We start from the raw sequence: 283524 nt of genomic DNA, 5'->3' as shown, positions 1-283524 counted from the left end.
TGGTGGTTATGACCAATCTTGGATCTGTGTGTCTTAAACTGGGCCCTTCACCGGTTACCGTTTAACTGCTGTAGAATTGTTTCATTTAAGGGCTTATTGTAGTACCATAATGTTCTCACAATATCTGTTATGGCTTTGCTTAATTAAGGAAGAATTAATTTATTATGTGCATGTGAATGCATAAGGGTTTTGTTAACAGTGTACATGAGTCTGTTATTTGGGTAAGTTACTCTCACTTCTAACATTTTTCCTTGTTGTTACAGTAATTGCTGTGCTGATTTCCATATGCAGCTTTTGGGCATGTTTTATTTGCTGCTCCATCTCTACATTTGTCTCGTCTTCCTCTCTTCCCCTCGGCCTCACGATTTCATTTTCAAGTATAATAGAGTCAGATAATGACACATGAAAAAAGCAACCAAGCAGCTAATTGAGATCTATTCTAGAATAGCCTTGTAGTGCCGTAGGGACCCATCCACCAAATGTTTAACATGTCGTAATTCATTTCGCTTTGAAATCCTGAACTGTTCTCCCGAAAGGGCTGTCTTCAGAGCAACTATAGTCAAAAGGTTAATATGATGTCGTTTTATTTGAATATCCCTTTCTTTGTGTGTGCGCATGTGTGTGAGATGGTTATGGGCAGAGTCCAAATGCAAGGAAATGTAAGCTTTTGAGATACTCACCAGTTGACTGGTATCTGCACATACTATATTGTAAGAATGTTAATTTGGCCTTCACTGACATGCTTTATATGTGACATGCACGATGACAGAGGACATACCCATTAAAGTTTACAAGAAGAGACAAATTTTAAAATAGAATTGTTGTATTTATATTGATTTCATATCAATACATTGAAAACTTTTATATATTTTTTAAACAATTTAAATTTAATGTTTTTAAAAATTTCATGTAGTGTAACAAAGTAAAAGAAAAAATTTTACACCTTCAGGACATTTGAGTGTACACATCTTAGTCATTATGTTTAGAGACATTTTGTTTATTCATTCATAAATATCATTAGGTTAATGGATGGTTGTACCACATGACATTTTATAATCTGGATAATCTTGCCATGACATAAAAATTCATATTTTCTAATATTTTAACCTGTTAACTGTCACTCACGTTTTTGAAGATAGAGATGAATGTGCATGATACAAACCTAAATTTTTATATTTCATGACTGAAAACATTTTGTAACATGATTTTGATGTACCATTTACATGGTAATGCAATGTCTGATTTTAAAATGGGTTTTGAAGGATGAATTTTGAGATTTTATGTTTTCAAGTGATATATAACTTCTGATGATTTCTAAAAAGTGATAGGGAAAAAGGCAACGAGAAAGTCTTTTTTTTAAACAAAGGTCAAAGCTCCTTTTGTAATGTAGATTTCTGAGGGTGCACTCTTGTCATAAATTCATCTATTACTTTTCCTACATAATTTTTAACAAAAAACATTGATAAAATATATATTTGGGAGTCTTAGACCTTTCCAACGATATATAGTTTGTCAAGATTAGATTAGATTTGATTGTAATATAGTATAGTCAACGTAGGCATCTTATGATGTTGGCTCAGTCATAAGGTTCTTCACGGTTCCTCTCTATGATTATAATTTCCTGTTTTGTTTTATTTTCTCCATGTTGGTTGCACCAAATGATGCCATATGACTATTTTAACAAATGCTCCACTGATTTTTCTTCTTCTTAGAACAATAAAAGTACTTTAATGAGGTTTTATTTTCAATATAATTGTAATTAGAATTCTTAATTTCGATATCTTAAGTTTTTATTTGATTCCCCAAAAATAGGGGGGAAAAATCTATTTAAATTCAAAATTAAAATCATGTTCAGCATAGAAGAGGTATTGTAATTTGAATGTGTGTTTGGGGAAAAAAAAAGCTTTAGACAAAATAAATGAGCATCGTGACATTGGCCTACAGTATATTTTATTTAAAATAATATTAGCATATTTCATATAAAAAGTTTATGCAAAATATAATTGCATGGCCTGTAATAAATATTTATAGCTAGTTATGGTTGTGGGGATTGAAGCTGAACAGTAACATGATTTACACTCTGACTTCTCAATCTCCTTGGAGATCAATGATTAAAACTAAAACTTTTTTGTGTAAAAACCGGAAACCTTAACTTGGCAGCCCAGATTGACCCGAAACAAAACTCATCAAGATGCGATCCTGCATCCCATCTTTCAAAATCTAATCAGTCTGTTCAGTGTCCAGTCTTGCCCCACAACAAACATAGCAAGTAATGTTCTCCTCCTCGTGGGTCATTTACTTCAACATAATTCATAGCCAACATCTGCTGTTTACTAAAGCAAAAACATCCCAGCCATCCCTACTGACAGCCACATACACAATCACAGAAACAAAGAAACCTAACTGACTCTGTCGGCTGAGTGGAAATTATTGGGGTTTGTCTGAGCTAAGGTTGAAACCCTATCAGTGAAGCAGGTGAGCAAATATATGATATGCAACCTGTATCAAGGAACAAGTAATGCAGGAGACAGAAACAATATCGTTTTCTTGTGGCCCGTTGACATTTCCTCAAACAAGGCTTTAACCTTCAACTGCAGAGTTCCCCTAGATATAAAAGGCTTGTCATAGTCCTCCAATAAGAAAGCACATTTTGTTCTTGTCAAAGCACACCAGTGGAACTCAACAACACCTTTCTTTCACATCTTTTTCCCCCTAAACCATTTTAGCCCAGCAGAATACAGTCAAGAATAAATATTGAATGTTAAACAGCCAATGAGTCAAAGGTTGACAATGAATGATAGAAATCTTGGTATTACCATGTAATAAACTGTATTTTGATAGTCCGCTTTAGACCTTCTACAAACTCTTAACTTCAGTATTAGTATTAGTAAACTGTCTGCTTAATATCTGCTAACAATTTATTTTGATGATGCCCTATAGACATTCTACCAAATATCTTTGCAAGTAAAACATATTCTACTAACCCAGACCCTAACCTTTTAGTCTCATATGCCAATGAAAGTTAGTTGACATGGATTTGCAAATTAGGATTGGGCGATGTCAACAAATTTGGCCTGACAGGATCCTCCTGACAGGGCGCTTATGAGCGCACTCACAGTCTTCAAACAACACGAGCGCTTCTTGCTCTCTCTCTCCCTTGTGCATATTAATCAAAATCATTAAACACGATAGAAAAAGGGCGAAACACCAAAGTTTCATGCGCACTCACAGTCTTCAAACTACATGAGCGCTGTCTTGCTCTCTCTCTCTCTCTTTCTCTGTCCCTCTCTCTCTCTCCCTCGTGCATATTAACCAAAATCATTAGATACGATAGAAAAAGGGCGGAACAACAAAGTTTCACGTGGAGCATTCTGAGATTTTTTTTTTTTCTCAATGACAGGCTGCTGGCTCCCACTGTTAATTTTTATGTATTTATTTTTTTGGAAAAGCACTCTCTGTATTAGCTTAAAGCCCTCAAGTTTACATTGGTTACTGTATTCTTTCAATTGCTCTAAACAAGTATTTTGTGTGACTTTTCTATTGAATGCTAGACATCAAGTTGTTGTTATTTTCATCTGAAAGAATAACTTTTTTTCAGTAAGGCCTGGTTCACACGGGACGATTTTAAAATTGTCGGCCGATTTTCCAAACCTGAAAGACCCCGCACACGGCGATTAAAAAATCACGGGTCTAACAGTTTTGGTCGTTTAGTGTGTGGTGTGCAGCCACACGGAAATATCAACACATCACACATGAACCGATTTCACTCCCGAGCATTCCCAGGTCAGACAGGAAATCTCGCAAAATCCCTCGAGATCAAACTTGACTTCAGAGTAAACAACCATGGCGGACGAAGAGGATGCAGTGGCCATAGTTTTTGCTTTGTTTTTAACGGAAAAAAAAAAAACATAAGAAAAACAAGAAAAGGCGATGGTCAAAGAGGTGGAGACAACGCGAGCATGGACTTTACTTGCTACATCATGATATGGAGGTAAGTTGTTGTTTTATCTCATAGAAATGTTGTTACGTTCTACTCAGATTAATAACTGTTGAAATAAACGTTCATATATTCGTTTCCATGTACTCTGGTGGACTGCAGTTGTGGATGTAGTTATGCCAATCGACTTTATTTGTATTTGTTATATTTGTTATATTATATACGCCGGCTGTTTTGATTTTGTTTCCCGGTACTTCCTCACCGCCTCGTCACCTCGCTCTCTGATTGGCTACACGCCACAGTCCACAGGCTGCGTGATTGTTTGTCCTCGGGGGACACCACACACGAGAAGAAATCGGGCCAAATAAATCCAACATGTTGGATATCCCCGATTTGAGATCGGAGCGGTCCCGACGTTCTTCCGAGCAGAGGAGAGCAGTCTTAACACACCACACACGGCAGGAATATTTGATCAGATTATTTTACGATAATCGGAGCATCCTAAGATTGTCGGAAGGGGTGAATCGGGGCTACAATCGGCCTAATTATCCTGCCGTGTGAACCAGCCTTAAGCTAGGCCCTATGTGTTCAGTAAGCTTGTTTCAGTAAGCTATGTGTTTTCAAGTCTTCAAGGTTTTATTGAATGCTATCTCTATACAAGTGCAAAGTAATGCATTCTTAGTCAGTCTTTTATTTTGTAATTTTAAGAGCAATAAACATATATTGCAATGTTTTTTTCATTCAGATATGTAAATCAACATGTATAAATTGTTAGTTGTCAATTAATGGGGAGATAATCGAAATCGAATCGGTCTGAAAAAATTGATCGTTATATTAATCGATGCATCGAAAAAATAATCGCTGTCGCGTCTTGTGTAGACACTATGTAAGGAGAGATGGCTGAGGACAATGGCGAATGATTTGCAGATCCTCAGTACCACTGACAAACAAATAATCTTGTAAAATGTGTGGTAAGTACTGCCGCTTGATATTATAAATAGGGTATGTGCGATCGTGAATCTTGAAAATCATAGTGAAACTAAAAAGCGATTCCAAAGGAGGGGTTGGGCTTTCACGATGCCGGTGTCCTGACATTTTATACTACTCAAATTTTTCTACCAGGGTTTACTGTGCATGCGCACATCAATATTGTGTCCATTTTCTCATGCTGAACAACAATATTTAATTTATCTGCATTACTGTGAAGGTAGGTTTAGGGTTGGGGTAGGAGTAGCCTTTAATAAAAACACAATCTTATAGGTTGAAAAAGAGTCCTGTAGCTTTATCCCCTCTAGCTACAATCATGAATATAACACATAATTATTGTATTTGCATTTCTGTAAGGGTAGGTTTAGGGCTGTGGTGGGAGGTAGTACAATCTGACAGGATAGGACAAATCGACAGAACACTGGGGCAACATCATTATCAGCCCTTGGCGATGGATGATGGCATCGTCTATCAGCCCAAACCTATTTCAAATAACTGCTAGTTGACAGTTTGCTGTAAAGTTTCTCATAGTTAGTAGAATGTCTAATGTGGACTATCGAAATTAAGTGTAATGTGGTAGGTTTTGGAACATGGTAGTTGGTTTCAAGTCATCCAAAGCTACTTAGCTAAAGGCTTAAAGGAATGGCACAACCCACCCCCACCCCCCCCCCACAAAAAATCTCCAAGCTCTGTGGACATTGCACTGGCATTCAGCACAGCAGTGATTGTCGCTGACTGTTGTGGTGAATGATGAGGTTTTATAACAAAGACAAATGATCAAAGCTGTGGCTAACAGACTGTTTTAAATAAGTTGTTTGCACCTGACTAGGTTTGGGAACATAGCTGCAAACTGATTTGTAATTCTTCACAATATTAACAAATATAATTAATGTGGACCTCTTTGGTTGGATGTAGGACCCTAGATTCTGGTTTCATGGAAACTCCTTGACATCGTAGAGCTCTAATGAGCCAAATGCATTTTCTAATTAGAAGAATAACTAATTTACTCTTGGCCGGTAAAAAAAAAAATGCTTAATGATTATGCATACTTCATAAATTCTGTGCTTTGTGGGAGAAAATATTCATAATTTGGGCATTTTGATTAACGTACCTCTAATTAAGTGTGATTAATTATCGTTGAAGCATTATGAAGATAATGCTTTAACTATCTGGCAAATTTGCTGTTAAAAATGAATGTCAGTGATTCTCATCAGGTACCTGGTTAATGACTAATATGGCTCCTTGGAGAGAAAAGCAGAGAATCACAATCAAATTTGATGTGACATCAATCAAAATCAATGGAGGTTACACTGCATTTTGATGTTAATTTTCATTTATTCAAAATTATTGCTCTCTAAAAATTAGGGGTGATACCTAAATGCTATGCAACCAGTATTTTACATTTTACAATATCTACTTTACCCTGTCGCTGCTTCATTATGAATCACTGAGAAAATGTTCAAAAACATGTCATAATATAGACAAATCATGCCATATAAAATAATTACTCCAGACTTTATTAGGTCTCCCTGGTCAAATGTACTTTCCAGATAAATGCACAAATGGAAAGACCGAGATGAATGCACAAATGAAAAGACCGAGCAAATGTCATGGACAGCTGATCCCCTTTCCAAGTTTCACGAGCATCTTGTTATGTCAGTATGAAGCTATAAACTTGTTTGTTCCGTTCTTTTAATATTCTCTCAGTAATCTGCGTTCTTACCAGATTCATCACACTAGTGTCAAGTCCATGGTGTCTTGATTCTCTTTAGAATGCAGCCTCATTGCAGCTGAGAGCTATCAGCATGCCCGTAAAAGACAAGTTTTAGTTTGATTAAAAAAATTATAATGAAAACATTAACAACTCTAAGGGACTCATAGGCAATAACATGGAGGTACTGTAAGATCCAAATGCAGTAAGTTTAATAACACACAGCAAACTAATCCAAATCACAAGGCTGTATTGTAGTCAATAAAACATGCATGTATCAATCAGTCCAAAAGGGTAAACAAGGCAGAAACCGGCATCCAGAAATCAGTAGTCAAAAGTCAAGCACAATGGTCATAACAAAAGACCAAACACTATAGAAAAGGAACGCTCTGTAAGGCAGAGGAAACTTGCAACACTTGGCAATGAGAGATTTGACTTGTCCAAATACCCACATGTGCAGGCTTGGCCACTTGAGAGTCAGTGTGATGTCAAAATTTAGCCCATTTACTTTCTTAATATGATTTCCTGGTTTTTATTGTGTATGGGTACAATAAATTGGGTAACATATTCTATTTTAATGATGAGGGCTCTTAAAGCTGTGAGATTGTTTTATTTTTTTTATAACATTTTTCTGATATATATTTCCCTGTCAATGATGCAAAGATGACAGCATGCAGCCACATACATCTGCGAGTACGTTCTTCTGAGCATATGCCATTGGAGTCTGTCAGTGATTAGATCAACACTAAAACACTGTTGAATGTCGTGCACAACCCTTATGTGGTTCCATATAAGTTCAAAGAAAATGATTTAAGCTTCTTGTACCCAAAGAGGGAGAGCTTTGAAAAGGATTTTCATTTGGATGACTTGCATTTGGGGATTTGTGGCCTGTTTTCAGAGAACAGAAACTTCTCCGCCGCAGGTCATTAGTCTTTTATGTCTTGTAGCATCTTAATTCTTGAAAAAGAAGTACAACAGGCCTGATGGATTTCTTGTTTACCTTTTCTCTTTTTTTGTTTGTGCTACCTCACATGTTGAAAAACAGATTATCCTCAGAGGTAATTATTACCTGATTTATAACTGAAGGAGCTTTTGCTTGAATGGAACTCAATTAGTCTCTCGATAAACAATAGAGAAATTAAACCATGATTCATGGAACCAAAATCAAAGTCTCATTTACTTCCTTTATCTTTCAGTGTCATGTGACTCTATTGTCACACCACTGTGCTTGTATAAAAAAAACCAAAAACAAATTATAATTCTATTTCACAGCAGATTTGATTTTCAAAATAACATGTATGTTTGTGAAAAAGAAGTGTGCATAATTGCATTAAATGTGCACTTTATAGTTTACTTCAGATGTTAAAAGTATATTTTCAAAAATAGATAATATAATATTAAATAAAGGACCAACGTACTTATATGTACTTAAAAAAAAAGTTTCCTAACAAACTTTTAAAAAGTGCACTTGGTAATTTGGCAGTATACTTTAATTATATTTAAATGACAATAGAAATAGATTTGAAATTACATATAAAGATGAACTTACTGTAAATCCTGCTTAAGTTGTTCAAAAAAGCACTCTTGAGTTCATTGTATTGCTTTTAATATCAATTTAAACTGCAATAAATGTGCATGTTAATTTAAATCAGTGAAGTGCATGTTAATTTTAATTCAGTTAAGTGCCTCAAAACATTAAATTCAGTTCACACTTAAAGTAATTATATTTTTTAGCATTTATACAGACTACTTTTGCTGTACATTTGTGGTGCTTAGTTGTCATTTTATGAAGCTCAACAGAGTCCATTTTCATCGTACCGAAACGGCATGAACACTCTAATTTCTAATTTTCTGTTCCACTGGTGAAATTCAGGTGAACTTTTCCTTTAGAACTATTATAAAATCTTGGCTCCACATGTCCTTTAATATCTGATCAGTCATGATGCACTTGATTGAACCAGCAGAAGAAAAACTGGGGAAAAAATTCTATTAGGAGAAGGTTTATATTCAGAGCTTGTGCAGCTGAAAAGAGGTTTGAATTCATTCTTAACAAAAGGGCCACAGGGGTTACAATTACACAGAGAAGGTTAGTTTAATAACAACCAGGAGCTATACAGGACAGATTAAATTTCATATTTGGTTTGGTTGTTGAAAATACATTTTATATACATGAGTGATCCCATAGGCCATGGTTTTAAAATTAGATGTCCTGTCAGCATTCATATTACTTCATACTCAATATAATGTAAGTGAAATGGTGAACAAGGATAGAAAAAAACATCAGATTAATGCTGATATTTTCCTTAGATGTAGCTGGGCATTAATAAACAAGTATGTTGAGTGGTTTCAATATCTACAGTGTGCAGCAAATTTTGGTCACTGGTAGGACTGAGTGGATTAATGCATCCACATTTTGTGTTGCATGATGGGAAACAATCAGGGGTAAAAAAATTAACGTAATCACTGAAGGCCGCATTTTGCGTATGATTCATTGTGATCCTCTGCAGTTCTTTCAACCTGTTTAGTTTTTAATATTCTCTCTGCCTGGAGAGGAGAAAAAAAAAATTCCACTACGTCCACCCTAGGAACAACCCTAATGTGACCGATTTAGGCTTATTTAATGGTGACAGATGGGTGACATTATAGACCTCGACTAACCTTTAAAGTCAGATGATGAATATGTGGTGGGTTGGACGGATCGTCTGTTATCTTTGGACAAATGAGAGCTCTATGTCCAATAACTTCTGTGTTATGAAGATTAAATCGCTGTGCATGATGGTGCTAATGTTTTCTGGGTTTAATAATGTCACATTATTTGTATGAAGATACATAAAATGAAGATTGATAATGTCGTGGAATTTCAGTCTCATTCTGTCATTTCATTCTGTAGCCTCAAAGTAAAACCATCTGCTAGCCAAATATAAGCAGCCCATATAATGTAACAAGTCATTAACTGAAAGTCAGCATGAGTTCGAGGGGAAAATGATATCTTAGCACTAGCAGCAATGCCTTTTTATATTGTATAAAGTGGACTACAATGTCCATTTTAATGTACTTCCAAATATGCATTCATTTGACCTACGCAACAAAGCCTGATTCTCTGACTTTTTTATTTTCCTTCTGCACTTTCATAATCATTTCCTAATGTAGTCTTTATCAACAAGGTCATATTCATTTATACCAGCCCATTGATAAATGTGCCTGTGGTAACATTTCTGTAAATTCACATTAAGATGCTTCTTCGTGTCATGACACTATCAAAGCGAAATGATCAGTGAATGGCGGCAAAAGTGTGTTCAGTTTCATCTAAAACAGATGAATGTGAATCTGCCAGTATTTAATTATGCTGGTTGTTGCATGTATTGGTGAGTGGCGCTAAATTATTAATGCTCCAACATGTTTGAAAATAACATGCCACTTACAATAAACCCTAAAGGATGTCAAACCTGTTTAAGGTTGTGTATGGCACTGCTTATATAAATAACTTAATGCCTCTCACTGTACAGGCCATACTGACTATGTCTACTCATCCAAGTCTGCATCCAGATGTGTTTGGCACAAATTTTTAACAACAACTATGCACTCCTCTGGTGTGTGATCCACAGTCGTTTAGTGTGAAGCTCAGTTTTTCTTTGAAACCATTCACAAAGTTGGCAATTGTATGATAGCTAGTGGTTTAGAATATGTTCAGATAGCTGGCTGTGTAGTGTATTCCAGCTGGTTTTGTTTCACCTGTTTCATAACCCACCGCTTAAAAATCGTAAGTATGTTCACGTAGTAATAGTCATTACCATAAAAGTAATAGCGCATCTCTTTCAATAGGTGCAATTGAAAATTAATTTGCATCTATGTTTAAAAAGTAATGCACTGAAGTATTTGCTCAAGTCCTGCCTTTGCAAGTAACACTAGTAAATAAACATTAACACTTCAACTACAGCTTTATCTTACAATTTAAAGAAAGGCACATAGTGACATTAGGTATATTTAGAGCAATGTGATATCCTGATAATTGCTGCAATTAGGCAGATGGTATTCCTGAATTAGACCTTCTTGAACAGTTTGAGAGAGTTTCACCAACTTCTCCAGCAATGTATGCTTTTTGTATCCTGAGTCCTGAGAGTAATTGTGGAAATCAGCTTGACAGACAACCCAATTTAGCCATCAGTTATCAATCAGTCTGAGGTAGAGGCATTCTGGGATTTCCCACAAAGTGCCACAGGAGCTAATTTGTGTGATCCTTGGGTCCACGGCAGGTCTAGCAAAAAGCCAACACCAGGCTACACAAGTAACTTTATATAACTTACCATCCACTTCTACTCAGAAACAAACTGGCTTGCACCAAACATGTTGTCTGTCAAAACACAGGAAGAAAACGGTACATGATTTGAACTGAGGTTGGAATCGCAAACAACAACAGCAACAAAAAACTTCATTGATAATCTGCCTGCAAGTTGTTCTTCAAAAGTGTTTTGAATGATAAGTTTTTAAGAGTGAAAGATCTGTCCTTCTGTTTGTTCTCCCAAGGCTGTTGCAAGAAAAATGAAGGTGCACATTCAATGTCCCCTAGAGGGGCATTTATTTTGTGCGACAGCGGCTGAAGATGAATAGGTGAATATCACTTTGTGGATTACAATGTGCTTTGGGATCCAAGGTGAACTATTCAGGTGCTCTTTGGTGAAGTGCTCCGCTTAAGGCAAGTGCCATGTTCTTCACTTTATACAAGTGGGGTGGTGGGGTGGTCTTGTAAAGATAGTCAATCCAATCCCAGTTGCTTCCCGCAATGAAATGTGTTGGCTTCAGTTGGTGGCGTGCTTGTTAATCATTGTCTAGATGCCCTTACATGCCGTCAGCCACTTTCACAACTCATCTAGTTCTACTGAGGCTCTCTTGTTTGGAGCTTGTACCAAGAGCTGTTCTAGCTGCGAGGTAATTGGAATGAGCAAAGAGCTCGCTCTTAGCTAAGTGTCGTTCTTCTGTGGCTCTGTAAACAGTTGTCTCGTTGGATTCACCATGACTAATGATTATGGAGTCCTGCTGTGACTAAGTGGCTCACAAGAATGCTTTTCTTGTCTGTGCTTCTGTTCCCAGATCAGCTCTTTTTTTAGAGGTTTAGATCGCTAGCATAAGGTGAAATGCTTTCTCAAGAGCGCTGTGAAATAATAGTGTCAATGTACACAAGATGAACAGCAGCAAGTGAGGGCAATTTGCTTGATCACTGCAAATCTACTATGCTTGGATGCACGGAGCTCTGTGTGTATGCTAATGTTTCCCAAGAGTTAGTGGCAAGATGAATTAATTTGCTCATTCACTAATTGGTGTTGGCTAATTAGTGGTTCTTGCTAAAGGAAGCATTGTTGTTGGGTCAGTGAAAAACAAGGTCCAAGCTGTTGGCGCCGATAGCCTTGTGGGCGGCATTCTGACATCATAAAACTATAGTCGAGCATGACCTCCATGGTTTTGTCTGGTCTACAATAATACAACAACTTTCACCCAGTAAAAATCTAGTTTGTTATACTGTTGTGAAACACTAGTCAAAAAAAAAAAATCTATACAGTCTATGGCAAAATAGAACATGATGTTTGATTTCTTTGAAATCAGTGTTGTGATGAAGCTGCAAATGAAATTGGATGCAGACAGGAGCCTGACCTTCACGTGACAGCGGGACCAGCATACATCACGCAAACAAAGTGCCTCGATGCCACAACAATCAAACAGTCTGATTGCCAAGACCACAGATACATAAAACTCCATAATGCTCAAATCGAGACTTAAAATGCCCATTGCACACAAGAAAGTGCTACAAAAATCCCTAAAAGGAGACTCCTTGCCCATTTTCATCAGGGGAACATGAGCCAAAACTCATCTGAAGCAAACGGAACCAAATGCACTGTTTTGAGCTTGCACTTCCTTTAAAGTCATTGATGAAAGTAAATGCGTGCAAGTGAAAAACAGTTTTGGGAATCAAAGGAGTGCCTCCATCACTTTAGTCTTCCCCTCAGGATTACCAGTTACTGTGAATGGGGGAACGCTAGGACATTTTTCAGTTGTGTAGCTCCGGGGTGTTGTTTATGGACTTCAAAGTGAAGCATACATCATAGCCTGAGGTAAATTAATGGCTGTCCAATCTCCCAACTTTGATTTGACAGGCATTTCCACTCTGCCCTACCCATGCACTCGAGGGCGATGTTGCTTTGACAAACCCTTCATCTAATGAGAAGCTACAGAAAATGAGAGACAGGGAAAGTCTGTCCATTTGAGGACTGTTTAACTGGTTTTCCTCCCAGGCGTTTCTATAGAGCGCTCAACCTTTCTAAGTCACACATTGATGGTTTCCAGTCCACTGATATTCCGACCCTACCAAGAACAAATGAATGAAAGCACCACTTTCCAACTTCCTCCACAATCCATGCGAGGATTCATGTCCAAATGATAGAGTGCTCCAGTGACTGTCAATTAACTTTGTCTTCAACCAAGCATACACTGAGCCTAGGACTAAAACAGATGATAAGAACTGGCATAAAAATGCATTCCACTTTCTAAATGACCCTATTACGTAAGGGACTATGAACGCAGAAAATAATTTGAATTCCACTACAACAGAATATTGGGATAAAATAATTAGTCAAGGAACTTTAAATGGGAAGCGAACAGCATCAAGATCAAACACAAATATTGCAAAACTGTCAGCCTGATCTCATGAGAATTTGTATGTACTTTACTTTACAAATGAGGATAATAGAAGCAAAACCTAAAAAAGGGAAATAATATAAAAGTGCTGTGACAGGTCTCAGTTAGCCTAATGCATTACATGTAGCAAGTTATAATAAATAAAAATAAGTTAGAGGGTCATTTTTTTAAATAAATAAAAAGACAAGTAGCAAGAATATAAATAGAATGTAAGAGTTGGAGGGTCATGTTAGTTTTTTTTTTTTATAATAGACAGTGCTAGAGTAAGAGGGTCAAACGGAGATGGAAGATGTGCTTTTGCCAATTTTTTGAAGATCTGATTGAGTTGGGCAGGTCATTTCACCAGGTGGCAACAATTAATGTAAAGGTCTGTGAAAGTGATTTTGTGCATCTTTGGGATGGCACTATAATGCGCTGGCACTTGATAATGACAAATTATAGAGGACATTTGTGAAGTAGTCAGTTTAGGTAAAAGGGTGTAGAGCCAGTGATGGTTTTGTAGGCACACATCAATGAGATGTGTTCTCTTCAGCTCACTAAATACTAATCTTGCAGCCACATTGTGGAGTAGTTGTAGAAGTTTTATAGAATTGGCTGGAAGATCTGCTAAGCATTGAAATAGTCGAGTCTGGAGAAAACAAGAGCTTGAGCAATGAGTTTTGTAGTATGTTCCGAAAAGAAAGTGCTGTTGTGTGTGATTTCTGCTGCCAACTTGTTTCGAAGAATAAATAATGTTAAACAAGACTACACTTTAAACCCTTAAAATGAATAACATTTCTGCAATCATTTAACCATTACTAATCATGTAATATTTACTTTGTTTGCCATGGGACTCAAAAGGCATTTTCTCCAACATGCTGTGACTGACAATAGATACATTAAATGGAATACACCAAAAAAAGAAATAATAATATTAATAATTCAATTACAGTACTGAGACCAGACTGGGACTGTGCAAGAAAAGTGGCATAACATTAGCTTGGCTCACTGGAATTCTTAATTCCGAGTGGCCATTTATAGCATGCTGAAGTCAGATATCCTTGAATAATAACCACTAAACACTGGGTCTCATTTACTTACAAATTTGTTAGAATCTGCGTACATTTGGGAATCTGCGTACAAACGATTTCAAGAGTAAATCATGATTCATAAATAATTGTTGTGCTAAAATGTATTCTATAATATGTAAAATGTAGGAACAACTGAAATCACATGCCCACAATTATTACATACTTATGATATAAAAGTGTAAGAAAGTGTTTGTTATAGCTTGAGCCCGAGAGGTTCCTCTGTTTAAAAACACAGATACATGCGTGTACAGGTGGTTCATTTGAGGACTGTAATCTAGGACACCTTGCCGTAGCTCGAGGATCTCAGATGAGTGTGTCTTGAGAGAATGTCATTATGTTTGCTGTGAGACGAAATGCTGCAAAAGGTTAAGTGGAAAGCCCTTATGTGGAGATGGTGTGAGCGAGTTAATTCTCCAAAATTCGTTAACACTAGAATGAGATTATTATGCATGTATGGACATGTTGTGAATCACGCAGAAATTTTCTGAGATCTCCTGTGCATATGAATGCAAATGATCCATGCAGTTATTAGTAAATGAGACCTATTGTTCCAGCTGTTTTACTTCATTTGTAGCTGGGCTAGTTCTACTTGTCTTGCACATAGATCGAGTTGTTAAGCGCTCCATTTGTGATTTGATCTTGTAAAGTTTTTCGTTCTGCTCACTGCTCCTGATTGTTACTTTGTTACTTTGAGTCCTTACAAACCTTTTTTATCCCATCATATATGTCAGCAAACCACTGCTGCTGCACCTGTTGTGCTGACCGTCACAGTCATAGCAAATTAAAACAGACGAGTCCAATTGGCTGCATGCAGGAAATTAATTTCCGCTTCAGAATAACTACAGCCTCCACTAAGTCAAATGAGATATTTCTCATTTGGGGAAAGTGATGCTGGTGGAGAGAGCAGATTTTCTCTAGTTGCTGAATGTAATCTCTCATTGGACAGGCTGTGTTATCCACACATCTGCTATTCTTGAGAACACTGAGCAAGCATAAGTAAAGCAGCCATGGTTTAATGATTTATCGTCCCTCTTATTCAATAAATCATGGGCTCTAAGTGGAAAGCCATGAGGGAGATCTGAGTCAGAACATGATCCAGCAGATGTTCTCTAATGGTGGGTCATGGGTCTGTTCTGATTGTGCTGTGGTAGGGAAAAACAAGCCTAAATAAAAATACAGCTACACATATTGTATATCTATTTACTTTTTCCCCCCACAGGATTGTGTGAGACTATTGGGGGTAGATATCGTTCCCTCTAACCCATTTTCAGTTTGCAAATTGAACAGAGTAAAAAGTCTTTGACTTGTACCTGGACTTTAAAGTGGACTCAAAATTTAGTCAATATCTATCCATCTATCCATCCCCCCCAAAAAAGTGAATTTATTTGACTTTTACTATTAGGCACTTATCAGAAGGCAATGAAGTTTAGACGTGCCCTATAATTGCATCCCAATATCAGTATGTTTATGCAAGCAGTTTCTGTTCTGGAAAATTAACTGTCAGCTTGTTTGCTGATGTACGTAAACAAACAAGAAATGGATGCGGAGACTATTTGTTTTCAGTCCTTTCGTCCTGTTACGGGGTAACTGTCAAAACAGATAAAAGAAAATGTGGAAAGTTTGCTGAGGGGAACAACGATGAAACGAGAATGACACAATATTATAAGAGACCACATTTTGCTGCCTTGATATCAGTAACAAATTGAATGTTGGCTTGAAAAATGCCTCTCAGCTTTAACATCCTAAGCTCTACTTTCAGTGTACTAGGAAGATGCACAGTAAAACAGTCCAGCTGGGTTTAGGGTGTACTCACACTAGGCACGGTTGCCATGAACCGGGCCCGAGTCCGATTGTCCCCCCTCCCCACTCCCCCTCTGGCCTGCACTCACATATATCAATCAATCACCTTTATTTATATAGTGCTTTAAACAAAATACATTGCGCCAAAGCACTGAACAACATTCATTTGGAAAACAGTGTCTCAATAATGCAAAATGATAGTTAAAGGCAGTTCATCATTGAATTCATTGATGTCATCTCTGTTCAGTTGAAATAGTATCTGTTTTAATTTGCAATCAAGTCAACGATATCGCTGTAGATGAAGTGACCCCAACTAAGCAAGCCAGAGGCGACAGCGGCAAGGAACCGAAACTCCATCGGTGACAGAATGGAGAAAAAAACCTTGGGAGAAACCAGGCTCAGTTGGGGGGCCAGTTCTCCTCTGACCAGACGAAACCAGTAGTTCAATTCCAGGCTGCAGCAAAGTCAGATTGTGCAGAAGAATCATCTGTTTCCTGTGGTCTTGTCCTGGTGGTCCTCTGAGACAAGGTCTTTACAGGGGATCTGTATCTGGGGCTCTAGTTGTCCTGGTCTCCGCTGTCTTTCAGGGCAGTAGAGGTCCTTTCTAGGTGCTGATCCACCATCTGGTCTGGATACGTACTGGATCCGGGTGACTGCAGTGACCCTCTGATCTGGACACAGACTGGATCTGGTGGCCACGGTGACCTCGGAACAAGAGAGAAACAGACAAATATTAGCGTAGATGCCATTCTTCTAATGATGTAGAAAGTACGGTGTTATGTGAAGTGTTCCGGTTCCAGTTTACCTAATTAATGCAGCCTAAGAATCCTTTAACGGATTTGGATATTAAAAGCATATTAGTATGTTATGTGTATGCCAGGTTAAAGAGATGGGTCTTTAATCTAGATTTAAACTGCAAGAGTGTGTCTGCCTCCCGAACAATGTTAGGTAGGTTATTCCAGAGTTTAGGCGCCAAATAGGAAAAGGATCTGCCGCCCGCAGTTGATTTTGATATTCTAGGTATTATCAAATTGCCTGAGTTTTGAGAACGTAGCGGACGTAGAGGAGTATAATGTAAAAGGAGCTCATTCAAATACTGAGGTGCTAAACCATTCAGGGCTTTATAAGTAATAAGCAATATTTTAAAATCTATACGATGTTTGATAGGGAGCCAGTGCAGTGTGGACAGGACCGGGCTAATATGGTCATACTTCCTGGTTCTAGTAAGAACTCTTGCTGCTGCATTTTGGACTAGCTGTAGTTTGTTTACCAAGCGTGCAGAACAACCACCCAATAAAGCATTACAATAGTCTAACCTTGAAGTCATAAATGCATGGATTAACATTTCTGCATTTGACATTGAGAGCATAGGCCGTAATTTAGATATATTTTTGAGATGGAAAAATGCAGTTTTACAAATGCTAGAAACGTGGCTTTCTAAGGAAAGATTGCGATCAAGTAGCACACCTAGGTTCCTAACTGATGACGAAGAATTGACAGAGCAACCATCAAGTCTTAGACAGTGTTCTAGGTTATTACAAGTAGAGTTTTTAGGCCCTATGATTAACACCTCTGTTTTTTCTGAATTTAGCAGTAAGAAATTACTCGTCATCCAATTTTTTATATCGACTATGCATTCCATTAGTTTTTCAAATTGGTGTGTTTCACCGGGCTGCGAGGAAATATAGAGCTGCGTATCATCAGCATAACAGTGAAAGCTAACACCATGTTTCCTGATGATATCTCCCAAGGGTAACATATAAAGCGTGAAGAGTAGCGGCCCTAGAACTGAGCCTTGAGGTACTCCATACTGCACTTGTGATCGATATGATACATCTTCCTTCACTGCTACGAACTGATGGCGGTCATATAAGTACGATTTAAACCATGCTAATGCACTTCCACTGATGCCAACAAAGTGTTCAAGTCTATGCAAAAGAATGTTGTGGTCAATTGTGTCAAACGCAGCACTAAGATCCAATAAAACTAATAGAGAGATACACCCACGATCAGATGATAAGAGCAGATCATTTGTAACTCTAAGGAGAGCAGTTTCAGTACTATGATACGGTCTAAATCCTGACTGGAAATCCTCACATATACCATTTTTCTCTAAGAAGGAATATAATTGTGAGGATACCACCTTTTCTAGTATCTTGGACAGAAAAGGGAGATTCGAGATTGGTCTATAATTAACTAGTTCTCTGGGGTCAAGTTGTGGCTTTTTTATGAGAGGCTTAATAACAGCCAGTTTGAAGGTTTTGGGGACATGTCCTAATAACAATGAGGAATTAATAATAGTCAGAAGAGGACCTATGACTTCTGGAAGCACCTCTTTTAAGAGCTTAGATGGTATAGGGTCTAACATACATGTTGTAAGTTTAGATGATTTAACAAGTTTATACAATTCTTCCTCTCCTATAGTAGAGAATGAGTGGAACTGTTCCTCAGGGGGTCTATAGTGCACTGTCTGATGCGAAACTGTAGCTGACGGCTGAATGGTTGCAATTTTATCTCTAATAGTATCGATTTTAGAAGTAAAGTAGTTCATAAAGTCATTACTGCTGTGGTGTTGGGAAATGTCAACACTTGTTGAGGCTTTATTTTTCGTTAATTTAGCCACTGTATTGAATAAATACCTGGGGTTATGTTTGTTTTCTTCTAAAAGAGAAGAAAGGTAATCAGATCTAGCAGTTTATAATGCTTTTCGGTAGGATATACTACTTTCCCGCCAAGCAATACGAAATACCTCTAGTTTTGTTTTCCTCCAGCTGCGCTCCATTTTTCGGGCTGCTCTCTTTAGGGTGCGAGTATGCTCATTATACCATGGTGTCAAACTGTTTTCCTTAACTTTTCTTAAGCGTAAAGGAGCAACTGTATTTAAAGTGCTAGAAAAGAGAGAGTCCATAGTTTCTGTTACATCATCAAGTTGTTCTGAGGTTTTGGATATGCTAAGGAATTCGGATACATCAGGAAGATAACTTAAAAAGCAGTCTTTTGTGGTAGAAGTGATGGTTCTTCGATACTTGTAACAAGAAGTAGAATTTACAATTTTGGCTATATGAAGTTTACACAGAACTAAATAATGATCTGAGATATCATCACTTGGCTGAGTAATTTCAACACTATCAACATCAATTCCATGTGACAGTATTAAATCTAGAGTATGATTTCGACAATGAGTAGGTCCTGAAACGTGTTGTCTAACACCAATAGAGTTCAGAATGTCTATAAATGCTGATCCCAATACATCTTTTTCATTATCGACATGGATATTAAAATCACCAACTATTAAGACTTTATCTGCAGCCAGAACTAACTCGGATGTAAAATCACCAAACTCTTTAATAAAGTCTGTATGGTGCCCTGGTGGCCTGTATACAGTAGCCAGTACAAACATAACAGGGGATTTATCATTAACATTGGTTTCTCTGGATAATGTTATATGAAGCACCATTACTTCAAACGAATTATACTTGAAGCCTGCCCTCTGAGAAATCCTGAAAACGTTATTATAAATTGAAGCAACACCTCCCCCTTTGCCTTTTAGACGCGGCTCGTGTTTATAACAATAATCTTGGGGGGTGGACTCATTTAAAATAATGTAATCATCAGGTTTTAGCCAGGTTTCTGTCAAGCAGAGCACATCTATATTATGATCAGTTATCATATTATTTACAAAAAGTGTTTTCGTAGAAATGGATCTGATATTCAATAAGCCAATCTTTATCATTTGTTTATCCATATTGCATTTGTTTTTTATTTGTTGAACCTCAATTAAATTGTTAACCTTAACTTGGTTTGGACGTTTTTTGTATTTTCTAGTTCGTGGAACAGACACAGTCTCTATAGTGTGATATCTAGGTGAAAGAGTCTCTATGTGCTGAGAATTAACTGACCTCTGTGACGGGAGGCAGCTAGCAGACGGTCGGTTTAGCCAGTCTGTCTGCTTCCTGACCTGGGCCCCAGTTAGTCAAGTATAAACACTAAGACTATTTGCCATATTTCTAGACAGAAGAGTGGCGCCACCCCAGGAGGGATGAAGACCATCTCTTTTAAACAGGTCAGGTCTGCCCCAAAAGCTCGTCCAATTGTCTATATAACCTATGTTATTCTGTGGGCACCACTTAGACATCCAGCCATTGAGTGATGACAATCTGCTATGCATCTCATCACCACGGTAAGCAGGGAGGGGACCAGAGCATATTACAGTGTCTGACATCGTGCTTGCAAGTTCACACACCTCTTTAATGTTATTTTTAGTGATCTCCGACTGGCGAAGTCGAACATCATTAGCGCCGGCATGAATAACAATCTTACTGTATTTACGTTTAGCATTAGCCAGCACTTTTAAATTTGCCAAGATGTCAGGCGCTCTGGCTCCCGGTAAACATTTGACTATGGTGGCTGGTGTCTCTATATTCACGTTCCGTACAATAGAATCACCAATAACTAGAGCACTTTCATCAGGTTTCTCAGTGGGTGCATCACTGAGTGGGGAGAACCTGTTTAATGTTTTGATCGGAACAGAAGAGCGGTGTTTTGACCCACGACTACGCTGCCTGACCGTCACCCAGTTGCCCTGCTGCAGGGGCTCTGCTGGAACCGGACAATGTACAGGAATCCCTGAGCTAGACGCATCCAAAGCCATATCTAGAGCCCTAACATTCTTACTGTCCTCAATTAAAGTTTGGATGCGTGTCTCTAATTCTGAAATCTTCTCTGTCAGCCTAACTGTTTCCCTGCATTTATCACATGTGAATCCCTCATCAGCGACAGAGATAGATAAACTGTACATGTGGCAAGAGGTGCAAATAACAATTGTAGGAGAAGCCATTACTCACCGTGCTTGATGAAATATTCTTACTGCGGTTGTTTGATGAACTTGTGGAAAACTGCAGCGTGAGAGAGGAGAGGAGAGGAGAAAAGAAAACGCTAATGACAAGCTAACGAGTGCTAACGCTTTGCAGGTGTGCTGCAGTCACGGAAGAGTGAACGATCAAAGTTAATCTGATAAGATTGATCGGTAATATCAGAAATATGGTGTGAATTAAGTTATATTTTACAATTAAAAAAACAAACAAACAGACAGTGATAGTAAGAAAGATTATAGAGAAAAAATATAAAATAAAAACAGCTACATGGAGCTATGATTAGCTACACAAGGCCAACAGGAAGTAGAGAAAACACTGTCCAACAGCGACATATAGGGTTTCAGCATTCGTGCTGGAGCACGCTTACGTCATTTGGTGCGACGTTTGGGGATAAACAGTAATAGCGGCGCTCTCTGAACACAATGGAGTCCATTGCTCTGTTTTCTTTGTGGATAAATTTGTGTCGTTTGGTCCACAGCCCTCTCACAGCCTGTTGTTAAACAGATGTGTAGCCTTAGTGACGCGAAAATTTTCACGTAATCGTGCTGCTCGTATGAGGATGTTTGCAAGGTACCAGCTGAAGTGCAGCAAGGACTTTGCAGTTTTTAGTTTTTATGCGTTTTGCACCTCTGCCGTAGACCAAAGCAACCCTTTCCCTGCCATGTTGGTTTTGGAGCGTCGCAAAACCGTGACGCAACGTGTCCTTTTCCGTGCTCCAGCATGGTTAGCGCTCACACTGCATGCGAACCGCGCCCGAGTCCAACTGAACCGTGCCCTGGCCCACCTCTTCCAAGTGGGCCAGGGCCGGCCAATCGAGCCGCGCCCGGGCACGGTTCGGAGCACTCACACTAGTCAAACGAACCGCGCTTTGGTGGTCAAACGCACTCGGGCACGGTTCAAACTGGCTAGTGTGAGTACACCCTTAATGTTAAACTAATACTAGCATAGATGCCATTATTCTTACGATATAACAAGTACTTACAGATTATGTGAAGTGTCCTCGGTTCTGGTTGACCAAATTAAAACAGCCTAACAATGCTTTAATGAATTTGAATTATAGAAACTGATAGTGTATCATGTGTATGCCAGGTTAAATAGATGGGTCTAGATTCAGACTAACACAGTGTTTCTGCCTCCCGAACCACACTATGTAGATTGTTTGGAGATAAATAGGAAAAGGATCTGCTGCCCACAGTTGATTTTGATATTCTAGGTATTATCAAATAGCCAGAGTTTTGAGATTGCAGTAGACGTGAAGGACTATAATGTGATAAGAGCTCACGCGAATATTGAGGTGCTAAACCATTGAGGGCTCTGTAAGTAATTAACAATATTTTAAAATGTATACAATGTTTTAATAGGGAGCCAGTGCAGTGTTGACTAGGGTTGGGTACTGAAACCCGGTACCAACATGGCACCAGTATTAAGTATGCAGAGCAACCACCCAATAAAGCATTACAATAATATAACCTTGAGGTAATGAACACATTAAATAAAGTTTCTGTGTTTGACATTGAGAGCATAGGTCATAATTAAGATATATATTTTTAGCTGGAAAATGCAGTTTTACAAATGCTAGAAATGTGGCTTTGAAAGGAAAGATTGCTATCAAATAGCACACCTAGGTTCCTAGCTGATGACGACAAATTGACAGCAAAGCCTTCAAATGTTAGAAAGTGTTAGGAACTGAGGATGTGTAGAGCTGAGGATCATCAGCAGAATAGTGAAAGCTAACACAATGATATCTCCCAAGGGTAACATGTAAATCGTGAAAAGCAACGGTCCTAGTACTTAGCCTTGTGGTGCTTCACACAGCAATTGTGATTGATATGATACTTCTTTGTTCACTGAACTGACGATGTCAGATAAATATGATTTGAACCATGCCAATGCAATTCCACTAATACCAACATCATTTTCTAGTCTATTCAAAAGAATGTTGCAGTTGATAGTGTCAAATGCAGCAACAAGTTCCAGTAGCAATAATAGAGAGATACATTCACAATCAGATGATAACGAGAAGGTCATTTGTAACTCTGATTAGAGCAGTCTCAGTACTATGATACAGTCTAAATCCTGATTGGAAGTCCTTACAGATACCAACTTTATATAACTTTATCTTATAATTGTGATTATTTATTTAACAATCCATCCTTTTTGGATTATTTTTCAGTCGGGTGTTTTTCACAATAAAAAGTAAAATATGTTGCTACTTCCATTATATTGCAACTTTTTCCTCACATTAATACTTTTCTTATTATATATCATTTAATTATATTTTTTTTTGTATTATTTAATCTAATTTATTTTTTACTCTGATTTCTAGTGATTTTATTTTTGCCTTGTCTCCCTTGATGATTCTCTTGAGAACTCTTATGCTGGGTACACACAAAGATATTTTACATCTTATAAGATTTTCAAAATGTGATAGATCACAAACATGAGCATAAAAGGATTGTTGGAAGGGGCGAAATCGGCCCAAAATCAGCCCGATTATCTTTTGGTGTGTACACAGCATTACATATAAATTCATATACTATTGTTTTAATACACACACACACACACACACACACACACACACACATATTGCATACCATGAATGCTGCTTACTTTCGTTTTTTTTTACTTATTCTAGGTGGCTCTATTGTAGAGAGCTAGAGGAAGTAGATACAGTATAGTCATACAGACTGCATACAAAAAAAGGCATCAATGAGTAACCAGTATGCATAATTTAAACAGAGAGAGAAGCAGTGTTTTCTGGAATGAGAACAAAATTATAATTGCTTGTGTACTTTTACACAAAATAAGTTTGTTCTCAGACTCCAAGAGCTTTGCATGGAAGCATTCAAACTTGCTAGTAACAATAGTATTTGCAGTCCATGAGCATATACAGTTATGCAACCATCTCTGATCAGGTTGGCCTCATATTAAAAGCAACTTCAAGAAAAAAGAAAAAAACCACAATGCATAATTGGACGCACAGTAAACTGCCTATCAACAGAAACAAATGACAGGAGCTGTTGGCAGGCTGGCACATCACATGTCAGTGTTTCCTGACACCAGCATGTAAACAGCTTCACTGTTTCCTGACTGTAACAAACGCTTTAGCTGACAAACAGGACAAATGTCTGTCAAGGGTCCAGTTGTATTGGAGTGACCAAACCAGAACAAGGCTGAAACGTGAGGCTGATCTGGAGACGTGACCCTTGGCCAAGAAGTTCATCCATTCCTTCTGCAAGAATGCGATAACTGTGGATTTAAAAGCTCAGTCGCACGTGTAGTGAGGCTGTCAAGCAGGATACTAATGGATGGCTGTTCAGCATTCACACACAGTTATTTTTCTGTTGATTTGTTGTTGTGCCGTTTTGTTTCCCTGTGACAAATGCCATGAATTTCCCTCCAGGGATAAATAAAGAACGTCTGTCTGTTTTTCTTTATAGTCATTTCAACAACAAAGCCTTTTATTTCAGTCCAATGACTGCTGCATTTTATTTTTCGGCTGTGTGTTATAACTGTGCCAACATTTTATCATTATACTTTTTGCAGAATACAGCCAATGGATTGTAATCTAGTTTAAATTATGCATCTTGTACATTTCAGATAGGAGTTATAAATGTGAAATAATGTTTTCAATATACAGACATTAAATAAATTATATATATTCCCAATTTTCCAGCATAGTTGGTTTGATTTACAAGGATTATTATGGATTTGGGTTCCCAATATGTTTAGTGGAACAGAGAGATTAGCCTTTTATTTTACACACACACACACATACACACGCACACACTCCCCCTTTCCATTCCACAACAAAATCAAATCCTTCAGATACACATTCCAAGACCAAAGTAAAGAAAACAGAGCTTACCTCTTATCATAAATTAATGTCAATTTCCTAAAACATCCATATGCATGCAATCAATATATCATATGAGTTACATATTCCCTTGAGAACTGTTTTACCTTCAGTTTTACCTTCATCCTTTTGATTGACAGAGGAACTGAGCTTTACCTCTTTAATGATGAGGTGAAACTGGCTTTCACAAAAAAAAAAAAAAAAAAAAAAAAAAAAAAAAACTATTACATCAGTGTAAGGGTCATTTCAGGAAATAAACAATCCTACCAGTCCATAAATAATGAAATAAAGATGATTCTTTATTTGCCATGTGAAAATATAGTTGGTTGTTTTAATTACTTATTGATTATACTAATGCTTTCAAACAGGATGCAAACTGGACTACTAATGAGAATGTTTATGTGGTAACAGAAGGAAATGTTACAGTGCCCTCTTGCGGCGTACCTCTTGAACTTCTCGTCTCAGAGTTTAACTGTCAAGTCCTGCGCCTATATATATATATATATATATATATATATATATATATATATATATATATATATATATATATATATATATATATATATATATATATATATATATATATATATATATTAAAAATTATCACATGCTGCAGTTTTTCACGTGTGTCTTCTGGACCAAGAGACTGAGTTCATATTTGAAAATGTAGTGTCTATGTGATTTGAATGACATTTGCGGGGAAGAAAACTGTGGCAGACTGACAGCATCCAGGTGTCACTGGATATGAGCACAAGTGAAAGATTCATTAACATAGCTTTGAGAAAAGCCGCCAGTGTTTTTATTTTTTCATTATGATTCCTCTTCCCTGTAACCTCAAAATGTCCTAAAATTCATTATGACCGATTTTTTAAAGAGGACGTGGTGGTTTTTTTTGTTTGTTTTTTTCCTTTTAACTGCAAACTATGGGGGAAAATGAAGGGGTTTGAACACTTTCAGGTTTATGATCCCAGTTGTGGAGCCCTATTCCAGTTTTTAAAGCATCTTTGAGCACCACTGATGAAATTAATTTGTGCACTGGTGTTCTCTGCTCTTGATCTGATCTTGGTCAGATTAAAGGCTCAGTAACTATATAATGGCTAAAAAGCTGTTTCTGATATCTGGCAGGTGGCACAATAGTGACAATACATACTAATGATTACAAAGTAATTATGACGGACTCTCATTTAAGATGCAAATAGGACATTGCACAATACAATATATATTATGGGTATTTCAAATAAATAATTAGATAATGTTCGGGGTCAGGATCATGTGACACTGAAGACTGATGATGCTGAAAATTTCATTTCAAATTTTAAAAATTACATTTTTAAATATATTAAAATAGAACAGTTGTTTTAGATTTTAATAATATTTCACAATTCTTTTTACTAGCCTATATTTTTGATCAAATAACTGCAGCTTTGGTGAGATCTCTTTCAAAAACATCTTTAAAAATCAAAATGACAACAAATTATTTGAAGAGCATTGTTCTTTCTTTCAAAATGAATGTAAGTGATCTCCGAATTATTAACTTGATTGAAATTCTATCCGTGTAACATTTTCTTTGAAGTGCATTTAAAGAAAGCTGAGCACGTTGAGATTTTATCCAACATGAATTACTTAAGTAAGTGACAGTCAACATATGTTGGGGGAAAATACTTTTTCAGTGACTTTTAAAAACTTATGTATCACACATAAAACAAACCTCAAAGCCCAAAATGTCAATGCACTGATGCATCTGATGCTTGAATAAAACAAAAACTGAGATACCTCAAATGGCAATGAAATCCACAAGTCTGAAAACATCTGGTTTCAGCAATCAAGCTCTGATTGCAGTTCATTTGATAAACATCTGGCAGATATGATGTTAGAAAAGGGAACCATCATTAGCGTTGAAAGACCGATGAATCCTCAAATGCAAACTGTGTCTTCAAAAGAGAAACCAGTATGTGCTGGATATACATATGTTGAATATGCATTATGATTGGTTGAGATGGAAGCACAGAAGTATCCTGATTTGATTAGGATATAAATACTAAGGATCATTCAAGGTCGCACTCTGCAGCCACGACTGTATGACTGTCACCTTTTCTTGCAAGGAAATAAATATTTAAAACAAGATTTGTCTCATAACTTTACTGAAATAGAAAATCGCCATTACAATTTCATTATTTTTTATAGTATTTTCATATTATTAGGGGCCAAGCACCGAAGGTTCGTGGGCACCTATTGTATCCGTTAGGATTCTTTTTATTATTCTTCCTCTTCCGCCGCAAGTCTATGGCAGCCCATAGAACCGATTGCGGGAAAGTTGTATAATTTGGCACACTGATAGAGGACAGTCTCAACATTAACTATAGCAAATTTTAAGTCTCAAATGCCAACTCTCTAGCGCCACCACTTGTCCAAACTTTCAATATTTTTATGCTAATAACTTTTGGACTGTTATGGAATTCAAGTTGATTCGTCCAACCGTTCTCGAATGACACGTGAAAAAAATATGCCGAAAAGCACGCAAAAATACACGTGAGGCTATATCTCCGCAACGGTTTGGCATATTGACACCAAACTTGGTGTGTGTTAAAATAAGCATGACCTGAGAGTAACTGCAGTGTTTCGACACATCGCCACCTAGTGGTCAGGAGATATGAAAAATTCATATTTTGCCTTATAACTTCTGAATGGTTTGGCCAAAAATCACACAACTGATCTCTTTAGATTCAGTGAGTCATGTCGAGTCGAATGATATCCCATTTTCCTGTGTCGGCCATTTTAGGCGTCGGCCATTTTGAATTAGGTTTTAAAATGCTGTATTTTTTGAACGCAGCATCATATCGTTATGAAAATAAATACAAAAATATTCGGCTCCATGCCCTGAAAGTACTCAAAAAGTTTGGTCACAGCGCCACCTTGTGGCCAATAGTTATAATGAAATATCAAATAAATGCTAATAACTTTTGAATAAATTAGGCTATTAAAATTAAAATGGCCTCCCTATATTCTCTGAGTCATGCCGAGAGCATTGATACCAATTATGCGAAAATTGGCCATACTTTCTGTCCGCCATTTTGATTAATGTTGAAAGCCTACTTTTTCAAACTCCTCCTAGACCGTTAGTCCGATTTTCACCAAATTTGACGTGAATCATCTTCAGACCATGCAGGCAAAAAGTTATGGATTTCGTGTTGATATACACAATGGTTCTCATTTTGCGCATCAACGAGTTTGCTGGAAGGGTGCCAAAATGCATTTGAGGCTGTATCTCTGCAAAGCTTTGACATATCAGCACCAAACTTTGTACGTGTCATCCCCACCTCACACTGACCATGCCACATAAATTTGGTAACAGCACCATGAATAATTACACATAAAAATGCTAATAACTTTTTAATGCATAAGCCTATTGCAACGAAACAGGTCTCAAAATATTCCCTGGCTTATGCCGACAACATAGATACCAAATATGCCAGATTAAGCTCAACTTCCGGTCCGCCATTTTGATTTATGTTGAAAACCTACTTTTTCGAACTCCTCATCAACCGTTAGTCCGATTTTCACCAAAATTGAATCAGATGATCTTCAGACTGTGCTGACACAAAGTTATGGATTTTGTGTCAATAGACAAAACCATTTTTGCATACCACAGTGACGAATTTGAGGCACAATGCCAAAATGACACTTGAGACTGTATCTCTGGAATGCTTAGACATATTGACACCAAACTTTTTGTGTGTTATTGGCATCTCACACAGAACACACCAAAATTATTTGATTACAGCGCCACCAGTTGGTCAAAAGTGATAGGCCTTGTAATCTTATTACTAGTGGTTGTCTTTATGATTTTTCAGGCATTTCAATTACAATCATCCAAAAATTGTTGTAGTTGCTCATTGTTGAATTTTGATGTGATGCTCCATGCTATGCTTAGCTCCTGAATTTGCCAGTGGAGTGCTTGGCCCCGTAATTGCTGCTTGCAGCTATATTTTAGTCTTATGATTGTGCATTTCAAGGGATGATTGTGTCCATAAATAAGAGATAAGTGGGAATGTTTATGGGAAGTCAAGGTTTATGAGATGTTGTTGTGAAGCATTAATTTCCCATTGCTATTGCAGTATAACATTTGTTTGAATTTGTCTCCTGCATCTGCTCTTCACTGGCTTTACTCAGTCAACTTCTTGGATGAGAGAAGATAACAGTTTTGGGTAGCAGACAAGACTTGCTCTTAACAGGTTTCGGGTATTAGTCATGATCAAACAGCATAAAACCTCCAGGTTCATTTGACATGTTGCTACTATTCTGCACAATTCAAATTTAGTAACGTACACATGAGTTGTATTCTTTTATAACTTGCAGAAACAAATGGATCAATCCATTGAAATGTTTTTAGACGCAAAAAAGCATGTCTTCTGCAGCACGTCAACATTTAAATTAATGATAGCGTGCAAATAAGTGCAATTTCAGAAGATGATTAAATAGGTGCACAACATTCATGAGTCACAACTACCAAAGAGTACAAACATTCACCATGCGGCTCCTTTTAACTAACTACACAACAACGGATTCTCATTGTAGAAGTGTTTGGGTGTTAAAAAAAAAAAAAAAAAAAGAGTGGGAAGTTTTTTTTTTTTTTTTAATGTTTGTACCAGGTTGCCATTAGAGAAAAACAAGTCAGAACATGTTTCTTGATATTGAGTAAAAAATGGGTCCCTAGTAACCAAAGCTCTCTCTGGGTGACCACTGTGTCCTACCCAACAAACAACACAGGAAAATGACACCGGCCACCTTAACCACCTTCTCACAGCCAATCGGCTACTCTTAAAAAAAAAAAAAACCTAATCCAACTGTACTGTAAAACCAGAAGAGCCTCAAAATAATCATGTATTATGTCTCACTCAAAGAAAACAAGTCTTTGTAGCAAAAAAAAAAAAAAAAATGGTGCACAAGAGCATTTCCTTCAAGAGGAACAATTATAAAGGGTTGTTTAAAGAGCTACAGCTCAAGAACACATTTCAGTGCAGCAAAGAACTTAAATTAACATGAAACCTATACATGAGCATGTACATAACTTAAATGAAAACAAACATTTCTAGTAGTTGATCAAATGTATACAGATTCTCTGCAAGTACACAAGTGGTAGATTTAATTCCAAGCCCTTAGAAGCAACTCTTATAACATAGATCTGTGACTTCTACTACACAGCATGTGAGTGAGAACCTCGCTTGGTGAGTCATAAATACAATTTATTAATCAATCAGTAACATATTACAAATATTACATTTGAACGCAAAACTTCATGTGAGGAGGGGAGAAGAGGTATATCTGCAGTGTCTCAGCTCATGTAGGTCAACACAACTGACTGAATGGGCTCTCGGCACACCGGACACAACTTGTTCCGGTTCTTTAATTTCTTGGCGCAAGTGTAGCAAGCCATAAGGTGTCCAGTTCTTCCGTGGACGATGCAGCCGTTCTTGGGGCGACTTTGACAGATGACGCAGGGCTCAAGGCAAGTTGCAGGCAGGCAGGCCTCTAGGCTGTTGTAGCGCTCCAGCTCTGGGGTCTCTTCCTGACTGCTGCCACCAAAGGAGGTTGAGGGCTGCGATGATGAGGTCTGAGAGTCAGTCAGCGAGCCGGTGACCGTGGAGGAGAGAAGCTCGTCTTTAGATGCGACAGGAGTTTGCGAGCACTTGCCGTCGGGTACGTCCACTCCTTCATCTGTTTCTTGAAGAGGGCTTGAGGGTTTGGAAGGAAGCAGTTTGGCATGTGAGGCTGAGCTGGTAGTTGTGGTGATGCTGGGGTCTTCTGTGCTGGGTTGAGTGTTAGTGGAGGTGTTTTCCATGTTGGAGTGGGTTTCTGGAAGCCAACCGGGTCGGACTTTCCAACAGCTTTTGCAATGGCGAGGAAGAGGAGGGTTGAGCTCGTAACATACGGCACACTTCCAGTAGTCCTGAGTGAACACGTTTTTATTTTAGATTATTAAATCAATAATCATATTAAAGAAATAAAAGATCCTGTTTAAATCCGTGAGTCAGAAAAGAATGGCAATGGTCATGAAAAATTTTATTTGGTGCAATAAAAACAGGACTAGAATTAAAAGGACTTTCAAGGAAAAGATAATTTTATAAAACTTAAAAATATGGTCCCATTAAAAGTCAGCTTAATACACATTCCTGGTTGTATCAAGCACAATTAATTCAAAGTTCAATATTAAAAAAAAGTTGTCAATCTTTCAACAAAATGTATTAACTTGCGGCATCTCTGAATCAGCTGCCCTTTTTGGCAGACTCACTAAAGTTTTTTTTTTTCTTTCACCCCCAACCTTTTCACAATCTAATCCTGGTAGATAAGCGTAAAACCCACTTTTGTCCCACTTAGAAAAACATCACGATATGATAGTAAAATGCTACATACTGCCTCAGTTATCTCAGTATCCTCATCAAACGAATCTTCATCCTCAGCAAAGATTGTGACTTCATACACCTGAGTAAGCAAATACAGAATTGCAGTGAGTTGAGGATCGTCAAACAGGTTAGATTAGTTAGGTCACTGGTTAATCTCTCTCTCAGAAGAACACGAGTTTGAGTTGAGACCTCGTTCTCTCCTGGCAATGAATCCTCATCATGCTCACTGTAGGCGTCAGAGTTTATGGACTCCACCTCAAACTCCACACTAAAGTTATCAGATTCAGACTCAGAGTCTTCGCTCTCTTCACTGCCCTCGCTGTGAGAGATACCTACATCCTGTAAAACAAACCGGATGCTTAGAAAAGGCCAAATAACAGTGCAGAAGAAGTTACAGTTGCTGGTAAACCAAAAGAGAGTGAATGAGCATTTAAAGGTGCTACTCACAGAGTTGCTTTGTGCTTCCGAAGACTCACTATTCCCCCTCTCCCGGTGCAGGCCACCGATCACACACCAAGACAAGCTGTCATCAAATGTCAGAGAGAAGCTATCGGACTTGTGCCTCTTCCTGCATTCTCCGGGATCGTCTTCGGCTGGAGTACTCTCTATTGAAAGCACAAAAAAAACTTTGACACAAGAACATGCCCTCACACATGTCCATCCAAGGGTTTGGACATGCAACTGCTCTGTAACTGAACCACGCTGCATTTCCAATCTGTTTCCTTTACGTTATGTTAAAACACAACCTTAAGTGTATAATGCATTAGTTTTTAATTTGCTGATGTTTGTTACATGCACTCAACTTTGGACACTTATGAGGCAAGCAGGGGCAATGCTCAGAGCAATAACCCTGTTTTAAATGGTGCATCTGGTGCTGTTTGCTCAACAAACTGTCTTTGTGTGCGTAGCTAAGGTTTAAAAATGGGCCATTGAAGCAGCACTCATCTGAGCACATTCTGCACAACCTCCAGATCTCAGTGTCCTTTTGAGGTGTACAGTGGCAGAGAGAGCAATCAATTATGGTACCATTTGTTTACTCGCATACAGTCTTCTATCAGGACTCGAAGAATAGTACAAAATGATCCATCATAAAAATAAAAAAAATACAAGGCAGGAAAAATAAACAGTCCTTGAAAAAGGGAGTCGCCTCAACCTTTTACAAAACTCCTGGCAAAAAATAAACTAGCCTGAAATCATGAAACCTACAATTAAACCTAACTTGATCCAAACCAACAGACGGTACACTTGTTAAAATGGGTTTACTTTTCTGTTAGACCAGACAGCAAACTAAATTTTTTTGTTTGTTTTAAATTAACACATTAGTTCAACTGTAAATGAACCTGTCTGAGCTAAAGGCAGCTGGCTAGAGAGAGGGAAAATCTCAAGAAAAATGGAAATGCCTTTCCTGTTAAAAACAGGAACTACGTCAACACTGGAACAAACAACTCTATCTGAAATCCTATCTAGCCCAACTGATCAAGCATGTGCTTTCACACACACTCAACAGGACACAGCTGGTGTGTATTTTGGTGTGCTGTGCGCTCTTACCAGGATCACTGCTTCTCCTCCTCCTGCGCTGCTGTTGTGAGGTAGATGAGCGAGAGTCTGAATCCGTATCCTAGAACAGACGGTGAAGTTTCAGTCATGCTTCAAGCACAGACACAGCACTACCAGGGAAACTCTGTGGAATGGGTCAATACAGTGTGGTTCTAAGTGTCTGAGCATAAAAGAACATTTACCCCGGGCCCTCGGTCTGGTTCACTTTGACTCCTGGGTTCAGAGAAGGTAGACTGAATATCTGTAAAAGGAAACAAAGACAGTTTTAACACAAACAACAGATGAAAACAAAGAAAAAAAATAAATAACAATCATAGTACCTGTATTTTTCACAGTCACAAGGTTTCTGTTGATCAGTGCAAAGAGTGCTCTAAATAATTAAATAAATACAAAGAAATAAAATTACACACAAAACTTTCGTGTTCATATAGCAAATTTCACTATAAAAATAATAATAATTAAGAGAAACATGTAGGCTTTACAGGCTTTTTTATTTTTTTATCTACACTTGCCCCCTATTTGTATCCAAAGGTATCCAAAACCTTCTGCAGGCGCTTCATATCTTAAACCGGTGACAACAGACCCTTTCAGAGTCAGTAGGTCAAAAGCTGCCATCTGTTGCTTTAAAACCCCACCCTGATATTCCCAGAGGTCACTGGTACTACAGCTGCTCTAGAGAAGTTAGAGCGTCAATACACACCGGGGCTCTTTGACGGAGAAACTTTTCACCCCGAGAACTGCACCAAGAGCATCCTCTCCGCAGTGCACAATGTGTTGCTGCTGCTTGTCATATAACTCCTTGCTCATGATATACTTCCCCAAATAAAACAAGACCTAAAAACACAGAAAGACAAGTTGTTTAGAGATCGATAGGGAAACCATTTCCTGAAACAGATTGCTGAAAGAAAACATGGTAAAGATGTGGTTATTTTAAGATCATTATTTTGTGTATTTGTTGTAACAGAAAAATTTTGACTTGCTATAATGTAAAAAATAAAAACGTAAAAATTATTTTTCAAATACTGTACATCGTTCTCTCTCACACACACACGCGCGCGCGCATGCATGCAAAACTCTGCATTTGAACATTCAATAGCAAATACTTAAACTAATAACAAAACATGCTTACAGTAGCTTTAGAAGTACCAGATTTTCACAGCAAAGTCAGAATTACAGAATTCTCCCTGACATGGCTGCTTCAACACTAACTGTGGTTACCGAAAGCACGCCTTCTTTCTTTGCGTGAACATTTGGGTGGCATTACACACATATTTCCACAGTGACATAGACATGTGGGGGCGTGTTTGAAAGAGCTGTCTAAGGGGGGTGTGGCAGAGTCTTAACTCTGATAAAGAATATCTCTTTGGATTTGGGATTTGAGACTTTGCAAATTTACAGATCTTCTTCATGCACCAAGAGCTTTTAACACTCCAAAGAGAAAGGAAAAATTGAAACCGCATCATATGACCCCTTTAAATAGTCAATACAGATGAGTAATACATTCCTGTTAGTCAGATAACCACAACTTCCAGCCATAAAAAAAAAAATGACTCATAACATCACAAAGTTGACAACAGATGAAAATAGTTCAAGTAACATCAAATATCAAGAGTAAAAGGGAATATAAATTATCTATTTTGTTGCACACTACAAATTAAAAGTTATAAATTCGATTTTGTAACTGTTGAATAATGGCACTAGCCCATGCAAATGCTGCTGGCATGAAGTCAGTGCAATTTACACATGGTTGCTAAGGTGTTCTGAGTTGTTTCCTACTGGCCTAATTTATAAGAATAAAACCCACTCTAAATGATTACCATATTTCCATATTCTATCCATCCTCCAATCAAACATCCTTACAGAAGTAAAAAGCTCCAACTGGTATTGGACCACAAACTCATTTAAAAAACTAACAAATAGGTGTCACTGCTTAAGTGCTTATATGAAAAATTATACATACAACGTATAACAGGGTTCAGTATTACTAAAAACTGACATAAATCCACTTTGATATCCAACCATAAAGCATGAAGTGAATACTACCATTCAAAAGTACAGAAACCGTTCAGATTTTCAAATATTTGTAAAATGTTCTTCAAATTAAATCTTGAAATATCTATAAATATTTTTTTGTTTACATTAATAAGAATAAATGTTTCTTAAGCACCGAATCAGCACATAAGAATGACTTCTAAAGGTTTATGTAACACTAAAGACTGTAGTAATGATGCTGAAAATTCATTAAAATATATATATATTTTTTTTTCTTTAAATTGACATTTCAAAATATTGCTCTTTTTACTGTATTTCTGATCAAATAAATGCAGCTTTGGTTAGCATAGGATATCTTCCCAGCCCAAACTTTTTAAATGTTAGTGTATATCAAATAAAATGGACTGTAACTGCTGTCAGAAAACACATCTCCTCACCTCTTTCATGGTGAAGACATCTTTATCTGCACCTGCATCCTCTAACAGGCTTTTCAGCTGAACTTTTGGTCTTACCTAAAGTTACAATAAATAAAACTCAGTAATTTCAAGGTGTAAAAGACGCACTTAAATACACAAACACACACCTTGAAGGCTACATTACCAGTTTTTCGTTGTCAACCTTGCTGATCTGCGAACTGCTTAAACAACTTTCTGTTGCCATATTGGTAGATAATCTGTAAACAAAAAAACAAAGACAAAGTTAGACTACATACAACAATTTAGAGGCAATTCAGTACAAATACAAACTTCAGAACAAACATAACCTGTGCAAACAGAGGTAACTTGGCTATTCTAACAAAGAATCTTCTATATATACTCTGCTTCCTGTACATAAAGTGCTTGAGCTCTGGCTTAGTGATGAGTGGGAGCTTGCTGAGAGCCGGTCCATGGTTTAAATAGACGCAAAGAGGCATGTCAGGGCTAGAATCCACATCACTACTCATCATCCCCTGGGCGGGTTCGGACATGACATGTCAAAGCTTGACTAGCTTTAGACGCCTAGTGGTGGGAGACGATCTTTGCTGAGTTGTCTGGTTCTCTGTGTTCATGCCCGGACATGTCCCGTTTTACTACACACGCCCTTTCCTGGCAAGCACTTGGATTTGAAGCGTATCAGCCCAGTAAAAGGTGAAATAACGGAGTGTTTGGACCAAAGCGATCCTGGTGGATTATTAGCTCCTCCGTTAAATAAATTCAGGCAGAAATGTCTAAATGCTATTCATTACAAGTGCTACGGATGCATGGATATCGGGTAAAGCTCCAAATGTCTCTGGACCACGACAGTGGTCTGTACACACGCAAAACACAACAACAATCTCAAGTTTGTTGTCTTCGGGATTTTTAACTAACGCTACCATCTGTATGCATGCAAATCTCTCCATTCAAATTAGCGGCACGTAATTAATGTAAAACCTTAACATCATGGAACATCAAAGACTTGCCCCCCAGAGGTAACATGAAAACAGATCATCGTGTAAATATTGTTCGTTTTATGAGATGTAACGTTACGTGTGATGAAAAGCTTGACGTCTTGCGTGCTCTTGACACGTCAGGTTTCAGTATGACAGATCATAACTATTAGGTGCGTTCCAAATCGCGTACGTTTGCACTATTCTAAGACGTTTTGTATAAATAGTGCGAGTAGTGCGTTCACACTGAAAATTCCAAAATTAAAAGAGTTCTTTAAATACTGCCATGATGCACTTAAATAATTGGAAAAAAATATAAGTAAGTGTGTAATGTTGGACACTTCAACATTCACTTAATTGTCGCAACTTTAATTAGGTACAAAAGGGGGAGGGTCTATACAACTCCGATTATTAATAACAAAATAACCTGATGTAATGCATACGATACATGGTTGATTACAATGTGCATACGTGCATAATGTATGAGTGAAGTTATAAAGTATAAACGTCGTATAAGCCGTGGTTGTCTGTTTACGTAACGTTATTACGAACACATTTCTTAATTTCTTTACAAGTAGAATAGTAACGGAGTAATGTTCTAGCAGTAACGTTAGTTTTAAAGACACAATTTAAACGATTAACGTACTGCCTGATGTGGAGCAATTCGCATTTGAACGACAAGACTATGCAAATTTATATTAACAACGCCACAAACGCCCGCACTCCCGGTGTCTATTTCTCGCTGTGGACTATCAGGAAACCCCGAGGCTGGATTAGGCCGCGCTTAACGCAAGGCTGAGGAAACTTATTTTAGGCGACTAAACGGACATCGAAGCCTCATACGGCGTTGAAATATTTCACTGCAACGTATACCACAATGCTATTCAGATATTTACAGCTTAATATGTGTCGTAAATAGACGAGAAAGTACGAAAAAGGTTAAACTGAAAGTGTTAGTATCCTACCTGCTAGTGACAGTTGAGCGTCTCGAACTCCCTCTACTGGCGCCTGTTTGAATTTGAAATGTTCTAGCACGTGAGCGATGAGCGCGCGGCGTCTATGCGTATTGAGTAAACATCACATAATACACTCACGTGAGGGCGAGTTGGACATTATTTACATTAGGCCTATCTACATTTGCTATTTTACGTTTTTTTTTTTTTTTTATGCGATTAAAGGAGTCTGACCGTGTGAAGTTAATTTCATATTTAACTCGTCATTTGTATGCGGTTGTATGTTGTACAAACTTGCTGGTTCTTTATTTCAATATTAATCCACACTGGACACGTTTTAGTTGTCAGCCTTAATTCCGCATTTATCAGGTTATATGTATGAAATTAATGAAAAATTAATATGACCACAAAGTCGAAGCAGTAGGCCTACTAAAATTATTGTTATTATTATTATTAATTATTTAGCATTTAATATGGTTCGCTTAAGCCTCTTGGGTTGAATTTAGTGCATTGTTTAATTGTATGAGATTGATCGAAAACATTATTATCACTTGATAGTAAATTACTGTTTAACATTTGTAGTTATAATCATGATAATATTCACTGCATCACCTCTCACTGGTTAATGAATTCCCCCTTTGATTAAGGAGCTACATTTTCATTATATTTTTATTTTGCTAACTAAAATAACTTATCAGTTTTGATGAGTAATAATGATCCGTTCTTTCTCTTATAAGAGGATTCTGCGAGTCCCCTGTTTGGTGAGGATGCTGGGAATTCATCAGCTGTGTGTGAAATCCACGTCAAAACATATTCATTTGTAAAATGAGTCTGTTGTCATGACATAACTAAACAGAAACTTGCAAATTAGGGGAGGTCCTGTTTGCTGAGTGAAATCAGGGCATTATTAAGGGGATATGGACTGTGCCGTGAAAACAAGTCTTGTACAGTCCCTGTGACAGGATCTGTATTTAAGGCCCATGCAGGGACAGTGAGTCAGAGTTCATTTTAGTACAACATGTTCCTTTAAGCTCAACATGTTTGGGCTTGTACATCTGTAATAATGAGGAAATTCCATGGACCACTGAAGTCATCAGAAAAGCCATTAATTTAATTAATGGAAGTAAGGATAAATGCAGATCCTAAAGATTAAAGTTCAAGACTGTGCACTCTCAAAATGACTATTCATCTATCTACTTATTCAATATGCAACCACACATGGATGTTTTGGGGAAAAATTAGAAAGAAATTACCATCTACACACTGAGGTGCTTGTTCCTGGTATTAACCAGGAGTTTCCATGTTTTTTGGGCAGTTGTTGGATTCTTTCCTTCTTACATGTTTTTAATACTTCATACTTTTATCTAGCAAGAATGCTTTACATTTATCAAAAGAAACAAAGATTTATAATGTCTTGATAGACATTCATCATTTATAATTATAATTTGAATTTCTAAATCAAATAAATGCTGTTCTGCCCGACCTTCTCAAATATTATTATTATCATTATTTTTTACAAAACTATTAAGCAGCACAACACTAATAATAATAGACATGTTTCTTGAGCAGCAAATCTGCATTTCTGAAGGATTTCTGAAGACTGGAGTAATGGATGCTGAAAATTCAATTTTTAAATATCATGTTCCATAGAAGAAAATGACATTTGTTGGGTGAACTGCCACTTTAAGCAGCATCTTTTGCAGTTTTTATGTTGAAAATCCTAATATTCTAATATGCAAACACACAAAAAAAGTTATAGATCTAGAGTTTAGACTGCAGACAGGACTTTGGCTGTGACTAATGTTTCAGATGTGCATTGCAAAAGAGAAAAACAAGTTGAAAAGCCCTCATCATGAACTGAACAAATAATTGACATTCCATTCACAGATACTCAAGTCTTTTTTGCTAAGTAGACACTGACCCTTGTCCTAAAAAGTCACAATTTAGACTCGACTAGATAAGATAACATTCCATTCTTGAAAAATGTGACAAAAGAAAACAGTTGTGGTACTTTTTCTAAAATGTTTTATTGTTGTACAGACCATTTGAAAAATACATTATAAAAGAACACTTACAAAATAAAAAAAGGAAACGCTTCAGCAATTTCAGAGTTGCTCTCTCAAGTAGCATGTTTTTTTTTTTTTTTTTTTTTTTGCAATTTTATCTGCAAATATTGAATACTCTACTTGAAATAAAAATGTAACTCTTAAAAAGATTGAAATGCTATTAAAAGTTCTCAGCCTCTATGGCTTAAACCTACATCCTTCCAGTCTATGTTTGGTTAGTCTTCACACTCCTGTGCAGGAGCCATCATCACTAGCTATTCCTGAACGAATCAGGCACTGAACACTGACTTTCTTGTTGATTGGCCCATCAGCAGGGCTATGGCCTCTGTGCAAGCTTGCTTTTGCCCTCCTCCTGTTCTGCCAGTTTGAAATGGGTGTATGCCAGGATGCCAGTGAGGGTGCAGAGGATGCCCAGACCTTGATTTAAGGACAAGGAGTCCTGGAAGAGGACATAACCGCCCAGTAATGTGATGCAGAACTTGAAGTGTCCAAACATGTTGTAGCTGTGAGGAGAAATGTTAAGGGACGTTCCTCGAGTCTTATAACATGCACTTGAGAAACAGGCTTTGAGGACATGAGTTTCATATACAAGTCAGAAATGAGCTTCAAAATGATTCTCTCTCAAAGTTAATATTCTTTTGACTATTTTACTGTTAGGATTTTTATGTTTTGTAGTTAGGCTTGTGAATGTGATATTTAAGAGAAATCTTAACACACACAATTTGTTAATAAAATAACAGATAGTTTTAAAGTGCCCCTATTATGGGTTATGAAAGGTCCATATTTTGGTTTTGGGAGTCCCCAAAAGCAGGTTGACATGCATGCATGTACTTTCATTGTCTTATAATATGCATTTATTTTTACCTTATTGCTCAACGACTCCCAAATGATTCACTCAACGATTAATTTTTCCAAACCCCTCTTTTGTGTGACGCTAATCTGCGGTGATAGGTCCGATTGGATCATGCCTGTAATGCCTGATAAAGCAGCTTTTGTTTTTTTCATTCACTTAGAGCAATGTTTCACATTGCATGAAAGGTAATTTTCAAAAATCCATAATATCAGAGATGTATAGTAACGAAGTAGAACTACTTCACTACTGTACTTAAGTACTAAAAGGCGGTATCTGTACTTTACTAGAGTATTATTTTATTCTCCTACTTCCACTTTTACTTCGGTACATATTTTCGCTGAGTTTAATACTTTTACTCCGATATTTTTTTATGTGCTGCATCGTTACTCGTTACAATTATAATAATGTTATGAATCATTCCATTACAAACCACTGCCAGAACTGTAGATGGCAGGTTTGATGAAGCTGGCACATCATTGAGCGAATCAAGCGAGACGGCGCGTGCTGACTGAACTGCTGTGAAGAGAGAGATGAACACCGAGCCGAGCCAGATAATGACTCGTTCACGAGTCAAGAACCGGTTGCATCGGTTTTCGGATGACCAGTAACGTTAGTTCTTTCTGACAGTTCGATTCAATAAACCAGTTGAAGAAAACAGTTCACCGATTCTTTTGCGCTCGATGCAATGGCGTCATTGGCGTTGACTGCACATGGGCTCATAACATTAACACAGAATCAGTTCAGAATCAATCACCAAAAGAATCAGTTCAGTTCCAGACGCTCTGTGTGTCGGTTTGCTTCACGCTAAATCACACATGCGCAGTATCATCAGCCGATCGGTTCACGAATTGGACGCGTCTGACAGAAACGGTTCTTGACTCGTGAACGAGTCATTATCTGGCTCTGCTCGGTGTTCATCTTCAGTTCTCTCTTCACATCAATTCAGTCAGTGTACTGTTTGAGTCAATGAATTACTCCGGGATATTGGTTTGTTTTAACTCAGAGGGAGTGTCAGACACATTAAACAAGTTAACAGCTTAATTCATCTGTGGATTAATGCGTATTGGAGACGCGAACTGTTTAAAACGATTCAGTTCGATTTGGTGGACTGTTTCAAAAAGATCCAGTTACATCTAATGATTCGTTCGCGAACCAGATATCACAAACTGCTTTGTTTTTAAATGTCTTACAACAGACACGGAAGGGAAGACAATGCTGAATAAAGTCGTAGTTTTTGCTATTTTTTGACCAAAATGTATTTTCGTTGCTTCAAAAAATTCTAAATGACCCTCTGATGTCTTACTGGTTTGAAACAACATGAGGGTAATAATGACATCATTTTGCAAATTGGGTAACTAACCCTACTAACCGTTTTTTGTTTACAGTCAAAGGAATTGTGATTGTCCTTTAGGTTAATCATTTGAAATAGTAAAAACAATATGTTCAAACTTTTGACTACTTTCTTTAATAACTACATAACACAATAGGCTACTTCTACTTTTACTTTCAGTACTTGAGTAGTAAATTTTAAAATAGACTACTTGCAATACTTAAGTACAAAAAATGTTGAATACTTTAGTACTTCTACTTAAGTGTGGTGCTTAAAGAGCACTTCTACTTCTACTCAAGTCACTTTTTTGATAGAGCACTTGTACTTTTACTCAAGTATGGGTCTCTAGTACTTTATACATCTCTGCATAATATTGATCTAAGGGTCTTGTTAGTATGCAGCAAAAGTTAATAAATCCGTTTAAAAAAGTATAATATGTTAACAAAATAACATTTGCTAGTTTTAATATAGATTTCTGTATATATCAGTCTTGTGAATGTGAAAAAAGTGAATAAATCTCTTTATAAAAGTTTTAATATTGATGAAGGGATATATGAGTCTTGTAAAAAAAGTTAATTAATCTGTTAATAAAATAAGTTAGTTTAGTAGAGTTTGAGATTGATTTAACTGTAACTCAGTTCCTTTTATATTAATAAATGAATATTCTACATTAATGTCATAACAAACTGCACAACCCAGCACTTTTTTAAAAGCATCTGAATTTGTTCAAACGTGATACGGCCTATTCTTCATACAGTATAAATGGTATTTTACTAATTAAATGATATAGTTGCCAGTATACTTTAGAAAGAGAGCTAACAAAACATAAGCATATTTCCATGTCCTGATAGAAAACGCTTGGTTGAGAAATAATAAGTGGTCCAAAAGTGCAGTTTCAAACAGATGTTGGTACATTTGCTCCCTCTACTGCGTACTTTGAGAAAATGCACTCGCACTAAATGGATGTATTCAAAACCATGAAATGTTTTCAGTATAGCTCGTGGCTAAAAGATGTGCCTTGATTGAATTACAGCTTTCCCTTTCATTATGAAACAAGTGTGTAACTATATGTTACTATTTGCCAAGCTTTGCCAAGTCTCTGTTAAACAAACATTTGCTTGCATTATAGACCTAATCTGACACTTAACAAACAATAAAGTCACGTTTAAAGATGCTTGTCTAAAGGGTGAGAATAGATAAAAAGAAATAGCCATAGCTGAATGACAGAGATTTCAGAGAATTAGCAGAAAGGATACGTAACAGGAGACGTGTTCCCAATGATCCAGTAAATGGACAAATTGACCAGAAAGGCAATGACACCAGACAGCAGAACCATGAACTTGAGGAAGCAGAAAAAATATAAAGAATCAACCATTCAAAAATACAATTCATCTCAATACTAAAAACCAAACCCTATAGAAATACATTATGCTTTTTTATTTAATAAATAAACATTCACATAGTAATATTTAGAGCAATGAACTGATCTTTTATCCAATGGGGGTGGGGATATAAGCGTATTCTTTTCTTTTTTTTTTACCCAGGAAATTTTGGCAACAACACAAGGCGCTCTCTGTGACTGTGTTTGTATATGTAAGAAATTCCTCTGGATACGTGCAGAAGGAGTGTGTGAGCCATTGAAAGAACAGTCCCTCTCTCACTCGCTCTCTTACCAGGGCCTGAAATGACCAGGGGCCAAAGATCCCACCCTCTCCGGTAAAGGGTTCGAAGAATGGCACCAGGACCAAGAGAAACGCTGAAGACATGGGTGCTTGATAATACAGCAACTGCATAGAGTTCACCTGAAGTTCATGCTGTTTGGCACCGACCCACTAGAATAGGAGAAATTAATGATTCAATCACCATTCAGAAGCAGTGTGGATATCTGAATAATTAATGAGGGAAATCATTTATGGTCAGAAATTTATTAAAGTATTTTTTTTTAATTATTTCTATATATAAATAAAGGAATATGACTTTTTCAGAAATGATACAGATAATGCTTACCACTTGATACAGCGAGGTTACAAAGACCCCAAGTGTGGCAAAGATCATCCCAAGAAGGTTGAACTTCACGTCATAGTACGAGTTCAGTATGACCCCTAAAGTGATCGGCACCTTTTTATTAAAAAAAAATATATAATTTAAAGGAATAAATAATATGAGGTGGTGTAAAAATCACATGTTTTGACCCATTACCTTGCATAAACAAATCTGCTTTTATCAGCATTTACCCAGAACATAGTTCAAACTGATGCATAGCATGTGCATGCTATAGAAATGACGGTTAAAAACATCTTACAGTTATAATAACACGCATTAACAATCACCACGCATTAATACATTGTGCAATACAGTATTATATAGTAGACTTCTTATACTTGTGGAATGCACTGTATACAGTATACAGTACTGCATACAGTGCATTCCACAAGTATAAGAAGTCTACTATATATTTAAATAAATTATGTTTATTGCACACACACATACATGTGAATTTTAAACTTTGATCTGTTTATTTCCCGATTCTGAAAGACAGCTTTTAACTGCAGTCGGAGATTCCATTGCATTTGAACTACTGTTAAGGAATATTTTAGAAGGATTTCTTAGTATTCCAGTGAAATAATTGAAGCCCACTTACTAGAGTCAGTTTAATCTTTGTGGAAAATGTCTTTCTGTAGTATAAGGTCTGGATGACTATGATCACGGGTGTTGTCATGGTCTTGGCCAGCTGATATGTTCCTATAGTGTTGCTCTGGAGAGACAGATTGGTGAAAACAACAAACCCACAGAAACTCAAGGCCAGCAGGATGATTTTAGAAGGTCTGAGACTCTTGGGGGAGAATATATCCATCTTCTGGCAAATGAACAGCCCCAGCCATGTCACTACGAAATGTATGAGAGTCAGGGTCATGTTGGGAAAGCCATGGTGCACATAGATCCATTTGTTGATGAACACTATACAGATCGAAGACAGTAGGTTGACCAGCAGTCCTGCAATTATCCGGCTGTTTCCAAACAAGTCAGAGAGTCGCGTCGCCATAGCTGAGCTCATTCAGACGTACTTTTAGTCTTCTGCTAGAGGCAAATACTTCTAGAGAAACCGTTTCAGGTGTCTGCTTTGGTACTGCATCAGCAGAGAGACATAAATCTCTTTCTGTGGATGAGTGTGTAAAAGCAGTTCAGAGCGGCTTTCATTATAAGATTGTCCCTCATAGAAAGCCGTATTCTCTCAAATCGCTGCTGCTCTGCCTGCCACTGACTGAACACATGGGCGTGACGTACTCAAACGCGACGCGACGCTTGCAAATGAGGGACGAGTCTGAAAGGTAACGGGCAACCGTGCAACTCTCGCGAGATGCCCATGGGCTGAAACACTATAGCGACAATACGCATGCGCGAGAATTCGTCTGTGGAAATTTATCAGCAGTGACCATAGACAGTAAAGGCAGTGACCCGTCTATGTCAGTGACACGAACGACGCCACATCACTGCTCGCTATCTAGCGGACAAAATTACAAGATTACTGAGATTCAAATATTGAATTGTACTTATTTTGGTCTTTATTGTTTCTTTTTGTTATAAAATCACTGCTAATATGTCACCATATCATCGAGATCATTGTCAAATTCATTTTTATTGGCCCAAAGCCCTGTGTACATTGCATATTGTGTATAATGTATCACTGTCTAGAGTTATGGTCATCAATGCAATGTTTGTATTGTTGCTATGTTGTACTGCACGTTCTTTGTAATTACGATTTTCCACATGTAAAGTCATGCAATTATGAAATAACACAAAATGGAGAATGAGAACCAGGCTTAAGTTTACCCAAAACACAATGTTAAACAAATCAGAAGTATATTTTAGCATCAGAATTTGTCTCGATTCCAGCTCTCCTAAAAAGTAATTAAGTTTTAGATGCCAGGATTCTGTTACGCTTTTGAGTCAAGATTCTTTAATTGGTCCAATGTTATTTAATCCTTGTAAACGATAAAAACCATCTGCACAGATGAACTACTATGTGTAGTTTATTTATGTATAGATATAGATACTGACATTACAAGAGAAAACATTTTCTGTGCAAATAAAGTCTTCTGTGAACAAATATGAAAATACTTGAGTAAAAATCATGAGGTGACAAAAATTCTTAAGTTTAAAAAAAAAATGCTTTAGAGCAATAGAAATACATGTCTTCTGTGCAAATGAAATGTCTTAAAATGCATAAATAAATGTTCACGAAATTGCTCTAGTAGAGAGTTTCTCAAGCAGGGGGTGGATTCTTAATTATATTTAGATATACAGCTCTGAAAAAAAAGACACCTTTCCAATTTTTTCTTAAATCAGCATCTCTACATGTAGCCTATGGCAGCTATTCCATGACACACCTCATTATGCAGTACTGATTATGTGATCAGGAAAAATATAAAACCACTGCTGTGGTCATCATTATCCTCCTGCAATACAACCAGCTGGAAGGCAAAAAAAGTGCCTCAAAAGTAGTTTAAATCAAACAATAGCTATTGACCATGCTAAAAGAGTTAATAAGAAAGGTTTTGAGTGAGAAAAAGAAGGGTTAAATGCTGGATTTACTGGCACAGGGATACATCCGGTTGCTTCTATCCTTAAAATTTCAAAGACCGTGGTTCATAAGAACAAGTTCAAGCTGCAGACATGGGAACAGCAGAGCTGCAGACTGGCAGAGGGAAAATACGACTCTCCACTGACCGGGATGAGCCAACAAATAAAGCTGAGCTTCTTGAATTTTTGCACCAGGAGTGGCATAAAGTCACCCAACAGTAATGTGAAAGACTGGTGGAGAGCATGCCAAGACTCATTAAAGCTGTGATTAAAAAGCAGGGTTATTCCATCAAATATCATAGTTAAAATATTAGTATTATATCATTTAAAAATGCATATACACTTGTTTTCTTATGATTATTTGAGATCTGAAAACACTGCACCTTTTTTATGATTTTGAGCAGTTGTCATTTTCTGCAAATAAATGCTCTAAATGATGATGTTTATTTTGAATTTGGGAGAAATGTTGTCAGTAGTTTATAGACTAAAACAAAAATGTTATTTTTACTCAAATGCACGCCTTTAAATCTGAAAACCAGAGAAACTGATAATGTTGCAGTGGTCTCTTAATTATTTTTCTTAATATTTTACCAATTAAAATGCATAAATCTTAAACACAAATAATTCCAATAAAATTTAACATACAATAAGTCTGCTGTACCAAAAGACAAACTTCTCTGAAATAAGCATAAATTAGAAATTAGCCTGAAAATGCCAAATTAATTCCAGCGTCTCGCCAGAAGATGGCGCCCACAGCTAAAACATCAATGCATTTGCTTTCCAAATTGCTGGTCCAGCGTGGGTATATCATAGATACATATTTATTTTTAATAAATAGTTTAATTGAGGTCTATACATGCTAGTTTCTATGACAGAGTGATGATTAGCAAGCACAAACTATGCAAAAGCAATGACCGACTGACCTTCATTTTGGACACCCAATGTCACCAATAGAAGGCAGCACAGTTCTACTGACTCTAACTGTGCCTCAGAGATGTTATAATTCAGACGGCACACTCTCCCTCGATACGTAAATGTCTTTTGTTGTAAAAATTGGACTCCTTCCCAAAATTCTGCAACATCAATATGTTGATTTCTCCTGAAACTGCCTGATGACTGTAATAGTTCATGAGTAAAGATACATGAATTGCCTCTAACTGCGTCTGCATGCACACAGAACTTATCCTGGAGGCAGTGTGTTAGTGTGATGAATCTACTACCGGTTCATCACAAATGAATGTGTGTGTTTTCAGTCATTCAGCGAGCTATGGATGCCGCAGGCAATCGTTCATCTACACGCTGCATGAAATTGTTTCCATCTTGAGTCATTAAGGGGGCTTAATTGACTTTTTAAATGAGGATGAGCTGCTTATCCTTGCTGTATTGATTTGAATTTCAAGGAAGTTCAGATCTGTGCGGTTACTAGTGGTCTTGACAGATTTCCATTCATTGTTCCTTCCCGTAAACAAATATGAATAACCCCCCCAAGCCCGTAAACACACCAGATTCGACCCCTACCATTAGGTTATTACGTAATTGATAAAATAATTTACTTTAAAATAATATAATTATAACTGATTTTTACTTATACTTTCAACATTGCATTAGTATTATAGTTTACATTTGTATTAAATGAATTATCTGAGTGTTTAATTTTGCCCCACTTACAGTAAGAGTGCTTAATTTGGACCCAGTCATCATTTGCACCCTCATGTTGTTCCAACCCTGTATGAATTTCTTTCTTCTGCTGAACACAATAATTTTGAATAATTTTGGGTACCAAACAGTTAATGGAAAACTTTTATATATATATATATATATTTTTTTTTTATGGAGGTCAACTGCTTCTACATTCTTCACAATATCTTCTTTTTTGCTCAACAGAAGAAATAAACTCATACAAGTTTGTAAATGATGAGTAAATGATGAAAATTTTCATTGTTGCATGAATTATCCATTTTATCACACTTCTTGAAGATCGGGATGCCAGGGTTAAGTTAATAAGCCAATTTTACCCAATATTTGTGGCTGCCGTGTATTTTGTAAATATATTAGCCTATATTGAGCTTTTTAGCATAGCAAAATGCTAACATAAAATGCTATTGGAATCAATGTTCCCGTCAAGTCTAAATGTGTTTGAGAAAACCACATCATAGCAGCTTAAGTCATAGTCTGATTTTGGGAACATCTTAGCAGGTTTGTTGCTGTTTCTTGGTGGTTTATAGCTCTGGCCAGCTGCTGTAAACATCAATTTGTATCTGACAACTGCATTTAAGAATAGCTTTTCTTAAAATCAATATTCACTGAAAATCTTAATGATCATCTGTTATGGAATAGAGCGGTCTGAACATTCTGCTAAACTTTGCTAAAATGCAACTTGGAGAACTGAATACTGGCTGTGATACTGTGTGGCGTATTATTAATAGTTGCTAGTTTCAACAGGAGAATAAATAAATAAAAACAGCTTGGATGCTTAGTGAAGGGTGGGCTTAGGGGGTTAATGAAATGCAAACATAGCTCAAAACTCCCTTTAACTTTAAACACATACTCAAGTTCTGTCCCAAAACTTATTGAGCTGCCTAACTAGACATAATTATATATATATATATATATATATATATATATATATATATATAAAATATGTTTATTTGCCAAGCTACTATCAAAATCTGTTTTTTTTTTACTGTAAAATGTACTTCCATAATTATACAAGTGGTACAATAGATCATATAGATACAATCATCATAAGCGACCTATCCATAAAACATATTGTACTGTATAGACAAGGTGCACAAGGCCATACATACGAAGAAAAAAACTGCAAGGTAGTGCGCAACGCTAAAATAATGCAATAAACATCAACTAAAAAAATGAAAATGTAACACAAAACACCCTAATGTACACTATAACAAAAAAAGGTAGAAACAAAACTATTTAAATAAATTAGAATCATGTGTGAAAACTGTTTTTCACTTTAAGTTACATGGTTATTTATAGTTTTATCTTATAAAATACATTTGAATGACTGTAGAGAAGTTCTCTTGTTTTGGTGAAAGAGAGATGCGTGTGAATGACGTTAAGGAAGTTGTTCGCTATAGAGTATTTTTACGAGGTTTGTTTCGGTTGGGTTGCTGCCTTCAGGCTAGACCGTTGACAGCAAGATGACTCAGTATAGAGCTACTTTTAGCCTTCATTAGCTGATTTTATTCCAAGTTTGCGAGTCAATCTACAAGAGAAATATGACAAATGCTACGTCTAGCAACCTTGCGACTCTCAAACATCATTGAAAAGGTCTATCAACCCCCCTCCAGTCTGTTTCTCGCACTCTGTTCAAACACGGCACGGCGCTGAGATTCGTTTTTAAAAAAAAGGCTGTGAATATTCCAAACATGACAAATGAGATGTTCACCACTGAAGAGCGAACCGCTATATCAGAGTGAAACGACAACCTCCGGCGCAGATAATGTGAGTTTTCACATTAATTCAGACATCGTTCAGAAAGTAAAGGAGTGAGAGAGATGGTGGGAGAGAATGATGACTAAACAGCGACTGAAGGCTTCCAATCACAGAAGCCGTCAAATGAGTTCACTTTGGACAGCTTTGGTAAATGTGAGGCAAGGTGGTGAAGATATATGACCTCTTTGAAGCCATACATTACAACTCACAGTGAGACAGGAGGAATAAGCCTGTCGCATGCAGAGCTAACCTTGAAAGACAGATTTTGAATTGTGCTGTCTGTTTCTGACAAATGCTGACAGTGACATGAAAAAAAATGTCATCTGTTTTCAGTTTTCAGACCATAAAGAATCTGTTGTCCTTGAGTCGCATCATTATTGTAAGTGTCACATTAAAGGAATGCAAATTCTGTCGTTTATTCTCTTTTAAATTTGTAAGATTTCTTTAGTGGAACGAAAAAAAAGAGATGTTTCACAGAATGCTGCTCTTTTCCATACAATGAAAATGAATGAGGACTGGGATGTCAAGTACCGTTTTTTTCAGACTATAAGTCGCACCTGAGTATAAGTCGCATCAGTCCAAAAATACGTCATGATGAGGAAAAAAACATATATAAGTCGCACTGGACTATAAGTCACATTTATTTAGAACCAAAAACCGAGAGAAAACATTACCGTCTACAGCCGCGAGAGGGCGCTCTATGTCTTCAGTGTAGACTACAGGAGCAGTGAGCAGCATAGAGCGCCCTCTCGCGGCTGTAGACGGTAATGTTTTCTCTTGGTTCATTTCTGTTAGTTCATTTCTCTTGGTTCTTGTCAAATTAATTTTGATAAATATGTCCCACCTGACTATAAGTCGCAGGACCAGCCAAACTATGAAAAAAAGTGCTTATAGTACTTATAGTCCGGAAAATACGGTACCTGGAAGACAAAAAAACACAGTGAAAATGACATATGCCTTGAAAGTCTTGCCCTCTTCCATAGTTCAGTAATGTCAATAATTTGTCAAAAAAAAAAAGTAATTAAACTGAAAACCTGAAAATTCTGTCATCAATTACTCATCCTTGTGTCGTTCCAAATCCATATCATTTTCATTCTTCTTCGAAAGACTCAAAAGAAGACATTTTTTTAATGAAACCTGCAATATTTTGCTGTCCCTCCATTAAAAAGTCCATTATCCAGATATTAATTCATCTGAAACTAAAAACAGATTTACTGCTTATTGATATTTGGAAAACTTTTGTCCATAACACCAAATGTGCACCTAATAGAGTCATGTGGGGAAAGAAACAAACAAGCAAACAAACAAATACAGGAAGTTGTATCATAAAAGAAAAACTGCAGACCCGGATAACTGATAATAATAAGCTGATTAATGATTTTACTAATGATTGAAATTAAAAAGCAATGACATTGGTGATGCTTGATATTAGTAGTAAGACAAATAGTTTGAAACACTGGTTTCTTGGTTAACCTTTATTATTTGTTTAATGATAAAGAGCAGTGGGAACATCTTACTGTATTTTGTGTAAGAAAGTAAATCATACTGGTTTTGAGCAACCTGATGGTGAGTAAATGATGGCCAAAAATGTATTTTTGGGGGAACTTTATATATTTGCCTCAGTTCGGTTGGATTTCTTGTGTCCTACCCGGGTTCACCCCACACCTCTCTTTCTCACACGTTCTCTTAATTACTCTGTCAGTAATTAATTTGTTCTCTTTGAGTTATCACCATACGCAGGGCCTTGACTCTCAAGGGAAGACGAATCTGTCATCCTTCACGACCGTGTGAGCGGTTTGTGTGTGCGCAGGAAATAAATTCATACTCGTCTGTTTTTCATAATAGATGCCTTCAGTCTAACAGTCTGAGTGAGTGTGGTTGTTATGAACATTATATCTCAAATCTAACATAAGATGCATGACTGAAGTATGATGGTTGCATGGTGTCTCTTCCTCTTTATATCTTTCTCATTTCCCCTGTCTTCTGTACCACAAACAGATATCCTCCTGTAACATATCAAAGCTCCCAACGTGGGCTGCTAAATTGCTCAACTGTTAACTGATTTGAGACAGTGAAACTGAGCTAATTTACATCACAACTTCTTTAGTGTGTAATGGTATATTGCTAGAATATTATTGTTTTCACTGTCTACTCTGTGGATGATATATGGCAAGTTGCCTTTTGCTAGACATTAATCTCTGTAAAATCTAGACATATATTTAAAGGTTTAAACAACACGATTTGTCGTTTTGAATGAACAGTTTCTTAAGGAATCTTAGATGCTCTCCTAAACCCATAAGGCTGTTCAGAGATGAAGCAATCCCAGAAAGCTCTGGAGTAAGTTTCCTTAAATGTTTCATCCAAGATGGTGGACTGAGTCTTTTTCGGTAATCAACAGATGCTGTTGATAGCGATTAAGAACCCAGATCATTCCTTTAAGTGCTTTAAGCTCCAAGAGAAACTTCAAAGATGTGAACTTTGTAGAAAAGGGCGCTTTGAGTTCCTCTGTGGTCTGCCCTTTTTTAAAAGAGAGACGGGCTTAGAAAAATTATTCAGCTGATATTTTAAACAGATTTGGCATTCTGCGAAATCTCGGTGGATATGATTCAGAGCTAATGAGGAAAGATATGCATGCTCAGGAGAAGCCATATCGGATCTCTAATATTGGGTGATTATGCTAAGAGTGATTTGTCAGTTGGTCATATAGTAATATCCTTCCAGAAATAGCAATTCATCGTATTTTACTAGAAACATTCCATCTCCAAGTAGGTTGCTTTAAATAAGTTATCAAAAATGCTCAGTTGTTTCATGTTCTTACTGATTGATATGAATGGGAATATTTGAGATTGTAGCAATGTCCATCCACGTTCAGAGCACTCTTTGAAATATGTACAAGAGTGATGAGACCTATTGGGAATTTCTGTCTTTACCATTATTAAAGCACTGCTATTGATGTCCATATTCATTGTGACAAACTGGTAATAGGATTCTATGGAGCCCCGGTGATGGAAAAGAATGAGATATTTTCTAAAAGAATTGCATTCTCTTGTAAATGTTCTGCATTCCCCGAGAAACTTTTGAATTTACTCGTAAAACTTCCCTTAAATACTCTGCATCCGCTCACAAATCATTTACACTCCCAGAGAAACCCTGTATTTGCTCAACAACAAACAAAACTTTAGGATTTGATCGCAACATTTTTGTGTTCCCCCAACATACTTTGGGTAAGTTTTGCATTCCCCTTTCATTTACTTGTAACACACTAAGCACCCTGGGGTTTCTTGTACCTCAGAACTGTGCAATGCAACAATGCAAGGCAGAGAAAGAGTTTTGAAGCACTTAAAATACATTTGAAGTTCCTTGAATACACCTTGCGATATTTGAGGCACCTTTAGATTTTACAGTGTGATGGGACACCTAAGTCCACAAGAGCCTGGTTGTAATATCATGTTTAAAAGCATGTTCACAAGCCCCCCACCCATCCTGACAAATGTTTTGACAATTCCTTTTGTTTCATGATAATGTGGGAACCATTGCTGCTGTGAGTATTAAAGTTATTCAGGCAAAGGTGACCACGAATGTGAGGGATTGGAATCACCCCCCTCTTTATCTTGCCTATCCAGTCTTCTTTCTTTTTCTCTTTGTCTTACACTGGTGCAGAATGAGTGGAGCATGAGCTTTTATTTTCATTTTATTCTCTGTAGAAGCTAGGGGGCAGGATTGCTCAGGGGATGGACAGCAGGACAGAACAAGTAAAAAGTCTGGAAATAACAAACCAGACTTATGAAAATGTAAGTAAATGAGAGTGGAAACCCATCACTGTTGTGGCAATGACAAAATTAAGCTGTATCTATCCTAAAACAACAACAACAAAACATTTTGAGTGCTGGGATTCAGCTGGAAATCTGAGATATTGTGTCCCAATGTCCCATTTCTGACTCTTAATGGAATGAAGGATTTCACACGCCATCTCTTATCCAGTATGAAACCTTAATATTAGCTTCTTATTCACCCAAGTTGGCCTGTTGGGTGCTCTGTTGAGTTTGGCTCAAGTCTTTGTGCAAAACCCTGGGCTCAAGGCAGGCCAGAGAGACATAAACATGATTTAGTATCTGGGTCATGAGAAATAATTGAATTTGATTGGCCAGGGAAAATGTTTATCAAACTGTGTGAGGCTCACATGGCGTGTAGGTGAGGAACAGCAAGAATATGACGATGATTACATCCCCTAACAATTCACCAATAACCCTGTGTCAAGTTTTTGACAGGCTTTCACAACATATTTGTGACTTCAAATGGTAAAACTGACAGGTTAATTCGTACATGTCAAACATTTAAAGAGTTTCAGGTTGATTTTGATCTACTAAATCGACTGTAATTTTTATATATGGTTATGCTCCATCTGGTTTCATTATGTTTTGACAGTGTTGTTCCTCTTTGAATGCACAGTACCATTGGGGCATGGTTTATGTATTTTTTTTATTTTTCTGTTCAAGACTGACTGGGCTATGCTAACTTGGGTCAGTGACTTAAATAATTTAAATGATAAGAAGACAAGAAAAAAGGACAATCTTAAAAAAAAAAAAAAAAAGTTTAAAATAAGTATGACAGGTTCTTAGAAATGTACTTTTAAAAAACTTTAATTGCATTTTTCAAATACAGTTTAAACTGAATTACTATAAATATGTCACGTTGTGTAACCATCAAGTAAAAAACATATTTTCAACATGTGAGAGCTCAAATATTAATTTAATAATTAATTTATTATTTTTTCTAAAAACCAGTTGTTTAATATATATTTTCTTTGTAAAATGTATTTATTATCAATATAATGTTAATACATGGCAAAATTAGTCATTATTCTAAGTATTTTGTGAGGTTATGCTATATCACACCTTAACTAATCTTCCCTTGCCAGAAAAAAAGTCTTTTTAGAAAACGTATTGACCCACATATTTGAATGTTAATATAATCGATTATTATTATTATTATTAATTATATGAAATTAAATAATACTAAAAGGTTATTAAAGATGTAGTTTCAAGCCATTGCATGTATGATTTGCATGTTTAATGTATTGTAGACACACACACACACACACACACAAACAAACAATCAAATAAATAAATGAATAAAATAAAATTAAAAACATGGCCTCCACCTGTTGGTATATAGCATAAATAAACAAAAAGCTAACCAAGAACCAAGCTTTCCTCAGGTCTCATGGACCTCCTTTACCGCAGTTCACACTTTCAGGTTGGTTTTTTCCCATAAATCCACACACATGCGTGGATAAACATCTCCCAACACCTGGAAGTCCACTTGCCTTTGACTAAATTGCACCTGAGAAGGCTCGGTCAGCACTTGAACGCTGCAATAAAGGGATCCAGTCGACATCTTAAACTGTAGGTCTGTCAGTGAGCTTTAAAATGTTTTAGCTGTGCCTTTTGCAGCCTCATTACATAAAGAATGGAGGCCGACGTCTGAAGTGGGAGGGTTACATAACACTCTCAGTCCAAAGAGTGTGTGATATTATGGGTTCATTTCATGTAAAAGCAAGAAAGATTCTGAGAATTCAGAGCACTTAGGACCATGTTAACATCTATACAGAGCATTAGGGCAATGATGGGATGTCATGATTGTTATTTTTCCCCCAGCCTTGCATTAACCGACTCCTGCTAGCAGCTGCAATATATATTGCATACACTGGTGATTCTTTAGAGCATGCTTTTAAAAACTCACGTTTGTATATGCGATTTAAAGTTGTCTTGTTCAAATAATAGTTCCGCTAAAAATACACTGTGCTACCATTTACTATTCCATTTAAGAATGAAAGAGTACCATAAATGTTGTACTAATAAAGCTTTATAAAAGTGGTGCAATATATTGCATGTCTTCCAAGGACTTTATGATAAATTTATGTAAGGTACAGACCAGAATTTAAGTCATTATTTATTAAAAATCTTTCCCTTAGACACCCTGTGCAGTTTGTCAAAACCTAAAACAATACATACAAGGGTAACTAGGATTTGAGAGTTATCATGAAGGACAAGGTTTTCATTAAAGGGGGGGTGAAATGCTCGTTTTCACTCAATATCCTGTTAATCTTGAGTACCTATAGAGTAGTACTGCATCCTTCATAACTCCAAAAAGTCTTTATTTTTATTATATTCATAAGAGAAAGATAGTCTGTACCGATTTTTCCCGGAAAAACACGACCGGCTGTAGGCGTGACGTGTGGGCGGAGCTAAAGAATCACGAGCGCCAGTAGGCTTTTGCTTCGATAGTGTTTGGAAGCTGTGACATTACGTGAGGACAAAACCAACCAAAACAAACCATTGCTAACAGTCAGATTCAGCGTATATTTATGATCTAGAATCAGATCCAGAGGCTGAAATTTAACAAGAGCAGCATCAGCAACGACGTCTCTATGTGGTATGTACTGAAACTGTATATATTTGCTTAGCGGTTTTGGAAAATGACTAAGTTCCACTTTATGTCGTCTTTTTTTTTTTTTTTTTTTTTTTAAGCTGTACATGTGTATGTGAAATTTGATGACAACATCACATGTTTACTTGATGTGCTTAGGCGCCGATAGCTAAGTTAACAACACAGAGATATTTGAAGCAGTTTTACTCCAACACACGATCGTGACCCTTTTTCGTTGGGACTGCATTATCCTTAAGAAATAAACGATACGCAAATCCGGCGTCAAACTGGGCCTTGTTTGTAAAACAAGCATCTTCGAAATGCAGGGAACAAACACAAACACTTACACAACTCCGTTGATGCTCTGTAAAAATAAACTCCATCCACTGGTCGCTTAATGCTGTTTCTCTTTTGGTAACCTGTGCAGGGTTGTCTTGCCCTGGCAACCAAAAACACACTTCTTTTGTGACATTTCGCGACGCTCTCGCTCTGATCAGTGAACGTCTGTTGTGCTCTCATTGCTCTGCTATACTGGAGCACGCACTCTTCTGGCAGAAGTGCCCTCAGGACCCATATAAGGAAATTCCGCTCCATCTAACGTCACACAGAGCCATACTCGAAAAAAACTTTCCTAAACTTGTGACAAACCGGAAGGAGTATTTTTGGAACAGAAATACTCCTTCAAACGTACAACTTAATTTTTGAAACTTTGTCCATGTTTAGCATGGGAATCCAACTCTTTAACAGTGTAAAAAACTCAGTATGCATGAAATAGCATTTCACCCCCCTTTAAAAACACTAAATAAATGTCAGTTTCTTCCTTACAATAAGCTTCAGAAGACTTGACAGCATTTGTCCACATCTACTTTCAATGTTCGGGAAAGAGCAGCCAGATTTGGAATGACATGATGGTGTGTAAATGTAGAATTTAATATTGGGATAACATACCTGATTAATGATTAATGAAATAATACAATTATTAAATGACTGCTTCCATTATCCCCCAGTCAGATCCCTAACACGTTTGAACTCTTGTGGAACCCAGTGACAACAGGACAGTGGCTCTGTCCCAATAACCTCATGGATTCTGACACATACAGCATCCTCTGTCACAGGTGATCTAGACTGGAGTCCATCATGTCGCAGCTGTCATGCTCATGATGTATGCGTGCACCATTTTTCCTTACTGACACTCCTGCCTTGGACTCAGATAGAGTGCTTTACAGGAAGAGAGGAGGGGAGGGACTCTCTTAAGAGCTTAGAAATTGAAAAAAGTAAAAAGCATTTGGAAGGTAAGTGATCATGCAGCTGATATTGGCGGGAAAACACTCCCTTGAGGACTATCTACATACAACAGCAACCTACCTACAAAAATGGGCCAAATCTGTGAACCTCAGATTAGCGTGTGTTTTTTTTTTTTTTAAATGTTTTTATCTGTGTTTTGTGACAATATACATCCAAGAGACAAATCCTTCAACTAATGAAGTTCCACAGAAGAAAGACATATTTTTAAACCTTTTTTGTTGTTGTTTTGCTTTGATCATTCGCTTCTTTTTATCAAATGATTTAATTCACTTTCATTTTATACTTTATTTTAATTGTATTTTTTTATTTTTTTATTAAATATAATCTTACATAAAATATACAGTATTTAAAGTAAGTTTTACATAGAAATCATATATTTTTTTATAGAATAAAAATAACCATAACAGTCAGTTTTTACACTAAATGTAATCATTTTTGCTGCAGGTTTTTACTTAACTCATTTCTGTTTTTTTTCTGTTTTTTTTTTTTCTTAATAAATAAGTGATGCTTGTTTGTGATATATGACATGGCTATGTGTTCTCTAAGTTGCAGTGAGTTACGAGTTGAGTTTTACAATTAGCGGTAATTCAAATCCCTATAACTGAGTAATAATATATTTGCTTTAGCAAAATAAAATCATACAAACTCAACCAACTGCAGAAACCGACTGAGGTTCTTGTTTCAATCTGAATATTGCTGTCCCAAATGGCACGCAACAGCCATTAACAGCTCCTATCTGCGTCCCTTTCTGCTCCCGTTAAAACCATCAGGCTCTGCCTCTTCATTCCTGGATGGCTTTAAATTGGCTGAAAATTACGCCTGTCATAATCATTAGATCATGTTGCCTAGCAATATGTTGCAGTCCCCACGGCGACATCACTGTCAGGACCAATGTGTTCCCATCTGGTGGAGTATATTGTGCGAGCGAGAGATTGCTTCCTCCAGCTTTTGGATCTCTCTGACTCGATTGTCCTGCTTAGGAAGGCCACCTGCTCTCTGATGTACCAGCAGGCATGGAGAGTCTCATTTTTGGGAGCTCTTTTCTTTTGAATGAAATTGTGCGAGAGTGGGAGTGCACATAAACCAGATTTGGAACAAGCACCAACAGTCCTTTTGCAGAAAAATGGAGTGTACATGTACAAGACAAAGCTCTGACCAGAACTGCTCATTTCTCATACTTAGTTTAACAGGAGTACTTCAGGACACATTGTTTGTGCTATGAATAAATCATAACTTAAATCATGTGACTTGTTGAGGAGAAGTTTGTTATTACAGTAGTTTTTCTTTTTTGGCATGATGGCTGATGAAATCAGATGAACTTACAGTGAGGGAAGGTATAACTATAACTTATCGTCTATAAGGAACACAGCAATTGCAAAGCAAGCTCCAAAGCTGCCATCACATTTTCTTCAGAAAATAAGAGTATTACTACTAGAGCTTTTGTTTAAGTAAAAGTTTTCTTTGTCAAAAATCTAATTAGTCAAAAATGTACTTTTATCTAATGTCTTATATATGTATTGCATAATTGTCGTAATTTTGCTCATCTGAATATCACATCCACACTGATATTTGAAACTTCCAACAGAATACATTTTTGCATTCCACTGCGCTGCTTTCTCATTGTCTTTGAGTGTTTGATTTAGTTTAATGAAAATTCGTCCATCTTCTACTCACCCTCGAAGCATCCCAGGTGTGTGTGACTTTCTTTTTTCAGAACAATCCAATCGGCTTTATATTAAAAATTGTCCTTGGTCTTCCAAGCCTATCAATGGGGGTAAGCGGGTGTTTGTTGCCAACAGTTCAGAAGAGAGAAGAAAGTCACATACACCTAGGATTCTTCGAAGGTGAGTAGAAGATGGACGAATTTTCATTCTCGGGTGAACTAATTTAAAAGCACTACTACGCGACTTTTCAAATCTGAACCAATTTTTAAAACACTAGGCATCATACATTTTCTAATTTTGTAAATGATAACAGAGAAAAACTGAGCATCATAAATGACTGAGAATCACACACTGGCACATGACAAATGAAGGAAATATGTGTTCCAAAATCGACTCAAAATATCAAACATGTTTAATATCCTCCGATTAGACAGAATCATAGTCTTAAGCTTAAAAAATCTGACTCTGTGTCCATCATACACTATGTAATTTTTCTATGAAATTTGTCAACACCGGATGCCCAAAATCTGAAGACGGACTCTGAAATCTGTAAAAAGTTTCTGTCGTGCATTTCAAGCATTAAAATATGACTCAAAACTGTGAATCTTTTCCCATTCCACTGCCCTGTGTCTCAAGTATTTAAACGCATTCTGTGTGAATATCTGCTTACTTGTGTGATACGCTTAATTGCTTATTGCGTCATTTAGGTGGACACGACTGTATGTGCACACCAACTCCTTAATATCCTTTTGCCATGCTCAGGGAATTCCTAAACTTGTTTAAAACCTCCTTGTCAAAACACCCTCCTCTGCTTGCCCTCTCCCGCTCGCCGTCTGTGGAATGTACAGAGCTGCTCCTCTGTCTCAGGGAGCGAAGGTCACAGTATTGGCCATTTTCCTTCATCTAAACATAGGCTAAAGTTATCTGAGCATCATCCTAAAGTATTCCTCTCAGTAAGAAGGAACCTTATAAGCCTGCATGTGGTACACCATCATTCACTTCAGTTCATTTTCGGCATGCATTCTGTTATCTAATCCAATAAAGTCTGAGAATAGAAGACAGAGATATCTGTACATGCAGATATCAGTGAAATAAGCCGTCTTGGCTGTTTAACAGATAATAGGGAGTCTTCCCAGTAGGGCCTGTAATAATATTTCTGAAGCGACTCAGGGGAACTGCCTTAAATAAGACAAAGTGCTGACTAGTGCCGCAAGTTTCGTGTGATGATGGATTATAGCAAAACAAATAATAACTTAAACTCATTTAGCTTGGTTTCAACCTCGTTTGATCATAAAATTATGTTGTGTTGCTCTGTAACTAATCTACTTGAAAACCTGGTGCTCTAATAAGAAAAACTGCATTGCACAAGATTAAAATAGCTGTAGTGCCATGATATGGGTATGCATATATATGCATAAGGTGGTAAGAATATGTTTGTGAACGCTTTGAATATTTCCCAATATACACATTTAATTAGTCATAAAATATGGTCTAGACTTCAAATCACACAGTTACAATTTTACACGTTACAACTTCCCAAATAGCTAATTGGAGTCAATTAAGGAGATGAGATTGGAAGTGTGGTTTGGACATATGCTCTATGGTTAGTTAGTTGTAAAGGTTAGTTGCATATATATTCTCAGGAAAGGTTGGATAGTGTGAATCATGCCTTGATCAAAAGTTTAAAAAACACTGGAAAAGACTACAAAAGCATTGCTAAGGACCTGGGTGTTCATGAAACAGCACACCAGGAAATCCTAAAAGATGTGTGAAGGAACAACAATAATCATAATAATAAAATAAAACAATTAACTGTTATAACTGTCATTAACTGAGATATCATATTGGTATACTGTAGCTTTTTTTGCTATGTGAGTTTAATGTTGTGTACTGGCCATGTCATGGTTGTCCAAGATGAATTTTCCAGAGATAGGACAATCAATTCTATTCTATTCTATTCTATTCTATTATATTATATTATATTATATTATATTATATTATATTATATTATATTATATTATATTATATTATATACACATAGTGCGAACTACGGGGGAGCTAGGGGGAGCTCGGCTCCCCTTAATAAGACATGGGCTCCCCTGAAAACGAGAAATCTGAAATTTTGGGGGGTCTCAAAAAATACTGACAATGTGAATATTTTTAAGTGCAATTTCAGTTTTGTAATGTGATTATGATGGCAAAAATATTATTCATTCATGCATGACGGCGATTAAAACCTAATTAACTTCAATAAAGATTAAAGACGTCACAGCATCAAGGTGTGGGGGTGCTGCGCTGCAAATTCCATGTTAGTATGTCATAGGTTCGTAGAAAAAAATAAACGTTGGAGGCCAGGGACGTGCACAGGGGGGTTGCTCAGGTTGCCCGGGCAACTGCCCATATGCCCTTCTCGACTCACGTTGCCCTTCCGAGGTGGAAAAAAAAGAAATAAAAAAATCGTACTATGGATGCAGAATTTCACGTAGGCTTGGATAAAAAATAAATAAATAAAAAAATAAATAAAAATCGTAAAGCCTCATTCACTTCCATATTCGGGCACCCTTCCGAAAGTGAAAGTCGGTAGAGGAAGGGCAAACTCTCTTTACGTGGCTGCAGCACTGCACGCGACCGGCACCTGAGCTGAGCCTGCATGAGCGGCCCTAGAAGGAGATTGTCGCGGTTGTCGGGTGAGACGACTCAACGTTGTCGGAAAAGTAATAGTAAGGTTATAATCGTAAACGAAAACGAACGAAAAAACGAAAACTAGTTGGGAAAAAATTGTGTTAACTGAAATAAAAATAAAAACGTGGCATTACAAAACTAACCAAAACTGTAATGTGTGTTTGGCAAAACTAACTAAAATAAAATAAAATTATAGATTAAATGTCCTTAGTTTTCGTCTTTCTCAATGTCTTTCATAGAGCAAACGTTCAGCTGCATTTCATTTCCCTGCGTCTCTCACTCACGCGTCTCTCTCACATAACGTTACTCGCGCGCGCACAGCCCTCCCCTCCTTGCACACCGCGTCTCCATGAGAACGAGTGTTGGAAGAAAGTTCGCGAAAGGTTGGCATCTCGTGAAAACCATTACACAATCACACATTAAAAAGTGGTATAAAAATATTTTTTATTCTGAATATAATTTTGTCAGTGTGTTAATGTCGACCCGAGAAGCGATTGCTACTTTAGAAAGTTAACTAGACGCAAGTTTGGTGTAAAATGCACTTGGGTTGTCGATGTCAAAACACTATTTAAGCAGTGATTTCAAGTAAGGAATAATTGACGACGGGCCGTTGAATTACAGTTTTTCTCAGTCACTTTGGTGCATTTTTCAAAACAGAAATGAAATTCTCAAAACTACTTGTACAACCTTCACATCATCTAGTCATTTACATTTATACACATCATAAAACCAGATTCTCATTCTTTTGAACAAGTTGCCATTGCTTTTATACATTCATGCAATTGATTATGCACATTTATCTGCGGTTTCCTACATTATCAGTTGCTAATGTCATGTCGCTCAAAATGTATTATATAGTTTTCTGTGCAATAGTCAATACCACTCAAAACATCTAGTCTTTAGTTCATCGTATAAGTCATTCAATGCAAAATGTTTCATCTAGTTGTCACAAACTGCCAAGCACACTTTTTATTTTTATTTTTACACATTATTATTAGACTTTTTGTCAATTTGGCATGAATTGTGCAAGTGAATCTTGACTAATGAAGAGAATGTAGATGATAAACCAATGATAAACCATTTCTCTGAAATAGCTGAAAAAAAGCTGAAATAGGTTCATCTCATGAATCTTCAGTTGGAAAGCTTATACTGTATAGACAGGACAACACAAGAGTTACACATTCTGAAAAAAGACTTATTTTCATCTTTGTGCCCATATTTCCGTTTCCTTTTCTATATCACAAAAACATTGTAAATGTTTTTTTTTTTTTTTTTTTGGTCAGACCACTAGTAAAAGTGTAACTGGGAATTCTATCCAGTCTCTTTCAATCAATATCCCATACAGTAATGTGTAAATGTATACTTTTGAAATGGATATATGGCATACATAAACATATGGCATACTGTTCAATACAGTAGTTTACATCAGAACATCCCTCCAGAGTTATATTGACAACATGACTAAGCAAACTGACTTTCTTATCCGTAAACTATGACACAAGGACTTGTCTTTATGATGGCACTGATATGTTCATTGACACAGATATTTATTTTTGAGAGATGATCTAAGGATTTTGACCAAGAGACTGGCTTTTGCAGGTAATCCATTGTGTTCTGCTATTTGTACGAGTTGTTTTGAGAAATGCACTTCTTGTTTTGCAATTCTCAAGGATGATTCGAGAAATGTACCAAAGCAACTGAGAAAAACTGTATTAGAAAAATAATGCACATCTCAGGTGGTGATTCGGTCACGACTCGAAGCGGAGTCAATTATTCCGCATATACCACGGTTACCACACCTCAAGACATCGATCAGATGATATATTTAAAGGGATTCGTTCGGTTTTTGTACTTAATCGCTATTGTGGGTAGGACTATTTCTTCCGCATCTCATCCAACGTTTCTTTTGCTGGTTTCACATTCACAATGTCATTTTAAAGCTGGTAATGGAGCCTTGAGCCGTAGTATTATAATGCAGTTATTAATGAAGTTATTAGAAAGAGAGCGAGAGAGAGACACACACACACACACAGAGAGTGAGAGAGAGAGAGAGAGCTTGTGTGAATTAGACTGCAGCAGCGTCTCTAAACAGCGCTGTTATTACCTCGCTAGTGGGAAATGTCATGTGTACTTTTGGAAAATCGTCTGTCATGTTGTTGTTTTTGTTAGTCCTGTAATTTCCGTTATTACAGTTTTACTATGCGAAGTGATATGGAACTGTAATGCGGTCAAGAGAGCTGCCTGGAACTACATTCGCCATGCTTTTCCCAGAAAATAATGTCACGCCTCAGAACGTTCGTCAGCCAATCAGATTCAAGCATTCAACGGCCCCGTAGTATAAATATTAAATAATGTTATGTCATTTTTTTACTCTTACACTGAATGTTTGCTCCTTCATTCCAGATGAGCAGGCTATTGAATAGGGTAAATTTAGTATAGGGTGTGAAAATTGTACAGCTGTGGAATTTGTATAGGGTGTGAATTCTGTGAGTGCCCTTTTTTTAGATCAGAGCAACTGCCCCTCAAAATTCCTGTGCACGTCCCTGTTGGAGGCCATTTATCGTGCGCAAAGTCCTTCCATTATGCAGTTATAGCATCATAGCCAGGGCAAAAAGAAAACAAGGTAGTTCAATTAATTTTGGTATTATTAAGAAATTGTGTAGTGATAACGCACGACTGATTCACCTGCTGCAAGCACTGGTAAACCTCAAGCCAAGCCCACTGTGAAAACGCATGAAGCTGAAGAAAAATAATCTCTGGGATCCTAACCCCTCTTGCTTCGAGTCCTCTCTCGCGTTAAACTGGAACAGCCAGCAGTGGAGAGACTGGAAGAGCCAATATACATGGCTGTGTGTTAAGGATGGAAGCTTGGGGTGCATCACTTTGTAACGCGTTGTGTCAGGAGGGGGAAAAAATATGGATAGCTCACAAAGTTATTAGGCCAGACAAAACTCACGGAGGCGATTGACATTTAACAACGACTCGTTTTATTTCTCCAATCGAACTCGGGCAATTGTCTGTCCATGTTCCACCGTCCACAGCGTAACCAAAACAAAACAAACAAGATTAAAACAAAATGATTTCCAAACAGAGATTACCCGCATACATGAGGGATTCGAGTCGCGCGTGTATACATTATTATACAGAGTGCATACCGTTTTACAGGAAGCGCGCAGCTCTTAAAGGGGCCACATTTTTTCCCACTCGTTACAACTTGTAAGGACGCAAAAAGCCTTCTTCTTTCTGAAAAGGTACATGGCACGCACTTGTCTGAGGAGTGGATTAATGATTAATGCTCAGAACCAGTCGCGAAAAATTATATATAAATACAGGGACAGCATTGCACACAAGATGGCCATTGAAGTGGCATTGACTAAGCAAAAGGCGATTCTGGCAAATAAAGTAATTGAGGTGAATTCTAAATTAACGGAGGAGAGCGCAACATCATTCAAGGCTGTCTTCCTGACCTATCAATTTGTGTCGATAAAGTATAATAGTGCATATTGTAGCTGTTATGTATCTTTGTAAGTCATTATATGTCCTTTTTTGAGGCACTCGTGTCGATAATGTATAATAGTGCATACACTTGTAGCTGTTGTAAGTCCTTATTTGAGGCATGCGCATGTGCACGACCTCTAACCCCCCCCCCCCCTCAAAAAAAAGTGGGCTCCCCCAAAGGACACGGTATAGTTCGAACACTGTATATACAGTATGAATTTTCCAGAGACAGGACAATAAATTCTATTCTATTCTATTCTATTCTATTCTATTATATTATATTATATTATATTATATTATATTATATTATATACAGTATGAATTTTCCAGAGATAGGACAATAAATTCTATTCTATTCTATTATATTATATACAGTATGAAGTGATATACAATTTAATATATCCAGACTTAACCAAATTTTGCACAAAATAAACAAGTGATTTTTATTATTGTGCTAAACTTTAATATATATATATATATATATATATATATATATATATATATATATATATATATATATATATATATATATATATATAATGTTTTTTTTGTTTTTTTTACACATGATAAAAAGTCAAAGACGACAGAATTTCCATTATTGGGACAGCTTGGCAATTAATATGTTATTTTGTGGGTAACATTATCAAATTCTGAATAAAACGTAAATTATAAGATTATTATATTCTTTATGCATTAGTTTCAAATAATATTTATAGCATTACACAAACATTTATTAGGCTATAGGCTATTAATGTAAATCTTGTCACAGGTTGTGTTTGTGCATTTCTTGTTTATCAAAGTTATCAAAGTGTTGTCTCCTGTCCCTGTGTTTAAAACTGTGTTCCTTGGCCTACAGCAGTAGGCTACAGAAAAAAAGGATAACTTTATCCCAGACTGAGTTCCATTTTACATTTTCTCCAGGAGGCGGCACAGCAGTCGTTTATAATGGAAAAATCGCCCCGGGCTGAAAGTTCCGTTACTTTCTTCCTTTCTTTTTTTTTCTTGTAATTTCTCTTCTCCAGCGGGAAGCGTCTCTTCTCTCCTCCTCCTCACATCACATCCGTTTCAGTTTCCTGAGCAGTTTGGATTCACTCACTCAAGTGCAGTGTTAGTAAGTCCGAGTCACGTAAGCGAATCGATTCGTGAGGACGCTTCGTTTAACTTCGACTCATTTGATTCATTTGATTTGTTGTTTGATTTGCTGCAAACATATAAGTCAATTTGGGTGTTTTTGGAGTGTATAAAGTATCAAAGAACCGTCTAAAAACAATTTACCGAAATCTAGTCATCATTTTTTTTCCAACAGTATCCACGCAGCATTTGGAGTATTTGTGTGTGTGTTGTGTGTGTGTGTGTGTGTGTGTGTGTGTGTGTGTGTGTGTGAAAATCGTATTTAATGAAATTATTTTATAGTGATTCTTTAATGAAATGTCAATCACACTGTTTTCGTCTATCTTACTGGTGTAAACTTGTAATGTTTTACCCTACTTGCGTTAGTTATACTCAAAGTTCACCTTACAGCCGAATGATTCACACACGCTTAGCGAGTTGGTTGGTTCGGACGAGTCATCACAAAGAACCGCGCGAGTCGGACATCACTGTTAGTGCAGCAGTTTTAAAGAGGCTGCCGTGGATCTGCTGCTGATATGGAGACTCTTACCATCCACAGAGACGGATCGTGCAACTTTACTGAGCCGACTGAACGGATTACGCGCTTTTATGGCTGCTCTCCTGTCGCATTAACAACTCCAAACATGTCCAAAAGCCTGAAGAAGAAAAGTCACTGGACTAACAGAGTCCACGAGGTTGTGTTATTGAGGGGTCCGAGCGTAGATCTCGGGTTCGAGCTGCAGGGAGGCGCGGAGAATGGACAGTTCCCCGTGATTGGAGAGGTGAAACCGGACAGGCGCAGATTGCACCAGGACGAGCTCCTTCTGGAGGTCAATGATACTCCAGTGGCCGGACTGACCATCAGGGATGTGTGGGCTGTGGTCAGACACTGCAAAGACCCTGTCCGCCTCAAGTGTGTCAGGCAAGGTCAGTTTAACATTCATCTACATGTAAAGTTCATCAAAAGTGCCCAAATTTGACCGGGTTTGGCATACTTAGTTATTGTGCTTCTGACTTTTATTTATTTAGTTTTTAATGTTATTAAACATATAAAGCTAAGACTGGTCTACTACTTATTTATTTTTAGCAAGTTATCACACTTTTATTTTAGGCTAATAAAAACATAGGAACCATGCGACTGGTAAACAACATCTGTTAGATTACACCTGTTTGTTAACGTATTTTCACGTGAGCGTGCACTTTTGCGTGTCCCGTGTGTCACATTGAATCCAAATGTTACATACGAAGAAAGTGCTGGTGTGGTTGGAGTTTCACAACTGCTTGGACTCGCGTGTGAAAGTCGGTTCGTTGCCACGGACGCGGAGTTACTGTGTTTCTGGGAAAGGGGGCGTGTCCTTCGCTGCAGGAGCGCGTCGTGGTACTGATGTTGCGTCATCGTCACGTTTACCGTATCACCTTATACTGTTCAATGTTTGTAAACTTCTTGCTGCATTTACTTAAATTGAGCTTCTTTGTTGACACCGAAGGGTTATCTTTCCGTTATCCTTCAGCTTAGGTTTTGTTATCAGACTGTAATCCGGTCTTTGTGGGTGTGCCACGGTTCCGAAATACATCATGACATAACTATTTTCCCAGAAGGCCTGTGTCTGAACCTCACAATCACACTGTCATGAATGATGCCAGTTTAGTTAGACAAAGTGGCTTGTCCTTTCTCTTTAGTTACAGACCCATAATTGTAAGCAATTTAGCTTCTTGAAGATGACTGGTTGAGCATGTGAGCGTGGCATTCCTTTCCTTTGACAAGCTGTTTTTTTTTTTTTGTTTTTTTTTTTTGCATTTTAAAACCTTCCATCAGTAAATGTCTTCTAGAGCAATTGGTTAGAAATATTTGCTCCCAAGGAACCCACAATTATGACAATCCCATGAAAATGACCCCTTTCTGACAGTTTTTATTTATTTATTTTTTAAACAAAACGTGTAAAATGTACATATTTTTATTTTATTTATTTTTATTCAAAATGTATTGTATTACAATAAAATAATCAAGTCTAACCTTATACTTTCCACCCTGTATACAGTATCTTAGACAAAACAGTATCTCAGTATTCTAGAAATAAAAATGAAACAACAGTAGCAATGTTTTTTTCCCCCACCTGAAATTTTCTGAGGACTATTTTTATAATTGTGACTCAGCAACCTAACTATATTTAGATATTTTCTCTTAATAATTATGAGTTAATGTGCCATAATAATGAGCATCTCATTACATTCAGAAATTTCTCATAATACTTCCTTAACATCTGATAATAATAAAAAGAAAGTTCTCATAATAATGAAGTTAATATTTCACAATCAGAAGAAACTTATTATATATTATATTGAAAGTAGAATGAACAGGAATAATGTAGAATTTGGTAAATTTGACATTAACATTTATTCCTGAAACAGTTCTGTGGACTTCGGAAGCCTGGTTCTGTCCCAGCATTCAAGTCATATTAATGAGAAACATTAATTTAATAATGACTTAGCCTACTCTTTCATAATAAGCAGTAACATTCTCATAATAATGACTTAAGATCTTATAAAGATGAGACTAATCTTGCATTTGTATTCAATTTTGAAATGAAAAGCCATATATAGCCTAATGTGATAGATATAAGATATGAGTTGGTTGTCCAGTGTTGTTTTCCAATACATAAAACTAGACAAACAAATGAAAAATGATACACTTTCTCATAATTATGACTTAACCTCTCATAATAATAAGAAAACTTCATGATAATGAAAATATATTATTAACATTATTATTATTATCTTATTTACTTATAATGAGAAATTATTCCATTATGAGAATTTAAGTCATAGTTACTCCATTTAAATTGTTTTCCCTATTATTTCAAATTTTTTGACATAACTACTAATTATGAGGTTTTTCATTATTATTTAAGTAATGCAATGAGATTATGATAAGCTAAATCATTATTATGAAAAAAAGAGACTGCTTTGTGTGTGTGTGTGTGTGTGTGTGTGTGTGTGCTATATATAGTGTCAATGTCTTCATACACATACTTCAAAAAGTTAGAATTTCTATCGAAGCGTTTCATTTAATATTTTTCTTTCTCGAGTGCAGTAGCAGGGGCCTACTTGATATTCATTGGACACAGTAGTAGGGCAGACACAGAACTGTGGTCGATATGGTCAGATGCCTAGGTAAGTACCCTAAGATGAGATGTCTGTAGCATTCATCTGTGAAATAACAGGTTGTGAAATGCACACACACACACACATTTACACAGCCTCCCGGGATGACCTGGCCAACTTTTTGATGTCTGGGTTTTGAATTATCAGCGAGACCGGTTGACAAAATCATTTTTTATATTACTTTGAAGTGCTGCAAGCCGACCTTTAAACGTAGTTTTGTTACATATTATAATTATGGCACAGCACATTATTGTATTCATGTTTCATTCATCCCCTTGAGGTAGGATGATATGAGGTTGACATAAATTATCAGCTCTCAGCCGCCAGTTATAATTGTAAATTTAATTTCAGATTAGGAGATGTAATTATAATCATGCCAGCTGAATTGATGGGTTAATGCACGACGCTTCTGGATATTTTCTTTCCTGTTTCCTGTATTCTCTGACCCTGGACTCTGTGTTTCATGTGCCTCTCTCCACCCACTGCCCGACCTGCCACTTTCATAAACGTTCAGGGCCAGCGGTAGGCCGCATGCTTGTTTAAACCACACCAAGGGGTAACCAGGATGTGACATCGCCGATAGCAAATGCACATTTTCTGCTACTCAGCTCATGGGGGTTGGCGACCTTAACCAGAAATATTTATTTCAGGAAAAAAAAGCCTTGTGATGGAGCCGGCACCACAGCAAACGGAAAGCATGACATCATGCATGAAGTGCGGTTGTGGCATCTATAAACCTAGGGACTTCAGTTTGGCATGAGTTTAGATCCGTTTCACCAGACTAAGTAAAAAGAAACGGCCCGTCCTGTGGCCTTTGTGTTACTTACAGCAATGATAGTTCAAATCATGTAGCTTTTTAAGAAAGACTCGAAAACCAGTGGTGTGATTCTTTTTAAATTTATATTTCAGTGGCTTGATTTTGAACCTGTTTACCAAAAACATCAGTTCAATTTAATTTACTGGTCTTTTCTGCAGGTTATACTTATATTGCTAAATCAGTAGGTGGAAACAAGTAACTTTCGTGAGTCACTGAACCACTGAATTAAAGTTATAGTTAAATCAATTTAAGTTAAAAGTTTTTTTTTGTGAACTATTTTATTTCGTTTATATGTTGTTTATATGGAAGCCTATTTTCGCCATATACGTAGGAAAAAACATCATGCTCTGGTAAATCACAGTCATGACATAAAAAGATATAATTGTGATACAAAATGTTTTAAGTTATAATTATAAATGTCTATGAAATACTACATCATTATTATGACTTTTATGTCATAATTATAATTTATGAAAGCAAGCTTTTCAAAATTATGAGATACTAATTCATACGGAGATAATTATGACTTTTTATCTTACAATTACAGTATAATATACCATAGCACAATTTTCACAATTGAGATATAAGGTCGTGAAATAAAAAGTCATAACTATGACATAAGTCAAACTCATAATTGTGATCTAGCAAACCATGATTTTCAGTCATAACGAGACAAAAAAGTCTAAATTATTAAATAAATAGTAAGCTATGAGTTAAAAACTCAGAATTATGACTTTTATGTTATAATTTACTAAAGCATGATTTGAGATACCTATTATGACATAAAAGTCCAAATTTTGTTGTCATCATGACTTTTTGTCGTTATTGTATTACGTTGTCATTTTGAGAAAAGAGAAGATGGTTAAAAATTAGTTTTTCAAAAAGTTTCATTCACAAATCCAATTAATTGAAAAGCCATTAGAAAATGAATTTAAACTGGTGGTGAATGATAAAACTAAGACTTACATTGAAGCAATGACTTAACTTTTGATATATTTTTAGATTTCATCAGGTTAGCAACCACCTAGAAATAAACAAGAACAACCTATCAAACCCCTAGCAAGGCTCTCTAGATACCATTCAGAACACCATAGCCACCAGATAGCAACAATATGTGCAAATTATGGTCGGGCGATGTCTATAGTGAAACATTGTGATGGACGATGACATGGGGGGCGGGAGGAGGGGTGATCCTCCAATGATTTGATTCGTCAAATGATTTGCAGATCCTGAGAACCAATGACAAGCACCTATATTGTCAAATGTGTGGTAAGTACTGTCAGTCCCTATAGAGTCCTTGTGATCGCGAATCTCGAAAGTGAAAGTGAAAGTAAAATGAGAGCGATGTATCGCATTTATAGTCTCAATCTCTATAGCAGCTCACCCATGAATGCTTGTCTTGTCATAAATCTATCCGGGTTGTTTCTCCCAGGTGAATGCATGGCGTCCTGGTGCTCATGCAGTAATGATGTGCATGCAGTCACCCAGAAATCCAGCAGTGGTAAGGGAATACTGGACCTCTGCTGATCTGAAATTGTCTTTCACCCTCAGCACTTTACTTATTGTCAGTCTGCATTGTGCAGCGCCCATGAGAGGGGTCGTAGTCTGTGATAATGGAAAAGTCGTTGCCCTTTAACACTTCCTCTCCATAGACTTGCACTTTTCGTTCAAGTGGGAGGTTCTCTCAAGGGAGTCACATCTATCAGCGGATCCGTCAATGAGCAGATATATTAGGGATCCGCTGATAGACGCAGCTTTCAATCGCTCCCGTGTGTATCTGTGTAAGCACACGGTGAAGAGTGTGAAGCGATGATCATTGTTGACATATCTGTGACACACGTGAAATGCTGGTCTCGTCACTTTTTTTACATTTAAGTACCAACTGGTACTGACATTAGTACTTTTCACACCACTAATGTATAACACTTTACAATAAAGTTATATTAGTTAATTCTATTAGTCTATTAGTTTGAATTAACATGAACAGTAACAGTAATTGTTCCTCTTTGTTAATGTTAGTTAATGAAAATACAGTAATTCATTGTTAGTTCATGTTAATTCCTAGTGCATTAATTAATGTTAACAAGCACAACTTTTGATTTTAATAATGCATTAGTAAATGCTGAAATTAAAATCACTTAAGAATAATAAATGCTATAGAAGTATTGTTCATTGTTAGTTTATGTTAACTAAAGTGGTTAATAATGTTAACTAATATATATATATATATATATATAAATTAAATTAAATCATTAAATAGTATTTGCAAATCAATAACCATTGTTTTTAGTTTAGTTTTTTACTGAAGAACTAATGAAGAACACACATATCATATTTAATTTAATATATTAATAAAAAAGTTTGAAATAAGCAGCTTTACGATAAATATTGCAGAATTTTGAGAAGTATTTTACCGCCTATATATACATAAATACAGTGGGATCTTGCATGTTTAAATACAGTTTTCTAATTAAATGGATCTATATTTTTAAGCATTTTTTATTTTGTATGATGTACTTTTTATGATGTATTTTTATTAACTAATTAAAAAAAAAGTTTGAATTTAATGGAACACTTCTCTAAGTACAATGTTATCTCACCAAGAATCACTGCATGCAATACCATGTGTCTTAACTCAATATCCTGTTTAAGTCACTTTGCATTGTATGAGGGCACTGGGTGATTTCTCAGTGGCTTATTGGGTTTGCCTATAATTTGTTTGTGGCTGATGTAGTATTTGTGTGAGAGTGAATCTTAAGTGAATAAAGGTTACTCCAGTAAGAGCGTGTCTGAGTGGGCCAACAAATCAAGCAGATTTTCTGCCAGAGGTTTGCACTCACACTTGATTTGAAAACACTTGACTTGAGTTACTTTTTGGCATAATACAGAGTGAATGTGTAAGAAGTTATATTACTAGGACTAGTACGATAAATAGATAGATAGATAGATAGATAGATAGATAGATAGATAGATAGATAGATAGATAGATAGATAGATAGATAGATCCTTCAGAATAAAGTGCCATATTGCTGCTGTTGAATTGTGAGTGTGTGTGTGTGTGTGTGTGTGTGTGTGTGTGTGTTAAGCTCCATTGCTTCTTTACAGTCATGCCAATTTATCACTCCTCCATGGCTGTCTGCTTGTTCACGTAACCTTGCTCAAGGACGTATGATTCATCGGTCTGAATTTATTCGATTAGCAGGTACATTTGGGTCGATTTTATTTCACTTCAAATTAAATCACCTGCAGAGAAAGACATTTTGCAGTACTTGAGTTTGAACAGTTTACTTCGAGTGGAACTTTCATCTTGGAAGATATGCAAGTCTCCGTGTCACCACGTCCGTTACTCTGACAGACATGGAGAAAACTGTTTCTCAGCCAAGAGATCTGATCCCAGTTCTGGGAGAGGTATGTCTGAGTCAAGCAGAATCATATCTTTTGTGTCTCGTGTTGCTGGATATCAGCGATGAGCAGTGTTGTAGAGAGAGACGGATCATTTTGAGCGGAGCTTCCTCTGAGAAGCATGTTTGTTAAGGAAAGCTATTGTGCGGTTGCATTTGTGGTTGGTGAATCATGTTTCCACATGAGGCCATCACTCAAGGATCTGCAGTCCTCTGCTTTAATTTGCTATTCCTAAAGCTTAAAACTAATTAATTTCTAAAACTATCAATGAGAGTGTGGCACCTCCTCCCACAAGGGTGCTTTTTAGTGCATAACTGTTTGCCATCTGACTGAAGATAATGGTTTAGCAAAACTGTGTGCCAGAAGTGTCATGGGAAATATGCATATTGTGAAAATGAAGGCTTTGTTTAGAATTGTAGCATACTTCATACTTTACAACTGTGTGCAAATTACCGTTTTTTTTTTTTTTACAGGTATGCACAATATGTCAATGTTATGTCAGTTATAGTCTAATATTAGAGTGTTTTTTTATATATATATATAATACATTTAATAGAAATGTGTAAGACTTCTCTAACTAAATCTCTTAAACATCCTCTGTTTTATTTGCCTAAAAAACATTAATAATCTTATAACAATGTTAAATGTAATCTTTAGCAAATATACATTTTTAACTCTGCCTTATATTATTGTGATGCATAAATCAACAGCATTTAAAACTAATTATTTTAGAGGTGTGTGTTTTTTTTATTTATTTAAACAAATAGGTATATAATTTATAACAAAAATGTATATAATTATTTGATTATTTATCGTTTTTCTGACATACTGTAAGTTGAAATAAGTTTTCCTATCAGCCAGAATTTGTATCCTAATATTTGGCATTGATCAGGCTAACATTTAAACAGTAGTATTGTACATTGTTGTCACATAAGCTTATTGTATGTTGTTAAATTAAAACACTAGCCAAAAAATAAAATAAAACTGGCTGCTAAAATTTGAAATTGGAAGTTCAAGATGTGTTCATTGCATTGTGGGATACATACGTATCTACATACGTATCAAAATCAGTAGCGGAAACAACAGTAATAGGGTATAAACTGGCATGGAAAACTAATTCTTATTTTTTATTTTAAATACTTAAAAACTTATATATAAAAAAAAAAAAACAAACGCTAGAAAGTAAAGTCCCCTAATGTTCAATTTGTGGTATAGCTTTATTTTTTGTGTGCTTATATTTGCTTCAAGAAGACAGATATCAGGAGATATAAATAAAATCAGCTTGAGAAAGAACTGATGATTCACGGGAAAAGGATTGACCACAATCAATACAAATGTGTGTGTATGTGTGTGTGTGTGTTTGTGTGTGTGTGTGTGTGTGATTCAGGGAGTCTGTTTGTATCCTATTCATTTCGACTGTAATTGAAGAAGGCCATGGACAAATGAAGATGGGCTCCTTTTATGAACTCAAACTTAAGATTTATTCAATTGGACCAGACTAGATCTTTGAATATATATATATATATATATATATATATATATATATATACATATACAATGTAATGAATGTTATATATTTTAAGCAGTTTCTTTTCATAATGGTGAATGAGCATAATAGGGACCGATTAAATTCTGCTCTTGTGTTTCAAGGTTTGAGTCGAAAACAAAGTAATTTGTTCAGCATATACAGGTTTATGATTAATAACTTTGCGGATGAGACAAGCTTAATTCTTACTGTCAGTGGAATGAAAAATGTTCGCCCACTTGCTCTGAGATTAGGATTCTATATAATGGATGCTAATAATTTAATTCTACAGAAAGGTTGATGTAGAAATTAACTGTTTATTCTTTTTTATATATTTGTATCTGCTCAAATTGAGCTTCAGGCAGATGGTTTTCTGTCGTCATTTCTATGAATCACACCCTTTCACAGTGAAGATGGCGTTTATCAAAATCTGCCCACCTCTTGTTGCCATGTGGGTTAGAAAGATTTATATTCAGTGGAATTTACTGTAGACTTCGGCAGGCTTCTTTAGTTGAAAAAATAACATTGCATGCTCTACTTTTAGCTCTCTCACAGTACTTCTATCACTCTGGCACCAAGCTGTTTGTGGTCAGCAAATCCTGCCAATGAAAAACAGCAACATCTAAAGCTTTACCCTATGACATAATCACCACAGTCATTTGATTCTGAACTCATAGAGCATCTAGTCTGGTCAGATCTTTCTCCTAAGAGCTCAATAGGGTTTTTTTTCCCTTGCACACGTTTTCCCAATTCCTTATATAGACAGTTTTTAATCTACAGTTAAATTTAATTTTGAAGCAGGCCAATAACATAACATTTGAAGCACTGATCTGGGATTCCCATTAATTGTATTGCTCTACTGTGTCAACAATGCTGCATTTTAATTGGTTTGTTTTATCTTATAAATTATAGGAGAAACAGAGACAACTTTGATTCCTAAATATGGAGCCGACTATGGAACATGGAGATGGAGAAAAATGAGATATATGATTGCATTTTGCATTTGCCTTCAAAACTTTTCGCTTGCCTTCGTTAAAGTATTCGCAAAAGTTTTCACATTCACTTACAAAACTTTTCATGTTCTCAAAAAAGTAACTTTTGTATATACTCGTAAAACTTCTTGAGTGCTATCGCAAAAGTGTTTTGCGTTCCCCAAGAAACCTTGCATTTGCCTTTAACATTTTTTCGCATGCCTTCTTTAAAGTATTCGCAAAAGTTTTCACATTCGCTTACAAAACTTGTAATGTACTCAAAAAAGTAACTTGCATTTACTCGTAAAACGTTTTGAGTGCTCTCGCAAAAGTGTTTTGTGTTCCCCAAGAAACCTTGCATTTGCCTTCAAAAGTTTTCGCATGCCTTCACAAAAGTACAGAATTTCCCAAGAAACTTTGCAATTGCTTGCAAAAGCGTAGAAATCTAGTTTTTCCTCTCACCTTATATTACATTATTTCCATCACAAATGTTTTGCGAGCAAACTCAAACCTTCTCGGGGAATGCAGAAGTTTTGTAAGAAATTGCAATAGTATTGTTGGATCATTTTTCGTCCAATCTTATATTTTTCCCATCACCATATTCCTTTAGGGGCGCCATACATAAATGTACCATAAGTGAGAAAATGTCATTAAGAACTCCCATCTAAATCAATATAGTTTACTTCCGGGGTGTTCTATTATTGGGCCTTTTTTAAAAGGTTGATTTCTTGGCTTTGGTTTTGTATTAAATATGGTAGTAAACAGTGTGTGTGTGTGTGTGTGTATATGTGTGTATGTGTGTGTGTGTGTGTGTGCGCGCGTGTATGTGTTTAGGGTCTTTAAAGAAGGTGTTCAGCAATTAGAGGTTAAGGGAGTACAGTTTTCTTCTGCTGAGTCTCACAAAGTCTCTCAGAATCAGGTCATCATGTGCCACATAATGTGTCCACTCGCAAATAAAGCTTCCATCTTTCCCTTTACTCACAGTCAGCTTCTTCTCTCCTGCCTCCTCTCCACCTCCTCTTTCCCACACATATTTACCTCCTCCCTGCATCTGTCTGTTTTTAATTAATGCCTACTGTATTATCTGAAGTATGTGAGTCCCGTTGTTGGCTTGGCATAGAACTAAGGAGGCTTTGTTTACCAGTGCCGTATCTGCTTGTTGAGAGCTCACATGATTAAATAAGTTGATTAACTCAAAACAAGCACAAAACAAGTCTGACTAGAAGTAAGGATTTGAATGGAGGTCACGGTTTGTACCAAGAATAGGTATCTTTCACTGAAAGTGCCCTGATTTAGAAACAGAATGTAACAGCACATAGTGCAGTAGATTGCTTTGAATATTGTTTTTATTATTAATATTATTCAGAGAATTTCATGTAGAGAAGGTAAAAACATTTTAGAATATCCAACATTATCGATATATTGAAATCACTGTTGTGTTAAGACCTCACATGTGGTGTCAGTGTTTTGGTTGAATGAATAGTGATAATGATAAAAAAAAATTATGCTAGACCATGATTGGCTAACATATTCTGCATTTTCAATGGTTTGTACTTGTCTAATGAATTAAAATCCATATAAACGAGCTCTGAATGAATGGTGTAAGGTATAGAGTGTTGAATGAGAGCTTTAGGATGGACCTGTAGTACAGTGGTACAATGGGTGGACTGGTATTTAGGCCTTTGGGCCCATGTGAGGAGCCCATCTCTGCATATATTACCATCAACGATGGGTTGTCATTGTTCTCACATGAAAGGAACACACAGTTATTCTAATGAAACGTGGGAAAGGGGATCACTCTCCTCCTTTTACCTCTCTGCCCCATTCCTCCATACACCGTTGGTATGCTGCTGTTTGTGAACTCTATGATTCCCACATTATTCGAATTAGTTGGCAGCTCAAGTGTTTGGTCATATAAATGTATACAGTACAGGTGGACAGTACCAAATTTACTTTGTTAATGTAAATGCTATTGGTTTTATATTTGTGGTTAATTGGTGAATTCTAAAGAAAATGACTTGTCTTTTGAGTTTAATCAACTTAAAACAACTTTCCTTTTTAATTAATTTCACTTAGACAAACAGCAATTTCTGCATGTGATTTCCTCATCGTTTCCCGAAGTTAGGTCCGTAAAACGGCTTTCGAGTACAAAAAGTAAATTATTGAAGCGGTAATTTTTTTTTTATTATTCGTGTTGTTTTTCTTGTTTCATGTGTCAAAGTAATGATCAATCTACAGGTTATTTAGTGCTTTAACACATCCTAAAGTTTGCATTTTCATTTTTTTTTTAATATATAAAATTAAATCGAGTTTAAATGTCAGGAGTTCCTGTCGGGACGAAAGTAACAGTTGTTACTTTTGTCCCGCTAAAGTCACAGAACGTATTTATTTTGTTCCAGTGCAAGCTATATTGTGAATTTCTTTGTCTTGCATCATTTCTTACAAATGTTAATGTCATATTATACCAAAATAATATGTCCGAGTGAGGTTCAGAAATGAATTTTGTGAATTTGAATTTATCCAGATGTTTTTGAGAGGGCGTTTCTGTACATAGAGGAACATCACTCTCTGGGCAGCTGCTACGTCACATTTATATTTAGTTTTTAGCCATATCTTAGCCTGTACACCTCCACCTGTGAATTTGCAGTGTTTCCAGATGTTTTAATTCATGCATAAAAACAACTGGATGGAAACATAAATAGGCCTACTGTTACATTATGTTTAGAGTTTTTTTTTATTATGCTAATGTGATTAAATTTTTATATTGTGCATTCTGTAGAATTTTTTTATTATTATATAAAAATACATTGAAATTTACAATAAAAAAATACAGTCAGGTTTTAAGACATCTGATGAAACTTAACTTAAATTTAAAATGAAAATATGAAAATGTAATTTAATAATTTTTAATAACAAAATAAAATATGTTTGCAGTTATTTCTAACAATCAGGTATACTTCAGAAAAATAAGACTAACAGAAAAAAATCTAGCTTATATTGTTGTGTTACTTTTGACCCACCTGTGTGTTACTTTCGTCCCAACCGATGGGGTTGAAAGTAACAATGTGCAACTTATGTTCAAAGTGAAATTATACTGAAGTCTTTCTACATTTCTACAAAATACCACCTGGTATTGTTAGACCACACGTCTGAGTTACTGGCCACAGCAGAAATATATCTCTGTATACAACATTATCTTTTAAAATGAAGTTTTTCTGAAAAATGGTACTTTCGCCCCTGCTCTCCCCTACATAGTTCCCATGTTTCACATGTTTCAAAATACATAAAAATTGCACAAACAGAATAGGTGCCGATTTAAATGAACTTTACAGCATTCACTTCATTTCGAGGGTTTAGTAATAGTTAAAATTGCTTGAGTACACACCAATCGCATTAAAATTCCATCCTGATATCACATATTCCCTTGTCACTGTATTTCTGTTTGCATGTAAGCATTAGCATTTTGTTAAATTCATTACCTTAAAATCTTTAATTGTGTCTTTATACCAGATGCACATGTCACATTTGTTTTGTGATTGTATTTAAAGGTTTGCATTAAGCTAAATTCGTTACCATTCATTGTGTACATAAGCATTAGCATCAAGCTAAATTCTTTACCTTAAACATTTATATTGCATCTTGATAACACAGATGTACTTGTCACATTCTTTTTGATTTTGCATGTAAATGTTAAGCTGAATACTTTAAAATTGCTGTTAATTTTAGTAGCACTGACTCTCTTGTCACATTCTCTTTATGTGTGTTTGCATCAATCTAAATATATTATCTTCAAATTTATTATAAAAAAAAATAAAAAAACAAACTGCTTTTCTGTGGCATGATATTGTGGTCAGTAATAGCCTAAAAAGCATTCATGGATCTATACTTGGAAAATTTCTGTCCACTTTTTCATTCCAATTTTTCTTGTAACCTCTAACAAAGGCAAAGGCAATATCAAATGATCATAGAACATTACAGTAAACAATAAATAATAAAAGCATAATATATACTCAAATTAAACTGCTGAAAACGATCAATGAGAGCTAAGAAGAATAGACACAAGCCAGCAGTTCATTCTGATGAAGCTTGTTTTTTAATATCTGAACCTTTTTAATGTCTCTTTTTCTTCATCTCTTGTCCCCTCTCACTCTTTCATGCACCTGTAATCGAGGTATGAAATTTATATTATGTGCTGTTGGCTGGGGGAGAAGTTCAGCCATTGACTTATGTAGGTCAGAAGATTTAATTGGATCTCACTTTATTGAGATGGAGCCCTTTGTCTAAATGTGTGTAGATGCAGATGTGCACACACACACTGGAAATTATAGATGGCTGTAATTTTGAAAAAACAATTTTATCTTTCCCGCATTGCAGGTCCGAGTGCTAAGCATCCTACAGGTGATGGAAATATAAAAAAAGCAAGCAGAGAGTTTTAGGTTTTAAAGTACACTGAGAAATTTCCCCAAGTTGCTGTCAATGAAAGCACAGCAGCATAACCATTATAGATTTTATTTAAATCAAAACACTCTGGGAGACTTATCAAATATGAGAAGTTATTGTGCTGTCTAAAGGTTATTGGTTTGTTGTTTATAAACAGCAGGAGAAATTAAACTTTGTACTACAGTCATAAATGTATTGTTGGTGGCTACCATCTAAGGGTACATTTTACAGAAACTTAAAGGGGTCATATGATGCGACTTCAGTTTTTTGGCTCTTGGTGCGTAAAGAAGATCCGGAAAGTTGTAAAGTCTCAAATCCAAAGAAATATTTTTTATAAAAGTTAATAGTCATCCACGTCCACCTAAAATGGCTTGCTCTAACACTCCCCCACATGTCTATGTCACAATGTGGAAATATATGCATAACGCAGCCCAAATATTCATGCAAAGAAAGAAGGCATAACTTTTATTCTCGCTGTTGCTGCTGTTGTGAAGATGCTGTGTGTGTCGTTGTTAAAGCGAAACTACTTTGTTTGGCCTTCCAAAAGAGGACACAACTAGAAATCAGTGGTTCAACACTGTTCCAGAACAGTTCAGCCCAAATATTCAGATGTGTGCAGTGCATTTTGCATAGTGTCTATAAAGTGGGGCAGTCCAAACTTTGCAAAGACAGTCTGGCGCTTCTGACTTACACTCTATATAATTTGCCACTAATGATTGAAATGTGAGTTTTGAGCAGTGTAGAGCAGCACTTGTTTCTCTGATCACAAATGCAAACATGGTCTTATGTTTACGCAGTGCGATTTGCAACCCATAAAAAAAGGTAATTATAAACAGTAATTATGTCCCCACTGGATGCTACAAATGTCTTGCTTGTAATGAGTTTTATTGGTTTTGTCTTGTTGCAAAGGGACACACAGCATCAAAGTAATAACAAAGCATAACATTTCCATCACACGCTTCAGGCATTCAGCCAAACACAATGCACTGGATAGATGGCCAACCAGCATGGACTTCACTTTTCAGAACTATGAGCTTTGTAAAAATCAGAAGTGCATTACCACCACCGAACTCTCAAATCTCAATTAGGAGTGTCAATGTTCCACTAGAGAGATAGGTGGCAGTAATGCACTTATAAGTCTGCAGTCCACCGTAAAGCAAGAAGAAGAAGATGCCTCAAGCTCCTGCTGCTGAGAATGCACATAGGAGGACGCGCCCAAGAGAGTTCTAACAGTTAGGACATTGCGTGAATAAGAGGTAAAAAACTATAGATAATCTGAACTGTGCTTAACTTTATCTCATTGCTAACAATCCTTGTCAATCATGTTACCTATAGTCCATATAGTGCATATAGCCCATTAGTAAACACCTCAGAAGTTATTGCTTTACATGGGCATCAACAAAATTCACTGTCACCAAATGTTGCATTCCATTTACCTCAAAAGTTGGATGTTGGAACCCAAGTTGATTGTGTTCCAGTAAATAAGCCATAAAACCAAGATGGATGTGTCCATTTTTAGCAATACAAGTAAATAAAAACACATAAAAACCTAACCATCTCTACCCATAAACAGGGCTCTCAAGTCTCACGCATTGGGCGTGAGACCCACGCATTTCAACGCGTTCACACGCTCACACGCCACACCTTGTATTTCTCACGCAGAGACATTACGAGGATAATAATGCCCACCAAGTTGCGGCGCTATTTTTTAAACAGCGAAACAGGTAGATGAATCAAGTGAGTTCCCCCAAGGCCCTGACACCATAGACAGTAAAAGACACGCACCAGCTAATCAAATAAAAAAATATAGCTACCGATCAGCCAATCAGAAAATAGCATTGCTGTATCTGGGTAAGATTTTCACAGGCTCGTGCGCAAAACAGATTCAGACTCTCGCTGAAGTAGGTAACGTAACGGTTACAGAAAAGGACAGTAGGCCTTCTATGAGTACAGTAAGTCATCTCACTATTGCTGGGGAATATATGTGTTCAGACATATATGATGTGCCACAGTCCAACTCCATTGACTTGACAAGACAATCACCCCGATTTTCATATATGTTTTGGTCTGATGGTTATTATGACCCCGACCCCCACACAATTTTGGCCATCGTACGTGGTCGGCCGTAGCTTTTGCGCCTATTATTAGCCCACTATTATTTTTATAGCTAACGTTACACGTTGACGAGGATGCGGGGCTACTCTGACAGTTTTATATAAGAGACTTCTATAATAGGGCTATCCATAATACTTGTATGGCAGTAGTTTGAATTATTTTTAGTTTTTTTCTTTCCTTTTATTTTTACTGAACAACTTCCTGGTCCCCATTTTGAAAACTTTTGCCTAAGCTATTTCATTATATTTTATCCAATGTATACTACTATTGATTATTGCATTCGCCTATTTCAAAGATGTCAGGGAAGAGGCAAAGGAGCATTCTTTCATGCTTTGCTCTAAGATCAGCTCCCTAAAAAGGTGGCTAGGTCAGAGGAGGAGACTGTGGAGAAGATAGTTTTTACTGGTGCAATAAACAACACTAATTATTTTCTCTCTCTCTCCCTCTCTCTCTCTCTCTCACACACACACACACACACACACACACACAAATAAATTTTATTTGTAAGAATATGTGTCATTTATGAAATCAGACACCTGTCCCCATCAAACCCCTGCCGCCATCGCGGCCGCCGCCAAAATCTCACTCTGAACTCAGTTCAAAACTTGAGGGCCCTGCATAAACCTACCAGTCTCCACCCCATAGATGTAGATTCAACCACGCCCCCTGGATCTTGTGTTCATTTCTTCATCCAACTACAAAACAGCTGCCTTGTTTATGAGACATAGAAAATGGCAGACAATGTGTAACTGGCTGAGTGTGAAAATATGCTAATACGAGATGGTCGTGAGTGGAGGACTGAGAACTTGGAATTCTCTTACTGAGAACTTGGAATTTCCAACTTCCGAATACAAATGGATTGAACCAAAAGTCCCTTTCAAGGAAAGTCAGTTCACTCTGTGACTATATTTACATTGGCAGCTTTTATGGCCATGCAAAACCAGTTCCTATATACTTCAATAGCAAAAATACTGAAATCCCAAATCGTCATGTCAAACTCATATTTAAATAGCATATTTCAGCAAATCAACAATAAAATCAGACATGAACTGTCCCATAAATGCTGTTTCTTATCCACAAATAGCGTGTGTGCACCAACATAAATCTTCAACATGATAAATCGGCAGACAAGCTGAATGAACATGCAAATTCACTTTCTGGCAGTAGGTTGCACTTACAGAAAAGCAGAAATACAATGGTTATCCCAGGTTACTGCATTAGCAGCACTGTTTTTAAGCTGAAGAAAGTAAGTATTTACGTTTTCTATCAACCATTCAGATTTTTGTATTCGGTATGATATTTTTCAAGTAACACCAAATACAAGAGTTCAGAGACAAGCAACTCTAATTTAAATAAGTACAAACAAATTTTTATCAGTCATAACTTCCATAGCGCTGATGCTGGACAAGGCTGAAACTCTAGTGCACATGTATTTGCACATAATGTACTATAAAATGAAGTATACTTTGAAAGCGTTCGGCTGTATGCATATGCAAAGCATTTATGTAATTTTAAGTGATTTCATTAGCATGCCGATTAGCCTGTTAGCCTATCCTGCAAACACAAATATGCATTTACACGTTATATATGTTTTTCTTTTACTGACCTAACTCAATGAGTAGGCTGAATGAATCATCTCTCTGTATCTGATGGATCCGTACAATACTGCTTTAAAATTGTAATGTTACAAAAGACTAAGAATATAATATTAATTCCTGTGCTTTTTCAAACCCCACTGCACCTGTCCAGCATGTTCAGTACTGTAATCAGTTAACCTGACTGCTTCCTTAGTCATGAAATGCTGTTCGTTTTTCAGCGTACTTTAATGTGCCGCTTGAGGAGTTCAACGTCAGCATCTTCAGACTTTAGACAGGCGGTAATCATTGATTCTTCAATGTGTGCCACTGTGCAAAAGAGGCTTGGGGAAATTGGTTGCTAATTTTAGCTCCACTACAGCACGGATGTTCTCTGCTCTTAGTGGTGTCGAATTGCATCCACTGGTGTGTTTGTGGGTCGTGAAAGCATGCAGGTGCGAGAGTTTTGTAGCATTGCAGCCCTTGTAACATCACAAAGATGTGTTCACTTGCAAACACATACAAATGTGAGAAGAAGATAAAGAAAAGGGGAAATTTAGTAGAATGTCGACATTACCCATCTATATTTATAAATATTGTTTGAACCTTGGTTTTGTAGTCAGCCCAAATCAATCTTGATCAAAGATGTCTATCACAGATCGCCTCTTTCCATTTGCTCCTTTCTTATCTCTTGTTTCTTTCAGAACGGACTGAAGTAACCCCTCAGGTCTGCTTTCTGCTCTGAGAAACTAGGACAGGGTCTTTGTTAGCAGACAGCCTGACTGAAAGTGTTTATGTGTGCGTGTCCGCAGACCATCTCAGTTTCAAAGTTACCAAGAGGTCAATTTCCTTTTTTTTTCTGTGTATATCTTCGTTACATAAAAACAGGGGCTTCAGACCTGAGTAAAAGTGCAGTCATTTTAGCGAAGTTTGGGTGAAATCCATTGTCCATTGTCACAAACCATATTGCAAAAAAATGCATTTCCTAATATATTTTTTAATATATTAAAGGTGGCTTTTGATGTCAATATACAGTTAAGATCTATTATGTCAAGATATCCAAGTTGCCCAATGCTAGAAAGCTGAATTATTAAGAGTAAGAAAAAAAATGGTTTTGGAAGAGTATTATGACAACTCAATCTCACAATCTACTTAAAAACACCATCCAGATGCTGAGATTCTCAGATGTAGCTGCTAGTACCAGAGATCAGAGAGCTAAGGTCTTAAAATAGCCAAAGCTAAGGTCAGGAGTCTGAATAATAACCAAAGAGACCTGAGACCTTGTCTTTAAGTCAGGATAAATGACATCAATTACCTGCTAAACTGAATGACAGCCCTCTGGTGCTAATGCTTATTTATGTCAATAGATAGAGACCGGCAAGGCCACCAATGTGACTTTACTTAAAGGACGTATCCTTCAGACAATGTTCAGGGATTGAATAACTCTCTCCTTGTGTGCCCCTCAGCATAAAACTCCATTGCAGATTCAGAACAATGAGAAAAAGTGAAAAAATCATTAGCATTAAGCATAAACAGACACCATGTTGTGTGTTACCTGTTATCTTGGCTCAGCTCTTAAGCTGCTTTCTGTGTTATTCTTTCATTTAGATCTGAGCAATTCCAATCCCCGCCATCTTTTGGTAATTTCATCAGCTCATTTGGGCTGAGAGAATGGAGAAATTAGTCTGCCTACTGTGCTCTATTTTCTATAACATTATGCAAAAAGTTAAAAAGATTTGCACATTTATACGAAAAGTGCACACAACAGGACCATAAAAATAGGAAAAATGTATTTCTTAAAATAAAATAAAATAAATATATGTTGGTTTGAAGGTTATGTGGCTAAACAAATGTTTGTCATGTTTTCTGTATTCATATATATATATATATATATATATATATATATATATATATATATATACATTTTTTGCAGTAATGCTTTTTTACAGGGTTAAATGCTTGAGCTTGACTGTAAATGTTTGTCTAGAATTTATGAAATTTGAATGAAAGTTTTTTAGGCTGTTACAATTAAAATAAAATAAAATGAAAAATAACGTAATGGGAAAATGATATGGTAATATGTGGTTTTCTGCAAAATGTAGAAGTTTAAATATTATGTTTTTGGTAAGTTTTGAAACCTTTAGAAAACAGAAATTCTTTTTTTCCCATTTCCTTTTGGCAAGGGCACCATTCAGTTCAGTGTTTGGATTGGTTAGTTGAGTTTTTCGTTCTGGCATAGTGTTATTTTTGGCACAACTGGGCAGTTTTTTTGCAGCACAACTTACTTTACATTCACCCAGCTGGAATCGCCTTGTAGTTGGACACACTGTAATCCATAATTGCAATGTGCCGTGGATCAAACACTCTCTTTTGGATGTGCTCCCTCCAACCATCTCGGGGTGTTTTTTTCTTTGCCATTGTTGCCTTTTTCTTGCTCACTGTGGATTTTTCAGATAATTATAATGTGTGAAGGTGCTGTAGTGTATGCAACAAAGAATATGGAACATTTTGAATTAGTACTTATTTAATGTATTTTTTAGTTTGTGTTCCTTCATTATTCATATATATATCTTCCTAAATTGTCTTTATTTACTGAGACAAATCAAACAATATAGCTTGATATTATTGTTTCAACTCTTCCTAATGTACTAATGATTTAATTGCAAAAGAATTACGTTAAAAGAATATTATATTAACTTTTATTAATATATAAATATAATTTCATTAGAATTAACTCTTTTTGTGTTAAATTAAGTATATTTATAATTAACTTTTTTTTCAGCACATCTGATATCATTTTTGTAAGAGTATTATTTTCCATCTTTTTCTTTGATTCGTTTTTGAAAGCATTGGGTCAGCGTTACCTTATTTTGCAAATATATATGGTGACAAAAATTGCAATTACATCATGCTGACTACAAACCAAAGCATACTTTTGACCCCAAAATGTCTAGATTGGCAGCCTGATTTCTATTCTATGTATCTACTCAAGAAGAAAAATGATCTAATGTAAAACATTATTTAATACATAAAAATACAAATTCACAAGCACACACCTTACATGCTTATTTTTACACACACCTCCAGAGGTGGGTAGTCACGAGTTACATTTACTACGTTACATTTACTTGAGTAATTTTTTGGGTTAACTAATACTTTTCAGAGTATATTTAAAGATGGGTACTTTATACTCTTACTTGAGTAAATTTTTGGGGGAAAATCTGTACTTTTACTTCGTTACTGTGGGCGACGCCCCTCTCGTTAATTTATATTAATGCAATAAATGTTATAAATGCTTCAGTTTATTCCAAACGCACCGTCTACTTTTCTCTGGGCAATGAGCGATGCCCATTCGCGAATGATTCATTCTTTTGAGTCAATTCTGTTCAAAGGCTTGATCAAACCAATTGGCAAACGAGTGAATTGGTTCATGAATCAGTTTGAAGGAGTCGTTCAGTTCCCTGTCTCACGCGCTGAGCGTCTGAAGTGGTTCACTCAGAGTTGTAATGTTTAACATCAGCAGCGTTGAAAACGGGGCTATGGAACTGCACTGAATTGAAAGCAAATCTGCAAAGGCGATTATTTGCTTGCGATGGAGATCCTTATTAGATGAACGCGTGTGCTGTCTACTGTTTAACAGGTAATAACTTGGGCTACATTTGATTACAGTACACGATACCACTGTGACATTATAGGTATGTGACAAAAAAAATCAATACTAGAAAATGTATATATAATCATAACCATATGATAGATAATAAAAATAACTTTAAAATGTTTTTAAATGATTAAAATCGGATAATTATTAAGAAAGTTATGGAATTTTTAAATTCGGAAATTAGGGGTCATTTTGTACCTAATTATTACAATAAAACAGTGAAAAACTGTGACCTCTTCCACTTGATTAAACACTTCAAAATATCATAACATCCTCATTTCCTGGTCTATTTGCATAATTCAAACACCACAGTGTAGGTAATAAATTGCCCAACAAGATTACCTCTTTTTAAAAAGTAAATATAAAAAATGTATTATTTCTAATTAACCACTAATTAATGAAACCGAGAGCATCAATCCACACATATATTTCCACATGAAATCAAAATAATCAGCCTTTTAAAAATATGATATCATATTATATCAAAAGTATATTATATTTATTTATTTTTAAGTATATGATATTTAGATTTCAAAAAGTAAAATACCCTTATGTATAATATATACTTGTAAGCCTACAAGTACTACAGACTTTTTTTTTTTTTTTTTTGCTTCTTTATTTTACCCTTGAAAAAAAAATCTTACAAACATTTCAGCCCATGTGTGCTGTAGTATTATGCACAGAGTTGGTAAAATGTAATTATTTTCACAATGTTTGTAAGAATAATACAGCACACATGGGCTGAAATATTTGCAAGATTCGGCTAATCAGCTTGCCATAAACAGGTCACTTCACCTAGCAGGCAGCTAGAAGCACAGTTGTTCCTAAACAAATACATAACCATCCATGGTATTTTAGAGCGCTGCGTATTAACCAATCACACACGGTTCTGTTGAGCTTTTGAATGCAATGGCCAATCAGAGGCGATCAGATGAGTAATCGCTAAAATGGCGGTGCTTCCTTCACTCACTCACTGACTGAATACCTCTTTCTGGAGAATTTTCTCTTCAGAAACAACAAAGTGCAGATGTGTGTACGAATCTATAATTAAGATATTGATTTCACAGTGTTAACAGTTTCAGTGATTTTAATGGGAGTTTCTGAGAGTGATTGAAATCTAGACTGTCAGTGAAAATGTTCTTTAAAGGGGGGGTGAAATGCTATTTCATTCATACTGAGTTTTTTACACTGTTAAAGAGTTGGATTCCCATGCTAAACATGGACAAAGTTTCAAAAATTAAGTTGTACGTTTGAAGGAGTATTTCTGTTCCAAAAATACTCCTTCCGGTTTGTCACAAGTTTCGGAAAGTTTTTTCGAGTATGGCTCTGTGTGACGTTAGATGGAGCGGAATTTCCTTATATGGGTCCTGAGGGCACTTCTCCCGGAAGAGCGCGCGCTCACGTATAGCAGAGCAATGAGAGCAGAGCGATTCACTGATGAGAGCGAGAGCAGAGCGAAATGTCACAGAAGGAGGAGTGTTTTTGGTTGCCAGGGCAAGACAACCTTGCACAGATTACCAAAGAAAAAACAGCATTAAGGGACCAGTGGACGGAGTTTATTTTTACAGAGCATCAACGGAGTTGTGCAAGTGTTTGTGTTTGTTCCCTGCATTTCGAAGATGCTTGTTTTACAAACAAGGGCCAGTTTGACAATGCATTTGCATATCTTTTATTCCTTAAGGATGATGCAATCCCAACGAAAAAGGGTCACGATCGTGTGTTGGAACCAAACGCTCTCAAAGCAAAAGCCTACTGGCACTCGTGATTCTTTAGCTCCGCCCACACGTCACGCCTCTAGGCGCTCGTGTTTTTCCGGGAAAAATCGGTACAGACTATCTTTCTCTTATGAATATAATAAAACTAAAGACTTTTTGGAGTTATGAATGATGCAGTACTACTCTATAGGTACTCAAGATTAACAGGATATTGAGTGAAAACGAGCATTTCACCCCCCCTTTAATAATGTAAATGTTATTTGCTCTCTTTCTGAACAATGAAAGATTAGTAGCAATATTTATATCACATTAACTTTCAATGTTAAATTCACATTTAATATAAAGTCAGTCGTATTAAAGGAACACTCCACCGTTTTTTGAAATAGGGCTTATTCACATTATTTCCTACATTTAGATAGGTGGGCAAATGCATTTTTTTGTGTCAGTGCATGCATTGTTTTAGTTTGACTGGGTCGGCATTAGCTTAGCTTAGCACAATGAATGGAATCCTTTGTTGCCAGCTAGCATGGCCTGAGTAAAAGTGATCAAAATTTTTTTTAAAACCCACCTAATTACTTCTTGTGGTCTGCGTATTCACAACGAGTACAAATAGCGATCCAGATTAACACAAGGCGATTTCCTAGGCAGATATTGACTTGGGACCATATAATGGGGAAGCACAGGCGAAGCACTGCTGCTTAGGCGAAGCACTGCTACTTCGGCGCAGAGATATCACCAACACATGAAAACATCAACTCTATGTGAATACAGGTATAATATGGGTCGATCTATACATGCGTCATGATTAAAATAATCACTTACTCTGTGGACAGCTGTCCATTTGGTCCATTCGGCGTGGGGCGTTTTTTCCAGTTCACTTTGTCACACCGGAAAAAAAAATCGAGTACTGCAGAATGGATCAGCGCCGTGAAATCCTCTGTAGATGTGACACAACTTCGGGCACGCTCATCTTGATCTGACGTGTTGAGCCTGGTCATCAATGGCAAAAACATGTCCCACTCTCTACAGCACAGACACTCTATTTCCGTCGGCATAGATTGGCATATTCCCCCACATTCACACCACCAGTTCATGTTGGCTCTCATCCTCACGTCCTCAGGCTGTTGAGCGAACGCAACCTCCTCCTCCTGTCGTTCTATTTCCAAAGCACGCAGCTCGTCTTCTGTAAACTCTGGTTCAAATAGGTATGGTTCTGGTTCTTGACTGTCTGAGAAGTCACCCTCTTCGTCTCTCTCAAAATCAGCCATGTTCATCGCCATTCGTGTACTGTAAGGAAAATAGCCAGGCAGCTACTATTCACGCCGGTATGTTGACGGAAGTCGTGGGATTTCATGTGTTGCGTGATATCTCTGCGCCGAAGTAGCAGTGCTTCGCCTAAGCAGCAGTGCTTCGCCTGGGCTTCCCCATAATATAGTCCCAAGTCAATATCTGCCTAGGAAATCGCCTAGTGTTAATCTGGATCGCTATTTGTACTCGTTGTGAATACGCAGGCCACAAGAAGTAATAAGGTGGGTTTTTTTTTTTTTTTTTGATCACTTTTATTCAGGCAATGCTAGCTGGCAACAAAGGATTCCATTCATTGTGCTGAGCTAAGCTAACGACGACCCAGTCAAACTAAAACAATGCATGCACTGACACAAAAATGCATTTGCCCACCTATCTAAATGCAGGAAATAATGTGAATAAGCCCTATTTCAAAAAACGGTGGAGTGTTCCTTTAAAAAATATGTTATGGCATGACACCTATATCTGTTACTTAAGTAAACAGACAGGGTTTTATAATAAATTACATAAATTGGAGTAAAGGCTGATGAAATATATACATTTATACACACACACACACATACATTACATACATTTTATCTATATATCTAAATAAAAATAGGCTCCGTATATATGACCCAAAGTAACTAGTAACTAACTACTTGAGTAGATTTTTTATCCGATACTCTTTTACTCTTACTAAAGTAACTATTCAAGACTAGTATTTTTACTTTTACTTGAGTAAAGTTTTTGGGTACTCTACCCACCTCTGCACACCTCTCCCTCTCATCTGTCTTGGTCACACACACACACACATGATTTACTTCAGGGCTGTCTCAGCCATGCAGATAATTATTTAGTAGCAATATTAGCGGCGTGTTCCTTCTTAGCGAAAATCATTATATGCCAAAATTGGACACAAAATCACTAGAAGCAATGATTTATTGTTTGTTTTCTAACAGAAATGAGCATATCATTGCACAGAGTACTGTTACATGTTAAAATGATGCCTCAGCTGCTTTGAACATTTTTTGAGAATTTGTTTCATTTGATTGTGTGATTCTCTGACAATCCATGTTATTTCTAACCTTCAGATATACAGTACTTATGAAGTTAATATGGTGACGTCTAAAAATGCATACAGTCATATAACTTGTCAAAGCTGTGACCTTCGTAATTTATGCCAGCTGCAGTATATGCTTTGAATGTGTGCATGTGTCCTGATCACTCATGTATGGGGTTTGTTTTTGTGTACGAGTTTGTGTTATGCCCTCAGTATGCCAACCTCTTCAACCTTCCCTGGCACTCAAACCCACAGAAAGAATAACATGCCAGTGAAACGGCTGGGTTTGTTAAATAGAGGAACTCTCAAACCCATTGCCCTGCCAGATTCAGTGTTTACATATTCAGAGAAGTCAATCGGTGGCCGCGTTCTCACTTCATGAAGTTGCCAGGCTTGCAGAAGCTCAGATGCTTTTGCACAGACTGTGTAAGACATGCACTAGTTATGATGTTCTGGCCTTGATTCACTCGTTAGCTTCAATCTCCTCTTCATGTGGGCTTTGTTTACTTCTGTTTGCGCACTGTGATGTTTATATGCTCTGAATAAAAGAGAGATCTCATTTATTAGATTTATATGCAATTACATATATATATATATATATATATATATATATATATATATATATATATATATATATATATATATATATATATATGTGTGTGTGTATAAAATAGATCTTATTGATATTATATTCCAATTTCATTTCTTTCATGTTTTAGTACAAATGGTGCATGACATATTTAATACCAAATGAAAGAATTAATTCCCCTATTAGAAGTTTCAGCAACAGTAATCCTGATGCTAGCCTCCGCAGGCACTGCTAATAAGCGTTTCTGCTTATTTATTTTCAAGATATGAATGACACGTTTGAAAATCACTTTAAATAACCCATAAATAATCCATAGACGTTTTCCCCACAGAAGAGTCGAAAAGAAGTTATGGCAGTCTTCTTTAAATGGTGACTAGTTCTATGGTGTGCTTCAGCAGGGGGTTGTGTGCTGCTGGGAGCTGCCTGAAAGAGTGATGACTAATGGATGGAGAGAGATATTTTAGAGTGTTAAAAGTGAGACAGTTTAAACGAGTGGGAGATTTTGGCTGCCGAAAGGCCAAACTCCGGAAATTCTGTTTTTGGATCAAACTAACAATCTCTCTCACTTGTTTGAAAGCGATATTCAGGACATGTCATGGAATGGAGTGCTCTGTTCTGGCAAGGATTTTATGTGAAATAGAGAGAGGAAAAAAGGCGAGAATGCAAAGGGGGAAAAGAGTTTCCTGTGAGCTGTAGTCATCATATCCGTTGGAAATTAATGAGAATGCATTTATTTATATACATTTTATTTCAAAAGGTTACTGCTGACCTTTCCAGAAATCATTTTCCCACCTTAGATCCAAAATGTCATAGCTATCTATCTATCTATCTATCTATCTATCTATCTATCTATCTATCTATCTATCTATCTATCTATCTATCTGTCTGTCTGTCTGTCTGTCTGTCTGTCTGTCTGTCTGTCTGTCTGTCTGTCTGTCTGTCTGTCTGTCAGTGTCTGTCTGTCTGTCTGTCTGTCAGTGTGTGTCTGTCTGTCTGTCTGTCAGTGTCTGTCTGTCAGTGTGTGTCTGTCTGTCTGTCAGTGTGTGTCTGTCTGTCTGTCTGTCTTGTCTGTCTATCTATCTGTCTGTCTGTCTGTCTGTCTGTCAGTGTCTGTCTGTCTGTCAGTGTCTGTCTGTCTGTCTATCTATCTGTCTGTCTGTCTGTCTTTCTGTCAGTGTCTGTCTGTCTGTCAGTGTGTGTCTGTCTGTCTGTCTGTCTGTCAGTGTGTGTCTGTCTGTCTGTCTGTCTGTCTGTCAGTGTCTGTCAGTGTGTGTGTTTCTGTCTGTCTGTCTGTCTGTCTGTCAGTGTCTGTCTGTCTGTCTGTCAGTGTCTGTCTGTCTGTCTGTCTGTCTATCTATCTGTCTGTCTGTCTTTCTGTCAGTGTCTGTCTGTCTGTCAGTGTGTGTCTGTCTGTCTGTCTGTCTGTCTGTCAGTCAGTGTGTGTCTGTCTGTCTGTCTGTCTTGTCTGTCTTGTCTGTCTATCTATCTGTCTGTTTGTCTGTCTGTCTGTCTGTCTGTCTGTCTGTCTGTCAGTGTCTGTCTGTCTGTCTGTCTGTCTGTCTATCTGTCTGTCTTTCTGTCAGTGCCTGTCTGTCTGTCAGTGTGTGTCTGTCTGTCTGTCTGTCTGTCAGTGTGTGTCTGTCTGTCTGTCTGTCTGTCTGTCAGTGTCTGTCTGTCTGTCAGTGTGTGTGTTTCTGTCTGTTTGTCTGTCTATCTGTCAGTCTCTGTCTGTATGTCTGTCTGTCAGTGTCTGTCTATCTATCTGTCTATTGCTGTTATTGTACATTTTTTAATGATCACTGTTGTTGTTGTTTTTCTTCCCTTTTATTATTTTTATTTTCTTAAAATTCATTCGCGTAGACATAAAAATATAATTTTTTAATGACTGCTATATTTCCCCCCATTTGCTTCTGACCCTGACAAGGCCAATTTGAGTGTTAACACATCCCTTAATTTTAATGTCATGAAAGATCGAACCATTGTTTTTAAAATTGGGTGTCACAAGGTTGAACAGAAAATGAGGAAAAAGGAATAATTAATTTTGCATTATATTGGCTACACTAAACAGACTTAAATCTAAATTGTATTATATCAGTCACAGAGGCACACAAATGGCACTGTTTACTAAAATGACATGAGGTTTCACATAGGATAAGTTTATTTCTGATCATCTAATCTTATATAAATATCTTACCGGGCCAGCTGGCTGAAGATTATTAAATTAGCACACAGGGACCTGCTATGATCTCCTGCATGCAGCTCAGTATTTATGAAGCCATTTGTTTTACTCCATAATTTTTTTATTTTTATTTGAATAGCTCAATAGATGAATCCCCCTTTAAAGCATTCATATGACATCTGTTCTAGTTTGTACAGTGAACGATGTATATTATATCCCATAATGAGTTCTCAGGCAGCACCTGCCTTTATTTAATCTATTTATTTAAATGTGCAATTTATGAAAACTTTAAACAGGCTGACTGAAGGATGCAGTATCTGTGTGAGTGGCCTGTTTTAAAGACCAGGATGTGAGCCCTGTCACATCTCTGTCAGAATGCCAAAACGATCTGAGTGTAATGACAAAAGGGCTGCTTCCTGAATCCGAGACGAGTAACTTTTATTTATGGTCATCTCTTTTCCATTTCTTCTGGTCTTTCTGGAAAGCTGAAGTGCTGAATAAATCTGAAATATGGAATTATTCAGGCCCCCCTTGAGGTTAAAGCCGATTTTATTGCTCAGAAGATGCTCTTTCATAGATCACAAGGCACAGTGAAGCTCCTAGCTAGGTTTATTTTTGAAATATCTCAGACGTTTCTCCTAAAATCCCTTTATACATAAATGAGACAATTGTTGACAATGCAGTAAGAGTGTAGAGGTAGAAAATGAACCTTTTTGATGAGGGATGTACTAAAATCCCCTTTGATTGGACGTCTGAGAAGAGTTTGATGCATTTTCGAGATCTCTTAACTAGAAGACACATGTGAGATGAAAGGGGCATCTTCTGATTCTCTGATGTTTCTAAGCAAAGGTCTTCCAATTGATCTCCATTCAATCTCATTGCTGTCTATGAGAAAGAATTGAGATGCCATTTGCAATTTGTCCTTTTCTGTCTCCTTACATCTTCCCACCCCAGCATTGAGCGCGTGCCTCCAGTAGGAGGTGTTACTGAGTCACTTTCGAGAAGAGAGGAGAGCCGCATCATCTATATAAAAAGACTCTGTTGATGAGAGGAAATGGAAAAAGGAGGGAAAGAGGCTGTGAGTGAATGAGAGAACATGGCCAGAGTTTTAATGAGAGCGAAAGTGAGCGAATGATGAAACGAAAACCAAGAGATGGGATGCAGAGAAAGTGAACCAAACGGAGCGATGTCAAGATAGATAGACAGAGGGAGAGAAAGAATGGAAGAAACAGAGAGGGAGATGAAAAACATACGGGGATGCCACTTCATGAATCTTTCATCTCAGTTATTGAACTATTCACAAAGTAGCAGGCATCTAGACAGAATCTCTTCATCTTTTTTCTTACAAAAATCAACACAATAAAAAAGAAAAAGAAAAAAAAAACTGGAGAGTAAGTGTCAGAAGTATTTTCAACTATACGTATCAACTCATGCTGTTAAATTTGAATGGGTTTCGGGTTCTAATGTAGAATGAAAACTTGAAAAACTGTCATAAAAGGAAATTAAAGGTGAAATGTGTTATTTCTGTGCCGCTAGTGTCAACAAACTGAATTGAAAAAATACTAGTGACGTTTGCTAAACATATAATGCTGCCTCAAACTCACAGCGCTGATTGAGACAAAACCTGACATGTTGTATGCACACAAAAAAAGCTGAACAGATTCTTTGGAAGTCAGCCTGCAAATGATAATATTAAACAGAAGAGGAGAAAGTACTTTCATTCACACACAAATGAAACAAAACAAAATACAGAACATGAAACGCAAAACAAAATTGCAAAACTGTGTTTAAAATTGAGGAGTCAAGGTCAGGCATGAATGGGCAGAAAAATTATTAAACAAGTACAGGAAAAAAGAGATGTGTAAACTGACTCATCTGTGCCAGAGAATAGCTGACTGAAAACAGCAGTCAGTCCCTTCAGGAGTCTATAATGCTCTACAAGAGAGCAAGGACATTCGATTGCAGAAGCAAATCCAGTAAATGAAAATAAAGCATAACCATGGTTTTATTTTTATTTTTTTTTTATTTTTTTTACATTATCATTATAGATAGAGTGGCATTATACTAATACAACCCAGGTTTCAAGCCCTCAACTTTGCTCACACAATAGCACTATTTCATATAAAAAACAATCTCTGAAACACTAAGGTGGGTGAAAAAAATAACATCTTGGACTGAAAATATATGCATATTTATGCTTTTTTTCATGGTTCTTTATAATTATCACTTGTCAGACTGTATGATATCTCAGTGAAATCTTTGGTAAAAACCATGACAAAGGTTGCTCTAACCCTTAATGTCATAAATAGCAGTAAACCTCCCTGAATTTATCTTAAAGGCTAGGAACAACACTGATTTAGCAGGATGATGTTTGTAGGACTTAAAACATTTTACCCAGACTGCATTAGTTGAAGATTCAGAGGAGTAGGAGGAATCGACGTGACCAGAGTTACTTATACAAGATGAATGTTGCCAACCAAGTTGTCAATTTGATAAGGTAGTGGGGATCGTCCATCATTGATTCCAGCCTTGCAGCATCTCCCTTGATGATTTCTGCTGCCGTTGTGTGTGGTAATCAAACAAAGGCATCATTTGAAGAGAGGGGAATCTATTGTGACTGTTTCCTGCTAATGAGGTGAAATTAACTGCCCCTTCAATCCCACGTGGGTCGTAACTCTATCAGCGATGTGTGAATTACAGAAATTTAAACAGATCTTAGTCACCGCAGCGAGCACCGAGCACCGAGCACCGAAAGGATAGTTAAAACTTAAGTGTGTATTTTTTTAGCTTTATATGCAAAGACAACTATTTGTACATTTCTAAACATGTAAACAGCATGGTACAATTCAATTATCGTACTTGACTAGTCTGACACAGCTCCATCCGTTCAACCAGTGGCATGAGTTTGGGGCGGGGCTATATGTTTGTTCAACCAATGGCAGACTAGGAGGAGTGTTCTGGAAACCTGTTTGGAAAAAGTCATTATTTTTGCAGTCAATTGCCAGTAGTAGTGCAGAAATATATTGATTTGTATTAGAAGCCCAGAAACTTCATTATTTGGAGGTGCTGGACATTTCAGTGGAAGATAGGACAAAGCAGAAGGAGCTAAAGGAATGTTTAAACATTACTTCTGCTTGAAGAACTACTATTGTTCTGCAAAGAGCAGTAGCACCTCTCTTGAAAGGGGTTTTGGCCATTTTTTTTATTGTATTTTTTTAAGAGAATGCTTATTGTAATGGCAATCGGATGCTTTTCTGTTCTTTGCCATTTCCAAGGGTTTGATACATGAGTTCATAACTATTATATATAACTATCATAACTATTTTAACAGAAAGTATTATACACTTAATCAAGTTCTAAAACTAACACAAATACTTCCTGCTTCCTTTTCCTTCTTCACATTATGTATGCGTATTATACAGTATATAAAACTAGCCAAAGTCATAAATATATATATATATATATATATATATATATATATATATATATATATATATATATTAAACAAAATCACTCTTAATATAAAGAAAAGCATTTACAAGCATCTTAATGTTGTTTATTGTTCTAACTTATTTTTTCACTTTCATTTGGTGGCACAGAAATAAACATTTGCTTGTATATTCATACGTTTATTAATATTATTTATATATTTTTATTTGTGTGTTTCTGTACGTTTCTTTGTGCTTATTTATATATACGGTGATTTTCAGCTGTGCATCAGCAGTTTTTAGGAAGCACTGAGGAATACACACAGCAGAGCTGTTTTAGTGCATTACTTGAATTAATTCATGCAAATGGTGCATGAGAAACCGGCAGTATTTCTATTATTGTACCGATACAAGCATCATCATGACATTCAGTGTCGTACAACACCGCTCATCTGTTCAGCAAGCCACCTCTGTATCTTATTAATCTACCAGCAGGTTTCAGAAATAGTCATGCTTTCTGATTACTTTTAATTATTTCTCTGATTTGGTGGAACTCGCTTGCTTTGCTTTGTGGTGTGTTTTTTTTTTTTTTTGGTACACGCACGTAGTTGTGTGTGCAGATATGAGCATGTGGAGTGAATCAGACTGCGAGCATTACAGAGGAACATCAATTAGATGATGCTCAGCAGGCGTGAGGTTGAATTGATTTCATCTGCATATGGATGATAGGTGATTTACACCCTCTCCTACTGATGAGACCTCACCACAAACACTGAAACACGCCCATCAGGTAGAGAATGAGTGTTTGATGAACTGAGGATGAGTGTAGATTCATATCAAAATCTATTTAATGTTTCTTGCTGCTCACAACTAATGTATGTGTGTGATGGCCTGAAAGCTGATGGGGCATGGGGCATTTCTGATTTAATAACAAGTGTGTGTCTATTGATCCCTCCCCACAGGATCCATAATGCACTATGCTTTGCTGGAACTAGGCTTGATTTGAGATTAATTTGAGAGGTCATGTGAATTATTAAATGTTATTTTATCAATTATTTTGAAGAGGAAAAGGACTGTGAATATGGTTAAAAAACAATACATAAACAATAAATGAAAACATAGAAACAAATGCACGTATTATAGAATTGAAATCTAACTTAAATGTTGGTCTGTTCCTCACAAAAAGATATCAAATGACTTTTAAAATGTCCTACAGGTTTATCATGACACTTCATTTTTGATTGATCCTTCCATTTTAGGAAAGCCACACACACACTTTACTCTTACAGCGGCCGCGCAGATACCGAAATGCCACGTAAATCTCTACGGACAAAATATTGCAGATGGAGTGTTCTACTTGGGTTTAGAGAAAGCTTGTGGACAAATGTATTTAAGAAGATCGAATCATTTCCTTGCTTCAAAATAAAATGTATTATAGTGTTAGTATTCCTTGAGGCCTCCTGTCTCAAACAGTGTTTGACTGGACACATAAAGCCTTGGGTTGGTATGGTATAATTACCTCTAGACAAATGGATATGTGCTGACTATAGCTGAATTTAAAATAAGCCTTGCTCTGACCCACCTCCCCCAATCAATACTAGTCACTTTATGTCTCTATTAATGAGATTCCAGCAACAATGCACGGTTAGAGAAAACTAATGGGCTTTTATGCTATACAGGACACCTGCAATTGTTGCCTTAAAGAAGCTGTAATTTATTGGGAACAAGGCTGGGCTAAGGAAATAAAAAGGTTTTTTTTTTTTTTTTTTTTTGCATAGAGCATTTAAAAAGGTAGATGTTTAGCTGATTGTCCTTGCTGCTCTTTTCCATAAATTAAAGGTAAACAGTTACCAAGATCTGTCCAGCTCAAACAAAACAAAAAACAGAACGCTATACAAATGCCTTAATAGTAGTCAATGTGATTGTGTGCTATATTCCAAGTCTTCTCATGCCAAATTATTGTATTAGATTTTCAAAATCCTTTATTACCTACAACACTGACTTAAATTGATAGTTTACCTTTTTTACAAATTATGACACAATTCTTTCTTTCTTTCTTTCTTTCTTTCTTTCTTTGGGGTGGCGCTGCAGAAATAATGAGGCTGATTTCACAGGCTGTGCTGTACGTCCTGTGGTCACTGTTTGCTAATGTGCTGGTCAGCAGGACCTCTCAGCGGCAGAGGGAACATCTGAGCAGCAGTGACTTTCCTCTAATTGGCTTTGATTCTGTGCTCAAATTGGGCCAGCTACAAATGCAAAGTGGGATTATGTTAACAAGATGAGTTTCTTGCTAGAACAGTGCACTAAATATAGAACTCATGGTGATTAAATAATCAAGTGTCATGTATGCAGGCTTTTGACTGTTGGCATAAAGTCTGGTCCACTTTACAAATTAGTCTTGTCTAGAACCTGTTACTTACAGTAGACTATAAGCACCATCCAAAGGGTCATAGTTTGACTGGTTTGTGTAGAACTTGTAAAAGCATGTTAGTCTATTATTATTCTACGGTCTATTTCAGGTAATCCTAACCATAAACAGAACATGAAGACAAATAAGACTGTGCTTGGCCAGTTTACACATCCGTCGAATGGGTGGATGTTGTCCAGAGTGAGCTGCGTTGAGGACCAGACTTTTCTGCCTCAAGTCAAAAGTCTGGCTAGGCGAGACTAATGAGTGCCTGTCAGGCGGCGTGTCATGTGATGCGACAGGTCTTTGATAGCTACGACTACAGTATCTCCACCCTGATCTCTAAACATAAACACCGTTCTAATTTAACATTGCTGGATTTTGATTTTGAATTAAACTGTAGAATGACCTTAGTGAAATGAACAGAGCTAAACTGAAATGAGTTGGGCTGTGCTGAAATAAACTGCATTAATCTAAGCTGTTCTGAACTAAACTGAGCTGTAGTGAACAGATGTGAACTGAGATGTTCTGCATGGAACTGAACTGTGCTGAACTCACAGTTCAGTGAAGTTGTACCGAAATGAGCTGAATTGAACTGGATAGTGCTGAGCTGAAGTGAACTAAACTAAACTAAGCTGAACTGAATAGTGTTAAGCTAAGGCTGGGCGATATGGCTTAAAAAACAAATCTCCGATTTTTTCACACCAAACCCATTGTTTTTTTCTATTTAAAAACAAACTACAACCGACAAATAAATTGCTCAAAACAAATGTACTCTTTATTTTGTTCCGATTTTTGCTTATGCAGTTTAATCTAAATTTCCCCTTTGTGCATAAGTGTAACAGCAAACAAGCCTCAAAACATGCTTAACGAGATGGCAGGCACTGCCATTGTAAACAGTGAAAATGTAGCATATCAGTTTTCTAATAACTTAAAACTTACAGTGACACATTGCACCTTCAAAATAAATTAAAATATAAATAAAAAAGAAAATTGTGTGTCCCTCTTTGATAAAACACTTTTCCTTAAATGGAACAAAAATGACAAAATTAGATCTATTACAAAAATACATACTTGTTACAGTGGTGTTCATAAAGTGCAAACAAAACTTTAAGACGGTTTTCCTGAATCCCTGAAATTGTAGTTTGTTTTTTTGCGGGTGTGTGTGAACTGCGGTCTTGTTCTCTACGTTGAGAGGCACACACTTCCCACCAGTGTTGCCAACTTAGATTTAGCAACTTTTCAGACCCACATAGCAATTTTTTTCCAAAAAAGCAACTAGCGACAAAACTAGCGACTTTTTTTGAGAGACCTTATTTAGTCTCTGAGACTCTCCGGTACTGCCGCACGAGCTCTCTCTCTCTCTCTCTCTCTCTCTCTCTCTATCTCTCCCAGCATGCGCACACGCCTCTCTCTCTCTGCATCTGCTATGTTCAACGAGCAGAGAGGAGCAGCACTTTCAGTTAAAAATATATATTCTGTTGCTTCTAACTCTATTTTACATACAAGTATTGCCGAAATCACAGTACAATCATTATCTTAATCTTATGTGTATGTGATTTCATTAAACAATGTTGTGAATAGGATTTTAGTGCAGAGATTAACATCTTTGAGAGCTGGTTATTGTAGTCTTAATAGACGCGTTTCAGTCATTATAATATTAATTCCGTTGTTGGACAACAGAAACATTCAAATATAATAATAAAAAACTTTTATTGAGAATTTTGGCTGCCTTAAAATGCAGTACATGAGCACAGAAAGGGCAAGATAATATGACGCACTTATGTTATTGTAACGCTGAGTCAGGGACGTTATGATCCATAAGCAGCTTTATTTCAATAATCAACAGAGTAAACAGAAACAGGTCATTCAGGGGCGTTAGATACCACGTAGACAAATCAGAATTGTAAACCTTGACAGAGCGTAGAATCAGGGCTGGCGGCTGGCAGGCAGAGGCGAGAGAACAAGGCAGAGGTCGATAAGGCAGGCGGCAGAGAATCAGAGTCCAATAATCAGTCCAGGTCATACACGGAAGATCCAACAGTGGGAAAACGCTCGGTAATGTCTGCATGGGCAAAACAAGACTTCGCGTTTGAGAGAACAGGGCGAGTTCCTTAAATAGGGGATGAAGATGAGCGACACCTGTGCAGGTAATCAGCCCCAGGTACGGGGTGTATGGGAAATGGAGTTTGAAGGAGGTTAATACTCGGGTGACGGTTCCCTCTGGTGGTGATCGGAGGGAGCCACAGAGGCTGTGTTTGTGACAGAGCCCTCCCCCTGCGAGCGGCTCCTGACGCGATGAGGTGATCGTCGCCGGGGTCTTCCTCGGGGTCTAGGAGCGGGTCTGTCTGGGTGATCTCGATGGAAGTCCGTGATGAGAGTGGGATCCAGTATGTCATCAGCATTGACCCAGGACCTTTCCTCCGGACCGTACCCCTCCCAATCGACCAGATACTGTAGGACTCGGCCCCGGCGACGTGAATTCAGGATTTCGTGTACCTGATAGGCCTCCTGGCCATCGATGATGAGGGGAGGCGCTCTCTGGTCACCAGCCTCCTCTAGGTTCTCCGCTCCTCTCGGTCCACCAGCGGGCTTGAGCAAGGAAACATGAAAAGTGGGTGAGATACGGTAATGAGATGGGAGAGATAGTCTAAATGATACTGGGGTGATTTGACGGAGGATTTTGAAAGGGCCCACGTACCTGGGACTAAGTTTCTTGGATGGTAGTCTGAGGCGAAGATCCCGTGTGGACAGCCAAACCCATTGTCCGGGCTGGTAATCCGGATGAGCTCTGCGGTGTCGATTGGCCTGATTTCTGGTCCGACGAACTGCTCGGAGAAGGTGAACATGAGCGCTGTTCCAGGTCTCCTCACAGCGTCTCAGCCAAGCATCAACTGCAGGTAATTCGGATGGTTCGCCAGACCATGGGAAGAGAGGAGGTTGAAATCCTAGGATGCACTGGAAGGGAGTCATGCCAGTGGAAGGTTTTTGAAGGGAATTTTGTGCGTACTCGGCCCAGAGAAGGAAGCGGCTCCAATCATTTTGATTCTGGTTGCAGTAGGATCGAAGGAAACGGGAGAGTTCTTGGTTCAGACGTTCGACCTGTCCGTTGGATTGTGGGTGGTAACCTGATGTGAGACTAACATTGATGCCCAACTGTTGGCAGAATGCCGACCATACTCTGGAGGTAAACTGGGGACCCCTATCGGAGACAATGTCCTCCGGGAGGCCATAGAACCGGAACACATTCTCACAAAGTGCCTCTGCTGTTTCGAAGGCAGTCGGGAGTTTGGGTAATGGGATGAAGCGGCAGGCTTTGGAGAAGCGGTCGATCACAGATAGAATTGTGGTTTTGCCCTGCGAGAGAGGCAGATCAGTAACAAAGTCGATGGCTATGTGGGACCAAGGACGTTGAGGAACGGGTAACGGGTGAAGAAGACCAGCGGGTAATTGATGGGATGATTTGTTAGTGTTGCAAGTGATACAGTTTCTTATGTAATTGATGGTGTCTGCTTGCATTGAGGGCCACCAGAAGCGGTTAGATAGGAGCTGGACGGTGGCGGTTATACCGGGGTGTCCTGAGCTTGGGGTAGAGTGGACCTGATGTAGTACTCGTTGTCTCAGTGTTTGAGGGATGAATGTGCGATTCTGGGGAGTCTCAGGAGGTGGAGGTTCGATGCGTTGGGCCTCAATGATCTCAGTCATAATGTCCCATTGGATGGGTCCAAGAATGATCGTGGGAGGAATGATGGGTTCGTGGTCTGGAGTTTGGTTGTTGGTTTCGTAGAGACGAGAGAGTGCATCTGCTTTGGTATTCTGGGAACCCGGACGATAAGTGACTTGAAAATTAAATCTTGTGAAGAAGAGCGACCACAGGCTTGTCTGTGATTCAAGCGTTTGGCTGACCGGAGGTATTCAAGGTTGCGGTGATCCGTAAGGACTGTGAAGGTGTGTTTAGCCCCCTCTAGCCAGTGCCTCCATTCCTCGAATGCTGCTTTCATAGCAAGGAGCTCGCGATCTCCAACATCATAATTCCTCTCGGCTGCGTTTAGTTTCCGAGAGTAAAAGGCACATGGGTATAATTTCGGTGGATCTCCCTGACGTTGTGAGAGTACAGCCCCGAGACCTGAACTTGAAGCGTCTTCTTCCACAATGAATTCCTGCTCTGGATCAGGATGATGTAAGATGGGCGCTGTGGTGAATCTATCCTTGAGGGCCTGGAAGGCGTTGAGGGCGGCGGAGGACCAGTGGAGACGCTGAGAGCCCTTCTTAACCATAGAAGTCATTGGTGCTGCGATGGAGCTGAAGTCGCGGATGAACCTTCTATAGAAGTTAGCGAAACCCAGGAAGCGTTGTAGTTCTTTGAGAGTCTGGGGTAGGGGCCAGTTGACTACAGCGCGAACCTTCCCCTCCTCCATGGCTACTCCTCCAGCGCTGATTACATAACCCAGGAAGGAGATAGTCTGCTTGTGGAATTCACATTTCTCCAGTTTAGCATACAGTTGGTGCTGGATTAGGCGTTGGAGGACGGCTTTGACTTGCTTCACATGTTCTGTATACGTTTCGGAGTAGATGAGGATATCGTCTATGTAGACTATGACCCAACGATTCAACATATCCCTGAATATGTCGTTCACAAAGGCTTGGAACACGGAAGGACTGTTGGAAAGGCCGAACGGCATGACCCGGTATTCGTAGTGCCCAGTGGTGGTTGAAAAGGCCGTCTTCCACTCATCCCCTTCTCGAATTCGGATCAGGTTGTAGGCGCTTCGGAGGTCCAACTTCGTGAAGTACTTTGCTCAACGTAGTTGCTCTAGAGCCGCTGGGACGAGTGGCAAGGGATATCGGTACTTCACTGTAACGTCGTTGAGGCCACGGTAATCTATACAAGGGCGGAGGCCTCCGTCCTTCTTTTTCACGAAGAAGAATCCTGCAGAAGCTGGTGAAGTGGAAGGTCGAATGAATCCCTTGGCTAATTCCTCCTCGATATACTCCTTCATGGCTATGGCTTCGGGTTGAGATAACGGAAATACTCGGCCCTTGGGTGGTTGAGCGCCTGGCATCAGTTCAATGGCGCAATCGCCTGGTCGATTAGGAGGTAGCTGCGCAGCCTTGGTTTTACTGAAAGCCTCCTGGAGATCGTCATACTCTTGAGGCAGTGGAGAGGCCGATGGGGAAGTATGAGTGATCGTGGGTCGGGTGCAGGAATGGAGACAATGTTCTTTGCAGTAATCTGACCATTGTGATATCTGCTTCGTGGACCAGGTGATGATTGGATTGTGTTTTTCCAGCCAGGGCAGTCCCAAGATGATGGGGTTATGAGGAGATTGGAAGCTGTAGAGGTGGATCTTTTCAGAATGGAGGGCCCCGACGGTGAGTTCTAACTCCTCAGTGATGGTTTGGATGCGACCGGAGCCCAGCGGTCGTCCATCTAGGGCTGCCACTGCCAAGTGAGAGGTACATGGAATACAAGGGATGTTATGAGTCTCCATGAAAGTGGTATCAATAAAATTTCCCGCAGCTCCGGAATCAATCAATGCCCTCACCTTGATGCTAACTCCCTTAACATATAACATGACTGGTATCTCTAACATAGAAGTTCTAGAGGGATAACTCACCGCAGCTGAATGTCGCAGCGGTCGAGTGGGGCATGAAGCCCGTAGATGTCCAGCCAAGCCACAGTATAAACACAGGTTGTGCTGTCGCCTGCGTGACTTTTCCTCCTCGCTTAATCGGGTAACTCCGATTTGCATGGGTTCTGGATCCGGGCTTGAGCTGTTGACTGGGGTGAATGATGAAGTTCGGTATCGGGGCCGACGTGCCCGAATCAGATTGTCTACCTTGATGGACAGATCGATGAGTTGTTCGAGGGTTTTGCCCTCGTCTCGGCAGGCTAGTTCGGTCTGCAGCTCAGCATCCAGTCCCCTCCTGAAGTGCAGGCGTAAAGGGTCGTCTGGCCAGCCAGTTTGTGCAGCTAGGGTGCGGAATGAGAGGGCATAATCTGCAGCCGATCTTCCTCCTTGACGGAGTGCGATAAGCTGTTCGCCAACCTCCTTTCCTCCCGCGGGATGTTCGAGAACCTCTCTGAATCGGAGTAGAAATGCTGAAAAGGTGGTGAAAACTGATCGATCACCATTCCAGATGGCTGTGGCCCACTCTAGTGCTCTCCCTGTGAGCAAAGAGCACACAAACGAAATTCGGCTGTCCTCTGTGGGATATAACGAGGGCTGCTGGTTAACGAACATCGAACATTGTAATAGGAACCCCTTGCATCTGGCAGGTGATCCATCAAATTTTTCTGGGAACGCCAAGCGCGGGCTTACTGAAGCGGGAGGTGTGGCCACGGCGGCGGCCATTTGCTGAGGTTGAGGTGCTGCTGGAATATTTCCCTCCGGGGTTTGCAGGCGGAGTGATTGGAGGGTTCGGATCATCTCTTCGGTGAGAGAGGTGAGTCGATTCAGCTGCTGCTGATGTGCTGTCAGCGCCGCGGCTTGAGCGGATACTTCTGCCGTGATCTGGAAAAAAGCCGCTGGATCAATATCTGGCGAAGTCTTCTGTAACGCTGAGTCAGGGACGTTATGATCCATAAGCAGCTTTATTTCAATAATCAACAGAGTAAACAGAAACAGGTCATTCAGGGGCGTTAGATACCACGTAGACAAATCAGAATTGTAAACCTTGACAGAGCGTAGAATCAGGGCTGGCGGCTGGCAGGCAGAAGCGAGAGAACAAGGCAGAGGTCGATAAGGCAGGCGGCAGAGAATCAGAGTCCAATAATCAGTCCAGGTCATACACGGAAGATCCAACAGTGGGAAAACGCTCGGTAATGTCTGCATGGGCAAAACAAGACTTCGCGTTTGAGAGAACAGGGCGAGTTCCTTAAATAGGGGATGAAGATGAGCGACACCTGTGCAGGTAATCAGCCCCAGGTACGGGGTGTATGGGAAATGGAGTTTGAAGGAGGTTAATACTCGGGTGACGGTTCCCTCTGGTGGTGATCGGAGGGAGCCACAGAGGCTGTGTTTGTGACAGTTATGAATATGCTAATTAGCATATGACATCATCTAGCGACATTTAGAGACTTTTCAGGCAGGGTTTAGCTACTTTCCATTGAAAGAAGTTGGCAACACTGCTTCCCACTCGGCTGCATGCCTCTGTTTAAGGCTGGAAAAAATTTGTTGTGCTGTTACCTTTGGTAAAAACGGCTTTTAAACACACTTTGCAATGTGGCGTTATTTGTTCTGTGTCTGAAACTAAAAAAGCAAACCAATTCCAAACAACGGATGAAACGGTGCCTGTCTTTGGAACGAGATCTGCTCTGTTAACTGCCATGTTGTCTGTGTGCGGCTGTAATGAATGCGGGGGGAGGGCGAGCACACTCTGAACTACTGAAGCCTTAATTAAGCCTGGTTCACACCGGACGGCGAAGCGGCGCGGAAAGGAAAATCACGCGCGGTCCGGCGCCTGCCTGTTCACACCAGACGCGTATTCTCCGCGGCGGTTGACAAGCGCTTCTGCTCTGACACCCATCCCCCCGGAATTAATGCGGATTGCCCGCGGCTCACGCAAAAAATAGACCAGACGCCGAAACTGGCGCTTCACGGTGCGGACCATGGGTTAAACGACACCATGGGTTAACATGGGTGCCGAAACGAAGCTGCCTCCGTTCCGCGCCGCTTCCGTGTCCGGTGTGAACCAGGCTTATTAAGGGGAGAGCCGGTGGTGGAAGTTAAAGAGAAAACTTTTGATTAAAAACAAATCGCCCTTAACTTCAAATTTGAGTTAATCGATAAAATCGATTTATCACCCAGCCCTATGTTAAGCTGACATGTGCTGTACTCAACTGAGCTGTGCTGAATTTAATTGAATTAACCTAAACTGAGTTGAACTGATATGTTGTGCTGTAGTTAACCGAAATGTACTGAACTGAACGGAACTGAACTGTGCTCAACTGAACTGCACTGCACTGCACTAAACTAAACTGAGCTTTACTGAATTGAGTTGAGCTGAGATGTGCTGTACTAAACTGAACTGTGCTGAATTGAATTGAATTGAACTAACCTAAACTGAGTTGAACTGATATGTTGTACTGTAGTTAACTGAAATGTACTGAACTGTGGTGGACTGAATTGAAATATTGAATTGAAGTATTGAATTGAGTTAAGCGGGAATGTTGTGCTGTAGTGAACTGAAACTTACTGAACTAAACTGAGCTATTTCTGACATGAATTGAACTAAACTAAACTGAGTTGGAATTAATTGAGTTAAGCGGGGATGTTGTGCTATAGTGAACTGAAACTTACTGAACTAAACTGAGCTATTTCTGACATGAATTGAACTAAACTAAACTGAGTTGGACTGAATTGAGTTAAGCGGGGATGTTGTGCTGTAGTGAACTGAAACTTACTGAACTAAACTGAGCTGTTTCTGACATGAATTGAACTAAACGAAAATGAGCTGTACTTAACTGAACTGAACTAAACTGGGCTGTTTCTGACATGAATTGAACCAAACTAAACCAAGCTGTACTTAACTGATCTGAACTAAACTGGGCTGTACCAATCTGAAGTGAGCACAGTTGAACTGAAATGAACTGAATGAGTTGAATTTACATGTTGTGCGGAATTAACCTGAACTGAACTGCACTACACTGAACTGAGCTGAATTAAGAGTGTGCATTAAAAAGACAAAAGTGATGTGAAAATAGTGTACTTTAAGAACAAATGAGAGAATTTATTTAATCTTTGGCAACCTTGAATTTAGTATTGAATAGAAACACTTTTTAAAATGCTGTTTAGTGCGATATCTAATGCCCGGTTAAATTATGAAATAATAGTAAAATATTTACTGCCTATACTTAAACAACTAAATATTGTATCTTCAGGGTTATTACACTGTACACAATATCTTTATTTCTCCACAAAGACATCACTCATCTTTTATAAACTTGTCATTGTGTGGTATCTGTCAAATGAGCTGAGAAACAGAGAGGACTGTGTGTGTGTTGTGTAAATGATAGAGGCTGCAGCTCCTTATGCGGCGCTGAGGATGATGGACATTTTCTATTAGCTGCTCTAACGCCACTCCCAGTGTGAGAGATGAGTGTGTGTGCTCATGTGTATGTGTTAGATGCAGCTCAGATATATATCTACATTCCTCCAGACTCTTGGACTACACTGTATGATTGACACGTCTCAGACGAGACACTTTATCACAGGAGAGTACAATACTGTAAAGCCAATTATTAGGGTTCTTGCATATAATTACAGGTGCATCTCAATAAATTAGAATGTCATGGAAAAGTTCATTTATTTCAGTAATTCAACTCAAATTGTGAAACTTGTGTATTAAATAAATTCAATGCACACAGACTGAAATAGCCTAAGTCTTTGGTTCTTTAAACTGTGATGATTTTGGCTCACATTTAACAAAAACCCACCAATCTCAACAAATTAGAATATGGTGACATGCCAATCAGCTAATCAACTCAAAACACCTGCAAAGGTTTCCTGAGCCTTCAAAATGGTCTCTCAGTTTTGGTTCACTAGGTTACACAGTCATGGGGAAGACTGCTGGTCTGAAACTTGTCCAGAAGACAATCATTGGCTACGTTTACATGCACACTTTTTGGTTCAATTGGACTGAATTTATTACGATTGATGAATCTGATTGTAATGTTTACATGAACGCTAAAGAAAATGATCGGGTTGATGCTCGAATTTATATGTCACAAGCTTAAAATCAATTTAATATAAAGTTTTTTTTTACATGCGCACACTGCACAAATAGTAAAAGTGAACGTGAAAATTGAACGTGAAATTTAGATAATATCATAATAACCACTCTCCTACATGGTTTCTTTATTTGTATTTAACAGCAGAATTTATATGTACCAGTTTATGGATAAATATACATATAAACCGCTGTGATGCGCTGCTCATATCACAAATAAAGTTCTTTCAGTTTCGTGGTTCAATCCGATCGAGTGTTTACATGCACATTCAATCGTATTAGAAGAGGAATAAACCACCCCCTTCAGTCCTCAGAGCTCAATCGGATCGATAAAGGTGTTTATATGAACGTTTTCCAATCCGATTGAGTCGTCAATTCGATTATAAATGGATTATTTGGATGCATGTAAACGTAGCCATTGACACCCTTCACGAGGAGGGTAAGCCACAAACATTAATTGCCAAAGAAGCTGGCTGTTCACAGAGTACTGTATCCAAGCATGTTAACAGAAATTTGAGTGGAAGGAAACGTGTGGAAGAAAAAGATGCACAACCAACCGAGAGAACCGCAGCCTAGAATTTGTGAGAACTTCACAAGGAAATACAAATTCCTTGACACATCTGTATGCCTTGACTTCAGCCTCAGTCCATTCCTTGTGAAGTTCTCTCAAATTCTTGAATCGATTTTGCTAGACAATCCTCATAAGGCTGTGGTTCTCTCGGTTGGTTGTGCATCTTTTTCTTCCAGTACAGTTGTCTTATTCCTCTTGTTAAGCCACTCCTGACCTACAGGCAATGTCAGAGACGTCTTACCTGGGTTTAGGAGAAAAAGTACTGGACTGTTGCCCAGTGGTCCAAAGTCCTCTTTTCAGATAAGAGCAAGTTTTGTATTTCATTTGGAAAACAAGGTCCTAGAGTCTGGAGGAAGGGTGGAGAAGCTCATAGCCCAAGTTGCTTGAAGTCCAGTGTTAAGTTTCTCAATCTGGGATGATTTGAGGTGCAATGTCATCTGCTGGTGTTGGTCCACTGTGTTTTTTGAAAACACTATTCACTACACCTGTTTACCAAGAAATTTTGGCGCACTTCATGTTTCCTTCTGCTGACCAGCTTTTTGAAGATGATTTTCCAGCAGGATTTGGCACCTACCCACACTGCCCAAACACCAAAAGTTGGTTAAATGACCATGGTGTTGGTGTGCTTGACTAGGCAGCAAACTCACCAGACCTGAACCACATTCTCTATGGGGTATTGTCAGGAGGGAAATGAGAAACAAGAGACCAAAAAAAATGCAGATGAGCTGAAGGCCACTGTCAAAGAAACCTGGGCTTCCATACCACCTCAGCACTGCCACAAACTGATCACCTCAGTTTGATCACTGATCATGTTGAATTGAGGCAGTAATTAAAGCAAAAGAGCTCCTACCAATTATTGAGTACATGTACAGTAAATGAACATACTTCCCAGAAGGCCAACAATTTTTTTTTTTTTTTTTTATTGGTCTAATGAAGTATTCAAATTTTTTGAGATAGTAAATTGGTGTTTTTTTTGTTTAATGTGAGCCAAAATCATCATAATTAAAAGAACCAAAGACTTAAACCTCTTCAGTCTGTATGCATTTAATTAATTTAATACACAAGTTTCACAATTTCAGTTGAATTACTGAAATAAATGAACTTTTCCACGACATTCTAATTTATTGAGATCCTGTATGTATAATGTACTGTTATTATTATAGTAAACATGTAACATGTAACAAGGACACTGTTAAAGAAAGTGTTACCCAATATTGTAAGACGCTGCATTCTTTAGCAGGTTTCTAAATGAGCATGTCTGCTCACTGGTTTCAGCTCAGTCCCTCTCTCCTAATTAGAGGCTTATTATCTAAACAGCTGTCTTCCTGATGCCCACTCCAAATACGGGGGCACGTATAAACTTGCGCGCACACGCAGAGTCATTACTGAGACATTAAACTATAATAAAGTGCTACATCTGCCTGCTGGGCTGAAAGGTGCAGTGCTGCTGTATGTAGTAAATAATGATTTTATGATTTAATGCAGCATGAGGGTGAAAAGTTAACTTTCCAGATGTTACTTAATTGTTTGTTTTAGTATTTGTGTATGTGAGAGTGCTCACACATCATGTAGGTTTTTCTAGCTGCCCACCAACACCAACCACATGTATAACTAGGTCTGCATTAGCTGGTTTATATTAGTTAATTAAATGGTTGGTATTATGGGGAAAATATATATATATATATATATATATATATATATATATATATAGTACAGACCAAAAGTTTGGACACACCTTCTCATTCAAAGAGTTTTCTTTATTTTCATGACTATGAAAATTGTAGATTCACACTGAAGGCATCAAGGGCTATTTGACCAAGAAGGAGAGTGATGGGGTGCTGCGCCAGATGACCTGGCCTCCACAGTCACCGGACCTGAACCCAATCCAGATGGTTTAGGGGTGAGCTGGACCGCTGACAGAAGGCAAAAGGCCCAACAAGTGCTAAGCATCTCTCGGGAACTCCTTCAAGACTGTTGGAAGACCATTTCAGGTGACTACCTCTTGAAGCTCATCAAGAGAATGCCAAGAGTGTGCAAAGCAGTAATCACAGCAAATCTTTGAAGAACCTAGAATATGACATTTTTTGTTATGTATATAATTCCACATGTGTTGATTCATAGTTTTGATGCCTTCAGTGTGAATCTACAATTTTCATAGTCAGAAGGTGTGTCCAAACTTTTGGTCTGTACTGTGTGTGTGTACATATATATATATACTGTATATAATGTGAGGTCATTCAGAGCCATAAACACATTTACATAGTTTTTGTTTACATGTCAACGCAGTTCTGTATTTAATAAGTTGTAGTTGGTGTTGATGTTGTTATATTAAGGTCAACCAAGTAAAACCAATGTCACTTAAATATAGAAATCTTAAAGGTACAGTATCAAAAACAGCATGTTCAGTGTTAACACAAAGGTGTAGCAAGTGTGATCGAATGAAGGGATATTTTTTTTTTTTTACTATAGAAAGGAATCTTAGGCACTTCTTTTGGTCCAAAAAAACCCCACTATGGCCATTACAATAGAAACATTTAAAATGCCTAAAACACTGCAGATTGATGCATTCAGTCTTCAGCATTCCTCTGAGTGTGTCAGGTACAAAAAGATTCACAGGTGTTGATATAATTAGTCTGTGAAGTCGGGACAAAACCAAAAGAACCATTACAGAGGGACCTATAACCTTGTTAAACATTATTAAATATAATTACTTAAATAACTGTTCTACCTTATATTGGTCACACTTTATTTTAGGGTCCAATTCTCACTATTTACTAACCATTAACTATAACTTTTGCCTCAATTAACTCCTTATTTGCTGCTTATTAATAGTTTATAAGGTAGTGGTTAAGTTTAGGGTATTGGGTAGGATAAGGGATGTCATGCGTTATATGTACTTTATAAGCACTAATAAACAGCCAATTTGTTAATAATAGACATGCGAATAAGCAACTAGTTATTGGTGTGAATTGGACCCTATACTAAAGTGTTATCTATATTTCACCTTTAATCTTTTACTTGCCATGAGGCAGGCAACACAAATGTCTGTCTTTTTATTGTATATACAACTGCTCTTTCCTCAAAAATGTTAAAAGATGTTCCTTCTGGCACTGAGGGCCTGGTAGGCAGCCGCTGTGGGATGTTATGAGAATTCAATGCAGTCTGTTCCCTCTCTCTGGGGGTTCTGATGGCACCTGTTCTTCATCATGTGCTCTGTACTCACTCAAGGGCGATGGCACCCTCAACACTTCACTTACTCATTTTGTGTGGGTTTGTCATGAATGTGAAATGTATTGAAGCTTGGCGAACTAAGTTGAGCTGCTGACTGTGAAGTTCTTGTCTACAGTAGAGGAAATATCAGGCCAAAAAAGTTTCTAAAGTTTTAAAGAATCACCATGACTTAAATTTCCTACAACGCATTTTATTACAAAATACTTTCATTTATCACGGTGGTATTAAACTGCTTAGTAAAGTAAATAAAGACATTAATAATATTACTTTTATAATGATTACTTGTGTTTCAAATGAAGGCTGTTGTTTTGAACTTTATATTCAAATAATATTGAGAAGAAGAAAAAACAATTATCACTGGTTTTCACAAAAATATTACACATATAAATATTTACTGTTTTGTTTTCAACATTGATAGTAATAAATATAACTTAAAAACCCAGTCAGCATTAGAATTATTTCTAAAGAATCATATAACACTAAAAACTGTAGTAATGGAGTAATGGCTGCTGAAAATTCGGCTTTGGCATCATAGGAATAAATAATTTTTTAAAGTATGTTAAAATAGAAAACAGTTATTTTAAGTTGTAATTTGTAATATTATTGTTCTTGCTGTGTTGCACCCCGATACTATCTTCATTTGATAAATCTTGTGTATGAAAGGTTTTGGATTGCCTTTTTCTATAGGTTTTACATTAATATTTTTGTGAATGCTCAATGGGTGACATTAAAACGTTATACTATTAATTGTAAATACATTAAAAAATAACACGGGGGGAAATATGAAACCATTATAAATTATAAGAGTGTATTTAGGCTTCAAAACATTATCACGTATGCTATGAAAAATTGATATAAAATTTGAGATTTGGTAGTCTCTGCTTCAGTCTCCCGTCCACCCATAGAGGGCAATGAATCTCTTCCCATCCTCCATCTCCTATGCAAGGAGAGAGAGCTTTGTGATAGGTTCCCACTGTTAAGCACGTTCCTTCTGCAGCGTCCCGGTGCTCAACCTCTCTTTCTCTCTCTGTCTGTCTCTCTCTCTCTCGGTCACTGCAGAGCGACTCTCTTATACGGCAGCATGCAGAGAGACAGCCTGTAGCACTGAACCCATGTAACACTGCTGGAAAACCTGCACACTGTGACCGTAGACCTGTGGAGACCTGGACTGCACACACACGCACACACACGCACACTCATGCAATCACAGACGTGCTCAAATCATCGCCTGCAACATCTGGCTGAGCCGTGCAAGAGAAGTCCCGTTCCATTGCGCTCTGTGAGTTGACTTACGAATTGTGTGCGCGCTAGGGATTTGAATGAGGCTTCGGGGTCTGCAGTCTTGATTTATTTCTCTCCAAGAAGCTGAGTGTGTGGGACTCATCAATTTGTGTGTCATTTGGCGTTAATTTCATGTCCTGTGTCATTAATTTCATGTCCTGTGTCATTCAGAGAGAACTGTGTGCTAATGATGTCTGTGTTGGATTTTTATGAGGTTTTCTTTAACTGATTGTGTGTGTGTGTGTGTGTGTGTGTGTGTAAATAGCATGATTTCTATGTCTGGTTAACCGGCATGTCTGAAGTAGGTTATTCTAGATGCATTTGGCTTGTTCTACATAGAGTTTTAAAATCCACCGGTGTGTACATGCATCAATGGGTGATTTGTGTGTTTGTTGGGTGCACATTTGAAGCATGGAAAACCTGTTTCTGAAACCCACATGAGCATAGTTTCTTAAGTGTGACATAATTTAGGCACTGTCCATGACATATGACTGCGCCGATTATGTCTTGCATTTCAGCCAGACCGTGTGTGTTTAAATGATGGGTTAGGGAATAGTTCTCCCCAAAATGAGCATTTGATGTTCAGGAGGAGAAATTTCGAAATATGTTCATGCTGCCCTTTTCAATACAATGAAAGTGGGTGGCGACTGGAGATTTTGAGCTCCCAAAATTATATTTTAAAACTCTATACAAGTAGTCTGTATGACTTACATGTCTTATAAAAGGCTTATGGTAGTGTTGTGTAATTTAAGCCACTATTACCTGCAAATCTTGTTTGATAGCCATGGTCATCTTTAAAGTGAATGAGGATTGGGATTGTCAATGAAAGTGGATGGGGACTGGAGATATCAAGCTACAAAAGGACAAAATGGCATTTAAACATTATTAAAGAATTCCGTAAGACTTGTGCACTGTATACCTAGTCTTCAGAAATCATATGGTCACTTTGTGTGCGAAACAGGCCAAAATTCTCGGAGAAAGTCATTATTTTTCTGAATTGTACTCTGCATCATAGACCTCAAATCTTATTTGTTGATGCACATATCACATGAATATATATATATATATATATATATATATATATATATATATATATATATATATATATATATATTTATATTTATATGCTGTCGATGTGTGTGGGTGGAGACACTATCCTTTATTTTCCTCATCTCTATATTTACTTGCTTTTTTCCTATGTACTCCCGTGTGCCTCTCTCTTTCTGTTTTTCGCTTCACCCCCTCTCTCATTCTCCCTCTTTATCCATCTGTCTGCTGATGAAGCACATTTTTTGAAAAGAACCCCCTCCCCATTTCATCACGGGATGTAATAATGATGCCGACGTGTGTGCCTGTGTATTTATCACTGGGACGCCCCATGGGGATCCCTGCACCCTTATATGTTCAGAAGTCATTTCTATGTTCTGTACCATGGAAAATATGATGTGCATTTGGACAGTGTGTGTGTATGAGTGGCACTGTGTGCTTATAAAGATGAGAAACAACCTATACAGGAAGGAAGGAATCTTTTAGGAGCTTGAAAAAGCTCTTTTGACCACAGAACAAAGTGGAAACTATCACAGACATATTCTCGCAGCTCTACAGGCAATCGCTTTGAGGTCAGGTTTTTGTTTCGAGTGACTAAATCATGGTTCCTCAGAAAATAGAATGGCTACACGCACATTCACATAACGGAGTCCTTCATTTCTACTGAAAAACTGCACACAAAGGGATTTCTTCACAGAGTTTACTGTGATTGTGAAGTAAATGCCAAGAAACCTGTTATCAGATGCGATTGTATTGTGGTGGTTATCTGTCTGTGTGCGTGTGTGTGTTATAGGAGGTGTTGTGGATAAAGATCTCAGGCAGTATCTCAACCTGCGTTTCCAGAAGGGCTCTTTGGACCACGAGCTGCAACAAATAATTCGGGACAACCTCTATCTTCGTACAGTACCCTGTGAGTAACTCTTCATCCTGATTTCCTTAACCTTCAACACTGCTGCTACTGGCTTGGTCCTCTCGGCCTGGCCACTGACTTCTTATTGGTTAAGTCTTGGCTGATATTGTCTGAACACTGCAACAGGGTAGACACACTTGATTTTCCGTATATGAAATAGTTTCAAGCTCTGCAATGATGCTAGAGTGGGTGTCAATGCATTGGTATTGGGTTGGTTGCGAGGCTGTTTGCTTTCTAGCAGTGCTAAGGTGTGGATTTCTGCAAATTTTTCAGTGCAAATAATCAAACAGCTTTCTGTTGGTCAACACTGCAAGCAGTTGTGAAATCTGTGTGGGGAATAATTCAACTTTACGCAAAATTCCTGACCATGTGGATTCCAATTGAAATGATTGGATTTTGCATGTGAAAATTCACATTCGGTTGTAGACGTGTTCTATTTAAAGGACCATTTTTGCCCCTTGGAGTTGATTTCTAGGTATTATTGCCTTTTTGTGTGTTCATATTTTTGTCTTCCTATTGAAAACATTTTGTGTATTATTATTAGGGCTTTTTTTATTATTACGATATGACAATATAAATCGGATGGACGAAATTAAAAGTCTATCGATTCATATTGTGCTCTATCGTTTATTTCGTAGTGCCACAAAATACATTCTTTACGGCAATACGTTTTAATTATTTGAATGATGGCAGTCTTACATGCATTACAAGGGGATGCAGGCAGACGCGTGAATAACAGCATGCGCACGCTCATGAAAACTTGCGTTTTTTAGCACTGCAGTTTAAAAGAACTGATTTTAGGCCGTTGCAACAAAAAAAAAGAGCTATATGCGCGCACTGTCTCTGTTTCTGTATGAGAGGAGTGCGTAAACCGCGCATCAGCTGCTAATAGAGCTCGTGACCATTTTTGCCGCTTTATTGGCTTTGAACACTTATATACATCCAAATGCAAGTATCCTCATAAACACAGTCATTTAGGTCTTAAGGGAATGTAAACAGTTGTGAAAGAAAGCGCAAATGTAACAGTATATTGGATCCGAACTTCACTCTTAAATGGTAAGCTGTCCAATATTCATCCTCTCTGCCATTTATGAAAATCTCTCACTGTTTTTGTAACTAGAATAAGAAGAAAATAAATAAATAATGCTAATGCTAATGATTATGATTATGTGTATATATACATAGAAGACTAATTCATTTACAAAATGTATTTCTTATTTATTGTAGTTTTTGCCCTATTGCTTGTAATTTGTTTCTTGTTCTTATTTCATCACTGTCTGTTTATGTACAGTATCTCCAGTGAGCTTGAGTTTTTTTTGTTTTTTTATATTGTTATTTTCTTGTATTAGTTAGATTTTGACGTTGGTGACAAGGATTATGAAAATTCTAATGCATTAAATCTTAATATCATAAAAAATAACTTATTAAAACAAAAATAACTATATCAAGATTTATATCGTTATCGAGAAATACAATTTATCAAATTGTGATATAACATTTTGTCTAGTATGTCTAGTACTTTGATGCAATTAACTAATTAACACATTCTCTGAAATTATTTATTTTAATGTATTATCTAAAAAATATGCTATTTAAGTTTATTATTTAAATGACTATTAAAAAATATACAGTATTTTATGCAGTATTGTAAATAATTAGGCTTTAATTGGAATATTATCAAAAATAATATATAGAAATATATCAGATAGCACAAATAGAAAGTACAGGGTTTATTTTTTTTATTTTTTTATTTATTTTTAGCATTCACTTATTGGGGACATTTTTGTCACTTTAATTGGGAAAATTGTTTTTTAGATTTTCCTGGACCCCTGGTTAAAATCACCTTTAATTTGATCCTCTCTGATCTTTTCCGTAATGTCTTTCTTACTGGTCCAAACCAAAAGACATAAAATAAAAAGCGCCCTTCCATTAAAAAAAGTGTCTCACACGAGCCAAAACAAAACAAAAGATTGGTAAAGAAGAATGTCGGAGTATTTAGATATAAGCCTAGAGTAAACTGGTTTTCCTTTGCTAAAGTAAGGAAACTTTGCTTCTTTTGATCCTGTAAACAAACGTTGGTTTTCACAAGACTCAGCGGCATATGCAACACTGACCACATATGTCATGCTCCCAGAACTGCTTCTGTGTACATCTGTTGGCTCAAACTAGATTAAAGTGATGATTACATTTTGAATATGGATATTTTTCTTACAAAAAATGCATCAATTTGCTACATGAGGCCATTGTTCACCCCCTGGAGCTGTGTGAGACCCTTTTTTTATGGAAGGGCACTTTTTGTTTCATGTCTTGTGGACTGATGCACTTCAACATCCATTGACTGGAACCATAGTGCTTGAAAGACCAAAGACAATTTTTAATATAACTCCGACTGGATTCATCTGAAAGAAGAAAGTCATATACACCTAGGATTTCTCTGAGATGAGAAAAATGCAGCCTAATTTTAATTTTTGGGTGAACTAACCCTTTAAAAAGAAAAACACTTAGTACACGCTAGTCCAGTGGTTCCCAACCTTTTTCAACTCGCGGTCCACACAACCAAACACATATGTTTGCGCGGCCCACTTCAAAAAAATTAACTGACCCCGCTATTGTTGGGTTAATAACTTAGTACTCAGAAGCTAGATTTTAAACTATATTTATTGAATAAACTAGGGCTGTGCGATATGGACAAAAAAAAAAAAAAAAAACTATCGCGATTTTTTGATCAATTTTGCAATTGTGCTTTTACAGTCATAAATGCATTCAGGATTAATTTGAAACATATTTCCAAAAGAAAACCAATCAGAGCTTTATAAAAAAGTTGTAACATCTCTAGAACAGACATAAGTCAAAATTATCACTATAGTGAAGATGTAAAAAAATGTATAGACTTGTGGCAAAAAAAAATTATAAAAAAAAATCCTGTATACAGGGACTTTTTTTTCTTTTTTGCCATGCATTGTTCATAGAGCTCATTAATTGTAGTGGTGCCTCAGGTGTTTGCAGTGTATGCGGTCAGCAGTGAGAGCGCATAAATATAACGCGAAAGCACATTAAAATAATGCATGAGTGCGAATCTCTCTGTTCGCAGCAGATTTCCTTTGCTCTGTCACAAAACCGGTCGTGCTTGCTCAGATACACGCTGCTTTGCAAGGAGAGAGTGTGCACACTTAAAACGTGTCTCCTCTCACTTAAACTGAATCCTGTTCACTAACAAATTCACTCTATGCTCATGTGTTAGACATGAATTATTTTCGCACGTTTTTATTTCTAGCCTTTTACCGCCGTGAGAACGCTCTGATCCGTCAACATTGGCTCAGAAAAAAGGCGCATCACAGACAGTGTGTGAACCTGGAGTTAGGCATATGCGCATGCTCAAATCGTGATTTTAGGACGTTTTCTTTTAATCGCACAGCCCTAGAATGGACTGGAAATGAACAGAAAATAATTGGCGGCCCACCTGCAATACCACCGCGGCCACAGGTTGAAAACCACTGCCCTAGTCTTTATTTTTTATAAAGAAGTGAAGTTTTATACACAGTATACTTTGTCTTTGGACTCCACCAACGCTTGAAAGGATTTCCATGAAGCTTTTACTCAAGTGAAGCCCTTGTGTTATGTGTGAGAGCAAGCGAGGGAGTGAAAGAGAGAGAGAGTGATTACTGTCCAGCTGAGAGACTGAACTGTGATTCCATTAGACCAGAGAGTGGCACGTGAGATCCGTACCCAAGAGAAAGAAAAAGGTCTGGAGAATACAGATGAGAGAGAGAGGGATGGACTGACAGAGACTACGATAAAAAAAAATGAGAATGAGGTGTGAGGACCATAGATAAAACATAGCAGATGTCTGATACATTGAACACTTGCAAGAGGAAAAAGACACAAGGAAACTGATAGCTTGAAATAAGAAGTGAAACTGAGGTAGAGAGGAAGTTTGGATAGTTTGAGTTAGTTAGTTATTCATATGTAATGCAACTGGACCTTTCCAAAGCTAGTGAGCTGCCTACTTAGAAAACATTTTAAGGGCATTGGATGTGTTCCTGACAAGAAAATAGTTCCAAAAGGTGACCAGCATCATGTTACCTTCTAAGAAACGTTTTTTGGGCTATCCCAGAATGCATTGTGAAAATTGGTGAATTTTTATTCCTCCAATATACAGGTGCTTCTAAATAAATTAGAATGTTGTGGAAAAGTTCATTTATTTCACTAATTCAACTCAGATTGTGAAACTGATGTATTAAATAAATGCAATGCACACCGACTGAAGTAGTTTAAGTCTTTGGTTCTTTTAATTGTGATGATTTAGGCTCACATTTAACAAAAACCAACCAATTCACGATATCAACAAATTAGAATATGATGACATGCCAATCAACTCTAAACACCTGGAAAGGTTTCCTGAGCCTTCAAAATGGTCTCTGACAATCATTAATACCCTTCACAAGGTGTGTAAGTCACAAAAGTTCATTGCCAATAAGCTGGCTGTTCACAGAGTGCTGTATCCAAGCATGTTAACAGAAAGTTGAGTTGAATGAAAAAGTGTGGAAGAAAAAGATGCACAACCAACCAAGAGAATCACAGCCTTATGAGGATTGTCAAGCAAACTGGATTCAAGAATTTGAGAGAACTTCACAAGGAATTGACTGAGGCTGGGGTCAAGGCATACAGACGTGTCAAGGAATTTGTGTACAGTTGTCATCAGAGGCATCTTACCTGGGCTAAGGAGTAGAAGAAATAGACTGTTGCCATTGGTCCAAAGGCATTTTTTTTAGATGATAGCAAATGTTCTATTTCATTTGGAAACCAAGGTCCTAGACTGGAGGAAGAGTTGAAAAGCTCAAATCCCAAGATGCTTGAAGTCCAGTGTTAAATTTTCACAGTCTGTGATGATTTGGGCTTTAATGTCAACTGCTCGTGTTGGTCCTTTGTGTTTTTTGAAAACCAAAGTCACTGCACCAGATTACCAAAAAATCTTAGAGCACTCCACGCTTCCTTCTGCTGACCAGCTTTTTGAAGAGGCTGATTTCATTTTCCAGCAGTATCTGGCACCTGCCCACACTGCCAAAAACACCAAAAGTTGGTTAAATGACCATGGTGTTGGTGTGCTTGACTAGGCAGCAAACTCACCAGACCTGAACCCCATAGGAAATCTATCGGCTATTGTCAAGAGGAAGATGAGAAACAGGAGACCAAACAATGCAGATGAGCTGAAGGCCACTGTCAAAGAAACCTGGGCTTCCATACCACCTCAGCAGTGCCACAAACTGATCACCTCCATGCCATGCCGAATTGAGGCAGTAATTAAAGTAAAAGGGGCTGCGAACAAGTATGGAGTACATGTACAGTAAATGAACATACTTTCCAGAGGCCAACAAATCACTAACCTTTTTTTTTTATTATTGGTTTTATGATGTATTCTAATTTGTTGAGATTGGTGGGTTTTTGTTATATGTGAACCAAAATCATCACAATTAAAAGAACCAAAGACTTAAACTATTTCAGTCTGTGTTCATTGAATTTATGTAATACATATGTTTCACAATTTGAGTTGAATTGCTGAAATAAATGAACTTTTCCTTCGACATTCTAATTTATTGAGAAGCACCTGTGGGTTAATTGATTTTTACTCAGTAATGATGTATTATGAATTTTTATGTGTATTGTTAGATATCTTGTTTTTCGATAATGTCATTTAAATTCACAATATAATTATTTGATATATATAAATGGAAATGGATTTATATATATATATATATATATATATATATATATATATATATATATATATATATATATATATATAAATGGAAAGAGAGATTGATTTTTAAGGTTAGGTTAGGTGTTAATGATTTTCATGTGGTTAGCATAGCATATGCTAACGGAACACTTTATTAAAATCGGTGGTCGGGTTATTTTCTTAGCACAGTGCTAATAGAATCAATTCTTTGATGAATGTGAGGAAGCGCTATTTTGTGTTGATCAAACTGATAATCTCAAAATGCCCAAATATCAAGCAATCATTCATTGTGTTTCTATTCGATTTTTGTTTTGCTAGCTTAGCAACATTTTAATGTCACACTCTATTGGATTAAAGTTCAGGTCTTAATGGAATCAAACTTTAATGTGTAATAGTGCTAATAATCACAAATGCCTATATTTAGGCAGATTATTTGATCAATTATTTTAGATTAGCACCATGCTAACATTGCACACTGTTGGAATCAGTTGTTTAAACATGAGGAGCTCTATTTTATGTGGCACATACTGTACCATTAATCTCAAAATGTCCAAATATTGCCCAGTTATATGTTGTGTTACTACAGTACTTATTAGTTTCTAATTTTTGATCTTAGCAAAATGGTAACACTACGTTTGAGTTAACTGTGAGGTGCGGCGTTTGATTTACCTGATTAGTGCTATTTCTTTCTGGCTAAGCTGATTATCTTAAAATGGCCAAATATGTTTTACTAATTAGCAACTTATCAACATGCTAGCTATTTTGGAATGTACTGTGAGACATGCATCTATTATGATTCTCACTATTATGTGTGTCATGAGGAGTTGTTGCCTATGTAGAGTGTTCCAAATCAATCACTTGTGAGTATAGAAAAGACCCCCCCCCCCTTCAAATAATCACATTTTGTTGCTATGCAGCCTGAATAAATGACAGAAACAGTTTTTTTATTAATCCAGTTGTATTTACTCAATGTAACTTCTAACATTCAAGTGAAAGATATAGCACCGAACAAAATGTGACTGCAAAGCAAATGCAAAGCAACAAAATGTGATTATTTTAAAGGGGGGTGATTCTTTTCTATAACCACCGTACATTTTCTCATGAGATGAGGTTATCAAGTTTGGTTTGGATCTTGCCTTTGAAGGCAGCTGCCTATGTAGACAGTAGACAGCCAGGAATCTTACTAGATTTTGGAGTTTATATTTCACTGAATATTAAAACTGCAGAATTGAGTTTGTGTATGAGAGAAAATAAAACTCACTCCAGAGAAAGGTGAGGATGTGTCGTTGCCATCACATTATCATGCACGTGATTGGCTGCTTGATGAGTAATGACAGTAATGCTCATAATCACAGAACTGTTTCATGAATTATGGAGCAGATCTATTACAGCTTAGGGTGCCATGACAGGTTACTCCTGCCACACACACACACACAGGGGAGAGACAGGGTGACATTAGAAGTTGTTATTGCTGACATTGAACCTCTCCGGATATGATACGTGAGACACTGTTAAAAATGGGGGATGCAGTGTCCTCTAATGTGTAGACCCAGACATACTGGCCTTTCTAAAAATCACTGTGCATGTTGTCATTCTTCTATTTCTTTTTCTCTTTATCCACTCCTCATTTCCTGGAAATTCTGTCATTTACTCACCCTCATGTCAGTCAGTTCAAACCCTGAATTCTTTTGTAGATCGCAAAAGCAAGTGTTTTGAATAATGTTCACGCTGCTCTTTTCCATGCAATGAATGCATATAGTGACCAGGGTCCGTAAAGCTCCAATAAAAGACAAAAAAAAAACACACAAAAAAAAAAACACATGGGTTTGGAACAACATGCATGAGGAAATGATGACAGACTTTTCATTTTGTGAAATATTGTTGACTTTTTTTTTTTAAGGGTGGTTTTTGTCAGCAACAGGATCTCACTGTGTAGTCTGCAAATCCAGAATACTTGAGAGAACATTTGAAAGTCTCGTAACAAGACTGAAGCAGGTCTCATTTTCATTTCTGAACACTGAAATGTGGATCAGGTTTTTCCAAAGCACCTGCCACCGCAAACAGTCTGACACATTTTCAGAGAAAACCTGTGTGCCTGAAAAATTGAGAGAGTTCTCTATAACTCCCTTTTTACAGAGCAAACCTTGAAATCCAAAGATTTGATTTTAAACAAGATGCTGGACCACAAAAGCCTGAAATCTCATTTTCAGAACTCTTGAATCGAATATTTGATGACTGAAGAAGTGGTTTCATCATTCCAGTTATCAAAAATTGATATAAGATTTAACTACACTATATATCTTCCAAGACACTGCCAGCATTTTCTTTCAGAAAATAATCATTGCACTTTTAAAGGGAAAATTATAACAACCATTGCTTGAATTGGATTTAATTATATTTGTCGTGGATGTGGAGGATCTGGTTATTTCAGGTCAACATATAATCAATATTGACCCAAATAACTTTAATACACATTCCTGGTCTTATCAGTTCTTCATAACAAAATGAATAACTTGGTTCTCTCCTGAATGTCTTTGCTTTTAGACTGACATCATCTGTGTAACTGTTGGTAATGTTGCACACACTGCCTCACTGGAAAAATCACATGGGTTTTCTGTGACAATAAGTATTTTGTGTCTCTTTTCTAGTACAAATATCTAAACACTCTTAAAACAAGATACATTAAAGACTTGTTTTTTGTTTTTATTAGGCCTACATCATTAGTAATATTCTTGTTAGATGCGTAGCCTAAATCTAAACAATTCTAGCTATACTTACTGTGGTTTATGCTTAATACAAACATAAACAGTTTGCAGATGGTGAGACAAATAAAATGTATTCAAAATATGTTCTCAGAAAACTTCTTTTGCAGTTTTGCTTCTCAAGTAAATTGATCTTGTTTCAAGGATGTTTAAATATTTGTACTGGAAAACATGACAGAAATACTGATTAAATCTGACTTTTGAGTTTTCTCTTTTCTTTGGAACACAAAAGCAAGTATGTCAAGGTTTTCGGCAAATGAAAACACATTTGGCTCACACAAAGGTGTTGTTTGAACCACATATATATATATATATATATATATATATGCAATTTATTTATTTATTTGACATTGACAGCCCTTGGTCCACTTTCCCTTTCGTTATATGGAAAAGATCAGCTCAGACATTCTGTGAAGTTTCTCTTTTTGTGCCTTACAGAAGAAACAGAGCTGTTTTTGAAAGAAGTATTTTGTTTACCAAGGCGATATTTATTTGATAAAAAAAAAACAGTAAAATAGTCATACTGTGAAACTTAAATTAACTTTTTATTTATTTATTTATTTTTAAATAGTTAAAATTTTATTTATTCCTGTGTGTGTGTGTGTGTGTGTACGTGTGTGTGTGTTGTATATATCTACTCATCATTTATAAGTCTTCTCATTGTTTAATTTCTTGGTTATAATTTCTTTAATGGGTGTTTTGGTTATTCTTTTCATTCTCTCCATCTGACTCTCTGTATGTCAGTCTCTCTCTTATATAGCTCTTTCTAGTCTTCCACTCTTTTTGGCCTGTCTTTCTGTCTCAGTTGTTGTACTTAAGCGCCATGATGAGAGCTTTGACTAGGTTTCCATGGTAACTGCCGTCTCCCACCCCCCCGCAGTCTGCGTCAGACTAGTGACGTCTAGTCCTCCCCTCCACCTCATTCCTTAATCCTGTCCTCCATCCTTGACATGAATGAATACACAGGAAGGCAGGAAATGGGGCTGCTGTTGTGGAGCTCTTATGAAACGGGGTTATAATTGGCCAGGTTGCACATGCATTGTGTGCTTTGATTGGAGGATGGGACTCTGCTGAGAGCTCTTGGCCTGAGATGAAGAAGCGTTTAACTGCAGATGAGGTCAGTGAGGAAAGCGCTATGGAATAAGACCAGAGACAAGTGTGTATGTTTGTGTTTAAGTTTGTGGACTCCTAAGGGGTCATTTGTCTTGTGTTTCTGTTGTACAGCTGATGCCACATGGCGAACATCCAGATAGAGATGCATTAGAGCAGATGCACTCAAAACACACTTCAGAGAATGAATCCCTTCTCTGAGTTTTTTTTATCTTTCATCTGTTTTCTGCACTCAGATTTGTGAGTGATTCACATGAAATCTTGTCCTGTAAAAAAAAAAAAGTTGTAAAGAATGTGTTAGGGCTGTCAATCTATTAAATAGTTTAATCAAAATAATTATGCTGAAAAAATTAAATAAATTGCATATATATATATATATATATATATATATATATATATATATATATATATATAAACATCATATTTTGTGTTGCCTCAATTTATTTTGAATTAGCATTAATTTGGTTTGTTGTGATGTTTAAATGTTTGTTTGTTTTGTTTTATTTTGCTATGAAATTAAATTGGTGTTATTTTAATATTATTTTTATCCTAATATTAATATTTTGGATTTAGCTAAAATATTTTGAATAAGCTGTTTAAAAAAGAAAAAAATAATATAGTTGAGTATTTTTGTCATTTTTTATATTTTTGTTTATTTATATTGTTATTTATATTATTTTATATAGCTTTAACTTAGCTTTAATTTAATGTTTTAGTTTTTTTTAGCATTTAATTTAGTCTTAGTAATTTTATAATCTCAGCTAAACTTATTTAATTTCAGTCAGTTGCCTGGCAACATTTTTTAAAAAGTTTTTTTTAAAGCCTATAATTTTGAATCGAATAATTATATATTTTGTTTCAGAATTATTAAAATAATCAAAACAATATTTTTTACCCTGCTCATACACGTCAAAGTATCTCAGTTTCTTACCAGTTTAAAGCTGAAGTCTCTTTTCCCTGTTCCAGCTGGACTGTCTTGTATTAAAGGTGTCCAGCTCCATTAACAGTCCTTGTGTAGGCTGATGGAGCCAGAGGACAGAGTGTGATGAAAGAGAAAGGTCTAGAAGAATGGCAGCATGTCAAATGGTGTAAGAAATAGATCATACTTTTTCCTACCCCAAACAATCTCATCTTCCATTTTCATCTGTTGCAACTTACTTTCTTAATACTACTGACACTGGACAGGTTTTTGTTTTTGTTTTGTTTTTTCTAATAGCATTAGCATATGATCAGTTACAAATTAGCATACACCATTACAAACAAAATGAGTCATATCTTCCACCCTTTTTCCTGGAAGAGAAAGAGCGTTTGAGTGTGTTAAAAGTTTATTTTGTCAACTTTTAGAGTATGTTAGCACATAGATTAGCCTCAAGGCTCACACTGGACTGAAAGCCGCAAAACTCTGGTTTTGATTTCATGCGGTTTAGGAATTATCATAGTATTCCTGTCCTAGGCGTCATTACAGATCTTCTAAACTCTCTTTAATGTGCTCGTATACGTCTCATCTGTTGTGGTAGTAACCCTTTCACTTTTTTAAGCTGGTTTTGTGGATGAGGTCTAATCTGTCGACAGTGATGTCTAATTCTGACATACTCTCTGGCTTTCTGAAGTCTGTGTGGCACAGCTGCAGTCAGTGTCGAATGCAAACCACACTCAGCGAGCCAATTATAATCTCCTTATCTCCAGAGCACAACACGAGCCATCCTGGAGTAAACACACACACACACACACACACACACAGCAGATCCTCCATGGCCATAATGTAAATAATGAAAAATTCAGATTGTTATGAAAATGAAAAAATAAAAATCTGACATGAAAATCTGGCAATGTTATTAATAAAGGAGCAAGAAATATCTGCCTGAGGTGAAGAGTATACCAATAAACGGAAGCTAATTCTATGACACATCCTATGATAAATCAGATAACTGAGATGCATATCAGACGTAACATTACAACTTGTATCAGCACAATAGGATGCTAAGTTTTGCGTTAGAGGGAGAGACAGAGAGAGAGAGAGAGAGAGAGAGAGAGAGAGAGAGCGCGAGCTCCCGCTGATGCGTTTTCATGACAGCGCGCAGAAAGATGGGCAAGGACAGATTCCTATAAAGTTCTCATGATAAATGTATGGCAGATTTGTCATTTGTGCTATATTTTCATCTACGCTATTAAGTGTAATAGTTGTAATTAAGCTGTATTTTTAAGTTAAGTTTTATTTTCCATAAACCACATGCGCGTTTTCGAAGCCATATGAACTGAATTATGCCCACAAATATGACGGAAAAAAAAGGCTTGGCTGCATTATTATAACATCAGTAATACAATAATAACATTAATAATAGAAAAATAAAATATTTAAGAGCAATATCATTGCCGTGCATATATGAGCATGAAACGAATCGCTGATATGCAGCGATTTCAGCATAATTGTTCATGTTAATTAATCAGACATAGACTAGCTCTTGCAACTTTTATCTGAAAAAAAATATCAAAATTGCGGATGCAGATGTGAACTTGACCGAAAGTGTAACTTGGATTGTGCTTTACAAACACGAAAGTACAATAAATTCACATTAGTGTCACTATCGTTATTTTGTTTTGTATTCTAATATTTAATTAATATTTTGTATTCAATTTGCTCTTTCTGATAAACCAAAATATTATTTAAATATTATTTAACAGCATGGAAATCATTGATTATTGCTAAATAATTGAATAAGATTTAAAATATATTTAAGATAAAAACTATGACAAACAAATAATTTTCGTCATCTCTACGAATATGTTTAATGTAATTAGGCTACAAATATATCCAGTGCATTTTTATTTTATAAAGACTTTTATAAATTCCATTATTTGTCTGTGATTTAAAAATTAACACACAAAGATACTTTTTTTTTTTTTTTGCTACTTTATTCAAACTGCATTTTTTTTTTTTGAACAAAACATTATCTTCCAGTATAACTTTAGCAGCATATTTGAACCAGCGGTGAAACGTAGTTTTTAAAAAATAAAGAAAAAAGTTCACCAAGTTTAACCAAACAACTATTATAAGGTATAAAACAGAGACCAAATAGCCTAGATATTTTAACTATGGCTAAAGCTCAAAACTAAAATAATAATATTATTTTTTTTAAAAATGGATATTATATTTACCACGACCGGTGAAACATTCAAATGTCTATTCAAAAACAAAAGGCGGTCTACGTGCTCAGATGAGAGCCGAGTGCGCAGCCTGTCCACATTAAGAGGAATAAATTCACTCCACTGGAACAGATGTTGCAGGAACAGCCAGGTAGGCTACCACTGGACAAGTAAACCTTCTCTGTCCCTGAAACTAATGGGCAGCAAATCTTTCACCACCATTTCAGGGAATAGCTTTGTCGTCTTCTCGGTTCTGCCTGCGTTGCATTTAGGTCTTAAGACAAGTGATTCAATGCTCGTCTGAGTTCCGCTCTGTTATCGACAGATATTTTATGTACACATTTTAGATGATAGCGGATTATATTTGTTGTATGTGTGTGACAGCTTGGCGCTGCACAGCTTACCCTGGACTGTATTTTCATCGTTCTTCTCAAAGGGAAGCCAGTCATCACTTACGTGACTCTGAGGCCATGATTAGCTGTCTTCTAACGTCTTTTGAGGCATAAAGTGGGAAGCTAACCAATCAGAGATCAGGGCGCTGCCCAACGTGCTGTCATAACCAATAAAAATAATAATAATAATTTCGATCATCGTTTATGTGATCGATCATCGCTGTCGCAGTCGAGTACTGTTGCACATCCCTAGTCCGTTTGTCTCAGATGTTTCTCTAAAAACAATGAGATGATATACAGTATAATGAACTTGGCTAGTATAAAATCTGGTCATGATAAGAATCTTGAGAGATGAAGATTTATGTTTGTTTTTCCATCTGTATTTATATGTTTAATAATTTGTACCTGTATTTATTTAATTGTATAGCTCATTGCTAGTAGAAACAATTGTGATAAATGTGTTTTTATTTGTGCTTTTAATATTAGGTTACCTATTAATGTTAGGTTGGTTTCTTTCCATTCAGACTTTGTCAAGGCATTTTTGGTGAGAAATTAATACTTTTTTTTTCAGCAAGGATGCCTAAAATTAAAAAGTGAATAGTAAAGAGGTTTCTAAATATTAAACAGCACAACTGTTTTCTACATTTATAAAAACAATGAGAGGAAATGTTTCTGGAGCAACAAATCAGCATATTAGACTGATTTCTGAAGAATCATGTGAGACTGAAAACTGAAGATATGATGCTGCAAAATCAGCTTTGCATCACAGGAATAAATTACATTCTTAAATATATTTGAATAGAAAAATAAATATTTGTGTTTGCATTGGGCTCAGATTAAAAGAGTCAGATTCCAAATTATACTTTTCTACCAACAGTGTATTTACTTGTAATTTGGGTGGGTTCTGAGAGGTTCCACAGACCGCCAGCCACGCACCATTTAATTTCAGTGGACATCATTTCAGTGGAAATGGGCAGGATGTGACTTTAAGTAACGTAATGACATGACAACTTTGATATTCTCTAAGGAATTTTCTGCTTTCAAAGTCACTAAAATCTTCCCGAAACTTCAAGGTGTTCCAGGTCCTAATTTGAAGTCAGTCCAAAGCATGCACTGCAGTGCCAAATTTCAGATGTATGCAAATTGTTTTATCCCTTGTGATTTCCAACTGTCAGTATGTGGCGATTGTGTAGAGAGTATCAAGTGTACATTTATAGACCGTAGACATTTTGAGTATATTTGCAATGGCTTTAATCCATCTAAGAGTGATTTGCAGGGAGAGGGACGTTAGCATGGAGATGGAGAAAACACTCCTCTGCATTAATATTCATAAAGCAATGCATTCTGGCTGAGGAGAAATGGCGCACTTTCAAACAAACACAAGCCCCGTCCATTATTCAGAGACATTGGACCTGTGCTTATGCACTTGCACAATCACAACTAACAAACACGCATTTATGCTTGTCTCCTCTCGGGAATAAGAGAGAAAAGTAAGAATTTATTTGGAGAAGGCCATGAGTGGGACTACAGAACTAATGTGAGCTCTGCCAGTGTGTCAAGAAATGTCAATGTACTGAGGGACTGATTTAAACAGCTTGACGCTCCAACAGTTGTTATGAGCCCGAGATGTTCATTTTTTCAAGATGAATTAGAGAATAAACGTGGCAAATACTCATTAATAACAGTTATTAATAATAGTATTAGGATCATAATTAAATAAATAAGATTTTGTGTAAAGACAGAATAAGTTGACCATGACCATTTTTGAGATTTTGACATTCATTTTTAATGAGGATTAAGCTGTTTTCTCTATGTCAGCACCCATTTTGGTGTTCGCATTAAATCCAAATTACAAAAGTGATTTTATAGGCATTGAAAACATTTTAAATGCAAGTAAAGTATCTGATTTAATGTTTCGAATAACGTTTGTGAAAATAAAATGTCATTGGGGGGATTCTGCACTCAAAGTACCCAGCCTGATAATGTCATTTATGCTGGCAAACAGAATGTATATGTAATGATACAGAATAATTCTAAAAAACATTGCAATACCGAAATTATCTTTCTAGACAAAGCGTCATTCAGAGTAACAAACTTATTAAAATATAAAACAATGTGTGATCATAAGTAGTTTTTTTTTTCTTAAGTCACTGGGTTATATTATTATATTATATTATTATATTATTATTAATAGCAATAACTAAATAAAACATTGTATGGGGCAAATCGATTTTGTTTTTGTGCCTAAAATCGTTAGGATATTAAGTAAAGAACATGTTCCATGAAGATATTTTGTAAATTTCCTATGTAAATATACAAAAACTAGATTCTTGATTTGTAATATGCATTGCTAAGAATTCATTTGGACAACTTTAAAGAAAGTTTCCTCAGTATTTAGATTTTTTTGCACCCTCATATTGCACATTTTCAAATAGATGTATCTCATTCAAATATTATTACAATCCATACATGGAAACCTTATTTATTCAGGTTTTTTTGTCCAGGGTCACATATATGTAATTGTCACTTGCTTTAAAAAACTCCATCCTGAAGACTGGCAAAATATAAATATATAAAAATGTAATATTAATTAATTAGTATTTTTTGGGCTGCACTGTGATCCTTTAAAGAGCTAGCTCCTGAATTCCTTTAGCTCAGTTGGTAGAGCATTGCACTATCAAGCACAAGGTTGGGGGTTTGATTCCCCGGGAACACATGATCTCTAAAAATGTATAGCCTGAATGCACTGTAAGTCACTTTGGATAAAAGCGTCTGCTAAATGCAGAAATTTATTTAATTTAATTTAGATAGTTCACCCAAAAATTTAAATTCTGTCATCATTTACTCATACTCATATAATTCCAAACCTGTATGAGTTGCTTTCTTTTGTTGAACATAAAAGAATATATTATGAAGATTGCTGGTAATCAAACAGTTGGTATTTACTTTGTTTATCTAAATGACGACACTAACACTTAAATGATTTTTTTGTTTGTTTTTATTAAAAATAAAAACATATCAATAATTGATATTGTTATAAATACATCATAAAAAAAATTAAAAATCACAGTCTCATCGTTGCCCCAAAGAGACGTTTTGTTACATATTGCTAACTTCTAGGGACAAATTTGTCCCTAAAGTATAGCTAAGCAAACACACACACCCACCCACACACACACACACACACACACACACACACACACACAAACACACATTTCTGCATGAGAGTACAGCTCAGAGCCAGTGACTCATTGAGCTACAAAACCCAAATCAATTTACAACCCCACAGCACTTTATTATACCCTTTGATTTCACTGCCAAAACCTGGTGAGATGTGTGGAACTGGAGAGAAAAAGCTAAGAGGGGAGGCATAGGGTCAAAAGGAAGATACATGAACCAGTCATGAAGTTTGGAAGAAGAGAGCAGGAAAGGAAGTGATGAAGTTGGAGGGTGGTCCGTCCCTTTCGTCTTTCTTTAGCTTAATGAAAGCATGACTCAGAACTCAAGAGGCTGTTGGGCTTTAGCGAGTGTGGCTACTATAACGTCTCTGACGGCACCCACAGGAAGAAAATGACAGGACCAGGAAAATGCGGAGATGGAGGACATCAGCAAGCCAGCTGAGCATATGTAAGGTGGAAGGAAGTGCTTTGATTGTCCATGAGAACGTCCGTTCCCACAAAACAGACTGAGACAGCTTTGATTCCTTCATCACTTTGATTAGTTGTTGTGATTTCTGTCGAATATGATACAGGATTGATTCAATTCTTGCTTGCAAATCATAGTTAAACCTTCTTGTGACCTCATCTAACCAGCAATCTCACCGCCACAATACTAGCGTGTCGTGAGAGGCTGTCAGAGCATTGTGGGGTGATGAAACACTTTTTGTAATCTTTTGCTGTGTGCTTCCTGTTCCTGGTTGTTTTAAAGTAAATCATTTGAAAAATCAACAGTTGTTATGTTTTTGAGATATGACGAGTCAGCTGCCTCCTCCCTGATTATCATCGGCACCCCGTCCTAAATCGCCGCCCTTCACCAGGCTCCCGACAGGAGTGGGTGTGTGAGTGTGCGTATTTTCCTCTGTTTTCTGCATGTAATGCAAAGAAATGTCATTTTAATCACTGTAATCCTGCTTTGCAAAGCATCCTATCCATAAATAAATATTTTTGAAATTTTGTTTTTCAATGTTACAGTGTTTTACTGTCATGCAGATGAATTCTAATTAATGTGTATACAATGTGCATTTATATGATCTGAGTAAGATAATAATAAAAAAAAAATAGGCAGAAAAAGTAGTCTCAATGTCATTTTACTGTATTTGTCATTTAAGCCGTGTTTCCACCGCAGGAACTTTACCCAGGAACTAGGGACTTTGGCCTGGTACTTGGTGTGTTTCCACCGCAGGAACCAGGAACTAAATAAAAGTTCCGGGTAAAAAAATGCGCCTCAGAAAGTCCCTGCTGGCGAGGTGGTACTTTTTCAAAGTTCCGGAACTTTCGGGGGCGGGACTTTGGTGCTAAACATCCTGATTGGTTGAGTTTACGCAGCATTGGTTGAGTTCAACCACCATTTATTCGGATCAACATTTTCAAAATATTACTGTTATTGTGTCATGAAATGTTATTTTAAAAGTATTTCAGGCGAGAATGTAGTTGTTTAAAACTCAAATCTGTTGTTTATTTATAAAGACAGTGCCTATTTAAAAATGTGTTTCGCCGATCTCTGCGACGGAGAGCTCCACTCGATCAGCGGGAGCTCAGTCCTCATGTATCCACAGAGAGCAGCCTCTCCTGGGATAGACCTTCTGATATGTGCCGCTGGCTCTGATCTGTCTTTAGTGGTTAAACATAAAATATAATTCAGCTGCGGGGTAAATCTAACAGGTTTTCTTTGGTCTGTATTCAATTTATCTATATTTTAAAATGAAAATAAAAAGGCAAATTTATATAATATTTTGTTTCATTGTAATGGCTGCATATACACATATCCCTGAACTATGTACATTTCTGCAGCTGTTATTATGCTTAAATGAAAACCAAAGGAGGCAGTGGTATTTGATATCCTATTTCGTTTTATTGTAAATATACAGTAAGGAAAATTGCAGTAGCCAAGACGAGCTGACTGAAGTTATCAAGTACGCTGCTGTTTATAGATTTACCGGACTTGCATCGTCGCGGACATCACACTCCCCAGTCGAATGCACAAAGTCTGAACTAACTACCGACGATGCACGTCCAAAATCAGCATACTTTTTTTTTTTTTTTTATCAGCGGTACTTTGTATTGAGAAACGTGCGCGGACATACGTCACCAGTCATTTGCCTAATCTTCCCGGTACTTTACACCGCGGTGGAAACGCAGAAAGCAACAGGTCTGGGGAGAAAAAAGTTCCTGGGAAAAAAAGTTCCTGGTAAAAATGTTCCGGGTAATTTCGGTGGAAACGCGGCAAATGTCTGCTTGCTTAAAAAAAAACATCTACCTGATCTAAGGTATCATTTCTGGCTTTAGGGTTAGGAGGTTTGTTCAGATTCTTAACTCTTACATCAAAAGTTCCAAGTTTTTTTGTCTGCGTTTTTGTATGGGATCTGCCTGTAATTTTCTAAAAGAGTGTGACTAAAGATGTGGACTTATTAAAGAATAGCCCTCAATATTAATTGAAACTTACCCGACAAACAGTGCCATTGCGGCTCAAGTGATTTCAGTTACCTGAGGGCTGTATTGATATTCATAAGCTCTGAGGAAACTCTGCTTATGAGAAGGTGGTAAAGAGAGGCCTGCTCTGTGAATGAATGTCAGGCACTTAAAAGTTAGCTCAGTGACTTTAAGACTTAGAGGACAGGCTTGTGATGAATATGAATGATGGCGAGGCAGAGAAAACATCCTAAAGCACCTAAGAACAGAATCTTTTATCTCCTTGCTTCTGAGAAGGTAGTCTCAAACTCAAGACCATGCACAAGACGAGTTCAAAGACCCTCTGATGCTTACTGCACAAAAAAAAAAAGAAAAAAAGTAACAAGCTCTAATCCAATTGGCTGGTTCCTACAAAGTTGTCAAGAGTGATTATATGCAGGGCTGTTGCAAGCATAATGTGAGTGCGAGCCTAACAGTGCGAGCCAATGTCAAAATTATTGAGAGGGCCATTCAAATCAAAGAAAATGGGCTTTACTATTTACAGAAGTTAAGTGCGAATCCCAGCACAATGCTTCAGTTTTAACAGGGAAAGAGTTCTAAGTAAGACATAGACTTTGTTGTCAAATGTTGGCATTTTGCATTGAAAGTGCAATTTACAGTATTGTTCAAAATAATAGCAGTACAATGTGACTAACCAGAATAATCAAGGTTTTTTGTATATTTTTTTATTGCTACGTGGCAAACAAGTTACCAGTAGGTTCAGTAGATTCTCAGAAAACAAACGAGACCCAGCATTCATGATATGCACGCTCTTAAGGCTGTGCAATTGGGCAATTAGTTGAATTAGTTGAAAGGGGTGTGTTCAAAAAAATAGCAGTGTGGCATTCAATCACTGAGGTCATCAATTTTGTGAAGAAACAGGTGTGAATCAGGTGGCCCCTATTTAAGGATGAAGCCAACACTTGTTGAACATGCATTTGAAAGCTGAGGAAAATGGGTCGTTCAAGACATTGTTCAGAAGAACAGCGTACTTTGATTAAAAAGTTGATTAGAGAGGGGAAAACCTATAAAGAGGTGCAAAAAATGATAGGCTGTTCAGCTAAAATGATCTCCAATGCCTTAAAATGGAGAGCAAAACCAGAGAGACGTGGAAGAAAACGGAAGACAACCATCAAAATGGATAGAAGAATAACCAGAATGGCAAAGGCTCAGCCAATGATCACCTCCAGGATGATCAAAGACAGTCTGGAGATACCTGTAAGTACTGTGACAGTTAGAAGACGTCTGTGTGAAGCTAATCTATTTTCAAGAATCCCCCGCAAAGTCCCTCTGTTAAAAAAAAGGCATGTGCAGAAGAGGTTACAATTTGCCAAAGAACACATCAACTGGCCTAAAGAGAAATGGAGGAACATTTTGTGGTCTGATGAGAGTAAAATTGTTCTTTTTGGGTCCAAGGGCCACAGGCAGTTTGTGAGACGACCCCCAAACTCTGAATTCAAGCCACAGTACACAGTGAAGACAGTGAAGCATGGAGGTGCAAGCATCATGGTATGGGCATGTTTCTCCTACTATGGTGTTGGGCCTATTTATCGCATACCAGGGATCATGGATCAGTTTGCATATGTTAAAATACTTGAAGAGGTCATGTTGCCCTATGCTGAAGAGGACATGCCCTTGAAATGGTTGTTTCAACAAGACAATGACCCAAAACACACTAGTAAACGGGCAAAGTCTTGGTTCCAAACCAACAAAATTAATGTTATGGAGTGGCCAGCCCAATCTCCAGACCTTAATCCAATTGAGAACTTGTGGGGTGATATCAAAAATGCTGTTTCTGAAGCAAAACCAAGAAATGTGAATGAATTGTGGAATGTTGTTAAAGAATCATGGAGTGGAATAACAGCTGAGAGGTGCCACAAGTTGGTTGACTCCATGCCACACAGATGTCAAGCAGTTTTAAAAAACTGTGGTCATACTACTAAATATTAGTTTAGTGATTCACAGGATTGCTAAATCCCAGAAAAAAAAAAATGTTTGTACAAAATAGTTTTGAGTTTGTACAGTCAAAGGTAGACACTGCTATTTTTTTGAGCACACCCCTTTCAACTAATTGCCCAATTGCACAGCCTTAAGAGCGTGCATATCATGAATGCTGGGTCTTGTTTGTTTTCTGACAATCTACTGAACCTACTGGTAACTTGTTTGCCACGTAGCAAAAAAAAATATACTAAAAACCTTGATTATTCTGGTTAGTCACATTGTACTGCTATTATTTTGAACAATACTGTACATGATTCATGCAATTCATAATTTAATGTTATGAGACAATAAACATAATAGAGCCATTTCAGCCTATAAGACATGTGATTAAGAATTAATTTTTCAATTTTTTAAACAAAATATTATTCGCAAATAGTTAAATAGTTCATTTATTATTTAAATGTTTTTTTTTTCTTTATTCCCTTACAGTCCATTCCTTTTAAGGCCGGGACCTTGGTTAAATCAGAATCCCTTTGTAAAATTCCATGAGCACAAGGCCCTGTGCAGTCATACTCTTCACTGAGCCACAGCAATGGTTCTGTCTGCACATTTTTTTTTTTGAGTTCACCTGGAAAATGTTTACCAGATGACAAAAAAAGCATTTGAAATATCAGAATTTCCTTTTGTTTTCGTGACAGGAAACAGATTCGCTCTCCAAATCTCATACTAGTACCATTTTAAATTTTAACTACCAATTCAGTAATAAATATTATTTCCCAGACTGCACAGACTTATGCTTACCATCTCACAAATGTATTTTGTTTATATATTGGTAATAATAAAAAAATAAAGATGTAGTTTGTAATGCTCTCTTTTCATAATCTAATCAATTCCCCATTGTTATATTTTAACGTCTAGATTCAGGTGTATGCAGAGCAGACATCTTTGAGTGTGTGGATCAACAGAAAGAGTGAATGGGCTCATGCTGAGTGTATTCTGTGTGAGAGAGTATGTACTTGTGGGAGGAGTGGATGTGTTAGTGGATCGTAGCGTAAGTAAATTAAAGTGTATGATGTTTTGCTTAAGAGGGTTGTTGGCTAAGACTAGGTTACTTACACTTAGGATGTCGAATGAGCACCACTGAGGCACAGCGCTGCATGTTTTTTACAGTGTTTTTCATGTTGTGGCCCATTTACGGCATTGTTGAATGGGCAGAACTGTGTGGAATCAGCTTGAGGAAAGAACATTTATGCAGCAGTTCTTTGAAGCACTATCTGGAAAATAAACAAAGGAGGGTTAACAAAGGAGAAAATAGATTGCGTTAGTAAAGATAACATTCCATGTTGTCATCACACTTGATGAGATGATGCCAAATCAAAGAGGTTTTGCTGGACACTGGTCTCAAAAATTTGATTATGATATCAGCTTGGTCTGCATGTCACGGGTGTCTTGCCGTGCAAAGCATGCAATTATTTCACATTGCTTAACATTGTTCAGTTGTTATTTTAAATGTAAAACATCTTAATCAAGACGTCTCTTCATTTATCAATGTAGGCTTGTATAGATGCATAAATACATTTTTAAAAACTTAAATATGTAATTACAAACCCGATTCCAAAAAAGTTGGGACACTGTACAAATTGTGAATAAAAAAAGAATGCAATGTGGAAGTTTCAAATTTCAAAATTTTATTCAGAATACAACATAGATGACATATCAAATGTTTAAACTGAGAAAATGTATAATTTTAAGGGGAAAATAAGTTGATTTTAAATTTTATGGCACCAACGCATCTCAAAAAAGTTGGGACAAGGCCATGTTTACCACTGTGTGGCATCCCCTCTTCTTTTTATAACAGTCTGCAAACATCTGGGGACTGAGGAGACAAGTTGCTCAAGTTTAGGAATAGGAATGTTGTCCCATTCTTGTCTAATACAGGCTTCGAATTGCTCAACTGTCTTAGGTCTTCTTTGTTGCATGTTAACATGATATTAGATATTTAGCTTCTTTTTTGACCTACACGTATAGAGTTTTAGTCAGCAATGGCGAATGGGACGCTGGATTGTGTTCACCGATGTTTTCTGAGCAATGTATTCCTGAGCAAATGTTGTGATTTCCATTACAGTAGCATTCCTGTATGTGATGCAGTGCCGTCTATGGGCCCGAAGATCACGGGCATCCAGTATGGTCCAGTCCGGCCTTGACCCTTACACACAGAGATTGTTCCATATTCTCTGAATCTTTGGATGATATTATGCACTGTAGATAATGATAACTTCAAACTCTTTGCAGTTTTTCTCTGAGAAACTCCTATTTATTGCCGCAGCATTGGGGGAATTGGTGATCCTCTGCCCATCTTGACTTCTGAGAGACACTGCCACTCTGAGAGGCTCTTTTTATACCCAATCATGTTGCCAATTGACCTAATAATGTACATTTAACTTTTCCAGCCTCTTATTGCTACCTGTCCCAGCTTTTTTGGAATGTGTAGCTCTCATGAAATCCAAAATGAGACTATATTTGGCATGACATTTCAAAATTTCTCACTTTCAACGTTTTATATGTTATATATATATAAATGTCCCCTACCCCCGGGGCCGCGGACCAGTACCGGTCCTTGCATCATTTGGTAACGGGGCTGCACAAGAAAGAATAAATATCTTTCATTAAAGCTGCATTCGGTAACTTTTGGCGCTCGCGTCTGGTGGAAGAACATTGTAGCCGGAGCTACTTCGCTCTGTTTACATCTATGGCGAGTCATGCCGGTACTGTGCTACTCTGTAGCATTGCCGACCCCAACCAGACTAAAATAATCCAAATATAAACATTTATTATAGGTGTACCATAGTGATTCAGGATAAGACAAAAACACGGTTTGGAAAATGGATTCATGATGTACTCGCTCATTATATATTATTCATGTTATTCATGCAATGTTATGAGGACACTGCTAATGAAGTTGCATACGAATACACAGTGTCTTCATGTTTATTATTATATTTACAATATACCACAGTTTTTATGCCAGTCAATTTGTCCACAGCAAAGTCGATTGAATGAACGGTTCTGACATAATATAAAAAATCCAAACAGACAGACACACAGAGATTCCTGCCTTTATTAGAGAAAATTATATGTTCAGCCCCCTCCCTACGAAGCTTTGAATATTTAGTGTTGATTACTATCAAAGCTTCTGAGTTCAAAAAATGGTATTCGGACCAGCCCTAGAGTCTCAATATTGATACTTGTGAAGTATTTTTTGCCATAACTTTGCCTCAAAATGCAGTCAAGTGAGCTTTTTGTCACCACGTCATGATGTTATACATCAAATGATCAATTATGCATTCTCATCCCTAATCTGCATTATTCTTGCTCTCGATTTTCATTTTGGGTTAACCCACTTTCTTTAAACTGCTGTAAGCATCTGGCAAATGAGCATATTCTGATACAATGGCCTCTGCCTCCAATTAAATAATTTCCTACTGAAGATTTACTGGGGCAAGAGATAAGAGGAAAAGAGCGAGTTGGAGGTCAATATCTGGACAATTAACAATAACAAATGATTGAGGTTATTCAGTCAGGACTTAGTGTGCACTTTGCGCTTTGAGGAATACTTGTCTCAAACTTGTCAGTTCACAAACCTCTGCTTGTGAGCACATGAGTGTATGACCACTGAACCGGGCTCTCCATTGTAGCCCGGGAGCCCAGAAAAATTGCATTGCTAATCAAAAGCTGGACAGCTCTGCATCAGTCATGAAGTGTTTTGGTTTTACCTGTTCACCAAAAAAAAAAAAAAAAAGTTACAAATCACCATAAGACTGTGATGGCATTTTAATGATCTAAAACAGCAGTTCTCCATCCCAATCCCAGTATTATATACCTCTGTAAATAAATACAATTTAAATTAATGTCTCGCACCCTTCAATGCACTTTGAATGGAATACATACGTTCACTTCGAACTGGAATCATGGCAGAATATCCTGTGATGTCCACTTCGCAGGTCATTTACGTTCGAATAGAACAAACGTCTGAAGTGTAGCATTGTGTGTGTGTGGGGGGGGGGGGGCTTTTGCACCACACACATTGGTCTGTATAGATGTTAAAATTGATCTGTGTTAGGTTTTTTAAATGGATTTCTGATCATTGAAGCCTTAGCTAATTTGTATGCATATGTGTGTTTGTTGTAGACTGTTAATTTGATCAGCAGAAGCGCTCGTTCCCCTTGAACGTGGATTTAATTTTAAGGGAATCAGAATTCACTGAAGTTCAAATCCATCTTTTTGTGTGGCTATAAATAGCTGCTTGACTTTCTTTGTCACAATTGGGTCGAAGGAAGTTAAAAATACAAGAATGTCCCAGTAGAGCCGACAGATCAAGTGCCAGACAGTGTGCAGGACGTCAGAGCACTAGAGCTGAATGGAGTGACAGCATTTGTTTAGCTCAGAAAAACAATGCACTTCATTTAGAATGTCACTGAAAGGTCTAGACAGTCTGTATATGGAGTTTATTGCTTCTTTTCATTAGGCTTTCTTTCATAGCTATATAAGAAAGCTTGAGCTTCCTTGACATTTCTGGTTTTGTCGACAAAGTGAAATGTACACATTTGTTGATTCATACGTGATTCCGTGAGCACCTATAGGCAAGTGCGCACACATGAACCTCAACATGCTTAGTATTCCATGCCGGTTGTTTCCTGACACTCACGGCTGCCGCAGCCTTTCTCCTAGCGGATTTCCGACTGGCAGAGGCGTCACCATGGAGACAGACATGATGTCAGCCCGGTGGCATTGCTGATTATTGAAGGATTAAGTTTTACTCTCTTTGGACCACAATGTGTGTATATGCAGTGTTTTCTTTTTACTTGGAGTGACGTGTGTGTGCGTGTTGAACAGGTATATGTCCAGTTAAAGAGCAACAAACAGACCAGCTGGTTGTTCTAACACTTGTTTGATGAAATTAACTGGGCATGATACCAACACTGAAAAAAAGGGTGTCCAACCAAACAATAATCCCTCTTTATATTTGCTTATTTATTTATGCATAAGCAAATGTGCTTGTGTTTCAATGCACATTAGAGTGTCATGAAACCTCACATTTCAGCAAGCCCGTGGTTTTGCATAAAGGGAGGGTAGAGAGAACGCAATTCTCAGTGCTCCTTTCATAGCAAAAGGTCACGTGGTGTCATTTAAAATGATGAGACAGTGTCTTCTCATCTGTTAAAGACACTCTGTCTAGTAATTATGAGACAATAACCATGAGAACTATAGTACTTCCGGTTGCACTTAATTTTTTAGTATATGTAGTATACTTACATGTACTTATAGTGTACATACAGTGTATTAATCTATGAAAGTTCTGGTAATGCAAGGTAACTACATGGGGTAGGGTTAGGTTCAGCATTAGTACCTAGTTATTTCATAGTTATTGTAATCAGTATAATAAGTACATAGTATGTACATGGGGAACAGGACTGTAAAATAAAATGCTACAGTTTTTCCTGTGGCATTGATTTAAATATTCCAGGTGCAGTACAAGCAGAAATTTGAAGCTGATAACTGTATAAATCCACTTACAGTACATTATTATTAAAATATTAGGGGGCAGTGTCCAGAGTTAAGCTCTTACCAGCTCCAAGACAAATGTCTGAAAGTTTCTAGAGAGTTTGAAGACATTTATGTTATGATATGTTTAATTAGGGTTGGAGTTAAACGCTGCAGGACAGTGGCCCTCCAGGAACAAGTTTGGACACCCCAACCTATACTAAACCCAAAATATTTCTATCAAGCCTGTACGTAATAATAGTCCAAAATATCCTTAAATTGACAGCTTTTGTCTTAAAATTCAACAAATCGGTTGCTATCAAGATTTTCCTTCCTATATAGCACGTACAAATCTGTCAACATTCCAGAAATGCCTGTTAGTGTTTCACAACCCTTTCAAGACATCATACAACACTTTTCCTGCCATACTCCTCTGAAGTTCGACCTCTAATTCCCCTCAAATTACGTTTTCCTGTCTTCTAGTGTTGTCTAGCCAATGACTGATACATTTTTTGTTCCTCTTGTAAAAATAACCAGTAGTGTGCTAGTAAATACACTGACATTTAAGAACGAAAAACCTTTTAAGAACCCTTGTCGCATAAGTGCCGGGTGTTATTTTTATATAATATGGATAAATTCTGCACAAAATTTATTTTAGTGTCTCAGCAAACACAAGTGGAATTGATTATACTTTGGAAATGTGCCGCTTTGGAGTGGCTTATTACAGTGTTGTTACATGTTCATAACACTCATATTACTATGTTATAAACATGCCTTTAATAGTTTGCTGTTACGTTTGGTTTCCTGGAAATGTGCTGTGATTCTCTGGGCTCTTGTGAGCGATCTGTGCTTGGTTTGCTTCTCAGCTCACGTAGGCACGTACTTCTGAATGCAAGGACAGTTTACTTTGTCTCTGCCCTCTCTTGCCCTGTCTCTAGAACTTTCTTCAGAGAATTGAGCAGGCTGTCTACCCAGCATGAGGAAAACCATATTTGGCCCTCATCTCTCTCTTTTTTCCTTTCTCCTTATTCTGCATACATTTAAAGCATCATCTCTTTTTGTTACATTCTACTTTTAGGTCAGCTGTTAGATTTAGTTTGCTAAAAGTCCCACATCATCCAATTATTCATATTTGGATAAGTTGATGCCTTGTAATGGGTGTCTTGAGGAATGTTTCTCAAGACATCCTCACATAAGGTTACTTTTAAGGCTTCTAAATGTAAATTGCTATTTAGAAGCCTGTAAAGTAATCTTGGTTGACCAGTATGGTTTTAAAGGACCAATATTAATGCTGGGTTGTTTAAATCCATATTTGACCCAATGTTGGGTTTAAACAACCAAGCATTTTTTGCTACATACACATAATGGAGATATGTGGAAATCTGAATTGTTATGAGGCCCTTTTAATGCTAAAAATATTTAAAAATAAAGTAATCAAAAATAAAATGCTACAAAAATGTATAAGGCCCTGAGCATTTCTTTTTATAAATAAACATGTAGTTGTTATAGAAGATTCTGAAATTGTATAACTCATCTCCTGAATTGTGAACATCTGACTCCAAAACCAATTCATCAAAAGACAAAAAAATGCATTCACTTTCTCTCTCCAGGTGTTTGAAACAGTGCTATTTTCTCCCATGTTTTTTTTTTATTTTTTTTTTACTATTTTCTGTTCTGCCATTATGAATTTAAAAACAGAGGAAGAGATATAAAAGGCTTTTAGACATTGATTAGTTTTGCAGCTGGCTGGATTGAAATTCTCAGCCACTGTACTGACAAAGTTGACGTGCGTCTAAAAGCCTCTTGAGAGGGTAGGTAGGCTTTAGTAATAGATCACCTGAACCGTCATTATCGACAGGAAGTTGAAGGAGGTGTGGGCTTTTAATGGCAAGAGTGTGTTTTTCTGTTGCTTGTCTTCATCATTTTGTTGTGCTGCTACTTAAAAGCTTATTTCAAGGTTTCTGTCTTTACAAAAGAGACAAGTGCCTTTATATTCACTCAACACAGAGTTCTGATCATGAGTAATATGTTCAGTCCATGTTTGTAGGTGATATTTTGGGATTTGATACAATCACCTGGTTCAATCAAAATGTATCTCTGTATTGGTTTTCAAAGCTGCTTAAAGAAAAAATTTATCCAAAAACGTTCAATTCTGTCAATATTAACACACCCCTAGGGTGTTTTTTGGCGACCTGTTTTAATTTTAGTTTTACTCTAGTCTTTGTGTGAAGCTGTCATTTTAGTTTTTTAATTTACAACATTTATTTTACCAACCGAATATGTTAGAAGTACAAACAAATACATTTAAATAAAATAAATGAAAAAAAGTTAAAAAAAATCAGTTTTTCTCCCAAAGAACGAACCCCGGCAGGCCGGCATCGGTCCATTTCTCTGTGTCAAGGCTGATTTATACTCGACGCGTCCGCAAGTTCGCTCGGGTAAGCACAGAAAATATGACGTCATTGTGGTGTTGTCGGAAGTTCGCTTTGAGTGCACGCAAACTCATTTCACATGGCGGAGTGCACAGCATTTTTTGTAACTTTCCGTGAGTGAACATGCCTGTCTGTGCTGCCGTTTGTGTTAAACAACAGAAGCAGTTTCATGTGAAGTTCAATCTCCATTAGGCGCCTTACGAAAGGGCCTTACGAAAGTGAGGTCGGTTAGTCGGTTAGAAAGTTTCATCTCGTTATGGTCAACAAAAATGAAGAGACATTTTAGTATAGTTTTTATTTTGTAAACCACATTTAGTTTCGTTTTTATTTGTCAACAATATTGCATTATACATTTAATTTTAGTTATCGTCACATGACCAGCATTTACATCTCGTCTTGATTTCATCATGTGATATAGGTTCGTTGATGACGATATTTAGTCATAATTTTCGTTTGCGAAAACGACACTACACACCCCCAGTTGTTTTAAACCAGGAACAGAGTTTGGTTGCAATACACTCTAATGGTGTTTGTGGGCAGGCGCGTTAAATTTGGTGCAGTGAGTCACCATTTCTGTGTGATGAGGTTTGATAAGGAAGATGAAATTCCCTGAATTACAACTATATAGTGTGTGACTCATAGACCTGTTTTTTGATGTCTTAGATCACTTATGGTCTTGGGACCCCCTTATTAAAATAAAAGGGCAGCTATGCATTTTCATGCAAGGCCCATTTTAGCTGGTGTCATTTTACTAAGGCAATTAAAAAAAGTTTTTATTGTTTTAATGAACAGTCCTCTTATGCTTACCAAGGAATCATTTATTTGATAATACAGTAAAAACAGTACTATTGCGATGATTTAATTTTATGACTGTACTCTGTTTTAATATTTTAGTTGTGATGGTGACGCTGATTTTTACTCCTGTTTTCAGTGTCACATTATCTTTTGAGAAATTATTCTAATAAGTTGATTTGGGGCTCAAAAAACATTACTTATTATTATAAATGTTGAAAACAATTGCTATGCTTATTTTTTTCTTTCTTTCCAGAATTCTCTGATGAATGTAAAGTTCAAAAGAACAACATTTTTGTAAAAATGTAAAAAGTCACACTGTCACATTTTATAAATGTAAGACATTGCGGAATAAAAGTATAAATTTTTGTATAGTATTTATGTATAGTATTAATTAAAAAAAATATTTACCAACCTTGGAGCAGTGTTGTGTATTTATCCTCAACGTTACAGTAATATTACATTTATAAAAATCAATAAAAAAAAATAACTGTAATTAATATCATGGACCAGTCTTTACAAATCAGAATAATACAATAATAAAATACACAAGTAATACTACCAAATAAATTAAATACGTTTATTATTATATTGCAATAAATATATTCAGTTAATATCTTAACATTACTTTTTTCTGAAATATTTTGCAGACCATATTTTTTGTGCTTGGCAGATGTGAACTGTCATTGTACAGAAACAGCTGCATGAATTTCCACTCGTTTTGGAACCACTTAAGGGTTAGTAAATAATAACTAAATTTGTAGTTTTTGGTGAACTATCCCTTTAACTTCTTTAAAAATATTACACGACTCCAGCATAGTACTACAAATTTCAAAATAGCAGAATAACAGTTGAAGGGTGTGTGTGTGTGTGTGTGTGTGTGTGTGTGTGTGTGTGTGTGTGTGTGTGTGTGTGTTAAGCCCCTGTTGCAGGTGCAGCTCCAGTAGCGTCTGGCTGTATGAGTGAGTGCAGCTCTCTGTAATGCTAATAAGAACATCAGACAGGCTGATAACCCCCCCGCCTGCTCTCCACACAGGAGCTTCTCACACCACTGCACACACAGCTGAACCACTGAGACACTGTGTGAGAGAGAACGAAGCTTGAATTCGACTGAAAAAAGGAGAGATAAAGGGGGTCGAGAAGGAGATTTGAATGACTGAGCTTTATGGATGAGAGAAAAAAAGCAGGAATGTGAAGAACAAAAACAAGACAAAAGAATCAAAACACTTGAATTAAAATAGTACTTCATCTAAAAATAATTACTCACCATTATGCCATTCATTCATTTTGGTCATTTTGTCTACTTGAAAACTTTAATAGATAAACCAGCTGAATACAGGGATCCATTTGTTATTTTTTATGTTATTCATAATAATGTGATGTAATTGTAAGCTATTCAATTGTGACAATTTATATTGTGATGTTTATTGTATGATGAGGTACTTGGCATTACCCAGTACATATATTTATGTCACATTAACTATCATTCCATTTTTTAATATGTGTCTCATTTTTAATGTTGTCAAGTCAAAATGTTTAGACTCTAATCGTTTCTTCCAATCCTGTTTGAATACATTGTGACCACAAATTCAGAATTTGTTCCCATGACTTAATCAGGCTGTACTAATTGTTCCCTTATTTTAAGGCTAAGCGTACTGCTGCTGCAGAGCAAGAATGGACTTTTCACTGCCAAAAACTCTGAAGATGTAAGATATGCTACTGTTGCATGAATAGCCTGCATGCATAAATCCCATAGAGATCTAGACAGGTGGAACTGGGGGAGGTAGAGGGTTTCGAAGGGGCTCTGATAGCATCCTGCAGGACTAACTTACATCAAACACTGAAGCAGACTATTTAAATTCAAATGCCAAACAGCTTGTGCCATGTAGTAAATGATTGCCAGCAGATTGAATGTAAATAACCTATTAGCCTTTGCCATCTAGAGTTTAATGACTAAACTTGGTATTTAACCCTGTAACAGGCAAGATGGTAATCACAATTTTAAATAGTCTTGATCAAAAGCTTCTTTATTTCTTTTTATGGCAGTCACTTGAAATATTTATCTATTGGATCAGTCTAATCTGCAATTCAATCTCTGTTTCTTGTTTTTGGGTTAACCACTGTACACTCTGAAATATAGAGTCTGGAGAAAAAGTGAACAAAGAAGGCCAAAGACAAAACCCTGAGATCTTGGAGCATATTGTGAAAGTGGGTAGTTGAACAATGTGGTCCAGACTTGCTCCTGCAGGCCTCTGTGGTGCCCTCAGCAGGATACTTGACTCTGAAGTCAAGATCTCTCACAGTCAAAAGCATGAGCGGCCCTGGAGAGCAGCCACAGTCACAGGGGCACTTAAGCACTGCCAAGTATTCTTGACAATCAGAGGGAAGGAGAGGTGAGGGATAAAGAGTGAGGCAGAGGACAGAGCAAAATGAAAGGGAAAGGGAAGGAAGCAGGAAAGAGGAAGAGGGGAGTTTCTGCACTGGGACCTTGAGGCACTAGATTAACTGGCACTTTCCGTGAATAGGGTAGGAAATGGACTGAAACTCTTAAAAATGAAAGTTTGTTGATTGTCAACTTCAGGAGGTCAACTTTAATAGTTAGTGTTTATATTATTATGTTGTAGTACTATAAATTGAATATCAGTTCAACTGATAAAATTTTAGCATTGCATAGCATGATTTTGATATGTTGATAAATTTTGGAGGTGAGACAGATCAAAATCCCAATTTTAAGTGAGGGATATAGACATTCTATGGAATTAAAGCTAGATTTTCATACTAGATTCGTATTGTGTTTTTAGTGGAAAGTTCCAGCACTACATGTCATGCCCTGTAATATTTAACCAATCATTCCAATGCCTGAATCTTATCCATGTAAAATTTTTATATAGCAGGAATAATATTTTAAAATATGATAAATTGATTTCTGGTAGTAAAAGAATTGCAGAGGTAAATTCCAGTCCACCTTTCACAGGCTGCATTTGGATTGCTGATTAGAGTCTCTTTCTCTGAGGTGTGACATGAGATGGAAAATCAGAGGAACGGATGTGAGTGTTTCTTTACTTCAATTCTTCCTGAAAGCGCTTGTTGGCTCACAGATTCTTGAGTTTGATTCTACTGCATTCACTCACAGTGGTTCTTCAGTTAATGGTTAAAAGTTTTTCTCTGAATAATGTCTTACATTTCATTTTCATTTTTTTTTTTAGACAAAGCTATCATGTGACTGTAGAAGATTTGAAATGTAACGTACCAGTCACATGGACCATGCTTAAGGTGCTTTTTTTGTCATTATTGGAACTAGTTTCTGTATTTTTAGCTTTAGTTCCCCGATAAATTCGAACTCAGTTCATTTTGCAGACACTGTAACCCTATAAAGCATACTGTTTCATATTTGATATGCTAATTTCTAAGGCCTTTAAATTATTGGTGATCGAAACGTACACAATCTACTACATCTTCTGTCCTCCTTGGTTTACAAGCTGTCAGAATTTCATCTTACTTTCTTTTTCTTTTCTTTTTTTTGTTGCAAAAATGAATATCAGCAACTGTACCAAATTGCATATTTTTGCGCAGTTTGAGACTGTGAAGGGAATTGGGGTGTTTTCTTTTTTTCTACTTGAATATGGGCTTCCCCTTAGGAACAAATTTTGGTTAACGATTTGTACTGAATGATTCTTTCATGAATAAATAGAATTTCTGGGTGAACTAACCTTTAATTGGAAGTCATATAAATACAAAGAGAAGTCAGAAGCTGAGTCAATTGGAGTGATAAAAAAAGTGATAAAAATCCCTGCTTATCCAAAAGTATAACAAATTGTTGTTGCTGAGACAAGGTAACCCTCACTCCCCCAAAAAAATATTTTCTTAATTTTGAGAGATCACTTGAATTTCCTTGACTGGTGAGATTTGACATTTCTATTCTCTTAAACATTTCCGTCTCAATTTGCAGCTTTCGTCACATTACACTGTTATTTTGCAATTTCTTAAAATAATGATGATAATGATGTCACACTTCACTCTAGCCCACTTAAGAATAATATCCATTCAATTTTAACCACTTTATGAGCACATTTGACCTAAAATTTCACTGTTCACAAAAATGTCCAATGCATAGGAGTTTCTTGAAAGCTTTTCTGAGAAAACAACAAAGGGGACAGAGCTTAGCAAATGGTCAATTGTTAAAGATTTGAAAATTACAGTATTACTACCCTCCCTCTAAGAATTTAGTTCTTTGTAAGCTCAGAGGTTTCTTTTGTACATTTGACTTAACTGGCTTAAAAAGCCAGCTGTTTAACAGTTGACTCAACACTGCCAATAAAAACCTCACTAAACTTATGCTAATTGATTCTAAGGGATTCAACTAAACCTCATCTGCTGTTGGATAGTTTCTGTATTTTTAGCTTTAGCTCCCCTGATACATTCAAACTCAGTTCATTTTGCAGACACTGTAATCCTGCCATAATGCAAATTTTTGTGGCTACTCCTCACCAAGATAAATTATTTTTCAGAGTCATTTTAATCTTGAGTGAATAGGGCTTAAGTGCAAACACATAAAGCAAGCGCTTTACTCATATTGGGCGATTACGCTTGACTTGGTGCCTGACGTTTTCGGCAAAGACATGTGCCTGTTGTTTTAGTGATTTTATGCTAGTGCGGTTTTATGTATGTGTGTGCATATGTCTAGCCTCGGGGGATGTGATGAGATGCAGCTCATTTCTTCTCTTGCTGGTCAGAAGACGAAAAAATCACAGACAATCAAATAAACAGCAGTGTTGGGCAATATGGTCATTTTTCAGATCACCATATCGTCAGCCCATGAGATCGACGATACACGATATTATCGTGCATGGGTTGAGCAAGAGAGAGTCTCTTTGTTTTTGTCATAGCAGAACTATGTGTATTCTATGTGTAGAAATATATAAATACTGTATTCAAAACAGCTAGTTCATATATAGTCGGACGCAACTGTCATTTCGCGCGTCCTGTGACAAATCTGCCGCATCTGCGCACGGAGGTCATCAATCTTAGTGTTCTGCATAATCAGTCAACGGTGAAAATCAATAGTAAATTTAATTTAAAGTTCAACAGTTTAACAGTTATATTGGATATAAACGAACACGTTAAATATAAAGTGTTCAAAACAGGTAGGTTAATATATTTGGAGTAAAGTTCAATCTCCGGACCGTGGGCTTCATGACGAGCTCGACGCGGGGCCACAAAGACATAACATAACTGTGGCATTAAACTCAGTTAGTGAGGGCTCGTTTAAAATAATGCACACATATAGGCCATTCAGATTACTTGTTAAAGTGCAATTAAATACCTTATATCTGCAGACGATGTACGTCTGTTTGTGGATGGAGACTTTTTCAACCAACTACAGGCTCTAATCCTCATTTGCTCGTGCGAGTTTGTGTGTGTGTGTGTGAAATGCAGTGCTGAAGTGAAATAGCTGGGCAGTTTGATAGCCGAATTATAAAAGGCCGCCAAATAAAAATTATAATTATTATTATTTTAGTTTAATATATGATAGGAGAATGAGCCTAATATCGTCTTAACTATCGACAGAGACATCTGCTATCATCTCTATTGTCAATCCACAATACTATCGTCTATCGGCACAACCTTAATACACAGACTCATCCCTTTGTTTTACCTAATCTGTTTTATTAAAGGGAGAGTTCACCCATAAGTGCACATTCTGTCATCATTTACTCACCCTCATATACGTCCTAAACCTGTGAAACACAAAAGGAGATATTTGGAAAATTGTACTGGTTGTTCTTTTCCATGAAATTAGAAATGCATTTGTATGTAGATTTGGTTTGCATCTGACATTACCTGATCTGTTTAAAAAGTATTGGTGTCAATACCAATACAGGTATTGGATGAGTTTATCCTTGGTGGTTCAATAATAATAAGTGATGTCTGATTTAGTAATGAACCTAGTGATTTGGTTTAAATGCACTCTTGAATGATTTGTTTCTGAATTGATTTGGTTTTCCAGCAGTTCTGATTCTCCAGTTACCAGTAATACACATATTGTTGGCTATTATGACAAACTGTGCGCTATTTTCCATATTTGTAAATCCTTTTGGGGGGGGGTGGCATGTGTTTAATGAATACATTTAAATGTAACAGCTCACTGAAGGAGCAGTGACTAATAATGTAAATTTAGGTGAGTTTCTCACAAAGTTTTAATTCATGATGTGTCTGTTTCAAGTCCTGTGGATCAGAAGCAAGAGAATCAACATAAGAAAATAAAAGTACACAAGTAATATTAAGTAATTCTGCAGTTCACATGATTCATTTTGAAATCTGGTATTTTTGGACCTGCATTTTTTTTGTTTTGTAAATAATCCACAATTGGATGTCACATGAAAAAAGAAAAAACTCAACTTTAAAGAAACAAATAGGCTCTATTGTTACGGCTGCTGGTGTGTGAATGAAGGCGCACGAGGAAGACAATATACAAAAGGGGTTCTTTTGATGATCACGGGAGAATAAGGGCACATCCAACATAACTATACAATAAGATACAATACATCAAGATACAACATCACATTACAACAAATCACAAACCAGGAGGTACACAAAAGACAGGGTATTTAAGCACGAGAGGAGAAATTCGGGGCTGGATGGAGCCAGCGGAGAAACAGAAGATTCAGGGCTGGATGGAACCAGCGGAAATGGAACAGAGGAACTGACTGGTCCAGGAGGAGGTGGGAGAGGGAGGCCGGGAGGGAATACAGGAGGATCAGGGCTGGACGGAACCAGCAGAGAAACAGAAGATTCAGGGCTGGGCAGCGGAGAAACAGAAGATTCAGGAATTATCTCTACAAACCAGTCTATAAGGTCCATTTGAAAAATGTCCATTAATTCCTCCATATGATTTACAGAAACCAGATGCAGCTCTCCCTCAGTGGTGGGAGTGTGGGCGGGGCTTCCCTCCAAGCCCCCGATCTCCACTAAAACTCCCTTGGGAACGGACGGTGTAGCTGGCTCACACTTATGGTCAGTCGCGCTCTCAAGTTCATGCTCCCCGACAGTGATTGGCTCTGTGTGCTGCGGTGGGCTCTGACTTTATCTCCGTGCAGCGGAATGGCGGCTGACTGGTCTCTGGTTCGGAAGCGGGGCTGGAGATATCCTCTTCAGCTGTGCAGATGGTAAACGAAGATCCATTTTTCTCCAGCACCCACTCCACGAAAGATACAACATCAAGATACAACATCACATTACAACAATCACGGACCAGGAGGTACTCAAAAGACAAGGAAATTTAAGCAAGAGAGGAGAAATCAGGTGAATGGAGACAGGTGGGGATTAATCAATTAACCAAACAAGAACAGGAAAATGACCAAATAAGGAAACTCATAGTCCATGAATGTAACAACTATAGACCTCAGGGTAGTATTATGAATAATGTTTGATGGGAATGAAAACAAGGCTGTGTGAGATAAATGTATAGTCTGGTCAAAGGATTGTACTGCTGTGTAATAACATACTAAATAAAAAAGCTTTCATTAGACAGAACTCCCTATAGCAGTTTTTTAGAACCTGTAAACATGAATTGAACAGCAAGGTAACATTCTGATTCGGATATTTTGAAGGAATAGTTAGGAAAGGAACTGAGCTGCAGGTATTCATTTTGTGTTTCATATACCTGCTTTTTTTGACTCTCAAAGTAATTAAAACCATTGACCTGCATTTTAGATAAAATCATCTTTAAGTCCTCTGCATCTTGGATGGCCTAAGGGTGAGTAAATTAATAGCAGATTTTCATTTTTGGATGAACTTTAATTTGCAAATGCAGTGCTTTAATGGATGAGTAATTCAATCATTCCCTCAGAAAAGATACACTTGGTCTTTTGTTCAGAATTTAAAACTCTTTTTTATCAAATGCTATGAGATTTTGATTCATTTCAAAGATGGCTGCTTTGGGTCAAGGCTCAGAGCCTTTGAAGAATTTCTGAAATACCACAGACAAAATGAATGGAAATATACTTGTGTAACCCAGTCTGTGGTAGAAAAGCATTTGGCCACCTTTGAGCTATATTGATACCTGGTAGCATTTTAAAAAAACACTCTTTATCTTATGAAAAATGACATAAGCGTCTTACAGGTGTCTAAGTTATCTGCTGTTCATTAATCTATGGGATTCTCTTTTGAAGAGGGATTACTCCTGAAAGTTTCTTATTTTTATTTTAAAGTCAAAGTTTAAAGTAGTTCACGCTCTAGCATTTATAAGGCTGAACAGACTTTGATATGTCTGTCTTCTTCTTTTTTCTTCTTTTTCAGTGTTTTTTCCTTGCCAATATCTGGACAGGAGTAGTTAACCTTTACTGCGAAACAATGTCTCCTGCTACATCTCATTAAAAGAGCTGTGCTCTGTTAAATGCCGCAGTATTTTACTGTCATTAATGAGCATTGTGAGTGTGTGTGTGTGTGTGTGTGTGTGTGTGTGTGTGTGTGTGTGTGTACTTGTTTTTCTATTCTGGTGGGGACTTAAACCTGAATACACACAGACTCATGGGGACTTGTGTCACGGTGGTATAAAAACCATTACGCCTATGGAGAGTCCCCACAAGGATTGCTGACCAGACTGTGTGTGTGTGTGTGTGTGTGTGTGTGTGTGTGAATGTGTTTGTTTGTAATCGTCCAGTTAGAAGCTAGAAATTTCGCCATCCTACACCGTCAAACGCAAGAGAATGTTCAACATGACACACATACTTGTATTTGAAAACCCTCTCAGAGAGAACCAAACCAATCGATAAATATTAGGATGGTCACTAACGATTATTCTGGTAATCGAGTAATCAGTCAGTTGTTCTGATGATGAATCAAGTATTCTGATATTTTAGTAGTAGTTGAAATAGACCACATATAATTATTTAAATACACATATGAATTGAATTATAAAAATAAAAAAAATACAAAAAAAGAACTACAATTAAGTACAATCTACTACAAAATAATTTAACAAAACCTAAACTAAACCTAAGAAATAAAACAAAACAAATAATTAAATTCAAAGTATAAATAAATACTATGGACTGTATTTATAGTAATTTTTGAATCCTTACATTCCCAATTAAACTTTTGTGATTCATGGAATAAAGTTAAATTCAATTTTATTTGTAAAGCACTTTTCACGGTACAAATTGCTGCAAAGCATAGAAAATTAAGTTTCTACGATGTTTAGTAATAGCTTATCATTGGTATGTACATATGGCGGAAATGTATGGTAAAATTCAATTAATGATGTAATCAAACAGACGATGAACACCACCAGTAGCAATGATGTTGGGCCCTATCTTGCACCCAGCGCAATTGACTTTGTACACCGACGCATGTGTCATTCCTATTTTGCACCCGCGCAAAGCGCGCTTTTCCCTCCACAGAAGCACGTCGCTAAACTAGTGAATGAACTTGCGCTCCCTGGGCGGTTCAGCGCAAAAAAGGAGGCGTGTTCCGGCGCAAACAATCCCTGGTGCTATTTTCCTGTTCCATTAAACAATTGCGCCACTGACCAGAAAAAACCTAGTCTAAAGTCAGTGGCGCGTTGCGCGTTGTTCATTATGCTATTTTAGGGGCGCATGCTTGACCATAATGTATAGCGTGCACAACGCGCATACACTTTGCTCATGTAATCTACACAGATGCAACAGTTATTTTTGCAAATCATAAATTGTTACACTAAAAAAATATTAACACTTGAGATGACGGAAATCATTGTGGTGTGCCACGAAGATGTGAAAAAATAGGCATAAATCTAGCTTACAAATTATTCAGGCTAATTGTAGTAATTAAGGATCAGACATGTTTGAGGTCATATATGTATATAAGGACATCTGACAAATTGGTTTGTCCGTCAGGAACCAGGAAAAAAAAATCGATGAAACAATTGTGGCTATTTCCTCCCACGCTTGTTTAACCGACGCAATTTTGGGTGGGTTTCTCCCATCCCCATACAACACAACTTCTCTGTCTTTCACTGCTCTTACAAGAACATCAGTCTCCTCGGCTGTGAACCGCTCCTGGCGTGCGCCTGGTAAATACGCCATAATAATAGCAATCCATAATGGCACTTGCGCACCTGCTTTTAAAGGGAATGTTGGATGACCCTCTGATTGGTTTATTTCACGTTACGCCCAAACCACACCTATGAATAATGAAGCTACTTCAGACCAACCCATTTTAGATTTGCGCCGGGCGCAAGAGCCATTTATCCCGCCGGGAAAATAGCAACAGCGCCGAGACCCGCCCACAAACTTACTTGCGCTTCGCGCTTTGACACTTGCGTTTCAGATCGTTAAAATAGAGCCCTATATGTTGTAATCAAACTTGTAGCAAAATTTGGTAGTTTATGTTAAGTGTTGGCATCATCTGAGGACCTCTGCGGATTTTTCATCATCTCATCTCAATTGTTCGTTCGTCTCAGGCTGGATCCAGACTAAAAGTTTGTGTTATTCCTAGTTACAAAAGGATGTCATTCCCGTGGCAGAAACAGAGAAACAAATAAAGACATAATTAGCGTAGCTGCTGTTCCAACCAAGTGAACATGGGTCTTGGTTTAGAAAATGTTATTGGTTTAGATCAGGGGTAGGCAAGTCCAGTCCTAGAGAGCCGCTATCCTACAGGAGTTCATCTTCAACCCTAATCAAACATACCTGAACAAACTCATCAACGTCTTAAAGATTATTAAGGCTACAGGCAAATAAGGGTTATTTTCAGGGTTGGAGCTAAGCTCTGCACGACTGTGGCTCTCTAGGACCGAAGTTTGACTCCTAACCCTAGGGTTGTGGGTTTGAATCTCGGGCTGGAAATATCACGACTTAAGTGCCCTTGAGCAAGGCATCGAACCCCCTGCTGCTCCCTGGACGCCACAACATAAATGGCTGCCCACTGCTCCAGGTGTGTGTTCACAGTTTGTGTGTGTGCACTTTGGATGGGTTAAATGCAGACCATGAATTCTGAGTATGGGTCATCATACTTGGCTGAATGTCACTTTCACTTTCACTCAACAGAAACCAATAGGTCTGAGAGGATTTCCACATAATCTCAGATGCAGACAGTTTCATTCATGTCTTGCCTCATTCTCTAAGGAGATACAATGAAAAAGTAAGCACACACGCACAATCATACTCTTCGCCATTAGTCCAGACAATCTCACCCACAGCTGTGTGTGTGGCAATGTGATTTGTCCCTAGAAAAGAGAGATAGAGTGAGTCGAGTGACAGTGAGAGGAGTCTTCCTGTCACTGAGGCCCTCTGGGAAATGTGGAGTTGGACTGTGTGTTGATGTATCCAAATATGTCACCTGTCAAATCTTGCCCAATGCAACGTCTTTAACTCAAATGGCCTGGTCTGTTCAGACTGAGGAAGAATGTTCTCTTGATTCTGTATGATTGTCTTTTTGAAGAGCCTTCAATAACAGAATAGAGCATTCAGAGAACTTTCATTATCCTGACTGACCATTTCTGCCACATCCATTTGGCTTTAAATGTTCTTTTGCGATTTCTGGTTGCATTGGTTTCACAGAAAATGAACATTCTGGTATTTTGGGTGCAGGAACTTTGCATGACTATACATGTGTCAGGATCTTGGTAAGGGAGGAACTCAGGTGCAGACAGGGATTCTCAAACAAAGGGGTTATTACAAAAAGGGGAAAACAAAACCCACGAGGGGGAAAACAACAGCTAGGGCAGGAACTAAACAACTTAACAGGGCAGGATTGATAAGACAAACAAACTCTTGACACTAACTACAAACACTCACGGTAATACAAGGACTTCAGAGGGTACAGCACAATCTCACACACGATCACATAAGTAGAACACATCTGAGAAACACAATGAACCGACGCCAGACAGAGCACACTAGGAGATCTAAATAGGGGGAACAATTAAGACACGACAGGTGACACAGATAGGGCAATCACGGCAAGACTGGGATAATAAGGGGGGCGGGGCAAGGGAACGAGACAACACAAGCACATGGCCCAAAGACAAGGCCATGCGCTTGTACACAAAACAAGGGTCTGTCATGATCCTGCCTCAAGACTAGGAAAAATCAAGGACACGAGGGCAGGATCATGACAGAACCCCTCCCTTAAGGAGCGGCTTCCAGACGCTCCTCAAGGGAACATCAAACACGGGACATGACTGACATGACAGACTGGGACACAGACACAAACCAACAAGACATGACTAATAATAACAAAGGCAAACATGAAAACACAATGGCAGGGTTAGGGTGACATAACAAAAAAAACAAACAGGGAAGGGGAGGGGGCGGGACCACAAAGTTCATGGGGGACAGACCAGGGCGGGTGGGTGGGATAGGAATCCTAGGAGGACAGGACGAAGGCTGACGACGGGGGGTACGGGCAGGTCTGGGTGGTGAGGGGCGGGGAGGGTTCTCGGGATAACTGACAGGAGCAGACACAGGACGCGGGGCAACACTTACGGGACGCGGGGCAACATCAACAGGACGAGGGGCGACTACATCAACAGGACGAGGGGCGACTACATCAACAGGACGAGGGGCGACTACATCAACAGGACGAGGGGCGACTACATCAACAGGACGAGGGGCGACTACATCTACAGGACGAGGGGCGACTACATCTACAGGACGAAGGGCGACTACATCTACAGGACGAGGGGCGACTACATCTACAGGGCACGGGGAGACAACATCTACAGGGCACGGGGAGACAACATCTACTGGGCACGGGGAGACGACAGGACACGGGGATACAACATCTACTGGACACGGGGGCACATCAACGGGACACGGGGCCACATCAACAGGACACGGGGCCACATCAACAGGACACGGGGAGACAACGGCTGGACACTTAGGACTTCTGGGGACAGGGTCAGGGGACAAAACAGGACTGACGGGGACTTCTAAAATTTGGACAAGACGGGACAAATAATCAGAAAAAGCTTTAGCAGCTAGGATAATAGGCAGCTCCTTATGGGATGAGACCGACTGTACAAGAGTCTTTGCTGCAGAGTCGGCCGCGGCTCTCTCCTCCGCCCTCACGACTGCAGCTCTCTTCTTTGCCGGCTCGGGCACGCTCACTGTTGCTGGCTCGGGCACGCTCACCGCTGCTGGCTCGGGCACGCTCACCGCTGCTGGCTCGGGCACGCTCACCGCTGCTGGCTCGGGCACGCCAGCTCTCTCCGCTGCTGGCACGGGCACGCCAGTGCTCACCGCTGCTGGCACGGGCACGCCAGCGCTCACCGCTGCTGGCACGGGCACGCCAGCTCGCTCCGCTGCTGGCACGGGCACGCCAGCGCTCACCGGTGATGGCACGGGCACGCCAGCGCTCACCGCTGCTGGCTCAGGCACGCTCACCGCTGCTGACTCGGGAGGAGACAGGGTCACAGGACCGGCAGGCCCCTTCTTCTTCCTCTTCCTCCTCGGGCGCGGTGCAGAGGCTACAGCTGGGTCAGAGGCGGGTTGGGGGAGTTTGGTCTCGGACAGGGCAGACTCGGACGCCGAAGACTCTGAAGCCGACTCCCATGAAAACCGTCTCCCTCGTTTCATGGGGAGACTGCTGGCTGAGGAGGGCACCTCAGGACTCTGGGAGGGGCTTGCCTGACCCCCCAGGGTTGCCACGGCCAGGACACGACCCTCCGGGATCGCCGGCAGCTGGGTAGGTGGGGACCTCTGGGGCTCCTCCTCTCGCCCGCTCACTCCGGAACGACCTCCCCTGGTCCCCCGGAACACCACAAGGCGAGAGCCCTCAAAACAATCTCGCTGGCTGGCTGATGCCATCCAGCATTGCCTCCTGTCTGCTGAGTTCCTTGGTGGTCGGTTCATTCTGTCAGGATCTTGGTAAGGGAGGAACTCAGGTGCAGACAGGGATTCTCAAACAAAGGGGTTATTACAAAAAGGGGAAAACAAAACCCACGAGGGGGAAAACAACAGCTAGGGCAGGAACTAAACAACTTAACAGGGCAGGATTGATAAGACAAACAAACTCTTGACACTAACTACAAACACTCACGGTAATACAAGGACTTCAGAGGGTACAGCACAATCTCACACACGATCACATAAGTAGAACACATCTGAGAAACACAATGAACCGACGCCAGACAGAGCACACAAGGAGATCTAAATAGGGGGAACAATTAAGACACGACAGGTGACACAGATAGGGCAATCACGGCAAGACTGGGATAATAAGGGGGGCGGGGCAAGGGAACGAGACAACACAAGCACATGGCCCAAAGACAAGGCCATGCGCTTGTACACAAAACAAGGGTCTGTCATGATCCTGCCTCAAGACTAGGAAAAATCAAGGACACGAGGGCAGGATCATGACAACATGACTGTCCATTTTCTGTTTAAATGTTTTTTTAAAAGTAATTTATTCTTGTGAAGGTAAAGCTGAATTTTCAGCATCATTACTTTAGTCTTCAGTGTCACGTGATTCTTCAGAAATCATTCTAATATGCTGATTTGGTCAATGTACTTGCTAAAAAAATTGAACATAACATCTTCCTATTAGTTGGGCCACCTGGAATCCAATCATTTTGTAGATGTTAACTGCTATTCTCCTATGGGAGAGTCTAATTAGAGTCTGATATTGCCCACTTGACATTGGAAATAATGCCCAAAAGGACCTGTTATTATATTATTATGTTATTTAGCAGACACATTCTTATCCAGAGATTAAGTTGGTTTATTACAGGTTCAGTCCCCCGATGCAATCTGGGATTAAGTGGCCCACTCAAGGGCATGATGATGATAGGGGATCCCAGTCCACCCTCATTATTTGTCTGCTAGTGTTAATTGCTAACCAGTGGACTCTGACTGTGCCTATGTGTTAAGTTTTAGATACAGATTCCCACATACAGCCACACCATTTTTTATTCTTTCTGTCTATCGTTCTAACTGCCTAATATAAAATCAAGATCTATAATAAAATGTGAAAATAAATAAATTGTAGTATTACGTACTCATAAATTGTTTTTTTTTTTTTTCTGTTCTGCCATCCATTTCACATACAGATAGTGGTAAATTTTTTTTAAGAGGTAAAATTCCTCTCCCTTTCATTTGAACTATGAACTAGTCATTAAAATTTCATTAAAAATGTATTCATTAAAGTCCTCAAAAACATGGGAGCAAGTAAACATAAACTTCAAGCAACTTCCGCACATGCACAGATGCGCTAAGGCAGACAGCATGCTGTTTTTCATCCCAGGAAATCTGTTACTTAGCACTTGCATATAGTGTGTGTGTGTGTGTGTGTGTGTGTGTGTGTGTGTGTGTGTGTGTGTGTGTGTGTGTGTGTGTGTGTGAAGATGCTGTTGTCAGGAGGGAGTCTGTGTCCCCTGTTCTCCAAGCTCTGTGTGCATAAGATAAGGAGCCTCCATTACCCTGACACAACAGCCAGGCAGGTAAACACTCTCTGTAACCTCCTACACTCATCTCCAGTATACACACGTACATGCAAGTTTCTTTAACACACTCGGTTAGTTGATTTGTTGTTATGTGTATTGTATGACAAGGCCATCGGACTACTTAGCCCATTTGTAGCAAACTAATGTATGCCTTTTCAAGCATAGGTTAACTACACTTACGAAGTATCCTTTTTTAACATTGTATTGTTTATCATCGTTTTTGCTACAAAAAATATTTAAGGGCATATATTAAAAGATAATTAAGGAAAACATAATCTAGTACAATTAATGCAATAATAAAGTTGAGCAGATATAATTTAGGCTTTTATTGTCATATGATCAACACGCATACAACATGCACATAAAATGAAACTAAAAAGTGTAGGGTAAATTAAATAGAACCAGTAAAATCAAAAATACAACAGAAAGACAGTGAAGCATTACTATCTCGACATGTTGTCAAACATATTAGCAGAAATGTAACATACGCAATGCAGAAATACAACCAAATCACATTCGAAGGTATGATTGGAATCTTCAAAAAGTTAGATCGGAAAAGTACTTTATTTTGGGGCATTGTATCACACGTTAGCTTTTGAAACACATAAACTAGTGATATAATGTGACCAACAGTAATGCTAATCTAATGTTTACAGCGCAAAACCGATATATTAGCACAGCTATAGCCAGATCACATAAAGAAACACAGTAGGAAAATTTTGAATCTAGGTTTGAAGATGGATTAGCATCACTGTCTAACAATTAGTCTAGCTGCATTTCTATTACAGATTTGCACAATGAAGACATTTCCATTAACTAATGTTATGCAACTAAAACCTAATTTTTTCCTCTCGCGATAAGTCATGGCGATGGATGTTTGGTAGGTTTATGTATATAGCAACCACCACACTAGCCATTATTTTTAATCAAAGGAGATGTAGGCATTTATCTTAAGCGAGGCAATGTTGTGAGCTGCTGCTAGGCCGCTTCTGAAACGTGTTGTGGCTCGGCTAATATAAACACAAGCGTTGACTAGAGTGATAGCTCAGAGTGATATCTTTTTTACAAATTGTGTATCACAATATTAATTACCAACAACAGATCAAGATAAATAACATGGGTTGTTGCTGCTTTACGTATGTCAAGGCATCACTTAAGCATGGTGGGTAGCTATTTTGTTTTTAAAATATTTTTCTCATAATCCACTTCTTGCAAAAGCTATTTATGCAGGCTGAGACAAGGTCAGCCATACAAAATCCATAAATACAAAGTGATGTGTTCATTCTGTCTCCAAGCACTTGTGAATATGAATGCAGTGGCGACAGACATCAATGCAGAAAAAGTTTGGCACTGGATGAAGTTTAATGAATACATTACATAGTTCTTGATGCTTAATGTGATTTTTCAAACATATTCCTGATGTTTGCGTTTTAGCACAAACTGAATATCACAGAGGGAAGAAGAAATGGATCATGCTGCTTTTTGTTTTTAGGCAAAAGTGTGTATTATCAAAGGTGATTATATTAGCTTAATTGAGGAAGAGTTTTATAACCACAGTGGCATATAATCAGGACATTAATATCTGGCAGGGGTTTTAACTGTGCCATGCTGGATCACCTAAGCCCGTAAAAAGCATGATTAGGCACAGCAGAAGCCAAAGCATGCTAGTGTGTGTGTGTGTGTGTGTGTGTGTGTTTGCCTATGAATAGAAAATAGAAATGCAAGCTATATTTGTATTATCACAAGGACTCAGTTAATCCATAATTTTTCTCAGGTGGTTTCATTGATTTTTTTTTATTGTCCCTAACGATCCATCTGTATCCATATATCCTTCCATCAACTATCCATCCATCCATCCATTCATTTCTCTATCTGGCCATAAATTCTTCAATCTGTCTATCTATTCCTACATCCAGCCATCCATCCATCAGTCAGTCTTTATTTACATCTGTCCATCAGTCCATATCTATGTCAATCAATCAGTCCATCCACCCATTATTTTCCATTTATCCACCTTTCGATTCATCCACTCATCTATTTGTCCACCCACCCATCCATTCATCTTTAAATCTATTCACTTGTTATTTATTCTTTATTCTATTCATCCGTCTATTTGCCCATACATCTTTTTGTCAATTTATCTGTCTTTTCCTCCATCCACCTATCTGTTTATTCATCCATCCATCTGTCCACTTATCTGTTCATCCATCCATCCATACACTTATCAGTTTGTTCATCCATCCATCCATCTGCCCATCCATTTGTCCATCCTTCATCTACCCATCCATCTATCATTTTGTATGTGTGTCTGTTCATGAATTATCTGTCCATCCATCCATTCATTAATTCATAATTCTATCCATCCAGCCAGCCATTCATTCGTCCATAATACAGTGTTCCTCGTGTGTGATGGAAACCAATACATTATTCATGTGATTGATTTCCCTTAATAATTGCGAAAGAGTTAATCATTGCAGAAATTCCCTCGAGTGTGTAAACAGCTTGTGTGTGTGTTATACTGCTGCAGACATGCTACAGAAATTACTCATAACACAGTATGAATCATGTTCTGCCATGTCACTGTATATTTGTATATTTGATGCATTTATAAATGAATATGGTACATTTAAAGTAACCCATTTTTTATATATTAACGAGTAAGAAGAAAAAAACATGAAAAAAGTAATTTGTGCTGCTAAGTGTATTGTCTTTAATTTAGTCTATGGGGATATTTTATAGGAGATATTTGGGAGAACAATATGAATGCTCTAGGTTTTTATAGGTCTATAAAGAGTCAGCATTTTCAGCTGAAGATACTCCAAATCTTTTGAGAATAAATCATGATATTGGCTCTGTTCCAAATGCTAGTACATTGTCTTCTTGTCTACTTAGGTAGCTATTTCATTAGCTTCAAGCTTGGTTTGTCAATATACGCCAAAACTGGTTTTGTATGAGTAACACCAAAATAGCTTCATTCTCACATATATCCTAATTAAATATAATTTAGAAGGTAGCTCATTCGGTTTTGGGAACGAACTATTGTTTATCAGTGTTCCAGAAAATTTAATTATGTTGAAATGCTTTTTTGCCACATGTCATTGTCCTTTCCCATATGCTGTCCATGCAGGGTTTAGCCAAGGGGAAGGTGACAGTCTTCTCCCCACCGTTTGCAAAAATCACTGTAACTGGATATCAGGCACCAGTGAATGGCTTTTATGGAACCCCCTAAAAGATTCCTATTAAAGTCTGTATATGGCCAGAGATGATTTGTCTGTGGGTGAAATTGGATTAATCGAACTGTAAAGCTTCAACGTCGTGCTTGAGACTTACTCTATCTCTCTAGCCGTCCACCATTAAACAGAGAGAGAGAAAAGAAGAAAAAATTTAATTTGCATTGGTTGAAATGGTCATGGTGCACACCTTAAATGGAACCCAATAAATTTTTTTGTGGATGGGTAGAGGTTGACTCTATAGAGAGTTTAATGTCTATGAGTATAGCTGATATAGGACTGTAGATAATATAAAGTGTGATGTGGTGTTATTTCGGGGATTGTATGAGTGTTTTCTGGTTTGAAGGTAGTCATGTCTACAAGTGCATCAGTATTTGTTGAAAATATTACAGCAAGTAATTGGAGTTCTGTCTACGTTTTCAACATTCAAGCATTTCATGCTAAAAGAGTTGAAAGAGAAAAGACTGCAGGGTGAGAGAAGAAAGAAGCAAGTGAAACTAAATGAAATAAAGCAAATATGAACGTGTAGTGGGTTTCTGTCATGATTCTGCCCTCGTGTCCTTGATTTTTCCTAGTCTTGAGGCAGGATCATGACAGACCCGTGTTTTGTGTACAAGCACATGGCCTTGCCTTTGGGCCATGTGCTTGTGTTGTCTCGTTCCCTTGCCCCGCCCCCCTTGTTAACCTAGTCGTGTCTTGATTGTCCCATCTGTGCCACCTGTCGTGTCTTGATTGTACCTGTTTGTGTTGTAAATCCCGTCTGCACCTGAGTTCCTCCTTGCCAAGATCCTGACAGAATGAACCGACCACCAAGGAACTCAGCAGGCAGGAGGGCCTCTGAGCTTCAGCGTCAGGCGCAGTTCCGGAGGCTGTGCTGGATGTCGTCCCCCACCGACAGGAAGGGGGTCACCCTCCCATACTCGCCTGAGGGGGAATGGGTCCTCCGTAATTATGCCCGGCTGTGGGAAAGCATCTCCCAGGAGGAGCCACAGAGGTCCCCTCCACCTACCCAGCTGCCAACGATCCCTGAGGGTCGTGTCCTGGCCGTGGCAACCCTGGGGGATCAGGCAAGCCCCTCCCAGAGTCCTGAGGTGCCCTCCACAGCCAGCAGTCTCCCCATGAAACGAGGGAGACTGTTTTCATGGGAGTCAACTTCTGAGTCTTCGGCGTCCGAGGATGCCCTGCACGAGACCAAACTCCCCCAACCCGCCTCTGACCCAGCTGTGGCCTCTGCACCGCGCCCAAGGAGGAAGAGGGGGCCTGCCGGTCCTGTGACCCTGTCTCCTCCCGTGCCAGCAGCGGAGAGCGCTGGCGTGCCCGACCCAGCAGCGGTGAGCGTGCCCGTGCCAGCAGCGGAGAGAGCTGGCGTGCCCGTGCCAGCAGCGGTGAGCGCTGGCGTGCCCGTGCCAGCAGCGGTGAGCGCTGGCGTGCCCGTGCCAGCAGCGGTGAGCGCTGGCGTGCCCGTGCCAGCAGCGGAGAGAGCTGGCGTGCCCGTGCCAGCAGCGGAGAGCGCTGGCGTGCCCAAGCCGGCAAAGAAGAGGGCAGTATGCAAGTCGGCAGTCGTGAGAGCGCAGGAGAGTGCCGCGGCCGACTCTGCAGCAAGGACTTTAGTACAGTGTGTCTCATCTCGTAAGGAGATGCCAATTGTCTTAGCGGCTAGAGCCTTTTCAGATTATTTGTCTAGTCTTGTCCGTATCCTAGAAGTCCCCGTCAGTCCTGTCTTGTCCTCAGACCCTGTCCCCAGAAATCCCGAGTGTCCTGATGTCGTCTCCCCGTGTCCCGTGAGTGTTGCCCCGTGTCCTGCTGATGAAGTCATGTATCCTGTTGATGTGTCCCGTAGATGTCCCGTGTCCTGTTGTCCCCCCGTGTCCAGTAGATGGTGTCCCGTAGATGTCCCGTGTCCAGTAGATGTTGTCGTCCCGTGTCCAGTAGATGTTGTCCCCCCGTGTCCAGCTGTCGTCTCCCCGCGTCCCGTAAGTCTTGCCCAGCGTCCCGTAAGTGTTGCCCCGCGTCCCTTGTCTGCTCCTATCATGTCCCCTGTCAGTTGTCCCGAGACCCCTCCCCGCCCCTCACCACCCAGACCTGCCCGTACCCCCCGTCGTCAGCCTTCGTCCTGTCCTCCTAAAACTCCTGCCCCACCCACTCACCCTGGTCTGTCCCCCATGAACTTTGTGGTCCCGCCTCCTCCCCTTCCCTGTTTGTTTTTTTTGATTTGTCACCCTAACCCTGCCGTCGTGTATTCATGTCTGCCTTTGTTATTATTTGTCATGTCTTGTTGGTTTGTGTCGGTGTCCCAGTCCGTCATGTCAGTCATGTCTCGTGTTTGATGTTCCCTTGAGGAGCGTCTGGAAGCCGCTCCTTAAGGGAGGGGTTCTGTCATGATTCTGCCCTCGTGTCCTTGATTTTTCCTAGTCTTGAGGCAGGATCATGACAGACCCGTGTTTTGTGTACAAGCACATGGCCTTGCCTTTGGACCATGTGCTTGTGTTGTCTCGTTCCCTTGCCCCGCCCCCCTTGTTAACCTAGTCGTGTCTTGATTGTCCCATCTGTGCCACCTGTCGTGTCTTGATTGTTCCCCCTATTTAGCTTTCCTAGTGTGCTCTGTCTTGCGTCGGTTCATTGAGATTTGTTCCCAAGAATTGTGATTGTGGTTCGTGATAATACCCTGGTAACCCCTTTAAGATACTGTGTCCTGTATACCGTGAGTGTTATTTGTAGTCAGTGTTCTCTAGTTTTGAGTCTTTGTTTATCTTACCTTATCAGTCCTGTTTAGTTATTTTGTATCTGCCCTAGTCCTTGTTTTCCCCCTCGTGGGTTTTTATTTTCCCCTTTTTGTAAATAAACCTGTTTGTGTTGTAAATCCCGTCTGCACCTGAGTTCCTCCTTGCCAAGATCCTGACAGTTTCGTTTGAACATTGGGAGGCATATTTCTCCGCCTTGCCCCAACTTTAAATAAGATTAAAAAAGAGGCAACCCGATATGTTTTAGACAACCTTGAACATTTATTTATATATATATATATATATATATATATATATATATATATATATATATGCATTCATGTACAATATGTATGTATATGTAATTAAAATATCATGTATTATTTAGAAAATACAGTCTTTTATACACTTACTTAGTAAACAAGAAATCATGAAGAGAACTTGTGTGTGTGTGTGGCTGTAAGTTCAACATAACCCTTACGACTTGTGAGTTCTCAGAAATCCTGTAGCAGTCAACGCTTAATTTATCATACTGAATTTTCTTTGTTAAATAAAAAAGTTGCATGATTAGCGGAGACTTTGCACTCCCTTCTAAATGTGAGCCTGTGCATGTAAGTTGCCAGTGTCGACAGAATATGAAATATAATATTCAACAACACTTCCTCACACAGCATTGATGCTCACAGCACCGTTCCCTCCACTTTACACACGTGTTTACCTTGCATTAGTATTTAAATAAACACCGTCTCCAAATCTTTATCTAGCACTCCCAGTAAGCTGCTGAGTTGGTACTGAGTTGAGCACAGTCTTCGCCCGTAGCAAGTAGCTGAGCACCAGAAGGAGGCAAATATGTGAATTATTCATCAGAGTTTTTATTATTTATAATTTTTGTGCAAACTTCATGCAGAACATTTTTTGTGATGTTTCAGACGTTGGAGGAAGATTTTGTTGTTTATCGTCGTTTGGGCAGTGAGGGGATAAGACATGTTTCATGTTTTGAACAGAATAATATTGTAAACCTACCTGTGAACATAGTCTACCTGTGAAACAACTGGAATTGTTTAATGACTGCCTTAGTAGTCAAATTATTTTTGGAATTTTAATATGAAAGATAACATTATGTGTTCTGAATGAATGAAACTCTAAGGCTCTGTTTTTAAACCCTAGTAAGCAGCCTTGCTTTCTTGCTGTCTACATTTTTCTAATCTTCATGGAATATAATAACTTTGCTTTGCATTCATCCACCCATCCATTCCAAACAAACAGTGTTTCTCATGGGCAGTGCACAATGTTTTAAATTCATAATTGATTTCATTAAAGTTTGGTGCTAGCATGTCTGCAGTTTTCCCGTAGAACTGGGCTACTTTTACACTGTTGCCATAGACTGTTTTTTATTCCATTGGTTACCCCACTCCAGGGAGCAATTCCGACAGAGGGAACCCCTAACAGAAAAAGAGAGGGAGAGAAAGAGAGATCTGGCTAGATCTTGGATTAGCAGTTGGGCTGGTTTTGTTTAGCAGATCTGGCAACCCACTGAGCTCTGCACAAGCACCTGTAATCTCTAATCTATCCCTTTTACCCAATTTTGCTTTTCTGTTTGCGATCTGATCATTTTATTCCACTAAACTCTGGGAACGTTTTCAGTCCAATGAACCAGTAAGCAAACGCATTCAAGCAATCAGTCCAAAAACTGCGCTAAACTAATAAAAAAATAATAATAATAGGATAAATGGTGTATGCTTAATTTCATAAAAAGAGTGTGATAATTCATGATTACAATTTATTTTCTATATGACTTAATTTTGTGTCAACATTTCTCTCAACTCCACCCATCTTGAATAAGTTTGATACAGGTAGATGCTGCATTAGAATAAGGCCTAAATAATCTCATAAAGCTAAATAATTTTGAATACATGTCTCAACCTCTATCAGGTTGGCACTTCATGACTTTATCCTGTGAGAAATGGTTATTAGCTAAATTTACAAAAAACGTAATCATGCAGGAAACAAGCAAGTTACAAAGAAACAGCAAGTAACACAATAAACTAAAAAATTAATTTTGAAGTAGGAAGACTATAATAATATTTCCTTTTCAAATATACTCTAATGATCTTTGTTTTATTTACTACTTTAAAAAGTCATTTTAACAGTGTACGTCCAATGACTTATGTTTGGTTTCTTAGAGACACCAGTGTCCTATACCACGAAGGTAGTTGAACAAATTTAGAGTTACAGGATAAAAAAAAAACAGGCCACTAAAAAAAGCCACTTCCATGGTACCTAAACACCCGAAAATTGGTGCAAACTAAACTGATACTTACCTGGCTAGCCAGCTAATCCAGATTCATGGTATCGGCCCCAGTTATAAAACATAATTAAATGTAAAGTCGCTTTCACAGACTGGTGTACACAGAGTACAGATCATTTCCTTACTGGGGTCTATGGGATGCCAAACATTACAGTAAAGTCAGATCTGAACAGAACATAAGAGTTCAAATAGATCATTTAAATATTTTTACTTGATTATAAAGCAGAAAGATGAACAAAATGTCGGGCCTCATTACAGTATATGTGCACAAGAGTGCCTATATGTATAATTGGCTCATATTTGCATAATCATCCCCCACCATTTGTTGTCTCCATATGTTGAGGTATGTATAATTGAAGATGCTGAAAAGCTTTTTTCTTTGGAAGGGTTTGAAACTTAGATTGCGGTGGTGTTCAGTGATGTTATTTCCTTTCACATTCTCATTTCATCTCTTGACCCCCAACCTCCCGCCCATCCTCTCATATCTTCTCCTCCCATCATCTCACAAGACCATATGACTGTAGGGCTGGTGGCCTTTAGCTCTAATTGGTGACTCTTTTAACTGAAAGAGAGAGAAAATGAAAATGTATAAATAGAAGAGACAATGAAGTCTTTGTTTATTACAGCATACAAACACTGCTCGCACCTTCCCTCTGATTTTAATATGTGCCTTCTCCTAGCATCTCTGAAGCTCCCGTGGGTCAAAAACAGACATTCAAGCCCGTACATACTAATAATCCAGTCAGACGCTCAGACACGGTTGTGCTTGTAAAGCTCAGTGATGCAAATACACAAGAGAACCCTGTGTAGCGTCACCTCTGGAGTGAAAGAGGTCAAGTGTTTGATTATTTCATCCATTTGGGGATGTAATTTCCTTAAAATCTGACCTTTCTGTCATGGGTTTAAATCGTTTATATCAGTGGTTCTTAACCTTTTTGACTCCGAGGCCCCCGTTGTCAAGAACAATAGTCAAAGGTCCAGTTGTCTATGATTTTTTTGAGGATGATTAAGGATAAGAATTTAAAAAAAAAAACCGTCCAGATAAAATATTCTTGAGCTTGGCATAAATTGAAAAATGTATGTTCATTAAATATATTTATATGAAATGTCCATGGAGTTTTTTTATAATTAGGCTTCCTCATATATCTATATATCTCAAATATCTTTTCAAGACTGTCAGAATCCTGCCTCATTATGAGGGGGTGAATTAAAATAAGAAATACATTGTGTTTTAGTTTTATTTTATTTTTAGCTTGTTTTGTTTTCAAACCATTTCAATGCCCTCTTGGTAGTTCGTTGTGGGCCCTTAGTTGAGGACCACTGTTTTTGCCATTTTGAATGAAAACCAGTTCTGTTGCTGACCCCTTTGAGACTGTTTTGTTTCACCCCCCACCCCCTAAAAAAATCTAATTCTGTGATCATTTACTCAACTTTTAAAATCCTACTTGCATTGCTTTCTTCCATGAATCACGAAAGAAGATAATTTAAAGAATGTTACTTCTTTTTTTCATTCGACAGAACCATATACTGAAATTGTCAAGCTCAAAAAAAAAAAATTCATAAAAGTGTCCAATATGACTCATGCTTCTAGTCTTCTAAAACCATATGATTTGTTATCTCATATCTCAGACCAGGCTTTGTGCATTATTAGTTTTTATGGATACTTACATTGACGTGGATCTCTCTCTCTCTCGGTCTTGCCACAGTAATATTTACAGAGGATTAGATTGACAGCAAAGCATCTGATCTGGGATCAGGCCAACAGTTATTCAACACATTCTGATGCCCAGCGGCTGTGGCACACGCTGACTGCATCCCTTCCTCATACCCTCTCTCTGTTCACACAGTCTTTCATCCCTTTCTCTTCTGGTCTCTCACTTTGAGTCACGCCGTCATCTCATATTATGGCTATTAGCCATTTCCAGTTTGATGAGGTGTATTTTAAAGAAAATTAGTGACTTTAAAGGGGTCTTTTGATGCTTCTAAAAAGAACATTATTTTGTGGATTTGGTGTAATGCAATGTGTTTATGCGGTTTAAGTTTCAAAAAACATTCTTTTCCATATAATGTACATTGTTGTTTCTCCTCTATGCATCGCCTTCTGAAACGCATCGATTTTACAAGGCTCATAGTTCTGAAAAAGTGAGGTGTGCTCTGATTTGCCAGCTATCCAGTGGGTTGTGATTGGCCAAATGCCTTAAGCCCATCATCGGTTCTCTTTTAGCAGTTCAATCAATGGGATATTGGTTTATTTTGCATCAGAGGGAGGGTAAAGGCACGTTTATAAACCGAAAAAATTACGTAATTTGTGGATTAGTGCGTGCTGGAGATGCAAACCGTTTCAAATGATTCAGTTCGATTTGGTGATTGGTTAAATAGAAAGATTTGTTCACGATCCGGACATCAGATGAGACAAAAGCAATAAAACCCATTACAAACTAGGCATTTGTTGCTTCCAGTGGGGCATAATTACTGATTATAAGGACTTATAATGTCTTGTTAAGCGTTGTGTTGTGTATCGCACTGCTTAAACATAAAACCATGTCTGCATTTGTGATCTGAGAAACAACAAACAACAAGCCTACTCTACTGCATTGGCAAAATATTCAAATATAAAATATGTACTTACAAGCTATGAGTCAGAAGTGCCAGACTTTCTTTGCAAAGTGTGAACTGCCCAAGTTATCTTCCTCCATAAAATGAGATGCACACATTGGAATATTTGGGTTGGACTGTTTTGGAACAGTGTTGAAATTCAAATCAACTGATTACTAGTCTTGTCCTCTTTTGGAAGGCCAAATAAGGTAGTTTTGCTTTAACAAAAAAATGGCCTCGGCGGCAACAGAGAGAATAAAATGTTCACCTTCCTTTTTTCCATAAACATTTGGGCAAATCTACCCACATAGTGACGTAGACATGTGGGGGCGGGTTAGAATGAGCCTTTTTAGGGGGGTGTGGCAGAGTCTTAAATTTGATAAAGAATATCTCTTTGGATTTGAGACTTTAGTCTTTGCAACTTTACAGATCTAATTTAACCACCAAATGCTTGTAACGCTCCAAAGAGAAAGGAAAAATTTAAATTGCATCATATTACCCCTTTAAGCATTCTTTGGATAAATAATATGTTAGGTTGTTTAGAAATTGCACGTGCCATCTCTAGCTTAAATTAATACATGATATGTTTTGGGTCATAACTTCTGGCACAAATCACTCTTGGAAAACATATACGATCCAAGTGCAGTTTAATTCCAAAAACAAGGCAAACAGGCATAAAAACAAAGGCAAAGGGTAATCTACAGACACAGTGTAACAGAAAACAATACTAAAACAAACAAGGGCTAACAGAACATGGTATATAAAGGGAAACTAATAAAACTAAATGACATACAGCTGGAAACAGTAAGAACTTATAATAAGTGCAAGGGGTGATGGGAACTGAAGTCCGGAACAACTCAAACAACAGTCCAGAAGAGTGCCCTCTGATGGCTGGCAAGGGCACTCCAGCAGATGGCTGGGACTACTAACCTTTAGAAAAGTATTTGTTTACAGTTTCGCATTTTAATTTCACATTATCTTAGCACAAGATAGTTATTAGAAACAAAAATGTAATGATGGTATTTATACTTTTCAATTATCATTTGTTTACATAATCATGGTAATGGGATTAACATATAGTAAATTTGCTAGCAAGTCATTGTTTAAAATAATTTTTACTCGTGCTGTATGAAGATACAAATTTTGTAGAACGACCCATCTACTGTGTGTCTACCGCATGCCTGTCGGTGAACTGCTGTTTTCCACATCTACAGATGAGCAGGTGGAAACATCCTGGGACGTCCACTGCACCTTCTCACCCTCTCCCAGATGGCATGAGATTAAAGGAAGGGGGTAGGCAGATTGTTGAGGTTACATCTCAGATATGATCAGAACTGTGTTCGCTGTCAAAGCGCTTCATATTGCATACTTTTTCCAAGCTCTTCCTTCTTTTCCTCCACTAAGCTGTGAGTGAATGCTCAGATGCTTGGATGCCTCTGAAGTGGAAGGAAAGCAAAGCTTTTTCGTCAACATCCAAAAAGGTAAACAAGGAAAGGAGAGATATGAAGCATGAGAGATCAAACATGCGACTGGAAAGAACACAGCACACCCGTCACCAAGATTGAAGAAAAGCTGTACATGTCAAAGAAGCTACAGGGGTGTTTTATAAGGACATAAAACATTATGCACCTGGATAAGGGTACATACAGTACAGTTTGTTTTTAGATGTAGTCTTTTGCCTGGGTACAAAGTGTTAAATGTTACTTTTCTGATTGTTTACACCGATCTTCCTTGTTTTTATGCTTGTGTGTGTGTTTTAGTTTCTGTGAGGTTTGTGATGTATATTCTGTCAGTCAAGATTAAGTATATACAAAGAGCTGCAGAATATGTAGGTATGTAGGTTTCATTATATTCTGCCTTTTGTTTAGAAATTGGTGTGGGTGTGTAAGTTAGTGATAGCATAATTGAATCTAGGCTGCTAGCACAAAGTTTGTTGGTTCAGTTCCACAACCAGCTGGGATTTTCGTACTAAACATTTAAGTAGTTATAATTCACAAAAAAGCTTTTTTTTTATATAGTGAGTTCCTGTTCAACTGAATGAGGGTTGTATTTGTTTGATTGGACAGTTTTTAGGAGTATAATAACTAAATAAGAGGCCCAAGAGACACTATCATTCCCTAATGTCTCAATTTTGTTTGCTTCGTAAGCATCTTTTGAGAGTCGCCGAAAAACTCACTAAGGGGATTGCATCGCCCATTTCAAAAGTACCCTCAGGCTATCAGTCGTAGTTAAGGGTGCCTGAAAAAGCCACAAATCTATGTGAATTATTAATATCAATGCATCTGTTATGGCAGATTCTCAACTGTGGTTTCCAACGCACAGAGTTAACAAATAGACAGTGACATATTGCAGTAATGTTTTCACTTCCTCCCTCCCTTTCTTTCCTTCCTCTCTGGCATTAATAATACCAGTATGTCAATACACCTCTTGGGGGTGTAGATTATAATGGATTTCTTGAGAAGACAGGGCTGTTACCATTTCAACAGGCTAGCAGGTCAATTTGCTGGATCTGAAATCAATCTTGCATGTCCACTATCAATCACTGTGAAGCACAGTGCACTCACATCCTTGAATTTGTCTGATTTGTGGCTTTTTACCAGTTTTTTTTTTACCAGAAAGAGCTTAAACACATTGTTAATCTTGTTTGTCTTTCCTAGTTTTGTTGAGAACCAAACCACTGGTGTGCCTCAGGGGTCAATATTAGGCCCAATACCGAATGCTCATCAGTTGTGTTTTGCTCAGGCTCATGATAATAAATCTTTAAATTGTATCTATATCTCTCTGCTTGGGTGTAATGCGGGCTAAGTGCATTGAAAGCAAGTTTTTAACTGTGCATCTCAAAAGTCCCATATACCCTGTTTTTATTTATAGCTGTATCCGGGGGTAATCCAGCCTCATACACAGCATTAGAAGGACTTTTCTGCTTTCTAATTGACTAATGGTCAGATTAGGTAGGGCACAATGGACCTCGCTGACATGGCCTCTTGCAGTGATAACAGATGGATTATGAATTGAAATGGGACAGGCAGAACGGTAGTGCTGTGAAAACATTGCCTCAGCCGATTGGAATGAGATCAGTATCACTATGAATGGCAGGTCTCACAAGCTCTGTTTCAAAATATATGTCTACTTTTTAAACAGACAGCTACACTCTAAGGTAATATCCTAAATAATATGGAACCTTATAAGTGACGGGTTTAGATCACTATTTATAGTCAGCTACTCTGCATGATGCTCAAATCACAACTCTTACTTAGGGAATTTTAGTATAGTTTTCCAATTAAAAATATATCCTTAAAACAAGATAATTATATTTGAGGAAGAAATGGCTAAATAAATTAGGATTTATTTATCAGAGAAAGAATCTATTTGTTTATTTTTTTCCCCATTAGTATTTTTTTTAAACATCAAGCAAACAAAATTCAAAGTTTATGCTTAAAGGAATTTTTCAGTATGATACAAAAAAGTATAGTCTCTAAAGTTATCACTAAACTGATACCATACTGATTGATTGATTAATTGATTGATTGTCTAATTGATTGGTTGTCTAATTGATTGTCTGATTGATGGCCTGAGTGATTGTTTTATTTGTCATCTAGTTAAATCTTTGTATTGGGAACTCACCTATGATCTTCTGTGCCTCCACTTCAGCTTCCTTCTATTTCATTGCTTCACCATCCCTATTGCTCGCTCCCAACTTCTTCCAGTACATCCTCCCTGGCTGTTTCACTTCATCAGTCCACCATAGTGCAATTTAGAAAGCGTTATTACAGTCCATATCTTATCATCTTGCCAGAATAGTACCGCCTTTCCACAGTAAATGGGTTGGTAGTTGTAGATTGCAATTGCCAGTTCCTTTTGCAAGGCATTAATAATGAACTGTAATTTCCCCCGATGAATCACAATTCAGTGTTGTCATATTGTCTTATATGTAAGCGGAAGAAGAAGTAGGTCACTTTTTATTTTCTCATCACAAGCCACATTCACTGCAAGGGATTACTTGCAGTGGCACTTTTATATATGGGCAGGACAGGATTTGGACCCTTGGCAGCTGTAAGGCTGGTTTTCCTTAATGTTTTTGGATGGAGACTGTATGTGCCATGACTTTGAGGGGCAGGAAAGGAGTTGTCTGAAGTCTTGTCACATCGCAGTGGCTAGTCCTCAGATCAAGAGACATAATCTGCTATCTCCCAGAAAGACCAGACAGAGACACTTAGGAATCAATTTCAATGAAATGAGATGGGGTCCATATTGCAGGAATTAGGAAGTGTCCGGAGACATCCTTTGGATCTGGTTAGTGCCTCCTGATCTTGGTTTGGTTGCCAAGATGATTCATAACACCCAGCCAAAGGACAGAAGCTTGCCACAGAAATCTGCACAGACCCTGTGCTATACCAGCTCTCTTGAAGAACAAGCACAATGACTATACAGGCTTTTTGCATGGCTCGGTGACTACTTACACAGTAACAGTAATCCTCTTGGATCCAAGCAAGATAATCACATGCACCAGACAACAGACAAAAAATCCAGAAGTGATGGATTTCCAGCTAAGCACCTCATACCTTTCCTCAAGTGCAAACACAGCACATGCTTATACAGTATGAATTTCTGCACATGTTCTTCTGCATTAAGCATTCTGTTTGTGGCCCCCCACTGATTTCAACCTAGTTGCATTTTCATGTTGTTAAATAATTTTCTGACACTGGAGCAATGGCCTAGTGGTTGGCTCACATGCTCCGACACATTTTGTTATAGTGCTTGTGCAGACATCGCAAGTTCAAGCCCCATTTCTTGTCGTTTTATGTGCTTCAATTAAAATGGTGAATATGTCTGTCCATGGAAAGTGAAGCCCAATTTTGTTGAGATGTACAGTAATACTCTGAAAAAAACAACAACTATACTTTATTAATAAATCTTATCCTTAACTTATTCTTTAAATTCCTTCAGTGAATATTAAACTTTCATGTCCTTTAATTTTTAAGTTCAAACACATTGTTAATCTTATTTCCTAATTTCATTGTAAAACAAACGTTGGAGTGCCGCAGGGGTCGATTATATCCCCAATTCTATTGTAAAAAATAAATAAATGTATTTTAAGCGAATGCTCAAGTGTTCTTGATTTTCTCAGGCCTATGAATTTTTAAAGCATATTTATTATGGTTTAAGCTGTTTTATTTGGAAATTTATCAGATTTATTGTGTTTAAAAATGTATTAATTTGATATTGTGATTTTATTGTTGAACCTCAAAAGAAACAATCATGTTCCAAGGACAAGACATGGTTATTTAAAGAAATTGTTACAATTTCAAAAAGCCCCTATTGAAACTTGCAAAAATTCTTAAACATTCTCAAAATACTTAGCCTCTAAAATATTAATGTATCTTAAAATTATTTTTTCCAATAGATTTAGCTTGTTTCAAGAGGACGATTTGTTCCAACGCATTCATCATTCACTGAGAAACAAACCTTTTGAAAAGCAGTAGTTGTTTATGGAGAACATAACAGAATAACCCAAGGAATATGCTGTCATGTCCATGCACTGGACCTCCTAGACTATATGAAGCACATACCGTTCTTGTTACATGTCTTATGAGACTGTGAACCAATGCCAGAACATAGCCCATGTGCCATGTTTTCAAAGAAACACCAAGCCCAAATCCTTCACGCCTCTCTTCTTTTTCTACCTTGCTTGAGCAAATGTGCAAAGACACTATTTCCAGATAGTATTTTCCTCACCCTTCTTCTCTGCAGGAGATATTGCGGTACATTTTGTACACAGGAAGATGATGCCACTTCCAAGTGGACAATACTGAGGGCAAATAACTAGCTGTCATGCTGTGCGCCTTTTTTGCAGATTGCTGAAGCCCATGATTGCTCATGTGGAAAGAATCACTTTTTTCTCTTCCTCTAGTGGCTGGTAAACTGGAAAGCACTTTCTAACTTAAGCTGAATTAGATGTAAATTGGTTAAAAGCTTGATTATGAAAAACACTCTAGAGGGAAGCTCAAACTTAATAAAATGAACGTATTTTACTTTTTTTTCCCTAAGTATTATCCCATGATATGTCTATTATCTGCACTAACTTGACCATAACAAATTAACATTGCATAATCCATTGAACTCTTTGGAACGAAGGACTAATGGACAATATTCATAATAAATAGGTGACACAAAAAGACATCTTTAACGCTTCAGAGTGCCATACAGTAGCACTTGTGTTTACAGGTGTGTTGAAGTCTTGAAGTGAGCCAAGTGATAGAGCTGGAAAGCATCAACCTGGACTATTAGCCTGATGGAATTTAGACAGCTAGAAAAGCATTAGTAGCACAGGAGTTCACAAATATGAGATGACCCGGACTTCAGTTTAATGAGGAAAATGAGTTACATTCAAAACTGTAAGCAATTCATCTGTGCTCCCATGAGAAAAGTGCCCACTGGATAGCATGGCTAATTATAGCAGCATCAAAGGTCCATTTTGAAATTAGCATAGACACTCTCAGAAAAAAAAGAGGTTCAGGCAATAATATTTACCTTTAACCATAAAACTGACTTGTATGTTCCATACAGTCAATGGGTCTTGTTCACTAATAATTGACTAATTTACAAACACATATTTGTTCTTAATCTTCTGGTAATGTTAATGAATTTGGCATTTTTTAAATTAAGCAACTTGCAATTTGTATGAACACACCACGGACTTTAAACACAACCTTTCTTTACTCTTAGCAATCATAAAAAAGCTTGTTTGATTTTTATTTGTTTGTGTTTTTTTTTTTAAAGGAGAAAATTACAATTATAGATTAATCATCAATTGTTTGTGAAAATATGCAGATATCATGGATGAATTTGTACTCGCATGTGGTTAGTGTTTAGTTAGTTTAGAGACGAAAAACTGATTGATACGCATCTCGTCAACAAAGCGTTCCTGCCAAGGTAGCTGCCTCTCCCGAGAAGAAATCACTGGCGTGAAGATCGATCCATCTTCCAGCGATTAGCTTTTCTTATTTAAAGTATGATTTATCAACAAATTGAGCTTTAAGGTGATGTTGGCAAGCGATTTAATGGTCGTAGTGGATTCATTTTCTTTTCATTATGTTATTACATGCTTGGGTAGCCGGCGGTATTGTGAGATACTCTAGTTGTCGTGATGAGGCAGTCTTTGCGCAGTCTTCAGTCAAAGCTCGCCCCGAGAAGACATGGGTCGTGAGAGTGGAGAAGTTCCATTTGCCCCTATTTCCTGTGACCTGTCATTAGCATGCCTTTCATAGGCTATCACGGTGGAAAGACACCCAGCTCTGGGGCTTGTTGTCATTGTGTTGTTATTGATTGATAGATGATGAGAGATGATGTGAGTTTCAAACACTAGTGACAGCTTAATGACTGTGCAGGGCTCCTGTTGGGATTCTCCACAGAGTCTCAGTGGAGTGCAAATCTATGCTGTCAGATGTGGTTTTTTAACTGCTTGGAGTTGTATTTTGATTGCTGTGAACTGGTATTTGGTAGGTCTGGTAATGGGTGAGTGTCACCGATTGACGTCGGCCAGTATTTGGACAAAAAAACGGTACAGGAATTTTCTGTTGTTTGCTTCTAATATTATATGTGTGGTACTTTGCTTTTTGGGAAGCGGTGAGTAAAGGTCTTAAGAGATGTTAAGGTTTTGGAGAGTCGACGATAAAGAAGAATGAACCAAAAAATCGAGTTTAAAGCACATATAGCAAGATCTTAGAATTACTTTAGTATTCTTGTTGTTGGTAAAAATTAACAAATGCAATGCAGTCATGTCTAGTGATGTCGTGTAAATTGGTAAATCTATGACTTACTAATTAATAATAAATTGATTAAAATAATAAATATCATTCACCTTTTTATGTTATATCACATGGTATTTTACAGCCTTAACTAACCTTGGCTTGTCATAAAAAGGTTAATTTATCTGATATTTTTAAGACACTTGTTGACCTTTTAATAAAAGATATCCCACACTTTTTAATAAGATTTTCTTATCACCAGGCTTTTTTCTTCATTATGATATCAGGACCGTTTTACAACCCTGGCATTTTTTACTTCTTGCACTTCAAATAAAAATCAAGAAGAAATGAAAACTTTCTTATCAAAGTAGAGGTAGGTTCGACCTATCCTGTGTTTAAATGGCATTTGTAATTTGTTTTTGAATAAATTAATAGATACTGAAAATAATGAGCGTCATGTCTTTGACCCTGGAGTCTTTCGGGTGTTTACTGTTGGCACTCCCGCAGTGAGCTCCCTTAACATGCAGACTTTAGAAATACCCCAGTGCTTTCTCAGCTAGCAGCAATTAGCACAAACTCCACAGGTCCTTGCTGACTAATTACAGCTCTGCTACATACTATATGCAGGAATACATTAACACTTCAGTTTATCATTTTAACCCATTGCTTAATGTACATACACTTTGAACTGTTCTCATTGTACGCTCGGTGGTGTGCATTGATTTCTTTTTAAATAGATTGAAAATTGTTATCATTTAAAGTAGTAAAAATGGATGTTAAGCATTTTACCACAACACACTTCTCTTGCTGTTTTAGGCTTGTTTAGCTGGTCTCCCAAGCTGGTATTCTAGCCTGGGGTTCATTTTTTGCAGAAGTTTTCATGAACAAAAAGTTCAGTGAACCGCATTTATATGAAATAGAAATGTCTTTATTTTCACGGAGTCCTTGCTGAATAAAAGTATTTCTTCTTCCTTTTAAAATCATTAATTGAGTGATTAGAATGATTTCTGAGGGATGATGTGACACAGAAGATTGGAGTAGACTTTTTTTTTTTTTTTTTTTACACATTTGCAAAACACCATTTCTCCAGGCTTGTATGTTTCATTTTGAATGAAATTGCGTCATTCTTTTCACCTTAAAGCCTCAGAACCCTGACATTTTGTTTTTCTTCATCCCTCATTATTTTTTCTGTGTCTGACAGACTGTCAGAGGGCATATGTGTCACTCTGTATAAATTAAGTGAACCAGTTACCTGGACACCTGTTCTGTTTGGCTCATGTTGAGCTTTGCTACAAAAACCTTTTGTTGTTGGATGAACTTTCTAACTGCTGATTAAGTCCATGGCACAAACCCCTATAGGGCTCGCTGACCTGAACTAACTCATGCCTTTCTCTTTTCTTAGGTACAACCAGACAGCCTAAAGAAGGAGAGGTCCCAGGAGTGGACTACAACTTTGTGACTGTTGAGAGGTTTGTGGAACTAGAGAGAAGTGGAGCTTTGCTGGAAAGTGGAACGTATGAAGGTAAATTGGCCACGTTGCACAACCACATACTATATTATGTTTTTGTCCCATTATCTCATTGCTAAGATAATGGTCCTTTAGTCCAACTAACAAACCAACCATCCAACCAATTAAGTAATGAAGTGTTGGTTTTTAGGCTGTGAACATAACTGATGCCTCAAATCTTTAGCCATCAAATTTCTTGAGGTGAAGTGAGCTATTACTATTAGTATCCTAAGCTATTTTTAACGTAGTGAAAGACAAAGTCAGCTAAATAATCCCATAGACTTTTAAGGGAATAGTGTCATATTTAAGATCAAAATATCATAAGCCAGGTTTCTGGCAATCTTTGGCTAGATTAAGACACAGAGATTCAAATAAAATGTTCAAAACGTGTATAAAAAAAACTTGCTTTAGGTGGAAACATTATTCCCTGTCGATACTTCACTCGTACTGCATCTTGTTAAAGATGCTTATGGGGAAAACTCCTTTTTCTCCGATGACTGAAGCCTTTTTTAGTAATGCAGTGTAACTGCACGGCCATTGGTTCGTGCAGGGAATATAAAATGAACCAATGGCTCGGCAGCAGTTAAAAGAGCAAATTTTAAAGAGCAAATTTCTGGAGTTTTCAAATGCCGCACCGTTTCTGTCACACTGCTGACGGTCACGGCGAGTGCGCTTGGGCTCGTCCCATGCTTGGGAATGCCCTTATTGTGAAGATATGAGTCTTGCATCTCTGCGCTCATGGAAAGCTTTCTTTTCAGAAAGGGAATCCACCCCTCGCACCTTCCCACTTTCTTCCTCCCAGGGCAGAGAAACTTAGCACTCGCCGAAGATAGTCCCTGCATGCCTCACTATCTCCACTCAGAGAGGGTTTTCCTGTCCACTCCCAGACCAGCGTCCCTCTTCGGCTGTAAGCGACATGATCTCATTTGGAGGGAGTGAGTGTGACCCCACAGATGAAAGCATGTTGCTAGATGCTTCAGATGCAGAAGAGCTGTCAGGCTTGTACATCAACCACACCCGTTTGCCATCTGCACAGCCTAGCACATCCAGCCCGGGCTTGGATGCCAAACTGTTCCGCATCCTTTCAAAGGCTGTAGAGGAGCTGGGTCTGGAGTAGCCCCGCCGCAGCCGATTGGATGAGTGGTTCTTGCCGAGGCGCATCCAGGCCCCTCGTCAAGATGCTACACCATTCTTCCTGGAGGTCCACGACAAGAAGTCTTGGCATGGCCCCTACTCAGCTCGCCTCTGTAAATCTTCTTCATCCGCCCTCACGACTTTGGATAGCGCTGAATAAAAAAAGTTATGACAAGCTGCCTCTCCTGGATAAGCTTTGGGGGCCACACCAAAGGGTCTCCGGTCATGAAGCAGAGATTTTCCAAAAGGATATTTGACGCTATTAGGCTAGCACATTCTTGTTTGGGCCTTCAATGCCCCATGGGAGTAAGAGCCCATTCAACTAGAGGCGTGGCCTCATTTTGGGCTTGGTCTAGCAATGTGTCCTCTCCAGAAATTTGTGCAGCGGCCGGCTGGGCCACTCTGTCCACATTAACCCGATTTTACAGTCTGGATGTCCCAACCTTACAGGCACGGGTCCTTTCTGCATAGCAGGGCACTTTGTCATATGACTACCAGTTTGGAGTTTGCGTCTTTCAAGAATGCTCTTGGCCCTCATTGAGTTCCGAGGTTGTACCAGACCTCTCTGAGTTTGGCCCTATTGCCTCTTGCGGGGTTTCCCTGCAGAATACTTGGTCCCTCTAGGCCCCGTTGGGTGCTTAAGGCAAGTTCAAGTTTTAGTTGTTCCTCTAGCATAGCATAATAGGACTGAACTGGTTCCCCATAAGCATTTTTATCACTTATGGGGTTTTAAATTATCGTCAGGGAACATACTCTGTTAATGACGTAACCTCGGTTCCCTGAGATATGGAACGAGTACTGTGTACTATGCCATGCTATGTAGCTGCAAGACTCAGTCGTCGCTTCAGTCAAAGTAATCTGTGGATCTTATGGCGATGTGCCGCTTATATAGTCAGATGCCCCCTATGGTGGGCTTTGGTGGGCTTTACCACCATAGGATCGTGCAGCTCCGCTGCAAAGCAATTGGTTCGTTTTATATTCTGTGCACGAACCAATGGCTGTGCAGTTACACTGCAATATTAAAAAAGGCTTCAGTCATTTGAGAAAAAGGAGTTTTCCCTATAAACGTCTTTAACAAGATGCAGTACTCGTTCCGTACCTCATGAAACCGAGGTTACGTTAGTAACCGAGTATGTTTTATTCAGTAAGAATACATTTGCATAAATTGCAATGGAAACAGGTTTACCAGGAAAATTCATAGTTGTGTATCAAAAAGGCGTGACTTTGCCTGAACAAGTTACATGAATAAATATTTCTCTCAGAGAACAAATGAAAGCATGTTGCTCTGGTCATTCTAAAATGCCAGAGCCAAAGCCTGTCATTAAATTGTTTGGATATTGCTAATAAATATGTTCTTCAGAGCATTTTGTTTTAAGTTATTTATTGCATATTTATAATGAGCCACAGTGGTATTTGATATTTCTATTTTGTGCCATTTTACATTTTTGTAATTCCTGTTTTTTTGATAATCTGATTTCCTAGTCATTTGTGAAAAACAGATCTTGGGAAAGTATCTGATTTACTTTGGTTAATTCGCAGCACAGCGTGATATAAAAATACCCCAAAGGAAATGTGATTCTCTGGGGTCTTGTGAGATTAGCCTTCTTTACTTCAAAAGTCCAATTACTCCATCCCTTGAATAAATATCACTCTCTTCCTCTGTCTTTCGGTCCATTTCCACTTTTCTCTCAGCTGACTTTGTAAACTAGTGAATGAAAGCAACAGAAAATAATCTCCATATGTGAAATACATCAGCTCTTCTCTTCTACTCAGTTTTTCTCTTGTCAATTCTTCCTCAAAGATTTTGGTCTTCAATATGTTTTAAAGAATATGACTAGCACAGAAAAGAGCTCTGAGTCAGTTTCTCAGCTTAGCTTTAATGTTACTTCAGGTATATCAGTGTGTATATCCTGTGAACTTTTTTCAAAGAATCTTGAGCATTCATACCACACTGTAATTTCCTCTGCATCAGATTATGTATTGAGTTTATTAGCATTCTCTGGTGAAAATGATATTCTAATAAAACTTAGGTCTCATTTGTCAAATATACGTTTGTAATAACTCTAAATATATCTGAAATATATTAGAATCATTTGTATTATTATTTTATTATTTATTACTGTTCACTTCATTAAGACCACAATAAACTGATAATTCTTGCAAAGAATGGGAAATAATTAAAGCACATCAAATATTGCATTGATATATATTATTTGATAAGAAAGAGGTCATGCACTGACATGAAAGTATCACAGCTATTTTGAAAACTGGTCAGTTACCGTGTAATTGTACTTGTACAAACAAACAATAGAAATATGTCTATATTTATGAGTTGCATCTGTTGCACACTGCAGCATCATGTCAAGTAGTGACCCAGGGAGAATTGAAGGCGTACTCAACCAGATGCCCTGCTCTCCTCTAGAGCCTGTTCATCCCAGGGGAGCCATGGCACTTTCACTGAGTCTGTAAACACAGAACAACACTCGGTCGTTTGAGCAACAGTTTGTGTGTGGCGTTGTACTGGTGTCAGAGTCCTGGCTGAATGGAATTTTGAGTTGTTTTGTTTGCAGAGACAAGATTTCCATTTATTTTCTTTTTTTTTTTATTATTCATTTTTACATTTTTCGAATATAACTGCTATTAAAACCAAATCTACACACATAATTACTGCACACCAATCCTAATACTACACCAAAAATACATATTATTTGAGAATTAATAAACATAGTTTTCTTTATTCTTGAATCCCTTTCATGTCAAGTTGCCGGAAGCTCCTAAAAGATGTGTTTGCAGATGTAGCTCACTTCTTAAAGAAATTTTGTCCCCAAAGTAACTAAACACCCACTGGAGAAAGGTGCCTTGCTTATTGCCTGATAGGCTGATACTGCATATTTCTCCATTTGCAAAGTTGTAACATCATGGTGGCTGAGCTTACATTAATTAATCAATTATGCATCAAATGTCTGATTGGTTCCAGATAACTTTTACGGCACCCCAAAGCCCCCGGCAGAGCCCAGCCCACTGCTGCTGAATGTAGCTGAGCAGCTGTTGCCAGGTGCTACACCCAGATCACAGGGCAAACGCAGACGTAACAAGTCCGTAAGCAACATGGAAAAGGCTGGCATCGAACCGCCCGAGGAGGAAGAGGAGGAGAGGCCCGTCATCAACGGCAACGGAGTGGCCATCACCCCAGGTGAGGAGCTCTTAATCAGTTTAAGAAGAGAGATCTTGTCACGACCTCTCCGGTGTAATAAGTTAATTTACAGCTGTGACCTCAGATCAGGGTTACTAGCATAGAGATGATTCCTGTGGGGCCACTAGGTGCATCATGTATCATAGCAACCGCCTCCATTCTAAATTACCTCATAGTAACCACTGTTGTCAGGGCGATAGCCTAGCAACTGTCGCACCAGCATGTTATCACATTCCCTGGTTTTCATTCTCTGTGGGGCAGGAATGTGCAGACATCAAGTCTGAAAAAAACTTTTGTTTTATTCTGGCTTTAATAGAGCAGCATGACATAGTGAATTAGAATCTAACACCGTGGGAGAACTGTTGACATAGTAATATAAAGAACTGGCAAAGGATTTATTCATTTTTTAATAGCTCAGTGCACTTAAATTCAACATGAAATCAAAATTGACCCTATTTGCTTTCTTAATACAAGTTCCTGCTCTTATTGTGCACAATTCATCAGTCCATGTTGTTCGCAAAGAGGAGAAAAATATAATACTTGCTCTGCTTCAAAAACATCGGTTGCACTTTATTTTACAATACGTGTACTAACATGTACTTATAGTGTACTTACAGTGTATTTATCTAAGAAAGTTCTGGTAATACAAGGTAACTACATGGGGTAGGGTTAGGTTTAGGGGTAGGTTCAGGGTTAGTACCTAGTTTTTACATAGTTATTGTAATTACTACAATAAGTACATAGTATGTACATAAGGAACAAGTAAAATAAAGTGCTACATCAAGTGTAAAACATCTTTCAGTTAACATTGCTGTAACAATAAAAGAACGTTTGTAGTATGGGAAGAAGGAGGTGGGAATCGGCGAACATTCAAATCAAACTTTAAAGCCAAATAAACAGAAAACAGTCACCCTCGCGGATGACTGCCGTGCACAAACAAGACCAAAACACAAAATAAAACCCAGGCATGGCCCTCTCTCTTCCTTCACTGTCTTAACTCCTCTTGTATCCTTCCGGAGCTCCTCCTTGTATCCTCTTGTATCCTTCCGGAGCTCCTCATTCTCGAGTGGGGACTCGGGTTGTACTCCCGAGACTCCCCCTCTGGCGGAACCTATCATGGTGGCCGTGGGTACCTGGGGGTAAGGACAGACAGACGAGGCGAGAGATAAAGAGATGAAAGGATGAGGAGTGACAGAGATGAGAGAGGGGAGAGAGAAGAAAAAATAAAAAATATTGTTCCGGTTCCCTGACACACTGCCACTCGGCCCTCCACCAGCTGGGTAAACTCTTCCGCGGTGCCTGGCAGCAGCACTGGATAGCCCTCGTTGGACGACACAACACTCATCTGCCGCCCAGTGGACGGTGACGCTCCTCCAGGCCAACGGCGGCAACTCCTCCGCTCCATCACGGTGTCCTTTCTTCTTCCCGGGTTTCGGCACCAATGTAACAATAAAAGAACGTTCATACTTTACCGGCCTCGCTCCGTCCACACCCCACTCGTCACATTCACCTAGACTGGAAATAATGTTAACCAAAGGCCAACTAGCTCTTTAGCCATCGTTTTCTAAAATCTTGCTAGTATTAATTTGATGTTGCTTAATGTTGATGCTTATTTTCAATAATGGCAAATAAAGAACCTAAAGCGGTAGTTTTCCCAAAATATCAATTCTGTTATAATTTGCTCAACCTCGTGTCGCCCAAACCTATAAGATGTTCATTCATCCTCAAAACACAAACGAAGACATTTTAATGTAACCTGAGAGATTTTAGTAACAGTTTATTTTAAGGATAAATTCTCACTATTAACTAGTTGCTTATTAACATGCACTGTTTATTCATATAATAATACCTTATTCTGCATGAGCATATTTTAGATCCCTTAATCCTACACATACCTAAAATTAAAAACTAACTTACTAACTATTAATAAGCAGCAAATTAGGATTTGATTGAGGAAAAACTCTTACTTAATAGTGAATATGTATTGCCTGTTCTAAAGTGTTACCAAATTTTTTGTTCCTCCACTGAACTTTTACCAAAACTTTGATGCTTCCAAAAGTACATTAAGGCATTGCAACAGAAATCCATATGAACTGAGCTGTTTAGTCCAAGTCTTCTCCTCTATATGTTGAATAGATTTAACTCAGGCTGTTTTTTACAAAACCACAATCAAATATGGTAAATGGTAGCTTACCTGTACTTGCTTAACATGTGAGAACAAACCTAATTGGTTCTTGTGCCTTAGGCAGGTACAGTATCATAGTTGAGTTTTATTTATGTTTCAAAGATGAATGAAAGTCTTATGAGTCTGGAACAACACAAGACTGAATAATTGATGACAAAATGTTCATTTTTGGGGGCCAACCAACCCTTCAGCCTTCACATCCTAGTGAATTGCAAATGGTGTTTGTTAACTTCACTATCAAGCATCAACTTTTGTCTTTGAAAGCTTTTCTTTGGGGATTAGAAACCATTAAGACATTTTTGACAGCAAGTAGGAGTATATACTGTAATTAAGCTAAAATATTCATGTGCATAACCCAAATAAATGTGACCATGGGATTTTATGTGAAACGTTTGAGCTCACATTGAAATCTTTGACTTTTCAATGCACTTTTTGGGATCTTGCAATATCTGAGACACATTGTAAGGAGATAAGAATATTCTTTATTTCTGCTGTGCACCATCTTAGATGTATTGTTTTGCTATTTACAGTATATAAAACAAATATATGGTTATTACATGCCTTGAAAATATTCTCAATTTATCCACCATTGGCAAGTGTGGCAAAAAGACGATGTGCATCTTTGATGATTTTAAATGTTGTCTAAATAGGCAGCTCACTAGGTTTTGGAGCAGAGCTCGTGTGTGTGGAATTGAGTGAAGCTGTCTTCTCATTTTTCAGTTGATTAAAACATCAGTACTGCTGAATATTATGGGATTCGGTATCTTTTTTCTTTCATCTCTCCCTCTCTACCCCTCGATCTGTCTTTTGCGACTTTCCTATGGGACCTCCAACCTCCATAACTCAAACTAGGACACGTTCAGCTATCTATTTTTTTTCCTCCTCTATCTCTCACTTTCTCGCCGTAGACTCCATTCTAATCACTCTGCTCTTATTTCACCGTCTCAGTCCGGCTAACTCCATCTCTGTCTGTTCTTCCTTCATGTCTTCTGTAGTTCTTTCTCAAACGTGCCCCTCTTACAGTGACCTGCTTTTCAATTCTCTCAGAATCTCCAAATCTCAGTTACATCTCCCTCTCATAAATATTTTCGCTGTCTGTCTTGCTCACATTCACCGGTTACTCTGTAGTCTCGGACTCTGAGTTTCACCAGCCAGGCCGATAAAAGTTAGAGACATCTGCCAGAATATTGCGCTGGATTATTATAATTTTGACATCTTATTTTTATAAGCATAGCTTCTCTTGGTAATTAGTTTGTTCAATTATATTACACCGTTCACCTTTTATTTTACCAACATCTAAAGTCTGATTATTTTTAATTGATTGAATCAGAAAGGTAGGTCTGCAGTTTTTCTTGTTAAAATGTTACAAATTTAGTTTAATTCGGGCAGTTTAAACAGTTGACTGGTTTTAAACTTTTCATTATTGGTGAGAGCTTAATTGATTACATAAAGCAATAATTTAGTTTTTTAGGATTTGTTCTAAAAGCAATTTTTCTTGCATTTTTCAGAGTCCAGTGAACATGAAGACAAGAGTACAGACGCCTCAGGAGAGATGCCCACCACATGCCCCTCCGAGACCTCCACAGATGCCCCTAAAGAAGAGACAGAAATACCAAAATCACCTCCCAAACTGGACGAGAATGACGAATTGGGTCCTCTGCCAGATAACTGGGAGATGGCTTACACTGAGAAAGGAGAAGTGTACTTTATAGAGTGAGTATCTGGATTGTTCTAATTATCAGTTAATTAGAATTATAAATTATAATCAGCATTCAGTTATTTAATTTTTTTTACACTGAGATTTAAATGAATAGAATTAATAGTAATTTTGAAAAAAAAACAAAAACATTGAGTAGTATGCCATGTATCGATCACATGCCAAGCTAGATATATAAAATATATGTATATAATATAATATGTATTATATACACTTTTTTTTTTTTGCAAGATTTTAATTATAAAACCCTATATATATATATATATATATATTTATGTCAGCAACAATCAGAGTTGTTGATGTCCATGGTTTTCCCACAGAACTTGGCTACTTTTAAAATGTTGTGGCAGGTTGCAGATTGTTTCTCTTTATTTGACTAAAATGCTTGTATAGAAATATATGATATTTTACCAATGATAAAACTGTGCTAGATTATTATTTTAGTAAGGGAAGGACTTAAATTATTATCTAAAACAGGCAACTGCACATACATGGACCAAAACCACTATAATCCAGCCACCTGAAGCATCTCTTTTAAATGCTAAAACTGTGTTGGACTGCACTGGATATACGCCCAGTTCTTACACATTTTCCATCATTTGATCTATAGATGAATCACTGTTGCCATGATCAATAAAAATGTACACACATCTCTGTTTAAAACCAGTTTCCACGGGCCATAATAGTGCAACATTAATTGTACCATACTTTTTCATTTCCCCCCAGATGTTTAGGGACATCCACAAATTAATCATTCATTCGTTCATAAATACATAGATTTCCATTATATAATGATAGTTATATATTATCATCATTATATAATGATGTTAGATAAAGATAATGCATCTTAATGATAATTTATTAATATAAATGACATTTATAAAAAGCATACATAAATATACACACATTTGATTACTAGGAACGTGTGTGTGTTCAGTCTCCAAACTGTGACTGTACAGGACTGTGTTTTTCCACAGGCACAGAAGTATTTTCTGTTGTATCGTTCATAACAGAAGCTGTATGTGAGTGACTCCAAATGATGCGAGGACAGTCCGCCACTGCTTTATAAAACGCCACACACACATACACAGTTTACTCTGGCCCACACAGTGTGACTATTGAGGATTTAATGGAGTTGTCAAGCAGCCAATGGCGCCTTGTTTTTCTCGATCTCCCTCACAGACGGAGTCTCTTTAATTCTCAAACTGTAGACACTTCTCCATATGTCTATCTCTCACCATGAACACACACACACACACTCATACTGGACCAGATTAATCATGACAAAATATCTCTGTACATGCATTTAGTCACATTTAAACTTCCAAATAAACCAAACATAAGCTGCGGAAATCCACTGTGCCAGTATAATGTATTTTGATATGGTTTTATATTTAAATAAAAAAAATTATTTAAGAGAGAGATGAATCATGAAGAGACACTGGGGAGGAAGACACACAGATAGAGACAAAAGGGCAGCAGTGTGGAGTGTCATAGAGAACGAGCACTTCAAAGGTGCACCATCTTTTCGCCCCTGGCTGCAATTTCTCTGGCCAGTCACTTGGCAGAGTGTCGTCAGTCGAGTCCCATCACTGAGACAGTCGAGTCTACCTTCCTCCCACTGATCTCAGAGCTGTTTCTTCTGCTACTTTAGACAAATATGTGTCTCAAGGAGGAATACAGTAAAACCTAAAACGTACTGAATGTACTTGAATGTATGGTATACATGAAAAAAAATGCTTATTTTTTTGTCCTCTGAAATATGTCAGCATGAAATTAATAATACAACTTTTTGGAAGTAGCCTATTTGTTTAGCGTTGCTGTCGAGCATCATGCCAAGCTATTTTGGTTTGTTTTTTAGTTTAGTTTTTGTTTAGATTTTTTGTTTTTTTTTTTGTTTTTTTTAAACATTTGTTTAGTTTTTAGTTGTTTCATTTCGTTATGGCAACGTTCACACAGCAGCATAATACGGTTGTCAGTCCTGTATTTGAGTCCTTAATACTGTTATGTTCACAGACAGTTTGGTTATTTACAGCCGTGACACAGGCGCTTTGTGAACAGAACAGGACTGGACAACTAGCTGTCTGTCATATCATACAGTGCGAGAGGGAGTCGCTCTGCCACACAAATGTGCGTCTACGGTGTGTTATGTGTTTTCATGTGTGTTTTCAGTAACTTACAGTGATGGAGAAATGAGTTGCGTGCCATCTGACATTTTTAGATCCCGTCAGTTTTCCACCGGAACCGCTCCCGTCACTTTTGTGTTCTGTTAGCGATTCAAATGCGCTGCTCTCCACCTAAATGTAAAAGCTGATGTAGGTTAATGAAGATTTGGCGAATTAACTCGCAGCTCGATTGGACTCTTGTCATGTCAGAAAGTGATAAGACTTTTAGTTTTATGGACATCTCCATCTTTGATTTTACTTTGGACAAAAATGTATCTCTGTGGTTACTGGTAAGGAATACAGGCTTGACTCCCATTGCATGTTCGTATAGTCAGTATTCTAAACAGCCTGTAAGCTGCTATGTGAATGGTATATTTCGAGCCTGTAAAGAAAATGCGGTTGTCAATCCAAAAATCTGACAGTGTGAACGTAGCCTATTAGTGTCAGACCTTGTCAGTGCCCAAATAATAAGTTGCTAACCTGACCTCCAACATTCCAATCACATTATTTTTTGATGCCATTTAAATTGTGGCATTTTGTTGCAATCAACAGCATTTAAATCATTTTGCCATCAAATATCAAAAGCTGCCATCCACACTGACAATCAAAAATGAAATGTTATTGCACAACCCCTTGCTAGCCCTTATGTTACTGTAAAACAATCTATAACCTGGAAAACAAATAAAAACTTTAAGTTTTGGAGTCAGTAAAAGATGGAATTTGTGAACTGCTTATACTTCACTGCTAACTCAATGTAATTGTAACTAATGGATGTAGCATTAAGTAGCATAATTGGCCAATTAACAAGATGGTAATGTTGTATGAAATATTGAGAAGGTAGTACCAACATTTTAAATGGATCTCTGTCACATGCACACATACACATTTGAGTCATCAGTTGCTTTACTCTTATTGGTTCTTCCCGAGATGGCCGTCATAGGAGCGGTCATGCCGCAGGATTTCAGATGCTGTCAGAACTTTGTTGGAGGCTAAGATTAATTTCCAAGGCTATTAATTAGCCGTTGGTAAGCATGTTACACTACATAGCAAAAATCTGCCAATTTTGCCAAATCTTTCAAAGGAAACTTTATTAAGACTCCTGAAATTTGTCTCAGAGGACAAAATTATGAGGAAAAAAACTTGTGCAAAAGTTTAGTGAAATCGCCGCTTATGTTTGGCTCTCCTCCCTCATAAGTCACTCAAATCTTCCTCACCATCTCTGTCCTCCTCCTCTCTTTCCTGCTGTGCTAATGAGAAGCTTACAGCTAATTAAAAGTATCGATTGCCATTTTGTTAAGCTAAACTTTTTTCTCACCCTCGTTTGGAGAGGAGATCTCCGGAGACTTCCTTTCAGTCTCTCTCGTCTTCTCAGCAAGATGATTTACAGCAGCAGTTTGCAGCACTCTCATCTCTCTCTCTTCCTCTTCATCTCTTTTCCTTTTCTGCTCCATTTCTCTTTTCTCCAGCCACAATACAAAGACGACATCCTGGTTGGACCCCCGGCTTGCGAAGAAAGCGAAGCCCCCTGAAGAATGCAAAGAGAACGGTTAGTGTTTATCTTTAATATCTTTCTATTTGTGTCCCTGGACCACAAAACCAATCCTAAGTCGCTGGGGTATTTTTGTAGCAATAGCCAATCAAAATGATAGATTTTTCTTTTATGCCAAAATTCATTAGGATATTAAGTAAATATCATGTTCCACAAATATATTTTTTAAATCCCCTACTGTAAATATATGAAAACTTAATTTTTGATTAGTAATATGCATGGCTAAGAACTTCATTTGGACGACTTTAAAGGTGATTTATTTATTTTTCTCAGATTCCAGATTTTCAAATAGTTGTATCTCGGCCAAATATTTTAAAAAATTGACCCTTATAACTGGTTTTGTGGTCCTGGGTCACATTTGTTTTGGCTCTGTTTGCTTTACTCTCCAAATGGTTAAATCTGATGATTTAACAATGTTCCTAAAATTATTTAATCAAGGAATATACTGTAGATCATTAGCCTAACTGCAGGTTGTTCATGTAACGACAGATAAAAGAGGAGGAAGCAATTGCAGGCGATAAGATGTAGTTTATTGAGAAAGAGAGTCCAGGATGTTGGCAATGGCAAGGAAGGTCTACGGTGGCGTGAGAAGAGCTGGGTGGTGAAGTCGGCGGTGCAGGTGAAGGTGGTCAATGGTTGAAACCAGGAACAGACCGGAACACTGACACGAGGACGACAACACTTAATCCACTCCAGCACACGAACACGGAAGACGATAATCCAACTAAGGCACGAAGACATGAGAGAGGATCTGACAACAGAGAGAGAGCGAGGTGAGTATAAGTAGCTGAGGTGTGATGAAGATCAGCTGGAGCGAGACAATCAACACCCAGGTGATGACAATCAACTAAACTAGCACATGGAGACAACGTAAGTACAAAAACAATAACAAAACATGACACGGAGGAAACACTGGATTTCCTACCGTGACAGTACCCTCTCCCCTAGGACGTCACCTGACGTTCCCAGCCTGCTTTACCTGTAGATTGTAATCATCTATAAGGTGGTGATCCAATATGTCCCGAGCAGGAACCCAGCTTCTCTCCTCCGGACCGTAACCTTCCCAATCCACCAAGTACTGAAAACCGCGTCCCCTCCGTCTAGAGTCCAGAATACGATTAACCGAATAGGTGGTCTCCCCATTAACGAGACGAGGCGGGGGGGGAACCGGAGCAGGCGGATTAAGACGGGAAGAAATCACCGATTTAATTCTGGACACGTGGAACACGGGATGAATCCTCCTGTACGCCGGAGGAAGGCTAAGACGCACGGTTACCGGATTAATAATCTTGGTAATAGAAAACGGGCCAATAAATTTGGGAGCAAGTTTGTTAGAAACGGAACGCATAGGAATATTCTGGGTAGAAAGCCACACTCTTTGACCGACGACGTAACGGGGAGGCTTCGACCGGTGGCGATCGGCCTTAGCCTTGGTGCGCGACCTAGCCTGGAGCAGAGCTCTGCGAGCTCTGGTCCAGGTGCGGTGACACCTCTGGACTAGTGCGTGTGCGGAGGGGACCGAAACCTCGGATTCCGTACTGACAAAATTAGGTGGTTGGTACCCTAAACTACACTTAAATGGAGACATGCCCGTAGATGACACTGGCAAAGAATTGTGTGCGTACTCCACAACTGAGAGTTGCTGACACCAGGACGAAGGATTATTGGAAACCAAACATCGCAAAACCCTCTCGACATCCTGATTGGCTCGTTCGGTTTGACCATTGCTCTGGGGATGGAACCCGGAAGAAAGACTAACAGTCGCTCCTAACAATTTACAAAATTCTCGCCAAAATTTGGACACAAATTGGGGACCCCTGTCAGAAACCACGTCTGTCGGGAGGCCATGTATGCGGAAGACGTGGTCAATGACAGCTACTGCTGTTTCCTTGGCTGAAGGTAATTTGGGCAAGGGAATAAAATGAGTCGCCTTCGAGAACCGGTCCACTACGGTTAAAATCACCGTATTGCCTCTAGAGGGCGGGAGGGCGGTGATAAAATCTAGCGAAATGTGGGACCAGGGTCTTGAAGGGACAGACAGCGGTAAGAGTAACCCATCTGGAGGTCGATTGGAAGTCTTACCAATAGCGCAAACTGAACAAGCCAAGACGAAATCGTGGACGTCACGAGCCATACCAGGCCACCAAAATCGTTGCTTGACTAGAAATCTAGTTCTACTAACCCCTGGGTGACAAGCAACACTGGAACAATGACCCCACTGGAGAACGTCTGACCGTAACCCCTCCGGCACAAACAATCGGTTCGGTGGGCAACGAGCCGGGGGCGTTACCCCTTCTAAGGCGGTCAACACCTTCGATTCGACCTCCCATCTGAGCGCGGAGATAATGATGGTCCCCGGTAAAATGGGCTCGGGAGTAGCAGTACGATCGGAACGCTCAAAAAGACGGGATAAAGCATCGGGTTTGATGTTTTTGGAACCCGGCCGGTAAGAAAGTGTAAAATCGAAACGACCGAAAAACAATGCCCACCGAGCCTGCCTGGAGTTAAGTCTTTTGGCGGTTCTAATGTATTCGAGATTCTTATGGTCCGTCCATACAATGAAAGGTACACCCGACCCCTCAAGCCAGTGACGCCATTCTTCCAGTGCAAGTTTGACTGCCAACAACTCTCGATTGCCAATGTCATAATTAACTTCTGCAGGAGATAAACGGTGAGAATAATACGCGCACGGATGCACCTTTCCGTCTGAGGATGCGCGTTGGGATAACACTGCTCCTACCCCCACCTCTGACGCGTCGACCTCCACTATGAATTGACGTGAGCGATCAGGGGTGACGAGAATGGGAGCTGAAACAAAGCAGCTTTTCAGTTTGGCAAACGCAGCCTCAGCTGCGTCTGACCACCTGAACGTCAAACTAGGGGAGGTCAAGGCGGTCAGAGGAGCGGCTAGTTGGCTGAAATTGCGAATGAAACGCCGGTAAAAATTGGCGAACCCCAGAAATCTCTGCAGGGCCTTGCGAGACTCTGGGGATGGCCAATTTACCACAGCCTTAACCTTCTCAGGATCCATGCGAACACCCTCAGTCGAAATGATGTGTCCTAGAAAAGAAACAGACTGTGCATGAAAAACGCATTTCTCCGCCTTGACAAACAATCCATTCTCTAGCAACCGCAGAAGCACTCGTCGTACGTGTTGCACGTGTTCCTGGAGAGACGAAGAAAAAATCAATATGTCATCCAGGTAAACATATATGAACAGATCGACCATGTCTCGCAACACGTCATTAACGAGTGCTTGAAAGACTGCCGGCGAGTTGGTTAGCCCGAACGGCATAACGCAGTACTCAAAATGGCCTCTAGGGGTGTTAAAGGCAGTCTTCCACTCATCCCCCTCCCTGATGCGGACCAAATGATAAGCATTACGTAAGTCCAATTTAGTGAAAACGGACGCTCCCTGCAACCTCTCAAAAGCTGAAGACATAAGCGGTAAAGGATAGGTATTCTTTACCGTTATGTTGTTCAGCCCTCGGTAGTCAATGCAAGGTCGCAAGGATCCGTCCTTCTTTCCCACAAAAAAGAACCCCGCCCCCGCTGGAGAAGAAGAAGGGCGGATAAACCCCGTTGCTAGAGAACTGGATATATATTTCTCCATGGCCGCCGTCTCTGGAATAGACAAAGAATATAACTTGCCCTTAGGCGGAGAAGTACCTGGCAATAACTCTATCGCACAGTCATAGGGACGATGAGGAGGAAGAGAATCAGCACGAGACTTACTGAACACCTCCTTCAGGTCGTGGTACTCCGCGGGCACGCTAGCCAAATCCACTGCTTCCCCCTGAAACACAGACTCAGAAACATTAACACCAGCAGACAAAAAACAAGATAAATGACATTCCTCGCTCCAGCTAACCACAGATCCAAGGCGCCAATTGATCCTGGGGTTGTGTTTCTGAAGCCAGGTGTGACCGAGAACGATGGGGGATTGAGGTGAGTCCGTGATGTAAAATGATATCTCCTCAGTATGGTTGCCAGATGTGGTGAGGGAAACAGGTAAGGTGGTCTGAGTGATGACTGGTAGTCTGTGTCCGTTGAGAGCAAAGGGTGCAATGGGGTGTTTGAGGGAGGTGAGAGGAATGTTAAGCTTACAAGCGAACTTGAAGTCCATGAAATTACCCTCTGCCCCAGAATCCAACAAGGCGTGATGCTCGAGTGCGTGGGTGGACCACCGTAGACTCACCGGAAGGAGTGTCGATGTAGATGAGGTCTTCCTGGCAGAGATCCCACCCGATAGTAGCCTCCGTTTTACTATCGGGCTTGGTCTTTTACCGGACAATGTGATGTTCTTGACTGCCGCAGTATAAACATAGTCCCAGGGATCTCCGCCTGATCCTCTCCTCCCGGGAGAGCCGAGCTCGCCCCACCTGCATGGGTTCAAGATCTCCCGGTGGGCTGACTGCAACATCTGAGCGCTGATATTGAGCCTCCGGTCTGTTCGCGAGAACTGTTCTCCCCCTCCGTCTGGCGGCTTGATCGAGTCGATTGTCAACTCTGATGGTGAGGTCAATCAGACTATTGAGAGAAGTGGGGAGCTCGACGGCGCGGATCTCCTGTTGGATGCAGTCAGCCAACCCATGCAGGAAGTGATCCCACTGCGCCTCTTCGTTCCACTTACACTCCGCCGCCAGGGTGCGGAACTCAATCGAGTAATCGGAAACGGACCTTTCCCCCTGACGTAGGTCCGTGAGAAGGCGAGCCGCTTCCCTCCCGGCGACGGAGCGGTCGAAGACCCGTCTCATCTCTTCCGAAAGGGCGTGGAACGAGGCACAGCAGCTGTCTTGGTTTTCCCACACCGCCGTCCCCCAGAGGGCAGCCCTTCCCGTAAGTAGTGATAAGACGAATGCCACCTTCATTTCCTCGGTGTCGAACGTGCGGGGCTGCATGGCGAAGTGCAGAGAACAATGAGACAGAAATGATCGACAGAACTCTGGCTCACCCGCATATTTCTCCGGGATGGGGAGGCGTGGTTCGGGCTGGGAAATCCCCCCGGAGACGATCGGCGGTGTGGGTGGCGTGGGAGGCGCAGCGGGTGACGGTTGTTGTTGGTGTTGCGTCTGGAGAGCGAGCTCGGACACCTTCGTCACCATTGCTTGGAAGGCTCGACCCATCTCATCTATCGCCTTGTCTTGGCGATCCATACGACCCACAGCTCGTTGCAGAAATTCTTCCAGATGAGATGGGGAGCGGTCGCCTGCTGCTTCCATGATGGTCAGATCCTTCTGTAACGACAGATAAAAGAGGAGGAAGCAATTGCAGGCGATAAGATGTAGTTTATTGAGAAAGAGAGTCCAGGATGTTGGCAATGGCAAGGAAGGTCTACGGTGGCGTGAGAAGAGCTGGGTGGTGAAGTCGGCGGTGCAGGTGAAGGTGGTCAATGGTTGAAACCAGGAACAGACCGGAACACTGACACGAGGACGACAACACTTAATCCACTCCAGCACACGAACACGGAAGACGATAATCCAACTAAGGCACGAAGACATGAGAGAGGATCTGACAACAGAGAGAGAGCGAGGTGAGTATAAGTAGCTGAGGTGTGATGAAGATCAGCTGGAGCGAGACAATCAACACCCAGGTGATGACAATCAACTAAACTAGCACATGGAGACAACGTAAGTACAAAAACAATCACAAAACATGACACGGAGGAAACACTGGATTTCCTACCGTGACAGTTCATGTCTTCTTAGAGCTTAAAAATAATCAAAAATATTTTTTATGACATTTATGTAACTGCAGTATAAGGGCTATCAATGTGGGGGTTTTTTTGTGTGTTTGTGTGTGTTTTTTTTTCAAGTCAAACATTACTTTTATAATTGCTAGGTAAAATCGTGCAGCCTTTGTTATTGGCTTTCGAAGAAATTTTAATATTTTGTTAGGCAAACAAGGTCAAAAAAATTCATAGACATGGAAGAAATGTCCAGAGCTGTATCTAGAGATGAGAATATTCTAGAGCAGGAGTAGCCAGGACTGTTTCTGTAGGGCTACCATCCCTACAAGTTTACTGTAACTTCAACCTTGATCAACCAGTTAAGCACGTTGTTCAGGATTACTTGAAAATCACAGCCAGTGGTGTTAGACAGGATTAAAATTCAACTCTGCAGGAAGGTAGCCCTCCAGGAGCAGGGTTGGCTACCCTGTTATAGAAATATGGGGTTAAACATACTTTCTCCAGAACTCCTGGGAGCAGAGAGATCGGGGGAAAGGCATACAGACTAAGCCTCGGCCAAGTCTGCACCATATCGTATTGGATTAGTTAAAGAGAACCAGAGGGGACAGTGCAATGTCATCTGAGTTGCAAACAGGTTCACCTGAGTGTGGCCAAAAATTCTCCATATCTGCTTCACCACCTCGGGGTGAAGCCTCCCCTCCCCGAGGAGGTGAAAAAATCGCTTTTAGAGAAAGGAGCTTCCATTGGTGTGAACGCAGACCTCCTTGGTGGTTAATATAAGAGACCACTGCTGTGTTGTTGGTGCACACTAGTGTTGTCAAAAGACCCGGTACTTCGGTACCAAGTCGGTACTAAAAAATTTTAAATGTGATGGTACCAGGTTTCTTTAAGTACCGGTAGTGCCGAGGTCCCATTCAAACCCGGTTCAGTGCTATGATTTCTGCGAAGCAGAAAACGAAGACGGAATCTCAAAATCCAGTCATGAAAATGAAACTTACATTTTAATATGGACAGTCATGGAATTTGTCAAAGTTAGCATAAATGAATCAAATCAAATCTCCATATGGACCAGTATCTGTAAATGTTAAGCCGCAAAAGTTATATGAAATATGAATCCATGTTCTGCGCGTCTCTGTGTGAATTAATGAATGGCAGAGACGTGCGGGTTTGTTTACTACATTGACTGAAGCATCTGACGCTTGCATTAATTTGAGCATCTGAGCTTCAGAGTTCTCTCTCCATCAAGCGATCTGAACTTTTCATTTCATCTCAATGGACGCACAGCGCATCTGTATTTGATTCTCTATAAACTCTGTGTGAAGGCGCATGACTCACCGTCACTTTAATTATAGCGCTGTTTCACACATGTAAAGAGAGAGAGAGCGAGACTCTTACCACGCTGAATCGACAAGCTATATGTAAACTATTCTTTGTTGTCTTCTCCTGGTAAAATAATGGAGTTTATTTAGAATTATTCATATTAATTTTCGAACAAGCAGAAGACATACCGCTTTCTCCGATAGTGGGCGGAGCTAATGCGCAAATGGCAATTTCATTGGCTGCCGCTGATCTATTACTGTCCCTGTTTTGATTTCAGCAAATCAGTTTGACAGAAAGCAGACAATGTGATTAATATTCATGAACCCAGCAGCTCATCAATTCATAGTGCATTATTAGTATGATAGTAGAATTAGTAGTAGTATTATCTTTTAATAATAATTAATATGATCTATTACTATTTTTTTTACAGAAACCCTCAATGACCAAAAATATCTTAAGCATCACCACCAGTCTTAAGTTCAGTTAAAATGACAAATATGCATTCATTAGGCCTAAAAGTTAATTTTTACATAAAGACATTGTGCTAGAAATATCACTACTGTAAATTTATAAAACTTTAAAGAAATAAATCACAATATTTCTTCCATGTTTTAATTTTAATAGCAAATCCCCTTTTTTTTACCAAAAACAAAATGTGTTTAAATTTCATAAATTAAAAGACAAATTAAATTTGGGTTAAACTTGATTACTGTTTTTCATAATTATATAAGTTTATATTTTTGTGTTTTGCTTTGGTACCGAAATTGGTACCGAGAACCGTGGATTTTCACTGGTATCGGTACTGAATACTGAAAATTTGGTACCATGACAACCCTAGTGCACACCAACACCTGATGATCTCTTAGGTCTAGGAGAAAGTCTTTCAGGCAGTTCATGTGCCACTTGAGATGGCAAACACTCCACAGACCGTGGGCAGAGTGGCCACTAATGATCGCACCCCAACTAGTGAGGGACGCATCTGTTGCTAGCATTACATGGCGACAAGGAGCTCCCAGCACTGAGCCCTGAGACAAGACCAAAGTTTTCCTCCACATGCCTAAGCTGCCATCAGACCTAGCAATCTCGGAAAAAGCTTAACAGTGAGTGACTGGCCTTTTATCACTCTCTTGACTTCAGTGAGGATCGACTCAGTTCAAGCAGGGGGACAGACATGCCTGCATCTTAGTCGTATCCCACACCACACCCAGATAAGATAAGTGGTACTCTGAGCTAGAAAAAGCACACGTTTCTTGGCATTTAGTCTTAACCACAATTATTTTATGTGGGTTATGTGGGTCAAAAATGGCATCTCATTGTCAAACTGCCGTCTGCTCCGATTGAGCTAAAATCAACCAATCATCAATATAACTGAGTATGTGGAGCCAGACCTGCATCAACACATTTCGTGAAAGTGTGGGGTGAACGTGCAAGGCCGAAAGGAAGAACATGGTATTGATAAGCTTCGCCCTCGAAAGCAAACCTCAGGAAATTGCTGTGATCGAGAAGGATGGAGACATGGAAATAGGCGTCTTTTAGATTGGTCGTTACAAACCAGTCCTCTGACCTGATCTAAAATATGACTTGTTTGAGTGTGAGCATCCTGAACTTCAGTCACATGACACGGTTCTAAAATCAGACGCAACCCCCATACTTCTTTGGAGCTATTTAATACATTCATGTTCCTAGACTGTTTGTTTCCCCCAAAATATTTACCGTGGCACAGAGTGAAGTGTCCGTATATATGCCACAGTCGTCTCTCCTGTTTACCTGTCATCTCACCTCTCTCCCTGTGTCAATATTTCTCTGTGATGTTGCAAATTTCCTGAGTTTGCGAGTGAATGAATAAGCACAACTTACATGTCTCTCTGTGTCTGTCACTCGTGTTTCATTGCATTTCATCATTTCTGAAGCCGTCACTGTCAGCAAGCACCCCGAAAAAATATAACACACTCACACTCGCTGGGGACAGGTGGAGATATATTACAGAAACAGATGCATGGATGGATTGATGGATGGATGCGGCTTTATCAGTTGACAGCTGTGTCAGTGCAGGAATTATATTTGTTTTCTCAGTGATATTTTACAAATTAGCTAAATTAATGAACAAAATATAGGCACAAAAGCCCAACAGCATCACATAACAGCACACAGTGTTGTGATTTTTCCCAAGATGTTTATTCATGCAAGTTGCATGAGGAGTCACAGCAATTTTGTGCCATTGTGCATTCTCAGAACAACGAAAAGCCTAATTTTCCTGTAGCTGCAACAATTTAGTTTGGATTTGAAATGGAATATTCAGGTCCATAAATGTCCCATGATTACAGCATTTTTAGCAGAAATTGCTGTAAGTTTTGTCTTTTTCTCATGAGTAATTAGAGAAAACAAGATGGCGGCGCATCCACACGCAGCGGCTTCTCTCTGTCCTGACAGAACGGTGTTTTCATGTTTTTTGTCTTGTGAGTCGCAGTGTTTTTGTACATTGTCGTCGCGTCTACCTGTCTGTAAGCGCAAATACAGTCGCGAGTTTCTGCTCGATGTCGGCAGGACCGCATTTTTACAGTTAAACTCCGCGCACACGGAACAGCTGCGGGATCTCGATTTGCTACGGAGGCCTTCACCATCACCGACCCCCACTACTGCATCTCGCCCGCAGCGGAGGCAACACAAGCCGTGTGAGAGGAAGCAGAAGAGGGGGAAGTGCGGAGGTATCCGGGCTAGGCTAACGGCTAACCCACACAAGCCATCTATCCCCACCATTGTACTGGCTAACGTACGCTCGTTGGATAATAAACTGGACTACATTCGTTTACTACGCTCAACTCAGAGGACTGTAAGAGACTGTTGTGTTTTTGTGTACACGGAAACATGGCTCAGCAAAAGCGTTCCAGACAGCGCTATTCAGCTCGACCAGCTGACGTGCTATCGAGCGGACAGAGCTCTCGTCTCGGGAGGAAAAACCTGCGGCGGCGGGGTTTGTGTTTACATCAATGACGCGTGGTGCCGCGATACTGTTTTGATCAGCAAACACTGCTCACCCCTGGTGGAGTTTATGATTATTAAGTGCCGGCCGTTCTATCTGCCGAGGGAATATACTGCTATACTGCTCACTTCAGTTTACATTCCCCCGAACAACAGCTGCAACAAGAACGACGTACTAAATGAACTGTACCAGCACATCAGTGAGCAGCAGACAGCACACCCCGATGCTTTTCTCATCATAGCTGGGGATTTCAACCATACTGACCTTAAGAGTGTGTTTCCATAAATACACCAACACATCAACTTTCCAACACGAAGTAATAACATTTTGGACTTTGTTTACACTACACAGAGAGGAGCTTACAAAGCTCTCCCCCTCCCCCACCTCGGAGCTTCAGACCACATCACTGTTATGCTAATGCCTGCATACAGACCACTCATTAAAATCGCCAAACCAGTTTACAAACAGATTAAAGTGCGGCCAGAAGGATCATCAGAGATTCTTCAGGACTGCTTCAACACAACTGACTGGGACATGTTTAAACAGGCTGCCACATGCAATAACACCACTGACCTCCAGGAGTACTCAGAGACTGTTACTGCATACATCAATAAGTGTATTGATGATGTAACGGTCACAAAAACCATCACTGTCTGGGCCAACCAGAAGCCATGGATGACGGGAGGTCTACAGACTCCTGAAGACACGGAACGCTGCTTTCAGACCTGGAGATGAGGTGGGCCTTAGAACAGCCAGGGCCAACCTGTCCCGTGGCATCAGAGAGGCTAAGAGACAGCACTCCAGGAGGATAGCTCATCAATTCAGCGACAGCAGAGACACTAGGAGCCTGTGGCAGGGGATACAGACCATTACGGACTACAAGCCCCCACCACGGACCTGTGACAACAACATCTCTCTGCTGAATGAGCTGGACACCTTCTTCGCTTGCTTTGAGCAACAAAACAGCACCACTGCACAGAAGACTCCACCTCCTCCCGGCGACCAGGTGATGACGCTGACCCCAGACAGCGTGAGGAGATCCTTCAGCAGGATCGATGCCCGCAGAGCTCTGGGTCCTGACAACATCCCTGGGTGTGTCCTGAGAGACTGTGCAGCAGAACTCACTGATGTCTTCACAGACATTTTCAACATATCACTGAGTCAGGCTGTTGTTCCCACATGCTTTAAAACCACTACCATCATCCCAGTGTCAAAGAAGCCATATCCATCCTGCTTCAATGACTACCGTCCTGTTGCACTTACCCCCATCCTCATGAAGTGCTTTGAACGGCTAGTCATGCACCACATCAAGTCTGCCCCCCCCTCCCTGGACCCCTTTCAGTTTGCATATCGGTCCAACCGGTTGACTGATGATGCCATTGCCACTGCCGTCCAATCAGCACTCACCCATCTGGACAAAAAGGACTCATATGTCAGAATACTGTTCATAGACTTCAGTTCAGCATTCAACACAATCATCCCTCAACAGCTCATCTACAAGCTGAGTCAGCTGGGGTTCAACACTTCGCTGTGCAACTGGCTGTTGGACTTTCTGACTGGAAGACCTCAGGCAGTACGGGTTGGCAGCAACACATCCAGCACCATCACACTGAACACTGGGGCCCCCCAAGGATGTGTGCTGAGCCCCCTCCTCTTCACTCTGCTGACCCATGACTGCACACCGTCACACAACACTTTATTAAGTTTGCAGATGACACGACTGTGGTGGGTCTTATTAGCAACAAAGATGAGACAACTACAGGAGTGAGGTGAGCCGCCTAGCCAAGTGGTGCTGTTACAACAATGTGTCTCTGAACGTGGAGAAGACAAAGGAGATTGTTGTAGACTTCAGGAAAGCACACACTCAGCACGTCCCTCTGACCATCAACGGTGCGACTGTGGAGAGAGTGAGCAGCACCAAGTTCCTGGGTGTGCACATCACAGAGGACCTCTCCTGGACTGAAAACACCGCAGCACTGGCCAAGAAATCACAACAGCGTTTTTTTAGGCTTTAATGTTAATGTTAACTGTATGCACCGGGGTCTGAGAGTAACACAATTTCGATTCTCTGTATGTATGTACTATACATGTGGAAATTGACAATAAAGCAGACTTGAATCTAGTTGCTGTCAATGTGATTATATCCTTGATAAACACTTACAGTCACATAATTATGTTCGTTTGAAGGAATCTTGGTTTTTAGGCAAATCTATTCCTCTTACTTTTTCTAATGCCCAAAGAAAGTGATCCATTAATCTCAATGGCAGTTATTCATCTGGAGTATACAATGTGCTGCAATATTTGCTTCACAGGCACTTTTAGAGTAAGGGTTAGCTGAAAATGGCCTGTGAATGATCACTTTATATAGAGCACCAAAAGGAAAAATCCCATTCATTTTCTCCACAGGGTAAATGCTTTTTATCAATAAACCTTTAAGAAAAACCTATTGTGCGTTGCAAGGTTGTTAACTCACAATAAATGACAATAATGCTTTTGTTGAAGCCATGAGCTTGCATTATTTCAACTTGTTGTTTAAATTTCGCGTTTAACAGAACAGTTCCTGGCTAAACTACATTTCTTTATATAAAATTAAAATCAGTAGTTTGAATTTCAAATTTCAGTTCTTTCCCTCATTAATATAGACAGTCTTGTACCTTTGTCTTGTACGCTAAGTACACAGTGTTGTAACAATTTCTTTATTTTTTATAAATAACTAAATAAATAAGATGTTCTGATTCTCTTGCTGTGAATAACTGACCTTAGATGGAAACGTCAACGGTATTAATTTATCATGACTACACAAATTAATATCACCAGGAGTTAGATAAAAGTTAGAAGTTAGTCTTTGAAGAATATTCTCAACTGTCTTCCAAGCTCATATGCCTCTGTGGGATTGTTATCAGCAAAAGATGTATTGTGGCATTATTGACTGGTGTTATTTTGGGAGGCAGAATCTGGCAGACAGTTGAAGATGACGATGCAGAATTAAGTGTTTGTTTTTATGTTAGCAGAAACACAAACTCCATCCATCAGTGAACTGTAATATTTGGGGAGAGTGAGTCAGTAAAGGAAGTAGTAGAAGAGGGAGAGAGGTTTTCATCCCTGTCAGGTTTGAAAGTGTTCAGCAGACACTCAAACCATCCCAAATGGAGCCAGTGCCCTGCTGTTCTCTCCTCCCATCCCCACTCATCCTTCGTTCCCCTGTCTGCTCTTTATTTCTACATTAGTAATCCAGCAGCATTGTCAAAACCTGAATCACCTGTAAATGCTTGACTTTGTGGCACATGAATTCCATGACAGGGAAATCTAGAAAATGTACCATGTTGTTTATAAATATTTTGTACCTTTAATGAGACATTATATATGTATATATGAGTGTGTATTATCTATACACCATTCAGAAATCTGGAGTCAGTATGTTTTTTTTTAAGAAATTAGTACTTTAATTAAACAAGGGTAGAGACAGTTGATCAAATATGAGAGTAAAGACATTTAGAATGTTAAAAAGATTTCTATTTCAAAAAAATTATGTATTGTTTGAACTTTCTATTAATCAAAGAATCCTATTTTTAAAAAAATCTATCCACAAAGAACCCTAAGAAGTACAAGAGTTTTCATCATTGATTATAATCTTGAGCAATGAATCAGCATATCAGAATGATTTCTGAAGGATCATGTGACTGTGAGTAATGATGCTGAAAATTCAGCTTTGTATCACAGGAATAAATTTGATTTTATTCATTTTGGAAAACTGTTTTACACTTTAATACTCCACCCTAAAATGAAAATCTTGTCATTAATCACGTATGCCCATGTAGTTGAAAACCAATTAAAACTCAAACACAATTTAAGATATTTTGGATGAAAACCTGGAGGCTTGAACCTGTACCATGGAGTGTCAAGTAAATAACAATGTCAAGGTCCAAAAAAAAAAAAAGAAAAGTAATCATCAGAATACTCCATCAGACGTGCAATCTGGGTTTTATGAAGCGACGGGAACACTTTTTGTAAGCGAAGAAACAAAAATAATGTCTTTATTCAATAATTTCTTCATCAACAGTCTCCTCTTACTCCATATGCATATGCTCTTCTGTGTCTTCTGCGCCACAAGAATGCACTGTTTTATTTCAAATCAAAGCTAAATACATGTAGAAACTAGAGGTGCTCCGATCACGATCAGCCGATCGTTATGCGTATCTCCTCAGTAAAGCCGGTTTTCTAATCAGCGGTTAATTCCATCAGGTGCGTGATTTCACATAGAGCAGCTGTTACTACACAGAGCCGTTGTTAATAGAGAAGATGCGCAAATCACGTTAATTTTCAGCGTTTATTGGCCCATCTTCTCAGTTAACAACGGCTCTGTGTAGTAACAGCTGCTCTATGTGAAATCACGCACCTGATGGAATTAACCGCTGATTAGAAAACCGGCTTTACTGACGAAATGCGCATTAACGATCGACCGATCATGATCGGAGCACCCCTAGTAGAAACAGTATCTTTGTGGCGCGGAGGACACAGATGAGCATACACAGCACAATGATATGGAGTGACACAGAAGAGACCGTTGACAATGGAATTATTGAATAAAGTCTTTTTTATTTCTTTTTTTCGCTTACAAAAAGTGTTCCCGTCACTTCATATAATCCAGATTGCACGTCTGGTGGCAGTTGGAGAATTCTGATGACAACTTTTCATACCTTTTCTGGACCTTGACACAGTTATTTACTTGGCAGTCTATGGGGCAGTCTCAAGCCTCCAGGTTTTCATCCAAAATATCTTAAATTGTGTTCCGAAGAATGGGGGTAAGTGATTAATGACAAAATGTTACTTTTGGGGTGGAGTAACCCTTTAAATTGCAGTCGTATGAATAATATTACTGTTTTACTGTATTTTTGATCAAATAAATTGATATTTATGTTTCTTATAAAGGCTATTAAACCTATAAAAATAATAATAATTTAGATTTTTTTCTTCTTCACAATAAAAGAGAGTGAACAGTTAACAATCAGTTGCCTTGTAAATTATTTTTATTTATTTACCAAATCCAATATGATACTCATATTTGGCATTTATTTTGGGTCGCGCCTGTAACGATTAATTCACCAAACATAATAAGCTTTAGTTCATATTTTTTTCTGCCTCATACTTGCTTTTGTTTCCGTCCTCTCATTCCTTCTCATCCCCACCCCTCTCATTTTATAAAGGTCAAAGCTTTTAGCAAAAAAGAAACTGCTATCTGTTTTTACTGCAAAGGGCAGGCAGGTTTTTAAATAGCAAGATTATTTAAATATTGTGCAAACAAAATGCAAATATTGAAGAAGGTAATTATCATGAGCTCACGATTCTCAAGGGGTACGTGGGGCGGGCTACTCTATTTTTGGAGGCCATGAGATAGTCCAAACTTTGTTAATACTATTGAAATTTTGCTTTTGAACGTATCGCTCACTTCTTTTTATCAGAGTGTGTGATTTTTCTTGAATGTCAACTGAGTACTTTCTAAAATCCTCAGTTGAACCCACAGACCTTCATGGTAACAGTTTGGGAGATTTAAAGGGGAATGGGGAATTTGTATGCAATAACATTTTATGTAGTTCAAATATGTCCTGAGCTCTGCTTCAGTGTCAAGATCAACTGATCACTCAACCTGAAACATCCGTTTTCAAGGGGTTAAAAACTGCCATAATACTTCCATCTTGTCGAGGAAAGGTGCGTTTTTACTTTTCAAACTGAACATACTGGTGATTTTTGACTTGTAGGTGAAACAAATTCCAAAGATTTATATTGAAGAAGAGAATGAGCCATATCTTGAGTCCAGAATATCATAGAAACTTGGGATTTTGATCTATGAACACCACACAGAACATTGTGAAATATTTGTGTAAACATCATCAGTGTTTTCAGCTGACCAGTGGACACTTGGAGCAGCATTACATCAATTTGATTGTGTCTATTAACATTCAGGTTGTCCCATCCTATTGAATTGGGCAGTGTTTGGCCAGAAAAGCCTGACTAGACTTAGCCAGAAAGCGGACTGGACTTTATACTGATAAATTGATAAGTCTAGTTAACTACAAGAGACCCACAGACATTCTGCTGTTCGTAGATGAGCTCTTGGCCTCATTGTGAGTTTAATACTTGTGGTTAGGGGTTTGTTCAGATCTCAGATTGATCTGCGCACTCAGTTGTCTTCGCAAGTGGATTTCTATTTTATTAGGATGACTACCAACCCATAGCACAGCAGTAGAGTAATACCCAACAGCGCTTTGATCTCTCTCTGTGTGTGTGCCAGCCAGATTAAGTGAGAACATCACACAGTCTCTGTCACTTGTGATGTACAAAATTGTGTGTGATGTACACACAGTCTGGTATTTCACCCTGCTCGACACTGCTGAATGTGAATTTGCATCTTTGCTTGCTTGTAATTGCGTTGTGTTTCCTTGTCACTTTCTTCTAGAAGCTCAGAGGGTATGCATGCTATATGGAGCATGTGTATTCAAGTGTGTACGCGCATATGTATATTTTAGTCTAAATATTAATAATATATCACAACATAATGGAGTTAATCAGAAAGTGCAAGGACAAAGGTAAATTCTGGAATTTTCAGAAAAGTGTTTAGAAAAAAAAAATACAAAGACAATGAAAACATAATATTTTATTTTCAATAAAAGCAAACATGTTTATCCTGTACAACCCATTAAAATGTCATGGTGATAAATGGGAAATCAGATGATATTGTGAAAGACTGAAAAACATTTAAGAGTAAAATGATTGTTTTATTTTAAAAGTTATTGTGCGTTGGCACACTAAACCTTTCAAATAATGTTCAGTTTAGTATTCCATTAATCACATCAGTAAGTCACGGAGACACACAAAACCCACAAATGGCACCATTTCCAGAGAATGAGACAATATATCCCAATAAAACAACATTTTTACATTATAACGGCAACATTTACCTTTGAATGAAATGGTTTTGTGGATGTAATTGTTCTCATTGTTTGTTTTTCAGAGCTTCCTTATGGCTGGGAGAAAATTGATGACCCTGTTTATGGAACCTACTATGTTGAGTAAGTTGAAACACTAGAGTTAACATACATGGTTTAATGTCACTTTGGATCCCTGCGTTTTGTCACAGCTCTGTATGAATTGGTTATTTTGCTGCTGCACCATGCCCGGACCAAAAAACAGCTGCCCGTTGTTTCCTAATTCAGTTCGCAGTGTGTTAGCATGTGTGACATCATTTTTCCTGCTTAATGCACAGTCTGGAGTGAGGTGGGACTATTTATAGTATGGCTTGCTTGGCTACTCTTCCTCCCAGGACAGAGGAGAACAGTAAGCCCAGAGCCAATAATGCAGCTGTAGTATCATGTGGATGCACAGCCACACAATCTCTCGAACTGCATAATAAATGCAGGACTGCATCCAGGTCTGCTATCATTAGATGGGTCAGTCTTTCCATTTATTTATCTGTCTGTTTAACTATCAGTCTGTCTGTCTGTATGTATGTCCATCCATCCGTCTGTCTATCGGTCTGTCTGTCCATCCCGCTGTCTGTCCATTTATACATCTGTCTATCTGTCAGTCAGTCAGTCAATCAGTCAGTCTGCCAGTCAGTTTGCCATTCAGCCTGCCTGCCTGCCTGTGTCTGTCTGTCAATGTCTGTCTGTCTGTCTTTTTGTCTGTTTTTCTGTCTGTTAGTCCGTCTGTCTGTCTGTCTGTCTGCCTGCCTGTCTGTCAGTTTCTGTCTGTCGGTGTCTGTCTGTCTGTCTGTCTCTCTGTCTGTCTGTGTCTGTCTGTCAGTGTATGTCTGTCTGTCTGTCTGTCTGTGTCTGTCTGTCTGCCTGTGTCTGTCTTTCAGTCTGTCTGTCTGTCTGTCTGTCTGTTAGTGTCTGTCTGTCTGTCTGTCTGTCTTTCTGTCTGTCTGTCTGTCTATGTCTCTCTGTCTGTCTGTCTGTCAGTGTCTGTCTGTCTGTATGTCTGTCTGTCTGTCAGTCAGTCTGTCTGTGTCTCTCTCTCTGTCTGTCTGTCTGTCTGTCTGTGTCTGTGTCTGTGTCTGTGTCTGTGTCTGTGTCTGTCTGTCTGTCTGTCCCTCCGTGTCTGTCTGTCTGTCTGTCTCTCTGTCTGTCTGTCAGCATGTCTTCTAAATATTTGCTAAGATAACATTTTATTTTGAATATATATTTCCTTCAAAACACATTTATTTTTTACTGAGGCATTATTTATTTTTTATTATTTTATTTATTGTTATTTTAAAGCTACAAAACATACTGTATAATGTAAACTTTTATTTTGTCTTTCTATGAAAAAGGGAGAAAAACACATCTTCAGTAGTAATTGTAAAACTGTGGGTTTTATGTTTTGGAAGATGACAGCTGGGGAGATCAGAATCTGCATCTGGTGTGAAATGACTGTAATTTACTATAAATCTAGTGGCTTTTTAGAGGAGACACTTAACAAGAACATTAAGCATAAAGCTTATCACTTGTTTTGTGTTTTGTGTGTATTTTCAGGTTAAACAGATATCACTTTATCCCTACAAGCGTTATTTAATAGGACCAAGCTATAACCACTTGCCAGAATGTTTTCCACTTTGCCAAACCTTGGCCTAATGGCCTAACGTTCTATAAGAAAGTATGGAACTGATCTCAGATAAAGCACTAGGGACAAAATCCATTTGCTGATTATACTTTGATCTGTTAAATCAATTTCAGGCTTTAGACCTTAAAAGAAATCTAAAAGCAATATCTCAAATTTGACCTTGCGTAGTGTTGGCACAAAGCTGTAATTACAAATGCCACATCTTTACAAAAAACATTACCTCTTTTCAAAGGAATGCCTTTTAATGGAGCCCAATTTTCTTTGTACTTTCAAATGGCAGAGTTTTCAGTGGCGCCTTTTAAAACAGATTGGAATAACTCGGACAGCAAGTGTTGTGCAGAGAGTTAAAAAAGAACCATTTTTTTCCAGAAAAAAGAACCATTTTTTTCCAGATCAGAGGATGGTCTCATTACTGTCTGATCTCATTCTTACATCACTTTTTTTACAAAAATGAGGACTAACTAGGATAAAGTTTCACTGACCACAGCCTTAAATGATTTGTGTCATTTATTAAAATCAACACTCATGCTTTCATCTATTATACATTAATGGCTCATGTCAATTTTAGTTTTTTGGGTGGTAGATTGTTGGGAGGGCAAGATAATTTGCTCTGACCAACCATAAGAAATAATACTGCAGGATTTGCAGAAATTGTCAAAGTGCATAATAGCAAGGGACCAACATCTTATATACAAGATATTGTTAAAGTTAATGAAATATCACAGAATGCATATGCAAGCTCAGAAATTCAATAGTCAATAGTGTTTATTATATATATATATATATATATATATATATATATATATATATATATATATATATATATATATATATATATATATATATATATATATATTAGATTTCTCAGAAAATTGTACAGTCAGTGATGGGCACATTGGAATCATTTGTAGAGTCGGGTCTCCCATGCATTTTACATGATAGTCGTTGTCTATTTGTAGTGCATAGATGCTGCCTATGTAGAGTGTTGCAAATCAGTTACTTCAGTTAAAATGCTACTTGTGTAAGCAGTAGACAGCTAGGCAGCTTGCTAAATTGATGGATAAGCATGTTCTATGAAGTCGTCACTCAAGAGATACACTTGAATGAGTCTCTGTTTCTGTTTTTCTGATTGCAGCCACATAAACCGAAGGACTCAGTTTGAGAATCCAGTTCTAGAGGCCAAGAGAAGATTGCAACAGCAGCAGCAGATGCAGAGTCAGGGCTTGTCCTCTCTCCCTCTACCTACAGTCTACAGAGGTAAACTATTATTGCTATCCAAGATTGACATCCAAATATTGACATCCAAAAATTAACAGTTGAATTTTGAAGTGTGGTACTAATGTAAATCTGGTTATTCCCAACCTCCCTATTGTTCAGGCACACCAAAGACATCTTAAAAACACTTATCTGCTCTCCATGCAATTACATTTAACATCAAATCTTCTGAAAAGCTGATTGGGGTTTGATATTCATGACTATTATTATATTTCTCCTGTGCACTCATTGTCTGTCTCTATTGTAACACAACTAAGCTCAAATGTTGTCTTTGGAAGTGCACAGTGTGTGAACTTATTGTGCAGAATATTACTTTCTTACAGAATATCACTTTCTTACCTTTGGAATTATTCATTTTACTTCAAAATGAAAACTATCAATATTTACTTGATTACTTTCTTGGAAAGCATAATGAGAAATTCTGAAGAACTTGCCTTTTTTTCCCATGCACTTACGATGAATGTTAACTGAAAGTAAAGCAACCTAACCACTGACTCACTGACTACGTTAACAAGCAACCAAATAATCCGATTGTAATCAGATTAACAGCTCAATCGGACTGAAACGCCTTCATGTAAACACCTTAATTGATCCAACTGAGCTCGATCGGTATTAAATTTCGATCAGATTGAAGGGAGTGGTTTATTCCTCTTCTAATACGATTGAGAGTGCATGTAAACACTCGATCGGATTGAACCATGACACTGAAAGGACTGCAGGAATAACGTAATGACGTATGACGCATGGAACGAGCGGCTCTTCCTTTTGTATAAAGTGTTGTATAAATGCATGTCCTGTCATTATAAAACTCTCACTTGGCAACTGTGAAGTGACAACTTTGTTTAGGATACTCATCCACAGGCAACCCAGAGTCAGAACTGAAGTTGAGAACCAAATAAGTCTAATTTGTTAACAAATCATTTTCAAATCATCTTCTTTTAACCTGTTCATCTTATTTATTGGCAATATTATACTCAAATGAAACATTTAGTTATAGACTGCCCATAACTGATTCTCTCAAGAACTTTCCTGGCTGTGCTAAGTAGGTCTTCTTGTTTGTAAAAGAAACACAAGTCATATGGACTACTCCTATACTTTTACAGTACTGTTGCATCCTTTTTGAAGTTTGAAAGCGTTATCTAAATGTATATTGAATTGTACATTACTAAAAAAGATATATATATATATTTTTTTTGTTCCATGAAAGAAAGTCAGTCATTCAGGCTTGGATGGACATAAGGGGGAGTAAATAATGACAGAATTATCCTTTTTTGCATAAACTAATCCTCTAAATCTACCTGTACGGTCTATTCAAGCTAAGCCTGAATGCTTCCTGTTTTCTTTGAGACTCAGTCATCCATTGAGAATGTGTCTCCTTTCATAATATGACCTTGGACTGATTATGGTTAGAAGCATTTCTTGCAATAATTCCTGTTTAAATGAATCCATTCAGCATGGTCATGCTGTTACCCACATAAAGGTAAGAGGCAGAGTATGTTCAGCCAGAATGGCGTAAACAAGAACGTTCTCTACCTTTTTTCAGTCCATCTTTCAGAGAGAGTATTCTTTACTGAAAACCTCCAACTTACCTACACTATATGGGCAAAGTATTGCATGTGGGTATCTGAACACCAAAAATGTGATTGATACACATTTAAAGTTATAGCGATTCACAAGTAAAAGTTCAGCTCTCGTCTTTGTGAAGGCTTTCCTCTAGATGTTGGACCATGACTGTAGGGATTTGCTGCCATTTAGGCACAATAGCATCAGTATGTCTCTGTGGTCCAATTCATCCCAGTAGAAGATCAGCTGTGGTCTTTGTGCAGGCCAGTCAAATTCTGCCATAACATAAGCATATACTTAAGGACAAACATAGTCATGCTGGAGCAGAAAAAGACACTTCACAAAATTGAAGCTAATATACTGTATACTGTTATTGTGGTCACTGTATGTGGGAGAATTAAGATTTAAGTTTTCATTTGGCCCCTAATCAAAGTGGTTTGTTTAAAGGGGTATCCACATAGTGTTGGTTATGTAGTTTCTGATCTTACGTCCACAAAAGAGAGGTTCAGTAGCTTGAGATGTAAGCATAACTGGGGACCATAGAGGACTGAGAAGGTGTTTGCGTGATCTGGATGTTCAGTCTCTCTGATGCTCTGATGTTAAATTTAGCTTTGTCCTTCATTAGTAGATCAACCCTTTTGACAACCGCAATTTGCCAAGTAGTATTTGCCAAGTTCCTCGCTCAATATCCTTTGTTTGTCCTGGAACAGTCCTAAACCTATTCCTAAACCCAATGCTAACCAGAACTACCTCTATAACCAAAGAGTAAAAATGAGAGGATGGTTATACTTTGATTTTTGTATCTTCAGAATCTGATTTTTAGGAACATTGTTCCAGGACCAACAAGATTTTTTGACTTGACAAAATCACCATAGATTTCCTATTGAAATCTAACTATTCTACTTCCATATTAGGCCAACTTTGTATCCTTTAATGCCATTAATCAATTCCATGTGTGAATTGAGGCTCCATCCACAACCTTAGGCCTAGCCCTAAACCTTGTTGTAAAATCAGATTGTTGGGAATGTTGTTCCAGGTTCAACAAGGATGTCCGAAATGTAACTCTTCTAGGTCCATAGTAGGCCTAACTTGTATCCTTCAATGACATTTCATGATTTTCTGTGTGAGTTGAGGGTTTTTTTCTTTTCTGTAACAGTGGAGGAGAGCCCCTCCTCTGCCACCTTACCCAGGGCCAGACTGGCATACGTGGGTCCCGCTCCTGAGCGCTCTCATAGTCTCACTGACCTGTCCGAGGCCCCCCTGTACCGGGCCGGTGTGTTTGGACTGCATGGTACGTCCCTAGACCGGCGCCCCCTTGTGCAAGAGAGGAACTACAGCCGGAGTGTTTTTGCCTTGCCTGTTTTTGCCTAGTCCTCTAAGGAACAATCTCTCCGTTTCTAAACCAGTGAAGATTTTTCATTGGCTGTGTTTTTTTTGTTTTTTTTTGTATTTTACTTTTTGCCTGCGCTTCAAGGATACTCATAAGTCCACCTACCCTGCTGAACAGACCAGTGTAACTGGTCACAAGCATATGTTTGGTCTGCTGGTTTATAAAATATGCCTATGGATTCCACAAGATTACTTATCTAGTAGGGGATGATCACCAAGTAACTAACAACATCCAACTAGTTGATTAGTGAGGGTCAACATGGCTCTAGTTAAGCATGTAACACATCTTTTCAAGATCCAATCAACTCCAGCTAGGCAAAATCTAGTTCTGCTCTCATTATGTTTTCAAGGTAATATGTAAAATGGGTTTTGAATGCCATTTTATGTTGATTGTAAGACCATATAGACAACCTGCCAACGTTACGCATTCCCATTATATTAAAAACAAGGAAACAAAACCAGCTGTACCAGATATTTTGCTAGACCAGAACCAAACAAACATGGATCAGCATAGAAATTCATGCTGGTCTTTTAGCAGTGTATCTGGACCAGCTATTGTCCCTAACAAACGCATGGTAGTAACTAGATTAGACTAGACCAAAATGGTGGTACAAAAAAAATAAAATAAAAATTAAGAACCTCTCAACTACGAAAGTGAGATGGAGTGACTATGGCTGGCATCTTTTAACTCCATACTGTGTACTGAAGTAGACATCTCTTCAGTTTCAAAGAAGCAGCTCTTCAGTACAAAGGTCCTTGTGTGTGGTTACAGCAAAACAGCTTTTCCAGAATGGTTTTTAAGACCGCTTTCTCCACTCTGAGAGAGCAGTAGAACCACTCTGCCTGGGCTGGTTCTTCTCCTGGCTTTTTTTCTTCTTGGATGGCTTCGGAGACGGCCCTGGATGAGGCTAAACACTGTTGAGTGTAGCATTGGAGTACATTTAAAGAGCCAAAAGTGAGGTTTGAGCAAAAAACAAGCCATCATGTCCCACTCTGCTATTGTATGTTTGGCTGGAAGCAGAGCGCTTGGCCATCTACCCACAATTCCCCAGTGTGATGTGATCTGCTGCTTTTGATGGGTTTGGAGTGGCTTTTACACAATAACCATTAGTTTCTGGATATCTTCTGCTTGATTACAATCTCATGTTTCTATCTGAATTTCTTCACCCTGGCAGAGAAGCCTCTGTTCACACGGGACCCCACGCAGCTGAAGGGCAGCTTTCTGTCTACAGCCCTACAGAAAAGCAACATGGGATTTGGCTTCACTATAATCGGTGGTGACGAACCAGATGAGTTCTTACAGGTCAAAAGTGTCATACCAGACGGGCCTGCTGCACAGGATGGGAAAATGGCTACAGGTAAACACACACACACACTTGCAACAAGTCACTGTTTGATCAGCTCTAATGTGCTATTCTTACTTAAATAGAGCTTCCAGCTGGTCAGTCTTTCTCAATCTATGTTTGTGCCCACACTACTGCTGAGGTTGCGGTGTGAATCTGTCATTTTATTGGTTGATAGTGTGTTAGGGACATCCAGGGGTTAAGAGCTTTTACAGAAAGTGTATTTATTGGCTTTGTGTGTCATCCACAGCAGGGCACGTGTTCATTAATCACAGAGGTGCTTTCTGAACTCTGTAACTCCGGTCCAGCCTAGTGGGAGTGTGACTGCTGCAGCATTACTCTCACACACATGCATCAGCATTGAAATATCTAGTATATTCAGAGGGACCCACAGTGCAGAGTTCAGAATATAGTCAATGCGTCTCCCATGATGCCGTTTTATTGTATTATTGTTGTTGTTAGTTGTAGAAATCATCCTTTCTGCTCCTTTCCTCTCCTTTCTGCTCTCTTCCACCCTTCATTTTCCCTCTAGACTCCTTGTCCTACTTGTGCTGTTTTGCAGTCACACACACACACACACACACACTCAGACACACACACACACACACTCACACACACTCAGACAGTGCTGTGGAGGAGCTTCAGCTCTACGCCAGTGTGAAATATTCAATTTTGCTGGATAAGGGAGCTCGGAGAGGAAATCTCGCTCACATCCTTTGGTGGACTTGAACGTCCTTTGCATATGGACATACATATAGTACACAGCCATCACTATTTTGGTGGATAATGTTACTTTTGAAGACCTTATTAAATCAGAATATTCGTTTTGTTGATTTTAGTCCACGTGTGTTAGCTTTGAGGCTAATCTGTATGCTAATTTCCTCTAGAATGTTAATTAATGACTCATCTTGCGCCACAGATTTAAATCCAATCAGATTGACTCTAGAATGACTCAAATAATTTTGGCATTATCTAATGCCCACTTAAAGTTAATCCTTAAAAAATAACTATTTTAATACTCAACATTATAATCTAGGCATACATTTACTTACATCATTTTAATATGATGTATATGATATTAGTGTTATATAATTTTATTTATTTAGGGAAAATTAATTAACATGAAGATAATTCTTGGACATTTGTTACTGATTTTGAATGTAGAATACACCATTATGCAAGATTTGCATTTTCATATGATTAATGTTATGTTTCTTTTCATTATGAATGTTTGCTGAGACAAGTCACTACTAATATATACATGTTTGTGAGTATGTAACAAGTAAAAAAAAAATTAAACCCATTAATAACCACCACAATAATCATAACAACTGTTTAACACCTCATCCACAAATTAATAGTGTGATGTAAACATGCCACGTATTCCTCTCTCTCCTTTCCTCCTGGTTAAGTGCTTCCATGATGAAATAAAACTATCATGCAGAGTGCTGAGATCTGCTACGTGAAATGCTTAACTTCCTGCATCTTAGAGCCCTTCCATCCACCTCATCTACGCCCACTATAGATGCCTCTGTGGCACTGATGTTTACTCTGCCCCTTGCAGCTGTGCCCGATTCTTCTCAATTAAAGCTTAACAAGCAGATAATGAGTTGAATCAGGTGCACTAGTGTGTTGCTGAGGGACAGGAAGCACACAAGTCATATGCCTGTTGGAGAATCACTGCATTTTGATGTTTAGAGCTTCATTTGAATAGAATGTCTACTGTGCTGTGGCTCAGCAGCGATGTTTAGGGGATTGTGTATTGATTGTGTTTTAAGAATGCCAGTCACAGGCATACGATGTCTCAGACGTTTGTTCCCAGAGCTCTTTTTATGTTGTCTCGCAATGAATAGATTTAGTCAGGAAACAAAATATTAGATCATTTTAATTTTAATAAAACAATAAGTAGCACATTATAAGTATCTGTGCACAACTTTGAGTGATCAATAAATCCATTGAATCATTTAATTGAAACTGACTATTTGAACTGGTTCATGGAAATCAATCAAACTTATTATACATTTTGTCAATTTAAATGAGGCACCCTATTAATACTATATGCTATAACCCAGTCTTAGTTTGTTGAAGTTTATTTAAACAATTTTAGTGGCTCTTATGATCCAGTTTCAGCATTCACAGATAAAAAATAAAGTAAAACATAAAACGGGAGCTGTCGAATTTAGAATTTTTTGAAGTTTGAATTGTAAGTGGATGATAATGTCTTGTTTGTAGGAGTGTAGTGATCTGGTTTGCCCTGTGGAGTGTCGGCCCAGACTGATGCTGACATAAAGCTAGGTGTGAAACAGCCCGGTCACACCAATATCATTTGCTCTCTGGAAGCATGTGAAAGTATTGATTGGAACACCAGAGTCTCTAGGCAGATGTTGAATGTATTTACCGAGATTAATTTAAATTCCTGCAAACAACACATAACAGTCAGAAGGGGACAAGCCTAACGATAGACACGTATGTCACTGCATGAAATGTCTCTAGGAAACCAGTAGACCCTGTGACTCAATAAATCATAATTTAGCATGATTTCTGTGAGGGTTAGGTTTAGGGGTGGGGTTAGGTGTGGTCATTCGAACGAATAAGCCACCTAGTAAAATATGTACGAATTACTGTGAAAAATCCACAAAAAGTCCACAAATTGCATTTAAATAGACGTGCGTTTTGATTGGTAATGACATTAAAGGTCATCTCATGACGATAGATGCATCACGATACTGTCATTATTTTTACGCCCGCTAGAGGCCGCTTAACTTTAAAACTTAAATATAGGTCGTAATAAGGTGCTTGCACAAACGGTCGTTTTTTGCTGGAGGACAGGCTCAATATTGAGCACCTTATCATTTCCACAATAATTACATTTCTGATATTTAATTTTTGTCAGCATTCAAAGATGGAGGCCAAAGCTTTTATTTGAAACATACTCTGCGGAAACATTTAAAAAAAATGGTACACAAGCTTGGTTTCACATTCCAGCACTGAAGGTGAAACTGTACTGAATCAGTGAACAAACATCTAAAGGACTGGTAAAATTCTTGAAAAAAGGGAAGTGAAGATCACAAGTCCTGAGGCATGGCGAATTTAAGGACTGAGAAAAGGATTGAGTAGGTCCCTCAAATTGTTCCTTCGACTGGTGCGCTGTAATTGACACAGTTGCCAGGGGAGACGACATGAATAAATATTGGATGACTGAAATCGTTGCAAATTGGAGAAGGTTTCTCACCCTGATTAGACTGACTGTTCTTATTGGGTAAAATATATTTTCCCCCTCAATAGCGCTGTTCCGAAACCTAGAGATATTTTGCTGTCAGTTATCTTTACATCGGGTAAAACGATTGATTTGGAACATTCTACACTGGCAGCAAGCCACACAAAAATGGTGCTTTTCTTGTGAAGCACACAGGAGATTTGACTCCTATAGTTAAAAAATCTTAAAGGAATACCAATCCTAAGCTTCCCTTTTAATGTCATGGGGGGAATAAAAAATCTGAATTTCAGTATATCCAGCTGGATCTTACCAGGATGACCGTTAGATCCCTCTTACAGGGTTTGTTTTCTCACTGGGTATAGTTCCAAATTGTGAAAGAATCTCAACTAGCATTTCAGCTAATTGCTGTTTCTGAAGCGTCTAACTTCAGCATGTTGCTAAGTTAATGACTTAGCTCACATAAGCACAAAAATACACAGCACGCAAATAATGGAGCAGATAGTCAAAATAGTTTAATATTAGCGTGTTGCTAAGCTAATGGCTCCACATTCTTATTGGCACAAAAATACACGGTAACACTTAATTTTAGGGTCTCTTGACTAGTTGCTTATTTACAAGCATATTACTAGAATATTAGCCATTTATTGGTACCAATTAACCACATATTAATGCCTTGTTCTATAAGACCTTATTCTACATTCCTAATCTTACCCAATACCTAAATGCAACAACTACCTTACTAACTATTAATATGCAGCAAATTATGAATTTATTGAGAGAAAAAGTCGTATTTATTGGTGAATAAATGTTTCCTGTTCTAAAGTGTTACCATTATGGATAAAGAACTTGTATCAATACTTTTCTTAATTGAATCAAATATAAGAATCAAAAAAAAAAAAAAAATGTTTTACCTAATTCACCATTTTGGATGATTTCTGTCACTGTGCTTATTTCAATGATTTCTGAGAATGAGTTATCTTGTAAAGAAGCATAACTATGTTTAAGTTTACTCCTAACTTTTGAAACAGCCTTGGCTTTTGGCCCAAATATACACCTACTAGTGTTAGCATATGCTAATATACCTTTCCTTTTGTCTAATTATTTACCAGGAGATGTGATTGTCTACATTAATGACCTCTGCGTCCTGGGCACCACTCACGCTGATGTGGTGAAGCTTTTCCAGTCAGTGCCAATTGGACAAAGCGTAACCCTCGTCCTTTGCAGGGGTTACCCTCTTCCATATGACCCGGAGGATGCAGCCAGTACATTGCTGTCCCCCCTCAGTCTAATTGATCGTCATCTGCTGGTCAACGGACGGAATAGCTACGACAGCTACATGGAGTACATCTCCCGCACTGCTCGCTTCGTCGACCCAATCCAAACGACGCTGGCGCAACCTCACCCTGGAGACACCCACCTGGACACCGGACCACTGGAGGACAGCGTCTCAATGGCATCGTCAGGGGCGGCTGGAGGAGAGCTTTTAACCGTTACCATGGTGAAAGGGGCGGATGGGTTTGGATTCACTATAGCAGACAATAATGGAGGACAACGGGTGAATCAGATTCTGGAGGCACAGGGGTGCCCGGGGCTGTGCGAGGGCGATCTGATCGTGGAAATTAACCAGCAACCCGCGCTAACGCTATCACACACACAGGTGGTGGAGCTGCTAAAAGAATGTCCTGTTGGGGCTGAGGCCATGTTGGTTGTGCAGAGAGGAGGGGCAGGTAAGGAGACTTCTGTTTTGTTTTGTTTTTTGGGGGGGGGGGCTCTTAATTAATTTAGTCCATCTTGCCTTTCTTAGCAGTTTTATAATTCACTCCTTGGCTTTCTCAAAGCGCTGAGTCATGCTGAAGAACAAGCTGTTTCTGCTTTTTCCGACCTTCACTGTGCAGAAAAGCATTGTGGGTAAAAATAGACTCTGACACATAATTACAGTAGTGTACAAACATGCATATGCACTACCTGTGTCCTCGCTATATTTATATCCTGCATTCTGTACAAGGACTGTTGCATAATATGCTTTCACAAACACACACACATCTAAAATTCACAAACCAGCACAGTTAAAGACTCTCTGAAATCATGTTTTAGCATGTCTTTTAGCATTAAGGCTAATTTATATGTTAGCCTATGCTTTATTTACTGTTGCTTGGCCAAATATAGGAAGCGAAATCAGTCATTTCAATAGGAATCTGCACAATAAGGAGTTTTACATGTGGGCGAAAAAGTTCCCCATGTGAATTTCACTCATGTTTAAAATGGTCATGCAAACAGAAAGCTGCTTGGTTTGAAAGTGACTTTAGTGAGCTTTATGCATTACTGTGTTGTTGACTATAGAAATAGGGATTTTGTTTGCCCACAAAATGTTGCCTAAATTTTGCTAATGTAACCTCACCTCAGTGAAACAGACCAATGGCAAAAGGCTACTAGCTATTGACCCCTTGGATATGTCCCACCTCCTATCCAGGAAAGAAAACAGCAGTCATCAAGCCATTTCTTTTGCTTCACTGAGTCTTTAAAGTTATGCTAAAATCAAAATTGTTCCCAAAACTGATGCCAAACAGCTATTTAAAGCTTCACACATGGCATTTCGCAGTGATGTGCTTTCCAGCACACAAGCACTTCCTACACTCACGTACACCGTGTCCCAGACACCTACACTGTCTCAAATACAAATTATGGTTTGCTGGTTCAGTGTCTAGCTCTCAAGGGGCAGTGAATCAGAGCTGATTATTTTACAGTGCTGTTGATTACTGCTGGTGCTAACTTGTTTCTCACCCGAGAATAATTACAGATTCTAGATTTTTACATTCTACCCAATTACTAGAATGCTCTTTTATTTGTTTCTTTATTTTATTTTAATAAAGTATAATATTTCTTTATTCTTTTTTTTTCACTTCCCTCAAAACCAACTGCCCTCAGTACAATACTGTAACTCAATAATTCAAATATATATTTCAAATAGTTTAGATTTTTAAAAAATGCATGTCCTGAAGTATTAGATTTATACTTCTTCTTTTGGTTTTCACAGATGTGTACCTAATTTTGTGAGACTGACAGGTTATTTTTAATAAATCCAGCGGTATCAAAATCATCCCTCATCCTGAAGGGTTTATTTTGACATTTATTTTCATTATTTTGAGATGAACAAGGTCATACAGACACTGGTGGGTTATATATAATTTTTATAGTTTTATATAATTTTATCATTTTAAGTTACATTTTCTTTTATTTCTTTCAGCTGAGCTGAAAATGTGTTTGAAACTATCTGGTAGTATAGATGTAGATGCAGGCCTGGAGAAGTTTTGTCATGCCCTGACATTTGTGCAGTTTTCAGTTTCTTATAAATATCTAAATGCCTAAAGTCTAATCTCACTGTAATCAGCACAAACTGGGCTATACTGATATGTGAGCAGTATGTAAGTACATTATTGTGTTTTTGAGGAAAAAAATGTTATGCGTGGTTAGTGAAAAACTAAAAATTTAAAATCACTTGAATAAGGCCATAAAACACATACAGAACATTGGTTCCCAGGATTTTAGAGAACTGGATCTTGTAGCCTAGAATTTTTCTTTCTAAATTATGTGAAAATCTTCTTGTTTACTCACTTACAGAAAATAATATATTGATTTAAATTTTCTAATTTAAGTTTTTGTTTGTAAAAGTCATATGTGAGTAGGGCATCAACTATCATGAATATCATTGTGATTTACACCTGAGAAGACAAAGGCCCGCATAATGTGCTGCTTAATGTGCTGCATAATGAGCCGTTCAGTCAGCTGTGTCACTGAGAGGGAAGAGTTACAAGAAAGAATGTGGGGACAAAATAAATCTATATAATTTTATGTTTGTAGTTTATTTAGAATATATTTAATTATCCCACAATGTAATTTAGTATCCACTGGCGAGTGCAGTTAAACAGTTTATTAGAACAATCAAAGCTGACTTTCAAACTGAATTTTTGCATCATTACTCCAGTCACACAATCCTTCAGAAATCCTTTTAACAATCTTATTTTCTACAACAACAAAAATTAGTATTAGTAATGTTGATGTCAGAATATTTTTTTCAGCGTTTTTTTTTTTTTTTGTTGATAAATTGAAAGAACAGAATTGTTTGTTACATTTGTTACAGTTATCTATTTGTTACATTTAAATTATTTACATCAAGCTTTTGAATGGTATAGTATTGTATATTGTTATTGAAACTTCATATGTTTCACTTGATTATACATTTAATCAGGATTTATAGTTTGGAAAAAGTCTAACTAGTAAAATGTTTACAAGTTATGTGAAAACTACTACAAGTATATAAATAAATAAAAAGAGACTTACTCATGTTTATGATCTGGTTGCTGAATAAAGTGCTTCATTCCTTTTTTCTGAGGAAATCCAAATCTCAGCGTATTTAAAATATATGAGAGAAATACAAAAAACTCTTACTTACCATTCCGAAACATCTTTTAAGAGCCGTGCTTGCAGAGGTTCTGCTTGATCCTCTGCTTGAGCCCATTGCGTATTTCTGAGTGAGTGGTATCATAGAAACAGGAAGTCAACTGACAATAGAATCAGCGGTAATATATAAAATATATAAATAATAAGGCATTTTTTGTTTTCTAAATTAAGCTTGAAGACATGTTACACTGCACCTCATAAACACAAGAAAGCCAAGTAAAAAAGCAGTCAACCACCCCTTTAATGTAATATATCACAGTGATATTGGTTGACGAGTGAAAAAAACATACATATGTGAGAAAATGGAAGAAGCAGAATTTTGAAACCAAATTTAGGTGACTATGTCTGAACATATTTAATAGACTAATTCAATTCTATGACTCATCTTTTTTTCAGTTCTTTAGCCTGTTTTGTCTGTTTCAATACTAAAGAATCAGGGGTAAGCATACAGCCTGTCCACCATATCAGTGCCTGGTAAGCATATCATTTGATCTATAATCGCAGATGGAAGCACTCACGTTTTGTGTGTGTGTGTGTGTGTGTGTTTATGCCTGTGGTTTTAGGCCAAGATTAATTATCATTCATGTTAGGAAACTAAAATGTAGTAAAAGCCAATCGACATGCACCAGTCTATACTATAAAAAAGCATACAAAAATGAATACAATAAATGGCTTTAGCTCTAACTGACACCTTGACTGAGATCATATAAGCCATTTTTAAAAGCAGCTTGAGCCACTGTGATTTATGACCCGTAGCAATCAGAGTGTCCGTTATAACCCAGAGAGAAAGGGAGAAGGAAAGCAAGGGAATAAATAGATTAAAATTCAGAACAGAGAGGGAAAAGATTGAGCTCTTAACCATCACTGTAGCAAAATTACAACATTTGTTCAAAGCAATTAAGTATCATCATAGCATTAAATAAGAGTAATCTCCTACTAGTATTTTTTCAGCTTTTTCAGGTTCTCATTTCTGTAATGTGATAATTTTTTAAGTACAGTTAATTAAATTTTGACAGGTTTTTTTATTTTTTTACATCTGTTATTTTGATTCATTAAAGGAAATGCAGAAAATGCTACCATGATCCATAAATATTTCAGCATTATTTTTTTCATGTTACAGTAACGAGAATGAGGCACTGTATTGTGCAAGGTTTAGTCACTCTGTTTACAGTGATTAGAATTGGAGAAATAAAATAAGTTAGATTTCCAATACAGTGTAAGAACTCATCTCTGAGGGTTCACAAGAAAATAGGAAAAAAATAAGTGAAGAAGAGAAAGATCTAGAGAGGCATCATGGGAGTTTTTGTGAAGAATGTCTCTCCTCTACTGTATGTCAGTGCAGGTTTCCGAGAGAGACATTAAATCCTTGTTAAGCCCCAGTGATCAGTATGCTGGATTACAGCCTCTGTGCACTTTACATACAGTATGAAGCACAAATGCACTCCTAAGCACACACTCTCATAAGTACACATGCATAATTATTGTAGGAACATGTCTGGTATTCTGCTAATTATACTGACTCCAAAAAGTTTGGGGAAATTTAATGAACACAAATGTATTAATGTCATTGCATTATATAACAAAATGACATTGTGATATGTGTAAAGTCTCTGCAATTTCCAGGCTGTTTCAAAACTGGGCATTCAGCTCTATTGTTAGTCAGTTTGTTTGGACCAGTGAAGGGTACAGAGGTCATCTTGAGTAATTCCGAACTCTTTGGAGCAAATTACAGTAAGACTATCCGTATTCATTCATTTGATGTCAATGTGCTGTGATTTGTGCTTACACGTTAAGTGTAATGAAACTACATGTACATTCTGTTTAATAGCATTTGTGTTTGTAAAGGCACTGACCCACAACCAGGGTGTATGTTTTGTTTCTGGTGCATGTCGCCAGACAGACTTCTGTGGCACTAACTGAGTCAGCGTGCTTGAAGGTCATTTATGGTCACTTGAATATGAATATGGCCTGATGTCCCATACATCAGCAATCTGTCCCATTCTTTTCCTCGTCATATTCAGACAGACTGCACAGTGAGCCCTGAAACGCTAAACAGCCTGTAGCATCACGCTACCATTCGAGTTTAACATCCGTCTGTTCAAACATGCCATGAATGACATAAGGAGGACAGAAGATGATTTGCACAAACCAACAGTTTCTCTCGCAGGGTCAGTTTTATTCAATGCTGCTTCCATCTGTATTTATCTGCACCTCTTCCTTTCTTCTGTCCTTTTGATGCGCTATATGCCAAGTTTTCTGAAGCCATACAACTTATTTAAGTGAGGGAAAAAAATCATTATTCACTAGACAAATTAACATCTGAGTTTGTAAGAGGAGGTCTTTTCAATTAATGGGTTTATCCTATTAACAAAAAAAAAATAATAATAATTGACAAATCAGTTCTGAGTTTAATTCTGAGTTCAACTGATTCAGTGATTTAGTTACAAATTTAGATTTTATTATTTTCAGTTTACTTGTCAGTTTTCATGATAAAATGTTAGGTTTTAGTTTGGGATTTTTATGTTGGAGTTAGCAATGGGCTTTGAAATAGGAGTTGGTGCTGAGGGTTAAGATCCATATTAAACTAAGGGGAGGGAGTAAGGAGTTTGGTTGGTTGGATCATGGTTAGAAATGGGGTTAGGTCTAGATTTTAAAGTTTGGGATTGTGGTTAAGGTCAGGGTTCAGTAAAAAGTGTAGGGAGATCATGATGGATTTGGCTTTAGGTTTGGAATTGGAGTTGGTGCTGAGGGTTGGGATCTAGGTTAATAGGAAAAAGGGACGGGAGAGCAGAATTTGGGATTAGGGTTATATCAGTAGATTTAGAATTTAGGGGGTTGGATTCAGTGAAAGGGTTAGGGTTAGGGTTAGGATTTAGGTTGCGGTCTGCTGTAGGAGTTGACACTGAGAGTTAGGACCAGGTTAGTTGAAGGGATGGGAGTAATGGACATGGGGTTTGGGATAAGGGTTAGAAATAGTGGTTTGATTTAGAATTTAGAGGTTAGGGTCAGGTTTAGGTACAGGGTCCAGTGAATGAATCATGGAGTACACAATGGATTTGGACAGTGGAAACATGTTCATCCATCCATTCGTTCTCTAAATCACATGTCCTGTGTAGGGTCGTGAGTATGTTGGAGCCTATCCCAGTGTTTCAGCCATAGGCAGGCAAACACTCTGAATGGATGAATGCTAATGTCCTACTTGGCTAAACTATGGTATGCCATATGTGAAATGAGCTAACAAACATTATGTTCCTCAGCACTGACTGTCATACCAAGATATACATGCAGTTTACCAATTAACAAGCAGGCCTCCTCTGTTTTACGTCTGATTCTGTGTGAGTCAGTCACACAAGGTGTAGCTCACTCACACGGGGAGATGTCTAATGCCAACATTTAAAAGCTTTTCTATGAATCCAATCAGTAGAACGGTCCAGGAGCATTTAGACAGCCTATTATATGCCCTAATAAAACTGTCAGTGTTTCAGTGAAATGATGTGCCACTTCTTAATGTGCCGCAGTTTGGCCCTATTGTCTCACCACTGGACACTGGACTGAGACTCTCTATCTCTTTTATTATTATGCCAATTTTCTTTATCCCTGCTGATCGATTCTCTTCTTAGCTTCTTTTTATCTTTGGTGTGGAAGTCTAAAGCTAAATCTCAAGGCTTCTCCATGGTGTAACACTGGGTTGATTGTTTATAAATGTCTCATTCATAATGTCCAGATGGTGATGTGGTTTTGCTGCCAGATCCCTTTGTCTTTGCAATAATTTCACTGTCCCACATGTCTAGCACTCTTCACTTGTGAAAATGCCCTTGGCTGCTGATTTAAGAGCATTTTGGCATGTTCCTCTGGAATGGTTATCAGTTGGATCTGTCTTTGAAGAGCAGCTCATGGATCAGAGTCTCCAACCAGAAAAAAACCCTTCCAGAGCGCCATCTGCCGTTTCAATGACTGGCTTATTAAGTGAAGATCTAGTTGTTATCAGATAATTGTTGCACTGAAATGTCCCTGGGAACGTCACTATGACAGCTTTAGTATGACAAACAGCTCAACAGAATATTGGTTATGATGCCCAGAAACAAAAACCTTTTTCCAGAAGAAATTAGTTAACTCTTTAGTATAAAAGCAAATTAAGAGCTTACGGAGGCAAAATTTGTAGTTAATGGTTTGTTAATAGTGAGAATTGGACCTAAAAATAAAGAGAAAAATGATTGCTTCATCTCTGAAATTAAAGAAACCAAATTAATTTTTTTGATACTGTTGTCAATGCTGCATTAAAGAGCTTGCCTTGTGATAACCAGGCCCACATACAATCTGAAAACACACAATTCTGCAAAAATCTGTTTATTTTGCCCAACATTTAGAAAGTTCTACATTTTGAAAAACTCAATTTGTCTTATGTTTTTCACAGTACTTTCAAAAACCTTATCTATATACAGTATATCTATAAAGGCATGTATTTTAATTTATATGCAAATAAAAAAAAGACAGCTCATCACCAAATAATAATTAAATACATAATAATAATTAAAAAAGGTTTTAGTGTCTTTTGGTAAGGTGACTAGATTTTAAAGCTGAAGCGTGTAGTTTCTGCCCTCCTACTATATTGTTTTAAGACTGGTTTGTCTTAGATTCCCATTGGTTTTGCTAGTCAGGATGCTCAGAAATCAACCTTCAAGAAGCTCTGAATATTAAGCTGGGATAGAAGAAAGTATTCTAATGTAGAAAACCCAATACTCTTCAGCTCTAACTTATTGTCAGGTTTTATTTTTGACACATTTGTCAAGTTTATATATTTGAGTAATTTAGATGGTTACACAAGGTGGTGGATATCATTCAGTCTTGTGCTTCCTGTCTCACTGTTGTCATGGCCACCAGTTAAAGCATCTGCTATTTTGGTTGTACTGTAGCTGGTGTTTAGAGGAAATGTTCTGTCTAGCTTGGTGTGTGTGTGTGTGTGTGTATATGTGAGAGAGTATGCTTGCACTATTTAAATTACTTTTCAAAGCTTGCATTAATATCTTATATGGTGTGATAAATCCAGCTTATCAGTTATCCTCTTCACTAGCAGCTCTATCCATCCTAAAGTATGTGTGTGTTCTGGTATAAGGTTTATTAGGACACAAATGTGTATAATGACATGGGAACAACAACCTAATCATGGTTTATGAGGACAATTCCTGTGTCCCCATAAACCATAATGCTTAGAATAAATATTAAATGGTGCTTTGTGAAATAAAAAAAATTGCCAATAGTTTTATGTGAGGGGTAGGTTTAGGTGTAGGGTTGGTGTAGTATGATAGCAAATACAGTTTGTAGAGTAGAAAAACCATTACGTCTATGGAGAGTCCCTGTAATGTGTGTCTGTGTGTGTGTGTGTGTGTGTGTGTGTGTGTGTGTGTGTGTGTGTGTGTGTTTGTGTGTGTTACAGAAGCAGATGACACTTAGCTGGTTGAGAAAAACAAACGCCTCTCAGCGTCTCATCAAAGAGCTAATTAGTTCCAGCTCTACTAATATTCTCATTAGCTGATTTATAGCCATTAACTCAGATATAGGCATGGGACCATTGGCTTACCAGACACGCGCTTCACAATTTCAAAAGGAGCTTATGGGGACTTGACAGTGGCTGCAAATGTATATACATGTTTAAATACATGTTATTGAATATTCAGTATTTAATATTGCTATATTTGCAACACTACATATGTGCCGTTTGTACATATATTCATACCTCGATGTGCTCAGCAGTCAGACTGCTGCCTGCTGGGTCTGTGTGTATATTATAAATAAATGAAGATTAATGCTCCCCATCTGATCTCTGTGCTGCTTAAATCTGTTGGGTTAATGAAAGGAACCTCAAGTCATAAAGTAACAACTAGATGGTAAGCAAGTCACTGATTTGTGGCAAAATGGACATCAGGTGTCCTGAGTGTCCACAGCATATTTTTATCAGTATGCGCTAGAGCTCACACGTGAAAGGCTGGAAGAAGATATCATTATGCTCAAAATCACAATATACAGAAAATCGCCTTTGTCCAAATGAATTCTTGGCAATGGATCGAAAAATTTAGTTTTGATATATTTACAGTAGTAAATTTACAAAATATCTCCCTGTAACATGATCTTTACTTAATATCCTTATGATTTTTGGCATAAACAAAAAATCGATCATTTTGACCCATACATTGGCTGTTGCTAAAACCATACCCCAGAGACTTAAGTTTTGTGCTCCAGGTTCAAACACACACACACACACACATCGTAAATAATAGTTAACCTTTATGACAAGTTTGCCCTGCTATATTCTCCTTGTTGTCCAAACACACATGAAAAGAATCTTTCTATACTGTAAGATCTTCTTTCCCTGTTGTCAAACTCCTCTCATGTGATCACCAATTAGTGAATAGAAAATTTGGAGAAGTAGGTAACTCTTCCGTTATTGCCAGATGGCAGGATGTTGTGGGACACATTTACTGATAGAAGCCTGACTGGATTGGGTTTTCTCCTAGTCTCACCTGCATCATACACATTTACAGCATTTGATGAATGTTATTAGCACAATCTGCTTTATACGCATCAAGGATGTTGCAGAATCTAGGAGGTGATTATTTGAATGCATCATACAGTGTGTTAGCCAGTGCAGGTTCAAATTGGGCGAGATATTTAATAACCGCATCTGTGAGCTGATTAAGACTTGTGAAGTGATGTGAACTACATTAGGAATTGAAATTCGAGGGTTGTTATTCACTGACCTTTTCTGTTTGCTGTGTTCACTTAGTGTTATTTATAGCCATCGACCACAATGCTCCAACAGCTCCTGTTTTTTTTTTAGCAAAGCACTTCTTTGAACAAATGCTTTTATTTCTTTTCTTTTTTTTGTAAAGTATGTTTTCATCTTTTTGCATCAGAAGACCATTTGATTTTCACGCAATGATGAGGTATGATATGACTTGTATATGTGCTCTCCAGAGCACTGTTCCATTAATTTCGGATGGAGCACAATCAAGCCACTTTCCTTTCCTTTCAGCTAGTGTCACTGATTTCTTGCTCAGTCTTGCTCATTTGAAGCAGCCCAGTTGTGCTTGTGCCGTAAATTCAGCATGAAGAAAGAGTTAACAGTGTGTGATTTTTTTTTTTTTTTTCGATTTGAATTTAGTATGCATTAAAATACTTATTTTGTGTGCAGCGGCTGCATGTCAGATTCATTATGTAGGCTGTACGTCCAAAAAGAGCTGAGGACTGTTTCTGTATTATACATCAGAAGCTCAAAAAGGTCACCTTCACATTATAAAGATATTATAACACATTATAATCACAATCAGAAGATTCTGAGTTTCAAGCCTGGTCTTATTTTTTATATGTAGGTATCTGTACATAAATGAGATACTGTACATTACATCATTTTTTTTTTTTTTTTTTTTTGCATGATTAGGTATAGGCTGATGTGAACAATGTAGTCATACTGACAACAACCAAAATGTGAAGTGTTACATATTTACAAATTTATATAACATTTAGGATTTTCAATGTTAAAATAATTTAACGTAATTAACACAAAACTACTGAAGTACAGTTTCTGTTCTTACCCTTTAACCCAGTTTTGCTTATTTGTTTGTGATTAGATCGTTTTAAACCACTGAGGGGAAGTTTTAAAACACTCTGGGAAGTTTTTCAGGATAACCAGCATCTCACTGTTAAAGTTTTATTGGATGAGGATTGCAATCAAGGCAATGATTACTTCCAATTCTATTACTATCCAATTCACTAGTTAATTTTTATTGGATGAGGATTGTAATCAAGGTATATATATATATATATATATATATATATATATATATATATATATATATATATACCTTGATTACAATCCTCATCCAATAAAAATTAACTAGTGAATTGGATATATATATATATATATATATATATATATATATATATATATATATATATATATATATATATATTAGTGCTGTCAATCGATTAAAAAAAATTAACTAATTAATCGCACAATTTTTAAAAAATTAATCGCGATTAATCGCGATTAATCGCAATTAAAAAACTGAAACTTTTTGGATATGTAAATGTAAAATGTACATAATTAATGTAAACTCAAGACAAAGAAACTATTTAAATTCAAAATATGATTGTTTATTGGAATTTTTGTTTAACTTGTAACACAGATTTTCTCATGTAAACAACATACCTGCAATAAACCATCAATATCCTCCAAATTAACTGTTGGCTTGAAAGCCATATTTATTACAGAAATAAAAACACAGGCATGTAAGTACCATTTGAATTTCAAAACAATCAATGCCAATAAAAAACAAAAATGATTTCCATGTTGAATTCTAAGTGGACTGCAAAAAAATTCCAAAGTATAGTCATTGCCAGTGCTTTAAGTGGGCCAGTATGCACCAGTACTCAGTACCGCCACTTCCAGATATAGCTCTTGAGCGTACTGCCACCTCTCCGTGCGCCCAGAACGTGCTTGTAGCGTACCGGTACGCTCATTTGGACATCTATTTTAATAGAGGTTTTAATCTTTTTGCCGATTTTCAGAGCGCCCTTCACAATGCAAGCTTCCTAATTCATCCCACCCAGAGCAGAAACTACATTACCCATTCACCCTTAACTTATACAAGTGAATAGCGCATGTGTCGCTTTCCCACTGTTAAGTGTCAACAACTCAACGTGGCCGGAGAAGGTGTGTGAAACTCGTTGTGAGTTATACTAAAGCAAAATCTTGAGTATTTATTGTCTGATAAACATTAAAAACTGTCTGCGGAGGTTGAGTCGATCCCCCGCTGGCTGTTCATTGGCTGCAGCATCTTTTTTCTAAGTTCTAAAAAAATACCGTAGACGGCAAGGCACAAATTTAGATATTCGTTTATCTAATTAATCTATAGCCTATGCACAAAGACAATATGATCTTTTGTCCCCTTTTTGTTTTAAAGCTTGATGAAGAGAGAGAGCGCAAGTTGCTGCAGCTGAGGAGGACAGTGATGCACACGTACAGGAGTGATTGACAGTTCGCGGCACTGTGTACAAAAAATACTCCGCTACACAATTATTTCGTTATTTTCGTCTAAGCTTATTAACGTTACCGTTACAGAAAGGTCTGATTTACGCACTGTTACAGTCATTGTTTTTTAAACAATGACATTTGAGTTCATGATTTTAATGTTGCTGTTTCTTGTGGCAGACTAAATGAAGAGTAATGTTTCTTGTGGCAGACTGAAGAGTAATCCGGCAGAGTTTTATACTGAAACTTTCCGTCTAAAAGTCCTTCCTTGGTCTTATCCATATTTCTTTGCACGTTGAACACACATAGGCCACAACTGGAAATAAAAAAACTGCAACCGCGTTAATTGCGTTATTTTTTTTTAACGCGTTAAATATTTCAAATTAATCGAATGCGTTAATGCGCTAATTTTGACAGCACTAATATATATATATATATATATATAACAAATCATGTCCCGATACCCTTTTTCTCTTCCCAATACCGATTCCGATACCTGGGCTCAGGGTATCAGCCGATAGCGAGTACTGATCCGATACCTGGGTGTGTATCTGTATATACAGCTGTATATACTACTAGCCCTGTGTAAATTGCTAGAATCATTTTATGGTATGCTTCAGACTTATCCCTTAAAAAAACATGAACAAATACATAGTGAACTACTGTATTCATTACAGTATTTTTATTATCTGACATGAATTTGACAGTTAAGCGAAAAAGAACTTGAGATGCAGCCAAATATCTAACAGCACAAACTAAAAAAGGTATTTTAGTTTTACAATATAACTGTATAAAAAACTGCAACAAATAAGTCTAGGAATATAAAAAATGATATATTAATCAGATAATCACTTTACAACACAAGTAAAAACAAGCAACCGTCTAGGCATAATTATTATTATTAAGAGACGTATTATTATTACTACATATTCTTAAAGCGGTCATATGATGTTGCTAACATTATTTGGTGTAATGAAATGTGTTTATGTGGTTTAAGATTCACAAAACACATTATTTTCCGCATACTGTACATTATTGTTTCACCTCTATTCCCCGCCTTCCGAAACACGTCGATTTTTACAAGACTCATTGGTCTGAAATATGACTGGACTATGCTTCATCCACGGTGAAAGCTGATTCAGTGATCCACAGTGCAAAGTTGATGTATTTCCCCAGTGACCAGCAAGGATCAGCTCCAGACATGACGAAGCAGAAACTGTATCTTGTACTGGATACAGTTTGTAAATGTTTGTAAGTCAGAAGTCTTCACTATTTTTTTTTTCATGGGAGCCGCACTGATAGGGCAGAGTCAATCAGAAAGTATCAAAACGTACATCTAGTCAAAAACGTCTTTTTATCAATCTGTGCAATGCAATGCAAAAGGGGCTATCATTCGTTATCTTTTACCAGTCAAATTTGTCTGAAATTTAGGCAAGATGATTTATGAAATAAATAAATAAAAAAGCAGTATTACCTTAAAGCTGGAAAAACCTTACGTTTATATATATATATTAGGGCCGGGACTCGATTAAAAAAATTAATCTAATTAATTAGAGGCTTTGTAATTAATTAATCGAAATTAATCGCATTTTAATCGCATATAAATATTTGACCTGAGAACAGTGAGAAGTAATTTATTTTCACATGGATTTATAGTATACCATTGAATAATGACTGAATACATAAGTTTAAGCAACAAAATATTGTTTATTTTTGTTTAACCAAGTCTAGCAGACCAGTGCAATTTTTGCCATTAAGTGTAGCAATAGCATATTTAGAAACAATTTAGAAATAGTATATTTCAGAAATTCAGGAAGCTTATAGGTGCTGGAGCCTTCTGTAAAGTGTGTTTTTAAGTAAAACACAATACTGTCAATTACATTCAGAATATTGGAAACCCTGACTATTAGAAAACCTCTCTCTGTTGCTTCAGAGGCCATAACATACTAAGTCCAACTCTCGACAACCTTGGCCAAAACAATACATAGGTCAACATAAAATGTAAAGTCCACGCTAGCTGCTATATGTTTTGCGTTTAGGTGATACTTGAGGCTGGATGTGCTGCTGCGGTGATATGCGAACGCTAGTTGGTGCTCCAGTATAATCGGTCCCGCCGAAACTCATCCAGTGAGAAACGTTCCGCGGTGCAAAATTAAGTTATAAAAAATGCGGGAATTTTTTTTTCTGTAATTAATTAATCTTAGTTAACGCGTTATTTTTTGTGTAATTAATTAATCTCAATTAACGCGTTAAAGTCCCGGCCCTAATATATATATATATATACACTAGCCCATCATGTATCTAAACGTCCAAGTGCACACTCAGCATTAAGAGCTGTTCAGATTCAAACTGGCAGCTCCGCAGTGAGTCAGTGTCATGGACGTAGGACAAAGCAAGTGTAAATATATTTTCTGGTCTATATTTTCATATTGTAATGCCACTAGTTTATTTTTAATTTTTAAATTTTAATCATTTATAAATCGAGCAGACACTGTCTAACTGCGTTTACACCATGTCGTGCCACGCCCGCTGCGCTAAAAGTGTGTCTAAACTTGATGACACCACACTACAGTGTCAAATCATCTGAACGTAGTGTCAGTACATTTCGTCATAAATAGAACGAGGCATCAGTTTACTGAAGGGGATCGTGTCGCATCGCGCCATGTCCAGTGTAGACAACATCACTGGGTTCTATTGTCTTTTGTTGGAACGTGCCACTCGTGTCCGGTGTAGACATGGTGTGAGTTATGTTAAAGCCCTGCTTGTCTTTAATGTTTTTAGTAAATATTTGTATTGACTGCATGATCATATCATCGTATTAATTATTGTCATACGGGCAACAAAAGTAAAGCTTGGCGAGTTGCACAATGAGTAACACTGCTGTAGTGTTTTCATTCAAACAAATCGATGTAAACTACACATTTGAGTTAATCGATAAAATCGATTTTTATCGCCCAGCCCTAATATGGCCCCTTTAATTCTTTGTTAACTGTGCAGCTCTAGTATGTTTGTGCACTCTCTCCCTCTCTCTCTCTCTCTCTCTCTCTCTCTCTCTCTCTCTCTAATTCCAAACAGGTCATTTGCATCGCCGTGTTCATTCCTGAAGGTCATCTGTGGTAAGACATGAAAGACAGAGAGGGAGAAGTTGAATGCAAAATGCTGGATGGCCTGTGTATGTGTGTGTTTGTTTGGTGCTTTTCAAGGCCAATTTAGGAGGAGTTTAGAGAGAAAATATTCATGAATTTGCCGTTTGATGTTGGCGAGTATTATTTAGCTATTAATACCAGAAGAGGTGCTCTACACTGCCACTGTTTCCTGTTTGTTATGATTAGAGTTCAGAAGCCTTGTGGACTTTCGCCTCCTCTCAGACAATGTTTTTCCTCCAGGGGGAAAATGGGCATTTGATGTGATGTGGAGATGCCGCTTGGTGCATTTTAAGCATCTTTCTGTCATTGGATTTGGGCGTTCTTTCATTGATTGCAACAGGATACTTTTTTTTTGTCATCAAAAAGGATCAACAAATACAGTCCTTAGGGTCAAACATGTATATTTTACATTCAAATCTCTATTTTTCTCAACAGATACATGAAATATTCAAATAATAGCCACTTGTACTCAAAGTGCAATTGCTTTTTGAGAGGAGCAAATTCTGAATTGAATAGATATTTGAATAGCCGCTGTTTGAGTTTTTGGTTGTAATACAGATGAAATGGCCTTGATTTTAAATGCTGTTCAATTTGTAATTCCACACTGAACCTGTAGAGCACTTTAAAGATAACTTGTTTAACACTACTTAGAATTATTCAGATGCTTAACACCTCAACTATTTCAACAAGTTAAGTAACTTGGTAGAAATTAATTCAATGACTTAATTACTGAATCCAATATACAAAGAGACAGTCAGAAACAAAAAAAGTGTCTAGATATTAAATATTCATGCTGCACTATATTTCTAGGTCATTAATCAAATAGGCAGATTTGAACATTTTTGTATAAAAGTTCCTTCCATCGAAAGAAATGCTGCTTTTTAAACATTCTCAAGTTATTTTCCACAAAAGTTGTATTAACATTTAATTTTAAATTAGAATTAACTTACAAAATAGATGTGATCTTTTGGACCCCACTTAGAAAAAAAAAAGACACTAGCTAAAAATAAATAAATAAATGAAACTGCATCTACACAGTTGAGAATTAAGCTCAAGAGGGAACCGCTGTCATAATAATAAAAGGTTATCGTCTAGCTTTCTCATTTTCTTTTCTGTTTTGATTTGCTTTAAATTCCCACTTCAAATAAAACTTAAGATCCAGCATGCTAAAGGTTTTGTTCTCCATTGCAGGTCACTTTTCACCTTGGAAGACTTCTAAACAGGTAAAATGTATCGTATTCCAGCCCTCCGAATTTAATTAAAAAACTAACATCAACCATGTACTGTCAGTATTGAGTGATTAAGTCACATCATACATTATACAGCTTCTGTACGCATAGTCATGACTGTTGAGCTTTACAACTAAGATGAATGCATAATAAAGGCTTTATTATATTTTTATAACATATTACCACTAACTGCACTGTACTAAACTTGCTTCATAGCCACACCTATTTTTACAATATTTTAAAATAAATCAACCAATTTTAACAGAGCAAATAACATTTTCTAGTTACAAATATAATTTGTTCTATTCAAATCTTGTTAGAGATCTGTTTATGCTCAAGACAGCAAGAAGTTGCAGAATTGTTTCACGTTGTTGTCTCATTTGTTAAAAGCTGTGGGGACCCCAGTTGAAATAAACGCATAATACAGCTGAGAACAAATCACTGCATCTTCTCTCACTAACCAATGCACTGTGTTATGTGGCACGGAAAACCTTGACCCTCAGCAGCAGTCTGTCTCTGTAATTTTTTCTGATTCTGATCCAATTTTGCTTGACTACAGCCGAAAGAAAATGTTCTTTAAAGTCTGAACTGTACATGTATATTTACGTGACAGAATAAGGTTTATGATGGTATGTAAATATTTGCTAATAAATCAAATGATTTAAATAGGCAAAAATATTATTTTCTTGTTAAATATATTTAACATATTAAATATATACATTTTAGTGAAATCTAGTTGTGCTCAGGTTGGCTAGATATTGCATTTTAGTGAGTGCAATTTAGCTTAAAAAAAATGTTTTTTATAAAATTTGTAAAAGATGTCTGACTCTTAATTGGAACAAAAGCACTACATTTGTGATCATTTTACAGCTGAGAACAAACTAAAAAATAGACCAAATCTAGTCATGCCCAGGTCAGGAAAAGCATTTTTTGAGTGCAATTTATATAATCCAGTAATCCGGAAAATCAACTGAAAATGTTATGGAAATTCATTATTAAAAGATGTGAGAACCCCTCGCTAAAAAGAAAAATTATAATAATAATAAAAACCAAATTACAAATAACAAATCATATTACAACCAAACAAATCAATCAATCAAATTATATTAATGATATGTTCTCCTAAAAATCTAGTTATGATCAAGTCAGCTAGCGTTTAGCATTTCTGTGAAAGTAATTTTTTTTTTTTTACGTTTTTACAAATTCTGTAATCACAACTGGAAAAGTTATGAAAATTCTAATTTAACACACACACACACACAGTATATCAGTACATGCTACATGCCTACACATCCACCCACACATTTATTTATTTTTAGTTCGAGATCCCTGCCCTGTCTCTTTCCATAACAAAGGTTTGACTGGTAATAAATCGGCTGATTTTTCTTCACTCTACAGAGATTCAGTCACACTGCCTTGAGCTGCTGGCCACTGTACTGTCATTCTTCAACTCATATCTTTTCATCTATCTCTATAGGGAACAGAACTGGGACAGAGCGAAAGTCTTTCGCTACTGCATTACAGTAGAGCAGTTTGGGCTTTATCCTCTCTATCCTTCCCTTATGCTGGGGTTTAATTAGACACCGTTTGCTTTAAAAATGTCTCCACAGCCAGAGTTTCATGACCGAAAAATGTTCAAATGGTCCATTTTTTCTGCAATTATCCTTGTCCAAAGAGTATTAGCCTACATTGAATGTCACAATTATATGGTCAGAGCACTGAATCATTCAATCAATTGAAATTATGCGATACGAGCACATGATAATGTGGCTTTGGCTATAGACTGACAATGGATAGAGCTTCAAAATATAGAAATGTTGTAATCCATATGAGAACAGCCTAAATGAATATGGTTGTAATAGTGCTGGAATGATACAGCTGGAATACATCAATATCTTTTAGATTTCTGACAGTAATATTGATGGTTATATACAGTATATGCTCTGATATGACTCAGACGTACAATCATTTTGACAATCTAAAGAAATCTAAACTTTTTAAACTCTTTAAACTTTTAAAGTGCTTTCATTTCATCTATGAGGGTGTAAACTCTTATGCCTCCATTTTCACAGACTCTAACTCAAAGATATAACAAGTTAAGTTTAGCAGACCTCTAGTGTGACTCTTTGAGCAACGATTGCTATAAGCAAAAACCTAGTTACAAGAGTGCGTACGTCACAGTGCTTCGCTCTGGCAATAATAACATCATCTATGAGCTAATATGTGCGTGTGCATGAGTTTGCTTGGCAGTGACGTTTTAATCTGTTTGTTTCCCAGCTGTACACAGCAGCCCAGAGGCATTTGCCTTCATCCTCTTGCTTCTCCAGATTAACATGCTAACACTGACCTCCTATAATAAGCCTGGGCATCTTTCTCATTCTGGCATCTACTTTATGTCTTTGTTGATTTTTACTCCTCTTCTTCAATTAGGCCTTTTGTTTGGATTTGCATTTAAGGCGCTTTCAACGCTAAAGCTTTTGGCATGAGCCCGAATCCATTTGCTGTCCAGGGTTGGGTAATCACCTCGCTGTCGGCTCAAAAGTTGGAACTGAACTGCCACGACCCGTCAGGAAGTTGAATTGCATGAATCTGAATGATAGGAAGTACAATTTACTAATTTAAAGAATTTTAGCAGATAGTTTGTTGTGAAAAACCTTTTCTTGATTACTGTTGCATTTATCTAGGTAAATTTCTTCTTTCGATTGGTTTTAATAATATCTTAATTATATAAATAGAAATTTTAATTTAGTTCAATTTCCTGCTACCTAATTCAAATTTTGTAAATTTTATTGAAAGGTGATTTCGGGTACAGCTGCGAATCATATATGTGATCCTGGACCACAAAACTTAACTTAAAACTTAAGTCGCTGAGGTATAGTTGTACCAATAGCCAAAAAAACATCAAAATTATAAATCTTTCTTTTATGCCAAAAATCATTAGGATATTAAGTAAAGATCATGTTCCATGGGGATATTTTATAAATTTCCTACCGTAAATATATCAAAACTAAAAATGTTATTAGTAATATGCATTGCTAAGAATTCATTTGGACAACTTTAAAGTGATTTTGTCAGTATATAGAATTTTTGAAAAATGAACAGATATAAAAACCAAATCAGTCAGTAGTTTTGTCAGTAGTAGGCTATTAAAATACACATACTGGGGCTGGGCAATATATTTAACGATATGATCATGTGCATCTAGTCAGTTAATCTAGTTCCCTGATTAGTGCTAAATCGGCATCACCTGCTTTCAAATGTAGCGGCATTTAATAGACAGAGCCATAGATCACTGAAAGATACGCAATATCGCGTTCATTATCGTAGATAAATTGCCTTCGATAATGAATGCGATATTGCATATCTTGTCAGTGATCTACGGCTCTGTCTATTAAATGCCGCTACATTTGAAAGCAGGTGATGGAGATTTAGCGGTAATCACAGAACCAGACCTTTACTGACTAGATGTGCATGATCATATCGTTAGATATATTAGGAAGTGTTTTTTTTTTTTTTACATTATAAAAACATCCGTGTAATTGTTTTACATTTATTTATTGACATCATCTCAGAATTTGCGAATGGAATTACATTTTTTTTTTTTTTTAAATAAATATTCTGTAAAACTACTAAGAGAATCTTTAATGAAACCATTAAGAGGAATCAGAACTAGCAGAGGTAGTGGGTGGAGGAATAAAACTTGGGTTCAAAGTAAGCAAATCATGTGTGACAACAGCTTTAATATTAGAAAAAGTGGATTATGCCTGCTTGCTGTATTTTGCAAATTCTATTTGCAGAAACTAATTTTGGGTGTCATGCAAGAGCCCAGTGGTATTGAAGTGGTTTGGGAACGTTTCGCCCACAGCCAAATTAGTATGAAAAAACACAAAGATTACATTCAGTGTCATCAGCAATAGAGAAACGCATCCAGCGTCCTTGATGAGCCCTTGATGCTGCCTTATTTTGCTGAGCTTGAACTAACTTGCCACGTATTGTGTGTATGCTTCAAAACTAATTACCGCAAAAGTGAGTTCATTGTTAAACAACTTCCTATCCCACAGCCAGTGATATTCCAAGGCGGAAGTTGCCTGGAAGAGCGCCGTTTGCTCACTCAGTTCAGCATTTTAATAAGCTCAGCGCTGGCCGCTTTACTGAATGCCGGTGTATTTGCAGGTCTTGGAACATTGGGATCCTTACAGCAGTCCCACAGCCAGTCTATCTATCCATGCTCTCCCTCACAGCGCTCCATATCTCCACTGGCCCTCAGGTCCAGAGTTTGACCTGACCAAGCCTGACCCCTATGACCTGTATGAGAAGTCCAGGGCTATCTTTGAGAATAGGCGTAAGTAACCAAAAAAAAAAAAGAAAAACGTATTGCTAGCAACTAAACTAGCATTAATGCCTACTGCTAATCTGTGTTGTTTACCTACTGTATTTTTCCACTTAGATATTTGAACACTTGCTTATGCACACCAAACACCAATTGCCTTTTCCTGTTGTACATTTCAAAAGATATGTAGCAGCGTGTCCTAATGAGGCACAATGTGCTAAAGTAGCTAACAATAAAAACAATCTTTTGTAATGGAAGAAATCGTAATGTAATGGAAGAAATCGTAGCATCAAATATCGGCTGAAGAAATGGAAGTTAAATTGAGTGGTTTTCATATAACGGTTTTTTAGCAACTAAAGAAGCCATTTTATTACTGATAATAATCAAATCAGAGCTGTACTTGAATGTCTGTTACCAAGAGTAAACAGAGTTCAAGATGGCCACTGAGTAAACTGATATTAAGCTTCAAATATGCTCACCTACAACTTTCCATTTGGACCAAAAAATTACCTTTACTGGTCCCTTATTGAGTTGGGCCTGATTAGAACATGGACTGAGTGACCATGTCAGCTAACTCAGACTCAAAAATTACTTTTTCATTGTTGTGTCATACAATGTTGTCCTCAATGGTAAGTGTTTTGATGATGTTGCATCTTGTCAGTTTGGAATTTTCCCAAAACGAGATCTGTGTAGAGCTGCTCTGGGGTCTGGGAGAACTTTAGTCTTAGTGATTTTGACGTTATATAACACTTTCCATTATTAATGCAGGTACTTTCTTAATCAAATTTAGAGACTTCACCACACATACAGGCTTTCTGAACTTTTCAGAGGACCCTGTGAACCAACATTCATTGCATTTTAAGTGGAAGCATATGTTTAATTCAGCAAATAGTTTGAAATGCACCATACTTCATACTTCATACTGCACCTCAAATCTACTGCATATTGAACAAGTAAGTCTGAACTGTCGACAAAGTTTATTTTGCATTTCTAAAGGTGCTTTAAACTGATTGACAGCGATTGAATCAACATGAGGTCAACGTGTTCTGCTTTTTGCAGGCGTTTCTATTCAACTTCTGTCTGCTCTCTCATTATTGGTCACTTAACGGTTGCATAAACCTTTTTCTACTGACATTTTTCAACTGTTTTAAATCAGCAGGTGTGCTCTTCCTCATTAAGATTTCCTAGTCTATGCCTCCTCCTTTAGATTGTATATTGTTTTCTCTTTAAAGGGGGGGGGGGGTGAAATGCTCGTTTTCACTCAATATCCTGTTAATCTTGAGTACCTATAGAGTAGTACTGCATCCTTCATAACTCCAAAAAGTCTTTAGTTTTATTATATTCATAAGAGAAAGATAGTCTGTACAGATTTTTCCCGGAAAAACACGACCGGCTGGAGGCGTGACGTGTGGGCGGAGCTAAAGAATCAGGAGCGCGAATAGGCTTTTGCGTTGAGAGGGTTTGGAAGCTGTGACATTACCGTGAGGGAAAACCCATCATCCAAAACAAACCATGGCTAACAGTCAGATTCAGCCGTTTATTTATGATCCAGATCCAGAGGCTGAAACTGAACGAGAGCAGCAGTAGCAACGACTCGCTCTGAGCGGGGCTCGAACCCGGCTCTCCGGCATGGGAGGGGACGCACTAACAAGGAGGCAGAGATATTTTAAGCAGTTTTACTCACCGCCTGCGGTTCCAACACACGATCGTGACCCTTTTTCGTTGGGATTGCATCATCCTTAAGAAATAAACGATACGCAAATCCGTCGTCAAACTGGGCCTTGTTAGTAAAACAAGCATCTTCGAAATGCAGGGAACAAACACAAACACTTGCACAACTCCGTTGATGCTCTGTAAAAATAAACTCCATCCACTGGTCCTTTAATGCTGTTTCTCTTTTGGTAATCTGTGCAGGGTTGTCTTGCCCTGGCAACCAAAAACACACTCCTTTTGTGACATTTCGCGACGCTCTCGCTCTGATCAGTGAAGTCTGTTGTGCTCTCAGTGCTCTGCTATACGGGAGCGCGCGCTCTTCCGGCAGAAGTGCCCTTAGGACCCATCTAAGGAAATTCCGCTCCATCTAACGTCACACAGAGCCATACTCGAAAAAAACTTTCCGAAACTTGTGACAAACTGGAAGGAGTATTTTTGGAACAGAAATTCAAACGTACAACTTAATTTTTGAAACTTTGTCCATGTTTAGCATGGGAATCCAACTCTTTAACAGTGTAAAAAACTCAGTATGCATGAAATAGCATTTCACCCCCCCTTTAATTTCCACAGCTGGCAATGACAGGTTACAGTAGCAATGGAGATGTTGGTTACTGTTGATGTTGTTTGATGATTACCTTCTCTCTTGTGTAATGATTCTCCATTGAATTATAAGAGGTTTTTGCTTTATTATTATTATTATTATTATTATTATTATTACTAATATATTAGCATCACACGCTGGTGATTATAGATTTTGGTGTGCAAACAGTTTAGTTTCTCTTTAAGGTAAGTTTGCTTGCTTTCTGATGGTTGATTGATTCTGTATATTTTTCTGTAAGCCGCATCTCATTTTGTGAGGAAGATGTTTTAAAGGGCCTGCTTTTGTGAAATTGCCTCTTTTCTTAACTGAAAGTGTCAGGAATGTTTGAGTATGTTCAGTCACAATGCTGTTGATGTTTTAAAGCTTTTTTTTAAATGCACTTGATGTTGCAAAGATGCTGTAGAGTTTGCATTCTGTCAAGTCGGTGAATAGAAACTTTTCAAATCTCATTAATGCGAATTATGTTCAAGCATTTCAGCAGCTTAGGTTTTAACAAGAAGGACACTTATTCTGTTGATGTTAATGCATATTTTATATAATTTTTGATGGTTGAATTAATAAAGCTTTATACTTTTACTTTTTATAATTGTATACCTTTATACTTTTGATTTATACTTCTTTTTTTGGCTAATATTTAAGTTTTTTTTCTCTTTCCATAAAACTTTATCAGGACATCACTACAGAAAAAAAAAAAAATATATATATATATATATATATATATAGTATGGTTAATTCTATCAATCATTACAAGTTAATGTAACTGAAGCATGTTTTCCATGCTCTTCATTTGAATGCAAAGAAAATTATTTAATCATTTTATATGCACTCCTTTTACAATAAATAATACTAAACAGCAATATTCAACTGCAAATGTTTATTGAGACATTCCAAAGCATGCAAAATATCACACAGAGACTTCCACAAATAATTTAATTCTGAACCGATTCATTTCAAAAGAGCTCATTTGCCTAAATGAATCAAACTAATGCAATTGAGGTTTAAATTAGAGAGCTTAACATCTTAATGCTGTAATACTTAAACCGGCCTACTACAGTCAAATGAAAAGCTGGTAAATCATCACAATATACACCAATATGTTGGATATCACCAGCATAATGGTTGGTAATATAAACCAGCTCCAGAAGAGAGGGCAGATGAGGTTGCAGAAATGATTCAGATCAGTTTAAAACCTAGTTTAAATGCAACATATAGCATAATACATGGCCGTGTATAGGTTTTCAGGCCGAGATTCACTGCTCATGCCAATCTTCAAAATCAAGAACTGACTTTAAAAAACACCTAAGCACCAGCTGATTAAAAGTCAGTCATAATTATCAAAGTAGTTTCCATGATTTTGTTATGAAAGGACATTTTTAAGTGCATTGTGGGCACTGTATTTTCACATATATCTTCATTGCTTTGTAGCGGTTGGGCATTATATGAGTGAGACAGGTGATGTCTATGTTGTAGTAAGTATATTTGCAGGTGTGTGAGTTTATATAAGCAGTGATTTATGGGCTGTCCTTGTATCTCTCCCTTTCTTAGAGCCAGGGCTTCCTCGAGCAGCTCTCCCTGCTGACCCTTCCGGTGAGTAAATAAATCTATCCCAAAACAGAAACAATCTGACAGAAGGAGTCTGCATAAAATAAAGTCTGAAAAGTTTTAACTTATTTTATGTGTATGTATACATATATATATACCTGGTATAATGTTTGGCCTGTTGCAGTTTGATATTTTTCTGCATTTATTATTCAAATATTATGCCAATTTTAAGGACATTTTTCATCAAAATTATCATAAAAAACTAAAACATACCTTCTGTTGAAAACTTATTTGAACAATGTTTGATATATATTGTAAAAAGGCTGGAAATAATATTTAGTATTAATGTATTTGCTCTAATGGTAATAAAATAAAGTTTAAAATGGAATGCCTTGTACATTAAAATCATTCACATATGCATCAAATAGACCTATATAAACTCGAAAATCTAACTCTATTTACTTTAAACATTTTTGTAAATAAAGTCTGAAAGTCTAGTTCTTTTTTATCTACATATTATTAAATACTAGCTTGAGATAGTTTTATTTTTTGCCAGCTTTTGCCACTTGTCATTCTCACTGCCTTGAGAATTAACCTCTCAATGCAGGTTCATGAACATAAAATGAATGATTTTACAAATTAAGTACTCAATGAACAGAAACAGGGGTCTTAAATGTCATCCAGTACTCTAAATTACACTTGAAGGATGAGAATAGTCTGGAGAAATGACTTAGTTGTGAGATAAATGTGTGCTTTCATTGACACCATCAGAGTTCCAGGAGGTGGAGGTGCATTTGCATAGACAGAAGTCTGGTTTCGGCTTCAGGATCCTGGGCGGAGAGGAACCAGGACAGCCTGTGAGTCCGAAGGCTCCGGAGAAGGCCCGTACTCTACGACTAACCGCACGCTTCCTAAAAAACAGTTCACTGTCATTTACTAACATGATAATGTGTCTGTTCGTCTGCTTTAGCTTCTGTACACAGTTTAAAGAGAGTAGTAACCGTGCTGTGCATTTACAGATCCTGATTGGTGCAATCGTTGAGAAGAGCCCAGCAGATAAAGACGGGCGTCTACGGCCAGGAGACGAGCTGATGTCAGTCGATGGGATTCCTGTGGCTGGAAAACCCCACCGTTACGTCATCGACCTCATGCATGGGGCGGCCCGGACTGGGCAGGTTAAACTCACTGTACGACGGAGAATTCAGTCCACAGGTGAGAAATGGCTGATGTTTATTTCATTTGTCTACCCACAATGTCCAACTTTGGACGTATGTGTTTAATATAGTGTCATATCTATTGTGTTTCATAGGTATTTGTGGTAGAAATTTAATTTTTGACATTCTGAGTGGAAAGCGGCCACCTTCGTTGTCTTACTAAGGCTAATTTCATTTCAATGGCACTTAATCATAATACCAAAAGTGAATATAAAATGTTTAAAAAAGCTTTCACAACCCACAAGCAAGCTAGCAAAACACAAGAGATTCAATCTGAACAAATATGTGATTTATTTTTTTTATTTTTATCATTTTTTTTTTTTTTTTATTATCATAGTTCTAAACATGTAACATTGATTTTCTAAATGGATTTTCATAGTTTAAGATTAAAAGTCTGGGTCTAGTACAAGAGTTAAGGAATAAAATATAAAACACATTTGAAAAATAACTGGGGTAAATGATGGTAGCATGATCCAAAGTTTCCAGTGCAGATTTAATATCACTTTCATATATCAAAAGAGAGAGAGAAAGAAAGAAAAAGACATTTGTTTTAATAATAATAAAGTTCTAATAATAATAAATTTTGGGGGTCAACTCTGTCTGAAGCTGAAGGAACAACCTTTAAAGGCTAAAGCTTGTCATTTCCTGATAGTTATAGCAATTATAGGTTGTTTCAAAGTATATGTAAGTGTATATATATGGAGGTAATGAAGCAGGTTCTGTTAGACTGTATCTCTGCAGTTTATTATGTGTCCTCTGTCTGTCTCTCTCTCCCTCTCCCGTCCACTCTGTCTAATAATTCTTGGTGTTGCTGAGGCTTAGATTCTGTGCCCTCTCAAGCTCTACCTCCCTCATCCATCCCGCTGTCTGGCTCATCCTCTCAGTCTTATCTTCCCTGGACAATCGTTTCTCCCCCTTTTCATCTCAGTGGAGCGGTTGAGGAAATATCTGGCTGCTGGCTTTTTTTGGCTTACCGTTTGATCACAAAAGGACTTCAGACTTCAGCTTTAGCCAAACCCTAGACTATAGACTCTTTCTTTCTTCCTCTCACATTCACTTGTATTAATCGTAGTTGATACCTGTTTCTGTATCAAAAAATATTATTTAATATTATTTAACATTATTCTGTACCTGTTAGAGATTTAAAAAAAAAAAAAAAGAAAGAAAGAAAGACAACAAACAGGGAAATGTGTGAAAAAAATCCTAGAAAAAAAAGATTTGATTGAATATTAAAGTTGTAATTGTTCTAGTAAAATTTGAAAATATGATTACAATTTAAAATAAGTTTATGCGTATGTGTGTGTAAAATTTTTAATTTAATTCCTGTGATGGCAAAGCTGAATTTTCAGCATCATTACTCTTCAGTGTAACATGATCCTTCAAAAAACATTCTGATATATTTCGATATCATACTTGATATAATTATCTTAGGATTGTTTGATGAATAGAATGTTCAAAAGAACAGCATTTATTTGAATTAGAAATATTTTATAACATTATACATGTATTTGCTCTCCTTTTTAAACTATTTATTGTGTCTTTGCAGTTTAAAAGTTTTGTGTTCATCTTATTTTTACTAGAGACTCAAACTTCTGAAATATATTGTTTAGGGGTCTGGTCATAATACAGAAATATTTCAATGCACAAGGATCACAACAATTAACCAATTGGAATCAAATATATAGAACATCTGATCGATCATCTCATAGTATTTTATCTTTTTGAACCCCTTCAGTCTGGGTTACGAAAATTTCATATTACTGAGACCGCTTTGGTCAAGGTCACCAATGATCTGCTAATAGCCTCAGATTCTGGTTCTCTCTCTGTTTTTTTGATACTGTTAAAACCTTTCACTCAATCGTCTGGAAACTGTTGTTTCGGGGACTGTTTTAACCTGGTTTAGATCTTACCTCGCTGATCATCATCAGTTTGTTTGCATGAGTGGTTTTCGGTCTGAGATGGGCTCTGTCTGTACGGGTGTTCCTCAAGGTTCAATTTTAGGCCCCTTTTATTTATTTACATATTTCCACTAGGACTGCTTCTTATTTCACTTGAGCTTAATTACTATTTTTTTGCAGACGACATTCAGATTTATATTAATTCCAGGCCTGGTCAAACTTTCTTCTTTAAACATAATGTATTTCTGAGATAAAATATGGATGTCCGAAATCTTGTTGTGTCTTAATAATAAGACTGGGATCTTACTCATTGGCTTCTCCCATCAGCTTCATAAGTATATATCATCACTGATTTCAGAGTCCTTTTCTTTCTGGCTCTTTTATTGTCAGGTGAACACTGTCCAGAGAACGGCCGCAGTCCTGGATCGACCCAGCATAGTTCCCCCAGGAGTGACTTAAACTCCAGAATGTTCTGTAACAACTCCGCCCCCTTGCATAACTCTGCCCCATCCACCACAGGCTCCTCCCCACCAGACAATGTAGCCAATCAGAATCTGCAGCCTAGTGATGTCACCATCCAGCGCAAGGAGAGCGAAGGGTTCGGATTCGTTATTATCAGTTCACTGAACAGGCCCGAATCCGCGGCTGCTGCTGGTAAGGAATAATCATTTTTGTACACTTCACACACTTTTATTTGAACTTATTTTCAAACTGGAATGTTCCTTTACTGTAATAGCTTACTCAGGTTGGCTGCTTCAAAGGGTCATAGTGATTTTAAAGTGCAGCATGTTCTCATAAACCTGTGTATTAATAATGGATGCACTTCTATTTTAGGGCTGAAGAGGCTAGTTACAATGTTCTAATGCAGCGCCCACGCTCGTATATAAAAACAGATCCACTAACCACAAAGGACAGAGTGTAGATAGAGAGCTCTCTTAATGCATTATGTAAAAAGTATTTGTGTATGTGTGTTGTCAGCCGTACCCCATAAGATTGGACGGATCATTGAGGGAAGTCCAGCAGACCACTGTGGGAAGCTTAGGGTTGGAGATCGTATTTTGGCTGTCAACAATCAGTCTATCGTCAACATGCCACATGCCGACATCGTCAAACTGATCAAGGATGCAGGACTCAGCGTCACACTCAGGATCATCCCTCACGAGGGTGAGTTGACATCTGTGAAAGAATTTAAAAAGGGACTTTTTTGCAAATATCAATTCTTCTACTGAAACAACCATTTCAATATTAAAATACTTTTTTTTTTTTTTTATCTAAGTTTAATATGCAGGGACAACTGTAAGTGAGCCATTTATAGGTTGACTTCCTGAACATTGCTCTGACATGTCAAATGGCTCAACCAATAGTGTAAGGCGGGGCTCCCTCTTTTTCTGAACAATGGAAGAGGGTGGGGTAAAAAGACTGGTCAGAGTGTTTGTGGAACATTATTTCTGCCGTGTGCTTGGTGAAGCAGAGATTTTACACTGTAGCTTTAAGGAACCTCTGGCTTCCCTTACGAAAGGGAAATATATTTACCAACATATTTCTTAAAATATATTGTGATATATTATTTTCCCTTTTTATTTTCTAATATATTATATCTTTTTGAATACATTGAATAATATATTGATGATACATATATTATATTATATATTGCAAAATATACAAATGATTGCCACTTTCAATATATTGCAATATATCGGAAAAAATAAATATATATAAGAATATATGCCTAATATATTACATGCTATTTTCCAATATACTGCAATACATTTTTGTTTCATAAGGGTTTTAAAAAAAGAATCTAAGCTATTTCAAACAAGCTATCCTTTGACAGGTTTTTTATTTTGTATTTGTTTATATATATAATATAAGTATTATTAGAAGATAAAATGTGATTGGATGCTATTGCTGTTTTTTCTGAATGTTAATTTGTGATGAAATTCCAAGGGGTTCGTGAGATTGTGACTGAAGTGTCAATGCTAAAATTAAATACAAATGTTTAAAAAATAAAAATAAAAAAAATCACAAGAAAGTCATACAGGTTTATAATGACATGAGGGTAGTGATGGGATTTTTGAGAGAACTATCCTATAATGATGCAAATTCCTGAAATGGTTGCACCACTTGTTTAAGGTACAGAAATCAGATTTAACTAGTCTATTTACTGGCATTCTTTTTTCATGCTAACATGCTTCCTTTCTATGTAAATTGTTTATTATAGATTCTGCCTTATTCAAAATTTGCAATGCTGTGCCTTTAGTAAAGTATGCCAGATTATGGTAGTCTGCTGAATACTTAATGAGTTAGCACTCAGAACCAGCCTCCAAGTTGGAAAACTGTGCCATAATAATTGCATTCACAGATTTTGGGCATTTTGCGATGTTATTTTAATTTCATAATTATTTCTGTGAATTTAGTGGTAAAATTACATGCAACCCTTTAAATGTTGCTTTAGAATTAAAAAATACTGGTGTTACAAAGAGAAGCTCTGAAAATAGCTTAGCTTTTTGTCTTTCCTCTATTTTTCAGAGACGAACAGCACACCTTCTGCAGGCAGCTCAGAGAAGCAGAGCCCTATGGCCCAGCCCAGTCCAGTTTGCCAACCCAGCACTGTGAACCAGACCAGTGCTGCCCATCCAGCCAACTCCACCCCTCAACTCAACTCTGCACCTCAGCCCAGCCCCATAATGCAGCATAGTTCAGAAGCACAACCGAGCCCTGTCACTCAATCCAGCCCAGCCAATCAGCCCAGCTCAGTGACCCAACAGAACCCGCCCACCCAGCCATCCACAGTGCCAGTACAGATCTACAGCCATGACAGCAGGTAAGGCACCAACACAAATGACATTATTACTTCTATATGTTTCAAGCTGTTGCGCTAGTTTTACTCTTGCTCTGTGAAAGTAATTTCAATGGAAATCCATATGATTGTGAATTTTGTAAGGGTGAAACCAAGAAATTGTAATTAAAAAATTGCTGAAAGATCCAAAAAATGTCAAAAAATAAAATAAAAATAAGGCTATGGGAATTTTGCAAAATTTTGCTAATGTAACCGCACCTGTCACGGTTTACGCTGCCTGAAGGAATACGGAGTCGAGGATAAACGGAATAAGGCTTTTAATATATACCATTCATGGAGCACAGCGATAGACACACGTAAGTCAGTGATTTAGTCACAAGTGAGGATCAAGTGAAGAGACCCGACAAAACAGAACTGAAAGGACAAGGCTTATGTACAGCGGATAATGGGGAAACACAGGTGGATGGAATCACTAAATTAACACACATGAGGAAGAGAATAGACACACCTGGGAACTAATCAAACCAAAACACGGAAAGACAGAAACTGGGTCACGGGCAAAAACACACAAAATGAGTCCAGGTGTGACAGTACTCCCCCCCTCCCGGTAGGTGCGTCCTCGCACCGTAGAAACAACCGAGGGAGGCGTGGGTGGGAACTTGGGAGGAGGTTCCGGTGGAGGACGGACTCCCAGGAGGGGGCCAGCAGACAGGGACCACGGAGGAAGGAGCCAGGGAGGAGACGACGGAGGGAGGAGCCAGGGAGGAGACAGGAGCAGGAGGAGCCAGATGGTCCACCAGAGACCAGCCAGGACGGAGATCCAAGGTGGAGTCGACGGCGGGAGGAGCCATGGTGAAGGAGGGGTCGACGACACCAGGGGGCCGACAGGCGGAGACTGCACCGGTGGGTGAGGAGCCCAAGATGGAGCAGCACAGCCGCAGAGCCAGGGGGACGTCAAGGTTCCGGAGGGCCTAGGTGGAGCAGAAGGCTCAGGCGACCAAGGCGGAGGCGGGGTCCTGGCAGACCGCTGTGGAGCCGGAGCGACCGAGGATGGAGGAGGAATAATAATAATAATAGATTTTATTTATAATGCACTTTTCATTGGGGGAATCTCAAAGTGCTACAATAAAATAACAAGATCAAAACATCACAGATTACTAAAACATGACAGCTCAGCAATTATATGCTTTCCTAAATAAAAAAGTCTTTAGGTTTGCTTTAAAAGTGTCCAGTCTCTGTGTGACTCGCAACTGGACAGGAAGATTTTGTATTCAATCCGGGTAGAAACAGGGAGCCAATGGAGTGATTTCAGAATGGGGGTGATATGTTCAAATTTCCTTACTTTCATTAGGATTCTAGCCGCGCTGTTTTGGATGTACTGCAACTTTTGTATGTCCTTAGCAGGAATCCCAACAAAAAGTCCATTACAGTAGTCCAGCCTTGAGGAGATAAAGGCATGGACAAGTTTCTCTGCATCTGGAAGAGTTAACAGGGGGCGGAGTTTGGAAATTTTTCGTAGCTGATAAAATGATGTCTTACACAGATGTTTTATGTGGCCGCTGTAGGTCAACTGTGCATCAAGCTGAACCCCCAAATTTGTGACTGAGGAGGAGAGAGTAATAATCTGGAACCGGAGGGAAGGAGGAGCCTGACAGAGCCGGAGGGATGGAATGACGAGGTGGAACCGGAGGAGTGGAGTCCCGAGGCGGCGGATGGTCGACGACTGACCAAGGTGGAGCCGGAGGGACGAGGGAGCCCGGTGGAGCAGGTGGGATGACAGGCCACGGTGGAGACGAGGGAGCTAAGAGCCAAGGCGGAGCCGCTGGGTCGAAGGACCGAGGAGGAGTCCAGGGCTCGGAGGCTGGAGGCGGAGACAGGGCCTTAACGCGCCAAGGCGGAGCCGGAGACTGGCAGTCCAGCGGCGAACCATCGCGCCCCGATGGCGCGGACTGAGGGTGAGCTGCAGGACTGACTGGCACCAGCAGGGATGACGAGGAACTGGCTGGTCTAGGAGGAGGAGAGAGGAGAAGGATGGGAGGAAGGAAAGGAGGATCAGGACTGGACGGAACCAGCGAAAGTGGAGCAGAGGGACCAGCAGGTCCTGGAGGAGGTGGGAGAGGGAGGCCGGGAGGGAACACAGGAGATACAGAAGATTCAGAGCTGGGCGGAACCAGCGGACACACAGAAGATTCAGGGCTGGGCGGAACCAGCGGAGACACAGAAGATTCAGGGCTGGGCAGAACCAGCGGAGACACAGAAGATTCAGAGCTGGGCGGAACCAGCGGAGAGACAGAAGATTCAGGGCTGGGCGGAACCAGCGGAGAGACAGAAGATTCAGGGCTGGGCGGAACCAGCGGAGACACAGAAGATTCAGAGCTGGGCGGAACCAGCGGAGACACAGAAGATTCAGAGCTGGGCGGAACCAGCGGAGAAACAGGAAACTCAGTGCTGGGCGGAACCAGCGGAGACACAGAAAACTCAGGGCTGGGCGGAACCAGCGGAGAAACAGGAAACTCAGTGCTGGGCGGAACCAGCGGAGACACAGAAAACTCAGGGCTGGGCGGAACCAGCGGAGAAACAGGAAACTCAGGGCTGGGCGGAACCAGCGGAGACACAGGAAACTCAGGGCTGGGCGGAACCAGCGGAGAAACAGAAAACTCAGGGCTGGGCGGAACCAGCGGAGAAACAGAAAATTCATGGCTGGATGGAACCAGCGGAAATGGAGCAGAGGAAATGACTGGAGGAGGTAGGAGTGGGAGACTGAGAGGGTATACAGGGGAATCAGGGCTGGACGGACCCAGCGGGGAAACAGGAAAATTAGGGATTACCTCCATAGACCAGTCCATCAGATCCAGAACTTGCTCCATATGACTTTCAGAGACTGTATAAGGCTCACCCTCAGTCGCAGGAGTGTGGGCAGGGCTTTCCTCCACGCCCTCGATCTCCACTAGGACTCCCACGATGCACGGTGTTGCCGGCTCACACACCTGGTCAGTCGCGCTCTCGAGATCCTGTTCCCTGTCAGTGGATGGCTCGGGCTTTGCGGCTGCGGTGGGCTCTGGCTCCGTGTAGCGAGATGGTGGCTGGCTGGTCTCTGGGTCGGGAGTGGGACTGGCGAGATCCTCTATGGGGCAGATGGTGAAAGATGAGCCATTTCTCGCCAGAGTCCACTCCACGTATGCGGCGAAATCCTCCCGAGGACCATCTTCGGGCGACAACGCTCTGCACTTGGAGTTCAGGCTGGTGTTGTAGAAGGTGCAGAGCGCGTCGTCCGGGTAGCTGGTGTCATTGGCTAATAGAAGAAACCGTCTGGTATGATCCTCGAGAGAATGTCCTTCCTGCTCCAGCATGAGGAGAAGGAATTCGGGGCTATAGAGGGGATCCATAGAGACTACGAAACAAAAGGACTGTGAAACAACAAAAACAAAACGGAGGGGAAAACACGCAGTTTTAAACTTTCTTTTTTAGGTCGGGTCTTCTGTCACGGTTTACGCTGCCTGAAGGAATACGGAGTCGAGGATAAACGGAATAAGGCTTTTAATATATACCATTCATGGAGCACAGCGATAGACACACGTAAGTCAGTGATTTAGTCACAAGTGAGGATCAAGTGAAGAGACCCGACAAAACAGAACTGAAAGGACAAGGCTTATGTACAGCGGATAATGGGGAAACACAGGTGGATGGAATCACTAAATTAACACACATGAGGAAGAGAATAGACACACCTGGGAACTAATCAAACCAAAACACGGAAAGACAGAAACTGGGTCACGGGCAAAAACACACAAAATGAGTCCAGGTGTGACAGCACCCTTGTATGTTATGACTGATATTAATAAATGTACAAAACAAAAACAAAAAAATCTGTAATTTAAAATGCTAATGGATTTAGACCACAACATAATTATATACAGCATGAAAGTTATTAATTATATACATTTTGCTAAAGATTACTTCTAACCAATATGGAAAGGAAATAATGTGCATCCCTAATAATTTGAAAGGATGAATTCAAGTCAAACTTCTTCTGTATTCCAGTTAAAACTCTACTAAAGTTCACTATTTATAGAGTGAATCTGAACCTCTCTGAGTCACAGACTCCCTCTCACTGTTAGGTTGTTGCGTAAAATCACTTATCTCTTACAGAACTGAATTATTTACCTACATGGCTCTTTAAAACAGTTTTTAATCATTTATATAGCCTGCGGGGACCAATGATTTCACTTCCTCTCCATGCTCACTCAAGTTTCAATATACACCCTAGAGCTCCTCGGGCTTCGCCATTTTCAACAGAACATTATCCTGCATTAAACTTTTAAATTCATTAGAGAGGTAGCTCCGTCAGTGGGAAGTCATTTTTGACGGCATCTGCTGGAAAACGGACGTAAACGGAGTAAATATTATGAGAGAATCTCCTTGTGTGTGTGGGTGTGTACAGTATATAAGATACACTATTTATATATATATATTATTTATATTTATATATATTTATTATTTATATTATATATATATATATATATTATATATATATATATATATATATATATATATAAGTGAAGTGACATTCAGCCAAGTATGGTGACCCATACTCATATATATATATGCATAAGACTCAACATCACCAAATGCCATTGGTTCTGCTCTTATTGGTTGTTCAGCTACAGGTCAGAGGTGAAAGCAAGACAGGACGTAAAGCCCGATATTCGGCAGCCGTTCACTGATTACCGGCAGCCCCCGGTGGACTACCGACACCCTCCTGTAGCAGACTACCGACAGCCACCAACGCTCGATTATAGACACCCCCCACTGCTAGACTACAGACAGCTGTCCACTGACCCTCGCACCTTTCCCTTACCCGACTACAGGATGCCACAGGTAGCTCTGCTGCTACTATGTATTATAATTCATCACTGAAGTGGCACTGACAGTTCATTTCCATAAAATATGCATTATGCATGCCCATAAAATGTCCATAATATTTATGTGTGTGCTTGCAGGATTTTGATTACTTCACGGTTGATTTGGAAAAGGGTATGAAAGGTTTTGGCTTTAGTATCCGTGGAGGCCGCGAGTATAAGATGGACCTGTTCGTTCTGCGATTGGCTGAAGACGGACCAGCAATACGCAATGGAAGAATGAGGGTGAGCTTTCTGCTGTCTGTCTTAACTGTCTGTCTGTCTATCTATCTATCTATCTATCTATCTATCTATCTATCTATCTATCTATCTATCTATCTATCTATCTATCTATCTATCTATCTATCTATCTATGTCTGTCTGTCTGTCTGTCTGTCTTCGTCTGTCTTTTGGTCTGTTTATATCTGTCTGTCTGTCTGTCTGTCTGTCTGTCTGTTTGTCTATCTATGCATCCATCCATCTTCTGTCTTTCTGTATGTCTGTCTATCTGTCCATCTACCCATCCATCTTATTTTGCTGCTATTCTGTTCCTTGTTCAGCTTGTATCTGTAATGAAGCTGTCATAGCTAATGTGAATAAAACAGTCCCCTTAGGATATTCTCTCTTTTTTCCTACTCTCATTACAGCCTTTCATATTTAGTCCATTACCTACAGATCACACACAGTGACCGTTCCCTTACATTCCAGAGCCTCAGTTCTGACTGTAAACATCATCCTGTCTTCTTTTGGAGCATGAATATAACCGTAGCACAAAATGCCTTTTGAATCTATAATTAGTTTGTGGTGGAACAGACCCATGGTATTTAAAAAGTCCATTAAGCATGAAGTCATATAGCCCCCGATAGACACCGCTGCTGCTGTAGATTTCCACACATGACCTCTAGATACACCAAAAACATGAGTGATGCTGACACTGCTAGCTGTGATGCTTTTGCTAACAATCTCAACCCCAGAGGTCAGAGGAACCAGCCCCAGACATAGTGTAAGAACAAAAAAACGAGACACTCCTTGTCAGTAATGAGAGAGTTGAGGGTCATACTGCTCTCTGCCCCTCATTCAAACAAGACCTTAATGAGTCATAAAAAGCTAGCCGCCCAGCACTGGCAGCGACCTGCCCGGACTTCCACATTATCTAGACCATTTGAGAGGAATACTCCATTTGTTACTATAATTGGCTAATTCTTCTTCCTCAGCCCCTGGTCAATTAGTCCAAAGTCACAAGACAAGTTCAGTGCACCTACATGCTCAGCATTAGCATATATGCTTTTCCTGTTTTAGGGGCACCTATATTTTCAAAATTACGCAACCTTGTCTAAATGATTTGTTTCTGTATTAAGGGAAATTATGATAGTCTTTATTAAAGTTGTGAAAAATAATTTTCCTAATTGATTTGAAAATATTCAATAACTATTTGATATATGGTTATAACATATACGTATAATATATATATTTATATTATAACTTATAAAAATATAAAAAATATATTATTAATTGTGTGTGTGTGTGTGTGTGTGTGTTTAGAAATTATAACATATTTTTATAACATGAAACTATCTTAGCCCACACACACAAAATGAGATCTACAGATTATGCACAATAACAGTAATATTGCTCACATCAAATAATCAGACAGTACTGACAGTAACTTTCTTCAAATTTATGGTTAAAGGCACTGGATTCGCTATACAAGTGGCACTTTAATGGCTATGCTTTAGTAAAAATGAATTTAGAGACACAAGCGCTGCTAGAAATATTAAGTTAAATCATAAAAGATTTTTTTTTTTAACAACACTAATTGTAGTAATATTGATCATACCGGCTTCCTTTGTACCAAAGAAGGGCAATTAACCAGTCCCTCGTTATCCTCAATAGTCATACACCTTCCTCAGGGTTGATGAAGAGCTTCAGTATTGTTGCTCATAAGAACCTTGTACCCATGATTCATTCATCCATTTATGTTAATTCTGAAATTAATTAGTACTCGAGCTCATTCATGACTGCTTATGAAGATTAGCACGTAACCAAAACAGCCGACTTGAGCTATGGACCTATATTGATCCTACTGAATAATTATGTGTAATAAATGATAGTCATATTAATTTTATCATTAAAACCAGAGAGGGTGCAATTCAAAGCTGTCAGAAAATAATTACTGCTGTTCTGTACGTGCATTCGCACATCTGTCTTCACAAACTTAGGTTTTTGAATGCTATATAAACATTCTGGAGAGTAGACTGTTTGCTTAGGATGGATTTTCCACCAAAAAGGCCTTTTTCAACAGATAATAGCAATGTTTTGTCTGTTTTTCAGGTTGGTGATCAGATCATTGAAATAAATGGGGAGACCACGAGGGATATGACCCATGCTCGGGCCATTGAGCTCATCAAATCGGGTGGCCGTAGAGTTCGGCTGCTGCTCAAGAGAGGCACAGGGCAGGTCCCTGAGTATGGTAGGTTTACACAGATTGTCTGAACACCTACCTTACTGCTCAGAAATGTCTACAGCTTTAGCTCACTTAGTTTACAGGGTCTCAAGAGATGTAGTAACCATCAGTTTGTCTTATTATATGACAGATCTTTGGAGAAGGTCTTATTTTATTGGTTAATGTATAAAGAAATTAATAATATATCAGATTAGCAGAAGATCACAACATACATGTTGAAATATGTTGTGAAATAATGGATTCTTGTAGATTTATTCACACCAGGAGCAAAAAATGTGCAGTTGACAGGTTTTATTGGATACATTACTATTAATGATCTGCTCTCGATGGGAATTCCTAGTTGATCATTTTAGAAAAAGGTCACGTTTTTCTCAAATGCTTTAGCTCATTTTTTAAGCAGTCTTAACATTCTTTTAACTGTAAGTGCAACTGTTTTAAATGGGACATAACACACAATTTTCACACACAATTTACATGCTTCTTAACTAGTTATAGTGTCATTAAATTGGTTAATGGCACCAAAATGGAACCTTTACTGTCAATGTGAGCTGTAGTAATCCAAAAGCTTTAATCGACCCTGGAAAGGTTTTTTTTTTTTTTTTTTACACTGACTGCTTATACTATGGCCGAATATCAGTTTTATCTAGCTGAATGATATTGTGTGTCATATTGAGCTTTTTAGAAACAGATTTCAAGAGTAAGTAAAATTATGGCTGTGTCCAACAAACTTTTTTATTCTGCAAAACAGGTTGCGTTGGTATGTGTTTTGATAAATATTTAACTTTTTTACTTAAGATTCATTCAAATGAGATACCAAAGATCATCTCAACCAATGTTCATCACATAAGCAGATTAATATTTAAAAGTATTTTCTTATATATAATTTTTCCTCTTTTCACTAAATGTCTAATGTTAAAAAAGAATAAAACAACAAAAACATCTAGCTAGGTTAGCAGATTACCCCTACAAGTACATATATATCGCCATCAGTTCATACTGCTGTTAACACTTTCTTCAACAACCAATATAGGAATGTTTTAGTTGTGAAGAACACAGTAATTTTACTGAGAATTAACTAATGTGTTTAAATCAGCAAGTTATGTGGATTGTTTTTCTGCCAATTTTGGACACATGTGCCAAAACATGTAGAACTTGCATAAAATTAATAAGAAAATATTTTAAAAGCAACAAAGTGTTCAATTATCTGTTTTGAGAGACAAAAAAAATCTCATTCAATCATTGAGCCAAAGCGATTGAGGAAAAAAAAAACATTCTATTGTACACTAATACAATTTTCCTGCTAACACAACACTTCATTAACATGACTGTGGCAGCATGCTCTTTGTATTAATTTAGATATAGCTAGTCTTCTCTTTCATCGGTGTTATGGCTGTTAGTAAATACAGTAATTCTCACTTCCGTTCTCAATTTTCCTCACTGAATACTATCTCAGCACTGATCTTAATACTGTCTTAGCCTATGGCTGCTGTTCTAACCCTAATGATTGGTCTAGGTTGTTACTTCACCTCTTATAGGAATGGTACCTTCCAGTCTCTCCATGTGCATGAAAAGTGACCATGGCTCCCCCTATTTCTTCCTAATGGGCCATCCTAAAGACACGGTTTGTAACAGCGTGCATGCCTTCTAACACACCAATCATTCTTTCTTGGAGTGCTGTGGTTTGGATTTTTTTTATTTAATTTAATTTTTATGTACAGTATATAAAATTTATTTATAACTTATAGCATATATAGATGATAACATTGTGTGTTTTGTATCTGAATCTATTTGCAAATGTGCATTAAAATCATAGTAATTTTATATCACCAAATAATAATATTGAATATATTTTGAATATTTAGTATAATGTCCAACCATAATCTGTTTACATCATACAGTGAAAGCACGTCTATTAAAATTCACACACTGAAACAGAAACAGCAGATCTACCCCTAGATCCACATAGATTATTACCATTCTTGTAACTGACTCTCCATTGTGATGAAAACTAAATGCTAATGAGCACATAACAGCCTCTGAAACAACCATATGCACACTTGACTTTGAATTCCGCTCAAACTTGGTGTTTAGTATCCTAATGAGATCTCAGAAACCTACCTGAAAAACAGTCATCATGGGATGGTTTTATATTCCATACCTGTCTTCTATTTCACAGTGAAAAACCCTTTATGAGCTTGGATTCATCTTTTTCCTCTATAGGCCAGTGATTTCTACACCTGGACCATATAAACAAGATAAATTTACCACAGTAAATTTGAATTAAAAATGTTTTCTTGTGTTGAAATTAATTCCCAGCCAATGTGATTGTTAGCACACGTTGAAATGGCCTCCTGGGTGCATATGTGCTTCGTAGGTTGGTAGAAAGCTGAGCAGTCCTCAGTGTATCCTGTGATATATAAGGAGACAGGTTGGATTAGGGATGTATGATGAGAATATTAAGGTTGGTGACACTTTCAGTTTGGGTTGCGAGTGTGTGGATAAAATATGCTATTGTGTATTGGGAGTCTGAGTAGAGGAAGAGTAGAGATGTCAGCATCTTGGTGTGTAGTGATGTGTATGTGCATGTTTGTGTTTGTGGAGGTTGGGTGGATAGCAGAATAAGCCCATGGGACAACCTGATTCCACATCCAGCATACACACATGAAACTAGATTTCCCATTTCCTGTCAGAGATGGGTGTTGGTTTGGTATGTACTTTATGCAAACTAGGGCTGGTAATTTAATGCATTAATTAATTAATTATGGCGAAAAATAATGCGTTAAAATTATTAACGCATTTAACGCACTTGCCCTGTCCCAGATTTATGTGGATAATCTGCCATTTCATACAGTCGATTGATGAGTAATATGAGGCAGAGCGACAACTTACTGCGTGATGGAGCCTAGAGAATATCCCTAAATGTTTATATATGGGGCAAAATGCCCCTGTTTGAAATTTTGTCTCATATTTACATCATATAGTTAAGAAATATCACACGAGCTATAGGTTAAGTGCAATATCACATGAGTGTAAATGTGATACTCCTCTTATACAACAGTTCATTAAGAAGTTAATATTATGTTATTTTAGACTCAATGTTGTCTGTTTTGCTCAATTTTGCCAACCAGAAGATAAAGACAAAGCAGAACCATTCATCTCTGAGCAAACAGCAGAGGAATTTAATTACTTAATCCATATTTTGAACTGATTTGGCACGTTGAACCATTGGCATATGCTTTAGCTTAGAAGTGGTGCTGCACAGAGCGATCGGTGTATGACATCAAAGTACTGCAAGGGCAATTCAAAAGGACAAGGAGTCATCTGCTCTCTAAAGCTGTTGTGATACTTTGATGTCACACACCGATTGGTATGATGGTGGTGATCCGCTTCAAGTCGAACAAGCCTAATGATTCAATGAACCATTCATAAAGAACCATTTACTTCACTCCTGAATGAATCAGCAATTTGAACAAATCAAATGAATGAATAAATGATGACTTAATCGATTAATAATCGATGACTTAATCATTAAGACATTTACCACCACTTACTGGCAGTTTTAGTTTATTATGTAAAGTATCATTTCATTAAAGAAATAATTTTATATTTGCATAGTAATAATAAGAAAATTAAGAAAATGTATTATTAAAGTTATAGTTCACGCAACCAAAAATGACAATTCTGTCATCATTGACTCACATGGTCCAAAAGAGTATATGTAATAAATTTGATCAAACTAAATATTTCTTGTTGAACCTACTTTTTGTAAGTTCTCTTTGATGCTTTGCACAACAATGACTTTAAATTATATTTTCATAGTAATTTGTTCACATTTGATGTGCGATTAATTATATGAATTAATCACCACATCATGTAATTAATTAGATTTTTTTTTTATTATTATCGCTTACCGGCCCTAATGCAAACCTTTATTTACAAACAATATCATAAAGTCCTTTGTTTATTTACAAGAAACATATTGTGGCAATTCCATGATACACTGACAGTATGAGTTGGTAATATACCATGGTACTGTAGTTAAATGGCATTCCAACATAATTATCATAATACATATCCCATACCATTTGCATGGTACAATGTAGAAAACAGCCGTGGTAATATCACAGTATTTTTTGGTACTTTTTTGTTAATGTGGTTTGTGTATTTTTTTTCCGAAAACCAGTTAAGTGCTAATCCCACCTTGCAGCAGATTCTAAAGAAGATTTTGTTGGTCATGCAAATCACAGTGCTGACTGCCTACACATACACAACACTGAAAGAATGACTAACCCCTAACCCCAACCTAAACCCTAAAATAGTATTTTGATAGATAGAAATACTGTTTGTCATTGAATCCATTACAGTTTGAACTGAATCTATAAAGTCAGAATTTTTCTCAGTATGATTGAGTTGATCGATGAAACCGGCTGCAGGGTTGGGTTTGCACTGAACTGGTTTGGGGATTGTGTGGTTCATGTTTATTAGATAGTACTTTTTTGCCAGTGTAAGCCTTGGTTCCACTTATCTTTCTTACTCTAGTGTGTGAGCGTGTTTCCATTTGTGCTTCTTTCTTTTTTGGTTTGAATATTTGTATGTAACTGTTTCCATGTTTCCCCAGCAGATAGTCCCGCCCCCTGGGATGCTCACACTACAGCCTCCCCAAGTCTGTCGGAAGTAGCACCACCCCTCGACAGTTTACCTAATCCATCAGCTTCTTCTCATATGAACCCACCCACCAACCCACCTCATACATCATCCTTGGAAGCAGTAGGTCCAGACTGTTGCCAGGATCCTAGAGGCCCAGAGAGCAGGGCTCAAGCCAGTGTGGGGAAGAGGTCAGCTGTGGCAGGTGGAGTTGGGGGTGGGACCAAACAGAGGGAGGGTAGCAGGACCAACCATCGCTCTAGTGGAGGGAAGAGTCAGCAACAATACCTTGATGAAATTGCAGGAGAGCCCAAATCCCACAAAAGCAGCCGGGCAAAGTCCAAGGAGCGCAGGAGGGAGCAGAGCAACACACCTCGAAAGCGAGACTCACCTAAAACTTCTCCAAATGTTACCAACATGAATGGGGGAAACGGATGCTTAGATGGTTGCAACAACCAACATGGAGCTCTGGTGCCAATCATAGCCCTACCAAAGGAACCAGAGAAAGTGCAAATGAGTCATCCCAGCCACAATTCCAAGACCAGCAGCATTGCATCAGGCAGGAAGGCCACAGTATCCCCAGGGCCCTGGAAGATCCCTGGTTCGGACAAGCTTCCCAGTACCCTGCGCTCAGCCAACTCCACCATCAGCAGATAACATCTCATAATAATCTCAGGCCCAAGTTTAAACATTACTTTTGGCCTTGACTTCTTTTGGCCAAGTTTTGAACCAATCTTTGGTCATGATCTGCCTTGATTTGGGACAGGTTGGGTTCGGGCTCTTCTTGATTGCTTTTTACAGGCTTGCTCTACTTGGAAGAGATTGGGTTTAACCTTGACTGGGTACCACCCTTCCATATTCCTCACTAAAGACCTTTCCATGCATTTCTAGACAGAGCATTTTTTATTTATATTTTATTCTAAGTTATTTTAATGGATATGACACCCACCACCTTAAGAACTGCAAGCATTCACTCCAAAAACGGAACCACGGTGGAATGAGTGATGCATGTTGCGTGCAAAAAGAATCCCAGACTTGTTTGAACTTGGGGAAAAGCACTCAAGATTCAGAGATGTACATGCACAGAGAACCACTGACTCTTGAACAACCACTGGTGGCTACAGCAATTTTTATACACTTTCGTTCAAAAATGAAGAATACTGAAGGAGTTGCTTGATATAGAGTTTTTTGTGTATTTGAAGAATGAATATGAATAAAAAGCTTCTAAATGAGTGGACACTCGACTATGGAACTCTGCCTTAAAGACTGACCTGCAGATGTCTGTATAAGGTTCGGTAAAATGAATATAGAAATAGATATATTATATGACTGCATATATGTAAGACATATTGTAAATATGGTCTTTACACATCATTGTGAGCCTATTCTTGAGTATTGATATCATACACAGTGTTAGAAGTTAGAAGAGTGTAATCTAGAATTCATTCCTACTTCACTTTTAGGTGCGTTCCCACTGACAGTGATATACACTTGAGTGGTTGCTAATAGGTGTTACTACTCAACTTGAATATAGATTTGTAACAGGAAACAGATCACATGACCTTCACTGTCTACACTGACATTGGTAGTTGGAGCCTCAAGTTCAAGATCAATGCCAATGGTCGCTTGTGTCTGATTTATAGCTACCAGTTGCTCCAAATCGCCGTCAGTGTGAGTACACAGATTCAGAAGGAGCTAATAAGCTTTGACCTTCTCTTGACTCTTAATCTATTCTCCCTTTACGTGAGCACACAAACAAAGCAATTTGAGTTCAAGATGATTTTGATTAAATATAGAATGGTTTGAATAGGGCAGAGTGCCTTATGCCAGGGGTGTCCAATCCTGCTCTTGAAGGGCCACTGTCTTATAGAGCGTAGCTCCAATACTAAATATACATACCTGAACCAGCTTATAAAAAACTTCAGGATTACTAGAAACATCCAGGCAAGTGTGTTGGGGCAGGTTGGAGATAAACTCCGCAGTACAGGAGTGGACACCCCTGCCTTATGCAGACCACTTGATGCTTTATTGGAGCTCTAAATCCTAGGCAACGGCATCAATAAAATAAAATAAAAGTAAGCTGCTATAAATTCATTGGACTACTTGTTCCGTAGAAACTGTGCAACAGTAATGCCAGAACTGAATGAGTATGTGGTCGCATCCCTGTCTCTGAATGCTGATTGGTGAATAGAGAGGTTGTTTTTTTGTCCACAATATAGATATATCAATATAAAATTCAAAGCTATTTTCATACATAGAAATAGAGGTGAGAGTCTTCTAAAAATAAGTGCAGATATTTATTAATGATATCTTTAACAGGAGTTCAAATGTTTGTTAAGCACTTTGTCTTTAAGTAGACGTGTATACATATACAATGCATTACTGGAAAGAGTATATGCTGTGCATCCATGATATTCATTGAATATTTCCGAGGAAGTTAATTCTCAAAATCCTGCTATGAAAATTTGTTTATTAGCATATTCCCATATAAAAGGTTGTGTCTCATTCACATGGTTCCTGCTAATAGCACATTGTGAAAGTACATGAAAAAGGTAATGAATGCTATTTGTTTTTACTTTTTTTTTTCTTTGAATTTCATCATCTACCTTGTGCTGTATTTAGATGTATGTACATAGACACAGTCTATCAGTCTCTACTAGCTAAGCTAGTAGGCTAAGATGTTAGCTTGCTAATCGAAGGCTAACTTAAACACAAAGAACCAATTAAAAGGTCTCGGCTAATGGAATTTCTTTGAGATTTCCTAGGTTATGCTTTGAAAAATCCACAGTAAATGAGGTCAAAGTTGAACATGTTTGAACTTTAAGTGTCATGTTACACATCTATGTGCCACACAGCAAGGTGGCTGAAGTCCCATTCACACAAAGATAACTATAAAGTTATAATAATTATTTTAATTCTATGAGAGTAGGATAATGATATTACGATGACACAGTGGAGAATCACTTTCTTCTTCTTTTTTTCAACTGATGAATCATAAAATCACTGACAACCAGAATCAGAATCCACCACTTTAAAATTGAGTTAGCATATAAAGCAGCAGACCACATGACAGCATTGTTTGCTTATAATAAACGGAATGTTATTATGAATTGATGTGGATGCTAACTTAGTTATCATTTTAGTTATCATTCTTGCCGTGAACGGGACTTGTCACTCTACCCTGAGTTTTGCTCCGTTGAGTTAATTGGACTGGGGAACATTGATGTGAGTCATGTGAAAGGGCTTCATACTTGAGCTTAAAAAAATAAATTTTTTGGAATGTTAAGGTGTAAGGGAACAAACTTTTGGGTTACATCTAGGCAATTATTCTGTGTTTTCTTTCATAATTCACATTTTTATGAGTTACATTGCCATAAATGTCACTGAAATAAATAAATATAAAATTTTACAATCACTTGGAGGTGAAATAGGTCATTTCTGTGCATCTAGTTGTATCAAACAGAACTGCAATTCTGGGCTGACAAAACAACATGGTTTCAACCAATTGCATGATTTTGAGGGAGAGTTTTAAGTGTATTTTATTTTTATACAGATTTTATAACCGATGGTGGCACAGAAATTACACACTTCAATAACCCAATGGTGCTTCATTGTGTATTCTTCCTGCAATACTGTCAAAAATGTTGTCCAATTATTAACAACTTTTATAATTTAGTTCATTTTAATTAATATATACGTCAATTGTAGTTCCTGTGAACAAGACCTCATCCATTCTATCCATTTTCATAATATGGTCTCTATTATATTCATCTCCCACAGAAATAAAGCGATGACGAGTTACACTGACGCTCTTTGACAACTGTTGTACATGACAAGGAGAGATGACAATGATCTAGTCATTACAAGATAGAGCTAACATTTCCCTGATAAAGACAAATTAATTGAAACACTCCAAAAAAGAGTGTGGATCTGTGGCTATTACATTGTGAGTGCTTCATCCTTCGAAATCCCAGACAGACAGTGACATTGTCAGAGCAAATGTATTTTTCATAGAGTACCAGCAAAGATTGTGTGCATATGAATGAGTAGGCTCACTACAAACACTATGATATCTCTCAGTAATGTTAGACAGGAAATTAACAAATTTATTTAAAGTACAAAATCAGCTTTAGGAATAAGTCATCTTAAAAGAACACTCCACTGAAAAAAAAAAAATAGGCTCATTTTATAACTCATTTTATAAGAATTAAACAGTTGAGTTTTACAGTTTTCGAATCCATTCAGCCTATATCCAGGTCTGGCAGTAGCACTTTTAGCATAGCTTAGCATAGATCATTAAATCTGATTAAATCATTAGCATCTCGTTGGGTGCAGCAGGCACAATGATATTACACAGCACCTGAAAATAGTCCCCAGCTAGTTGAGTTGAGTTGCCAGGGACTATTTTCAGGCGCTGCGAAATATCGTTGCGCCTGCTGCTCCCATGGCACGGCAGGAAAGTTCCTTGATTATTATGCCAGAATGAGAGAATATTTCCCGGCCATATTGGCCTAGGAAATCACAACTTTTCATTTTCTGTTGGTCTTAGTACACGATGTAACTACAGACGAGTCAAGTTTTAAATAGGTTAAAAATATAGAATTTCTTAGGTCATTTTTTAGAGGAGTTGGAAAATGAGCCTATTTAGCCCACGCTAAAGTGGAACGTTCCTTTAAGGCAAGAACCATACTCTATGCAAGAGCACAAATGTAGCGCAATGTAAGTGTGCGGTTTCATCGAACATCCTAAGCATCTATTTCTGAGCTACTATAAAACTAACTCATAACAAATCTTCAAACAAATCTTCAACCTTCAAATATCTTTGCTTTTGCACAATGTGTTGTAAAGGTGCATGGTTAATTTTTTGTAAGTGAAATCCAATTATTTCAATAGATATCAAATTGACTCAATCTAGATTTTGACTGAATCATAGATTTCGCAACAGGTTCAAGTTAGTGTGCTCGATTTGAAAGTGTCTTCTGTGTTAGCTGTACTTTATACATCACTACTAGACAATTAACCTTTTTGTCTTTGAAAATTGCTTAGTGACTTTTCTTTTTATTTATTTAGTTAGCTAATATCATGTTGAATAATCTTCAAATTTTAGCTTCATTACAAAAAAAAAAACAAAAAAAACAAGCTGAATTGTGCAGATATCACATTAATAATGCAATGTGTTACATTATGAATTGCATTCTGACACATGTGCAACGGAACAACAAGAAAGGTGATGAACTTGCATAGTTAGCTTTTGCATTCATGTACTTGTAGGCTGTGTCTGGCCTTAGGTTTTTTTTTTTTTTTTTCTTTTTCTTTTTTTTTTATAGACTAGCTGGTTTGTTTAAAGAGAGAGTATAGTGTCAGTGCAGTCACACTGCTTTTCCATTTATTTTGTCTTGAGTTTGCCAAATGCTGAAGAGGCATCACTGAAATGATTCAACCTGATAAATAATGTGATTTAAAATGAGATGATTCATCGGTAGAGCCATGGAAGCAAGGCAATGCCCAAAAGGGGCTCTGTATCACTGTGTAGAACTTAAAGAAAAGCGCGGTTCACACTATACAGCTAAAAACGATAAAATATGACACTATGTATTATGACCTAGTCACAAAAACTGTAAGTTAGCTACTATTTTTATGAAATGCAACTCAATGGATATATACTTACTTTTGCAGAGCTCTTGTTTACTGTATGATATTTACTGAAAATCTGTCAAATAAAACCTTGACATGGTGTAAAGTGTTCAAAATGCAAGTGTTTTGTGAGTGTTTTCCCTTTAAGGCCGGTCTACATTGATTTCCTCCTGCACAATTAACCTTGTGATTATGCAATCAGTGGTTAAAGGGTCTTTATTTGAGAGGAGATGCTGAAGTGTACGCTGGGTAGAGGTAACATAATTACACGTTTATTGATAGAACACACAAAAAAAACCTAAGCTTAACTCCACAAGCTGAACTTTGGTCACTGTGCAAAACATACCTGATATTTATGCAGTGCATGAAAAATTATGATAATATGTGCATGAAAATTATGGAGTCAGATAATTTACATTTATTCCTTACAAATGAGGACAGTGGAAGCAATCAAAAACAACAAAAAGAGCAATGATATATAAGTGCTATAACAAGTCTCAGTTAGGTTAACACAGTACATGGGCTTTTCAATAATATAATAAATAAAAAGAAAACAGATACAATAGAAAAAGAATAGAGGAAGTAGTGTTAGAGGTCTTTACACACACACACACAGATGGCTAAGGACTCAGCTGCTCGGAGTGAGTTGGGGAGGTCATTCCACCAGGAGGGAACATTTAATTTAAAATTAATTAATTAATAATTTAAGATTATTAGGTGCAGTCAAAGCCAATTGAGGGTCCCGTTTACCTACTGTTTTATTTTATGGGGTTTATGTAGCCCTATATAAATGCAATTTATTCCTCTAATGGAAAAGTTGAATTTTCAGCAGCCATTACCTCATAGCTGTGCTAAAGAAGAAAATACAATTCCTCTAATAAATGCTTCCTCTAGAAAAACACTGTATTTACACTATATTATATACTACATTATGTATTAATGCTATATTATATACTACTCTGTATTTGACTATTGTTGGTTTGGCAGTATTTGTTTGATTTTTTATTTTTTCATAATTACTGGTTAAATGTTTTATTGAAAAGGTACCAGGTTGCATTTTGACAACAAGTCTCATCGGGTCAACTCACTAACATAGTGTATGTTCAGTATCTTCGTTCATGGAAAAACTTGATTACTTGACATTAGTATTGACATTGACAACTAGATGACATTTGTACGGAGAATCTGTTAAATAGCCACCAAATAGGCTACCACTTATGAGACGTGACATTTCAATTTAAATTCCAAATTAAAAAATGATCCCACCATACATATGTACTGTGCCATTAATGTAACAGACATGTAATATACATGTTGAATTTGATTAGGCAGGAAATATTTGTTAAATATATTAATGCAATATAATCAGGACTTGATTAAATGTAATCCTTACCGTATATTGCAATATACATTTCAATGGATTACGAATGGTAATTAAATCAAAAGAGGCCTAGCCGTGCGTGTAGTTCTTGCTGTGGCCAGTAGGTGACATACTGGTAATATTGTAATTACCCGTTCTTCCGCGCCAGTAGGGGGCAGTGTGACATGCACAGCTCAGAGGAACAATAGTATCAAAAGTGAAGGCGGTAATGAATGCAGTTGTGAATGTACAGACGAGATGGACTGGTAAGATATTACGTTTTATTTTTTATGTTGTTGTATGACTGTTATCTGATGACTTTATTTTATTCGTGGTTTGTTCTACTTTACATTCTCTTGAGAACGGCTCCACACGGCAGTTTAAAAGGTCGATATAACAACACGAGAGAGAAAAAATATGTAATTTTAGAGTTATTTTATGTAAATACAGCATTTCGGACCAGAGCGCTTTATGTTATGCAGAAGACTTAAAGTCATTTAGTTGTGCTTTGAGAGATATTAGCTATATTGGCTATTTGATTGTATTTTACAGGGAACTTTGAGTTATTTTAAGGTGCGTGTGTGTGTGTGAGAGAGTGAGTGAGAGAGAGAGAGAGAGAGAGAGAGAGAGAGAGAGAGAGAGGGAAACACAACACAAACACGTTAACCAGATAATGCACACGTCACACTACAACTACCTGGCTTTGAAAATCACATCCACAGGAAACTTTAATCATGCTGTGAATGAACTGAGAGAGAGAGATAAAGCATTCTACTCCATAAAACGGCTATTTAGAATTAGGCAGAAAATATTAGAATCAGTAATTGAGCCCATTGCCCTTTATGGCAGTGAGTTGTGGGGTCCACTGGCAAATCCAAATCAAGATCTCACCAAATGGGAAAAACATCCAATTGAGACCCTGCATGCAGAACTCTGTAAAAATATATTACACGTGCAACAGCTCACAACAAATAATGCATCAGGCAAGAATCAGGCAAATATCCTCTAATCATAAAGTTACAAAATAGGGCGATTCAATTCTGGAAACATCTGAAACTCCGCGACCCCCAATGATATCATCATAAAGCCCTGCAACACCAAGAGATGAGCAAAGAAAGCAGTCCCCTCCCTCAGCTGATCCAGAGCTTCAGCCCTGATGCTTCACTTACATCTACTGATGCTCTGAATCACAATCAGATTACTGCACAAATCAAACAGAGCTACATCACTCACTGGCAAACCCAAACACAGCTACAGAGTAAAGTGCAATCATGCTATTTGGCCCTAAAGAGAGAGTACTGAATAACAGAGTATCTGTTCACAGTGTTGGATAAGAAACTGAGAAGCACGTTGACCAGATACAGACTCAGCGGACACAAGCTGATGACAGAGACGGGCAGACACAGAAAAACATGGCTGCCCCCGGAGCAGACACTGTGTTCACACTGTGATCTGAATCGGATGGAAACAGAACTGCACTTTCTAACTGAATGCTCCAAATACACGGACATACGGACAGTGTCCTGTGATAAAACACATCAGATCCATCAGACTTTTAAAACCCTTTCAAACCAGGAGACACTGTAGAATCTGTTAGGAGAACACAAGAACTGCTGTGTGTTTGCTGCTCAGTATTTGTCTGCCTGTCACAAGAGAACAGAAAACACTCAACCTGCCCTGATCTGATGTTTCCAGCACATGAAGATTATGTTATGCCATATTACTCTATTGTATTACTATGATGTATATTTTGCCCTGTAAATCTAATACTTTCTTATTTTATTTTATTTCTAACTTATACACTTACATACACTAATTCATATTGCACTACATGCTTTATACGTTTAATATATTTGTATTATTGCTATTACTATTATTCTTTTTCTTTTTGTTAATACATATGTGCACTATTTGTAAGCAGCCCAGCTGTCACTGTTCGGCAATACAAATGTAAAGTTTTTGTCATGCCAATAAAGCTCACCTAAACTGAATTGAAAAACTGAGTGATAGAGTAAATATACAGTAACGTTAGTCAGTCTGAAGACAGAATCTGTGTTCAACTGTGTTTGTGAGTATATGACGTAATTATGGATAATACTGTTATTATCTCTCACATGTAATTCTGGTGTGTATTTTGTACAGGAATCAGACCTGGATGAGTCCAGCGGTTCGAGACATCGAGGTGACCCGTGCGGCCCGCAGAAAGAGTTCACACAAAAAAGTTGCATGTATCCTTACAAATTTTATACAACACTTTACAGTGCAGGTAGTTTTAAAGTAGCTTCACAGCAATACAAAGAAAAAATAAATTTGCTGATGATATAAAGTACTTCAATCTCAGCAATTATAAAATGGAAAACGGCTTTATAGAAGAAACTAGTGTTGTTAACCAGCTCACGAATCTTTTTTCGAGTTCATTTTAGCAAAATGTAATTAAAATGTTACATGTTACTTCCCCAACACATCAAGTACTTACGCATATGTTGATCACACTAAAAACAATACAAAACTAAAATGCTATAAGATACAGAAAAGATTAATTCATTCTTTACCCGGGTCTCCAGTCTGTGATTAGCTCACCTCATCTCTTGTCTGACAAGTCTTCGGGTTCAAGTCATTCCTCAATCACGTGACAGCCCCATGCGCTATTTCTGACATTTCTGTCACTGTGTTTTTGTTAACGTTTCTTCAGGATCTGTGGTGTGTTATTATTTTATAAATAAATAAAATCCTGTTATAAATAAAATATTGATTAATATGTCTTTTTGACTGCCTATCAGTAAATAAACACTAGGTTATAGAATATAATAATCCAAGCCTACAATACAAAGTATTTATAGCCTAGTTTGTTCATTTTTAATCCAATTTTGAGTTTGCTGGTGTAATAATTACTTTTCCTAGGCAGACTTGACATATTGGTCTTAAATTTGTATAAGAAGATTGTTCAAAAAGGACATAATGACATAAATTAAAAGCAAATAACATTTTGAATCCTAAACAAGTAATGGTAGCACTTTATTTTACAGTCCTGGTCCTCATGTACATACTATGTGCTTATTATAGTAATTACAATAACTATGTAATAACTAGTTACTAACCCTGAACCTACCCCTAAACCTAACCCTACCCCATGTAGTTACCTTGTATTACCAGAACTTTCTTAGATAAATACACTGTAAGTAAACTATAAGTACATGTAAGTACACGTACTGTAAAATAAAGTGCAACCCAAGTAACACTACAGATCTATAGTCTAATCTGAAGGGTGAACTCAAAAGACATAAATCATACAACAAGGTCATTTTTGAAGATTTAGAAGATTATACCATCATGACAGAAATTAAAAGCAACAATTTGAAACCAGAAATGCATCATGTAACTGTAAGAGTAAATCATAATTAAAAAATAATAATAATAATAATCAGTTCTATGCACCCATTTGTAAGGAAGGTTGTAAATGAACTAATTACTCTAGCCAATGCTGTCATGTCACAGGACAAAAGGACGAACAACCTGAAGACCCGAAAGATGAACTAATCAATTCTCTTTCCACCTCAGACTGCATAGGTTTAGCGTATGGGTCAAAAACCCGATAGACCTGAACTATGAACTAATCAGTTCTCTTTCCGGCTAAAGACTGCATTGACTGACAGGTGAATTACTACTAGCAGAACAAAACATAGAATATTGCGCGACTGAACGAATCACTCCCCGAGATGACTCGTTCTTCTTGAGTCATATTAAAAATTCAAGAACGACACATCACTAGTAAGTATGTTTCTGTGATTTCGTTTTTTTTCCTTTACTTGTGTGTTCAGTCCCACTGGCACAGGATAACACTCCTGGCACCAGCACTACCCCTGCGAGACCACCACTGCGCCGAACAACTGGATCTCTCCTCAAACAAACTTGTAAATAAACTTATTTTAATATCTCTCTCTTAGTTTGATGTTTGTGAATAGTGGTCTGTATTGATGTGCAATTTTTTTTTGTATTATGTACAGTCACCCCAAGAAGTGCCCTCAGGAATCCAGATGTGTCAGCCATCCTCGGGACAGGAAGCAGAACTCCTCGCTTCATCAACACACCCCGTACCAAAGGCAGTCTGAGCATAGTGTGTGCCCAGAATTCATATATATATATATATATATATATCCAGCTTCACTGAGGATGTCAATATGAGCGCTATCATGCTAAAGGAAGATGATCCTGGAGAGGTGGGTAAATAATCCTAATAATCATCATCGCCACTAATAAAGTGACCGTTTACATGATTTACAGCTCTCTCTCTCTCTTTTCTCCCCCCAGCTTCTCTCGGTTTGTTTCCTGAATTTCTGCAGTCATATTTGCAGCATGCGTCCACAGCTGTGTTTGATCTGTTAGAGGATTATGAGGCTCTCTGTCTGGAGAAGGTACACGCCTAGCAGTGCATTGACAGACTGGGAAATTCAGAACGATATGATGTTAATTCAAGTAGAAATATGTAGTTATTTACAATATAAATGTTATCTGTAATATAAGTTATCTTTTACTGCTTACTCAAGAATATTAAGCAGGACAACTGTTACTAAATTCCTAACGTACTGTTAAATCTCTCACACACAGAGTGCAGAGCGTTTTAGAAGAAGACATCATGATGGATATAACAGTAAGTGCATGTGTGACACTGTACTGGTTTACCTAGATGGAAAACATAAATGTCATTGCATAATATATTGCAAAATGTTAAACCTTATGATTTCACAAGATGTAGCCTGTTAGGTATAAAAACAGTAGATATACTGTCCAAAATGAACAAATAGAGTTCCAAGACTTTTAGAATGTCATAAAGTTACATCTTAGCAGTGCCACTTGGTTTGAGATTTTGTCCATTGCATTGAGATTCATTCATTAATGGTGACTTAGGCATCTGTGTTTTTTTTTGGAGCCACTGCATATTAACTTGTGTTGTCTTTGGAGATGCCCACTGAGAGTGAGAAAGCAGTAATGGAGCAGTTCTTCCAGAAGGATAGTATGGTGCGACAGAGCCAGGTACACATGCATTCATTAACACCCATCCTGCACATTTCTGCATGGAAAAACCACTTGAATTACTTCTGGTGTGCGTGTTGATTTAGCTGGTGGTGGATTGGTTGGAGAGCATCGCCAAAGATTAGATAGGAGACTTCTCTGATAATATTGAATACTATGCCAAGTCTGTGTACTGGTAAGTGATATTACTGCTTATTTATATGATTGAACATCTCAAAACTCATGCAGGTAGATCGTTTTATGGTGGATTGTTCGTGTGTAGGGAGAACACGATCCACACCCTGAAGCTGAGGAGGAATCAGTCCAGCGGTGGTTTTAGCAGGCCGCTGGTCACCGAGCTGGATCCCGATGCTCCCATCAGACAGAAGAGACCACTGGCAGACCTGGACAGAGAGGACGACACTCGCCTGCTCAAAAATCTCTTTAACCTCATAAGAGCTGGCATTACTGGTGAGGTGTGCGTTTGTTTTCTGAGGAGGACTTTTATTAAGAATGGGTATTCTGAAGACTCCATGCGGGAAATCTACCACCAGTGGGAGGAGCAGGGCATGGACACACCCCTTCCTGCGGAGAAGGAGAATGCTTTTCGGGAGCATCTGTGGATCCGTGCCTATCTGGTGAGGAACTGCATCTTTCTGCATCACTGTAATGAACGTGGTTACAGCAAGATGATCTTACTGTGAGCCCATTTGTGTTTTCCCCATCCCAACAGAAAGCTCACGAAGCTTTTAATGAGTGGTTCAAGCACATGAACTGTCCTCCGGTGAAACCCACAGCACCTGGTCAAGCTAAGTTTACAGAGAAGGTGGCCCATGAGATGAAACAAGCAGAGTACAAGGTCCGAACAGACAGTCCACACAGTGCCGAATACTTCTCTGTAGTGAACACTGTGTAATGGCTTTTTTTTTGTCACTTCCACCAGATGGAGTATGAGAACTGGCAGGGGTGTCTGGGAGCGCTGACCGAGGACTTATAATGTGCTGCTGTTCGTAGATGGAGGTTGGATGGTGGATGTCAGAGAGGTGAATAGGTTCTGTATTCATTTAAGGGTTTGGCTAACACAGCTGTCATGTCTGAGGTCATTTATAACCTTAAATACACACACACACACACACAGTGGGTATAGAAAAGAATCACCCCCTATAAATAATCACATTTTGTTGCTTTGCATCCAGCTGAATCCAAGTAGAAGATACAATACCAATATGTCAGAAAAAAAGGAAATCGCTGAGATGTTAACATCTATAACATCTCTTGGGTGCATTTTTTTGAGTGTAGGATGTCCTGTAATCATGGTGTGTTGTGTTTTTGCAGGACGCTGAGAAAGACTCTGAGCGTGCTCATCAGATGACTCTGCTGCGGCGTTTGTGTCTGCCCATGATGTCCGTCCTTTTGTTAACCGTACTGTAGTGCACTGAACGCCACCATGAGAGTCTGCATCTGGCAGACATCATCTCGTCTGACCAACACCGATTATATGAGGTGTGATGTCTGAAACATTCAAACAATTATTGTTAATATAAACATGAATATTGTTTGTTAATAAGACAATGGCTGAAATTGCAAGAGGTCACTCCTGAACCTAAGCGCTTATGGGTAAATATGATACTGTCTTGTTTTTAAATGCATTCATCTGAACTGTCTTTCTCTGTCAGGTTTTCTCTTAAGAGGAGCTGCAGAAGTTTCTCCAGAAGATGAGGGAATCCTCTCTGCTCCTGCTGGATAAAGGGCTGGATCCTCTTACATATGAGATTCTGCCCTAGACACTGTTTGTTTCATGCTATTCATGTCCTCAGAAAAAAATTAAAAGCTTTGTAATTTTGTGCTTGAATAAAGATTTGTTGTTTTGAATTTGGTAAATTGTTTAACTGGAGAGATGTTTTGTATATATACTGTATATAAATAAATAAAAAATCTCACCAATATGGTTAACTATAAAACCAGACAATTTCTTCAATTATTTAAAGGATGATACACCAACATTAATGTTAATGTGCAATATTTGTGAAAACGCATCTGTTTAGGTAAGAAGGGTTGGTTTTCACTGTTGTTTTGCAACAAGTGACACTCACCGGCTTCACAACTAGTTTTTAGTTTGATTCCAGTACATTGAAGGTTAAAAATGTACTCTAGTTTGGTTATATTTTGTCATGTGTGTTCTAATCCAACGATTGTTAGATTACTTAATGTGTACTCAATGTGTTTAACTGAATAAAAAACATATCTGCGACCTGTCCGAGTCATTCAGAGTGACTCGCAAATCGATTCAAACCGGTTTGCTGACCCGTATGTCCGACTCATTGAAAAGAACCGATTAAAAAAATGATTCAAACAAAAAAAAAAGCATCGTTAGTTCCTTCCAATTACAAACAGACGGAAGAAAATCCTGTTTTTCCGAGCATAGTGACAGAGAGTGAAGTCAATATAAAATACTATATAATCACCTCCTGTGATATCATAGAAAGTCTTATAGTTGTCACGACGATGTTCAACCGAGGTGCGAGTTCATTCGTCAAAAGCGACATAAGTTTTGGAGGCTTCTTGATTGGAAGCGTTCGAGTTGCACGCGGACCTCACAACTGATGGAAGCGGTTCCGGTGGAAAACCGAAAAACTTCAGATGACACGCAACTTATAACATCCCCGCCTCTGTAAGTTACTGTAAAACCACACACGAAAATGATTTTGGTTATAGGCTAGTATGAGGTTGTCACTTGCCTTCCTTGTGGAGGGTGTTGATGAATGTCTTCAGTGTCTTCTTTACACAATGTAAATCCTTAAATAAACAGAAAAAAATGGAAAAAGTAACACAAAAACATGAAACGCAATAGATGTATATACATATGTATTTTGTCCAACAGACCTTTTGACAATTAGTCTGTTTAGGCCAAAGTACCTTTTTGTACATTATTTCTCTGCAGTTATTACATTTTATTTATTTTGATTTTCTGTTTATTTGTACAGCATGGATTATGCAATTGCTTTGAATGCTTTGATAGTGTTGATCTTTACAATCACATCAAAAGGGGTAAACCTGTGTTGAATTGACTTGACTTGTAAGCTTGTTGCCATCAAATCTTGGAATTCACTGGACATGTCCCTTTTTTACATCCAAGGGGATCACAGGGTGATTTAAATCATTATATTTAAATTAACAAAATATTGTTCATATTTTTACATTTATCTAACTCTCCATTAAAATGCAACACACACACACAATCCAGATGTAAACTCAAATCATATTTATTTTTCATAACTACTGTTTTTTTAAATTGAAGAACATGCAGTTCTTAAAATATCTGTAATCTCTAAATAAATGATGGTTAATTCTTTTTCATATATCAATATTCTAGGTTTATGTTGTCATAAAAAAAATTACATGGTAGCCTTTAAGTAAAAAAGTCAGTTAAATCTGAATGTAAATTAAGTTTAAGCATGCTTATTAAAGAACACCGTATCGTTTTTTATATTTAAATGTGTTGTTATGTTCAACAGAAATCAATGAATAAATAATGGTGGAACAAACATATACCTATAAAAACATAAAATCAATCTCTCCCTCCAGTAAATAGCTGTAAAAGTGGAAGAGATGCATGATGGGAGGCTAATGGGATGGATGAGTGATTGATCACAGTGCAGAGGTTCAAAGTCAAGCCCATCAGAATGCTGGAGGAATGACGTTATAGAGACGCATAAACCACCAGAGACTCTATATATAAACAGAGATTAAACGGGAAGTTATTTCACATAAGTTAGAGTGCTGTTGTTCTGAACACAAGTGAACTGCCGGTTGCTTTGTCTGTTTGTGCACCACTAGTGTGCAAACAGTCTCACAATAATAATAGAACGTGCAAAAATGGTCACTAAAATCTAAAATCCCTGATAGACAGACTGAGAAACCCGTATAAAAAAAAAAATAAAATAAAAAACAAAATATATATATATATATATATATATATATATATATATATATATATATATATATATATATATATATATATATATATATAATTTAAAAAAATTTTTATACAGAACAGGACAATTGTTTATAATTAATAAGTAAATTGTTTTTATTAATTGCTTTATTTACATTTATGTATTTATTTCCATACATGTATTAGCCAATTTTCGTTTTTACTAAATAAAACAATAAATATATGAAAATAAATAATGGGGTAAGAAAATGTAAATTTAGAAAATGTTAGTTTGTATTAAAAGTATCTTGTTTTAAGGATACTCTTATTATTTTTTTTCTTTAAAAAAATGTAAGTCATTTATTTATTTCCCCCAATGATTTTATTTTTTAGCTTTTATTCTAACTCAGCATGTCTTTTATCAGTATAACAGTATAATAGAGAGTTTTTAGTCCAGGATCTAATGTCACGAAGTGGAACAATCGAAGCCACACGTCCTTTTATAAATGATGACCTTACATGTAAAATTGAGATAAGCACAGAGAACATGACCAAAACAAAAAAAAAACAATCTCTGAAACCCTTGTAGGAAGACTGTTCATTATTGTCACAGGACTGTGCAAGATGTGCAGGACACGAGATTAAAGCGATGGGCTTCCTGATAGTGGTCCACAATCTGTTGTCCGTGTAAGCTCAGCTGAGAAACTCGAAGCTGAAATCAGTCATTCTGACAGGAGCCGCCTGCTTGCCAGGAAGTAAGAGCACAGTGAACCCTCGTGTCAGTCCTGTGGGGGCGTTTCCTAATCCAGATCCTCCTGCTCTCCAAACCAGCAGACCTTTGACAAGTTTGTTAGGGCTCTTTAAAAGGCTGTTTCCCAGGGGGCTGGTTGAGCACTCTTCATTCGGTGTTAATAAGGGTCGCTCTGCTTCTTGGCTGAATAGACAGACGTATCTGATAAAGAACTTCTCGTGTGTTTGAGTAGCCTAATTAGTAAAGACGGTTCATTTAAAAGTGTTAATATAAGGGTGCATGGAAAAAACAGCAGATAGGCCTTTTAAATCTCCGTATTTGTAAAGATCTGTCTAAGAGAGGAACATTGAGACAGGACGCCACTGTCACAGAAAATGGCAGAGGAGGCATCTCAGTCTGCGATGTCTTTTCTTGTTCGTCGTCTTACATATATTTTTAGTTTGCTCTAACAAATTAGTTTACTTTCTCACTCCTGGTAACTACTGCATTTAGTCATGTACTATTACATGAACAGAGAAATAATTTAGTGCCTCACATTTCTCAATATTTAGTTAGTTAGTTTAGAAATATGTCCAGTAAAAAAGGCAGTTTCACTGTGCATAATATAAATTGTCCACTCTTACACTTACAATCATGTCAAAAGTCCAAATTGTAACCAGGAGCAAAGAAATTTAAATGAATAGAGTTAAATTATAATACCTGATATCATTTAAGTGCCTTCTACTGCTCTTTCTTTTTTTATTTATATATATATAAAATAATATTTTATTCAGAAAGGATGCGCTCCACTGATGACTGGAGTAATGATGCTAAAAAATCTACTTTGCCATCATAAATGATGTTTTAAAATATATTTACATTTATTTATTTAGCAGATGCTTTTATCCAAAAGCGACTTACAAATTAGGACAATGGAAGCAATCAAAAACAACAAAAAAGCAATGATATATAAGTGCTATAACAAGTCTCAGTTAGGTTAACACAGTACACGTAGCATGGGATTTTAAATAATATAATAAAAAATAAAAAGAAAACAGATAGAATAGAAAAAGAATAGAGCAAGCTAGTGTTAGAGGTCTTTACACATACACACACACACACACACACACACACACACACAATTGCATAATAAATTAAAAGAAAATAGAATACAAAAAGATTAGAAAGGTAGATAGATTTTTTTTAAGAATAGAATT

The 283524-nt window shown here is 38.0% G+C and overlaps 3 protein-coding genes and 1 pseudogene across 14 annotated transcripts; 2 read left to right on the top strand and 2 right to left on the bottom strand.

The window, feature by feature from the left end:
- Positions 1–30144: 30144 nt before the first annotated feature.
- LOC113048224 (E3 ubiquitin-protein ligase Mdm2-like) lies at positions 30145–37326 on the bottom strand. Of its 4 annotated transcripts, none has more exons than XM_026209876.1 (11): positions 37246–37326; positions 35473–35545; positions 35310–35384; positions 33581–33714; positions 33201–33250; positions 33063–33121; positions 32872–32941; positions 31771–31928; positions 31513–31662; positions 31334–31402; positions 30145–30869 (listed from the first exon to the last, which is right to left on the bottom strand). In XM_026209876.1, exons 2-11 carry the CDS (start codon positions 35530–35532, stop codon positions 30255–30257), a joined length of 1440 nt encoding a protein of 479 aa, XP_026065661.1. In that variant the 5' UTR covers positions 35533–35545; positions 37246–37326; the 3' UTR covers positions 30145–30254. The 4 variants fall into 4 exon arrangements, with proteins under 4 accessions (XP_026065661.1, XP_026065662.1, XP_026065660.1 ...); XM_026209877.1 differs by having other exon boundaries at positions 35456–35545; positions 37246–37271; XM_026209875.1 differs by lacking the exon at positions 37246–37326 and adding an exon at positions 35636–37208.
- A 1912-nt stretch (positions 37327–39238) lies between these two features.
- On the bottom strand, positions 39239–44776 carry LOC113048223 (solute carrier family 35 member E3-like). The gene is made up of 5 exons (XM_026209874.1): positions 44124–44776; positions 43490–43600; positions 43156–43314; positions 42739–42821; positions 39239–39802 (listed from the first exon to the last, which is right to left on the bottom strand). Exons 1-5 carry the CDS (start codon positions 44535–44537, stop codon positions 39616–39618), a joined length of 954 nt encoding a protein of 317 aa, XP_026065659.1. The 5' UTR covers positions 44538–44776; the 3' UTR covers positions 39239–39615.
- Positions 44777–66428: 21652 nt separating this feature from the next.
- LOC113048222 (membrane-associated guanylate kinase, WW and PDZ domain-containing protein 2-like) lies at positions 66429–269054 on the top strand. 9 transcript variants are annotated; one of them, XM_026209868.1, is made up of 23 exons: positions 66429–67134; positions 117192–117308; positions 182253–182372; positions 186469–186684; positions 190378–190582; positions 194218–194297; positions 211299–211356; positions 214023–214144; positions 218290–218472; positions 222784–223401; positions 239498–239529; positions 243709–243877; positions 247725–247766; positions 248493–248602; positions 248741–248933; positions 251224–251487; positions 251812–251997; positions 253363–253657; positions 258295–258511; positions 258634–258777; positions 260863–261001; positions 262531–262616; positions 265614–265822. In XM_026209868.1, exons 1-23 carry the CDS (start codon positions 66744–66746, stop codon positions 265671–265673), a joined length of 4047 nt encoding a protein of 1348 aa, XP_026065653.1. In that variant the 5' UTR covers positions 66429–66743; the 3' UTR covers positions 265674–265822. The 9 variants fall into 9 exon arrangements, with proteins under 9 accessions (XP_026065653.1, XP_026065656.1, XP_026065657.1 ...); XM_026209871.1 differs by having other exon boundaries at positions 262509–262616; positions 265617–265739; XM_026209872.1 differs by having other exon boundaries at positions 262509–262616; positions 265614–265706.
- A 3767-nt stretch (positions 269055–272821) lies between these two features.
- Positions 272822–279894, top strand: LOC113048221 (nuclear pore complex protein Nup107-like; annotated as a pseudogene).
- Positions 279895–283524: the final 3630 nt, after the last annotated feature.

Source organism: Carassius auratus, chromosome 29 (assembly GCF_003368295.1).
Source record: "Carassius auratus strain Wakin chromosome 29, ASM336829v1, whole genome shotgun sequence".
NCBI classification, from domain to species: domain Eukaryota; kingdom Metazoa; phylum Chordata; class Actinopteri; order Cypriniformes; family Cyprinidae; genus Carassius; species Carassius auratus.
This window is presented reverse-complemented; position numbering and strand designations above follow the sequence as displayed.

Bases quoted from the DNA above. Each gene is read 5' to 3' on its own strand.
- LOC113048224 (XM_026209876.1), bottom strand. From the start codon at position 35,532: ATGGCAACAGAAAGTTGTTTAAGCAGTTCGCAGATCAGCAAGGTTGAC. The intron at 35,385-35,472 runs GTAATGTAGCCT...TTGTAACTTTAG, and splicing joins AGGTTGACAACGAAAAACTG to GTAAGACCAAAAGTTCAGCT. The intron at 33,251-33,580 runs GTGTGTATTGAC...TTAATTATTTAG, and splicing joins TTCTCCGTCAAAGAGCCCCG to AGCACTCTTTGCACTGATCA.
- LOC113048223 (XM_026209874.1), bottom strand. From the start codon at position 44,537: ATGAGCTCAGCTATGGCGACGCGACTCTCTGACTTGTTTGGAAACAGC. The intron at 42,822-43,155 runs GTAAGAGAGCGA...TGCTTCCTCAAG, and splicing joins CCTGGTCATTTCAGGCCCTG to TTCATGGTTCTGCTGTCTGG. The intron at 39,803-42,738 runs GTATCCTTTCTG...TTCTCCTCACAG, and splicing joins GGGAACACGTCTCCTGTTAC to CTACAACATGTTTGGACACT.
- LOC113048222 (XM_026209864.1), top strand. From the start codon at position 66,744: ATGGAGACTCTTACCATCCACAGAGACGGATCGTGCAACTTTACTGAG. The intron at 186,685-190,377 runs GTGAGGAGCTCT...TGCATTTTTCAG, and splicing joins CGGAGTGGCCATCACCCCAG to AGTCCAGTGAACATGAAGAC. The intron at 248,934-251,223 runs GTGAGAAATGGC...TTTTATTGTCAG, and splicing joins ACGGAGAATTCAGTCCACAG to GTGAACACTGTCCAGAGAAC.